Source organism: Lethenteron reissneri, chromosome 31 (genome assembly GCF_015708825.2).
Source record: "Lethenteron reissneri isolate LAM-NWPU_2019-01 chromosome 31, ASM1570882v1, whole genome shotgun sequence".
NCBI lineage: Eukaryota > Metazoa > Chordata > Hyperoartia > Petromyzontiformes > Petromyzontidae > Lethenteron > Lethenteron reissneri.
Window position 1 is genome coordinate 2,894,682 of NC_083809.1, and position 218,975 is coordinate 3,113,656.

Here is a 218,975-nt window from a genome sequence, read left to right on the forward strand (position 1 = left end):
GACGGGGAGGGGGGTGTGGGCTGGTGAGTTGTTCATTCCAGCTGGGCACAACAGGATTTAATTACCGCGATAAACATCGCGACACAGAGAGGCGCGTTTAGCTGCGTGGCCTGGGAAAAAACACGTCTCCCCCAAAGCCACAATTTCACGTCATTTAATCATTCGTTGTGTCTCGGGATTCGGTGTGCCCTCTTGGAGCGCAATCGTGCACGCGGCGATGTGTCCACCAGCTTCATTCTCGTGTTTGGTTTTAATCCACCCTCGTCTCCCGATGTTTCGACTCAATGGAGTTGGCTCGGTGTGGCCAATGCCACTGAATACACCATTCGCTCTCTATCTCTCTCTCTAACGTGTCGCGTGCTTTATAACGCACTCGTTTATCGATATAAAAAAAGATGAACCACAAAACCTCGCCGATGTCGTTGAGCACAAACGAGCACGCGAACCTCCCCGGTTCATCCTCGCAGCTTCTATCGAACAAAGACGGACACTGCATCGCTCGCTTTCAGATGCACTTCTGCGGCCGTCTGCAGAACGCCTCTTTCTTCCGATATCAGGAGCTATGCACATTTAAATGTAGATTGAAAACTCACTTCTTTAGAGCTTGCTTGCTGTGCTAATTTTGTCGTCTTTCCCCCGAACATCCGATTGGCACGGCTGGCTACGTACGGTGCGAAAGAAGTTCCACATATACAATGGCGGAGGCAGGATTTTCAGGTAGAGGGGGGGGGGCAACCCCTCCAGCAATGAAAAATGATAGAGGAGTTGTTAGTAAGTAAGGAGTTGTTGGTAAGTAAGGACTTGTCCCTTGCTTTTTATTCGACGCGTGTGCGGCGATGGCGCATCCATCGATCGAGGGTCGAAATTCGAACCTCGTTGCGTGATCGGCATCGCGCTCGCTGAAGGTGTTTGCCTTCAGGGAAGTCGTGTGGACTGTATACACAACTGCGCACAATTCTGTGAGTCACTTATAACTGCTTTGCCGTTACTTATTGCCAATTATGGACTCAGACTATTGCCCTATCATCTCATAGAGTCCCTGTCACGTAATAATATGCTACAGTGGCGATGGGGGTCGCAAAATAACGATTTATTACTAATAAACCCCAATGATCCGATCGAAATTAGGGATTTCGATGAGATCATTGAGGGGGCATGTGCCCCCCCCCCCACCACCTCCCCCTCCCCACTGGCTCCGCCAGTGCATATATCCAAAGCAAGCGCGAAAAATGCTGCTCGTGTGGCGACTTCGCGACGAGCGTTCACAATACGCCACTCCACCACATCAAGGCGAATGATGGTTAAACAAAAACCCCACCACTTGTGTGACTAATTTATGACTCACCCCCATTAATAAACTATCTTAGAACGTGAGACTTTACATACGCGCAAACAGCCCCATGTTAACGAAACTCAATTAATCCTTACAAAATAATGCCAGTCTACGGAAGTGATTTGGAGGTAGGATGATCGGGTCACACCCTCGACTTTCACGAGACCAGGATGGCGAGATGGTGCATGTACAGTGCAGTGCAGCAAGTAGGTGTCTGACATGCGACTTGGTCCACGGATGTCGAGCGAAATATTCTCAAAACGCGCGGGATTTACTGAAGGCATAAAAACAGTGCTGGGAATTTCCCCATCCCCATCGCAAATTCCCACCCTGGTCGCAAGCACGCAAAGTCAACGCAAGCCCCCCAATGACACGTGGGGGGAACGCCACCTCGGCACGGGTCCCTTCTTTCGGGCCCGACTTGTCACCAACTCGACTGTTAGGGCTACTCACGTAGCAAGACAGCCAAAATTACAGCCATTTCGGGCAGTGTGCCACTTCAGGGCACCAATTGTTTAATTTACCCACAGCATAAATAATCGCTCCAAGCCTGGGGCGTGCCATTCAGACTCTGCCTTCTCGACAGACCTGTTCTCCACCTGAAGACGGCTGCTTGCGTTGTGGCCGAAACGTCGTGAGAATTATTTTATTATGTTTTATTTTATTATTTTATTATTTTTCTTCTACGTGACTTTACCGAAAGAACCAAGGAGATGAATCCCTGCAGTCACGAAAGCTTTAAATCGAAATTTACCCACAAGCCTTTGTGTTATTCTGGAGCGTCCTCTGCTCCCCCGCGCCACCAGCGCCTCACTCCCACGCCTGGATGTATCCGCTCTTCTTACGCCCTCTTCTTAACTCCCCACCCCACCCGCCTTCTTTCCAGAACTTTCCTCCGCTCCACCCTTCTTGCATTGCAGGCCTTGCCGAGCACCCCACTCGCGCCCCCCCCCCCCCGCCTCGGGTCCCATGCAGGTCAACCCCGGGTCACGACGCGCACGGTGCAAACTATACAACGGCGAAAAATTACGCCGGTCAAATATTTGAATGAAAACTCTGCTGAAAGAGCCTTGTCTGTGTGCATGTTGAACTTATTTTGTACCGTACGTAGCCAAACGCGCAAATCGGGAGGTGCAGGGGAAGGACAACACACGAAAGACAAAATCGGTTCTAATGCAATTAGTTTTCAATTTAGTATTGTGGTGTAGTGTATAGTTGCGTCGTGTTTAGTGTAGTATGTAGTGTTTAGTGTAGTATGTTGAGGTGTGGCTTTCCTTGATGCGTTCTACAGCCCTTTGCCAATCCACTGCTAGATGTTCTCCAACCAGACTGCGTCGGTCTGTCCTGGGGGTTGATTGATCATACTTCGCCATGCTGGTCGGTGCATGATTTTTTTTTTGGAGGGGACCCCCATATTTGATTTAGATATCGCTCACCGATAATGTTGGCCGTGGACGGGAATCTAACTCAGGTAGCCGTGTTCGTAGCGTGCAGTGCACCAACCACTGCGCCAAGACCCCCCCACCCCACCTCTTGATAAATACATATACATATGTGAGTGTATACATGTGTACACTACGGATATACTCTTTGGTTCATTCGGTAAAGTCACGTAGGTCTATGTTCACCACGATGGTGAGTCTGAGTTAGTAAACGATGGGAGCATAGATGTACACGACAATATGTACACTGCACGCGTATCTGGCCGACAGTCGGCGAAAAACGCGCCCAAGAACACTTCCACTGCGGGGTTGGGGTGAACAGCAAAATCCGGCGGTGTGCACGAGTTGTCGAGATTGTTGAATCGCGAAGCCGTGAGAGATGGGGGACGCGGATTTGGGGGGCACGCCTTGAGGCCCTTGAATCCAGCAGTGGATAATTACGGCTGATGATGACACAAGGCCAGGAGATGGCAGTACGGCTTAATTCATTGCATCCAATTGTATGGCGGTTGCAGTGCTACCACCTCGTGTAGGCGAGACCATCTCCGGGATTCTCCCCAACAAAGCCATAACCGCTCATTAATGGAATTGGCCCAAAAAAATCCCAACATTTTATTCCTCGCCCCCCTCCTTTAAAAAAAAAACATGTTGAGTCTTGGGACTCGGCGAGGCTTTACTGGACAAAGAAGGACACGATTATATCCACCGTGTTAATATCACCAGAAACCCACGCGGCCCTAAGCGCCACCGCATTTCAATTCCCAACGCGAAGTCATGAAAGAAGCCCCCCCCGCCCCCCAACGGTGTTTTATTATTCGGATGGATTTTGTGTGTGTAACGTTTCACGCCCACAGGAGGACAAAACTAAACTAAAAGCCGAAGAACACTCACACGGACATGCTTACCGCGCTCTCGTGCACACACACACACACATATACAATTATATATTTGGTAGACGACATAAAATGCCGTAAAAGTGCAAAGCTATCGGGGTCGGGCAATAACGAGCGAGGCGTTGTCTGGTGGTTGCTCTGGTTGGTGGGGGGGGGGGTGGAGTTGGTGGGGGGGGGTGGAGTTGGTGGGGGTGGAGTTGGTGGGGGTGGAGTTGGTGGGGGGGCTCGCACCGTCGCGATCGTCCCCCATGCCCGCGAGCCACCTCGAATCGCTTCTTCTCGGGATTTGTGTCATTCCAAAGGAGATCCCATCAAGGCCCGCTGAGCGCAAATGATACGTGTCAGGTCCACACAGGGGATGGCTCTCCATCATGGGCCAGCCGCAATCCCCACCCACCCACCCTCCCTCGCTCCTTTCCCCTCCAGCTCTCCCTAGCCGGCCTGCCTGTCTGCCTCGACACCATCGTAGCAGCTGCCGCCACCAGCACCACTCAAATAACCGCAACTCGCATGGCCATACGAGCACTAACACGAACATCAACCACCACGTAAACACACAGCCACCACCAACGCCACAACCACCTCAAAATAAGTACAAAACAGCCACGAATACCAACACCATCTCTCAGAACAATTAAACACAGACTACATGGCCATCAGCACCACAATCACGACCAGGGGACACGAAAGCCAGTATCAGCACCACCTCCGACAAAGACAACCGCTAATCGGCTGCACCATTACCAACACTCACACTTCAGCGACAACCACGACTGAAGACATTACAACCACCACCAAATGAACAGAGCCACTCACAACCCCTACGAATACCACCACCAAGAGCACAACCACCATCACAAGCTGCTGCTGCTGCTGGTGGGAGGCAATGGTGTTAGAAGCAAAGAACAGTCCAGCAAAATGCATTGTTGTATTGTACATCTATGCTCCGTTCGTTTACCAACCCAGACTCGCTAGCGTGATGAAATATTGTGAAATAACCCCCACGATCCCTCCCACAGGGCATGGGCAGGTGCTTATCGAGCAGCAGTGGATTGGCAAGAGGGCCTGTGAATTAGCCCGGAGGGAAAGCCGCACCCCACCGGCTGAATTCTATTTGCCGTCGATTTACACGGCCAGTGATCGTGGGGGTCGCATCTTCAGGAATCGCAGCTCCCGACACCGCACGAGCCAAACTCGCACGCAAATCCGCTCCGAGCATGGCACAATCATCCACACAGAGGGAACCAAACCCCTATACTTCTATCTCAAAAGATAAAAACAAATTCCCCGTATAACCTTAACAGGCTGTGAGGGCAAGTGCTGGGAGCGAGTACCACCTATGAAGTCCACCACGGTACAAAGAGGGGGGGGGGTAAGTGACCTGCACCATGCACGTCCGCCTTTGTCTCCATAGTGGCGATGTTTTACGCACCGCTCCAGATACTCATTTGAGGCCGAGCCGACCTAGGGGCGGCCAGGGACCGGTTCAGAAGAAAATCATCACCTGGTGTTGGTGGCCGTGGCGCTACCCGCTACGGAGACCCCCTGTACAGCCTTAACAGGCTGTAGGAGCGAGCGCGCACGACCTCTCCCACAGCCACACGCTCAATCTAAATACAGCAGCCTCGTTTTCATACACCCCCGCCTCCCACTCTGACGTCTGCCCGAGGGTAGAAATTTAACACCAGAAATTTAGCAAATCCACCCTTCCCCTCCCAGCCCCTCCCCCGGTGGCCTCCCCCCACCCCCCTTGATAACCCCGCGGAATTCCGGTGGCCATCGCATTCCGCGAACAGCGTTTTACGACGAGAGAATGAGAGAGGGGGTGTTGGGGGGAGAGTCTGACGAGGCACAGATCGTCACTGGAGCGTGGTAGGGTTTTTTTTGCCCGGCTTGGCGAGGAGAGCGAAATGAAGTAAATTTGCATGCGGAATTTGACAGATTCGCCCATCCCCCTCCTCTGCTCTCTAAGGCTGAGCTGGGTAGTCGCACACCCGATCCGCAAGCCGATGGACTCCGGGCGATATTTGCTTCCTTGCGAATGGGCACGTGTTCTTCTCGGCGTGGCTAATTACCTGTCAATTGTGCTCTCAGAGACCTGTCTGGAAGGAAAAAACCCATAAACGTCCTGCTGAAACTCATTCAGTTATCCTTTTGACACATTCATAGCACTGCCCCCAAAGTCACCACTTTGCAGTATTAAAACATTATTGGAGACGCATTTCCCTTAATGTCGAGTAGATGTAAATCCTTAACCATTATCCTTTTTCTCCAGGGTGGCCCAGATGTATTGTGATCCCCCCCCCCAATGAATTGACCACTGATATATTTTACCCTTAGCATGTTAATTTGTTTACAGTAAATCTTACTTTAAAGATTTTTTTATATAGAATTAATGGGCGTCACAAGTCATCTGGACCCCCTGGTAGAGGGCTAAATAAATCACAATCACGTGAATACAACGGTGCTTCGGTGGTAGGTGGTCGACAGCTAGAAACCCGAGTGTCATTCCCAGCCAGGGCTACGACTAACATCAGCGGGCAGTGAGACCCACGTCGGACTTGGCTCTCGTCGAGTCTTTAGCAACCCGCACTGATGACCAGCGTGGTGAAGTATGGTCAAACAACAACAGCAACAACCGCCATGACCGACACGGTGTTGATGCTGGAAGTGGATTGAGAAAGGGCCGATAATAATGATCTTTTTTTGTGTTAACATTTATAGAGTTCGACAGAAAAGATTGTAAACAAAAATCTTAGAAATACAAAGAGAGATCATTTCTATATTTCCTATGCACTAAATATTTAGACAAAATAAATTAGACAAGATAAATATCCCTGTATAGACTTAACAGACTGTTGGGGCAAGTGCCATGGGGGGGGTGGGTAGGCCAACACCACGCCCGACCGCCTTTGTCTCCCCAGTGGCGATGTTTACACACTGCACCAGGTACTCATTTGAGGCCGAGTCAAACTAGGGGAGGCCCAGGACCGGTTCAAATAATCGTCACTGGTGTTGGCCGTGAGCGGGAATCGAACTCGGGTCGCCGGGTTCATAGCGCAGCGCGCTAACCACTACACCACCGCTCCCCACAGAACACACACGCGCACACGATCCAGTGGGGCGCTTTTCTAAGATGCAGCACCTTTTACAAGCGGTGATGAAAATGGTTGTCAGATGACAGATCACCGGAATTTTCCTAAATCTGCCGACTGGAGTCGAATCCGCCCCCCCGTGATTGCCAGAGATAAATGGGGATTCCGCTGCTGTTGTTATTAATGTCTCATTAGAAAGCCGCGCTTGGAATATTCATAATTTAGAGAGAGAGAAAAAAATGTTAATTTGGCACGGTAATATAACACTTTAAGGCGCGTTATAATTAACATCGTCTGAAATATGCTGCATGGAGGAGATGTTACTGCAAGTGGGAAGGTAGGAAGGGCGGTGGTAAATAAATAACTAAAATCTTCTTGGTTCTTTCGGTAAAGTCACGTGGAAAGGAAATAAAATGATACAAATTAAACATCATAAAATAAAAATTCTCACGACGTTTCGGCCACAACACAAGCAGCCGTCCTCAGGTGAAGACACAGAGCTGTCGGAAAGACAGCGTCCCAATGAACACCACCAAGCTTGGCGGCGTATATTTAAGCTGGGTCGGGGGGAGGAGAGCGCCTTGACAAAGGAGTTTACATATCAACACCGGAATTAAGCCTATTGATGGAAAATGCAGATATGGGATTAGTCACACTTTGTGGAATGTGTAGGTGGTGGGGGGGGTCTCAAAGTCATATTTTTAAAAGAAAAAGAACTAATACTTTCTGGAGAACGGCCGAGCGTGTCAAGTGACGGTTCCACCTGAAGACGGAAGCTTGTGTTGCCTCCGAAACGTCGTGATTTTTATTTTATTTTTATTTAACTTTTATTCATTTAAATTTTTTTACCTACGTGACATTACCGAAAAAACCTAAAAATATGAATCATTGCAGTCACGAAAGCTTCAAATCTAGAATTGTCGGCTTTTTTTGTTATCCCGAACAGAGGGACACGCGGGGGGGGGCGGTGTTTCCTGCAACAACCTTGCAGTCCGCTCGGTTTGTTCCAACAGCGATTCACGTTCGGTGGGACCCCCCGGTGGGCCCTGTCCCACCCGGCACGGCGTCCGAACCGAGGTCGTCGTCTGACCGAGTCCGTGCGAGTCGGAGGCCGCGTGGCACACGCAACATCGACAACGCGGGTCTCGCTCGCCCAGTGCCGGGCTGGTGAAGCCACGCGCTCTTTTAGCAACGAGTTCCACTTCGTTTAAAATCACCCCGCCGCGAATTGTGTGTGTCTGTGATGTGTGTGTGGTGTGTGTGTGATGTGTGTGTGATGTGTGTGTGGTGTGTGATGTGTGTGGTGTGTGTGGTGTGTGTGATGTGTATGGTGTGTATGGTGTGTGTAGGTGTATGGTGTGTGTGGTGTATGGTGTGTGTAGGTGTATGGTGTGTGTAGGTGTGTGGGTGTTGTGTAGGGTGTGTGTGTTTGGTGTGTGTGTGGTGTGTGTGGTGTGTGGTGTGTGTGTGGTGTGTGTGTGGTGTAGTTTGTGTGGTGTGTGGTTTGTGTGGTGTGTGTGGAGTGTATGGTGTGTGGTGTGTGTAGGTGTGTGGGTGTTGTGTAGGTGTGTGGTGTGCGTGTTTGGTGTGTGTGGTGTGGTGTGTATGTGTGGTGTGTATGTGTGGGTGTGTGGTGAGGAGTGTTGCTTTGCAGCCTATCGTCATCTGTCACAGGCGCGCCAACTCGCTCGCTCATTCCCTCGCTCGTGCGCCAATTCGATAACTCATTCTCCTCTCTCACTAAATACTCACTCGATAGATCTCAAATTCTCTCACTCGCTCTTTAATCCTTTCACTCCACTCTCTCTCTCTCTCTTACCGAGCCACTCACGACGTTCTTTCTCACGCTCCCTCTCTCTGTATCGCTCGCTCACCAAACCGACTCGCGCTTACTACCTCACTCGCCCACAACCCCGATACTCTCGCTAACTCTCCCTTTCACTTAGAACCCATTCCTCCTCCACGCGTTTGTAACGGTGAGCAAAGCAGCATTCGTCAACGAAACTCAACGCGACAACCCCCCCCCCCCCACTCGATGGGGGGTGGGGGGGGTAGACGTCGCGAGATGACGTAGTATATGTTGTTTACGGCGTTTATTGTAAAAATTCGGTCACAGTTCCTATGATCACTGTTACATTGCTTTTATGGCTTTATTTTGGTGATTTTAGAAAAGTGTTTTGGTTTGGCCATGTCTGTTTGTTGTGGTACGGAGTCAGACTGATGGCCTTAATCCAAGTTGTCTTGTGGTTATTGTTGTTGTTGTTGTTTGACTTGCCTCCCACTGGGATTTTTGCACACAGCGTTGGTGTACGGTGCTTTTTCTGCAATGTTTTGCTGTCTTTTCTTGGATTTTCTGTTTGCACTTAGTCACATTGTCACTTTAAGATGTTTTCTTGTTCTTGTTCATGTTTTTTGTTTGTTGCGGTTGCACCCGATTCAAGAGCCGAATGGCTCACAGGGCTATACCTAATAAATGAACTTGAACGAACAAGCCGTGCTCGAGCCGTGTGATGACGATGACGACGACGATGACGCCACAAAGACAACGACGATGACGCAGCAACGACGGAGCGAGACGCTTTGCGGAACACAACGCAACACGATGACGTCATCGTCGTTACATTTTATCATGCCACCTTTTTGCCAGTATCAAAGTATGAAAGATAAAAATAAGATTTTACCCTTGCTGGCAATAACACAGGAGACGTTAAGATGTTCAAACACCAAATAGAAACCTTTCGCAAGGAATCCAGTTACTGCATTAACCACACGGTGTGTTTGCATGTTCACCACAAGTGTGACGTGTGGTTAAAGCAGTACTTTCATTCCTCGCAAAATGTTTCTATTTGGTATTTGAACATCTTAACGCCTCCTGTTTAATTGCCAGAAAAAGGGTAAAACCGAATCGTTTTTTTTTTATATAATTCCAACTTTTCTTTTATATTAAAACACTGGTAGGAAGAACAAAATGTCGACGATTTTCAGCTCAAATGAGCGTTCACCGCGTTGTTCATTTTATTTGCATCCCCGAGCCAGTGGTGGAAATTCCACGTTCCTATGGACGAGCATCATTCATAGCGGTTCGACTTTTCCCACAACGCGTTTCATTTTTTGGGCATTCGGGATTGCCTCCTTCACGTCATAGCCTGACAATGATCGCAGTAGTACATTGTTTTGTTTTAAAGCGAGTGGCGGTGGTGCAGTGGTTATTACAACGGCACCGTGAGCCCGTCAAACCCAAGTTGTGATTTCTCAGTTTGGACCGCCGTCGGTCCTGGCACCGCTGTCACCTCTGTCACCTCTTCACCAACCGCTTCACCAACCTCTTCACCAACCTCTTCACCAACCTGCACGGAGCAGCGTGCTCACGCATGGTCAGACAACCCCCTCTCGTGCGTGACACGGGGACGGCTTCATCCAGCAGTGGTTTCACAAAGGGCTGCAAATTATTGAAAATATCATTGTTTTTTTACTCAAAAGCGATTGTCTAAACATTACAATAAAAAAAAATTTAAGTTCAATAATATCCACCCCACCACCCTATAGCCTGTCCAACTTGAGAAAGTTCAGCCCACCCTGTAAAATCAACGATCAGGTTCTGTACATTTAACCGCATAGATCTAACGGTGGGAAATGTTTGCAATTTAGGCCGTTTCAAAAATATGTTAACACGGAAATGGGACTATTGTTTTTAATGGAAAAATAATGGATAATACACTGTAACATGAAAAGAAATGTATGTTAATCGCTTTAAAAAGTCAAATCTGGAATCTTCTCCAGGTGGTCTCCAGAGCCTGGAGGCTCATTTATTGCGGTGTTATTGCAAATTCTCAGAAGTGTTTAAAAAAATGTAAGCACCCTGTATTTTTTTGTATTGGACGTACCATACGTCGGAATTGTGAATACAAAAAGTAGATAACACACAAAAAAAACTAACCAATGGGAATTAGAACATTTCCAACCTTCCGTGCCCGGCCAGGCACGGTGTAGTTTTCTATTGTTTTGTTATTTACAGAAGTCGCGTGCAACCAAGCTACCCCGGGCACGTAAACTCGGACAGAACGTGCGCGCTCACGCCCGCGTGTCACGTGGTGGTGGAGGAGGCACATTGAAATAAACGCTGCAAGAAAACATTTCCACTCTTTTCGCTAAAATAATAAGATATATACAAAAATTTCACGCACTTCCATTTCCTCTCCCGTCCGCAAATCCGGCAGTAAATGGAGCTGCCACGCCCGCGGGGGGCTAGCGGGGAGAGAGAGAGAGAGGAGGGGGGGCACGGGGTACGGACATCACCCGCGCGCCCCGTTTCCTTTCCCATTAACCCACGCGCACGCGCGCAACCCCACGAGGCGAGAGAGTTGCACCCAAGCCCCCCCCCCCCACCAACCAACCAACCCCGCCACAATTGGCTGCAGGGCAATTGAGACCGCAGTGTTTCTTCCCCCACTTCCTTCCAATTGCACACCTCCATCTCCGACACACACACACGTTCCCCGTTTCACCGCAGACTACTATTCTGGTGCCGTCGTTGTTGTTGTTGTAGTAATGCGTCGGGGCTGGACGACGACAACAGGGAAATTTACACGTGAAATGAATCGCTCGGACATTGGCTGAGATTGTGAGAAAATTGTCGGCTTAAAAAAAAACTTTATTTTAGCGTGGAGGGGGTTTATCGTCCTCGTCGTTGCTGTTTGTTGTTGTTGTTGTTGCAGCAGTTGCCGAACGATGGGTGTTTTATGTCCACAAAGAGACTGCGGCAGAAGATGTGCAAGATAAACCCGCCGTGGAATTCCCGATTGCGGGAGGGTTAACCTCAGCCCCCCCTAACCCCCCCTTGCAGTCGCCAAACATAAAAAACCGAGCTGCAGTTGATCTCGGTCGCACTCTCTCTCTCTTCCTTTCATGTTCTGGGGTTTTTTTTCTCTTCCACCACCACCCCCTTCCACATCTTTTGTAGGTCAGCGATTTAACCGTGCACGAGGTGATGAGGGCCACAGAGGCCAAATTGCGTCGAGGCCAAAAAGGCAGGGGGAGGGGGTGAGGGAGAAGGTGGGGGATGGGGGGGTGGCCACGTTTTTGTAGTGGTGGAAGAAGGAGGCGTGGAGGAGGCAAGGCGAAGCAAATTAAGCAGACGCGTTTCCCCCCCCCCCCCCCCCATCCAAGTGACTCAAGAGGCCCTACAGATTCGTAGACTTTTTTTTAGGTGCATCAATTATCAGCTCAAATTAAAATTCGTATGACTGTATCGCGTTAATTTCCATAAAACGCAAATTCGTGTCGCTCATCCCCATCCCATCTGCATCTCTCTGCTCATGTCACTACATCTCTCATTTGCCTTCCATTTATCATCTCCTGTTGACAGTCTCCGAGCCGTGGGTTGTGCTTTTTCATTCCTACGGCAGGGGCTGAGTTTCTCTGTAAGACTTCGCACCAAAGTGGTATTCATGTTATCGACCCTGGGTGGATGATAATGGGCCAAATTTCCTCATGACTGGGATCAAAACTCACCATCTTATTGAGCCAAACCGTCCTATATATATATATATATACACTGCAGTTTTTTTCAGCAACTGCATCTCACTCAGTTCCTGAATACGCTACCTACACGCGTCACGAAACGTCGGACATCCAAGCTAAAGTCGAACCCGCACCAGGATTTGAAACTCCGAAATTATCCCATTCGTGAGCCACTTGCTCTCTCGCCGAGCACCACCCCTGCTAGGCTTGGCGGGGAAGGGGGTGCAGGAGGGGGGGGGTTGAGAGGCGGCGAGTGGGGGGGGTGCAGTTTGATGGGGCAGAGCGCGAGAGCGAGGGTCGGCATATCGGGGGGCGCCGTGGGGCACCCACGCGCGGACTTTGGTGCCGCGGGGGTTCTGCCCTCGATGGAGGCCCCGTCAGACCAGGAAGCGTGCCCGCACGCGCCATTACACAGCGGGTCCTGCCCCCCCGCCCCCGGCCCCCGGCCCGACCTCTTCTCGGGCAGTCCCAGGCTCATGTCTTGCCGCCCGCGACATTCAAGAGGTCGAAAGTAATCTGCCCTCCCGCGGATGGTTTAAACTGCGACGACGGTAGCGGCAGCAACGCTCAGCGTTGTGGGGATGCCGAGGCGCCGGTGAGCAAGCGATGTGTCCGGCAGGGAAAACTCAATTATACTCCGAGACGAAATGGCCAATCGTCCAAAGCAGGAGCCGCCCTCGATGAAGGTTTTGCGACTCGGTCGAGGCTTCTCTGCGTAATTGAATAACCGCCATTACCGCAACAGCGCGATTAAGTGCGCAAAGCAGCGTGGGTATGCACGTGCTTGGAATCGCACGGAGCGACAGGGAGAGAAGCGCATGGTTTAGAGATCGCATGCAAGCTCGAAGAAGCATTACAGAGTTGAAGCTTTCGTAACTGCAGGAATCCATACTCTTTGGTTCTTTCGGTAAAGTCACGTAGGTAGAAATAAAACTAAATAAATCAGACATCGCGGCTATCGCATTTTCACCTGAAGACGAACGCTTGTGTTGTGTTCGAAACGTCGTGATTTCTTTTGTTTTATTTCCACCTACGTGACTTTACCAAAAGAACCAAAGAGTAAGTATTACAGAGTTGTGCGAGTTTGGGTAGGAACACGTCACTCAGCAGAGTTGGCTACCACGAGAGATACACATCACTAATGGTGGCGATGATGATGATGATGGTGGTGATCATGATATTGCGCTGAAATCATTTCAATAATGCCTTTGGCGCCGTCACCGCCGCTACAGCTACACGTGCTGTAGAAATTGCAGTATGTTGATCTTGGATGTATTATGTAGAACTACTTTGGCAGCGCGCACAGCCAACGGTGCAAATCGGAAGTCGTCCTCAAAAGACCTCTTGGACCGCTTTTGTTTCCCAAGCTAAAATTGGGATTATGGGTGCACACAGTTCAATACAGCTGCAGTAGCAAGATGATGACAAATGCATTTTTATTCAATCAAGGGTAGTATCACGATGACTTGAAAAATACTGTCATTCCGCCATCCGTCAATTGGCGTGCCGAGCAAGCAATCACAACCAGCCACTCCAACCATTAAACTCACACCTTTTAAACAAAATGAAATTGGCCTCTTAAAAATATCAAACAGCCTTCTCTCTCTCTGTAGTGCACATGGGACGCGTTTAGCACTCATCAGGCGCGGACCGTTTTGGGTCACGCGGACATGCAGCTTTGTGAAACGTGGCATGGAACCGAACGTCTCGTTTCTGTGTGCGCAGCGTCCAAACCACCGCGTGGCGAGTGCGAATCTAATGAGGGTGGAGTTTGTTTTTTCTAGCAAAAAAAATCTCTACAAGTGTCAAGGTATTTTAGACGAGGCGATCAAAAAAAACCTTCGCACTGGATTAGGCCCCGTGGCAAAAAGTCATCGAGAGAGGCAAGTGAAGGCGGCGATCGGGGGAGACCTCCTCAGCGCGAGATTCATTTGCGCACGGATGGAAACGCTGCCCCCATGAATCATCGTCGTGAGTTCAAGTTACGGGTAAATTCAATTTTCTATTTTTTTTTTACATTTTAATGTGTAGTTAAGAAACGCGTCAAATCGTCATCATCATCACCATCGCCGCCATCGTCATCATCGTCATTATTAGCGCCATAACCTTTATTTCTATAACGAGGTGAGACAGCAAGTGAGACCTGGGATATGAAAGAAAATATAACAAACGAAGCAATTGCATAACAAAAATAAGTGTGTGAAATGCTTACATTATTTGCAAGTCAAATATACAATTAACATTAGCATCATCATCAGAGGCAACACATTAACGCAAAGCAAATGAAAGACCACGGTAAGAGGAGATGAGACTCAACTGATCAAGAGCATGTTCACTCCATTTCCAAGTAATTAATTCAGCTTAATTATAGAAGCGATTGAGGGAACAGATGTTCATTATAAATGAGAAAATAGTTTTTCATATTGCTGTAATTTTCATTAAAGTCAATAATATCAATGGAAAAGACAAGCCTTTAAACTACCCTGATTACAATATATTGTAATACTCTACCACAATTTGCATTTTATTTGAATTGGTCTCTCTCCCGTGGCATTCAAATCGTGCCACGGCCATCGGTGTCACGAGTTACAAAAAGAAAATCCGTTTGTAAATCTCGCACAGCAGCGTCAGAGGCGAGAGATTTTTCCACGAAGCATCTCTCCAAACAACCTGTTCCGAGTGGCCTTTTAATTCCCCACCCCCGCCCCGCACGCTCTGCTATAATATTACTCATCACGTGCCCGTCAAAGCGATATTTTAATTACGTTTAAGATGCTCTTCTTCTCACACAACTCTATCGAGGCCATCGCCTCACATTAATCACGTGGGGAGCAGAGTTGAGTGGGGGGGGGGGGGGGGGGCTGGGAGCTTGAGATGCGAGAATCGCAGGTTTTCGCACGGGATGGCTGCCGAAACCCAGATTCGAACCCAGATTTCTGAGCGTTGTCGGCTTCGACTGCTCCCGACAACGTCAGAGCCACCTTCCTAACCTAGCGGCATCTATCGCAACCCCACAACCCCCCCCCCCCCCCCCACCTCTGTTTTATGTTCTCATTTATAGCAGAAGGAGGGGAGCTTTGTCCCAATGTAATATTTACAAGCCACGTAAAATGGAGCGTTAAGGTTGCTTCTCATACTGTGATGTAGAAGAGAGAGGCAATTGAGGGCACGGCTGACCTTGTGTTAAGGACATTGTTACAAATATGGCTCGGCAGTTCCACGCTGACAGACGACGCAGCCCGTTGCCTTCACCGACATCAACACATCTAATAAAAAAAACTCAAATAACCAACGATGACAGTCGAATATTAAAAAAAAAGCCGAGAATAACAGTGACATCTTCATCACCTTCCTCCCATCCCTACTAATTAATTCAGCATTCGCCTAAATCTGCGGCTTCTAAATTAATGTCAACTATCTTTAGTATTTTTCTATTAGTTTTTATGGCCCTGCGTATATTAAATGGTACTTAAGACGGGCCCGCTCCGGAGGAATTGCTAATGTGGGTCAATACACACTCCCGCAGATCAGATGTGAGTACGTATTGGGGGGGGGGGGGGGGGGTTGGTGCACCGTAGCGTGAACGGCGGACGAGAGAGAATCGTGCGGAGGAACGTATCGAGACGTCGCGCAAGGAGAAGTCCGTGCGCTGTTGCCCCCCCCCGCCACTCTTCCCAGGGCACCCCCTCTGTTTGCTGGCTCGCGCGAGTCGCCAATCCTGGGACTGGCATTAATTACGACTACAAGAGCATATTTCGACAAAGACAAAGCCCCCCCCCCCCCTCTCACCAACCCGTATGGCTTGACGTACACTCCTTCTTGGTTCTTTCGGTAAAGTCACGTAGAAGGGAAGTAATAAAATAATAAAAATAAAACATAATAAAATACAATTCTCACGACGTTTCGGCCACAACGCAAGCAGCCGTCCTCAGGTGAAGACCAGGTCTGTCGGGGAGAATTATTTTATTATGTTTTATTTTTATTATTTTATTATTTCCATTCTACGTGACTTTACCGAATGAACCAAGAATATGAATCCCTGCAGTCACGAAAGCTTTAAATCGAAATTTACGTACACTGTTGGGGCAAGTGCTGTTTGCGAACACCTTTGAATGCCGGCACAGTGCACGAGAGAGTGGTGTGACCAGGATCATGCCAAGCCCCCGCCACCTTTTCACACCCCCCCCCCCCCAAGTGCTGATGTTTAAACACCGCAGCAGGTGCTCAATGAAGGCTGCGCTGATCTAGGGGAGGCCCAGAACTGGTTCAGATATCGCTTGCCACTGATGTCAGCCACGGTGGGAAACACAACACCAAGTGGCCCGGTTCGTAGGGCAGTGGGATAATCGCTGCGCCATCGCTCCACGTATACTTCACACACACACGACATATTCCGTGTAAAGCCATTCAATACTATATTCGTGCTATGAACGAGGGCCTATTAAGGACGGCGCAGCACTTGAAGTGGTGCGTAACCAGCAGGTGCTCATTTGAGGCCGAGTTGATCGAGCGGATCCCCAGAACAGGTTCAGACACCACGTGCCACGAGCGTGAATTGCTGCTGGGAATTCACTCCCGGGTCGCTGGGCTCGAAGTAGGTTGCAAAACCGCTGCACTGCCCCTCACCAAGCGGTCCTCGCTTTTAACCCAAGACTGTTGGGGGACACGTGGTGTTAGTGAGCTCCTATTAAGGCCGACGTGGCACACACGAGGGGGGGTCGGGGGTCGGGGCGTGGTAGTGTCAACCTCGGCGAGGTTCAAAGCCAGGTAGGTCCAGACACCAACTGCCTCTTGGGGGCCCTCGACATCGAACGGCGGTCACGGGTGTTTGTAGCGCGCGCCACGTGAACCGCTATGACACCACTCCACTCGACACGCGCAAGCACGCGTGCGCCTCTCCCCCCTCCGCCCAACTCGCCCCCCCCCCCCCCCCCCCCCAAGAGATTTTCTGAACGTGAAAGATAACGGACTTTGTATTTTCGCAAGCGCTATTTTCGACAACGGCCAACATTGACGCGCATTGTTTTGATTGCACTCTCAAGCGAGATCAAGAGGTTCAATTCAGTCAATCAATTGGTTTATTTAAGGGCAGGTGAGAGCAATGCCCTGGTACAATAACCTCCCCCCCCCACCCCCTCCGTCCTCCACCCCCCTTTTCCAGAGAGACCTTGGTAACGGGGTAAGGAATAAACAGTCGGCCTCTGTGCCCTCGGGGGAATTCAAGCGCAGATGCTGGAGCTCAGCAGCTCGGCGCCCCGAAAGAGGATGATGTGGCTCCTTGTCCCGCCTCTCAATGGGCGCTCTTAGCCTGCCTCGATTCAGCCTACTGGGGGGGGGGGGGGCACACGGTTGCAATTGCCAACTCTGGCAATGCCCACCTGTCAATCCAGCCGACATTGGAATCGTAGCCGAAAGCCACGCTTTTCAAGTTGATACCTGTTCAGAAGCTGTGCGTGTTGATGTTGGTGTCCTCAAAATCATCCCGGGGGTTTCCGCTGATCTCAATGGAAATGCTCTAATAAGAGTTCGCAATCGTAGCCACGGAGTATAACAAACCCCAACGATAATTAGCAAAACTCACTTATATTAAGACGTAAAATCACAACGTGTTTGCCCGGCACGTTGCGTTTGGGGAAACATTTGATCTGAGCACGAGGCACAATCCACTCGGCAATGCATTTCCCGGCACTAATTGCCATTCCAAATCGAACTGCCCTTGCACGCATTACCACGTGTGTTATAGGCTTGCTTCAGGGGGTGCGCGCTCGTTTGCTAGCAATGCAGCACGACACTTTGCCTTGCCGTACCACGCTCCCCTCCGCCTTCCCCAACCCGCACGGACCAGCGTGGTGAAGTATGGCAAACTAACCTCCACGACCCACGCAGCGTCGGGGAGGGTTTTACACATGCACGCGACTTTTCATTGAAAATTAACCGAATTTAGCAAAAAAAAATCTATTGACTCGCTTAAGTCAACACTGCAGTCCCAATTAATATCGAAGACCGTGACGATAGCCGTCCACGATCGGGGGGATGACCAGGTCAACCGTGCTAGTCATTGTAATCGCGCAATGAGCCGCCGTACGCTTGAGTGCTACCGACAGCCACGTAGCCCCCCACCCCCGCCCCCCGCCCCTCCCCCCGGCCGCCGCCCCCGCCCCCCACTCGGGATTGCTCGTTCTGCAGAGAACGATGCACCGTCACTTGCTGCAGGTGCAATCAAGAGTGGGAGGGCCCCCGCTAGAATTTTTTTTATTGTCATTAAGTTAGTTGAAATGTGTGTTTTTAATGTACAGCCCTGCAAAAGTGTCTCAATTAGAGGGAGCTTTCGGAGAGAGGGGGTATTTGTGGCCTTCTCTTTCACTCTGACCAGATATTTTGGAAGGGCGTTGGATTACCCCACACGTCAACCCACCACACGCAACCGGTCAATCGACTCGCTGTGGTGAACTCAGTCATTAGGGGAGAGGGGCGATATAAGAAACGTGCCCCCATTGTTTAAACTGCCACGCCGGGAAATCGAATCGCACCAGCGAGCTCTGGATCGCAAGCGCACTGTATTTAGATTGGCTCGTTGTCCTTGACCCGCACCTCAATTAGCACGGTTGGCTACCGTGTACGGTGCGAAAAAGTTCATACATCCATAGAATCAGAATCTTTATTCATACTGGAGGAATCCGATGAGCTTTAAAAAAAATCTATTTTTCACAGATGTCCACTATTAACCACTACACACCGCCACCGTTTCTATGTAATTAAACATGCGGCTTTAGAAATTGGGCCGTTGGCTTTTACCGTTTGAAATCTACCATCAAGCTGCTGCATTCCCTCCACACAAGGGGGTGCCATTCCATTAGGAACGGGGCAATGAAGACACTGCTGGACTTCATCGGGGAGTGTAATCTAAAAATAAATTATTTTTTTATCTTATTTTACCATGCAAGGGCCACGGAGCCATGTAGCTCTTTTTCAGAAGCGACCTGGCCACAAATTATAGCTCAACGAAGTGGCTGATCACGTGTACATTTACAGCAGCCAAAACTCTAAAGGCGCGATTGCTCATTAAAACCGGAGGACCCGGGAGAAAACTCCACGCGACCAAGGGAGAACTCCAAATATACAGGCGTGAGCGTCAGAATCGAACCCACGACCTCCTGTATACCAGGTGAGGTAGTTAACATGTCGCCATCAGTCACCCCTAGGCAATTACACGAATTGTCACCGTTCAGCGTCGCGATTCTCCAATTGAGACGATGAACCCCCCCTCGGATCTCTCGCAGAGCGGATGCTTCGTGCTCGACAACTGATCCGCGCAAGTGGATGTCACAGAGCTACCTCCGAGATCATTTCTAGTGACATCTCGTTCACACAGTAGGGGGCAGCACTTTCCCACCCACCCTGCGAGTGTAATGCTCAAACGAGTTAACCCCATACGTTTTATTTCAGAGATAGAATGTAGCCGTATTACAGTATAGAACACGTTTAATGTGGTACGTTTTTGTATTGTGCAATAATTTGTGACCGGGCTGGGACCATTAACTCCTCATACTTGAGAAACCCGGTTTAATCACAGGCATTGATTCTAACCCAGGTAACTCCAGAAGTCCATCTCAGTGATCCTAGTCCACGAGGCCAGGGCATATCTCACCTGCCGGCACCAACCGAGGTGACATCACTTTAGCGCTTTCAATGTCTTAACGTGGTCTTCAACAGTGAATGATGGAACCCAATTGAAATGAGCGGGGGTCAAATCATTCCCTCGCATTGGTCGTGTAAATACATCCGTGAGTTTTTGCCACCTCAGGTGGTACCTCATTTTCTGCTCTGGCCCATGGAGTGACCCTCTGACCAACCTAACCACTTAAATTATTTTCTGAACATTGTGGTGAATGCAGTGACCTCTATCTTCTGCAGGGGTCACTCGAAACCTTTCTACACAGCATTTAGAAATCATAAAAAAACACGTCCATTCTTACAAACATGGTGCAATGCATATATGGCGAGCTTTTTGAATCGATACAAATCGATTAATCAATGGGCCTTTGCACACCCAGTGTGCAGCCTCTTGTTCGGCATGAGGTGGTGCTTTAATCACCAAGCGAGACAAATCCAACGCAGAGATGGAGCGATGAGATGAGCTCACGTGTGCCGGTACTTGGTGGCATTGTTGCATTGTCAAAAGACGGTAGGTGGTCATTTGGAGACCTTCATCCAGCAGTTGACAGATCATGGCGCCATAATGATGGTGGTGTCACAGAAACACTCGCAGAATCAAAAACATAGCCCAGGAGAGGCTCCACTTGACCAGAGAGCAACTTTACATTTAGCTGAGCACACACAAACGCAGGATTCATGGGCAGAAGGATCATTAGCAAATTACTTAATGGCGTATGCTCGTTTTAAAGTGTGCGTTCGCTGCTATTATTAACATTTAATGCTCATTTGCTTAAGTGCGGTGAGGCGAAGGGAACATGAAAATATTTGACAAGCCTCACTGTAGGCTTTGGGCTTTCCCCAGACACAGCAGTCTCAACGCGCAGCCTCCAAGTCACTTGTGTAGATGGACGAGTCCTTAAAGTCAACCGTGCCCTTAAAACAAGTATAACCCGTAAAAACAAAGTTTTTCACTATAAATCCTTTATATGCGTGGCGGCTAGAGTTCTCTCGTCCTCTGGTTTGAGATGGCTGCCACCTATGGGTCAGATGATTGCATGGCAGCATTAAGCAATTGGTAATTAAATATAATATTTTTGCCCTAAAAAGTGTAACATTTTGGAAAAAAAATTTCACGAACATTGTCTCACACAACGAGTTTGTGTGGAAAATGTCAGCTCGATTAGATCACGGGAAGTGGGTTAAAAAACGACTGAAAGATTTGCAGTCCTAAGCAAGCAAGTGAACTTAATATGGAAGCGAGGCGGTTGAGCTTTTCCATCAGAGCAACATATGACGTCCTTCCAACACCAGTTAATCTTCACCAATGGTATGGTGAAGATCCGGACTGTGCCCTCTATTCCATGCCAGCCAACCTCAGGCACATTCTCACAGGGTGTAAAACAAGCCTCACCCAAGGACGCTACACTTGGCGTCACAACTAAGTCCTTAAAAACCTGGAGGACAAGCGAGCTGCCACCAACTCCCTACCACCCCCAGCAGCATCACACCCCTTACGGACGACCTTTGTCCGCGAAGGGGCTAAACCACCGAAGAGCGGCTCTACACCAATAGAGCGAGACCAGCTGCACTTGGCCCGCGACTGGAAAATGCTAGCTGACATTGGCCGGCAACTTGTGTTTCCTCCGGAGATCGCAACCACCACCCTAAGACCTGACATGGTGCTCTGGTCCCGTTCGCTCAAGAAGGTCTTCATCATTGAGCTCACAGTACCCTGGGATGACTCAGTAGATGAGGCTTATGAGCGAAAACATCTGCGCTATGCCGATCTAGCTGCCGAAGCACGGCATCATGGCTGGAACACAGAAGACCGACTAGTGGAGGTGGGCTGCAGAGGTTTTGTGGCAACATCTACAACCAGACTGCTTAGAGACCTGGGAATTAAGGGCCAGAGCCAGCGTTCAGCAATTAGAGCTGTATCGGAGGCGGCAGAAGGCAGCAGTCAGTGGCTCTGGATGAAGAGGAAAGACCCCAGCTGGGCCCCAAAGTGAGAGGGCCAGGAGGTATGCAGTCAACAATGCTTGACTCAGGGAGGAGGACGCCCCTGCCATGCATAGTCCCATGGGATGTTGGCTATCAACAACAAGGCAACTCCTATGACTAATTGGGAATGGGTCGCAAGCGTAGGATTGATCACCCTGTCGCTGGCCGCCTTTGGGGAGGGTGTATAGTATGAAAGGCCGAAACACCCTAGGAACCAAAGGTTCACTACTGACGATAAGCTCCCCAAATTTCACCAGGCTCACTGTTCATGAACTCTTAGAAGTGCTTGCACAAAGGATAGTAACATCTCATCCTGTGTTCTTTGGAATCTAAAAAAAGATCAAAACTTAAAGCCTCTGGAGAAGTGAAAGCTGGACCAAATGAGTAAGCGATGTAATAAGTAGAGGCGCCTTGGTGGTGAGATATTCTCTTCCTTGCCTGCGATGCAGGAGGTTGTGTGTTCGATCCCGTCCCCTGACGTCTCTTGTATATTTGTCATTTGAATCTTTTCCCCGCGGCCGCGTGTATTTTTTCTGGGTCTTCTGAAATTTCGAGTATTTGACTGCCATAAATGTCCACGCGATAAGCCACTTCTCGTTGGGTTATTATTTGTGGCCGGGTCGCTTCTGAAAAAGTGCTAAGTAGCTCAGTCGACATTACAGAGTCAAATAAGAAACATATTGAGTTGTTTTTTTGTTCATAAGGTTCTGGAGCGGTTATAGAGGCCTGCGCACTTGCACTGTTATTAACCCAGGGACTCGAGTCCAATTCCCGGCGGTGGCTCAACAGTGGCGAGTTAGATCTGAAAAGCCCCCCACCCCCACTTCACAAACTCGTACTGACCAGAGTGGTGAAGTATGGTTGAACAACCACCATTGCCGTCCGAGCATGAAGAGACCTTCACCCGGAAGTGGATCGACAAATGGCTGTAAATTCATGTTCCTGTTTCAAGATGACTGATTAAATTCCACAGCGATGAGATATTTTAATTTGAGACAAAGTAAAACATGGTGCAGTGGATACTACAGCGCCCATCTGCAGAATCACCTTTCATCACTACAGCGAGAATAAAAGGAGTACCACACTTGTGACAAATTGCGGTTCTGTAGACAAACTTGCCATAGCAATGTGCAATTCATATATAATATGTGGCCGGAAGATGGTTGTACAGCGACAAAGTCTAAAATCCATGTGTGTAGAACTTGGAGTTCCGTTTGCACGATTGGTTCTCTCCGGGCTCAGATTTCCTCCCACACGACGCCAATCACTCAATCGTAGAATTCATGGCCAACGATCCCGATGTAGGAAGACTTTCCTGTGCGGGGTGGGACACCACCAAGGCTGGGTAACTACGAGGCTTTCCTGGATAAATACAGGGGCCATATGATCGCTGTATATTCATGATAAATTGTCACGGCGATGGCAGAGAATAGAGTCTCAAATGCAATATACATGAGCCGTATGCGGGGTAAGAGAGGCAGACAAGTCGTATGCAAAGGAGAAGGGGAGAAAAGTCACAAGGCTGGAGGCGAATAGTAAGGGAGAGGAGAGCCGAATGATTGGAGGTTGTTTCAAGCAGTAAGATGCCGCGAGCTCACGGGTACCACTGCCACCTAGTGTAATTTTTGAAAAATCGTATTTTTCAGTGGAAGGATGCGAAGCGAAACGGACATAAATTGTCGTGTTTGTAATGAGTGCCAGCCGGACTCGCACCTTCAGGAGAAACACGAAAATGAAATGTTTTTATTTTCGCAGGTAGGCCCCACTTAGCTATATAGCTCTTTTTCAGAAACGACCTGGCCACACAAGTTAGCTCAACGAAGGTGCGCTTGTGATGTGGAAATATATAGCAGCCAAATCATCTTAAAGCACGTTCCTGAATGTGGAGGGGAAAACAGGAGGAGAAAAATCCACACGACCACTGGGAGAACCCGCAAACTCCAAATATACAGCAGGCGTCAGGGTCGGGATCGAATCAACGACCTCCTGTATACCAGGCGATAAAGATTAGCATCTCTCCACCGCGGCGTTGTACGAGAGCCAACGCCATCGATTTGAGAAGCCAAGAAATCGCTACTTCGTTCAAATTAGACTCAAGATAAACCCAGAGACATTCTCAATAACATATTTTTGTTTTCTCTAAGGCCAAGGCGCAGCCCCTGCAATTGCCTGCTCATGTCACTGCTCGAGGAATGCGGCCTCCACTGGGGCGGGGAGGCTCTAGAGATTCCCCTCGAGGAACAGAGAGAGGATATGTGGCCTACTCTTCCATGCTGATCAGACATTGGTGCAAGCCGTGGTGGCAAGTACCCACACTTCACCCCGCCATGCGCACGACCTGCAGATTGACGGACTGCACTCTACCCATCGATACTGCTGGGTGGACGGAGGGGGGTGAGGTAGGGAGTGGATTAAAGAAACTTGCAGCGTCATTTCAACTGCCGCACGGAGAGATCGAACCGGAGTCCTCGATTGCGAGTCCAATGTGCTAACCACCACGACACGCCTTCACGGCAGCATCTTCTTTAAATGTATATTTTGGGGGGAAATAACATTTGCCATTCTAAAAGATAAACGAAAATTCACTATAACAGTCGTGTAGCGTTCGTCACACGAACGTTGCTGTTGATTTTGTTGTCCTATACCAGCACTTCCGATGCGCAATTTTGGCGCCGTATATACACACACACACACACAAATGCACGCACGTGTGTGTGCAAATTCACTCGGGTTCACGCAGGTTCTCCCCGCATTCATCGACCGGACACGCACAACAATGTTATCACAGATCACTCTCCGACCGAAACAACAACAACGTCTGCGCGTCTTCAGGCCTGCCGTGAACGAGACGTGGGAGAGCGCCATGGGGCCCAAGTGCTCACATCTTGCTTAAGAAAATTTGACGGAAGTTTTCTAGCTTCTTGGTTCTTTCGGTAAAGTCACGTAGAAGGGAAATAATAAAATAATAAAAATAAAACATAATAAAATTATTCTCACGACGTTTCGGCCACAACGCAAGCAGCCGTCCTCGGGTGAAGAACAGGTCTGTCGGGAAGACAGCGTCTGAATGGGCACCACCATGCTTGGCAGCGTATATTTAAGCTGGGTTAGAGGGGGAAAGGGGCGCCTTGACAAAGGAATTTGCATATCAATAGCAATTTAGCATATTTATGGGAAATGAAGATATGGGATTAGTCACTACTTGTGGAATACGTAGGAGGTGGGGGGGGGGTTCAAGTTTTCTAGCCCAGTGTCAGCCGGATGGAGCTGTGAGGATTGACAGCAGATAGAGAGTCGGCTAGCCAGACAAGAGTGTCCGAGAGGAGTCAAACGATCGGATTATTCGACAAGGATCCGCAAGTACAAATCCATAATCCTCCTTTATTCGTGAGCCATGAGAGGTGGGGATGTGGGTCCCGTGATTTAACTTCATGCGCGCTGCGGTGGCGAGATATATTCACTCCCTCGCTTGGTATGAAAAAGGTCGTGGGTTCAATCCTCACGCCTGTAATCTTTGGAGTTTGCACGTCTCTTTCCGCGTGGTTGCGTGTGGATTTTTCTCCGGGTCTTCCCTCCAGATTTAGAAACATGCGTTTAGCGTATTTGTCTGCTCTAAATGTCCACGTGATAAGCCACTTCGTCGGGTTATCATTTGTGGTGGCCAGGAGGCTTCTGAAAACCTGGTGCATTTGAAAAGTTTTGTTTGGTTAATGTGTCTCTCAAATGTGTCAGAGTAATCATGGTGTTTGCAAATCATAACTATATTTACTTCAACCACTTGTTTCACCCATCGACCGACTGACCTTCCTCCAGATAAATGCCTATTGTCAACTGGTGCTTAGACGCGGCCACGAACGACCGGTTTTTTTACTTCACACAGGAGCAGTCATGCACACGCGATGCGGGGGCCCAAAAACGAGGTGTGGCTGCATAGAAAATACTCAGCTGATGGATCCAAAAGATAAGAGTGACGCTTCGATAACACGGGGTTGACGATGTATTCGTGTTGTGGAAACTGGGCCAACATAACACAATATTTTAAATTCCATCGGTATATTTACTTGTTGGCACGCTGTCTGATCGCAGGTTTTCTGAAAGCATTTTTATTGTCGGTAAGAAAATTGCAAAAAACCGGTTCCGACCGTGCGGGTCCTCATCAGCAGAGTTAGCCCTGGATCGGCACATTTATTGTTGTTTGCAAGGTCGCCCAGACGTGACGAGAAGATGCTGTAGAGCCAAGGCTCCTACGCAAACATTTGTCTGCGTTAACTGGGATGGGAGGGCGGTGGGGGGCCACGATACGGGGCAGGGTAAGAGGGGGGGGGGGGTCGCAGGTAGTTGTAAGAGAGGTGGCGCTTCAAGTTTGTTTAAAATTCTTTGGTGGGAGGGGGTGGTCGCATGTACTCAGCGACATAAGCCGTCTCCATTAAAAAGGTCGAGGAGTGCTTTCTCGAGGAATGATCAACAAAGCGAGCATCTTCATCCCATAGTCGTAGAGCGAGGGCTGCTATCTAGCGGTCTCTCAAGTTCATATTCTTAGGTTTTTTTCGGTAAAGTCACGTAGGTAAAAACATTAAAAAATAAAATAAAATAAAAATCACGACGTTTCGGAGGCAACACAAGCTTCCGTCTTCAGGTGGTACCGTCACAGCCACGACAGCTGTATCAAGTAAATGAGAGATTGCAGGAGCTACCACTCCGTTTATATAATGGTTGGAGAAGGTGGTGGGGCAATGGCCGCAATTCTACACCCGAAGGGAGCGCCAAGTAATGCAGTATCTTATTACACATTGACCGCAATGAAGTTAGTAGATGGATTATACCGTTGTGGTTTCTAAACATTTTTTTTAAACCCATTCGCGTGGGCTGGAGGAGTAGCGGTGCACGGGTTCGCACGCCGCAGGGCGAGACTGGGTGACGTGGTGAAAACTCTCAGCTGAACATAAGTGGGGCGAGCCATATCAGAAGCTCCCGAGCAATTGGAGTGAAAGCGGCAGGAACTTCCCGGTCAATTAGAGCCTCGTTTGCAAGGCCTTGGCAGTTGTGTTGCACAGCTCTCCCACTGTGAAACCGAGCACAGTATTAGTTAGTTCCTGCTGAAGCTACCCAGAACACGGGAGCGAAACGTCGGGGGGACACCGTGCCGAACAGGCGGCAAAAAAATCACGAAAACACGTGTGGGGGGAGAGCCCCACAGGAGGACGAACATACCTGAAGCGCAATCTCATCGGATCCTGGGCATCCCCCCACCCCCAACCGCTACCAACAAAGACCGCCCTCCCCTCTCACCGTATAGACTCTACAGAGTATTGGGGCAAGTGCTGTTAGCGAGCCACCTATGAAGGCACGGCACACGACAGGGTGGGTGGCCAGCACCACGCCCGGCCGCCTTTGTCTCCCCAAGTGGTGACATTTACGCATCGCGCTAGGTACTCATCTGAGGCTGGGTCGACCTAGGGGAGGGCCCAGGACTTATGCAGATAATCGACACCGGCGTTGGCCGTGAGCGGGAATCGAACTCGGGTGGCCGGGTTCGTAGCGCAGCGCGTTCACGGCTACACCACCTTGCACTACCAACAGCCCCCGCCAGAATTTTCGATTTAAAGCTTTCGTGACTGCAGAGATTCATCTTCTTGGTTCTTTCGGTAAAGTCATGTAGAATGGAAATAATAAAATAATAAAAATAAAACATATTAAAATAATTCTCACGACGTTTCGGCCACAACGCAAGCAGAAGACTGTCTTCTCGACAGACCTGTTCTCCACCTGAGGACGGCTGCTTGCGTTGTGGCCGAAACGTCGTGAGAATTATTTTATCATGTTTTATTTTTATTATTTTATTAGCCCGCGCCAGCTTCACCAGCCAGCACCAGGCAGCCTGGTACGTCGTCAAACAGCCCCCATGACTGACATGGCATGGGCGGGGGGGGAGCGGGGGGCCCTCATCCAGTAAGAGACTGACAAAGGGCAGCACATTCTTCTTGTTATCATCTCGATTTTAAGCCGACTCAAAGCAGAAATAACTCAAGTATTCACAAGGCTGAGAACATTCCACCGAAATATTCGTGTCGTGTCCGATATGTATCACGCGTACATTTTACAAATAAAACACATGATAATTGGTTCTTTACCCTTCTATCTGGCAACAAAACTGACACCTTTTTGCAAGGAGTAAAACACAATTTCGCACAATGCAATTTTCTGGCATGTCGTACGAGCGAGCAGTCGTAACGATTGCCGCAATCGCTGCATGTGCACGAGTGGTGTGTTCGCTGGCTTGATGTTAGATCGGCAGTGAAGTCCATCTCGCGCTTTTGTAATATCCAGTTGAAGCGAGCAAATCGATTGATTCGATACGCTGGCGTAACGGTCAGCGCACGAGACTTACGATCCAGAGTTCGCCGGTCCGATTCGATCTCCTGGCGCGGCAGTTTAAACGATGCAGCAAGTGTGGTTTTTTTAACTCCCCCCCCCCACCCCGGCCCCTGTCCCACCCAGCAGTTCACAAGTGGGAGCGACGCAGTCCGTCCGATCGGCAGTCCGCGTGTGGCGGGGTAAAGTGGAGAGGGTTCTTCCCAACACTGCGCATACGCCTGGCCTGCGTGAAACAGACGGCCAATACCCTACCACCGAGGGGACTCTCTGGCCCTCTCCTCTGTCGACGGTGACGTGAGCGGGCAATTGCAGGGCTGCACCTTTGCCACCTTTTACACTCGGACAGTGGAGGCAATGCTGAAGGCGCCGGTGGGTTTGCTGGGCAGTCGCCAGACCCCTCTCTCCATGGAAAGCCGCGTGGGATTATTGGCAGGGAAAACCCGAGACGGACTTCGCTGCCAACCTAACAGCGCGCCAACGGTACCGCCACTGGCATAGAGAGTACGCACATTCACGTATTACACCTCACCAAATCACGTCAGATCTTGGAAACCAAGCAGGACGGAGGAGCCTGGATTTGCGCTCGAAAAATTGGCGTGCACTATGCACGACAAAGGGTCATCGTCACAGGCAGCTGCAAGCAGTGCCGGATTAAGCTAGTGCGGGACCTGTATGATATGTTATAAAGGGGCCCGAAATAAATAAAAACAGATAAATATTCTAACTAAAATTTCTAACTTGCATAGCAAAGTAATTGTATTTTTTCATTTGCTATACAGCCAGATAATACGACAAATCGCTAACCTTAAACACCCGGTCGTTCATGAACGTTTAAGGCAGTACAGTACTATAGTAATTGAGCAAGTGCAGAATAGCTGGGTCGGAATTGATAGCTTGAAAGCATTGATCGCGGGACCCTTTAAAGTACGGGTCCCGTAGCCACACGTAGCAACTTTTGCGACTAGGATAATCCGGCACTGGCTGCAGGGGCCTGTGCTCGTTGCATTGAACATTTCCCCCGATGCTTCCACATCGATGCCAACAACAACACCTCCGTTCAGCAACGCCATGCTGACCAACGTGGAACGAAGTTCGTTTGGTCATACACAGCTCCCCCAGTGGAGAGGCCCTCGCAGAAAGCAGCAGGGGACTGACAAACCGGGCTGTTGTTCTCACACCATCACTTGAACATGTACAGGGTACGAGACGGGAATAAACAGCTGCGAACGTATTACGGCTATATACATGGAGCCCTGGGAAGAGGAAGGACGTCTGACATTACCGGCGTATCGTGAGACAAGTCAGAACACTATAACAGTAAACATGATGCACAATCACAGCACCCGGACCCCCATAACGCGCTGAGTTTTCGTTCAGGCACATTCCTAACTTCAAGGCTATCGCGTTTTGAAAAGCCAGAGCCAGTTCCTGCCTTTGTACGAGAATCGGCGAGCGTTACAAAAACAAGGGGAGGGGGGAATTCGCTCAGATTAATTTTCACTCACACGGTTTCTTGTCCTTCCCCCGCACCCTCCGATGAAGCACCGTTGACTACGTACGGTGCAAAAGAAGTTCTACATACAACGCTGGTGACTAAGGCATTCGGATATTGACGCTCGGCCTTACCGCATCCTGACTACCACACGGGACCCAACGGCTACGACACGTGGCATGCCCTGCTCTTGGTCACCCATCCAAGCGCTCAGCCAGCTCAGCTCTGCTTAAATTGCGCGATGCAATAAGCCCGTGTGCCTTTCTGGGGGGATTTGGATGGAGGTGCACGATGTAGCCACGAGTCCATAAAACACTTCGTAACGCTGGGCAGTGCCGGTTGGGGGAAGACAAATACAGAAATGGCCTTGGGGAGCCCTTCGTCCAGCAGTGGATTGATCATGGCTCCTGCTGACAGTTACGATATAAAAACATCTTGCTCAACAATATTACAGAGCTGTGATTTATTTGCCGACCCGTGTAGCTTATTCTTTAGGATTTCCAGAAAGACATTAGCTCTGCTTCGTGGATCATTAAGTCTGTAACAATGCATACTTTTCACTCGATTCCTGCCCTAAATAGCCTTTGTAGGAAGTGGTTGATTGGTGCGTTGTGCGAAAAATGTCTTTTTTCTCATTCATATATTGTAGAAGACTGAATTTCATTAACCCTTCAGCCACGGAGATTGAACGGACCGCCACTTGCGTGTGACCCACCCACCAACCCTCGCTACCTGCACCGTGCCACGTTCCAAAGACGGCTACGTTAGTTTATTAAACAAAATCTATTGAATTAGCAAACGAATCTCATGGACATATATATGTTGTGTTATGGATGTTGGCTACCAACAACAAGGCAACTCCTATGACTAATTGGGAATGGGACGCAAGCGTAGGATTGATCACCCTGTCGCTGGCCGCCTTTGGGGAGGGTGTATAGTATGAAAGGCCGAAACACCCTAGGAACCAAAGGGTCACTACTGACGATGCGCTCCCCAAATTTCACCAGGCTCACTGTTCATGAACTCTTGGAAGTGCTTGCACAAAGGATAGTAACATCTCATCCTGTGTTCTTTGGAATCGGAATATGTTACTTAATTTCTTCAACCGGGGGGAGGTGGAGGAGGGGGGATGAGGAGACAGAACGAAGCACGTTTTATTTATGTATTTTCGTAATGGGATCGTCGGGATATATGAAGGTGTAACAACGTATGCGCGCGTGTGGTTTGAGGGAGACGGAGACGCCACGTGGGGGAGGAAGAGGAGGAGGTTGGTGGCCCTGCCGACCTCCTCAGCTTCACCGTCCGTGGCGAGGCCGCCGCCGACAACGAAGACGACGACGAGAACGAGGAGGAGAACGAGGAGGAGGAAGAGGAAGCGATAGCTCTGGTCACGCGAGACGTCACGGCGGGAATGTGCCCCGACCGGAGGCGTTCACAGGCAAGACGACCCAAGCGAAGCGACAGTGACAACAATCAGGAACCGAAATTAATCACCAACCCACGACCACCGCACCACCAACCGCCTCCAAGTCCGCACCACAGCCTCCAACAACCCCCAGCCACCACCTCCTCCTCCTCTTTAGAACTCCTCTTTGTGTGCGAGTTTGTCGCCCTTCAGCCCGCACCTCCGATCAGCACGGTTCGGTGGTGCGAAAGAAGAAGAACAGACACACAAAGAAAAGTCAAAGATCCCCCGTGTAGCCTTAACAGACTGTTGGGGCAAGTTCTGTTAGCGAGCACTTATGAAGGCCGGAACGTCACACGACGGGGTGGGTGGCCAGCACCACGCCCGGCCGCCTTTGTCTCCCTCCTGGCGATGTTTACACACCGCACCAGGTACTCATTTGAGACCGAGTCGACCCTAGGGGAGGCCCAAGACCGGTTCAGATAATCGTCACTGGTGTTGTCCGTGAGCGGGAATCGAACTCGGTTTGCAGAGTTCGTAGTGCAGCGCGCTAAACGCTACACCACCGCTCCCCATGCACACACGCGCTCTCTCTCCCTCTCGCAGGTTGCACAATGCGAGCAGAGGGTTTATTCGCGAGCCGTTCAAATTGTAGGGATTTAAAACTCTCATTTTGGCCTCGTTCAGGTGCTCTCTGGCGCAACGAGGGTGCGAGCCCGTCACGTTTAACCGAGCACCACGTGGGGACCCCGCCGTCAGTGGCTCATGGGGGGGGTGGTACGGGAGGGGGGCCCCCCATCAATATGCAGCAAGAGTTTTGTTTTAGCTGCGCTGTGCCCGAGAGAGAGGGTGTTTTTTTATGCAAATTACAAAAGTTTGTGTGACACACACAGAGTCAGTTAGATTGTTTCACACCCACGCCCTTACCCACCCGGGCAAATCTTTCCAGTTGTGTTGTTGGAATTCATGTCACTGGATGGAGAATGCATTCGAAGATACGAATTACACGCCCGTGTGTGTGTGCGTGGTGGTGCAGCAGAGGGGAGCGAAGCAGAATCCACCGTCCTGTACAAGTCTTCTCTTGCTTCATGCGGGTTCCGTTTGTGCAATTTCGCGTGTACGCGGCGAACGTATTCCTACCCAGAATTCACTTCGTGCGGTTTGAATCAACTCATACGCAGCGAAACGTGGGACAGCATTGTGCGTGTGCTGTGTGCGCTACTCGGCAGACGTTTGTATCCTCGTGCGGGTTCGCTTTGTGTGTCCCTTATTTTTGGAACGCATCGAATACTACTGCCGCATAGAGCGAAGGAAAACGTGGACTTCTAAATGCCATCGGCTTCACCAGCCCACACTTGACCAGAATGGTTCAAATCCCACCCCACCACCAGCACGGCGTGGTGGGGGGGGGGGGGCATCCAGCAGTGGATTGACATTGGACGGTGCATGCACAATGATAATAATACGAATAAAAACACTTTCTATTGGGTACCATGGTCATGCAAGGCTGCACAATGTAATCACTTATTTGACCTTCATCAGCATCAATACAGCATTCCACGGGCTGTCCAAATGGTACAAAAAATATATACAATGCATACAATTATATATATATTTTTTAAACTACTCCTGAAAGGTTTGCCGATAAGCAACGCTGCAGAGCTTGCCCCTGCCTCGAGCACCGCGACTAATAACGAGCGCAGAAGCTAACACAGAACGCGCTTTGTCAATCCACAGGTTCGCGAGCGCTCTGTGCCCGCTGACCCGAGATCGATTCCCCAATGATACCCGAACTGGTCACGGGTACCCAGCACAATCGCCAATGCACACCGACCAGAGCCGTCAAGTTTGGCCAAACAACTCCCATGATCGTCACTATACGTGGGAGGCAGCGGATTTGAAACTGCGCACTATTGTAAATAATTACGTGCTATATGTATGTTAAGCGGTGATACACACCCCTATGTTAACAATACATCCATCGGTTCTGCTATGGAAAGAATGGACAACGCCATAGGAATGTGGAATATCCACCATAGGTCCATGACAACCAATTGAGATCAATACTGGCCAGCGTTGATTCGAGCATAGAGTTAATGGTTTGAGATTTTAAATGTCTCCCTTTCCAATGTTAGTCCAACTTGTACCATCAGCGCCGTTGTCATGGGACAAAGCGTGCATTCGGAAACTCAGAGCAGCACGCATTGTCATGAATGGACTCACTCAAGAACAAATATCCCCTGTATAGCCTTAACAGACTTTTGTGGAAAGTGCTGTTAGCGAGCACCTATGAAGGCCGGAACGGTACACGAGGGGGTGGATGGCCAGCACCACACCCGACCGCCTTTGTCTCCCTAGTGGCGATGTTTACACACCGCACCAGGTACTCATTTGAGGCTGAGTCGACCTAGGGGAAGCCCGGGACCCGTGCAGATAATAGTCACTGTTGTTCGCCGTGAGCGGAAATTGAAGTCGGGTCGCCAGGTTCATAGCGCAGTGCGCTAACCGCTACACCACTGCTCCCCACACACCCTCACACATGCATACATAGATACAACTGGAGGAAAATTGGTGACAGGTGGCATCACAGAACTACTTGTGAGAGATCCTTTCTACACTTTTTATCCACACATTGGCAAGTAGCACTTCCCCACACACCCTGCGCTATACAGGAATAGCCATGCCATGGTCATCATGGGATTTGTTTTTCCCCCAGAGCTGGAATTTTGCCAAATTAAGTTTGGAAAAACTTTACTTAATCTGAAGGGGGTAGTGTGTGTGCAGTCATTGGTGACCGGGCGGATAAAATCAACTCGCTACACTGAGAACAGTTTAATCGCGGCCGTCAGAAACCCAGATTTCCACCGCAGCACCTCAATTCTTGCATTGTCGGTGGTCTAACCTCTGAGCCACCCCGAGCCGCTCCTGATGTGCAATAGCGAAATTTATTTGCGTCACTGTAGAATTACCCGCGTTACGAACACAGTAATTACACACAAATGATACATTGGAATGCCCAAATTGTACCAACTCACATTGCACGTACGGCACTTTCAGAAGGGAAACTTGGGACAGAAGACAAGAAGCGAGGAGATGATGTGCGCATGCTTGACATTGCATCGAGAAGCAGAACACGTGGATTAGAGAATACGGCGGAGTAGGAGACATCGCATTGACAGTTATGAAGACCAAGTGCGCTTGGACAGAACAAATTCCTTCAAGACATTGGTGGTCCGGCAAACTAAATTACAAGAACCATTTTTTTCGCATTCGGGACAAAAACTCGCTATGTCAAGAGGCGCGCAATGCATATAAATACGTACACAACGTCACAGCAGCAGTCCGTAAGGAGTCGCATGTAGCTCCAGAGACTGCAGGTTGCCGACGCCTGCTTTAACCAGTGGTTCTCAACCTGGGGTGCAACCCCATGGGGTGCGAAATGCCCTTTCTGGGGGTGCACGACATGGCCAGATTTGTGTTAGAAGGTAAATCATCGAAAGACAAATTAAGCACGGGCAAGCAAGTACAACTACCTTGTTTCAAACTCTGCGTATTTATTAACATTATACATTTAATAATTGACAACCGAAGGGGGTGCAAAGGGTGCAGTAAAGGTTAAGAACCACTGATCGAAGGGGACGACGGCCCGTGGTCAAGAGGAGATGCGAGCCAAAGAAATCGTCTCGTGTTCGCGTGCAGAAGGTTCTCCATGGACTTGCACCGCGAGACTATGTTGAACTTCTTTCACACCGCACTTAGCCAACCACTCTAATCGGAGGTGAGGGGGGACAAACAGCTAAACACAATAGTTCTAAAGAAATAATTTTAAATCTGTGATTTAAAAGTGCGTAGCTCCGGTGGCTTCCGAGTATCGGAAGGAAGAGCGTTCCAGACGGCCGCAGAAGTGGCGATGCGGTGACGTCAGCCAAGAGGCAGCGAGAGACACGGAAAGGCGTTTTGGGGGAGGCATTCCGTGCAGCAGTGGATAAGATCACAGCCGACGACGATTGCATCTCAATGATACATTTTACAAGGCTGTAAAAAAAAGGTTAAAGAAATTCCCCAAGTCCTAAATTCCCATTAACGGACCCTAGATAGATAGAAAAAAAAAAACATAGTGCTCACACAACAACACAGAATCAGAAGTGTATTATCCGAGTGAATTACCCGTTGAGCGAAACAGCTCTTTTTCAATGGGGACTCGGCCAGCGGATAGACACAGCGCGCGCGCTATCACCAGCACCACCGGACCGGCCGTACGCACGCATTTCATTGTTTAATGTTGAGACGCCACCACAGCCGCACCTCGGCGGCACGCCAACGACCAGAGAAGTAGCCGCGTGGCTGCCGCGAGCCGGGGACAGTCAGGCCGAGCAAGACTGACTGACCGGGTTCCCCACCCCCCACCACCCAGAGTCAGGTGCGATGACTGTACAGATCTTTCGATGTAAAGCTTAAAGTTTATGTCGTGACTACAGCAGGGATTCATCTTCTTGGTTCTTTCGGTAAAGTCACGTAGAATGGAATAAAATAATAAAAATAAAACATAATGAAATCGCATATCTGCATTTCCCATAAATATGCAAAATTCCTCTTGATATGCAAATTATTTTGTCAAGGCGCTCTTCGCCCCTCCCATCCCAGCTTAAATAGTCGCTCCAAGCCTGGGGCTTGTCATTCAGACTCTGTCTCCTCGACAGACCTGTTCTCCACCTGAGGACGGCTACTTGCGTTGTGGCCGAAACGTTGTGAGAATCATTTTATGTTTTATTTTTATTATTTTATTATTTCCATTCTACGTGACTATACCGAAAGAACCAAGAAGATTTCGATTTAAAGCTTTCGTGACTGCAGGGATTCATCTTCTTGGTTCTTTCGGTAAAGTCACGTAGAAGGGAAGTAATAAAATAATAAAAATAAAACATAATAAAACAATTCTCACGACGTTTCGGCCACAACGCAAGCAGCCGTCCTCAGGCGAAGAATGAAACACCACCAAGCTTGGAGCGTATATTTAAGCTGGGTTAGAGAGGGGGGAGGTGGGAAGAAGAGCGCCTAAACAAAATAATTTGCATATCAAGAGGAATTCAGCATATGGAAAATGCGTAGGATGTGGGCGGGGGGGGTTCCAAATCAATACTATGCTGCTAATCCTGCATAATGCACGGGCATAGAATTGATTTGGAACCCCCCCCCGCCCACCTCCTACGCATTTTCCATATGCTGAATTCCTCTTGATATGCAAATTATTTTGTTTAGGCGCTCTTCTTCCCACCTCCCCCCCCCCTCTAACCCAGCTTAAATATACGCTCCAAGCTTGGTGGTGTTTCATTCTTCGCCTGAGGACGGCTGCTTGCGTTGTGGCCGAAACGTCGTGAGAATTGTTTTATTATGTTTTATTTTTATTATTTTATTACTTCCCTTCTACGTGACTTTACCGAAAGAACCAAGAAGAAAAAAACCAAGAAGATGTACAGATCTTATCGCTTAGATTTCGTTGTTATTTTTTTCCATGTTTATGTATAATATGCATTGTTTTTTTGGCCCCGAGGTTATTTGAGAGCAAGAGACACGGCCACTGCCTGTCTAAGGTGGGCGGATTCTGCGCGGTGCTGGACACGACGAGAATTTAGCTGCCAATTGCAGCCTCGGTTTTAGTAGAGCAGTCGTGTTACACAGCTCTCCGCGAGACGAATACGCTAGTTCCTGAAGAAGATACCCGGAGAACATGGGAGTGAAACGACGGACATCGTGCCGAACACGCGATGCAACCCGAATTTTATTTGTTCACGACCATATAAACACTTGACCATGCTAGGTAGCGCGGGTTGGTGAAGCTATAATACAACGGGGCTTGTTGAGGCCTTAATCGCGCAGTGGATTGACCATGGCCACAGCTTGTGACAATTATGATATAAACACTTGCCACTCGGCATTCATAGATTTGCGTTTTATTTGGCAACCCAGGCAGCTAATTCTGTAGAGAACCCCGGAAAGACATTAGCTCTGCATCACGGTAACGTCTTGTACAAAACACCACTCTTCTCCCAAGTCCACCCCGCCAGCACAAGCGGTGTCCAGGATGCAAACAGACGGAGGTGGAAACTCCGCCAAGGTTTGGCGAATCGCACGCCGAAAGCCGTCCCCAGGCGGTGGTTTCTGAGCAGGCGGGGCCCCCTGCGATACAAATGAACCTCGATTCACGATCCACGGAGATCATATAAGGGGCAGAGACAGGTCCCTCCCCAACTCGGTCAACGCCAAGTCTACTTTATTCCATATTTGGCCAAATCTCTGATCGGTGATTTCGTCACGTGTCCAGATTTCACCGCTCTATTACAAACAGGGCGAGAACGATTCGGTCCGCTCTGCTTGCAGATACAATTAGAGTTTCCTGCTACTGTGTGTGTGTTGAATTTCTTTCGCACCGTATGTAGCCAACCGTGCTAAGCGGAGGTGCGAGGGAAATATGGACTTGGCCACAGGAGCACGACGTTTTAAAACCTCATTGAACGGCCACTCCTCCCGAATCAGTTCTCATATTAAACGCGTTGCGTATCTTGCAGCGATGGGAACTAATATAGCTAACACGTGCATTCGTGTGTGTATGTATATATATTGTTTTAATTCCTTGTTTGGAAGTGAGAAATTACCTCAGTAGATATTATTTTTTCCATTCGTGGTTTAAATCACGGGTGGATGAAACCCGAAATTCAAACCCAGGAACGTCAGCAGTGCTGCCGGCTCAGCTCTCTGACCTGGGCCACGTCACAATGTCACTTTGTGATGCATAACCACTGCGGGAGTGGAATATTTCATTTTAAAATAAACAACATTTGAAGTGAACGTTGAATTAAGCAATTGAAACTCTAAAAGTCACCACCGTTTTTACATACTGCATATATATATTAAACCATTGGGGGTCAATATAGGACATTCATTTTAATGCAAAGAAATCTAACAAAAACATCTGGTTCTTAGACCGTCGGCATACAACCAAGATGATATCGAGGTAATATGCATGCATCTACATACGCGTATGTATGGAGCACTATCACACCGTCATGATGTACGCATTTGATACAATGTACATCTATGCAAGTCAGCAGCCATAGATTATTATGGCGTGCTATTGCCAAGACAGGCAATGATTAATGCGGCGAGCGGATGGCATGACTTTAAGACTCTTAAAACATGCAATATGATCATTAATCTGCTCACTTTTAATGGAAGAGGAACGAACCATAACTCCCCGTTGGCGAGACGTCTTTTTTTTCTATCGTGGAAAATTGTTTAAAATTGTGGAACAAATTCTTTAGTGTCTGAAAAAAAAAATCTTTACACGTCACCGATGTTCACGTGGCTTCACCTTAATACCCCGTGAAGTTTCAAGTGACAAAGATAATTAAAGTTTTCTAAAATGTTCGTTATCAAATGGAGCGTCGTTCAGTCTTAATTGGGTTTTTTTTGTCCTTCTTTGTCCAATTTATGCCAACTTTGCTCTTGGCGTCGTATCAATAGTGAAGAATCCATTCGGAAATCTCAGAGCATCATCTCTACACCTCTGTAAAGACGGTCCGTGGAAGAGATATGTAGACGGCACTTCTCTCAACAACAACAACCTTTGAAGAGGACCTGTTTGTTCTTAACAGAATGAGAGAACGAGGAAATTCATTTATCCTGGAGGAATCCGATGAGCTACAAAAGCTCTTCTTCACAGATGTCCAGTATTCTTTGGGTCTTTCGGTAAAGTCACGTAGATACGTTCAAAGAAAATGACAAAATAACAAACTACGACATTTCGATCGCAACACAAGCGGTCGTCATCAGGAAAAGGGTGGTTATTTTGTTATTTTCTTTGAACCTATCTACGTGAATTTACCGAAAGACCCAAAGAATATGAATTCCTGCTGTCACGAAAGCTTTAAGTCAAGATGTTCAGTATTTTCACAGATGTCCAGTAACGCAAGAGGTAATGCCCTCTTGACATTCTGCTATGAGATTATCCGTCGCATGACATTCAAACCGATAGTTTAACTCCCAGAGTTGCGATATCAAATTGAGTGCAGCACCAGTTTGTTGTTGTTGTAGGATTTGTTTGTGCAGTCATTGGTGACTGGGCTGAGAGACCAACTCACTACACTTGAGAACGTGCCGTATTCAGCCTTGACCTTAGAGCCACCTCATTATATTTATTGTCTTCATGTTATGTTGAATTGTATAGTCAAGCGGCCTCTGTTAGTTGCGGATATCGCGTAACCAATTTTCACTTACAACACGAACGAATCGAAAAATAAATTCCCACTCAAGCAATTCGATGCATGCGCCGTTAACTATTAATAAATACAAAATTTCACAGCCCTTTGTAAAAAAAAGAAAAAACGCTGCTAGATAAAAGATTCCGCACGCAATGTCGGACAATCGCCTGAACCACGGCGCCACGACAATGCGTTATCGTTACCAACCTCTAGCATTATGGTGTCAAAGTGCAATATTTTAAAATGATACTCATCCCAACTGCCAATAAATGGTCCGTCCCATTTAGCTCCACGTGCACATGGGGCTCCTCTTGAGAGATAATGACCCGCGAGGCTTCTCACCCGGTTAAATGAAGGACATTGATTGAAGGGGGTTGATTGATGGGGCAGAATAACCCTGAGGGCGTACATCTGATAAATCGCCATTCATCAAAATAAAAAAACAAACCCATTCAACTGCAACCTTTACTCGCCGATTCAGCGTGAAGAATGCCAGCTATGCACCACACCACCCAATCCCACCACCGGTTAGATGTTCGTGTCGCCAGCTGCATACCTCCTGAACGCACCATTCCTTGGCTTCATGCATCTCGATGTTAAGCACATTCTCAGAATATCTGTAAACCGCGGTGATGTTTTCTTGCACGTCTCCAGCAGCACCACTTAAATTTAACGAGAGCACAAAGGCACCAGGGCATCAGTTCTGCCCCACCACGTGAATTACTCGCGAATTATTTAAGCCAAGGTCTATAAGCGGTCGGAAGTTGATTGCTGCCTCCTCTTGGCTATGAGACGACTCACCGTCGCTGTTCGAAAAAATATCATCAAGCTGCGGCCATGGTCAATCCACTGCTGGATGAAGGTCTTCCGCAACACGCAGACATCTCTCGTGATTCTGCGATGCATACAGACGTGTGGAGTACCTGATCGAATCGTTACATCGATAATGGATTATTTGCTATGGCAAAATTATTTGCCACGGATGACATGTTATTCAAAGACGTGACTAAATCGCTGCATGCTTGCCTTGAAGCAAAAGATCGGTTGTTTAAAGTTTGCCGCATTTTAGCCAAGAAACAATCGAATTAATGTTAGCGCGTTCATTTGAGTTTTCTTTGCAATGAATACTGTTAATGTCTGCACGTATTTCTTTGTGATTATATAGTATATGTGCATCGGGGTGTGTGTGCGCATTTTCCGTTTGTGCGCGGGGAGCGGTGGCACAGTGGTTAACGCGCTGCACTTTAAACTCAACCTAGAGTTATCACGCAACATACACAAGTTATCTTTATCCGTGTGTGCGAGCGCATGAGCTCAGATAGTGGTGGTGGTGGTGTTTCTACCGTAATCGTCACGCAGTATTTTTTTTTGGTTAAACCCACCCACCCATCCGGGTGATGTAAAGCTCGCACGAGGGTCACGGAGGTCACGAGGTTGGCGGCAGGTGCCGATCGCCACTGCACGCGCGCCGTGCTGTCGCCCTATGGATCTCGCCATGTACGCACATTCATTTAAGTCGTGATGGGAAAGATTTACGCTCAACCACATTTCGTGTATTTTTTTTTTGCACAGCCATTGGTGACCAATGCCGAGAAGACGTCAACTCTGAACCCCGAAGAACCCAGTTTGACCGTGAGGCAGCTGCCCAGAATTTACAACAACAACAACAACGCGAGATGAACAGACAACATGTCTCATTCATACATCTGTGACCCCAAAAAATTGTATTTCCCATATAACCCATCGGCCCCATGCAGTTCTCAGGGCGAGCACACTTTCAACAGCTTCGATTCAATTCAGGCAAACTCTATACCGATTTAATCAGCATATTCAGTCTATTTCACACGTCTTATGATGCTTAAACACTAAATAGACAGATTACAAGGCATCAAGGCTGCATTAACCACGTATTCTTGTGGTAAAAAATGCAAATGTGATTTAATAATGTATGCACCCGTCCTTGAAACTGACTGGCCTACACCAAAGTCTCTTAAGGCTTCGTCACACCAGGACTACTACACCCAAAAGCCACCAAAAGGTAAATAGTACAAGGACGATACAATCAAAGCATTCACATAGCTCTGGTTAAACAGAAATATTCAAAATCTTGATACTGGCAAAAGTATCCCCATAGAGGAAGTCAGTCTTGTTTGCTTGAACGAATGCTTGGTGAACCGGCAGATGTTACAGGCAATTGTAGCCTCTCTCTCCACCAGAATGCGGGCGCAGAATGAACACCCGCAAGACACACTGGGGGCATATCGAGTCCTCGGAGTCGCCTAGACACCCACTCCGCCCTCCAACCAAGCTCCCGGCTCATCAACGATCTGACGTGGCCACGTAACACCACGCACCTGCTACGTGGGCGTTTCTTATCGGAAAAGGGCCCACGTCACACGGCAGGAGGGGGGTAGAGAACGCTACGAACAGGAACGAGCGAGAAGGTGGCCAAATGGATAAAATCGACCCCGGCACAATTTGCGCCACCCGCTCTCGTGCAACACAATGGAGCTTTCCGACAAGCGAATAAATAATGCACGCGGGCACGTTTAAGCACAGAGACACTCGTGTAGGATGCTGCATCCTGCATGCTGATATGACTATTATTACTGTACATATCTATTATCTATCAACGGAGTGATGAGATACAGCTATTGACAATTGAAATTATATTTTTGTAATTGCGGCCATACCATTGTTGCTAACGTAACGTACAGTGGTGTGCTGGAGATGGGTCGTGACGCCTCTGAACGCCGTGGTGGAAGTGGAATTGTGAACCGGTCTGCGTTCGCGAAAGATTCAAGAATTCATCTTTTATTGACTCACAGATAGACTCCGTAGACGAACAAAGGAGACCCACAGACGCGCTCAGAAACCCACAGATACAGAAACAAAAACCCCAGACACGCTCAAAACCCCCACAGAGACACCCACAGAGACACGCACAGAGACCCACAAAGACCGACACGAGGAGCGAAGCGCTTGCTCATCTTCAGATCGAGTTGGGTTGTGGAGAGGGTTAGATCATTTATGAGTTCGCCCGAATAATGTATTCCCATTTCCAGCCCTGGGAAGGAACGCACCACCCCCAGAAGACGTCTATTGCCAAGGCGGAGGAGACGCGATCCGCTCGCGGGCAGATGTCACGCGAATTGCACTGGGGAGGCTTTCAGCCAGCAGGGGATTGATCATGGCAGATTGCGATGCCACTTTTGAGCCTCAACTCAAAATTTAATCTCAGCTGTGCGTGCGTGCCTGGAACAAGTGAAACTCATCGGATACATTGGGTTCAGGACTACATTAGGTTTTAGATGATATTGTCAAGATTTGTGCGGTTGAAATTCAGTATTGTATGCAATAGATATTCTTATTATTTCACCTGTTCACCGTGCCATTGCATACTCCTTTCTAATCATTTGTGACGTTTGCCCACGCGACTACCCCAAGTGTAATTTGTGTGTAGTTATTATACATTTGCATGCATCTCAATAGTCCAATGCAACTCGCACAATTCGCAAACAAAACCCTTTTTTTAAATAGACGAATCGATGTATCGTTACACGCCTAACAAAACACCAAGGCCCTCATCCTCTAAAGACTGGGGGCCTTTAAGAGAGCGTTATCACTAGGGCAGCGTTGCCATGGGAGTGCTACACCAACAGCCCACGCTAGGTAGGGCCCCGACACAGACAAAGACGACCCCGTGTCGCCTTCACAGACTGTCCGAGGCAACTGTTGCTAGCGACATCATGGGCCTTCCCTTGTGCAGGTCCCATGATGTAGCTGCTAACCCCGACCTCTCAATGTCCTGATAGTGGCATTGTCTTTGTGCTGTTCGCCTTTTGGTGTCCTCTGGTCTAACACTGTTCGAGACAAGGCTCTAAAGAAAGCCGTCTCTGGTGTGGACCACTCGGTTTAGAAGACAATATACTACCAGGGAATGTTTTTGTTTGCATGTTCACCACAATTATGTGCAGTTATTGCACATATAATTCCTTGCAAAAGGTTTCTGCTTGGCGTTTTAACATCTTAACGCCTGTTTTAATGCCGGAAAGGGTAAAACCTATTGTTATATGTTGCTAGCGAGTGGCACCTATGCAGGCCGACAGAGCGCGCTCGGGGGTTTTAGTGGCCAGCGCCACACCCTGCAGATACTCGTTTGAGGCCGAGTCGACCGAGGGGAGGGACTGGCTCGGATAATCGTGACCGATGTTGGCCTTGAGAGGGAATCGAACTCGAGCAGGGCCCTACGCACTTCACAAAGTCCCTCCCGCTATCCCTTGCCTGGCAGTTGACTTTCACCCACCTTTGTGTACCCATGTGTTTAAACCGTAGACAAACAAACCCCAGTCAACACGCAGCGTTGGGCCACAGTTGACATTTGTGGCTGGAACCATTAGACAAACGTTGGTCCAACGATCCATGGTTACTGGGAAGTTGCCGACCCCCTTGACAAGAATGCTCCACAATGTTTAAAGCAGGGGTCGGGAACCTTTTTGACTGGGAGAGCCATAAAAGCCAAATATTTCTAAATATATTTCATTGAGAGCCATATAGTATTTTTAACGTATAATAAATTAAATGTCTTACTTTTAATGCGACTTCTGGTCACGGGACTCGTGACCCGAGAAATTGTATCTTCAAAACTAATTTCTGTTTACTTTAAAATGACACAGTATTATTAAGCAATATCACAAGTATTTTAAAATCAGTTCCAAACTGATTTTATTTTTATTTTTTTATTATTATTTTTTTCAACTCAAAATTGTCTGGGAGCCATATGCCGTCACCAGAAGAGCCATATATGGCTCGTGAGCCATAGGTTCCCGACCGCTGGTTTCAAGTATTCTGTGATAGAGCGGTAAGAATCCCTCGGCACGAGCGTCGTTCGTGCCCCCGTGAGTAATGTTTAGGGTTGCCACGATGTGGTGATACCACGACAATTGTATGGCCCAATTTGCGAAATATATTTTAGCGTTCATTTTTTTCCTCCTAAATCCCGCATAACGTAAAGCAAGCCTCGGCTATTGCAGTAATGTAAAGTAGTGGATTCACGTTTGTGATTATCGTCATTTCTGGCGTAATTGACCGCGTGTGCCATTACACGTCTTGCAACACCGCAATGATTACACGACTCGTGCCAGGCTTTGTGGGGTGAAGCTGCGGTTACAAGGAATCGCCTTCATCCGTGCTGGCGGCAGAGACCAAGCGAGCACAAGAAACGAGGCGGCAAAAAATACCCAAAAAAATGTTTTATCCCAAAACAACGGTCAAACTGAAATGCTCGTAATCGTTCAATCACGAGCATCATTAAAACCGTGACAAATGACGAAGCAGCCACACACCATAGTTTGTGAGGTTTCTTTTTGTAGAGTAAAACTTTGCCGCACACCAGACCTGGAAAAAGGAAGGCTCCTATGCTTGCTCGCCCCCCCTCCCCCCAGACGGAGCCACTCCCCTGCTCCCAGTGCCCACCCGAGGCCACACTTTAACACAGATAAGAGTTGAGTGGGGTGTGTCGCCCCTCCACCCCCCCACCCATCATGGGTTCCTCAAGCTAAGGCCATAAAAGCTCTCAGAGGTCTCCCGCACGGACGCTTACGTGGAGAGCCGTGGACGGAGCACGTGGAAAGTAAACAAACGCGACGCGCTGAGCCATCAATCAACTCCCCGTAGAGGCGTCTCCACGCCCAAATAACCAAACGTTGACCTCCATAAACCCGTCCACCCCCAAGTGGTCACTGTAACACGCAAAGGAAGTTTTTTTTCTTTTTACACAAACGGACGTAGCCGTTGGAATGTTTGTGACATTGGTACAGGTCCAAAAACCAACCACCGCACACCTATACAGCTCTCTAAAATAACACCAACAACAATGCCCCCTTCTCAGTTATCCGGAGGAGTCTTACAGAATCTCAGGGTGTTCTCTTTTTAGGGGAGGCCTATCGACGGCGGGATGTTTGCGCCAATTCCGTGAACGAGTGTTGGAGATGTATTTGTTTAGGCGAAAAACACGGAGGAATTTGGCACACAGACACGCATGCGAGGTAGGAATCATGATAATGCTCAAATCGTCGCACAGATCGAGTCAATAATCTATTGCTCGACTGACACATCCTGGTCACCTTTAAGAACCAAGCCCACAATGGCCGAGTTATTCTCGGACGGCCTCTAAAACCCGAAACTAATGAGACTCACACCCACAGCTCTGACGAAAATCAAAGTCCATTCAGGGAGATTTGAGCCAAAACATTTTTTGTGGCTCTCATGTCACACATCAGAGTCGCTGAATTTATATTATTAACGCACGGAACATTTTCTCTTTACGGACAGCAAAGCATGCAGCGCGACACTATTTACATTGCGCGTTCACAATCGGACCATTCTCGCCGTTTAACTGGGGCCAATCCCGCGTGTTTTCTCGGATTGCCAGGCGAGACCAAGTGGTGGGGGCAGAGGGGGGGGGGGGTGCCGTGACCTCTGAAACGGGGGGGGGTGGGGTCACCCTTTATTATTGCCGTGTTCTATGGCGGCGAAAAGCGGCCACAATTGACGAGAGGAGGTTTTCCCCCCCCATTGCCTAGATCTGCAAAGCACAAAAACCCTGCTGGATCCATCGCTGCCGTGTTTACTGTGACTCAAACTAAACCCCCCACCCCCTCTCCCCGCTGCACCCTCCGTGCGTGTTTATTCGCAAATATTACCCAGCTCAGTAGCGAGACCAACCGGGCGAGATGCCACCAAGGGCCCCCATGTCACCGTTTCAAGTACGAGCGTGGGGTGTGTTGCGCGCGATTCCAAACGTGAGCGCGCGTTTGTATGTTTTATGCCTGCAATCTGCGTTCTGTCATCGGGCTCCCAAACCACACCGATGGAATCGACCGCTGTAATTTTTGGAGGAAGGAAAAGGCAAACACAGCCCCCCGCCGCACCCCTCCCTTCTACCCCTTTTGTAACCACAATTGTGTGTTCTGCTGAGACGCCTACTGGTTTGCGAGCCGGCTTTAAAGCGTCGGAATGCCGCACACCTTGGCTACTGTCACGCGTAGCAACTGGCTTGATCTTTTGTTCTTTGATTTTTTTTCCGTGCAACTTGTGGCAAGGGGGAGGGGGGTTACTACCGCCATATCTGCTACGTGACAGTAGTAAATAACGTTTAACATTGACCCACAATTGCCACGTTTAGATGCACGCTGAGAAAGGGTGTTATTATGGGTTGCCAGGGAAACACGCGACACGCTTCTAATGCTTAAAGCATATTCTGCTTTAGCCCCATGACTCTTTTCTCGTTGTTGTGAGCGTTGCCTCCGACATCGGCCACACCCAGGAATGTCCATCAGCTTGGCCGCCAACACAAGCAGAGGTCGAACTTGTCCCCACTAGTATCGGCTGGCTGGCAGCTAGTCCACTCAACTCCAGATCCAGCCATCCCAACACAGATCAATCTCTTCTCTTGTTTGTGCCACACCCGTTTAGCCACCTCTGTCTGGCCAAACAAAAGCTGCTTTAAGTTTGTACTCACAAACACCTCCCGTGGAAGCCTTGAAATAGACTGTCAGGACAAAACGTGCTGTTTATGAGCACCGATTAAGGGCCACATCCAGCCACATGTGTTTCCCTAGTACGGATTGTTTATACACACCACCAGGCATTTAATACCGAATTGTACTACGGACGGCCCAGCACCAGTTCAGATATCACGAACCACTGACAGTACCACGTAGGTTTGCGCGTGGCCAGGTCGCTTCTGAAAAAAATATCTATATAGCTCAGGGGGCCTTAACTGGTGAAATAAAAAATAGTAAATAAAACAAATAGACCTTGCTGTAATGCTATGCAGAGAAGCGAAACAGAGTCCATAGCCCTGCAGCATAACACTCACTCTCCAGGTGTGCGGGGAAACACCAAACCTGCGTCTTCCGTTCTTAACGTGTATGTGCGCATACTAAAATGAGTACGGCATTAGAAAATGAGCGATGTCCCACTGGTAGAACGGCGATTCGGGTGGGGTGCTTCAAGAGAAGTCCACGTTTATTTGCTCGTTGGTTTACTGGGAACGGATTTGTGAGGTTCACTCGCGGACCCACGTTTGGTTTTTAAGAAAGAAAACATAATGTGACTACCACGGCTCCACCAGGTTTGTCGGGCTCACGAGATGAGGACCGAGGTTTGCCAAGAACAAAAGCAAAGGCTGCAGTGCCGGATTATCCCCGTAGCACAAGTAGCTACATAAGTAGCTACATATGCTACGGGCCCCGCACTTTCAAGGGCCCCGCGCTAAATGCTCTCTAGCTATCAATTCCGGTTCAGTCATTCTGCACTTGCTCTATTACTGTAGTAATATACTGCTTTAAACTTTTATGAACGACTGGGTGTTTAAGGTTAGAGATGTATCGTATTATCTGGCTGTATAGCAAATGAAAAAATAAATTACTTTACTGTGCAAGTGAAAATGTGTGTTTTAATATTTATGTGTTTTTTTATTTAGAGCCCCTTTATAACATCATGCTACAGGCCCCGCACTAGCTTCATCCGGCACCGAAACGCTGCGTCATTCGTGTCGATGGTTGGATCCCCGTCACCCCAAACACAGCCCCCCAGCGCGTCACCTTCTTATATTCGAGGGAGTCCTCCAAAAAACCACAACCACAGAATGGGCACGACTTGCTCAACGCCGAACGAACTTTAAAACTTCTTAAACGCTGAACCCAGAACGAGTAAATCCTTGCGTTTGTCCACCGTGCGTTCTGCGCTGCTCACCGCGCCTGTGTCTATATCAAATGTAGCGACGTATTTTGACTTCGCTCGAAGAATGTCAGCAGAGAGGCTGGATGAGCCTTCAGCGAGGGGAGGGAGAAGAGGGGAGGAGAGGGCGGAGGAGACGGGATGGGGAAGAGGGAGGGGGGGATGGGGAAGAGGGAGGGGGGGATGGGGGAGGGGGTAATGGGGAGGGGGGATGGGGGAGAGGGAGGGGTGGGATCTTTCCTCGCCTAACGCCCCCTCCCCCACCCCTGACGCTACGGGGATGCGTCCGCCTGTGGGTGTGTGGAATTAAATGAGCGTCTCTTTTTGCGCCGGTAGAGGAGTGAGGGGCGGGGGCGGAGGGAGGGGCGGGGAGGTGGGGGGGGTCTCAGGTGTCGTCGCTCCTCGCCGGGACGCGTCGCGTGTCCATGGGGCAAGGAGGCGGCAGACGCGGCGAGCCAGAGAACTCGGCTTTTGGAGATGCTCGGAGGATGCAGTTCTCACCCGATGACGTCATGCATCCAAGCACCTTGCCCATGAACGGCGATACATCGCAAATAGTATTTATTTATTTCCCCAGGCAAGGCCCCCACCGCTGTGCTACGTAGCTATTTTCGGAAGCGAACCCTCCCACAAAATGATAGCTCAACGGAGTGGCTCGTCGTGACGTGAACACTTGCATCAGCCAAATACTCTTAAACGCGTGGTGGTGTCGATTCTAAATGCGGAGGGAAACCCGGAGGACCCGGAGAAAAATCCACGCGACCACGGGAAGAACATGCAAACTCTAAATATACAGCCGCCGGGATCGGGATCGAACACACGACCCCTCCTCTGTATACCAAGGCGAGATAGAGTTTACATCGTGCCAGCAGAGAGATGTTGCCTAGGAGGAAGGAGATCTTGAGATGAGCTAATTCTCCCCTCGCAGTTTCTCACACGCCATGCGTGCTGTGCGTGCGCGCGCGTCGGTCGTGGCGAGCGGGCAAAGTGCAGCGAGGCTACATCCATTGTTGTTACTCGACTTGTACGTTCAAAAATTTTTGCTCCCCCACCTCTCACCAACCTTTCCCTGAAGCTGCGTGAGGTGTGGGTGTCAAACAACCCCGCACGCCATCGGATGGAAATTCTATTCTCGTCTTGCGCGCGCACGCTGGCAATGTGTTCAGGAGCTAAGAGGGCCCTTTCTTCAGGAGAGGCAGATTTCGTGGATTTTTTACTCGGTTAAAGGAGCGCAGACTACGATTCTTTACGAAATGGTTTGGATGGAAATAGAGAAGCGGGTGCTTGAGCAACTTCGGCTTGCGGATTTAATCCCCATGCAACAATCCAGAGAACGCACCATCAAGATCGTGAGTGGACGTCGTTGTCAGGCGGGGAAGGGTTGATGGGAGGAGGAATAGGGGGGAGTTCGAGATCGAGGGAAGGAGAAAAGTCCGATTGCTTTCAAATAAATTTTGGAACACGGGCAAACAAGCTCAAACTTTTAACAGGTCAGCAGAAAACCCGAAGTTGTGGTGCATGAGAGTGAACACGTCTTCAACCATAGCGGGAGCACCGCAGTACAGTTTAGCATTTCATCAGAGACGAAGGCTTATTGCTTAAGAAAACTCGAGAAGGATGTGTTTGGAAAAATACCAAGGCAAAAAAAAGATAGTGCCGCTTGACAACGTGACACAAGAGGGGGTGAGAGGGGGGGCGGGTGCGGTGGTGGTGGTGGTGGGGGGCGGGTGAGGTGGTGGTGGGGGAGATGCAGGGAACTTGAACCAAGAGCGTGGCCCCGAGGACAGGCGGCGAACTCGACACTACGCCGCGTGCGGCCTTCTTGCTCGTCGTGAAGTCGCTTTGTGAGCCTCGGTCACAATTTAACACCAGGCGCGCCCTCCACAAGCAAACCACCCGGAGACTGCAGCGAGGAATATTCATGGGGTGGGTTTTTTTTGTTGTTGTTGAAGCGGCCCTTTGTAGTTTGTGTCGACACAAAGTGGGGGTGGGGGGGGGGGGGAGGCCGGCAGCAGCGCTCTCTAAAATGGGCCGCCACGTGTGACCATGTCAACAGAACCCTCGCCCTCGGTGGCACAACACTCACGCACAGGGAGGTGAGAAACAGAGGGTGGTGGGGGCCCTTCCTCATCGCAGACCCAAGCTGGGGGAGAGAAGGCACACCTTCAGTTTAAAAAAAGACTCTCTTACTTGAATAGCCGTGGACAATGGCCGTTGTTAAGATGTAACCGTGCACAACCACCAACCCTTCCCCGTGTTGTTGTGGAATCGACGGTTGACGGCGATTGTCCGCACACGCAAGAGACCCACGCTGACCAGCGGGCATTGTGGCGGGCACCGGGGCGTCGTTCTCTCAGGATGTATGAAGGCGCGCAACGGTGTCGTCCTCCCCCCCCACCACCCCCCGAATTTTTACGCACGAGATTAAAAGCCAACCTTGAAATCTCGCAGACGAGTTCACCCTGTGCGCTGGAGAACACCCAGCAGAAGCGATGTTCCCCCCCCACAGGACTCCCGAAAAATCCTTCAAGTGGTGATTTTTTTGGTATCCTTTACGCACTAATATAAGAGCTTTCATTTAGCAAAAAAACTACATTTACTGTCACTTTTTTGGGGCAATCATTGCTGCTCGAGTTGTAGCCATAAACTATCTACACTTGAGATTCTGGTCTAATGTTGCGTGGTTGACGCTTGGATTCAATACCCAGGAGATCTCAGCGGTACGAGGCCAGTGCTGTGACCTCAAAACCACGTAGCCACCTCCACTTCTCAATTATTAAATAGTGCTGAATATTCTAGTTTGGCCAATAAAGGAGGCAGGCTCGAGTATTGGCAGGAAAAGCAGAACTGAAACAGAGGGTGATCCCGTTTATGGACGCCCCACTGGTCTCTCTCTCCCCCTTCTCAACAGCTGATTGAATATCGTGAAAGCCATGACTCCATATTTTACAGAGGAGAGTGTTCCAATATTTAGTGTGTACAATTGAGATTCGTGAGAGGCATTTATAAGCTACGCTGGACAAAGTATATCACGAGAATGTTAACAGATTTAATATCTGCATTGAGACTGGTGGGATACATGGAGAGGCTTTAAAATAAATAGTTTTTTTACATTATTTGTACCATTATTTGATCTGGGCAACATTATATTTACATTCAAACATTCAAGCTACATTTGTATTCTATCTATACCAAGTGTATACATTGATCAACCCCGCACACTTTTCACAAAAAAAGCACAACACACATCCTTACTCGCATAGCAATTTGTGCGAATGAAAAAAAACGGTTTGGACAGCATCATGTGATGATAAATGTCCCGAATTGATGGTCTTCGCCCGGTCACCGATGATATCACAACACCACCATCACGCAAACGTCGGTTATGCATATAATTTGCCAAAAATTCTAGCTCTGAGACGCGAACGTTGGTAAGACAGTCATGTGATTGAGCAGGATGGGTGAGAGTGATACCCAGCGCCCCCAGTCCATGGATTAGAGGTCACTTTAAGATGTAGTTCTGCTACAGCCACTTCTGGGGGCCGTTACCGAACGATGAGTCGGCACTGTTGTTCAGGAGATGTGGATGGTTCGTCTGTTTCGTGGCGGGACACAGAGGGGGAAGCATTGACACCCCCTCCTCCAAAAAAAGCGTGCCGATTATGATCTTTGGTCAATCATGTTTTTGTACTGTTTGTTGTTGCGTTCTTACCCGCCCCTACTGGGCATCTGTAAAACAAGAGCTGTATAGCTCATCAGATTCCTCCAGTATAAATACACATTCCCATTCCGAAAACAGTCAGGCTGCAGCATTAGGCAGGTAACGCAAAAGTGACGTGACGTATAGGTGTCAAGGTCAAACCACAGTGCGACCTGCAACACCCACCCCCCCATTGCCACACATCATAGCAATTTTGTTCAAATGAAAATCAACGCGCGCGCGCGCACACACACGGGATTTTCTTTGTAGCACCATCTGATGACAAAAAAAAGTTGTGGGGGATGGGGGGGGAATGAGGTGACACGGGGAGAAGGAACACATCAGCTTTCATTCAGCACGAAACGCCTGGGGGAGCTGGGGGGGGCGTCTGCGTGAGTTGAACAAAGAGACGCTCTCAGAATGCAACAAGCCCTCAGTAATGCGCAAGGCGCCCCAGGCGAACACATTTAGAATAAAACACACACGCGCACACTTCCATTACAGGTCATGCACCTGTGGTCGGCAATTGAGACTCACCCACCGACACGCCAAGCACACGGGGAGGGGGTGGGGGGCGAAGGAGGGGGGCGAGGGGGGCGAGGGGGGCGAGGGGGAGCGAGGGGGAGCGAGGGGGAGCGAGGGGGAGCGAGGGGGAGCGAGGGGGAGCGAGGGGGAGGGGGGATGGGGGGCGAGGGGGAGGGGGGAGGGGGGGCGAGGGGGGGCGAGGGGGGGCGAGGGGGAGGGGGGGCGAGGGGGAGGGGGGGCGAGGGGGGGCGAGGGGGAGGGGGGAGGGGGGGGCGAGGGGGAGGGGGGGAGGGAGGGGGAGGGGGGAGGGGGGGAGGGAGGGGGAGGGGGGAGGGGGGGAGGGAGGGGGAGGGGGGAGGGGGGGGAGGGGAGGGGGGAGGGGGGGAGGGAGGGGGAGGGGGAGGGGGGGAGGGGGGGAGGGAGGGGGAGGGGGGGAGGGAGGGGGGAGGGGGGAGGGAGGGGGAGGGGGGAGGGGGGAGGGAGGGGAGGGGGGAGGGGGGGAGGGGGGGAGGGGGGAGGGGGGGAGGGGGGGAGGGGGGGAGGGAGGGGGAGGGGGGAGGGGGGAGGGAGGGCGAGGGGGAGGGGGGGCGAAGGGGGGACGGAGGCGGGGGGGGCGAGGGGGAGGGAGGGCAAAGGGGGGACGGAGGCGGGGGGGGGACGGAGGCGCGGGGGGGGGACGGAGGCGGGGGGAGGGGACGGAGGCGGGGGGAGGGGACGGAGGCGGGGGGAGGGGACGGAGGCGGGGGGAGGGGGCAAACGTGATGGATTATCGCCTGATGAGGCTGGTTATAATCGCCAGTGAAACGTCGTACTCATTGTTTAATGCAGTAACTCATTCGCACGTTTTGTTTACGTGACAAACCTGATTGCCTGTGTCGGGTGTTGGTTGGTTAACGACACATTTACGTGATCTAACCCATACAAAATACTTTCATTATCAACTCGAATGTTTAGCAATTACTCCAAAAGAGTACGACTTGTTTTTATTTGAAATGAAAATAATGAGGGGGTGGGGAGCGTCAAGGTTTACCGTGGTAGGTCGCAAGGACGTCTTGAGAAGATCGAGTAATCACAATCTTGCTGCTCATTTCGCCAAGATGTATAAACCATCACGCGAACTCCGGTCACATCTTCGCAGCAGCTTTTGGCTAGTCATCGAACAAGGACGGTGACTGCATCGTGCGCTTTCAGATGCGCTTCTGCGGCCGTCTGGAACGCTCTTTCCTTCCGATATTAGAAAGCCGCTGCAGCGTTGCATTTTTAAATCTACATTCAAAACTAATTTCCCTGGAACTGCTTTAGAACTGCTCCGATTAGCATGCTTGGCGACGTACGGCTCAAAATAAGTCCAACATACCTACAGTACTTACACAATATTGTCCTATAACCCTCTCAGACACCACATTGTACTTCACAACGATCTTCGCATTCTCTCTTTTAGTTCTATTTATCTGCATGGGCTGTGCACAACAGTGGGAGAAGATGCCATTCCCAACAGGCTTACACAGATTTCCAGCCATTTTGGCAAACATTGCACCCGAGCAAATCAACCCTTTTATTGGCTGTTACAGGCGTGACATCACGACGTGAGCGCACCTGTTTGAGATCATTAATCCACGTGGCTTCTCATTCCGTGGAATCTCAAGGGCACATCCACTCGCTGAATTTCAGCCCACCGGGGCCACTGCAGTAATTGTGATCTGGTCTCGGGTCCATTGGTCCCGGCTATAACAAAGGAAATGACACTCCCATTGTGCCATGCATAATTAATGGCGTCACCTGTACCCTCACAACCAGACCTCATTAAGGCAGGTGCAGGTTGAAGGGTTTGTAAAGGTTTTATCGAACTAATGCGATGTGTAAAAAAAAGCGCTTGTCAACTTGGAAATTTTTTTGGCTGGACTCGGATATCCAGTTCGCTTCTTTGTTCTAAATAACTGTCGCACGGTCAATTAAAACATCATTAGCAAAATTAATGGGGGGAGGGCGAGGCGGAGACGGGGGACTTTTCCAATTTGTTGGAAGAGTTTTTAGCAGGTCATCATCATCATTAGCCGTGAGCAATCCACTGCTGGATGAAGGCCTCCCTAAAGCCACCACACCACCTCTCGCACCTGCACCCGTGCTGACCTTTGCGAGTACGCAGTCCTGGAAACTCGTTTTTTGTCAAAGTAACCCGATTAAGAAATGCTGTTTAAAGAGACTCTTTCGCGATAGCCGTAGCGACCGCTGCTCCTCGCTCCTTCGTTTCGCTTCCCACGTTGGAAGCATCCTCGGGCAAGATTTCTCGTTCATCGAGCCGTGAAAACCGACATCAATGCACAACCCCGATGTTCCATCTGTGCTCCCAGCATTGCGTCTTGGGACAGAGTTATCCGTTTGGAACTCTCAGTGAGAGGGTGCATCGCACCACCACGGTACGTGGAAGAAGAACGGCACGTGGAAGGAGATATCACAGAACTGATTCTGAAATCCCTTTTAGCGAACCCTGAATTTATTTTTAAATCCAGACTCCAGGGGCGTAACACTATCCCAACAGAGAAACGTTGATGGCGAAGTTATTTTTCGAAATAAAGTAGAATTTTGTGGAAATTAAGCGGAATTTAGCCTCATCTAAACTAAACTACATTTGTATTTTACCAGGTAAGGCCCACTGAGCTACACAACTATTTGCATGAGCTACCTGGCCACAAATGATAGCTCGACGAAGCGGCTTATCACGTGTAAATGTATAGCAGCCAAATACTCTAATCGCGTGTTTCTAAATGTGGAGGGGAAAACCCCGCAGTACCCGGAGAAAGAGAGAGACGTGCAAACTCTAAATGTATAGCAGGCGTCAGGCTCGGGATCGAACCCACGACCTTGATGCCGTGACCTCTGCACACTGGAGAACGCGGTTCAATCGCTGGTGAGCGACTAAAACAAAACAAAAAAACATCCAGATTAAAACGCAGGATCTCAGCGCGCCTTTTCTGGAACGATCGATGTCATTGTTTCAATCCCTCGTCCGCTGGCCCTATAGGCGCGGCCGCAGCTAAACGCCTCCACCCCCGCCCTGCTGCGCCGTGAAACGCTGCCCGCGGGAGGGTGGGCTCAGATGAACATATTCGCTCCGCATTAACACCGCCCCTCGTCCCGCAGCGCCCAGCTGATGTAATCTGCCGTCTCCTGCAGAGTAGCCCACGTGCACAAGGCTGTAGAGTACAAAAAATAAACACCCTCCTACCACACTCTTTGGTTCTTTCGGTAAAATAACGTAGGTAGAAAAAGAAAATAAAATAAAAATACTACCAATAAATCTACATTCGCCACCAAGCGACGGTGACGTCACCACTGGGCCTGTGCCAGGCCAGGTGCACCTTGAGGCCACGCGAAGTGTCGAAGGCTCGCTGACAGGAGGAGGTCACGGGACAGACCCGGCAGGTGCCATGGGTGGGCTCATTGAGATGACAGGCAGGCGCACCAGCTGTACCCATTATTCCTACCACACCTAATAAAAACATCCATGCCCTTACAGTTACCTAGATTGTGCACATCACATCACCCATGCTCGTACAATTACACACTAAAATGTCTTTTATATATATATATAATCGTCTGTTTTTTTCTATCACATTAAACGGCATTGGATACGCTCCCAGTTATACCGTTTGTGATTTTTTTTTTATTAAACCCCTGTGGGCATATCTGGGAGAGCCGCTTCCATTTCGTGCGGTTGCTGGGAGCCAACTCCACGTTTTTCGCGGTGTGGGAAGTCGGGGGAGGGGGCTTCTCGCTGCTCGGCGCGAGAAGCCGAATGGTTTATTCGCAGTGGTTGAAATTGCAAGATTAACACGTAGCCGTCAACCCATACGGTTTACCCCGTATTCTCGTGCAGGGAAATTGAGTTTTCAGGTCCATACGGCGTACAGCCGTTTCAATACGGGCAAAAAAATGCTGTCTATTTGTTTGTGTTTCTCCCTTGTGATGGGACTTTGTCGGATGAAGTTGATATTTTTAAGGGGCACGGGGTGACCAAAGGCTGAATTGGTCTGTAATAAGGTGGGCACTAAGAGGTTGACAGGTATGTTAAAGCGAAACCATCGTTTAATTACAATCCTAATTTTAAGTAGTCTGCATCATCATTCATAATCAGAATCCACCATCAATGCATCATCAATTAATATAATTCATATTTGTAATCATCGTTATAATGATTTTCAATCATCCTCGTCGATCAATCATCGTCACATGAATTCAGTAAATGTATCAGTCACAGGAAAACATAATTTCCGCCAACGTATTATTCACACTGGAGAGCATTGTTTTGTGCCGCCCGATTGTGAGTCTTTTTTAATCCTTTATATTAAGTTCACTTGCTTGCTTGCGCGCTTACGACCGTGCAAATCTTTCGGTCGTTTTTTAACCCACTTCCTGTGATCAAATCGAGCTGACATTTTGCACACAGACTCGTTGTGCGTGACAATTTATTTTCGTCAAAAATTTTTTCCATAACTTTACACTTTTTAGGATTTTTTTTTATATTTAATTACCAATTGCTTAATGGTGGCAGGCAATCATCTGACCCATAGGTGGCAGCTATCTCAAGCCAGAGGACGAGAGGACTCTAGCCGCCACGCATATAAAGGATTTATAGTGAAAAGCGTAGTTTTTACGGGTTCAATTTTTCATCGCTGCATCGTAGCGGAGTGCAGGATGAGAAGATGACTCATTGAATAGCGCATCAGGTGGGTTGTGGGTTCCTTACAAACGCGAACGTGAGCCCTTCCGGTAGGTGACATTTAAACCCCCTGGCAGATATTTCAACAATGCACACGCACTCTGCAAAGAATGCACGAATTAATTATGCCAGAGCTCCGTTAACCTTACTCCTCACAGTCCCACCACAGGACCACCTTTCCACGTTTACCGATCTCTTCCAGCGGAATGTTAAGTGGGTTTGTCGTTGGCCCATTGCTCGGAAAAATATGGAAACGTGAACCGGAGCAAATATGATCATATGGCCTGGGCTGTCGAGGCAGACAGATTAGGTCCGGTATAACAACAGCCACAACCTGACAGTATACATCATTATGGCCCACGTTTATCACGGACACCGTCAAGATTTCGCGACGAGGGCAGCTTGCGTGTGCAGGTGCTGTGCGGTGGATCGATCGCCACGTCGCACGACCGCGAGCGAGCGCAACGGTTCGGGGAGGTCTTCGTCCTCCAGCAGCAGAGTAATCGTGGCTGACCACGTAAATGTTTATTATCGCGAACGTGGCTGGAAAGGACCGTGGATGTGGAGTGCGAGTAAATTTTCCTTGATCAACTGAGGCAGTGGTACTGTTCTGGACTCCCTCATTCGCACCCAGAACGGTGGTCACATCACCCCCCCATGCACTGGGCCCTCTTGGCCAGCTGCCATGCAGTCGAATTCCGGATCATTTGGAAAATCGCACACGTAGATCTTCAAGACTCTCCGTTGACCTCGCCCCTGGCTCACATCTCTCCCCTCCCCGCCCCCTGACGTCCTCCCCAATTTAGAAACCAAGGAATTTTTATCCAAGCTCAGTCAATGTTTCTTCAATTAAACGGTCACTCGTTTTCCTCAGCTGGCGAGAACTCCCTCCCTCTCGTCACGCATGCTGCCAGATCACCACTGCTGTTCAAGTCTTGACTCAAGATCTTCCTCATCTCCTGCTTTTGATCGTCTTTTCACTTGCAAAGTAAAGGGCGCCACAGTGACGAGATGTTAACTACCTCACCGGGTATACAGGAGGTCGTGGGTTCGATCCCGACCCGGACACCTGTATATTTGGAGTTTGCATATCCTCCCCATGGTCGCGTGGATTTTTCTCCGAGTCCTCCGGTTTTTCCCTCCACATTTAGAATCAACGCGCGTTTAGAGTATTTGGCTGCTATAAATTTCGACATGACAAGCTCAGTGGGCTTTACCTGGAAAAATTAAAACAGTCGTAAATCTCCCCACCCACCTGGCCCCATGCATACAGCATCTTGAGACGTGGTAAGACCTAGAGGCTTTGAAGTAAATTAAAATAGTTAAATATATTCAGCTGGTGCCGATGCCCCTCTGTAATAGTCACCGATGTCCCATGTTGCATTGAGCAAACGCCGTGTTTGACTGCAGTAAATAAAACAAAACAACAACACGCAGCATTTAAAACAGTGCACCGGCTTTATTCTCCCGAGAATCCCAGCGTGTGCGCGTGACTTTCACTCACGCGGCGTACACTCACGCGACGTACACTCACGCGGCAGACTCTAGAGAATAATAACGGCCCTTCACCTTCCCGTCAGTGATCGTCTACTTAAGCGGCTATTCTTTACACACTACAGAATAGTAAAAGCCGACACGGAGCCCCCCCCCCCACCCCAAGCGGAGTGGAACGGTTTCGAACAGCCGCACAGACCGACGCCAGCAGAACTAAAAAAAAAAGGCACTCTCTAACAAGGCGCAAGCGAGCGAGCGAGCGTGCCGCCTTTCTATTCCCAGGTTTGTGTTTCAAGAGCTGCAGAATCCGAGAGCGGAGTTACACCGTGCGCGCCCTTGAGCAGCGAGGCTGCGCACTGAACGTTCGTCTAAACCACCGTTCACCATGTGTCTGCTTTTGATGGTCTTCTGATGCACGGTGGAGTTGATACTTAATTTTTAAACTTCCTATCACATGCTGCACCAGTACCACAATTTATTGTCAACAAGTTGCAGTGCCACAGCACTGGTCAAGACAAAAGGCGATGTTAAGTGCCTTTTTACTGTGTTTGTTGATGTGTTTTTGCTTTGTACGGCATGTTGTTCGGTACAATGTCCGACGTTTTGTTGCACGTGCTGGGCAGCTTCTTCAGGAACTGTTCGGTTCAGCCGTTCACAGTTAAGTTCTTGAAGAAGCTTCACCCGGCACACGGAGAGAAACGTCGGACGTCGTGCCAGACGAGACGCGGTGCAATGCATGGGAGTGATATGAAGAGGTCGCTTTAAAGAGATGTGTGCATGTTGAACTTCCTTTGCACCGTACGTATCAAACCGTGGTTTTGGTGCGAGCGTCAGTGGCGCGAGGAAAGGGGACCTAATGCAGAGACACGGCGAAAGGATACAAACTGGACTTCAAAAGCAAATAGCACCACACCCCCTCCACCCACAGCCAAATATTTCACACTGCATATTTTTTTTCCAAAACGTTATATTTGTATTCTTTTTTTTTAAACCTTCCAGCTATGCGACCTGCACTCTTGCATTCCAATCCACGTCGTCTCCGCGTCCGCCAACGCGGCTTCATTCCCGCCTCGGGAGGTGCCCACTAGGGATGGCATCGCGACATCGCACAGCGGGGGGGGGGGGGGGGGGGGCGGTGGGGTGGGGGCTGGAGCCAGGTTGGCAGGCGTGGAACACGATGCCCGGGTTTAATTTCGGACTTCGGTCGTCTCCGACACGACGCTGCCGTCCTGCGTCTCGATCGACTTGATGATGACCGTCTTGGACGATGACCTGGGAACGGCGCTCTCATAGTGGGAAGTCAGGTCTGCCGGAGAAAAACAGAGGAGTCGGGAGTGAATTGAAGCAACGCGCGCGTTTTATACGTTGGCATCGCACGGTGGATCATGGTTGCGCTGGTTCTTCACTAATTTTCAGAGGGGGTGGGGGAGAGCCACTTTGGCCGATAAGACATCAACAGTGTGAAGGCCGCCACACGTTTGAAACCCTTGGGTTTGACAGCACGATGATGGCGGTGTTTTCATTTGTTGTGTATTGTCAGAGGCCTCGTTAAAAGGCCACCAGGGGCCGCCAGTGGCCTGCGGGCCTTGCAATGAAGGACACCACATTCGGGTGTGTGGGTGGGAAGATTCATCGTGGGTTCAAATCTTGTTCACGAGTGAGCTCAGGTCTACGGTTCTCCAGGTTACGCGACACGAGTTCCACTTTGTGGGACGTCAACAGGGGTTTTTCTCGGCATTGGCACAGGAATGTGGAATTGCCACCACTGAGAAACTACTTTGTGTTTGATGCACTGCTTATTATATGAACAGCGATGATAATGATGAAAGTTATTACGAAGATGATATTGAAGACAATGATGACGATTATGATAATGATGACGATGAAAACGACAGCAATGATTATGACAACAAAGACGATGACTATGACGATGATGACTGATCACAATCGCGACAACGGTGAATTTACCGTCATCCCCAAAGTTGTAGCTGTAGTTCCTGGAGTTCCTCCCTCTGGCCCCAGCAAGGGACGACAGCCTGCAGGACCACGGGCGACAGCACACACAGCAAAGCACGACCCAACAAACGAGCATCTCAGAACAAGCTAATTAAAATCACCCCAGGCCCCGAAAACCCGCGCCGAACCACGCTCTGCTGAGCGCCGAACGCGCGTGCGTGCGTCTGTGAGCGCCGGACACTCACCGGTCCTCCTCGCCCTCCAGCAGCTTGCCGTAGGTCGCGATCTCGATGTCGAGCGCCAGCTTCACGTTCATCAGCTCCTGGTAGTCGCGCACGTGCTGCGCCATTTGGCGGCGGCTGTCGGCCAGCTCCTGCTCCAGGTCGGCGATCCTCTGCTTGGCGTCCTTCACCGCCTGCTCGCCGAGATCTTCCGCCTCGGCCACCGCGCGCTCCGCTTGCCCGCGCTGCGCAACCGCGCGCACACACACGCACAGACACACACCTGTGACCATGTGCTTGCGGGCTTGTGTGCCGGTGGGCACAGGCGTGTTTGTGTGTTGTACTATTTGCGGGCGACTGCCTCAAATGGGCATCTTCCGCACAGTTTTAACATCTCTATTAGTTCTGGTCACCCTCCACCTCGTGTGCCGTGCCGGCCGTTATTCGGTGCTACTTGCTAACAGCACTTGCCCAAGCTGCCTGTAAAGGCTACAGGGGGGGGGTATTATTTGTCTCTGCTCACCTGTTGCTTCAGCCTCTGGACCTCGCTCGTGAGGCTCTTGATGGTTCGCAACAAATCGTTCAGCTCCTGCTTGGCGTTGCGGATGTCCTCGTTGGATTTGTCTGCGGACGCGTTGATGTCCTCAAACTGTCGCAAAGCCGTGGGGGGGGGGGGTGGAGGGAACACACGAAAAAAAACCACGCTCAATGGTGCCCGACGGATCCCGGCCGTCTTCGTCTCTCCCATGGTCACAAACCTTTTCTCTCCCAGGGCTCCACGTGTGGACAGCAATGGAAATGCGATGGAAAGCACGGCGATGAAAATGTGATAATAACAATTACGACGATGAAGACGGTGGTGGTGATTACGATAACGCCGTCGACGATTGACGATGGTGGTGGTCCTCACACCTTGACCTTGTAGAAGTCCTCAGCCTCTTGCCGGCTCTGCTGGGCCAAGGCCTCGTACTGGGAGCGGACGCTCGCCACAATGTCGTCCATGTTGAAGTGGCGGTTCGTGTCGACCTCCACCGTCAGCGAGATGTTGTTCATCTGCGCATGCAGCTCGCGCAGCTCCTGCGAAGCCGAGACAAGAAGCGCGGTGGCGAGATGTTAACTCCCTCGCCCAGTATGCAGGAGGTCGTGGGTTCGATCCCGACCCGGACACCTGCTGTAGATTTGGAGCTCACATGTTCTCCCCGTGGTCGTGTGCAATTTGTTCCATTTTGTCCCTCCACATTTACAAACAACGTGTGTTTAGAGCATTTGGCTGCTATAAATGTCCACGTGATGAGCCACTTAAATCGAGCGACGCGAGGGGAGGGGTCAACGTGGCTCGGCCAAACAATGGTGAATCGCCGCCAAAGCGTGTCGATGAACTGGCTCACGATTCTCCGGGTCATGATTGATTCGAGTTGTCGATTCTATTCGGTCCCGTTATCTACCACCTCGTTTGTATCGACCGCAATCGTATTGTGGACTTGTATGGCTTCGTTCGCGCCAACTGGCATTAATTGTAGAATATGGGTAATCATTTAGAAAAAATGCAAATTAGCTGCGTGCATATGAGCAAGGGCGAGAGTTGCAAATAAACCGTCACATTCCGAATGTCTTTTGCAAATGGATTGAAAATTATTTCAGCTTTTGCGGTTGACGCGTTCACAAACAACAACAAACCATCAACGTTCGCCGCAGAAAATTCCTGCCTTGCGGAAGACACCGCACCGGCCGTGCGAGGCGGTGATGGACAACGCTTGACCGCAGCCAAGCGAGCGAGGCAAACCCAGTTCCCCCTCGCCTCAAGTCGCCATTTGCCTACGGCTCACCGTGAAACTCAGCGCGCGTGTTCCTCAATAGCACCGTGGTCTAAAATACGTCAAATGGGTTTGCATGCGTGCGGAACTTCTTTCGCACCATGCGCACCTCGGATTAGCACGGTCGGCTCCATGCGGTGTGAAAAAAGTTCAACATACATACGTATAGGCGACTACTCCGGGACAAAGTACCTTCTGCAAAGTCAGTAAGAGAGAGCTCCGTAGGCATGGAGTGGTCAATGAGAGTTTGGGACGTTTTTTTAGGATTTGCCTTCGATTTGCCTCATTCGCTGTGCAAAGTATCTGCTTGAAATAAACAAGCGGGATGACAACTTCAGAATACCGCTCAATGTACAGCGTGGTCCAAATGTCGTGTGACCCCCATTTAATACTCTAAAACGTAATCGTATTGGATACCAACATAGGGATGTGAAAACAGAATTGAATAAGCAAAGGAAAAAAATGTTTGGGGTCACAATACATCTGGACCACCCTGTGATTGGTGAAGGTGGTGGGGGTGGGTGGTCGTGCCGCTCAAGTTAGCCGCGGCCGGGAATACAACTCAGGTGGCCCAGGCCATGGACACAGTGTGCTAACCACTGCGCCACCGCTCATCCCTGACGTAACAATTCAAAGCTAATATTTAATGGAATGCCAAACAAGCATCAGCCAGCGGGAGGGTACTGTGCACCGAGCCTCGGGACGAAAAGCAGAAGTTACGTTTTTTTGTTCCTTAGAGTCCATTTATTTGACCATACCCTCACAGGAACCGGTGACGGCGGGGAGCGTTAGACAGGGGACGATAGAAGTTCGGTACAACAATAGACGCCCCCGCAGCCGCCTCCACGCCGCCGCGAGACGCACGGCGGTCACCACGTCCAGGCTGGACGCCGACAAACTTGCGGGACCGATTTGACCAGAGGCCCACCGCGCGCTCGCTCTCACCTCTTCGTAGATCCTCCGCAGGAAGTCGATCTCGTCGGTCAGCCCCTCCAGCCGAGCTTCCAGCTCCACCTTGTTGAGGTGGGCGTCGTCGAAATCCTACGAAACGCAACGGTCGGAACGTTGAACAGAAGCCACGTGGGGGGCGTCCCGGAAGTGTCCCGAGGCTCCTGGTCTCAACGGGGCCTTCGTTGTTGTTGTTGTGAATAATGTTTACAGCCATTTGTTAATCCACTGCTGGATGTATGCAACACCACGTCGGTGTCGGGCACGACAGGGGGGGGGGGGTGAGGTTGGGGGGGGGGGGGGGTGTTTTGGCCGTACTTCACCGCGCTGGTCAATATGCGGGTGTGGTGAAGCTTGGAGATAGGCGGAGGTGGTGCTGGTTCAGACATCGCCGACAGCCGACGTTAGCCGTGGTCAGGAATTAGATCGACGCTATCCTCCGCAAAAACCACTCCACTCACCTGCAGTTTGCCGTTGAGTAAAAAAAACATGGATAATAGGGATGAGGTTACTGCCACTGTTAGTTGGCTCCTTTTATCTGCGCACGTTGGCATTTGCGGTGAGACCCACCACCTCTTGAAAGATTAGATGCCGAATAAGAGCATTGGCTGGTGCCAGAAAACGGCGACTTTCTGCAAATCGAGTGGCGACACCGACGCGAGGAGTGGCGAGCGATCAGTTCTCAGAGCAGGCGAGTCTCTCCCTGGGAGATGTTCATTTACCGACCGTGTAAATTATCAAGCAGCGCGTAGCCGCACGTGTTGCCTGGGCCCCGTCTCACGGCTGTAACGCTCCGACCCCGTGCCCCCTACTGGATACCTGTGAAAAATCGCTTCATTGCTCATCGGATTCCTCCAGTATGAATAAATATTCTGACTCCGATGTGGCTGTGGTGGAGCGCTGTGCTCAGGGCACCGCTCACCTTCTTGATGAGGACGAACTCGTTCTCGGCGTGATTGCGGTTGTTCAGCTCCGTCTCGTACCTAAACGTCGACGGATAAAAGCGTTTTCATTAAAACTCAAGCGGACAGATTACCATGCGTGTATATAGTATGTATACGCACGTATGTGTATATACATGCATGTCGAGCTTCTTTCGCGTACATAAGAGCGTGGAGGTGGAGTAGGGCAAGATGTGTTGTGAGAGTGAGCAGAGAGGAGCAGAGTGGTTCGAGATTTGAAGCTTTCATGACTGCAAGGATTCATATTTAGGTTTTTTCGGTAAAGTCAGGTAGGTTAACAATTAAAATTAATAAAATTAAAATTAAAATAAAATAAAAATCACGACGTTTCGGAGGCAACACAAGCTTCCGTCTTCAGGTGGAACCGTCACAGCACGCTAGCTGTATCCAGCTAGCTGTATCCAGCACAGCTGGATACAGCTAGCTGGATCCAGCTGTGACGGTTCCACCTGAAGACGGAAGCTTGTGTTGCCTCTAAAACGTCGTGATTTTTATTTTACTTTTATTAATTTAAATTTAAATTTTTTACCTACGTGACTTTACCGAAAAAACCTAAGAATAGGAGCAGAGTGGGTTGAGAGGGAGGTGGTAGGAGAGTGTGCGGAGGGGAGCAAGAGTAGATTGTGGCGAGAGGGGAGAGATGGGCCAGTGCGTGGAGGAATGTAGAGTGAGAGGAGGGGGGGGTAGGAGAGTGCGTGGAGGAGGGGAGATCGCCATCCGTACTTGTTCTTGAACTCCTCCACCACGCCCTGCATGTGCCCCACGTCCGACTGCAGGTGCTCCTTGTTCTCCTGCAGCACCTCGAGCTGGCGCCTGAGCCCGCGGATGTACTCCTGGTAGATATCCTCCAGGTTCGACTTGTCGTCGCCCTTCGCCTGCAGCACCTTCCACTGAGCCTCCAGCACCGAGCGCTGCTGCTCCAGGGAGCGAACCTAAGCGCACGTTCGTTAGGGACATTTAGCTCTCGTTAGCAGTGCCGTGGGGGTTGGGAGGGAGAATGGGGCAGGCACGGTAGTTTCTGCCATCCCTCAGAGCAGTCCGATTAGCACGGTTGGCTATGTACGGTGCGAAAGAAGTTCATTGTACATAAATTCCAGTCCGTCACCGACATATCACGCTTCTGTGGCTACTAACGTACCGTAGTTACTGTTCCCACCAACTTCGCTCATCGGCTCCTAAACCCATGTGAAGGAGTCGGGACTAGCAGACCAACTGGTTCATCTGATCCACAACGTGTTCAACCACCACACTGCAGGTGACATCTCACTCGCTCACCCACCCGCCCGCCCACTCGCCACACTGCAGGTCGAATCGCTTCTCTTTTCAGCTTCTTTCCTCGCACCACTCGACTTTGGAATTTCCTCCCATCGTTTCTTCCCCAAGTTCTTACAATAATAGCCTTGCTCACTCAATTCCAGAAACATTAAAACACGAATATTAAACCTTCAACGGTGCCTCTTGTTGCTGGGCCACGTGACTCTTTGGGCCTTTGGTGGTCAACCACGAGCAAGAAAGAGAAATATATATATAGATCTCTCCTATTCTCAGAATGAGCTGATGGGCATCAGGGAAGGCCTCATCTGGATTTTTTCTCAGGGCCTCCAAAAAAAACGTTTTTCGACCACCCTTGGTTGTGAGTGACAGGGGGCGGTTGTGTTGTTCTCTGGAGATTAATGGAGTCGTTGTCCAAATTCATGAGCAGTAGCATCAATGTCTTCATCATCATTGCGGTCTCCGGCATGATCGATATTGCCATCACCGTTGTTGTCGACTTCGGCATGAAAATGTTCTTCATCGCCATCATCATGACCCATCACCGTCATCAGCATCACCAATTTTTTTTGCCACCATCACTCTCAACAGCATCATCATCATCATCAAGATGATAGTTGGAATTGTGTGACTTTAAAGGATTTAAATAAGCTCAATCTGTCATTTGGCTCATGATTAACAATTCTAAATGTTGTGGAATTACTCTGCAAACACCTGAAATAGTAACTAATTGGTATGTTTTACTTACGTGACAACCCTTACTGGCTTTGTCGGATGGAGGGTTACGACATATTTATACTTAGGCGATCTAACCCAAAAACCTTTATTATGAATCACCCTTCATTATTTTAACGTTTGGGAAGTTTAAGTGTTTTATAAAAAGTGAACTTGAAAAAAAATACAGATATGAACCAACCACCTTATTTAAATTACTATAAAAATATCACAATTTGTATAACCATTACCACAGTTAAAATAAATGTGCGGAGAGCCATACATTGAATGGAATGCGTGTGGAGTCTGGGGATCAGTTGCTACTGCTAAAATGGCACAAACATCAGCTTTTCCACTCGTCGTTTTTAAGACCCGGAGTGGATTTCTCGCCTCGCCCGCTCTCCCGGTCTGCGCTCACTGCATCCGTCACAGCTCAGTTGACACTGCAGACCCCGCTGGGTAACTCAATCCTCTTGCATAAACAGCACACTCACTGTACCGCCCACACACACAGGTAGCGTGTGTGTGTGCGATACAATGAACTGGTGTGGTGGAGTGCTGTTGGTGATCACCTATTAAGGCCAGCACGGTGTGGCAAGGACCACTCCCTGCCTCCTTTGTCCCCCTCCCATTGCCCATGTTGACACACACCGTTTCAGGTACTCATTCAATGCAGAGTTGACCTTGGGGAGGCCCAGGACAGGTTCCGATCTTGATCTGCCACGAGTGTTAGCCATGGTTGGGAATGTAACTCGGGTCACCAGGTCGTGTGGGTGCGCTAACCACTGCACCACGGCTCCCCACAGCAAACTAACAAGGCCCTACATGCACACAGTATTTCTCTAAGAACTAACTAAACCCCAAAACACACAATGCATTAGCCTAATGCTCATAAGCATTAATATCTGCATGTGTATTGTCAACGAAAAGTAAAACTTCAGTTTTATGGATGAAGTGAATAAATGTAATTTACTCATTAATTATGTAAAAGGTTTACGTCCGACATGAGTGTACAACCACTTTGGTCATTTCGGGGCTGGATGAGGGACCTGCCCACGCCATGCGGGTTGTGTGGGTGATATGGCCATACTTCCCCAATAATGGACTAAGCTCTTGTGTTGAGGAGGAAGTTCTATAGCCCAGCCCTGGACAATTAATCTCATTCCTAGCGATGCCTTCTCGTAAAATTTTGACTTAAAACTTTCGTGACTGCAGGAATGCATATTCTTTGGTTCTTTCGGTAAAGTGTCGTAGATGCAAAATAAAAAATTTAATATAAAAAAACAACGTTTGGATCGCAACACAAGCGGTCGCCTGATGACGAACGCTTGTGTTGCGATTGAAACGTCGTGAGTTTTTGGTTTTTTATTTTTATTTTGTATTATTATTTTATTTTCTATCTACGTGACTTTACCGAAAGAACCAACGAATATGCCTTCTCGTTGTTGTTCCACTCGTCTTCGTCCACCACGTGTTGGCTGACGAACGTGAAATGAGTAGAGATTTTGCTATCCAAGGTTTGACCAAGGAAGGATGAGGCATGACACGTGGACTTACTTATTGTGGCTCAATGGGTGGGGAATATGCACAGGACTTCAAGTCTAGAATGTACAGGACTGTTCAATGCGTGTACTGCATAGTGGTTGGAGATACACGCACGCATACGCTCATCTATAATAAATGCACGCACCAAAAGTCACACGTTCAAACAGGTACACACGCCTGTAGCGTACATGTGCGGCAAGAGCAACTACACAGGTAATACCACGCAAGTGTGTACACATGCATGATACACACGAGTCTGAACGACAAACCATTTTTATTTGACCAGGTAAGGCCCACGGATCTATGTAGCTCTTTTTCAGAAGCGACCTGGCCACAAATGACAGCTCAACTAAGTGGCTTATCGTGTTGTAATTTATAGCAGCCAAATACTGTAAATGCACGTGGAATCTAAATGTGGAGGAAAAACCGGAGGAACCGGGAGAGAAATCCACGCTACCACGGGGAGAACACACAAACTCCAAATATACAGCAGGCGTCAGGGTCGTGATCGAGCCCACGACCTCCTGCGTACCAGGCGATGTAAGTTAACATCGAATCACCGTGGCGCCCTGAACACACCTACAACTCACGAACCGATCACACATGCTAGAACAGACACACACACAATGATACCTGTAACACACACACACACCTATAATGCTGCATCGGATATACACACACACATATATTATCTGAACCACACACACCTTGTTACACAAACACCTGAAACATCACAATCTTCCAAAAAAAACTTTTTACGCACACACATCAACAAAATACACAGAAACATGCCTGAATATTGCAACGCCTCTACATATAAATATAAGACACCTAAAAATATATATATAACAGTGTAATATTGTAACTTAAACAAGACACACACCTGCATCATGCACACTAAAACATGATGACGCGCACTTATAGGTGTAAATACATACCTGAACATATCCACACACCGTGTGATCATGTTCCAATAACAACTTACAATACACCTGTCCATTATAAGGTGCCAATCCAGATTTTAAATAACACCTGTAGAGGTACAGCACCCTACTGTACTTGTAGATTAACTGCGAGTAATACCGTAGGATACACATACTCGGCACCTATGTATCCAACAGCTTGCAACAGACACCTGCACATTCTAACACAACCAAGACACAGATCCCCCGTATCGGCTTAGACGGTTGAGGCAAGTGCTGTTTGCGAGCACCTATTAAGCTCGGGACAGTACACGAAGGGGTGGGTGGGTGCCAGCACCACGCCCGACCGCCTTTGTCTCCCCAGTGGGGATGTTTACACACCGAACCAGGTACTCGTTTGAGGCTGAGTCGACCCGGAATCGGTCAGGTAATCGCCGCTACTCGTGTTGGGAGTAGCCGTGGGAGGGAATCGAACTTGGGCGGTCAGGTTCGTAGCGCAGCGCGCTCACCGTTACGCTACCGCTCCCACCGTTACGCTACCGCTCCCACACACATCTCATAGGAGATAAACCTCCGTCCTACACACACCTGTATGCGATACACCTCATAGGTAATACACCTCCACACACACGCACACAACAACAACCACCGCCATTTGCCACGAAGTGGGGGTGACGTCGCCACGGCGCTTGTGCCAGGCTACGTGCACTTTAAGGCCACGTGAAGTGTCGAACGCCCGCTGGTAGGTCACGGACACAGACCCGGCAGGTGCCGTGGGTTTTACCGTACGAGAGGCGTCGGAGTAAGACTCAGATGCCACACACACACAGAGAGACAAACAGACAGACAAGCACCTTGTCGATGAAGTTGGCGAAGCGGTCGTTGAGGCCCCTGATCTGATCCTTCTCCTGGCTCCTCACGTCCTGCACGGAGCGATCGATCTCGGGAGGGGGGGCTCCCGTGAACAGGACCCCCGCGGACGAGCGGGATGCACGGCCATCGTAACGAATGGACGAGCGAGCGCCTTTCAGACTACCCCCGGTCACCACCGACTTGCTGCTAAAGCCACGGTTGCGGAGGGACATCTCGCTGCTGGTGGCTTCCTGCGTTTCTCCAAATGTCAACCCTTCGACGATCGAGTCTTCCGCTACACCCGGAGCGTGAACGTGGCAGCGGTGGTTTAGGACCTCTGAGCGAACTGCGTTGCACAAAGTCTATCTGCGCTCTTCTCTCTCTCTCGTGGGCTGTGCGGTGATGCGCGGTGGGAGGGGAGCGTGGTGGTGGCTTGCCTCGAGTCGCTTGGAGCCAGGTGACTTGCACACCTGGCTCTTATATAGGGGCCCGGGCGAAGGGGCGTCTGCTTTCGTTATCATTGGCCGAGGGCGGATTGCGCTGGCTTGGGATTACCGTAACCACACGCAAAGATAAAGCTCCCCCGTAGAGCCTTTGGCAGACTCCCGGGGCAAGTGCTGTTGGGGAGCACCTATGAAGGCCAACACGGCGAACGCGATCGAGGGTGGTCGGCACCACGCCCGGTCGCCTTTGTCTCTCCGCATGCTGATGTTGATACACCACCGCACCAGGTAGTCATTGCAGGCTGAGTCGACCTAGGGGAGGCGCAGAATCGGTTCGGATTTTCGCCTCTGTTATTGGTTCGTGAGCGGGAATCGAACTCGAGTCGCCGCCGGGTTCGTAGCGTGTTGCGCTAACCACTGCGCCACCGCTCCCTATTGGAGGTACTGTATTGTTAGCGAGCACCTATTAACGCCAGTGCGAGACACACATACACACGTGGTGGCGTATCCAGAACCACGCCCAGTTGCCTTTGTCTCCCCCAATGAAACACTGCAATGTTTCTCCATCTTAAAGCAGGCACTCGTGCAAGTCTGAGTCGACCTAAACGAGGATCAAACAGGTTCGAGTACCACTTGCCACTGATGTTATCCGTGACTGGGAAATCAAACTTTGGTGGCCGGAGTTCGTAACGCACAAATGCAACGATGTCTCATATATATATTTTAACTGACTTTTGTGGCAAGTGCTGTTAGCGCTGAGAAAGCCGTGAGGGTAACACGACGGAGTGGGTGGTCAGTGCCACGCCCTTGCCTCCTTTGTCCCCTCCAATTGCTGATGTTGACACACTGCCCTGGAGGTGCTCGTATTTAAGGCTGAGTCAACCTGGACGAGGACCCACGACCAGTTCAAGATATTCGTCAATGGTGGCCGTGAGTGGGAATCAAACTCATGCTGCCGGGTTCGTTGCTCCAGTTACTCGAACCACGACACCACCGCTCTCTACACCAAAAAGACAAAAAAATATCCCCCGTGTAGCCTTAACAGACTGTCGGGGCAAGTGCTGTTATCGAGCAAGGCACACGAGGGGGTGGGTGGCCAGCACCACGCCCGGCCGCCTTTGCCTCCCGAGTGACGATGTTTACACACCGCAGCAGGTACTCATTTGAGGCTGAGTCGACCAAGGGGAGGCCCAAGACCATTTCAGATAATCGTCACTGGTGATGGCCGTGAGCGGGAATCGAACCCGTGTAACGCCAGTGCGCTAACCACTATGCCACCGCTCCCCCATACCATCATCCCACCCACACACCCGTATACACACATACTTTTCACCTGCACATACGCACTCACACACACTCAACACTCACACGCGCGAGGCACAACGGGCGATGCTGCTGATGGGTGATCTTATCGGCTGGAATGCTTGGTGTGTCTGGGTGTGCTCAAATACTCCAACGCAGAACATTCGTGAATACGGGAATGCCTTCGTGAAGGCGTGGGCCTGCACTGACTTTACATCAGCTGCAGTGAATCAGAAGCCAGTGCTGTTATCACCACCCCATACCCCGTGCGGTGATTCACAACAACAGAATCCGGAGGATGCTGGAGATGTATTCGGTGCTGTGTGGTCGATAACATACTCATCATTCTATCATTGTCCTAAAGCAGTCATCTTGGTAATCCAGCACTCACTGGTTCACTCCCAGACACGGGCTCACCGGTGGTGAGTCACCTACTCATCACTCATTTATGTATGTATGTATGTTAAACTTCTTTTACACCGTACGTAACCAACCGTGCTACCGTCTTGATTACTGCTAAGCATGAATTTAAGTCGTCGGTTCCTCCACCCATGTGGAGGACTCAGGTCTGTCTACTGGACATCTGTGGGGGGAAAGAGCTTTATAGCTCATCGGATTCCTCCAATATAAATATTCTTATTCTGTCTACCAGACCGTGTCGTCTCATCCGCAGTGTTCAACCACCACACCGGAGGTCACTCGCACTGCTCCACTTTGGAATTCCATCCTCCCATCGTCTTTTTCCCCACGTTTTCTAGTCACCCTTCTCTCTCAATTCAAGATACGGGTTAAACCTTACACCTGTACTGTACACCTTGAATAGCGCGGTTTGTTGCTGGCCACTTGGCATATTTAATATTTGATCCTCTGCTCAGCAACCCGTGATTTTAAAGGACGTCGAACGTTTCCTGAAAAGCAATTTGAGACTTGGAAATAAACGACTGTGTTCGTAAACGCTGAGGGTGGGGTGGGTGGTGGTGGTGGTGGTGGTCATTCGCGCGCTGCACTACGAACCCAGCCACCAGAGTTCGATTCCGGCCACGGGTAACACCAGTGGCAGGTGGTTTTCCTGAAGCAGAAGATTCAGTCACATTTGCACGTTTATGTGCTATTTCATTGAGGGACTACTTCTGTGTGTTATCTTGGTGTGGTCTGGGACTGTGATGTTGTTTTTGCTGCCTTGCCCAAGTTTGATGAATTAGACTTATGTAATATAATGAATGTATTTGTTATTAATATGTATTGACTTGCTTACCTTTTCCTCTACTTTGCACTCCCGTCGTGTTTTTCTAGTGTTTGTTGTTGTAACTCGCTGACCCGCCCATACTGGACATTTGCGAATAAAGATCTTCCCGGCTAATTCAGATTTCTCCTGCAGTCTAAATGTTCTGATTCAGATATCAGAACCGGCATGCCCTCCCTCCCCACCCCGCCACGACTGCATTGACCACCGGGAGGGGGATAAAGCACGTGAGTGACACGTGAGTGGCACGTGAGTGACACGTGAGTGACACGGCGTGGAGAGGGCCTCCTCCGCTCATGGATTGAGCGTGGCTGGAATGTTTTTGTTCTTAACACTCTGAATTTGACTTGTTTATATTTGCAGTCTCGTATTACTCAAAGCGTCTTTCGCTTTAACATGCTGTGTCCAAAACTGATCTCACGTTTATCCCAAGTGCTTTATTTGCGGCATATTACATTGTGTTTGGATTATTTGGCTGGTGTACATTTCCACTTGATAAGCCACTTCGTAGAGCTATCATTTGTGGCCAGGTTGCTTCTGAAAAACAGCGTTATAGCTTAGTGGGCCTTACCTGTTAAAATAAAATGTTATATTTTGTTTAGTATTTTGAAAGTGATTAAAGTTCATGATTTTTTAAAGAGTTTTGTATGCTTTTTTATTCCGGGTCTGTTAACAAAAATATACTTTCAGTCTCAGTGAACTCTCGTGATATTAATCATCGGCCATGATCAATCCACTGCTGGATCAAAGCCTGCTCAAGCTGCCATCACCTCTCACAACGCTGCGATGTACACCTAATAATCCACCTCGCACCTGAACAGGAACTGATGTCATCGCTCCATCTCTCCAAGTGGACGTACCTCCTGGACTCGTTCCATTCCTTGGCTGCCATGCCCACGCTCGCTTTAAATACCACGGCCGATCAGCGATACCGTCTTCACCAGATCACCGTGACAATGGGGCGTTACTATTCCACGCGCTATAGAGAGGCAGGGGCCTCTCTATAGCGGTGCGTGCAGCTATCGAGGAGCGTGCAAGCGATGCAACCGCGATTGGGATGGGGGGAGGGAGGGGGGGACACGGGGGCCCATTTCATTCCTCGTGCTCGGGATCCAAGACGATTAAAAGGTAACGTTTCAGAAACATGAATTAAACAGATCTAAACAGTTGTAAACATCGCTAAAGGGAGAGAGTTAAACTAGTTTGACAACACAATAACAAAACAAAAATGTGATAAAACAATAACGAAGAAAGTCAAAACCACGTCTCACAAGAATCAAAAAAAGCACGCGTATCATTGGGGAAAGCAGTGGCAGGATGTTTAACACGTAGGCTTTCGCGACTAATACACTGGTCAACAAAAAAAAAAACTTTTTTTCTGGCCTGGACTTTTGCAGCTGTTTTAGACTAATTTCAGGGTGCTGATTCCAAATCTGATCTCATATTTGCTCTATCACCCCATTTTCATTGATTTTATCCGAAATTAACTCTGTCACTTATGATTGCAAGTTGTTGCGAGTCAGTGACTGCTTTAGTGTTAACATATGGTGCTGTATTTTTAGGATAGTGTTTATAATATAATTTTATGTAGATATCCACATTTATTTAATATTTTTCTTCTGCAATTTTTATTGAAAATGCAATATTTGATATCTCAAAAACCTGATGTGATAGACAAAAACTGATGCCAGATTTGGAATCAGCACCCCAAAAGTACCTTAAAACCGTTAGAATACCTTATGCCAGAAAAAGTGTGTTGACCATTGATATCATACATAATAGAGGCTTTTTGGGTTAGATCGTGTACATATATAAATGTGTCGTTAAAACTAGCCAGATGTTTGGAAAAAACAAAACATCTGAGTCAGATTTGGCACGGTATATAAAAAACAGAAGGTGTGTACAGGTTTAACTGCACGTGTGGAAAATGTTATGTTGGGCAAACAGGACGAATGATCAGCACGAGACTAAAAGAGCATCAGATAAATATTAAATTATCCCAAATACAACTGTCAGCAGTAGCAGTTCTGCGCAAAACTAGCTACTACTGGCCAAGACTAATTAGATAATCTATCGAAATTGAAAGAAAAAAAATAACTTTAACCGTTCGGATAGCTACCGCCTTAGTGCTGCATGGAAGCGAATCATCAAATAACACATTATGCAAATTCATGCCTATAAAGGGCAGCACACTTCATTCAATAGGGATTACCGTTGGTACGGCTATTTAATACTATACACACAATTGACAGGAAGGACAAATTCAAAGGGCTCGCATAATGCACATGCATAATGTACACTTTGTGCAAGCACGCAGAAGCGTGGTCACCACATCTACGTCTCTATATAACGAACGAAACAGTAAGACATCTCCACAAATCTGGCTGTCGCCTGATGAAGCTAGTTGTAATTACTTGTGAAACGTCGTACTCAGATTGTAAATGTTGTGGCTTGGCTCTCCGACACACCGGTGTGCTGTACTAGTATACTACATTTTACACTACACTATACACTACACCATACTACACTATATACTACACTATACACTACTATACACTAGTGCTGTACTAGTATACTACACTATACACACTACACTATATACTAGTGCTGTACTAGTGACGAATTGGCCACGTTCTGTTTACGCGACAACCATTACTAGTTGGCTGTGTCGGGTGGTGGCGGGTTTTAACGAGACATATTTACGCGATCTGAACCAATAAACCTCTATTACAGTGGCATGATGTTGGCGCACTGGTGCCATGAAAGCAGCCATCCAAGAATTGATTCCAGACCACGGCTAACATCAGCGCCGAGTGATATCTGAACCGGTTCGAGCCACGCCTCTCACCAACAACGCGTGTTCAAGTGTACAAAGGCAAAATCCCCACGTGTAGCCTTTCATTTTCTTTCTACGTCACTTTACCGAAAGAACCAAAGAGTAATTCCGACAGTCACGAAAGCTTCAATTCAAGTTTTTAGCAGACTGTTGGGGCAAATGCTGTTTACGAGTAGCACATGCGAAGCTCAGCACGGCACACGAGGGTGTGGGTGGCCAGCACCATGCCCAGCCGCCTTTGTCTCCCGAATGGTGGTGTTTTACACACCGCTCCAGGTACTCGTTTGAGGCTGAGTCGACCTAAGGGAGGCCCAGGACCGGTTCAGATATTTTGCTCGCTAAAGTACGATCAACATCCATGATCGGCACTGCGTGGGGGAGGCATTGACAGAGAGCCAAAACGAGCAAAAAACAGGGAAAATATTCCAGATTCCAGCCGTTACTCTACATTATTGCTCTACCCTGTAGAGTAACAAAGAACAGAAAAAGTGGAATGTTATCAATCTTGACTTAAAGCTTTCGTGACTGCAGGAATTCATATTCTTGGCTCTTTCGGTAAAGTCACGTGGATAGGTTCAAAGAAAATAGTATTTTTTTGTACATTTTTGTTATTTTCTTTGAACCTATCTACGTGATTTTTACCGAAGGACCCAAGAATATGTAACGTTATACATATTAAAAAAAAACATTTTAAAAATCGTTTCGTCGCAACCTCTGTGACCAGCGCCTCTCCACTCAAAGCAGCTCCACGGCCTTCGGCCTCGTCACGCTCTCTCTGAATAAAGGCGCTGGACAAATACGTGTGCTCATTATTATTACGACTGCACCTGCCGATGTTACAACCAGAGTCTCGGGTTCGAGGCAGGGGAAGCAACAGAATCACCACTAAAACCCCTGAGTATAAGTCCTGTTGCATTCCTGCCAGAGGTCGCAACCGGGTACCCGATACCCGTACCCTACCCGATACCCGGCTACCCGTACCCGGCCGGGTAGCCGTTTGCGACCCTGGTGCGGCCGGGTACGGGTAGGCCGTGAGTCACTGGTGAGTAACCGTTTGTCACTCATTTCGGGTAGGGTACGGGTAGGGAACGGGTACCCATTTGCGACCCTGGTACGGCCGGGTACGTTACGGGTAAGGAATCAAAACCCGTTTGCGACCTCTGATTCCTGCCGAGATAACCATCAGGCTACTCATGCAGAACGTCCACGAGCACACTCACAGTGGCGTGGTGGCGACATTCATCAAGGTAAAAAATGAAATTAAAATTAATAAAAATAAAATAATAAAAATCACGACGTTTCGGAGGCAACACAAGTCTCCGTCATCAGGTGGGACCGTCACAGCTAAATTTGCTGTATCAAGTGAGGCAGGGATTCCAAGATGCAAGTTCTTAAATACAAGTTAAGGGGGAGGAGGGGGGAGGAGCTTATCAGAATGTGGTAGCCAATGAATGGAACGTATTGGGAGGGGGGGGCGGGGCTAAAAGAGAGCACGAGGTGCACGTGGACGTTGCAGTCACGAAAGCTTCAAACCTAGAATACATTCATCAACTCGGGGGGGCTGCGACAATTGGTCAGGTAGGGCCAGACTATTGTATTCGCCTCGCACGGTCACACCTAGGAGGCTATGATACATCGCGGCTCCTTTCGTCTAAAGAGGCCGTCCATAAATGACGTCACGCGATTTTGGTATGATTTTTTAAACCCCCCCCCCTCCCTCTTCGTCACACGGCATCACAAAAAGTCAGACCCCCCCCCCCCTCAAATATGACATCACAAAGCTCTGCCCCCCCCCCCCAAAAAATATATAAAACATGCTTCAAATCGCTTTAAACTATTGTTATTGTAGTGCGTATTTAATGTGGCGCTGCACTCTGATGTTGTAGGAGAAAACATTTATCAAAAAGTCTATTTAATTTAGTAGAACGTGTCGTCTATATTCATTTAAAGTTGCTCATTTTGATGTGACGTCACATTTCTCAACCCCCCCCCCCATCGTCACACATCGTCACAAATGTCTGACCCCCCCCCCCCCTCTAGGTGCGTGACGTCATTTATGGACGGCCCCTAATCATATCGTCGTTACACTCAAAGGTCTCAAACATGTAACGCTGGAGGAGCGATGTGTCTTCGCCAAAATGCAGCCACGACAGCTCCGTGGCATGGTGGTTTGTCAAGGGGGCCTCAACTCATAACTTTGGCCACCAGTGGGGGGCCGGGGGGGGGGGCAGGCACCCCCTCTCCCAGAGGTCGCAAACGTGTTTTGATTCCTTACCCGTATCCGTACCCGGCCGCACCAGGGTCGCAAACGTTCCCTACCCGTACCCTACCCGAAATGAGTGACAAACGGTGACTCACCAGTGACTCACTGTCTACCCGTACCCGTACCCGGCCGCACCGGGGTCGCAAACGGGTACCCGTACCCGGCCGGGTACGGATAGCCGAGTATCGGGTAGGGTACGGGTATCGGGTACCCGGTTGCGACCTCTGCCCTCTCCCCACGCTCGTTACGCCACTGCTCACTCACCACCCCCAACGCGAACGTACAGGCGTTGCTGAAGAAGCTACGCGTCTCTCTGACGCGTCATTCGGGTTGTACCGCGTGTCGTTCGGCATGATGTCCGACGTTCCGCTTCATCAGAAACTGGAACGGCTCACATTCCACCTCGACTGTGTAACGTTGCCGGCCTGCCGATGGTGTGTGGTGTCGGCTCTGCCGATCGGAGGGCTCTATGCACGATGGCTCTAATGATTATTTTCAGAGAGCTAGACAGCTCAGCAGCGAAAACTTGCTCAGGCAGTTTTAAGAGCTACAGTTGTGAGTGTCTGCCTGGCACAAGGCAGCGTGATCGTGACCCTCAGATAAGAATCAGGGCAGGAAGCGGGTGGCTGTGAGATGGAGGTGGTGACTGATGGTGGTTAGACGTTCCCCCACCCTTAAACTTACACAAACCACTCATCAAACCCAAACGACTTCCATCCACAAAGGCCTCCTGTGTTTTTCCTTCCTCCCCGTGCCTCCCCTTCATCGCATTCCAATCCACTGTGTGTGGGTCGGTGGGTGCTGGTGCATGAGTGGGTGGGTGGATGTGAGTTATATTCCGAGGCGTAGGTGGCACCTGTGGCAAGTGTCGTGTGAACATTTCCAGGTCCTCGGCTGACGACTCAGGGGGTCGACATCCCGCGAATCAGGAGCCGCATGCAGCGGCTCTTTCAAGGACTGCTTCGTGCCGATGTTTATCAAGAGACCCACCGTCTCGCATTCACCACGGTGCATTGCGGCTATTGAAAATGTTGAGAGTTTTTTTTTTCGTTACAAAAATTCGAACAAAAATTCGAACAAAAATGTGTTTTTCTTGTTATTTTGGTTGGCCGACACCCTGGCCTAGGTTTACAAGGCGTTGAATACTTGAGTACCTGCTGTGGTGTGTACATGTTGGCACTGGGGAGACAAAGGTGACTGGGTGCGGTCCTGACAAAACCAGGGGATTACCTTCATCAGTGCTCACAAACGTTGTGCGGGGGCGGTGACGTGGCCCAGCGGTAGCGCCTTCGCCGCTTGCGACAGAGGTTGGCGGTTCGAAACCGCAGGCTGCCCCGGTAAATACCGCCGCGTGCAGCAACCTGAAAATGTACGTGCGTATGTGCGCCGAACTTCTCTCGCGCCGTACGTAGGCCAAACGTTGCTAATCGTGAACGTTAAAGACCCCGCGACGTCGTTCGAAATGAGGAGGCCATTGTGTGTGGGACCGTACACAGTAACGTTGCATCCGTACCGTGAACCTACGGCAGACTATGTCGGAACCATAGCGACTTCGTGTAATAATGGCACGAATACAAAATCTACTCATTTATGATCGTGATTTGTATCCCTCGTTTGCTGCAGCCTATGAGGCTAAACGAGCGATATATTTGCCTTTGTAAATGTGCGGGACAGCTGCTGCTGACCCCAGGGAAATGTCACCCAGTCACGTGACTCAATTTCAAGAGATTCCTGCTTCTGGGAAGGTCGTGTGCGCGCATTTGTTGGCTTCCTGGTGAGACGGAGAGGCAATCGGAGTACCTGGAGAACAACAACAACCACCATTCGCCACTAAGTGGCGGTGACGTCACCACGACACTTGTGCCAGGCTATGTGCACCTTGAGGCCACGTGAATTGTCAAAAGCCCGTTGGCAGGAGGTCACGGGGCAGACCCAGGTGCCACGGGTCGACTGACTGAGACGACTGGCTGATTCACCACCTGTGCCCCCTACTGTGCCAACTTGCTGTGTTTTAGCCACCCGGCGCTCCGCTCGTTGTTATGAGCGTCGCTCCTCCGCCCTCCGTTGTTGTTGGAGGGCGACTGCCTCCAACTGCCCAGTAGCGTCCTTCACCAGCCTCCTCCAGAGAGGCCGATGTTGACACCGCTGGTACCAGTCATCGGCAAGTCCACTCAGCTCCACGTCATCCTGTACCACATCACTCCATCTCTTCTCTAGCCCGTACCGCGCTCGTTTAGCCTCCTCGATCCGGCCGAACAAAAGCTGTTTAGGCATACGGTGGCTGGGCATACGGGCTACATGGCCAAGCTAACGCAGCCTTGCCTGCCGGAGAACACACACACACACACACGGGTAGATGACAACACTCACACTCCACATATTTAGGATGTAATAAACCTCCTTGCCGTGCTGACTCAACTTGGGACACTCCCTGTGCAAATGTATTACGTTCTCAAGATAAAACGCCAGCGCCAATTTTATGATTGCAATATTGCATTATAATATAGTCATGCCGACACAAAGCTTACAGGGCATTTTTTGTAAACTTTACTCCCATTTTGTAATGTAAGCACTAAGGTATAAACTTATCGGAGGAGCGGTGGCGCATTGGTTAGCACACTTCGCTATGAACCCAGCCCTCCTGAGTTCGAGTCCTGAGTGATATGTCCTGGCGGCCTCTACTTAAGCCCACTCTGAGCGTCGCGGTGAAGTATGGTCAAACGGCCCCCACGACCGACATGGCGTGGGGGAGGCATTCATCCAGCCGTGCAGTCACAGGGCTGCAGTAGAGCGCTGTCACCAGTCAACATCATTCCGCAGTGAAGGAAGTGAGGTCGTCATGGCATTAGGCAATCATTAATCCAAAGTATTTACCGCGTTCCTCTTGCCAAGAGGCACGACAGGGACAAAAATCTGGAACACCTTGTTTGTGACTATAGTACATGAGAAGTAAAACATTTAAACTATTTGTGAATGTTTCGATTTAAAGCTTTCGTGACTGCAGGGATTCATCTTCTTGGTTCTTTCGGTAAAGTCACGTAGAAGGGAAATAATAAAATAATAAAAATAAAACGTAATAAAATAATTATCACAACGTTTCGGCCACAACGGCTGCTTGCGTTGTGGCCAAAACGTCGTGAGAATTATTTTATTATGTTTTATTTTTATTATTTTATTATTTCCCTTCTACGTGACTTTACCGAAAGAACCAAGAAGATATTTGTGAATGGTACAATCCGTCGCAAATTGCATTTGTGAATGATTCTTTTTTAACAAGGGCATTGTAAAGTGCTCAGAGTTGTGCAAATACGAAAAAAACTATTGGCGGGCCCCATATGATGAACACACACACAATCGTCGCTTCTGTCACTGCAAGAAGGCCTCCCGGTTTAAACTATAAAATAAAAACTATAAAATATTTTTATTTCACCAGGTGAAGCCAACGGAGATATGTAGCTCTTTTCAGAAGCAACCTGGCCACAAATGATAGCTAAATTAAGTGGTTTATCACATGAAAATGTATAGCAGCCAAATACTTTAAACGCGTGTTTCTAAATGTGGAGGGGAAACACCACAGGACCCGCAAAAAAATCCACGCGACCACGGGGAGAGAGAGACACGCAAACTCAAAATACACAGCAGCAGGCGTCAGGGTCGGGATCGAACCCACGACCTCCTGCATACCAGGCGAGGGAGTTAACATCTCCTAGCCACCGTGATGATGATGATGAGAGAAAGACACGCAAACTCCAAATACACAGCAGCAGGCGTCAGGGTTGGGATCGAACCCACGACCTCCTGTATACCAGGCGAGGTAGTTAACATCTCCTAGCCACCGTGATGATGATGAGAGAGAGACACGCAAACTCCAAATACACAGCAGCAGGCGTCAGGGTCGGGATCGAACCCACGACCTCCTGCATACCAGGCGAGGGAGTTAACATTTCGCCGCACGTCTGGTGTCGAGGCACAGCAGTGTCAGCTGCAGGCTGACGTGCATGGAGTCGCCACTGCTTTGACTCTAGAGCACAGCACTGGCACCCACGACGGGCCTGCTCTTGCGAACTATGCCACGGAGTCCCTTTAACGTCCACTTCCTGGCAAGCGACGGAGCTTCGCGGCGTTTTTGGTTTCTCCCGGGGAACGAAGCGGAATTGGGTTGGGGGGGATGTGGCTTCGACTGGGAATCGAACCGCAAATAAATGACTCAGTGACACACCCGATGGCCCTCATAAGACCCAGCCGCCCACACAGTAAATAGACTAAATGGCGCACATATCAGATTGAAAGCCGGGGCAGGCACGGTATTTCAAAGTACAAATAACAACAATAATCGTAATTTAAAGCCCTTTGTCAAATGACGGTTGATGATGAATGCCGCCCACACACCGTGACAGTCATGGGTGCTGTTGTATCATATCTCGTCACGCTGGTCAGTGCGGGGTGGGAGTGGAGGCATCCAAAACCAGTTACAGATATAACTCGCCACTATTCTATTGTTGCGTAATGACAATGGGCTCAGGAGATGAATGCCAGTGAGTGAATAATGTGCGTGCTTCAAGTCGAATTATTAATATCTCGAGATCTGCTTGTCACGAGAGGGCTTCAAGACAGAGTTCGTGAAGTTCTCCGTCGAAGGAGCGCAGATGATAGTGGTTTGAGTTGTTGCATAGCCACTGATGTTAGCCGTGGCTGGGAAATGGAACTCAGTTCGCCGGTTTCAGAATGAAATGAACGAAACCACTGCTACTGTCGCCACGTGAAGTGTGTACGTGACCGTAATGTGGATTTTTTTTTCAAATAAAATAAAACGTAGAATGTAGCGAATCCATGCGTTAAGGCGAGTCATCGACCTCAGTGATGACCACTCGTTGTCCATTTGTATGTGCGTACGTATGTTGAACTTCTTTCGCACCGCACGTAGCCCACCGCGCTAATCGGAGGGTGCTGGGGGAGGACAACTTTACTAAACACAACAAATCGCAGTTCGAGAGATGTGTTTAGTGACACCCGCCCGAAGGCGATGGAGCTCACCTGGCCTTTGCCTGCTTGGTCTGACCAGAGTCGAGGGAGTTCACCCATTTTTTTAATTCTTGACAGCACTGATTGTTCACCAACCTCTAATTACAAGTGTATAGCCAAATAAACGTTCGTGCATCTGTGTATATGTGTCTATGCGTATGTTATGGCTATGTGTATGTGATGTCTATGTGTACAGTATATGGGGAGCGGTGGTGTAGCGGTTAGTGCGCTGCGCTACGAACCCAACGACCCGAGTTCGATTCTCTCTCACGGCCACCCACACCAGTGACGATTATCTGAACCGGTCCTGGCCCCCCCTAGGTCGACTCAGCCATAAATTAGTACCTGGTGCGGTGTGTAAGCATCGCTACTATGGAAACTAATGCGGTCGGGCGTGGTGCTGGCCACCCACCCCCTCGTGTGTCGTGTCGGCCTTCATCATAGGTGTTACTGGCTAACAGCACTTTCCCCAAAAGTCTGTGAAGGCTATACTTTGGATATTTGTTTTGTGTGTGTGGGTATATTCAGTGTCAACTGCCTGTTTCTACTTGTAAACGTTGTTAGCTACGTCCAGGGTTGACATTAGCAAAAGGCAATTCCCCAGTTTGTTTACACACGTTAATATTTTACCTATCAGGATCGGCAGGTGTGTATGCCCGTGTGTGTGTGTGTGCGGGTTCACGGTGGAGTTTAACCCGTTGAGTTCTGTGCATTCTTTGACTTTGCCCAATCCACGCCTGCCAATTGTGAGCTTTGACCAATCAGCACCTACTCTGAACACTCTGGCCGTACAAACACACTTCGCACACACACGCTCGCATATAAAGACACTTGTATAGTGGACTTGTATCATAATCTTTACGGTCGGACCTCTGCACTCGTCACCGTTTGGAAGTCCACCCCCTCGCACGGGTCAAACAAGCTGAGACTTGTTCCTCAGTCTATCGGCACACAACTGGGGCAGAAGGAACAGCATCACATCTGTGTAGCAGCATCTACATCATCACCATCACACCTGCACACACACACACACCTCTAGAACGGCAGCAAGAGCACCTGTACAACAGCAGCATCACATCTGTATCGCATCATCACACCTGTACACACCTGTACAACATTCGCGCCGTCACCACACCTGTGCTACAGCGGCCGCAGCATCACACCTGTAGCAGCAGCAGCATCGTCACACCTGTACTCAGTAGCAACAGCAGCATCGTCACACCTGTACTCAGTAGCAACAGCAGCATCGTCACACCTGTACTCAGTAGCAACAGCAGCAGGGGCATCTCACCGGGCACCAATGTCGTTCTCCTCTCACAGCGCGAGTGGCAGCTCCTCGCCACGCACGGCCACCACTCGCTCTTTCTCCTCCTCCAGCAGGATGGCCCCCGGCAGGAGGATGGCCACCATCGCCTCCGCGTCCTCCATGTCCTCTCTGCCCACCCTCAAGGGGCTCCACGGGGACGAGAAGGCGGAGATGCAGGGCCTCAACGGGCGGCTCGCCACCTACATCGAGCGCGTTCGATCCCTGGACGAGGCGAACCGCAGGACGGAGCTGCAGATCAAGGAGTTGGTGGAGAAGCGACCCTCGGGCGCCGTAGAGCTGCGGCAGTACCACGAGGCCGCGCGCGAGCTGCGGGGCCAGGTGGGGACGGGTGGTGTGGCCAGGCGCGGCGTGACGGTGCGGCGTGAACGTGCGTTGTGATGGTGTGGCGTGACGGTGCGGAATGACGGGCTGGTGTAGTGGTGCGGTATGATGGTGCGGTATGACGGCGGGGTATACTGGTTTTGGAGGATGTCTTGCCGCGGGTTTTGGTTGTCCAGTGGGCAGCAGTGGTGGTGGTGCCAGCCCGTTCATTGAGGGCCCGAAACAGGATTCGTATTCTGGGCGAGTAGGACAACTTCCATGCCACGAGCTCCACAGCTTCATTGTATCTCATGGGGGCGCGAAACAACAACTGCAATAGACTCGTTACAAGCCCAAATCAATGTCTAGTTGTGATATTAGAAGCAGCCTTCTGTTTTATGTACACATACATAACAATGATCTAAGTGCGAGCGTGACATTATAGTGAACTCATCATTGCCCCTTGAGCTACTTGTGGCGCTGCGCTTTCGTTTGCTCTCTGCACGGGAGTGGAGCCGGCGCGTGCGATCTGGATACGGCGCACAAGTTGTTCGCAAAGTTAGAATGCAATTGTACGGACCCGTACGATTGAGTCTCAAGCGAGCACAATTGGCCGTCGACATTCACGGCAGAAGTGTGCACGGGTTTTCAGCGTTCGCAGGGAGGCGAGTGGTAAAGGATGGTGACACCTCCAACCCGCTATTAATTTTACTCGCTCGGGTTTCGCGCAGAAATTCCCATTGCAAATGAGTATTTTCATTATTTATATTTACAACGGGCAGACGATATGTGAACCTCGTAGCCAGCTGAGAGGCAAAACGATGGGCGGAACAGTGACTTGCAGATTGTTTTGTGAGCCCGGCTATCGCATGACATTTGCTGCCAGCGCTTAGCAGAGCAAACAAATATCGTGCCCCATTTAACATACATGTTGAGCGGCTATGTAAAGTATTTGGTGGAAATTAAACATACGTGAAGGATAAACACATTGCAACAACAACAAAATCTCGTGCCGGTCCTGGCTACCTGAGCTCAATTCCACGGCCAATATTACCTAGCGAACATTCCCCTCATACCGATCGACCTTGCTAAATTCAAGAACCGTTTTTAAAGCTTTCGTGACTGCAGGGATTTATATTCTTGGTTCTTTCGGTAAAGTCCCGTAGAAGGGAAATAATAAAATAACAAAAATAAAACATGATAAAATAAGAACCGTAGTTGCACACTCTTATATATCACAACTTCCAGAGTGCTGTTTTCTTGCGGGCCGCTTAACGTTTAAAAATAAAACAATATGTATTTACATGTCGTCAGTGGCGTGTGATACTGACCACCTCCTTCACCAACAAGTACTGGCCGGTACAGAGAGGTATGGTCAAGCAAGCTCCGTGACTAGGACAGCATACCACCCCCCCTGATCCACATGCTGGGAGGGGGGCTTTGATCCGGAAGTGGATGGACAAAGGGCTGTAAGATTGTTAAACATTTGGTTGATATTCTTCACTTGTAACCAGGCAAGGGCCCGTTGTGATAGAAAGTATGATTTTTTTTTAGATACCTGATTAAAATCTAAAGATTTTAAGCACAACTTCAACAAAACAGCAAATTCTGAAATGCAAACAAAAACAATGCCGCACTGAAAACAAAAATCAACTAAACACAGCTGTAATTAAACATAAATATTAAATAATGCATAAAAAAAACGATGAAATATTAAACATTGATGAATATAATGTACAATTGGGGTGCGGTGGGGAGGAGGAAATGTGTGCCTGCTTTGTTTTCGATTCTTGAACATTTGCATCATTAATTTTCACGGATTATCTACGGTGTTTTGGGAGTCTCATTCCCTTACGTAAGAGGGCAAAGACAAGCCCAACATAATTTCCAAATATGAAAAATATAATCAGCTGATGCCACCACAGCCTAAACGCAAGAGCCACGTTCGGGTAAAATCACATTAAGCACAAAGCCATCACACACATGCTAATTAAATGTTGTGCAAATTCACCGTGGGCCAAGATCCGGGCAGCTTTTGTAACGTGACTCTTTCGGCAATATCTAATTTTCACAAGGTACCATTATAACTGGCAGCCTTTGAATATTGCAGTAGCCGGTAAGCCTCTATTTGCATGCATTAGACTAAGACACGTGTGCACGCGCGCGCGCGTGTGTGTGTGTGGTGTAATCTGACGCTGCCTCGCTGGCTGCTCGGGGTAGGTTATTCGACCGGCTCGCTGTCTCGTGATGGCCGGGCTCTTGCATGGCGTTGTCGCCGAGCCGCCGTTGTGGGGGCATCGGCCACGCGAACGTCCTCCCTTGAATGAAAAATGGGGCGCCTTTTGGCCGGGAGTGCGACAAACGTTTGTTTAGCGATGCTGCATTGGCGGTGGTGCACGAGCACACATAACTCGTCACACGTGTCAATAGCACTGCTCTGAAAGGGAATTATGTATATATACAATAGAGACAACAGGTGACATGTAGCGAAATGGCACTTCATCGTGCCATCTCTGTGCCACGAAGAAGGGCTTTTTCCCGAAATTGTATGTTTTCCCTTGCGGGCCGTTGTTTTTTTTCGTTTCTGACTTGCAGCTCATACACATTGCATAATGACGCCTCTTGCCATTATACTGGGGTTGTCTCCTGAGAGCTCAACTCACAATGGGAGGGACTGTGAACTTAAATGCTGCTGTCGGTTGGTTGGCTCGGCTTATCATCTCTCCCAAGGGGGTCGATTAAATGAGTACCACGTTAACACAATGCCACCAAATTCATCGTGTTTCGATATCGGCCCACCATCCACCTTGGAAATGTGAAATTTCCACAATTGGCTCCGGACCACCAACGTAGTTTAGCGATACCCCTATTGCATCCCTGATGTTGATAAATGGCCGCTACCATAATAATCACCAGCCATGATTTATCCACTGCTTTATGAAGCCCTCTCCAAGCCAACAGTTGTTTTTGTATCATCTGTGTAAGGGACTGGCTTATTGATGTGCAGTGTTGTGGGATACAATTGCATGAATGACGCTATAGAAAATTATTACCTATCTCCTGCAATGCAAGCCGATTCCAACGCTCTATCTCCACGGCCGGCGTATAAGTATCGGGGGCACATTTCCACCTACCAGGCACGGGTTACATTCAGGGCCAACTTCTGCCCTTGTGTCGCCGCAGATTTTGAAAGCCACGATGACCAACGCACGTCTGCACGTGGAGCTGGACAACGGGCGCCTGGCTGCCGAGGATTTCCGAGCAAAGTCAGTAAAACACCGCTTTCCCGTCTCCATGGCGCAGCGAGCATATGAGTGGTGGGGCAGTTGCTAGGCATTTTAGGAAGGGCACTTTGCATCATTGCATTATGCAATGTGTAATAGGCACTCATTACAACACACACAGTGCTTGCCGTAAATGAACCACAATACCTTTTCTGATCTCAAGGAGCATGAATCATCACGCAAACTCCGGTCATCCCCGCAGTGACTTTTGACTAACCATCGAACAAAGACGATCACTGCATCGTGCGCTTTCAGATGCGCTTCTGCAGTCGTCTGGAACGCTCTTTTTTCCGATTGTATGAAGCCACTGGAACTACGAACTTTTAAATCATCATCTAGATTGAAAACTAATTTATTGAGAACTGCATTTTGTGTTTAGTTTGTTGTCCTTCCCCCGCACCGCTGACTGAGCATGGCTGTCTATGCACAGTGCAAATGAAGTTCAACATACATACACACATACATTATTCTTATTATCACGCGAGTTTACCCAGGTAGGCATTACCTACTGGGTCTCTCTACTTTTTCAGGAGGCTCTGTGTAATTCCAAATGAGTAAATTAGCCCTCAGCACATTCTCAGAAAGAGTAACAGTGCAAGCAAAATGTTATTTCTGGGCAGCAGAAATCCGTCTGTTGTCTGGTTAACAACCTCAAGTCGTCTGTGGTGGGAGCCAGTGGAGACTCTGATTGAAGTACTGGGAAGTGTTGGTCCCAGTGACGCGTGCGAGTGAGAAGGGGCCCAGGTAGCGGTGTTTTGGCTCATCCTGCGGTGGCAGGTGAGGGAGACGGATGATAACTCCAAACCTCCTCGCTGTCGTTAGAACACCTCCACGTGTTCAACAACAGGCCCCCGCGTGTTTTCAAACATTGTCCAGAAAACAAGCACAATACGTACTGTGAACGTTTCTCTAATTTTGGAACTTGTGTTCTTCTGTGCGTACAAGAGTTTAATCTCTCCGAAGTCTTGAGGCGCTTTGTTTTTGCCTTCTGCGCGGGTCTCTCCTCGACAACGGAGACGTTTATCGCAATGGCTTTCTCCGTGTCTTGAGGTTTCATGTCGAGATGTATTTCGCGTAGGCGCAAAATTCACCGCCATGCGATTCTCCCTTGCGTCCCAACCGTGCCGAGTCTGTGAAAGTTAACCCGGCAGATCTCTATTTGCAGCAGCAAACCTTTAATCACTGGGTCTAAATTTAATTATAACCTCATATCCTGTAGTTATTTATTGCCCACCGCTTGCCAAGAAAGATCCAGAACGTTGTTCTACTCTGGTAGGGAGCGGCTATTTCTGATTGCTGATAGGAGAGCGCCATCTGCTGGCTACAACCCCCACGTGTAACATTACCGCAGATCGGTGTCAGTGGCTTCAACGTTTCACATCCAGACCCATCTGGAGTTGGCGATTGAAGTGGTGATGATTGACAGTTTAGAGGTGGTGACTGAGATAGCGAGTGACCGCGGTGTTGGTAGTCGAGATAAGTTGAGTGGCGATTGTGCTGGTGATAGTGATGGTCTTTGTGATGGGGAGCGGTGGTGCAGTGGTTAGCGCGCTGCCCTACGAACCCAGACCTCCCCGAGGTCGACTCAGTCTCAAATAAGTACCTACTGCAGTGTGTAAACATCGCCACTGGGGAGACAAAGGTGGTCGGCCGTGGTGTTGGCCAGCCACCCCCTCGTCTACCGTACCGTGCTTCATAGGTGCTCGCGAACAGCACTTTCCCCAAAAGTTTGTTCAGGCTATACAGGCGATCTTTGTCTTTGCTATTAGTTCGCGACGGCGCTGATAGTGGTGGTGGTGCCGCTGCTAGAGGCGGTTGGTGCTTCGAGTGTCGCTGGCGGTGAGTGGATGTGCTGTCGCCCGTCCTCCACAGGTTGGAGTCGGAGGTTTGCATCCACACCTCGGTGGAGTCGGACATCACGAACCTGCGACGCGCCATCGACGAGACCAACGTGACGCGCATGAGCCTGGAGGGACAGGTGGAACTGCTCGAGGAGCAGCTCCTGCACATGCAGAAGAGCCATGCGGACGTGAGCAATTGCAAATGCAAAGATCCCCGTATAGCCTTGAATAGACTGCCAGAGCAAGTGCTGTTAGCCAGCCACACACACACGATGCCTACACAGACAGTATACACACGTGTATTATACATGCAGACACGGTACGTGCAGATATACAAGTACATGCAGACATGAGACGTACATATAATTTACGGACATGAAACATGCGTATAGTTTTCTCTTTTGGAACATACACGTACCTAGAGCAATAATCGCCCCCTGCTGGGAAAACAAACTTGACAGGACCCTCATGATAATGAAGTCGAGACACTGAGTGAGGCTTTCCTGGCTATGCGGAATAGTCTTAACATATAACGAGCGAGAACACTGATGTGACCCTACCTCCGTAACGCTGCCATTAATAATCGCGAGCGGAGCATTAAGTTCGATTGAATATTTCAGATTTACTGTAATACACCCGTCCTTGGATGGGCTAGAAGGCGAGGAATAATAATAATAACTACAACACAGTCACACAGCTACGATAACGCGTAAAGAAGGCGCCATGCAGACGTGTGAAGAACAAACGTCGCCAGCATCATCAGACATGGTCTATCCACCGCTGCATGAAGCTCCCCCACCGGCCAGGTTCTTCACGGGGGCTGTTCGACCATACTTCACCGATCGGCGAGCGCCGGTTGTTAAATAAGGAAGGGACAGGGAGGTAGAGAGCAGCTTCAGATGCCACTCACCGCTGATGTTAGCTGTGGTGGAGAATCCAGCTCGGGTCTCTACATACAATGTCGTTGTTGTACAGGGTGGTCCCAGATGTCTTGTGACCCTAAATTAATTGACTCCTAACATCATTGGAACCTCATACGCCAGTAGAAAATATGATAATTGGTCCAACACCATGTGAGACTAGGCTCTAAGGAAAGCTGTCTCGGGTGTGGGCCAATCAACTTCAAGGACAGTGCATACATTGTCAGAGTTATGTTTTTTGTTTGCATTATGACTGCAGGTATTGTGATCTATGCAAACATGACTCCTTGTAAAAAAAAGGTGTCAGTTTTGTTGCCAGATAAAAGGGTAAAAAAACAATTATCTGACTCCTAACATGTTTTTTTTGTTCCTTTGCATATTCATTTCTGTCTTAAATAAACCTTACTTAATGGAAATTATATTATTGGTTCTTTCGGTAAAATCACGTAGAAGGGAAACAATAAAATAATACAAACATAAAACAATAAAATTCTCACGACGTTTCGACTGCAACACAAGCAATCATCAGGTGTGAAATCCACAGCAAGAATTTTATTGTTTCCCTTCTACGTGACTTTACCGAAAAAACCAATAATATGAATCCCTGCAGTCACGAAAGCTTTAAATCAAAATTTAACGGAAATTATTACGTTTTAGAGATAACAACGGGGGGGGGGGGGAGTTCACAAGACATATGGACCACCCTGTACACATAACGGTGGCATATACCGCAATAACACGACACGTTTTCGAATTAATTGTATTATTATTTACGTTTTTTATGAGGTGCAACAACAGACCCAACAAAGGAAAGCCTGACAGTCTCTTAAGGCTTTGTTTTTATTTTAACCCCGGCAGTTTTTATATGCAATGTTTTTTTGTTGTAAACCTGCTTTCTGTACTGCCTCCAACAGCCAACTCGTTATCCAACACACACAGAGACTCGTGTGCATCGCTGCTGCGCGTCTGCACGTCTGCACGTTACTTCCCACCATGAGCATCTGGGTTCGAATCTGGGGCTCGGCTTCCTGCCCATGTTTAAACCTTTCAGCACCTCCGATTAGCACGGTTGTCTACGTACCGGTGCGAAAAAAGTTCATTAAAAAAAACGCAATGCTTAGCAATCGAGCACGCCCGCAATTTGGGTCCATCGCCTCGTAGAATTGTACCGCACTGCTGGCGATGGAGGCATCGGCACCGGGTTTTTTTTTTTGGGTATTTTTGGGTCAAAAGTAAAATTGGCTGAAAGAAAAGATTGGTCTTTTTTTCCCCATCACGACAATCGGGCACCCCATCATGGACACCGCTGCAAGATTTCACACGTTCGTGGCTCCCATCTGTCACAGGAGCTCACCTACAAATAAAAAAACTAAACCAGACGTAAACCCTGGAAGGCGTTAATCCTCTTTGAGAGGCCACAGCCAAAAGTCTGGTTGACTTCTCCTCACTTGCACGGATGAGCGAAACTTTTCCAATTTCCATTTTTATGAGACTTTTTCTTTCTCCCTTCAGTTTTTTTTTGAAGAGTTTTTTTTGGGGCTCTCCTCGCTTTGCCGATGAGACGTACGCGCGTACACGTGTCTGTACACACGAGCGCAAATTATAATTTTAATATTTAATTTTTTGCAGCGAAAGCCATTTATCCGTGCGTTGTTTACGCGAGCCATTTGTTTTTATTTTTTTCTTTTAAAACCGCCGTCGTTGTTTGCCGAGCGTTTGGCAGCGTGGCGGAAAGGGGAGGGCATTGGAAGCAGCCAATTTGTGGCACGGCCCGAAAAAAAATAAAATCCTCGACATTGTTGAATGTCGCCAAGAGGCACCCACACACAATCTGAATGCACTAATTCAGACATGGGTAGTTTTATCAATCCATTAATTCATGCAGTTTTGTATTCACTCTTACATCGATCAATGTGTCCATGTTTGCATTCATTTATTAATTCGTCCATTCGGGTACGTATTAAATCATTGACACATTGACACATTCTTCCTCGAATCTATGGATCCATTGCTGCATGTATTATTTCATCCGTGAAGTAATCCGGTCACGCGGTAATAATTTCACGCGTTACCTGTGGAACGCGTGCGGCCTGCGTACAGGAACGCTTTCCCAGCCTGGGGGCACGTGCGCGCGTTGCATGCAAATGATCCAACCTTAAAACACGTGTCTGGTTACGCTTTTTTTATTAAACCGAACCTTAATCGTGACGATACCTCCAGTTACCGAGCAATATCTAATATCAGCAAAATCTTGGAATGCCTAGCACTCTCTCTCTCTCCACTCGGCCACCACATCGAGCCTCGGGGCAAATGTTTGCACCGTTCCATTCCGCACATCGTTCAGAGCATTCTACAGAAACAGCCACGCTCAGGGTGGTGGGTGACCTGTTCACAACCAGCGCCTCGACGATCGAGCACTGCCACAGGACTCAGCATCGTGACGCCGTCTCTGAAATATGGCGCAGGACAAATACATATTATTATTATTACGACGATGTGCCGATGCGTTATAGGCGTGCATGTCACACGACTCTCTCGCACTGTGCAGGGTTCAATGTGCATCCGTAATCTCACCAATTAAAAATATCATTTTGCGAATATGATCCCCTCCCCACTCACGCCCACTTCCAAAGTGTGACTACATCCCCTCGTGGCGGGGGGTGGAGGGGCTCATGCTGTGACCAGTGCCGGATTAAGTAGTGCGGGGCCTGTAACATATGTTATAACATGTCCCTAAAGAAAAAAAAAACACATATAAATATGAAAACACAAATTTTTTACTTGCACAGTAAAGTAATTGTATTTTTTCATTTTCTTTACAGCCAGATAATACGACAAATCGCTAACCTTAAACACCCAGTCGTTCATAAAAGTTGAAGGCGGTATAGTACTACAGTAATAGAGCAAGTGCAGAATGACCGAACCGGAATTGATAGCTTGAAAGCATTTAGAGCGGGGCCCTTGAAAGTACGGGGCCCGTAGCATTTGCAACTTTTGCTACGGAGGATAATCTGACACTGGCTGTGACGGTGACGTCCACAGGAGAAGAGTTCCCTGCTCAAGGAGATCGAAGAGTCGAGCATCTCGGTGGAGGTGGACAGCGTCAAGGGCCACAACCTCAACGACATCATCGCCGAGATCAGGGCTCAGTACGAGGCGCTCATCAAGAGTAACCTGCAGGAGATGGAGGTCTGGCACAAGAGCAAGGTACTCGCAGGGGCATCCTTCTTTCCTCTGGCGCTTGACAAGGAACGGACGCGTTTGAGTCTCCGTGTGCGTTGAGGTTGTGGAGCCATTTTTTGTTTTTTTGCGTCGTAACAACTGTTTTGGTGACACTGCATCGGCAGTGGTGCACGAGCACAAACAACAACAAACTCTACACATTCGTCATGTTTTGTTGTCCATCCCCCGCACTTCGAATATGCATGGTTGGCTATGTACGGTGTGAAAGAAGTTCAGCATGCATGCATACATTAAAGTTGTGCCTTAAAAGGAAGAGTTTATAAACGGCGACGTTTCGGTTAGCGGCCCTTCTACATAGCACATTTTTACCCAGTAAAGCCTCACCGAGTCTCATGACTTGTTTGCAGGAGAATCCTGCCAAGGTTTCAGTTGTGGGCGATGGTGGCTATGAATAATAGATCAATATGTCAGTTTTGGCAAAATTTTACACCATGACACCGGCACTCAAAAAGCCATCTTTTGCTAATAATATCAGGGGAATCTTTAATGTCCACTTTGAAGCAGACAGCGCGTATCTTCATATTTGTACACCGGCAATATTAATCAGGGTGGCCGCTGGATTTAAACCGTGATCCTCTGCAACAAGTGCCGAGCGTGCTACCGCTGGGGCATGCCTCAGCCGTTTGGGCAATCATCAGTGATGTCAGTGATGGGTTGCCCTTCACCACATAGACTTGCTGACTCGTGTTGAGACCCACAAACTCGCATAGAGGCCAAAATACTCATAGAGACCTATATCCTCACATTGAGACCCATAGACTCGTGTAGAAAGCCACAAATTAACAAAGAGACGGATAGACTCATACAGAAATCCACAGACTCAGAGACCTACAGTAGACAACACGGATCACACTTCACAGAAGTCTCAATTAGTCAAGTCATAGACTCACATTGGAGACCCACAGATACAATCAATTCACTACACTTGAGAACCTGGTTTGTACGTACGTTTAACTTCTTTCGCACCGTACGTAGCCAACCGTGCTAATTAGAGGTGCGAGGGAAGGTTTAAACGTGGGCAGGCAGACCGAGACCCCGATTCTAAACCCAGATTCTCATCGGTACCAGCTCGGCACTGTAACCCCCAACTTCTGAGCCACACGTCCACCTCCGTCTTTAACCCCCGACTCTCAAACAACGTCGCCGGTGACAGCGGGGGAGACGGCGGCGGGAGTAGCAGGGGGATGAGAGGCGGTGACCCTGTTCTTCCTCTGCCTCCCCGCTCACCCGCGCAGGTCGACGAGATTCACCCGCGCATCTCGCAGAACTCGGAGGAGCTGGGCACCCTCAGGCAGCAGCTGTCGGAGCAGCGTCGCGCGATGCAGGCCCTGTACGCCGAGGCGGAAACCCTGCGCTGCACGGTGAGCATCCACAAACATCCTCTTCCTCCTCTCCATTCAGTCAAAACGTGTGCGGTTGAGACCGGCATTTCGGAGGGCTCACAGACTTCGCTGCGCTGATCGTGAGCTTTCCCATGTTGGGGGTAGGCGCGTATTGAGGAGGGGAGCAGCGTGAATGCTGCACGTAGGTACGTTGAACTTCTTTCACACCGTACGTAACCAACCGTGCTAATCGGAGGTGTGGGGAAGGACAACAAACTAAACACAACAACCACAGCTCCAGTGGCTTCCTTATACCGGAAGGAAGAGCGTTCCAGACGTCCGCAGAAGCGCACTGCATCTGAAAGCATGCGATGCATGCTGTATCCATTGCCACCCACAGCCGTAAACAATGAGACTATGCTAAAATACACTTCATACAATAAACATGTTGTTGACAGTCAATAACAGTAATTTTTGTTTCGTCTCATCATTTTAAATTCCTTCCAATAAACAGCAACTCCTTCCACGTCTTCCACTGTCTCCCGTCTTGATTTGGTCTCATCGCTTCGGATCATTCCAGTCTTTTACTTCTACATCTCTCTGACGAAGTCTGTCCGTGTCGTTCTGTGCCTTCTTTATTTTCTCGTTCCCTCTACATACAAATCCAGTGACAAATATGGTACTGGGGACGCCTTCATCCAGCAGTGGACAGATCACGGCTGATGGTGATGCCAATTAGCAGAACATTCGTGTCGACCAAGTAATGAGTCCATCTCCCATTCAAGTAAAAATCGTCATCAAAATAAATTTCCCAAAACAATTTTTTTTTCACTCGTGCATTTCACCAGTCCTGGCGCTCACCCCTCTCTCCTGCCCACCTCCTTCCCCCCACCACCCGACTCGCATCAGGTGTCATCGCTGAACGAGGCAGCCCAGGACGTGGAGGCGCACAGCGCAGAGGGTCTGGCAGGCCTGGCGGGGTCAATCTCCCGCCTGCTCTCCGAGCTGGGTTCGGCGCGCGGCGACATCGACCGGCAGCTGCGCGAGCACGAGGCTCTGCTCAACACGAAGATGCGCCTCGAGGAGGAGATCGAGACGTACAGGCGCCTGCTGGAGGGCCAGCACAGCCACTGCGAGGAGCAGACGACCGTCCGGTGCGTTCGGTGACGCAGGTTTCGATTTAAAGCTTTCGTGACTGCAGGGATTCATCTTCTTGGTTCTTTCGGTAAAGTCACGTAGAAGGGAAATAATAAAATAATAAAAATAAAACATCATCAAATAATTCTTATGACGTTTCGGCCACAACGCAAGCATCCGTCCTCAGGTGAAGAACAGGTCTGTCGGGAAGACAGCGTCTGAATGAAACACCACCAAGCTTGGCAGCGTATATTTAAGCTGGGTTGGAGGGGGGAAGAGCGCCTTGACAAAAAAAATTGCATCAGCAGAGGTTAGTGTAAATGCGATTGGTATTACCTTAGAGTCACGGCATCTCTTCAGAAAGGTGAGAGACTCGATTAGCTGAGCCTTCTTATCCCGGAGCTTGTTGAAGGATCTTAAAGTTTTATGGAATCCCACCCCGTAGTGGCGGTTAAATTTCGATTTAAAGCTTTCCTGACTGCAGGGATTCATCTTCTTGGTTCTTTCGGTAAAGTCACGTAGAAGGGAAATAATAAAATAATAAAAATAAAACATAATAAAATACTACAACGCAAGCAGCCGTCCTCAAGGCGCCCTTCCTCCCCTAACCCAGCTTAAATATACGCTGCCAAGCTTGGTGGTGTTCATTCAAACGCTGTCTTTCCGACAGACCTGTTCTTCACCTGAGGACGGCTGCTTGCGTTGTGGCCGAAACGTCGTGAGAATTGTATTTTATTGTTTTATTTTTATTATTTTATTATTTTCCTTCTACGTGACTTTACCGAAAGAACCAAGAAGATGAACGCTTTAGGGTTGCCACCTCCGGAGGTGCACCAACACCGGCACGTACCTCAGGAATTAGAATATCTCACATCATCTTCATCATCACCCCCAGCAGCCGTGGTCAATCCACTGCTGGATGAAGGCCTGCCCCCAAGCTGCCACCACCTCTCACGCACTTTACAACACCAGGAAGAGATTCCTGGAGATGTCAGACAAATCCTTGACCTCTCCCTCTGCGCTCAGTTAAGAGTAAAAAAAAAATCCTGGTGTTTGTTAATCAACCCGTTGTATTATTTCAGTCAATAAACACAACGCAGATGCCAATTTTAATGAGACTCTTAACGTAAATTGGGCGATGCACCACAAACTTTTTTTTCTTAAAAAATTCCCAAGCTGCAACAAACGGCAAATCGCGAGTGCCACTAACACTGCCCGTTGTGTCGTTACAGGGTGACAAAGGATGAAAAGCGTAAGACGCACGCACGCACAACGCACACACAACACCCGCGCATGATTCAACACTCAAGCGCCGGCTGATATAACACCGCTACTACATCTGTGCCAGGCTTAGTTCAAAAGCGACGAGGTCACCACGGACCCTCCGCTTAGCACAGTTGGCTTCGTACGGTGCGAAAGAAGTTCATCATACATACACGCATACAGACTCCAGTGTTATCAATTGCCTGGTAAATCCATCACCTGCGCTCCCCTACCCATTTCGAGTAGTGAATCAACGGTTCGCCCCCTGCTCACGATTTGGTGAATCGTCAAGACACGAGGTCAGAATTAGATTCACACTTTCAATGCGTGCATCATGAGCTTTAAACTCAGTTTTAAATTGGCGAATCGATATGTAGTTACACGCTTAAATAAGAATACATTTTCTTTCAAAAATCGGTTGAGCTGCAATCCTACCGCTTAATACCGATAGCGCAAGGATACGCACTTCAAAGCACAAACCTATCCCTCGTGCATTCTAGTCTTAAGTCTTCCCGTGTCTTCACGAAGCCGAACTGCAAATCACGCTACGAACAGGGAAACGTTCAACAAACTCTGTGTGTGTACTTGGCAGAGAAACCGAGCAAGATAACCAAGAAGATGGTGAAGGTGGTGACGCAGGAGATCATAGACGGCCGCGTGGTGTCGGAGAGCTCGGAGACACAGGACGTGGTGCTGACCAGCAGCGACAGCTAGTAGCGGTGACCGCTCAAGATCAGCAAGGGGAGGCCGGGCAGCTCAACGGTCTGCAGAGCAATTGGGCAATCACCTCCGAGATCCGGGGTCTGCGTCTGGGTTTCGTTCACTCGTGATTAAACCGGGTTTTAAGGTCTAGCAAATTTACGGTTTTGGTACAGTCACCAATAACTGCTAAGATAAATGTATGTTACAACACCATCCCGTCGAGTTTGTTTATCAATTAATGTGGCAAAAGTTCCAATTCAGACGATTGTTTTTTTGTTGGTTTGACTGAGACGTGAACATTTTTAGCGCAGGGCCATGTGGGAATGCACTGCCCCCCTTAGTGCGTGGCTTAAAGATACAACGGGAAGGGATCTCAGAAGAATTTCTGCGACATCTGCTTCCGAGGGCCAATTCTCCTACACGGGGGGCGGCGGGGGGGGGGATGCACTGCTCTGCAAAAGTTCCCAATGGGAACTTCATTTTACGACGTTTTCGAATCAAACTGGTGAAAGTGGCCCACTGTGGGCCAGAGGTCGCAATCGGGTACCCGATACCCGTACCCTACCCGTACCCGGCCGGGTACGGGTAGCCGGGTATCGGGTAGGGTACGGGTACCCGTTTGCGACCCTGGCGCGGCCGGGTACGGGTACGGGTAAGGAATCAAAACCCGTTTGCGACCTCTGCTGTGGGCCACTGGGAATAAGGGCCAATATCCTGTTAATGATCACTGCATCTGGCCAATTTAATTGGTGGTGGTTGTTTTATCTAGTAAACGTTTTTTAGGCAATTGTAGGCAGCTAGTATGAGGCTGGAGGTCATTGATATTGTTTTGCAATGAGGGTTACTTCTGGAATATTAACTAGTTGTTACAACTTAAGGTGTTAAAATATTTTTACTCAACATAGAACATCCCAGTATCCTACCATGCACTGCTATTCATGGAACAATCGGTACATGTTGGCAAATATATACACTTCAACCAACCTCAAAGTCAGTAGCGTACATAAAAGCCATTATGCATTGCTGTGGAGAATTAAGGGTAAAAGCATAAGTCGGTGCTGGCACATTTATATTTTAGTCCATCAGCCTATTGGCATTCCAGATCAATGATACAGCTTGGTTGCTTAAACAAATGCTGCTTGATATTGGTCTTTAAAGCCTAATAGCTAATTGACCGAAACATATATTTGCTTCGGAAAATAATGCTTTGTAATCACTGTTTGTAATCACATCAGAAAAATTAATGTTACTTCATTATAGTGTTAACATCCGACTGTGACTTCGACTGCAAACTGATGAAAGCTAAATGCTGGTGTTTCATGAGAGGCATATAATTAATAGTGTGGTGTGTTTATGAGTTAACAGATGCAATGTGAAAAGATACAATGTGAAAAACAAAATAAATAAATGACGATCCATCATCGTAAAATTTCATTTTTATTTCGGAACATTTCGTTATATTCTTTTGTTTGCCGTAACACATTCGAGATTCACAGCGTGTTTTTACGCGTCCTAGTAAAAATGATTTGACCAAATAAAGTAATTACGTCTCAAAATAATTGTTAGCTCCGGTTGTGGAGAATATAAATAACAAACAAATAAGCAGACAATGTCTACTTCGTGTATCGGTCTTTCTACATAAAAAAAATCTGAAGTATTTCTTACAAAACCCTTCAGCCACACGGTCTTCTGGAAGTGGATAATCTCAGCAACTTTGAAACTGCTTGAATCGAATCAATGCTGAAGTTACACACTCCCAAAATGCCAAGCGGCTGACAGATTATGTATTACTTTGATGTTTTATGCGAGACAGAGGTGCAAGAGACAGTTTGCTTATTATTTCTTACATCTGGCTATTATTGCTATCTCAAACTTATCAAAGGTCTTCATTTTTCTGACGACGTATTTTATGCAAGTCTGAATTTAACAAACGCATTTTGTGGTCTTTTAAAAATTATAATTCAAGGCATGGCCAAATTAATTTACACTCACAAAGTGACGTAACAATGACCTTAATAGGAACAGAAGCAACTAAAGGACACCGCAGGTAAGGCGATACCACCACACCGCACCTGCAGAGCTGTGGTGGCTGGCACCTTCACCGTGCCGTTTGTCAATCCACGACTGGATGAGGGCCCCCCCACGCTGTGCAGGTCATGGTGGGTGGGGGGGGTCATGTGACCATACTTCACGCTAGTCAGTGCGGGATGGTGAAGGCGGGCGGGGCAGCATAGACGATAGCCGTGGTACACCATGGACTTTGCTTTACTGCCCTCTGCTGCCCAACGCAGTGTGCATGATGGTCGCACATCCAAGCACTATCCTGGCTCAAAACAACTTTGCTTCCGGGGTCTGTCGAGATCGGGTGCATTCCATGCTATGTGGTCATAGATGCCCTATGCGGATACTTGGGGCGTGATGCGTGTAGTGGACGGAAGCCGATTTTCTAGCGATAACTGGTGAAGGAACATGGCAAAAATCAATGGAAGCAAAAGCTACCACCAAAATATCAGTGCACACGATCTGCCAAAACATGAATTGGATCTATAAATTTTAATTTATATTTTATATTTATATTTTTTTATATATATTACCCCTGTAAAAGGATCTGGGATCGCATTCTCATCAGCAGTCGGCATTTTACCTGTAAAGTGTGGAATTCAATTCCTGGAACTTGGGCGTCGAAGATTACCACTGCAGTGTGGATGGTTCAACATATCCTATTTGTGGCACAGGTGAAGCATTCCACTGACCACAGCGGTTCATGTCATGAATCCACTTGGACCCGCTATTCATAGGAACTTAAGTCGGGCTCGCGTCAGAAACCTAAAATACTGAAAACCAAAGTTACAGGTTCAGCGGGGTTCTTTTGCCACCGATTTGGGGACAGGTTCGTCCGGATTTCTTGCTTTAAGGACCAGATTGGTGAACATGCTAGAAAGTCATGGTTCGTGGGCATTTCTAAGAGGTACAAGAGATAATTATGGAAGTGATAGGAGAGTAACACCGAGAGAAGAGAGGCAGTCAGATGAGATATGTATGTTGAACCTGTTTCGCACCGTCCGTAGCCATCCATGCTAAATCGGTGGTACGACAAGACACAAGATGCATTCATACAAGACGTTGGGAGATACTGCAAAGAGAACATTTCGATAGAAGACATACGATTCAGAAGAGACGAAGGTTGAGATGCATTTATAAAGATGCAACCGAGTTTTTGGGGATGTATTGCGAAGAGGCTATATGAGGGCGAGCTTGGAGAGAGAGGGAACCATGGAAGGGTGTATACGGTACCCAGGCTGTGCCCAATTTTAACTCACAAGGCCCCAACCCCAACCCCAACCGACCCCCACTCCCGCACATCATGTGGCTCCAAAGACAACACGACGAGCAAGATGGTTAACTTGAACTCACAGCAGCTGAGGGCCATTTTTTATTGCAATTCCAGTGATGTGACAGGCCAGGCTAAGCAAATTAGCGGGACCTATGTGACCCACGGGCCAGAGATTGGACAGCTCCAGTTTGTACCTCTACCGATATTGTTCAATCATGCTCTTTCATTTGTGACTGCAGATTTGAAGGAATTTTTATTATCATTACGCAAGTCAAATAATTGATAGAAAAAGTACTTTAAGGCTTTCCTGATGAATGAGAGGGACTTTTAAGGACGAGAAAGGTAGATGAAGATGGGATCCCCTCGTCTCTTCGTACGAGACGAGAGGTCACGCAATTTAATCTTCTCGATGCCAACGGGTGCAGAATATATTTACCACCGGCACTCAAACTCCACGCCAGGGTCCGTTCATCGTGAAAGACGCAGCGGGGTGCGGCATCCGGGCAGCCTGGCTGTGCGTAAACCCCCGTGAAGCTGCCGCGATGCTTGGATCACGCCAATGAAGCGCTGAAGAGGGGTGGTGGCTCTTGTCCCCCCAAAAGTCCACTCATGCTGCCAAGGTCACGGACGAGAGAATTTTCACCGCGGCAAGATTGGGCGTTCCCCAACGGTCCCGTTAGCGGTCCGGCTTCTGCAGGTGGAAGACTTTGGCGGTGTGGTCCCCAGACGCCGTCACGAGCATTGACGAGTCCCTGCCGCAAAAGACGAACCGAGGGATGGATTGATGGGTGGCACACGGTGGTAACACTTGCGCCACACAACAAGAAGCTCGAGGTTCCAATCTTGACTCGGGTGCCCTTTCTGTGTGGAGTATGTATGTTCTCCCCCTGTTCTGCAGGGGTTATAGTCCACCAGCCTAATTGCTGTCAAGACCAATAAATATCAAGCAGCATCTGTTTAAGCGAGCAAACTCTGCATCAGTTCGGACCTTCTGGGTGTCGTCAACAGAGATGGGCTTGTTAACAAAAAATACTACTGGATTACCAAATTCTATTTGCCAAAAGTTATCCACGTGAATAAATCAACTGATAAACCGCGAGTCTGTTACAGAGCGGCACTCGGCTGGCTCAGTGCTTTGAACGGACCGTTCGAGTCCCACTGCAGCCCAGTTCTCCACACACCACCACCACCCGCCACCACCGCCATCCTCACCTGCTGAGCGCAAAGTCGAGCACCTCCCCGCGGTGTCCCTGCAGGAGCCCGGCCGAGGCACCGCTGCGCCCGTCGTAGAGACGCACGCGGCCGTCCAGGCTGCAGACGAAGAGCGTTGCCGAAGACAGGTCCCACTGCAGCTTCACCACGCCCACCTGCTCATGCACGCAAACAACAACAGTGATCCCCCCCCGCCCCCGATATCCTTAACAGACTGTTGGGACAAGTGCCGTTTGTTTTTTCTTATTACACCCCAATACAAGCATAATACAAGCAGATGTCGCAACTGGGTACCCGATACCCGTACCCTTACAGATACCCGGCTACCCGTACCCGGCCAGGTCCGGGTACCCATTTGCGACCCTGGTGCGGCCGGATACGGGTACGGGTAAGGAATCAAAACCCGTTTGCGACCTCTGGATACAAGGCACCGGTCACCGAAGGGGTGGGGGGGGAGTGAATAGAAATTCCGCAAACAGCAGCCAGGGTGGACGCGATAGGGCCCAGTGGGGGGGGGGGAACTGGGCTCACTGCCCCACCCAGTTGGGGACCACGTGCAGGGACATGAAGGTTTAATGCTGGTGAACTACCAATGTTCAAGGCAAGGACCTTCTATTTGCGCTATGGGGTCCTCGTTCGTTGCAAACTTATATAAAACATAACTCAACATAGTTATTGGCATCACTGTGGAGAATATCTACATAAGATCCCACGATAAAAACACGTTTGCCAGTGTATATTTTAAAGACCGTACTCAACACGTTCACTCTGCGTTGCAAGTCGATTGTTTAAGACCCGCGAGTGGGTTATAGTTTTTAAACCCAGGACTCACCCCTTCCTGCAACCTGTGGCGCAGCGTCTGTGACGGGACGTCCCAGATGACCAGAGTTCCATCCAAGTACCCCACAGCGATGAGAGGGTGCCTGTCCGCCAGATTTTCAAGATAAATTAATTCCATCGATTACATTTTTGAAAGGAGGCAAAAGGCTACCGAATGCATTGCCTGAGCAATTTTATATCCATATATATATTCCATTTAAACAACAAATACAACTCCGAAACCAAGTAATTCCAAACTTTACAAGGCACACCTTCCCAACCTCATGGCACAGATTTGCATGAGTCCCCCCCCCACCCCCTGATATTGTAAATTCAATACTTTAAAAAACACATTTCAACAAAAAATGCTAGGCTGCACGCCAGAGCAACTTGCGTGCATAAAATATCACGGTCACGTGGGCAATAAGTGGGTGTGAACTCGCACGCCAAACACACCGACCGTATCCGTTTGCACGTTTGCGAGTTTATACGCGCAAATCTCTTCGCGCAAGTCGAATGCCCGAAGCAGACTGAGCTTCCTGGTAGCGAAATGGCTTCCCAGCTTTTTTTTTTTACATGTAATCTGACGAATGATGAGCGGATTACAAGCATGAGATTGACGTACACTTTGCAGAAGCCCACCGACTCCACAGAGTTGGAGCTCCCCGCCTCCTCCTCGTCTTCAACGGCAGCGCCAGCACCGCTGCCCATGCCCACCTTGGCATCCAACGTGAACACGTGCAGGACCTGGGCACAGAGCGGTGACGATCAATCACCCAGAGCCATCCAATGTGTGCAGGTCCAATGTCTTTCGCACTGTATGTAGCCAACCATGCTAACCGGCGGTGTGATAAGCGCTAAATAAACATGACGGTGCATAAACGAGGACCACCGCTACTGGGACCACCGCACCTCTGATTAACACGGTTGGCTACGTACGGTGTGGATGAAGTTCAAGATAAATATGTACATACTAGGAACAAATGACCTGGCATACACCTGATATCGTCAGAACTTGGAAGCCGAGCAGGAACGCGCCGATTCATCTTGAGAGGTGCTGTGGCACAACCAACGCTGATCCTGGCGGCTCTGGAAGAACTCCTTCTGGCTGGCGCAGCTAGCAAAAGACATGCGTCGCTGTCCGACGCCCGCTTGCGTCCCGATATTCCAGGGGTGGGGGGGGGCTGGCTTTACGAGCAGAGCGCGGGCATAAAACGGAAGCGACGGATGACTTGCCTTGCCGGTGGCGGCATTGAGCAGACTTGCCGTGCGGTCCACGGATCCGGTCAGCACCAACGTTCCGTCGTCGTGCACCGCCAAACACGTCACCGAGCCCTGGTGCCCATCCTTGCCTGCGGCGGAACAAGGAGGATTTACGGAGAGATCGGCAAAAATCTGCACGCGCAGGGGTCAGTATTTATATGCACGTGTGGAAGAAAACTGGAGCACCTGGAGAAAAACACAATTATGTAAAAAATATTGCATCTAATAATTAGCCACCCGGAGAAACGTGATGAACTGCCACCTAATTTATCCATTTCTTCTACGATGGTCTTTTTTTTGGTGTGGTTAGTCCAGTTTTTTTGTTACTTGTAGCCTAAATGTATCATTAGCATAACTTTGCAAGTTATTTACATAAACTGTGAATACATTTTTAGACAGATTATGCAATACTTGATTTGCGAGCATGATAATCTTTTTAAAATACAATCTATGTAATGTAAAAGTGGTGGGAAAAAAACCAGCCTAAGGTACCCATCGATTCATCTGCATTCTGCAAATAAGCACTTCCATCTACTGGTCACCTCTTAGAACTGCATTGGGGTATCTTCACGATGCCTGCAGCACGATCCACAAACTCCCACAGCCTGCCGTCATGGCCAGCCCAGCACAACCACCCACAGAGGGCAAATGCATCGACAGTACCCACCTTTGAAAGTGAACACGGGCGTCGACTGCTTCAAGTCCCATATCCTCACCGTCCCATCCTCGTAGCCCACAACGGCTCCTTTACCTGCGTGCCAACAAAACACGTCCCTCCATTTAGCTCGGGCCAATTGCGACAGCAAGGGGCTATTATTTGTCGTGAGCGAGCATTACAGCAAAGCAAGCCACGAGGCGGTTAGACAGCTTTGGTGAAAGGCGCTTTATAAAGACAAGTCAGAGTGCCGAGTTGGCATCGCCGAGATGCTGGACTCGAATTTGAATTTCGGGCGCCCGTGATTAAACTGGGTTCTCAAGTGTATTGAGTTGATGGTTTCAATCCGGTCGCTAATGACTGTAAAAAATACCATCGAATTAAATTTTGCTTCGCACTTAAATTTGGCGACATACTCAGTTTTGATCATTTAAAAAGAATTGTTTTTTCAAGCGACGAACGTTACTCTCCCGTGACAAGACTGATGGCAAATTGTTGCCCCTATCGTGTGCACGAGAGGTCGCTTGAAAATATCTCAGAGGTATCACTGTCATATCTGCTTCTGTGCTCTTTCTCGGACACAAAGGGTTGTGTACTGCTCTGAGAGAGATCCAAATGGATACTTTGTCTCGTGACATGACACTGAAAGCACAACAAGCATACAATTGATGGAAAATTACGTAAAATAATGGTGTATTATTTTCTCTGGTGGAACTCACCATCTGGGAAGATTTTCCCACACATGCTCTGACAGCCAGGGCCTTGGAAGGTCCTGCAGTCACCGGCAGGAATCTTCCACATCCACACTTCTCCCGAGTTGGTACCAGCCAGCAGCACAGGCGCCTTGTGATGCCACTCAATCCACTGAGAGGACAAGAACAACCACTTCATCAAATATAATTCCTTTATCGGACCAGGTAAGAAGAGAGCAGGAATCTCTGGTTTCAAGTAAGAAGTGCATCATAATAAGACACATCATCAGAACGGGTCATAATAATCATCATTGCAATGCAAAATGGTGTCTCTTTTACTCCGCCATCTCCTAGGGTCTTGCCATGCAACAAACCATCCATCTATGAGCTGCAAGTGAAACTACAGAAGAGCGGATTTAAAAAGGCTGCAGCACCAGCTGCCTCTGCTGTTGGCACAACATGTTTACACAGACAGGCCAAGACACGTGGACATATATTTAGGCGAATGCTTTTTTACACGTGACTTTCACACAGTTAGAGCACCAGATACACAAAATAATTGATTGAATACATATGTATGTCAATGTTACGCGAGTGAACGTTAGCCCACGTAGCCACAGAGCAGTGTGACAGCCCTCCTCCTCCAGCATATGCAGGGCAACCAGTCCCGACACCACACGTGCACAAAGGGGACAGGGGTACCCGGGGCTCCCTTCAGCTCGAGTGCGTCGTACCTCCAGGTCGGACACCTCGAAAGACCAGAGCTCCTGCGCCGTGGCTGAGCTCCACACCTTGATGAGGCCGCTCATGTCGCCCGTGGCCACCATGGAGGAGTCGTGGCTAAATCCTGCGCACGTCACCGAGTCCTTGTGGCCTACATCAAGGCGGGGGGGGGGAGGGTGGACGTCGTTGTTCAGGTTGTTACCAGTCCTGGTTTTCCCAGGACCGTCCATTTTTCAAGTGGAAGTCGTGGGAACTGTTTTTAATGTCCTGGTTTTTGTCAGTTGTGGAATAATACGCCACTCAAGACAATGCAATTGCATGTGGTTCTCTCCTCCAGTACTGCGAAATATTCTTCTTACCATGATGATATGTCCTGGATTTTGCACCCATGAGATGGCAACCCTAGTGGTCAATGTTGCATGATTTGCAAATACTTTTTAAAATAAAATTAGTTTTGCACGTTTTACTGATCATTACATGTCCATGCAACGTTTACCATTTAACTATTTTAATTTAATACGTAGGCTTTCACAAAGAATATTACGATTCATAATTGGGTACCCACTTAAATGCTGTAAGAGTACTCTCCAACACATTGGTGTGCTGAAGCAAGAAGACATTTGGCACAAATCAATTCACATGACACTTGTGTTAACTGGCTGTGTCGGGTGGACGGTTTACGACACACTTTTACACGAACTCACCCACAAAAACAAGAATTAATCGTTTACGAATTTCACATGCTGTAACTTAATTGCTAAAATTGCTTAATTTTTTGTTACGTAATATTTTCGGCACACATTTGAAATAATTGCCTATTCATGATCTTGCAATTGCTTAACCATATGAAATATACTTTACTGGAGATTGTCTTATTTATACAAGGTTGCTTACCTATATATATTACCCCTACACAAGTGTCACTTGGGGACCTTACACTTAACACCCGTGGTGTGAGAGCAGGGATGAAAGAGTTACCGGTGCAGGGGAAGAGGATTTCTCCGTCGCCCACTCTCCACACGTACGCCAGATCGTCCTCGCCGCCTGTCACAGCCAGCGCGTTCGACTTGGGGTCCAGGGCGATGCAGAAAACGGCACCTTCACAAAGCACAAACACCACCACCAGGATCACCACCAGCACCAGAGCTGTCATTCTCTACAGGTGGCTCATTCTACTCTGCTCTGCACTCATTGTCTATAACTGCCTTCCACACCAGCCATTCATGCCATCAACCTCCAGCCTCTGTTCAAAGCTTGTTTAACTGTGCTTATGGCTGTCAGCCTCACTCAATACAAGGCAATATGTCCAGGGTTAATGTAGATTGTCTTGAGATGTGGGTGCATGTGTCTGCTGTATGAATCCACATTGTAGTGGTAAGTACTTCTCCCATGTTATGACTCACCTAATCACGAGTTTCAAAATATAACTATCTGGCTGTCAAGTAGATGACAGGTACCACCTATTCTCGATGCTCAAAGTACTATATAAAGATGTAGGTTATCCCATAATATATTGGTTTCATCCAGATATTCTGGTTTCCTTCCACATGTCCTACAATGAATAGGTGGAAGTGGCCCAACATCTCATTGCAGCACCCTCCTGAAAACGTCAAGAGAATCAGTGAGACTTGATTATACATGTACAATTCACTGCTGGAATTCCAGGTCATGTTTGACCACACTTCACTCTGATGGTAAGTGTATGGTGATAAAGGCAAGGAATGTATCATTGTGGCATAGAAGTACAATACAACAATGGATGTATCTTCTTGGTTCTTTCGGTAAAGTCACGTAGAATGGAAATAATAAAATAATAAAAGTAAAACATCATAAAATAATTATCACGACGTTTCGGCCACAACGCACGCAGCCGTCCTCAGGTGGACAGGTCTGTCGAGGAGACAGAGTCTGAAACGTCGTGAGAATTATTTTATTATGTTTTATTTTTATTATTTTATTATTTCCATTCTACGTGACGTTACCGAAAGAACCAAGAAGATGAATCCCTGCAGTCACGAAAGCTTTAAATCGAAACAATGGATTTTTGCTGCACTACCCTCTTCTGACAATATAGCCCCACAGCAGAATACGACACCTGTTTAATGCGTGATCGTCACCCATCCAAGCACTATGAAGGCTCGTTCCAGTTTGATCATAGGCAAATGTCATTATTATTACTCTCTAGGCAAAGATATTTCAAAACTGCTGGTGATATGCGGCGATGGGATTCATCCCAAATCTCATACCTTTGTGCTTCTTGACCGTGAACTCGCTGTCATCAGGAACACTTTCTCCACCATCATCCGCCTCACTCGCCCACTCATTGTAGTCATCATCATCGTCGTCCTCCTCATCATCACCGCACTCATCAGCAAAATCAACATCTTCCATTTCGTCCGCCAGATCATCTGTTAATTTAAAAAAACACACACACAAAGTAGACCGATGCCAGTTTGTAAGCACGCTGAAGGACAATCTCAATGTGCCCAAAACACGTTTTTAGCTGGCGTAGTAATGCCGAGTCGATTGGCATGTCGTGTGTATAAGGGTAGAGTATGGATAAGTATGGGTACTCCCACATAATGAAAGGTTCATCTTCTTGGTTCTTTCGGTAAAGTCACATAGAAGGGAAATAATAAAAAATATAACATAATAATTATTTTATTATTTCCCTTCTACGTGACTTTACCTAAAGAACCAAGAAGATGAATCCCTGCAGTCACGAAAGCTTTAAATCGAAATATTGAAAGGTTGTCCGAGCGGTTTGGAAGAGTAGGTCAAATACCCTTTAGAGCTCTCTCTCTAGTGGAGGCACTTCTGACCTGATAAAGTAATCTCAGGACTGCACCTTTGACTTTGAGTATTGCCTAAAAGCCTTTTAGTAACTTTATATGGCCACAGCCACATTCAATGATTTGCTCAAATACAAAAACAATGTCCCTTCCGCTTGTACCATGCTAAAATGTAGTTAGTTCAGTGTAAATGTTTCTTGTAATCTTATACACTACATAAAAGTGTAATAGGGGATGCAGCTGGATGGTTTGTAACATCGTGAGAGATGTCAACGACTTGGGGAGACCTTCATCCAGAAGTGGATAGGTCATGGCCGATGACGACTGTGATTAAAACACACAGTATTTAAAATCATTGATGCATGCCAGTGTTCCAACAGCAATTGTAATGCAGATCCCAGTACCAAATGACTGATTTATGCACGTTCTCTAATGATAACGCTGGTTGTGTTAAAAGCAAGCTTAAATTATAAAAAAAATAGCTGTATAAGAATGTCACTATTTAAAGTGCAGGAAGGCATCACACTGTTAATAAAGGGGCGGGGGGGAGGGCATGTCGCTAATTTCATGGTTTTATTTTGGCGATTTCGAAAAGTGTTTTGGTTTTCCCATGTTTGTTTGTTGTAGTACGGAGTAAGACTGATGGCCTTAATCTAAGTTGTCTTGTGGTTGTTGTTGTTTGACTTGCATCCCACTGGGATTTCTGCACACAGCGTTGGTGTACGGTGTTTTTTCTGCAATATGTTGCTGTCTTTCCTTGGATTTTCTGTTTGCACTTAGTCACATAGTCCCTTTAAGATGTTTTCTTGTTCATGTTTTAGTTTTTTGTTTGTTGCGGTTGCACCCGATTCAAGAGCCGATTGGCTCACATGGCTATATCTAATAAATGAATTTGATGTGCGATGGTTAATCACGACGGTGAGGCTAACAACATAGTAGCAGCCAAGGAGTGGAACGCGTCCGTCAGGAGGATGTGCAGTCGAGGAAACGGAGCGATGAGAGGTAGGGGCGAGGGATCGACCATGGACGATCATAGCCGTCAACCCACACGGTTTAGCCCGTGTTCTTGTACAGGGAAATTGAGTTTTTAGGTCCGTACGGCGTACAGACGTTTCAATAGGGGCAACAACAACATTGTCTGCTTGTGTTTCTCCCTTGTGATGGGGCTTTGTAGGATGAACGTTAAGATTTATAAGGATCACGGGGTGACCAATAAGGTCTAAATGTGTCTGTAGTAAGCTAGGGCGCTGATAAGGGGTTGACAGGTGAGGACGATGATCGCAAAGTCAACGTAACGCTTGCTCACATCAAAAGCCTCGACAGGCCAGGGGGGTTAATATTAAAATCGCAAACCACAGGCAGTAGCTTAAACACAAATACAATTCAGTTATAAAACACACCACCTCATCGCTAATATTACAAATAGAGTAGCAATTAAGAATAACCACAAGTCATGTAAACACAAGTCATGTAAACATTACCGAAAGCAGCACCATTTCCACCCGTCATAGGCCTGGTACTCAGCCGGGCAGGGGGTGCCTCCGCCCGTAGGGCCTCTAGGCGAGGCCGAGGCTGGGGCCTATTATACACACGTGGACGCAACGTGGTTTCCGCATCTTACCCGGGTTGGCGTCACCGTCCAATTCTATGACCTCTACGACGTCGTCGTTGTTGTTGTTGTTTAGATGCGCCTCCGCGCCGTCCGGATCGTCCATCCTGTAAGTTGTTTGTCTGTTTACGCGGGCCGAGAGGACGGGGACGCGAACTTGGAAACTCAACTCAGCTGCAGCGACCAGTGGGCCTCGCCCACAACGAGTTCTGGGCCAATGGGAGAGCAGCTCGTGGTGCCCGTGTATTTAATACAGCGGGGTTTTAATTAAGCAGGTGCGCACACGAGGTCGTTTCTCTAATTATTGTCGTTATCTGAAATTGTCAATTAACAATGTGACAGGCCACCGAGTCATTTGATTAAGCATGTAGGAACCCACTGCGTTGTTGTTCCCATTCGATTGTGCTTTATTAGACAAAGATGACAGCCCACAAAGATAAAACATGTCTTTGATGTATTTTAATCAACCAGGTTTAAAGGGCCGCTGTTTTTATTATCTTATCTTTTAACCAGGCGAAAACTTCAGATCTCTTTGATTACGTCATTAAATTAACTGTGCAAGAGGCCACGGAGTCATTCCATTAACCACGTGGGAACACGATCAGGGTAAGAGACATTATGAGCGCAAAGTGGTGGGTTTGGCCTGGAGCCGGTGGTCGGGATGTGAAGACCGCATGGTCTTGGATTGTTGCATCGCAAACTAAAGACGGCTTGGAGAGGCCTTCATCCAGCAGTGAACGGACAATGGCTGATGACGAGAACCCACGGAGCTGTAATACCTATTTGTCATTTGAGCTGACGGCAGCTCCCCAAGATGTCCGAATTATTTCGTCATTTAACCAGATAAGAACCTCAGATATTTCCTTTAATGTTTTTGAGTCAACCAGCAGGGAGAACGCTGAGTTACACAAGTCAATTGTCCTCTAACAAGGACAGGGCGGGACCATTCAAATCATACATTTACTATGTTGCCTTTATTTTTTCAGATGCAATGGAATCGGCGCTTTAAATGTGTTTAAGCCATTGTTTGAACCAGATGAAATGCAAATTAACTATTTAATTAAATTGGCTATGAATTACGTGTTTTTCTAAACCAAGTGGATCCTAAATACAAAGGCTGGTGATCCTTAATGTTTATAAACCCCAATAATAAAGCGCCCTTGTAGATTTTCAACTTCAAAAATAAAAATTCGTAGTTTGGAGAATGAAATAATAAACACAAAGTATGAATCAGAGAAGAATAACACCAACTCATAATTTTAGAAAGTACATGTAATCCGATTTAACTTTACATGGTCCACGCAATGTTGCACAATACATGGTCAAAGCCCACACAGCACGACATATCATTTTGTACACCTTTGAAATGAACTAAACTCTGGTTTTGTACTGTTTCCAAATCTCTGTTGATAAGCTTACCACAAGGGCAAAATAATGCTGTCAACACAAAAAAACAATTATGTCTAGGATATCCACAACTATCATCTGATGTGACTATCACTGCTGGATATGAGCGATCTTTTGAAAAAATGAAAGCAGAACTGACTCAAGTACATGAGCCGACGAAGTTTGTGTACTGCTTTACATTTTTACAAGAGAATATTCTCAGAGCAGAACATGTTATTTTTAATAAATTTGAAGCGTAGAGTTATGTTTAAACTGCAAAAAAAACCTGTTACCATTATATACATATATAAACAATTTATATACAAATCACAAACAATCTTAGTCACAGCTCTGTAACAAATCTGTTACAAGGCTGTTTAGAATTATAGGTTACAGCAGTGTAAGAACATGACTTTTTGAAACTAATTTTGCACATAATTTAAAACATTTCATCGTCTATAATGTATATATCCCTAACATATCAATTGAACGTTACACACATAACAGGTCAGTTATTAGCCATCAATTTGTCTTTCAGATTTATAATTCAGTACATCGATAAACACATAACTCCACTCTTTTGGGATGCAGTAGACCTAGATAATTTAAACAGCACACCGATATTCATATTTTCAAAATCTATGTACATCACCTGGCACATAATTAAAAAGAAAATTTTGTCAACGGTAAAAAATATTTACAATGGATAAGTGCTCGACTGTTAATTGTAAGAAAAAGGCAATGAGTACTAAAATAAAAAACTATGAAAATTTAACTTAAAAAAAACTCCTGTTGCTATAGTTAGGTTTCACACTTAATTAATTAGACATAAAATCTTTGTATAAAACTTTAAACACGACTGCGTACATCCAATGAGCAGTCAAAAAGTACCTTTATCAAATGTGATAATTCCCTAATCACTATGCTTGTCATTGCATCCTATATCCAAATCCTATTTGTGAATGCTTGTTTTTAAAAATTCAATGAAAAAAACAATCCTTTAATCGCAGTGAGGTGAACCGTGCTTACTTTCATTCGTTAAGATTACGACGGAAATTTGAGGCTCCGAGGAAAAATTACCGTGCATACGAAATAAAAAAATCACTGAGCTTACGCAGATTACATTCAAATGTTTGTATGTTGCATAAAATTTAAGTACACCATTTTTCTGTCCAGGTAAAGGCCTTACCAGTTACAAAATGCCACAATGATTTGCCCAATGAGCCGCAGATGTTGCCCGTCAACTTGCTCAATAGATTCCCTTAATGCGCAATACACCATGTGGACACTGGGGAAAAATACAGGCTGGCACATTGTGCAAACCCTACATGTGGTTATTGTGGGGTGTTTTTTTACTCATCCGATGCACATACGTCTGTCTGGAGTAGTTCCTAAAAAAGTGTAAGGTTCGTTTACCATTTCAGTGACTTACAAGGTCCTGTTTATGGCTTGAGCTATGGCTTAGAAAACGTCTGGTGTTGTTAACATAGTAAATACGTTAATATTATCTTACGCAGAGAAAACCTGAACTTTCATGTCAGGTTGTTGACTATAAAGACAAAATTACGAATGAAACTAGTCACCAAATATCACTATTTGTAATGAAGGTGGCAATGCATTGAAAAAACGTAATTAAAAAATCATGGTGACAATCGGAAAGTTTTTGTTAACACTGGTTTTTCATTCTTTAAGCTGACTCAACACACACACTGCCCCCTGGCCTCTGCACTGGAGGCATGAAGTCCTGAAGAGCCATGGATATACATTGGAAGGAGTGAGGTAGTCTGGAGGCTCTAAGTGGTTGGAGAATATACAGGTAGGAACAACAGGTTCCACACTGCCCACCAGGGATTATTTGTCTGTCTGTCGTGCATAGCCACGCCCTCGAGTTGTATTTCAGAGCGCTTCGGGCGGGCTCAGCACCACGTGACACGCCGCCCCACGCAGCTTGCGCCGCGTGATGCGGATCGCACGAATGCGCTGTCCAACCAAGTTCCTATACCTGCCCACTCCGAAGGAACGTGTTATCCCCATCCAAGCAATCGTCAAAGCACGATTTAGCAAAATTGAACGGTGCCCCTGAACTCATCACCAATTTGGCCATTGGTTGACACCTTTGACTTCCAACAAAAGGTGAAACTCTCTGCCCCTTCACTTGCACATCCTGATCATTAAAAAGGGAAGGGTGGTCTACAGAACAGCACGACAAAGCACAGTGTAACCACACCCTACTGGAGATTGAGACCTCGCCAAAGACTGGGCACGTCGTGCATTACGGCACTCAGGCCTGAGTTAAAAAAAATATAGTAGAAACAAAACTATAAAACCAGGAAGGAATTAAAGCAAAACTAATTTCATAACATCTGTAAAAAAAGACAAACATTTATTCAATATCCCTGCGCTTTCGGCTGCCGGTACTGAGGTGTTGTGGGGTTCCATGTTGGTGGCACAGTGGTGTTACTACGCCAGGGCCGTCTGCATCTGTGAAAGGGACTTCTTGACACGCAGCGCCGTGAGTCGGGCCGCTGCGTTGTGGTACCAACACTCCTGCATGATCTTGGCCACAATGTGCAGAATCTGCATGAGGGGAGGGAGGGCGTTGATAAGGAGACAGTGCGTAAGCAATTGCAATTAAAAAAAATGCGAAAAATGAGCATTGATTGCCGGACAATATTGTCAATAACTATAATATGTAAAATATTAGAACAATAAATTGCTCTAAGCACAGTAACTCAATACGTGTGCAAATCCTTGCCAAAGTGGGCCACTGCTGACTCCTGATGAGTTTCCAAATCTGAACATCCACCAAAGTTTAAAAAGTGATGTTGAAGTTTAACACACACTTTTAACGGCCCAGGTGAAAAATACTTCCCAAAAGCATTGCTTAATTGTAAACGGTCAAATAATTTGACAGTGCAGAAAGCAAGGGGTACAATTTGTATCGACTTCAAAAGTACATTTTGGATCAAATTGAAAAAGACAAAAGTTTCAAGATGTCATGACAAATTCACAAACGGTAGCTATAAAAGTTTCACCAATTTTGGTATCAAGTAGTACATGACTCGCTTATCAACAGTTGCAGGCTGAAGCAGAAGTTAACAGAGGGCAGAGAAATGGGCCCCACCACTCACCTTGCAGCTGTGCCAACGTGTGGGGATGCTGGGACGTAGCTTCTGGTCACACACCACCCTGCGCATCTCTTCCACGGATGGGTCTGATGGCACCACGTCATAGTAGGGCAGCTGGTACTCATCCAATACTCCTGAAATGGTAGGGGGTTACAATTATTATAATGCACATTACATCACTTTGCAGCTTCACATACAATTAACACCAAAGCTCATAAGTCTCATGACTATATAGAAGTGTCCTGCATGATGATGTTTGGCCAATTTGCTCTAAGTGGGAGTTTCAAGTGTAGGCGGGAACTGGAGTACAGAGAGAAAAACTCAACACTAAGATAACACTGGCAAGTTTGCACAGATGGGTTGATGAACCCATTGGCTCTGCTGTTATTTACTAGTCCCCTTGCAACAGTTTCACAAATCTATGTGACCCACTAACCAACCCTTGCTACCAAAGCACTGGATTACAGGCATACGTCACCACAACCAGCTCAACAATAACTTGGAATCTATACCTACAACAGCCTTGCTGTTTAATGCCTAACTGTAAACATGAGGTATGCAATGATTAATTGCGAAAACATAATTCATACGCACACGCTAGAGACAATTAATTGTCCGTGTAGGAATCAATTATTTCCACTTCATGTTTAGTACTAAATATTCTAGATTCATACCAATATGAACTTTACTTGGACCGCAGTGGCAAAAAAATAGTTTGTGAATCAAATTTTGACAAGTGGGTCGTTACTCCCAATAAATGCAGGCTGTCATTGGTGTAGCATATGTTTGGTATGGGCAATGGTACAAAGAATGAAATGGGGCCAACTGGTCCAATTTCCTCCTCATTTTCATAGCCCAGCGCCCAGTGGGCCCCAGCAAGCCTGCGGGCCCATGCATTCACACACTTCCTGCACACTTGATAGCTACACAAAGGCTCAGAGCATTTCCTGTTACCCTCCAACTCGGCGCAACAAGCCGCCCCACCCATCGTACCTCCTTGCGTGCAGCGACGTGCGATCTCCCAGTACACGAGTCCCAGCGCGTACATGTCGGCACGCTTGAACGAGTCAAAATGCTTCAGGTTTATGGTGTCATCCAGCACCTCCGGAGCCATGTACCTGAGGGTGCACACGACATGAAAATAACAAACGATAAAAACGTAAAAATAACAATTCGCCCCAGACTTGGGCCTCATTATAATTACAATTACACCAGCATTTTTTTGCTGAAATTACAATGGCATTAGATTGTAATTAATTTCGAATGACAATTATAATTGTAGTTGACCCCAAGTCTGCTTCACTCACTCATTATCAAAAGGCCCAACTGCCCAGTGCTATTACGATATTTATTAGTTCCAATATACAACTTAAGTATTGGCCTATACCTATTTTAAATAATGTTAACTTCACAGACTGCCAATTTCTCCAATATCAATAATGGGACAGGTCACATTGTTTTGGCGGTTTTGTTGAGATGGGACTGTGGCCCTCCCTGGTTTTGTTGCTTGTCTCACCGTTTTGTGCCAACGCGGTTGTTGGGAGCGATGTCGATGGTGTCAGTGGCTGAGTCATGGCGCACGGCGAGACCCAGGTCGGCGATGGCGCACGTGCCATTCTTTTTTACCAGGATGTTCTTCGACTTTAGGTCTCGGTGCGCAATTGCTGGTTTGCCTGTCAAGGCACAACACAACACAGTTACAAACACAAGTTTAATTTATGCACGTGTGTAAATGTAACTGCATCCTGAGACACTCTTAACAATCTACACATTAACCCAACATATCAACGAAACTTTATTTAGCCAAGCCCCAGGAGAATTGTTGACATACTTTGCCAATAGGATCCTGCATGGGTCATTTGACCAGTTGAGTATTTAGCTGGGCAGTGGTGGATGCACTCATGTAATTCAGCAATGTGGATGGAGGCAAGGGTTGATGGCTTTAACAAATGCTGTGAAACTCCCTTCCCATGGGCATCTTGGTGCCATACCATGGCTTGCCAGAAGATAGTACAGCAAATATGCAGACTCCACCTGTTCCGTCTGTATGGGATAGAGTGTTGCCCCCTCGTAAGCGTTGGTGTTCTCCGGTTTTCTCCCATATGTAAACACTCGTTAATTGACCAATAACATCTTCATATATAAAGGACCACAGAGATTAGGCAATTGTTGGCGCCGGCTCATTGCGTGGCTGCCTTTCTGCTTGTGTGTGGTTCCTTGCATCTCACGAGTCATTAGAATACTTGTAGAAAACCCAAGGATGTGAAGAGATGACACTATAACTTTCACTCCAATTGTGCAAAAATGTACTCGGTACTAAATAATATATGCACATCAGAAGTCACAAAGGTAGGTGCCACAGACATTTAATGGTGGCAATCTATGCATGACACACAAACCCGACCTCCACTATGTAGGATTACAAGTTGTGCAACATTACACCCAGCCAAATAAACACACCTTTAACCTTGTGTTGCACTCCGACAAGAACAGACCATGAATGCGTTCCTTCAGAGGAGACATTTTACCTTGAGTCCCCACAATCTCCATATGCAGGTGAGCGAGCCCACTGGCGATGGATAGGGCCATGCGAGCCATGCCCTCCTCCGTCACCGTGTAGCGGTTGAGATAGTCGAAGAGAGAGCCGTGCTCATGGTAGTCCGACACCAGCCACAGCTGGGTCCACGTGCCATTGTCTGAAAAGGAATGCAGGTCCCGTCCGTCGCAGCAAGATTAGCTAAGGGTGGGGGGCAAGCTAAGGTGGCTGTGCAGTGTAGACTGTCAGCCGACACAACTGAGGTCCCGGGTTCAAATCCGTGTTTCAAATACTCATGGTTATACCAGGTTCTCCAGTGAAGAGAGTTGATGGTCTCAGCCTGGTTACTGAAGACGAGAAAAAAAAGCCATTGCTAGAATAGTTTTACTTCATTTGGAATATCCCAGCTTTGAGGACTCAACAGATTGGTTGGAATCTCATGAGACAAAAAACTATATTCAGGGCATTGTGTACATGGTTTTATTTTGTATATGGAGAGACCTATTTAAGACTCCCAGTAGAACAATAGTGTCAAAATCGTGAAATGTTTGGAAATCCTCATTAGTATTCTTGTAAATGGCCAGTGGTGGTGTGATGTCGAACAGCAATGGAGGATGTGGTGTGATGAAGGAGCGGTTGCAGGGCTGTACATGAGTACATTAAGTATATGGGAGACATGGCCACACATGTTTAACAAAGACAAATACCCCCCCCTTTCGCCTTAACAGATTGTTGGGGGAGGTCCGGTTCGCGAGCACCTATGAACACCTTACACGGCACAGGAGAGGGTGAGTGGCCAGCACCATGCCCAGAAACCTTTCTCTCCCCAGTGTTGATGTTTACACACTGCAACAGGAACTCATTTAATGCCGAGTCGACCTATGGGAGGTCCAGGACCGGTTCAGATATTTGTCACCAATCTAATTCACTGGAATATCTGCAGAGGTATCTGCAATACACTAAACCTTCAGCTAGACTGAAAATGGGAGTTATATACAGTGTCCAACCAATTCCACAACCATCGCTGATAGTTCTGTGTGGCCAAGCCTATCGATATAAATGACAGTCTACTGACGACTATGATCTAAGTCATAGGTGAAAAATTGCACACCTTACATTTAAGGCGAGTGAGCCACACATTTGTGAGGACTATTCCTGTTGCCAGCTACCCTATCCATATTACTAAAAACATTATTGATTTAAATCGGGTTAAAATATTATGCTGTAGCAACTGGCAGCTCTGTACTATAAAAAGGTGTAAGAAAGCTTGACTATGCCATTTAAGATCTAGATTTACACTCGACTATTTCTAAGGCGTAACTTCATGGGCTGTTCCCTGACATCACGTGACATTCTATTCGTTTGTGAGCATTACAGGACACAAGCGCCTCCATCTCACAGTAATCACAGCAATTGTAATTGGGATGCATGAGGATTAAAGGTTTACGAGGTGTAGAAATATCTAAGGTTTCTGGGCGGACGAGGGCATGGCGCACCCTTGTTGTCGGCGGCAATGAAGCCCAGGATGTTCTCGTGGCGCAGCATGACGGTCTGGTAGATCTCGGCCTCACGGAACCACGAGCGCTCCTCACGTGACGAGAAGATTTTGACGGCAACATCCTCCCCGCGCCACTTTCCACGCCAAACCTCGCCAAAGCGGCCTTTACCTATGCTCTCCTGCAGCGCCACCGTGCGTGCGATGGTGCGCTGCACCAGCAGCGGCAGGCCTGCACACGGGGGTAAACAGAGTATTGGTCAATTCCAATTGAGTATTTTGGTATTGCTTTGTGTTGAAGGAAAGTGCAGTTTCTGGGGGGGGAAATCATGAATGCATACAATTGGAGGATACTTGAATTCTACACCAATAACTGGCGGGAAATGTACTTGCTGTACTGCTTACGCACTGCCATAGAGAGGGTCAATGCATGATCCAAAAATCTTGCTTTCAAATTCCAGGATTCGTCACGATAATAAATGCAAAAACCAAACAACAATAACAACGCAAAAACAGCAACAATCAGAAAAAAACTATGATAACAAAATATATAAATGACAAATTCATAATACAAAAGAAAACAGGTAAGAGTCATACAAGCTATGATGAGGTAAATAAACCCAGACAACTAGACGAGCAGTACAACAGTATGGGTCAGGTAATAATGCAACATGAGGAATTTAACAGACATAAAAGCTTCCCCCATCTGCTGAGCCTTCTGGGGTTCAGAGTTAATAGACTTACAGGCCCTAAGTACAGAACGGCAAAGATCACCAGTGGCTTAATACAAGGTAAACAAAGGCGTGAAAACAAAACAGTGCTGTTCATTTCAGTGTTTATAAAGGAGGGTCCCAATACAGTTAAGACTGCCTAGGAATGCCCTACGTTAAAGAGTCTTGCACAATAAAAGCATTGTCTTGGAAATGCCTCATGCTGAATATTGCCAATAAGGAAAAAAGTTGTTCAAAAGATCTAATAACCCAAGGATATTAATAGCAATAATGAAGATTGGGGATTTTTTTGATATATTTACAAGTGACTAGTAATAGAGGTAATAACTTAGACGTTAGATTCTTAATGTTTTCTTTAACAACAGCCATTCTACTGATCGGTACGATATGTAACTGTGATGCAGTATCAGAATCGCCCAATACTGCATAGTGCTGCGCATAAACATCAAGTACATGATTCGTTCGTTATATAACGATTCATAGAATAAAATGTATTCTTATAATCATATTACTTGCATCAGATCATGCATGTAAAATGCATTTGAGTCATACAAACATTATGCTTTTTTGTCTTAGAACAGTGGACAAATGAGGCAGAAGAAATACGGGTGTGGAGACAAAACAGTACAAGAAAAAAAACTGACAGGATGAGACAACAACAAATGGGAGCGAGCACACAATAGAAACGAGGGACAACACAAATTATTGCAAACACACATTTCAAATTAAACAAAATAAAAAGACAGTACAAACAAGAAAAAAACAACTATTCTTCAACAGAACTGTGACCTCCCAATCATGGCAATGCGCCAAATCGCAAAGAGTGGGGATGGGGTAAATCATTAGTTACCAAGTGGACATGTCATGATCCATAAACTCATCCATTTAACTGCTTCTCATAATGGTAATTAATGCATACACCATGTTAAAATCAATCATGTTTTTTTGGCCAATTATAAATAAGCTAATGGAGTAAGTAGCAATAAAATGAGATCGTAAAATGAGACAAATTATACATTGAGTTACATTGAGACCATAAATAAAATCGCCAGGGGATCAGAATTGAGGCTGAATCCTTACATGCCAAATGCCACTGCGATCAGGGTGAAACAAAACAGCTTCTGAATGCCACAGTCAATCAAACACCGTAAACAAACTCCACCAACCTGAGCCCGAGCCAGAGGTGGTCATCTCGTAGAGCAGATCTTTGATGGAGGCCCCATCGGGGATGAAGGAGTCCTCGCGGTAGGGCTCGGCATCGAACTCGGGCACGGGATGGTGGCGGTGACGGTGCAGCGAGCGGCGATGGCACAGGAAGGCGATGAGTGCCACGACCAACAGCACGGTCGGCACCAGAACGACCACTGCCAGCTCCAGGGAACTCATCGGGCGCTCATCTGCAGGGAGGGTCAATTTAACAGAATGATCACACATTTTATCTTGTATAGATGGGGTACCGTGATGGAGAGATGTTAACTCCCTCGCCTGGTATGCAGGAGGTCGTCGGTCCGATCCCGTCCCTGACGATGCCTGTATATTTGCCGTTTGCATATTCTCCCCATGGTCACGTGCATTTTTCTCCGGGTCCTCCGGTTTTTTCCTCCACATTTAGAACATGTGTTGAGTATTTTGCTGCTATACATTTCTACATAAGCCAGTGAGCATTACCTGGTAAAATAAAAATAGTTTATAAAACAGTAGTTTATTTATAGAGTGACCTAGTCCAAGACCCTTTACAATAATTATAAAATTGTACATATGATAGTGGTTAAAATAAAGAGTGTGGGTGTAGTTACGGTGACTGTTAGGACAGGTGGGAGTGCTTAAGGAGAGGCTGGAGTAGGCCTGGCTGTAGCTGGGGGGCAGAGAGTAGGATGGGCACAACTAATTACTACCACTCTACGATAGATTGTTTTTAAACACCAACACATCATACTACTACTATTGATTTTAATCAGACATTTGTTATCATTCTGCTTATAATTCAAGAACCAAAAGCAGTACTACGATGAGCAATACACACACAAACAACCTCCAAACTATTCCACTTAAAAAAAAGCTATATTGTTTTTTAGAGAACAAGGCCTGGGAGAGTGGATCAAAATGTTTAATGGGGAGCGCTCAAAACTCGGCAACAACCTCTTGTCATCTGCGAGCCGCAAAGGATGAGATATTGAACAGGAGACAAAGTAAACAAACATGCAAGGAAAAGAGATTGGAGACTGCACTCGTTTGTCAATAATTTATTGCGGTCAATGGATAACTGCAGGCATGGCCGAGGTAGAAGGCACTCAAGGCACAACCAACACTAATCTTTGGAAATTTGACATCTGCTCAAATAACACCGTGCCAAGGCATTTGTCCTCTGCTTTGTGATACCTAATAGGCCGTTGTTTATCCAGAAAAGCCTCATTGAATTGCACAGTTCTTTCTGGAAAGTTCTAACTTAAAATGTCTGGGCTATTCCTTCTTAAAGAGTTTTGCCAAACGCTTTTTAGTTAACCAAAACCTGAAGACAGTGGCATGTTGTAAGCAAATAGCTTGACAATAAGGTGCAAAAGCTGAGAGATTATACCAAAAGCAAGAAAGCAAGTGGTGTGTGATGGTATCGATGACATTGACCAAGATTTCTTGACATTAATATCTTTCAAGAATCGTTTTCCTTTGATTTACATTCCCTTTGAAGGTTGTGCATTGGCTGATGTCATTCAATGATAATCTTTAACATCCGTTTAGGGCAGTGAAACCCATCAGCAGATTCAAATAATGAATCCAAAATTAATAAATGCTCTAAGTTTTCCACAACATTACTTTTCACATTTAACAATTTATTGGTAAGATTCCAAAACGGATTGTGCATCTCAATTGGCTTTCACATGCTAATGAGTAACCGGCTAATCACAGTTGCTTTATGTTATTAACTTCAATTAGAAACACAGGCCAAGCACTTTTGCTAATGAAGGAGGCACAGATTTTGAGGGGGGTGGGGGGGGGGTGTAGTGAGCAAGTGTTACACAACGATGGAAGCAAAGGAAGATAATTACTCTTCAGGATGTGACACATGGGACACATTCAGTGAACTTTCATTATTAAAACTAGGCAGCTGGGCTTTGACATGAATTTGGATGTTGGCTCCGGGCAATACAGTTAATTGAACATGTGATATATATATTCATTTATGGGTGTGCATTATTAGCGACTTAATTAAATGGAGGAAGAAAAACATTTAGGGGAAAAAAGTATTTCATTCCAATAGCCGCTGACCTGGGTAAAACATGCACTTCGTTTCTCAACCTATAACACCAGCTCTTAAACGGTTTTGCTATACAATGGCTGCAATACCCAAGGCTGAAGATGGCTGAAATCAATACAATGTTTCATTTGGTGACCGGTTTAATTCCATCAAGTCACTATACACGTAAAACTAATTTAAACCTCATAAAAACATATTACACATTACAATGTGTAATAAAATAAAGTCACTTCACCTCTCCCCTTAAAAATATGTATTATCTTTAAATCAGCTCACGGGCTTCCCAGACCTATATTTTGAAGACAAAAGAATAAAAAAACATTTGAGAATTTGTCCAGACTCCAACAAAGGAATTTTAATGGTGACTTGGTGCAGTCACACGGAGACTTATGCATTACCTATCCAAAACGCTAACAAAACCCTGCTTGATGATGCTCACCTACAGTACAATATTCTGTACTTCTCTCGATTGTTCACCACTTCCTATCAAAGGCTCATTGCCTCTACTTAGCAACTAGAATGAAACCATCTACAACAACCGCCATTCGCCACAAAGCGGCAGGTGATGTCACCACAGCGCATGTGCCAGGCTATGTGCACTTTAAGGCCGTGTAAAGTATCGAACGCCTGCTGGCAGGTCACGGGAAAGACCCAGGTGCCATCGGTAGACTGACAGATGACACAAACGCGAAAAATCATGGAGCCACCCACCTGACTGTTTCCCTCCGTTGTTATCATGCACCGGATCCAGCGAGAGCGTTTTGTTGTTGCACAGGTCCTGCGAACAGCACTGCACCTTGAACCGCGACTGGGAGCCCACGGAGTCGACGCACAGGAAAGGCCGCTCTGGCGGCTGCAGGCTCTCGGTTGTCAAGCACTTGCGGTCATTGGTGACATGACCGTCCTTATTACGCACAGCGATCACCTGGCACATGCCATTCGTCTCGCAGATGTAGTTGCTGCTGGCGCAGGTCTTGCAGGCGCAGCGCAGGGCTGTGAGGGGGTTATGTGGGAGAGAGGCGGGCACGGTTTGATAGTGAATCTCGCAGTGTGTACACACCGTCACCTGCAGCCGACATCTCATGGAACTTTCACCATTTTTCAAAAATATGCAACACCTCTATTTGCATTATCACCATGAAATTGTATATACAATACGGTTGTAATATTAAAACGTTACTTAAATATTAAACTGCTTGAGGATAGTATGAACGTATTTTTTTAATTTCCACCCTTGTCAATATACAGTATATCCTGTAATATTAAAGGTAGCGTAGAGATGGGTTGACAAATGAGCCACACATTGTGAAAGTGTGAAACAAACTGACAATTACTCTATTTTCAAAAGGATTTTTCGAGTAAGTGCAAATGACTCGATGTGTTTGTGTGAGTCAAGCTAGCCCGCACTAAACGCTAAAAAGCCTCCGTTAACACAAAAACAACATCGAGACAAACACTTCCTGGTGTTGGAAAGTGGTCTCCCCAGCAGGTGGTCACAACTCATGCCCAGAAACAACTTTCCCCCCCTAAATATTTAAGTCCTGACAGGGTAGAAGACTTTAATAAGAGGTGTCCTTTAGTATCCACTTTAAAAGCCGTGTGTCATCCATAACACACACCCTCCAAGAGCGCCTGCCAAAATTAACTGCAGCTGCCACAGCACTCGGTTAAGAAGTGGGGGCGTGAGGGGTAGCACTGCAATTGCAGACCTGTGGGCATGTTTGCTAAGTGCCAACTAACCAGACGGCCTGTATTTCATCCGCCAAAGCATTGGCTCCACGAAAACGCGACGGAGGAATGAACCCAGAGTCCAATGGCTAAGTGAATCGATTAAAAATGGACTGTTAACAACGCTCAGTGGTGTGTGTTAATAAGCAGTGATCAGCTTTGGACCCGTAATACGTTACGCAAACAGGAAAGAAAACACACACTTAAGCAATCTTGAGTTTCCGACGTCAAATATTAAAACAGAAAACTTTGTACTGTACTGCCCGTGTCCATTGTTAAGGAAAAGCAAATGCAACGTTATTAACTAATGTCAGTCAGGAATGGTTCATACAATTTTGTCATTGCGATTTAATAATTCTAATAAACGCAAATGTCTAAAAACCTGAACACACTACCTTCCACGGCAGACTGTGTATTTAACAGGAATTAAGCTGTAGTTTTCAAAACGATATTGAAATGGATTTCACAATATGGACCGAGCTCGTTTCTGCATTATTACTGTACTGAAAAGAAACGATTCAGCCTCTCACTTCTTTGTCCCGACTGTAATTTGTTTTCAAAAATTACGACAGTGAATTGTTTAGACCCTATGGCATGAGAACAGATTAATTCATAAATAGATAAAAACATAAAAACAACCGACTGCTCATGGTCAAACGTGGGTCATGTAGCTCAACACGTGTTATGAAAAGTGAAGTTTAAAAAATGTATGAAAACATTGAGAGTGAGTTCCAGTGAAAGCAAGTCATTGCACAGTAATTATAAACAATGGAGTACCAAAAATTATTCACACCATTTTCTTTTCTCTTTTGTGTATTATTTTGTCACCGTTATGTATCAGTTTGTAACGTGTATTAAATAGTCTTTCACCCTGTATTATTCTCCAGGTCAAAATGGCTTATGTAGTTAAAATGGTAAAAAATGAGGGTAGTGGTTAGGATGAATCATCTACTGAAGGCTTTGCCAATTAACTCGGCAGGATATAACGAATTATCAAGTGCCTCAAAGAATTGAAATCCATTAGCTCATTTAGTTTAAATAAGCAGGTAGTAATAATTTAGGCATCTTCAGAATGGTCTGTTGTGGTCAAAAATTGACCTGCAATTGATCAATTCAAAAACAGGATCGGGTGGCTAAAAAACGTGATGCCATCATGCTGGGTACTCTAACACCAAAAATCCCTGACCGACTCAAGAGGCTCGCATAACTAAACTGACAATTTCAATTGATCGCAAGCCAGTGAAATATGCTTTTCAGTGCGTCTTTACTGCCATTGTTGAATATCTGGGCAATAACATTACGTTGAGTGGCTGTGCTGTGTTGGCTTAGGCCATTACCGCATCTCACTGTAGAGTTACACAACAACAATAACAAGCCATCACACTATACGTCCAAGCACATAAACATTAACCAACCAAAATGGGCTGGAAATTCCCAGACATGTGGCTTGACCTGGCTCACCACACCACAGGTTTCCATTTCAACCAATCTACAGAACTCACACGTAAATTGGACACTGTGCACTGGGCTATTTGTGTGTAGACTGGTAGCCATTTAAAGATTTAACTCTGTTGATCCCTTCGGCGTGCTGTTTGCGAATCAATGATTTAATCAGTCGATTTCAGCACACAAAATGCATTTGCAGTCCACACGTGCAGCAATGAAACTGGCTAAATTTTGCACACACAATGCATCAAGAGTTTCTCTAAAGGTTAATGTTAAATAGTAGAAGAAATAATTTAAATATGCTCATGTACACGCAACAAAAGCACACGGGTAAATTTGGAGAGGGCTAATTCTGTGCTTCACGTGGTGAGCCTGAGCCCAGACAAACACAAAGTATTATTAACCATCGAGTCAAACCCATCATCTCCAATCCTCAACCGAAACTATCATTTCAATCCAATAACCCTTCTGAGTGACTTTCTTAATGAGCTTCATTAAATAGCAGGGGGTGGTTTGCAATGAATACCTTAATTTAATAACTATAATGGTCAAATGTGAGCTTATACGGGTTCTTCAAATAAATTATAAACTCAATGTTGTTTCCGTCCAATGCAAAAACTCTCTTTCTCAGACTTCACAGGTGATAATGTAAATGGTGACAAATATTTGCACAACCATTGTGCTTGGACGAAACCGAAGACGTCAGAGATTCAGTCACCAGGATTGTTTAATGTTAACGTGACCCCCCCCCCCCGTCACCTGCTAATACGTGACCACAGGAGCTATTTACAGCTTGCGACAGTCGTTTTGTGCAGTTAACGTTGCCAAAACCAAATATTAGTCAAATGAACAAAATAAAAAAGTAAATACTGTACCTCACTTTAGTTTGCTAGGAACAAACACAACGTTGACGCTGGCACCAACACTCTTGCAAGACAATTTTGGGTAGAATTAATTCTGCAAGCTTAATCCCTTTAAAATGCCAGTTAAAACATTAAGCAATTAAGGCATATAGCGCACACATACCTCTAGGGAATGGAGCCTGTAGCATTCATAATACAGACCATATCACACACTGTATAGCCAAAACACTGCGGGTTTTTTCAATTAGCAGATTCCCATAAGTGTTACATGGATGGGAAAAAAAACTTACATTTGATCAATTAAAACCTTGAGATTTTAAATGCAATATTGCATTTGTGATTTGGCTGCATTATCTCATTATATATGGTGTAATGATAGAAGGCATACTTAATGAATATCTCGTCTAAAATGGTTTACACATGTAATTGTTTTGGAGTCTGCACAAGACAAGCTTACGAAATGTCTTGCATGGTTCGAAATTGCTTACTTACTCTGTTAAAAATGTTAAAGCGCATTTTTAAGAAATCGATTATTGGACTGTCTTTAAACACCTCAGTGTACAATTGCATAAAACACATTAAGGAAACGTGTCCCTTACCTGGCAACTAGTTTACATCGGAATCCCAGGCAATATATTGCACTTAAATAGATTTACACAGTCTTGTTTAATGGGCTCTGATCCTGTTGTTATGCAATTTAAATACTGTTCCTACACAAATCTCAATCGCCTAAAATACGGAACAGTAGTGTGATACACAGTATTGTTTTCCTCGTTTTCGTGGGTTTCCTCCCACACTAAACCCCACACTAAAATAACTTTAAATATAAATTGTCCAATTGTAGGTGTAGCAGAACCACCCCCGGCATGAGTTTTGAAACTCAACGAGGCGTTCCTTAAAAACCATCGCCACAATCATAAAATGTATCCTACAATGATTTAATAAAGATATAACAGTGACATCCTTCAAATGCCAAGTAACGCCAATTATCCAAAGGCTTTCGACCACGGAGTAAGAGGTCAGCAACCTACTTGCTCTACTGCATACTCATCGACGTACTTTTCTGAATCTGCACAATCACATCGCGCGAAGATAAATGTCATTCTAATTTAAGCAAACTACGAATACTATTTTGCTTTTACGATTGTTCATTATCGTTCACAATCAACCCGTGTGGGTTGGCCTCACAAGCACAGAGAGCACGCAACCACGACCGCGCACGCCGACAAAACTACGCTCAGCCAAGCAACGAAATAACTTTTTAATGAGAGTTAACAACGCTCGACTCTGGCCTGACAACAAACACGTACAAAATTACGGTGGGCACAGTCAAAAAAACAATCACGGGCGTGGGATAATCAAGGCCTTCTGGGGGGGGGGGGGAAGACGCGACTCTTAGAAACACACGGGGGGCATCCATTAAGACGGCAAATAAACTCACGCACGCCAACGCACCAACACCACCCCCCCCCGTCAGCGACGCTTGCTCAGTCGGTTCGCAAGGGCCACAGAAAAAAACACGAGTGCGGTGTTCCACAAAGGCATCAGCCTACGTTATCTTCACCACTTGTGAATAACAAAAAAAGCTAAAAAAAAACTAAAAAAAATAACGACCGCCATTTTAGGGGCCTTCACCCCCCCACCCCCGTTACGTGTCCAGGCGCCGCCTTTCGAAATCGCAGTCCGCATAGGCGATCGCGCCCACGGGGGCCGCGCCCCATTGGCCAACGCCCGCACAACGTGACGCGCGACCGGCTCGCCGATTGGCCGCGCGGACATTCCTCCGCCTGTCCGCGCTACCAGTTACAAAATGCGGCCTGCGGCTCCCCCGCCGCCGCTCCGGGGCTCGAGAAGAGCGTCAAACTTTATGACGACGATTTGTTTAAATCCCCGCGACAATTTGCTCACCGAGCGCCGCGGGATAGAAGAGGATGGCGGTGAAGACGAGCAGCGTCGTGAGGCGAGCCATGGCCGTAGACGACTGATCCCGGGGGCTGCCTCGCAGCCTCTGCTGCTTCTCTCGCCCCCTGCGATCAGCGGCGTCAGCTGAGGGGCTAAGACGAATTTAATTCCTTAGCGCGGATACGTCAGGCCACGCCCACCCCGGCGTCTGATTGGCTGTCGCTTTACCCGAGAGCCAATGGAAGGCGTGCTCGTCCCAAGGGCTCCGAGGGTTCAACCAATTGGAGTTGGGGAACGTTGCCCCCCGTGCGGATGTGTAGTGGGAATTGCTGTGCCGCTGTGTGTCACTATTGTTGTCTAAATGGTTGTTATTGTAAGGCAAGGAGGGTGGTTTTAAGTGTTTATTTTATCTTGACTTAAGCTTTCGTGACTGCAGGAATTCATAATCTACGACGTTTCGATCGCAACACAAGCGATCGAAACGTCGTAGATGGTTTTGTTATTTTCTTTGCACCTATCTACGTGACTTTACTGAAAGACCGAAATAATTTTTTGTATTTTTTTCACGTCTTTTGTTTGACGAGGAAAACAAATTACGCAGTATTGTTTTTTTCCCCCTATCTCTCTCTTGCTCTCCATAAGCAATCTGTGAATGCCGCGTAACGTTTCCACGCGGAATGGGCACGCAGTGATGTATCGGGCATCCAGCAGTGGATAGAACCCGCTGGCTGATTATTGAAATCGGTGCCACTTAAAAGGGAAATAATCGATCACGACGTTTCGATCGCAACACGAGCAATCGTCATCAGGTGGGACACACAGTGGCGCAGCAAATCCCACTGCACATCAACACGGGGGGGAGGGCAACGTTCACTAAATTACAGCGTTGCGATCGAAACGTCGTGATCGATTATTGTCTACCTACTTTACCGAACGAACGAAAGAGTATGGATTCCTGCAGTCACGAAAGCTTCAAATCGACATTAAAGGGACATTTTCCACGTCAGGTGGAGTATGCGACCGCCCCACTGATCTTTTTCGACGCTTATCGCATTCGGTAACTAAAACACATTCCTGCGGAGGGAGCTGATAGGAACGTTGGGTTGCTTGGTCAATGGCCTGCAGGGTCAACGGCGGCGTGGTGTGTTCCGCAAATATGGCCGACTGTGAGGGCGGGCACAAGCCGGCGTGAGTAGGTTAAACGTTGAGTTTTATAAGGGCACCAGGGGGTGACCAGCCCCTCCCCACCCAGCCCCACCCTCCCTACCAAGCCCCACCCAGCCCCTCCCCACCCAGCCCCTCCCCTCCCACCCCCCACCCAGCCCCACCCTCCCCACCCAGCCCCTCCCCACCCAGCCCCTCCCTGCACGACAGACGGACGGACACAATAATCCCCTGTGGGCTGGTGTAACCAGGAGGTTTCTACCAGTATTAGTATTCTTTGGGTCTTTCAGTAAAGTCACGTAGATAGGTTGAAAGAAAATAACAAAAAACTACGTTTATTTGCGGAATACACCACGCCGCCGTTGACCCTGGCCATTGACCGAACAACCCAACGTTCCTACCAGCTCCCTCCGCAGGAATGTGTACATGTCCTTTTTGTAATACAGCCAACTACATCACACTCGTATTTACTGTTGATAGAAAGCAATACTCAAAGCACAGTCATGTGCACAAAACATCTTGCACAATGATACCAAAATAAAAGGTTAATTGCTCTTTGGTTCTTTCGGTAAAGTCACGTAGAAAGATAAAATAATACATTAAATAATAGCATACGACGTTTCGATTGCAACACAAGCAATCATAATCAGGTACAAATGAAAGAGAAAACAAACCTAGTAGACTTAGATTACAGATTGATGGAGTGCTATTCCATGATGTAGTGATGTAAATGGTGTCACTAGGGTGTTCGCGCTAGCTACTGTTACAGGAGGAGTGCGTCTGGAGTTTCTCTCTAGCACCAGAGTAAGTACGGCATGTCAGCCAGCCCTAAGGGGGCATCGTCCTGGCGATGGCCTCAGAGAGAGAGGGCAAGTGAGGACATGGTAGCCTGAGTGAGGCACGTGATGCTCGGTCGAGATGCTTCTGGAAAGGTCTCGAAGGGGGGCGTGGCCGAAGACGGAGCGAGGCCACGCCCAGGGGCATCAAGGGGCAGTCGCGAGAGAGTTCTTGGCTCATACTCTGAGGTTACCTGATGACGGAGACTTGTGTTGCCTCCGAAACGTCGTGATTTATTATTTTATTTCTATTATATTTTTTTTTTCTATTACTTTTATAATTTATTTTGTATTACTTATTTTTACTTACGTGACTTTACCGAAAAAAACCTAAGAGTATGAATCCATGCAGTCACGAAAGCTTCAAATCTAGTTCTTGGCTCGTCTGCGGAATCAAGCCTGGGTCCCGCGTCTCGTCGTCTCTGGGTCTTCGTCTCGAGTTAACTCGCTACTCAGTGTTACCCGCTCGGGTAGTTGTTAAATAAAGGTATTGCCTCCCAGTCCAGAGTGTGTGCCTCCGTGTTGAACAACACTACACGTGTTTGCCTGTGCGGCGTGCTTTACGGGGACCCGCTAATCTGGCCCGTCTCATCCCAGAGCTTCGTTCCAATCATAATAAGTCACACATGGTGGTGGTGGTGGGGAGCAGGAGGCTTGGCACACTTCCACGGAAAAGTGAGCTAATCTTTGCACGACGCCCGGTAGCCTGCGTGCTTTAAAACGCTGGATGGTTCTTCCTCCCCGCATAACCAGCTTAACCCCCCCCCCCCCATCCTTCGATGGAGCTTCAGGAATGGGTCGACTGGACTGTGGGGTGGGTGGCGAGGCTAGGAGATCAACACGTGCGCACACCAAAAGTGCTGTTAGCGAGCACCTATGGCAAGTGTTGTTCATTGCAAGGCCCACAGACCACTGGAGGCCCCTGGTGGCCTTTAGTGCGGCCCTTAATGTGCGGCCCCCGACAATTAAAACACGTGAAAACACCCCCACTATCGTGCTGTCAACCCCCAATGGTTTCAAATGTGTGGCGGCACTCACGCTGATGATGTCTTATCAGCGAAATTGCCCCCCCACCCCACCACCGCGTCTGGAAATTCGTGAAGAACACCGACCTATGCCATGACACCCACCCCATACACTGACCCACAAGGAGCGAGTTGTGACCTTTCGGTCGGGGCCAAGTAGCAAAAGAGGCCCACAACAGGACAACACGAAGGTAAACCAGAAGGCATCGCACCAAAGTGGCGAATTCGCAAATGATACATGAATCGTGAGAATCGTCTATTTTATTTTCATCTTAACAAAACGCGAGCAAGTTCCAGCTCATCACGCCGCTCACGAATCCGATAACCGCCCCGACGCAACTGAGCCCTATATAGGGGAGAGAGTAAAAGGTGGGGAGAGTTGCAGAACTATTTATAATCCACTGTAGGAGATTGGTTATGGGGGTTGTGCGACCACACTTTACCACGCTGGTCAATGCGGGTTGAGGGGGAGGGGCAGGACTGGTTTTGATCTCACTCCTCACATCTGATGTTAGCAGTGGCTGATAATATAAAAAAATAATGGTTTGGGTTCACAGTGCAGTGCGGAAACTCATGTATGCACTCGTCTGCCCTGCTGAGACTGGAGATGAGTCACAAAACTAAGTCAGTCTTAAAAGTTGGAACAAAACATCTGTAATTGTGTTCAAACTGTTTGTTCCATGTCATTTTAGTGCCACAAATAGCTTAGGCAATTTATATTCTTTTAGCGTTTAAGTCGTTCTTGCAAAACGCATCCATTAAAAACATGAATTAATCGCATGGAATTGTACGATAGAAGGCGTATAATTGAACACCGTATTGTATGAGCTCAGACGCCTCTGACCAAATCACTCGGAATGCACCCAATCTCGTCCGATGTCAGAAGCTAATCGGTGTTTTGATGGGCGATCAACATGAACAAACCGTGTTATAGGCTACTGTGGATTTATGCTGTAGGCACCAGAGGAGAGTGCCGAAAAATCCATTGCGTTGTACTGTACTATGCTCCCCACTTTCACCAGCCCACACTGACCAGGTGAGGTACAATAAAAAAAACCTTGTGGCATGAATTCACCACAGCGCTCCCAGGTTGATTCGTTGTTCCACATTAACAATTAAATCGCTGAAAGACTTCTGCATTTTGCAGGTGTTTCAGCTCTTCTAAACTCACAATCTCGTCTGGCCGCACTCTGCTTTGCCCTCTCTTTACACGTAGCTGTGTTCACGCTTGCAAAAAGATAAACCTTAACGAAGCCGAGTGCACGCCAATCTATACACCTACACGCGGTTTAAGAATTCGCCAGCTTAAAGGGAACCCACGGCGATAATTCAACCCCCTCTGGAGCCGTAGGAGGATGGACTCTTTCTGACTACCAGGAATTTGGAGAGGTTCTCGCAACGGCAGCAACAGCAGCAGAAGCATCTACACTATGGGAACCTCATTTGCCAGTAAAAATATGATCATTGGTTTTTTACCCTTCTATCTGGCAACAAAACTGACACCTTTTTACAAGGAGTCATGTTTGCATAGACCGCAATATCTGCAGTCATAATACAAACAAAAGAACATAACTCTGATAATGTGCACTGTCCTTGAAGTAGGGTAAAAAACCAATTATCATATTTTTACTGCCAAATGAGGTTCCCATAGTGTAGATGCTTGCCCCGAGCTCTCATACTCTGATGGTGCATTGTCTTTGAGTTGTGCGCCTTTTGGCATCATCTGGTCCAACCCATGTGAGACTAGGCTCTAAGGAAAGCTGTCTCGGGTGTGGACCAATCAACTTCAAGGGCAGGTATTGCGGTCAATGCAAACATGACTCCTTGTAAAAAGGTGTCAGTTTTGTTGCCAGATAGAAGGGTAAAAAACCAATTATCAGCAGCAGAAGCAGTTAGACAGCATGGCACGCAGCTGGCTGCCGTGTGCGCGCTGTCATTCACGGTGATGGACGGCCCTGTCTTCGTCGTATTGGAACTCATCATCAGGTCGAACATCAAGGGTGGAGGTGCTGAGAAGAGGTGGCAGGAAAGCGGTGGTTGCACTGGGGGGGGGGGGGGGGTTGAGTGACGTCGGGAAATGAATGAGCGAGTCAATTCATGAAGAGTTTGACCTTCGTTCATAACCATATGAGCGGACGTACAAGGCATAATTTTACGGCCATTTGTGAATTGACACAATACCGTCGCAGGTGAAGGCATTGGCTTGCTTGATATGTCAGTGACACGGAAAGGTCTCACAATCCACTGCTGGATGAAGGTATCCCCATGCATGTAGGTCACGGGAGTTGTTTAACCATTCTTCACCATGCTAGTGAGTGCGGGTCAGTGTTGTGTGAAAAGCTGAGGATCGGTTCAGATCTCAGTCGCTACTGAGTTTGTCCATGGCCGGGAATCAAACTCGGGTCACCAGATTCATAGGCAGTGTGCTATCCAGTGCACCACAGCATCTGCCGAACATGTATGTGCTATAAATGCAGCAATAAACGTGTTTGGCCGAATATTCATTGTCGGTGGGCGCTCTTTACCGTAACATGAGGACACTCAGTGTCACAGAGAGTAATGACTATAAGATCTCCTGTTGCTGATTAAATTAAAAAAACCTTGGCGATGTCTCTGCATTATATATGTATCCAATATGGCATTGTTATCGTATTGTTTTCCACAGGTCTTCCTTTTTAAGGTGACATCTAGTCGTATTGGGCTCTCACGTGGCTCTCAAGTATCTCACCCATTTTGATGCCTTGCAGTCCAATTGACATGCATGTGGCACTGTATCAATCTACTGCTGGCCGTGGGGATTGTTGGACCATACTTTGCTACATGTCTAAGTGCGGTTTTGGTGGAGGGGGCCCCAGCATCGGTTCAGATATCGCTCGCCACTGACGTTAGCCGCAGATTCCTCCAGTCTAAATAAAGATTCTGATTATGAAATTATAATCTAACTCGGGTCGCCAGGTTCACAGCGCAGTTGGGCTAACCACTGCATCCAATGCTCCACCCGCTCCTGCAAGTGAACACACATCTCGCTCTGTAAATCGAACCTGGGAGAGAGACCTCTTAAGACACATTATTCCTTTCATGCCACAGACCTAGATGTAAGCATTGATTTTAATATACAAAAAAAAATTGCCAACGAGAACGTCAAATTGTCAGCAGCTCGATAACCGGCGGACGCGTGATGTCATTTAGCCAAGGCTGAGTGTCTGCCTAATGCGACTGCACGCCACCACGCAGACCCTAGGGGGCATTGTGACCTCGCAACTCCACGAACTCGAAACCTTGTTGGTTTGTGCACCACTCAGTGTCGGATTAATTATAATCCTAGTAGCAAAAGTAGCATATGTTATGGGGCCCGCACTTTCAAGGCCCCCGCGCTAAATGCTTTCAAGCTATCAATTCCGGTTCGGTGATTCTGCACTTGCTCTATTACTATAGTACTACACTGCCTTCAACTTTTTTGAACGACTGGGTGTATAAGGTTAGGGATTTGTCGTATTATCTAGCTGTACAGCTAATAAAAAAAAAACAATTACTTTACTATGCAAGTTAAACATTTGTGTTTTAATTTATTTGTGTTTTTTATTTAGGGCCTCTTTATAACATATGCTACAGGCCCCGCACTAGCTTAATCCGGCACCGCCACCAAGGCAGTTACAGGTATCACCTTTACACCATTGGAACCTCATTTGCCAGTAAAAAATATGATAATTGGGTTTTTTTTACCCTTTTATCTGGCAACAAAAAAGGTGTCAGTTTTGTTGCCAGATAGAAGGGTAAAAAAAAAACAATTATCAGGTATCACCTTACTAGAGTCATCCCTCGTTGTTCGGGCAGGGGTCGGCAACCTGCGGCTCAGGAACCACATGCGGCTCTTTCATGAATGCCGCTTCGTGACGTCATCTATGAAGGACCACTGGTCTCGTATTCACGTGCATTGCGGGCAATTGCAATTGTCCGATGATGCTGGATGTAATTACCAGCGAAACGTCGTACTACTCAAACACATTCCTGCGGAGGGAGCTGGTAGGAACGTTGGGTTGCTCGGTCAATGGCCAGGGTCAACGGCGGCGTGGTGTATTCCGCAAATATGGCCGACTGTGAGGGCTAAACGTTGAGTTTTATAAGGGCACCACGGGGTGACCAGCCCCTCCCCACCCAGTCCCTCCCCCCACCCAGCCCCACCCAGCCCCTCCCCACCCTCCCCTCCCCACCCAGCCCCTCCCCACCCTTCCCACCCAGCCCCTCCCCACCCTCCCCTCTCCACCCAGCCCCACCCCTCCAATTTTTGGATGCACGACGGACAGACGGACGGACACAATAATCCCCTGTGGGCTGGTGTAACCAGGAGGTTCCTACCAGTAAAATTGTAAATGTTTTGGATTCACTCTTCAACACACCGGTGGGCTAAAGTAAACAAGTAGGCTATTGTGTACTGACGTGACCTTTCAAATTTACCAAATAAAAAATAATGACATGGCAAAGTACTTACACATAGCAACATCACACCTCACTGGCAGACTATGTTTGTCTGTCTGTCAAAAATACGGTGTTCCGTGTTCGTGATAGCCCTGTGCGATAAGAATGGCACGTATACCAAATGTAGTCAAATGTAATTAAACTACGTGTGCAAAATGCTAACCTTGATTTAAAAAAAACCTCTGTTTTCACAAGAAATCCTAATAAATGCAAAAGTGCAGGCCAAATGGCCCCTGCATTTAGTGTTGGCTCAGTCGTTCGCCAGTGTTTGTCGTTCCAAGTATTCTGTCGTTCCGAGAAGACCTGCGGATAAGGGTTTTGCTGGGACTTTCCGCAGCGAATTGTTTTGGAAACATAAATTCAAATAAATCGTATCTTGAGCAATAGATAGGGACAAGTAAAACAGATGAGTGCAAGACTTAAAACATGCGTAACGGTGAATAAAAATGAAAATAATTCATATACAGTATATCTTTGTCAATCGACTCCACCACCTTCCGCCATGGGGTTGTTTGATAATATAGCACAACTGTGATCAGTGCGGGTTGGTAAAAAATCCCAGCTGGTGGTGATATCGCAACCGGTCCTGAGCACCACCCCCTTCACGAACCTGCAATAACCAACGAGATGAAGTATGAATTTTAAAAACTCCATGACTGAAACACCTTTGTGGGCCCTCACACAAGAGTGGATTGATAGAGTGCTGTTATTAAGTTTATTTTTCAGTAACACATACATGCTTGCAATATGAAAAGTATTAAAACGTCCCAGTTTAAATATTCTTGTATGTACGTATAATAGTAACCTAAAATATTGACCCGGGCAACCTCAACAAGACTTTTGCGTAGGGCACTCCCTTGGATGTTTGCTCAGCTAAGTTCTGGGAATTATTGTTGGAGGGCCTACGTCAAATTCACTCGGAATGCGCCCAATCTCATCAGACACTGGAAGCTGAGCAGGGTTGAGTTTGGATTGACAAAGGGCTGTACCTGTTCACAACAAACAAAAAAAGTCATGCACAGGATACTTACAATCTGCACAGATGCCATAAATAGACTCAAGCAATGCATGCTGTCCCAGCAGGATAAATTCACACGGTGTGCCTTTCTAAGGCTTGTATTCATCAACTCCACTGGAATGTGTCTATATCGTATGGATGTGTATAGCCATACCGTATGTGCCACAGTAAAGACCGGAATCAGCACCCTGCCCCCATTGGGACCACATGTGACCAAAGTGAAAGTGCATGGATGCACGAGTGGAGGAGGCACGAGTGGAGGCAACCAACATCTAAATCACGCGTTCATTCCTTCCAGTCGACGTCATACCGGAATCACTGGCACGCCGTGCAGGCCATGCGGTCTTAAGTCCATCATGTACAATATGTATATATTTAGGCTGGGTCGAACACAATGGGAGGCTTTTAGTTCATTCAGACGGGTTGCTAATTCTGGCAAAATCCTAACGTGGGCAGCCAGACTCACCTTTAAGATGTTATTTCCACATTGGCATGCACGCTGGCCAAAGAATGCATCATTTGTTTTTTAACCAAATCTTTAGCTCGCAATAAAATGGTTCAGCACTAATGGCAGTGTTTATAAAGGAAAATAAAATTGCATAATGCTTTAGTTGACCAAAGAATTGTTATTATTATACATTCAATTAAAACGCATGAATATCCCGACAATAATTCCACCATTTCAAAACATTTCGGGTTTGGGATGATAACCAGCGTACAACGCGGAACTCGTGCACATCATTTCACTGGGGTCTCTTAACATTCACTCGACTCTAACAGTTGCCCTGCGTGGGCCGTTCACCTGCAACGTGGATTGACGGTGTAAAATAATTTTGAACTCTCCTTTTCTGGCTGCGAATTAAGGACCCTCGTGCGGATTATGGGGTTGCGAGGTGAAGTGGGCAGCGGGGATATCAGATGAGCCGTCGACCTGCCACTGGGCAAAAAATTAACAGGGGGGGGGGGTTACTTTGGCAAATTGACCATGCGGCGGCAGTGGACATATTGTGGACTAAGCACTTCGTGATAAGGGCCTTGACAATATATATTGTGGACACTGCTGCATAAGAAGTTTGACCAGATTGATAGAACACTTGGCATACAGCGCAATGGCACGTCATGTCAGGAGGATATTCCTATCACAAGGGTGCTAACATTAAACGTTGGGGCAGCCCAATTACCGTAATCGATTACACAACCATCAGATACGGCTAACAAATCAGCAAACAATGCCCCTGTAATTTGGTGCGACTTGGCCACAGCATGAACGGTCCGAGTGTAAACCGGCATAATCAGCAGTAAGTTGCTCTTTCATTATTGCCACTCTCCTACCAATTATCATCCGCTCGTATAGCGTGTAGGATGAGCAGTGAGAACAATGGGTGGTAAAGATTGACAGAGTCCTTGTCTCTGTGTGGTTTGAGCATGGGTGGAAAAATCCCGATTTTTCCAGCGGCAGGCACCGGGTTTTTTCTTTAATACAATTAAACCCGATTTCGGGGAATTACAACCTGGTTTAATGAATACGAAACTCTGATCCTGCTTCCTCGTCAGTGCTGCTATCGTACTCGGGGCCGTCGGGCACGGGGTAGTCGTAGAATGCGGCGGGCAGGTTGGTCTTGATGAACACGAGCTTCTCCTCCACAATCGTGGGCGCCAGTGAGTTCCTTAGCTTGGAATGGATGAAGCCCATCGTTGAGAAGTTGGCGAAGTGCGGTTCTGCAATTAGAACCAATTAAACCGGATTTCTCCCAATCTCAGACGATCGGGTTTAATATAAAAAGACAATTAAACCCGATTGTAAAAAACCCGACTGTGCCACCCTTGGGTTTGAGTAGTGCTATCGCTTTGGCCCAATCCTCTGATGTAGTGGACTGCACAAAGTGCTGCTGCTCACTCGTGGCAAAACGGCCCGGCGGCAAGCAGCGCCGCGTCACTCCAGTCGGAACTTCTATCGCACCGTACGTAACCGACCGTGCTAATCGGAGGTGCGGATATATGCGTCAACAAATGTGCCACAGCACTGCACAGAGAGCGAAACAAAGCACGCGTTAAACAAACGACAAGCGGTTTTGAAGAACAGGAATTAAAGGTTTTATTCTTCAGTTGTCAGAACTTGAAGAAAAGTTTACGCAAAGCAGATGCTGTGGTTTGGGGTAATGGTCCATACAATCATCTGGCTTCTGATGTGTTTAAAATGTTAAGGCTGCAATGCAGCTAGTTTGATTAGTATCTAAACAGTTTAAGATACATTTTTATTTAAAGCTTTCGTGATTGCAGGGATTCATATTCTTGGTTCTTTCGGTAAAGTTACGTAGAAGGGAAATAATAAAATAATACAAATATAAAACAATAAAAATTCTCACGTTTCGACTGCAACACAAGCAATCATCATCAGAATATTTTGCTGTGGATTTCACACCTGATGATTTCTTGTGTTGCAGTCGAAACGTCGTGAGAATTTGTATTGTTTTATATTTGTATTATTTTATTATTTCCCTTCTACGTAGTTTAAGATAAATTAACTGTATGATTTATTTTTGTCAGATGATTTCACTTTCAAAATGTGTTGATTCTTGGACGCTGTGAAAATGTGGAATGAATGAGAATATAATCCATCTAAACATTAACGTTCGGAAAGGTAATCAAATGTTTGAATCGGCATTGGAACTTAACCAAGAGCTGACCAATGGCAAAACTGCATAACCGTCAGTAACTATCCAGTTTATTGAGGGAATATTCATGGTCGGATCAATGATTCAAAAGCTCGTGACACTTAAAAGTTCATTAAAAAGCAGGACAACCAATGATTTCCTAATTTACAATGGCTTCACATGACCCTGTCAGCCACGACTGCATGTCCATCACTTTGTTAAAGCAATGGATCCAATAGTGATCCTGAATTTCTAGATTTCAACAAATCGTCAGGAGGGTGGGGGGATGAATCACATAACTGCGAATGCTTCGATACAGGTGGGAAATAAAAGTTAAGACAAATGATGGCCGATACATGTCCCAATGATTGATGTTCTCAAGAGTCATGTGAATGCGGTACTGATAGTGCAACAGTGCAGTTGTAACATCACAGGAGACAACAATTGAAAAATGAATGTTTATTACGTATCTGAATATTTCTGATTTGGCCATTTGAGTTCGTTTCTACGAGGCGTTTAAGCTTTCTATGGTCGATAGCCGAGTTTCTCAAACTCCAGTCCTCGCGGGCCCACCACGATGCAGCCTTCCCAACTCCTGATCTTCTCCATCATCATCACCCTCCATAATCAATTCACTGCTGGATAAAGGCCTCACCCAGGCCATTGTTGTGACAAAGACAAGATCCCCCATATAGCCAAAACATTTTAGAGACAAGTGCTGTTCGTGACCACCTATGAAGGCCGGCACAGCACACGAGGGGGTGGGTGGCCAGCACAACGCCCGGCCACCTTTGTCTCCCTAGTGGTGATCTTTACACACCACACCAGATACTCATTTGAGGCTGAGTCGACTTAGACGAGGGCCAGGACCGGTTCAGATAATCGTGGCTGGTGTTGGTGGCCGTAAGCGGGAATCGAACTCGGGTCGCCGGGTTCGTAGTTGGCGCGCTCCGCTACCACTCCCCACAGCTAAGCATGACATGTGAAACTGTTGTACCACATCTAGCACGAGCTGATTACATCGCTCCATCTCTGGTACCCTCCGCGTCGGTTGCAACTCCGTTATTGTTAGTGAATTGTGCATGGTGGGCAAACCATATTGACTGTCAAGACAAGTGGGGGCTTGCGCAGGACACGTCGATAGTACGATGGTTGGTAGTGGAGACTAATGAGGGACCCTTATCATTAATATGCGAGTCAACGCTGCCCTGTGAGGTCTTCGAGGACAAGAGTTTGTTAAACGTCAATTAATATATAGTGCAATTTTCATCTTTCATAAAGCTATTGAAAACGCAAGACATAAGGCACTCGTGTGGTATGGACAATTGTTCTGTAAAAAAAATATACACTGTAAAGCCAAAACTAAAACAATTGACAAAAATAAAATCCAATATTTTTTAAGTCATAATATAAACACTTTAAAATGGCAGCATTATATATAACAAAATACGCATCACCAAAAATATACAAAATACAGTTAACCATGAAAAGTGCAGCATTAGACAATAACCTTTTTAACTAAATGGGCCGTTGTTTTATGCAATTCACATGGACCAAAGCTTGCACATCAAGCACATAAATACAGCATATTGGACTATTAGGAATTCACATTGCCTTCATGCCGAACTTTTAATTTGCTGCTATGAAACTAAAAGATTAATTTGTTAAGATGCATTCTAATTTTAGCGCTGAGACCAGACGATTGCAATGTCACCTATTACAGGTCAACGAATGAATGCACAGGCATTCCAAAGGCGAAAGTCAATTTAGTGTGAAGACCATCCTGTATTGAAAAAGAGCTGCCAAATATATTAACTGTTCAAGGTGCAATATGAAACCAAAGTTGTTCATTCATTCAATGGGAAAAATTCAGGTGCACTGTTTTAATCTAAAAAAATATACTCTACTGAGTGACAGCAGGAATATTGCTTGGGTATTTTACCAGGTAAGCCTTTTTGCACTCGAGTTGCATGTTCATAAAAGCCCCTTTAAATACCTCGCCATGACAATTTATACGGACTCGTGCTATAAAATTTGTCATGAAAAAGTTGACGTCCTACTGTGGCCGATCTCAAACAAGCTGAGCCTTACAGAAACAAGCGCCCACGTTTATCTTTGGCCAATTTCTCCAAAATGCTCTCAAACGAGCATTGCGTTGGTACTAATCTCCATTGTCCATCCTGAGCCGGTGGATAAAATTCCACAATCACATCCAAAAGTGGCCATACATTTACAGAACCTGGAGAGATGATGAGCCAAGCGGATTTCTGCCCACAACTTTAAACGATGAATTTGTATTGTGCTTCCCGAATTACTGGAAGTGCCCCCCACGGACATGCTTTATCCAACCTGGAGTGCAATAGTTGGACCACGGGACACCATCCAGACGACTCTGGCTGATGGCAGCCAACCGCGCTTACTGCACAACTCTGCGGGCCCAGTCGATGGCTCAGGAGCACAGTGGTCAAATTACGGATTCGTTTGAATAGTTCACGTTTGCTTGTCGCAGAAGGGCTTCAAGTGGGGAGGTCCGTAAATTGTAGAGGGCACAGACGACGTACAACAACGAGTCTGGTCGTGGTAAGGAAGCGCAGCGGTGGTGGCAGCGGTGGCAGCAGCGCGCGGGCTTCACACATCAGTGGAGTAGGCCGTGGGGCTGGTGGCTTCCTCGCTCTTCTTACGCACAGTGCGGCGGAACGGCTGCTTCCTCAGGTCTGCCGGGAAGTGACAGTCGAAAGCACGAGTGTCAACAACGCAAGTCGAGTCGACAGCTGGGGAGAAACGAGGCTCATTGGTGTGGGGGGCGGGTGCCAAGTCTTCTCCATACGATCACTCACTCACACACGGGAGGAACTCCATGCTGGTGCCACAATACTAAACAAACTGTAGCATTAACTTAATAGATTTCTTTAGCCTCATGACATGGATTCCTTTGTCAATTGGAGAAACGACTACATAGCAATTTTCCGAGAGAAAATCAAAATAGGTATTACATAAGCTAAAATGTATACATTTTTCACTCGTGATTTGTTAATTTCCAACTGGCGCACGCGCGGCTTGCATTTGAATGGCTTCACCCTGCTGCATACTCAAACGTGTGCAATGTATAAAAAGCAGCAAGCAATGCCACAGTTTAACACGTAGGCTTTCGCGACCAATATTATTCATAATAAAGGTTTTTGGGGTTAGATCGCGTAAGTATAAATATTCTGGCAAATCGCTCGATGATGCTGGATGTAATTATCAGCGAAACGTCGTACTACTCAAATTGTAAATGTTGTGGATTTACTCTCCAACACACCGGTGGACTGAAGGAGTAACTAATTGGAGCGTTGTTTACGTGACAAACCTTACTGGCTGTTTCGGGTGGTATAGGGCTACAACACATTTATACTTACGCGATCTAACCCAAAAAAAACCTTGATTATGAAGCAATGCCACAGTTTCCAATATATTTTAATGAAAAAAGTTTTCATGACACCGGAACGAAATTCTCGTGAACACACACACACTTTTTTTTTACACACACGTGTATTAGCAAGAGTGGTAAGCACAGGCAAGGGGGTTAAAGGCTCACGGGTGTTATGCATAATACATATGAACATTAAAGAATGAGTGAAAACATGTGAATGAATGAGAGGCAGGGCATCAACAGCTGCAAGCAAAGCTGTGGACAAGTTGCAAGCCTGAAGCATGAATACGATACATTGCTTAAATGTACAACAGGAGGCCGTTATTTGTTAAATGTAACGATCATATGCTAAGTAATACGTACAACTAATGACAAAATACTCCATCCCAATACAAGCCCACGGCGTAGGAGCCGCAAGGGGCAACCACTGAAACCTGCTTGACAATTCACATCTCGGTTCTTATTTGAGCATCCTCTTGCAGGATGACACCAAGCAAAGCAAAGCTTATTGAACTCAAAATACAACGTGGTTATCATCTACTTAAAAACAAACTTTAGCCAATACTATAGTATAATCCACCTTCCCCGCTAACACTTCAGCCATTACTGCGTCGAACACTACTGCTTCTACTCTTTTGAATTTGGTCAAGTTATTTTATACTCTTTTGAGGCGCTTGTGCAGTCGGGTTGTTGGATGGCACAGGGATGCAAGTCATTACGTGCATTAGGCACCCACTTAAATGGGCAATTCCGTGCCTGTGGGAGGCAATACAGCAAATCGGTGTCGAAGATTTTATACGTGCGGTGTCCGAGTTGGTGCAGTGTTCTTCAACTTCAGCGCGTAAACTTTCGGAGACCACTCAAAACTATTTAGGCCTACATTAAAAAATACAAAAAAAGTTTAACTGGACAACCATCCCGAGCAGGAACCTCATGAAAAACGCAGTTTTGAAACTCAGGATCTCTTCTGGGTAACGATTTAAATTCGCATTACCATTGGTGCAACTACCTACTGCCAATGCTCTTCTTGCTGCGTGTTTACAGTGTTCTTTGGCTGTATTATGCCAATTGCCAAAGAGCTGAATGTTTGTTATTTCTTTCCCACCGTCCATCACGTTTTTTCAGCGACAGATGCCAGCTCAGGATGCCCAGCGGAGCAGGCAAAGTGCCGCGTCGGGGATTTTCACCGGTAAACAAGTGTTGCGCCATTCCTGTAAGTTGGGAGTTCATAAAAATCCCACGGGGGTCTTTTTCATCGTCCAGAGCACCCCGCGTGCAACTAAACATGCAGATCTGGGTTTTCACTGGCACAGAGGCAGCTTCTTTTTTTTACATAAATCATTACCCCAGTGAACACATGGTGTGCTCACCAGCGATTCTGGGTAGCTGTGTCAATACGATTCTGATTTGGTCCCATGGTCGTCCAACACGACCACCTCTTCCAGTAAGAGATGTTGCTGCTTTGGTGGTGCCAGAGAGGAACACTGTATTCTAAAAACGTAATGCTAGCACAAATAAACCCTGACCAATGTGGGCACATACACCACCATACATTTAAAGGGGGTCACAACCACTCATGCAAAATAAACTTGGACTTCCTTTTTCCAAAAGGGTGTGTGGGGGGCATTGAATCCACCCCATTATCGTCGTCGGCAACACGATTCGCACTATGTTTCTCATCATAATCAGCCATGGTCAATCCACAGCTGGATGAAGTCGCTATCTCACACCGTCCTGCGGTGTAACAATCCACCTAGCACACTACATACTTCCATATTTCATCGTGCCTTCTCCGTAGCGGACGTACTCTCAGGCACGTTTGCATATTGTACTATTGTCATGATTTAATCGCGATACAGTCAGTAAGGACTCCATTTCCTATCATCACTGCCGATGTATTTTTCTTTCCGATCATTAATATGACTATCACTAACACAATTACATTACAGCATATGAGCCTAGTACACAGTAGCCCAATTAGCCTGTAGTTTTACAATCACAACTGTTATTTGTATGTCGGAACCCCATTAGCTTATATTTTATCTACATTCCCACTCCGTCAGTGGCAGGCGAGCCACGTGTCGTGTGCCTGTCTCGGTCACACCCAGTTCCCCAAAAAACCACCCACCCCCCCATGTGTCATGAGCACCACAGCAGTTACTTCCCATCATTTACAAATGTATCCCTTCACTGACATTACATTTTTTTCCCCTTCTCCACAGCAGTAACGTCTGACGAGTCGAGTTTTCAAGCCAAGAACGCAACCGACGAAGCGCTCCTTAAAATAGCGAAGTGCGTCTCTCCCACAGTCGTGGACAAGGAACACAGTCTCGCTCTGAGCAGCTGTGACCATGACAGAATTTCGGCACGTGCTTGCGCAAATTGTTTTGCGGTTGTTGCGTGTGTTTTTCAAGCTTTCTAAAGATTCTCTTTTTTAACATTTGTTCAGGCGCGAGCTCCAATTGTTCCCCTGTCCTCAAATGAATATGGCAGAGTATGGTGTTGCACTCGGTAGCATGATGGCAAGAGAGGCGTTGCAAACCAGCGCCGCCTTCGTATCAGACAGCCTGGAAAATTAACAAACATTTTCGCTAAAGTTATTGAAGCAAATAAAATGCCCTGCATTCTACGCCCCCAGAAATGTTGTTTATGAATTTATTTCCACTCAATTAAATATTTTTCACGCACGTTTAATGTGATTAAATAAAAAAAGTTTAGTTTGTTTTTAGTGTCTTATTGTAAACTAAAGAATACTCCAAAGGCAGTGGTTGCCTGCAAGTAATTACGCAACAAGCAAGGCGATGAGAACTGGGACTCTAAGAAACATCGTGAGACGTACACAATCAGCTTCAAGTACAGTTTAAAATGATCACAAATAATAGTTTAAGGACCTTTGCAATCCACTGCTGGATTAACGTCGACGGTTCAAATGTCACGTCAGTCACGGGGGTGTGTTTGACCGTACTTCACCACGCTGGTCAGTGTGGATTGGTCAAGGGGGAACAAACCCAGGACCGGTTTAGATATCACTCGGCCGTGGATGATTCTCTATGGCAGAGATTGACATCCAGTTTCACCTACACAGAGTGCTAATCACTGTTTACAAATAAAAACGCATTCTTACAAAATTGAAACGGTGAAAGGCAAGATAACAACCAAATCAACTGGCCAACACGACCTCACTCTGCTTAATATACATAATGCGGCATTCACAGTATTGTAGACGTCTTAGCTTGTGACAAATGCTTTAACGCTGCTTTTGAAGGTTAATCCAAATGAATATGACGCTATGTATTTTGGTAATTGTACATCATTTACTTTCAAGGAAATTAAAGGATGATGTAGCCTTGTTGATGCTGACCTGTGCCGTTTAGTTGCATGCAGTTGTATGCAAGCCACACTCAAGGCTGAAAGCAGTAAGTGCCACTCTTTGGTTAGAATGATGGTTTTTCGGTTAAAGTCGCACGCACAGCAAGCGGACTGATATACAGGAATCAGGAATATGATTGCATTTGTCGAAATAAGAAACCAAAAAGAAAGTAGTCTTGTGCAAAAGTTGCTTGACCTGCAGGACATTACCCTACACCAGAGAACGAACCTGACTGCCATGGACAGTTCATTGACGGTTATTTTAACACTGTTTAAACATTGTAAGGGTTACTCTCTGACAAATACTGCTCCGTACGTCAGCTGATGAGCCCTCAAACGAAAAGCTTCTGGCGATGATCTGCGTGGTCAAGCTTCGCCCTCCCGAGTCGGGGAGGATACACTTGGCCGTTAACGTCGACGGCTCAAGTTGAATCATTATCGAACGACTGGCCGACTTGCTTAAACGACCAACTCATCAACTCCTGATTCCGAGTCAACACTCACCGCGTTCCGTGGCGGCAAAAAAAAAAAAAACACGCGGCATGCAAAGCATCGGCGTCGCATCGCGCGCGTGGAAGCTGCAGACGCATTTCAGGCGCGGCGAGGGCGGAGGACTCGCCCCGAGGAGACCGCCCGGGGGAAAAGCGCTCGCTTGGCTGTCCGCTCGCTCCCTCGCACGCTCACCACCCCCGCCCACCACAACCCCCCCCACCAAGGACCCACCACCCCATGACTGCCGCCGCAGCGGTGGAGGGGTAAGATGGCCGAGACGGGTGCAAGCGCGTGGGGTGGTGGTGGTGGTGGTGGGCGGGTGGGCGAGAGGGGAAGCGCAGCGTTGCGCTCTTCCCCACGGCACCGTTCTCAGGGGGGGTGCTCCGCTACGCTGCCCTGTCCTCGGCCGCTCCTCTTACCCTTGAAACCCCGTTTGCTTTGAAGGCAATTTTTTTCAAGTCTAGCGGGTAAGAAGAGAGGAAGAGGGGGAAAGGTAAATTAAATTATTAAGTCACATTAACAGTTTTGTAAAGTGTTGTCCTGCAAATTATATCCAGTACCTCTTGCTGTTGTGTCAAATTTGTTTTTGCTAACCGTTTCCAAGAACCAAGGCAGGGTTGCTAGGAATCGTAATTTATCCGCTCTTTGCGTGTAAGAAATTCTGTAATATTAAAATATTTTAACATCTCATATATATATATAGTTTAAATATCCTCCAGCAGAGGGAAAATGTCTGACCCGGTGTATCGATAAGGCCAAACACATAGGATCGATATGAATACGAGGTTCTTTCATCATAAATGCGAGGTTGATTAAGGAGACTGGGTCTTCTTCGCTGGAACTCTTTTAGGCTACGGTTCAAGCAGCATGATGAGATGAAGAAAAACCATCACCGGTAGAGGCAGGCAAACAGCGGTCAGCTGTGAAGTTAGTGTGACAACATGGGATGGGAATGAGTTATCAGTGACAATGGAACAGTAAACAACCAAATGAGAAGACAATGAACATGAATAATCATTTCAATTGGAGGTACCAAACAAGGGAGCAAAATGTGACAATTAAAAACGACGTGCAATTGTATTCCAAGCAAATGTTTTTCACCCCAGATGTTCATGAGGTTTAGATGTACACTTACATCAGCTTGTGTAGAGAATAAGCATTTGTGTGTTGAGGTTGTGACAATGTCAATCGTTAAGCGGCATCGATTCACGTCCGTATAAATGATATTGTTAGTTTTCTTGCATGTGGTATGTTAATGAGTTCACGTGACCCCTGTATTCACTTGAGGTCGCTAATTTCATCACAATGTAAGACAAACCAGATCAGGTCGCAACCCTGAAACCCAACCGCTAATTGCATTAGAAGGGGATTGAATTTTTCCATCCCTAATTAACATCGTCACACATAACATGTGTGCATTGATGTCTAAAAACATAATTATATGCATTATGTATGTTCTTGAGCAGCATAAGCCTCAAACCACTCTAGTAATATTGTTGTTGTATTTTCACTACTTTAACAGGGGGCTCACATGTATACCAGTAAATTACAAGACTATTACAAAGTGGAAAAACGTAACTAAATTATTTTAATTTTACCAGGTAAGGCCCAGAGCTATTTTATCATAAGCGACCTGGCCACAAATGATAGCTCAACGAAGTGGCTTATCATGCCAAACACTCTGAATGCGCGTTTCTAAATGTGGAGGGAAAAACCGGAGGACCCAGAGAAAAATTCACGTGACCATGAAGAGAACATGCAAACTCCATACATACAGGCCAGTCAGGGTCGGGGATCGAACCCACGACCTCCACGGAAAAGGAAGAAGCAGAGGACCTGGTCAGGAAAGTGGTGATAGGGAAGTAGAAGAATCAGAAGAAGAAGCGAGCTGTGCCGGAAGGGGTTTTTGAGAACGCTTCGCCCCAACATCAGGCCCCGCGCGCACGGACAGGAGCCAGGCGGCCGTGGAGCGGAACCACAGCAGCTGCGCGCAAGAGGGACAGGAGAATCGTTCAGCATCAACACAAGAGAGGGGACAGCATAAAAGACACGGCCAAACAAACGTGCGGGGGCGGGGGGGGGGCTTTTGTGAATTTACCCACGCCCATTCGGAGGCACGGATATCTAAAAACCCACATTGGTCAGTAATGCTGCTGGAAATTAATAAATGTATAAATATATTACGATAGATCAATACATTCAGAGGCAGCTCCCCAGGGCAGCTGGGGACGCACTTAATGCAATGTGGTCCTAATTGTCAATGCCGTCGATTCCCCCTCACCTCACTATCACTGCCTTCTTGCTGCCAGATCCGGTAGCTATTGCACGGTCAAGACGTGACCTCCAAAGTCAGTCCCTAATCTACCGCTCAGAGTTGTAAGTTTACAATGAGGACGTCGATATTGAGGCTCCCTCCCCCACTTCGCTTCCTATATGAGATGGTGCCTGCATCGCAAAAAACGAGATGATGTGAATATTAAGCCACCTTGGTGCTCCCGTTGCCGTTGTTATAGAATTACTGCTGGCTGCTTGGATGGTCCATGCAGTTGATTCAGGCTGATTATCTTGAGCAGCACTTTACAAATAATTATGACAATGATAATGCTATTAATAGCTTGATGATGAGTTATATCAGTCTGATGTTATTAAGTCTGACAAGGTGTACATGTGCCCATGCTATGGTCGATATGCCCCCTGTGGAAAACCTTTTTAACCACTCTTGACATTCTAAGCGTTACAACAGAGATGACAATCAAGGAATCATGGGAAGGATGAAACAAGACCAAGAATTGGAAGGAAAGAGGAGGAGGATGATGGAAGGCTTTTTATATGTAAAGGTCTCCTCATGCCGTGTAAAGTGGTGATGGAGATGCCTTGACCATATTTCACCATGCTGGGCAGTGTGGTGGTGGGGAGCAGGACCGGTTCAGATATCAATTGTGGCCAGGAACCCAAATTAGGTCGCTGGGTTCGGAGCAATAACCCACTTTAACATGGAAATTTGCATTTCGATTGCATCGCTGGTGTTTTCGATGACTTCAGCATGAGGCAACCCCACTTTAACTTGAGCCATTGTTCACACAAGCACGGGTGCATCCTATTGCATACAGTGTCTGTCACCTAACAGGGCCTTAACAAAGAGAGCAGTTCATGCTCGAGGTTGCCATCAATGAATTTGCACTTTCCTACTCGGAGCGTACAAATTAATCAGAGGTCAGGAATGTATTTCTGTAAAATGTTTACGATGGGTGTTTCTTTTTTGGTCTGTTATAAAACCTGCCGTAGACTTTTGGCCAGCAGTGCATATCAGGAAGAGGTGTGGCCAGCACCAGACATGCCCGGCTGCCTTCGTCTCCCCAGTGCTGATGACGTTGGGAGTACTTCAACAGGTGCTCATTCACACATTCACAATACAAGTACATGCAGCACGTAAAGTTAATTAAATGTATATAACACAAATAAAATACACTACACACGTAAATACACAAACCCAAGTGCCACGTACCACAAGCACACTCACACATGCACAATGGTCTTTATAACAAAATATTTTTCGCAAAGAAAGGAGTATCGTGACACGGGTGCATATGTGGTGATTGGTTAGGGTATGTATCTGTGAATACTTGTGTGTATGTATGAGTGCATGGGTGAGAGGAGGCCAGTGTGTGAGAGGGGGTGAGTGTGTGTGAGCGTTGGTGAGTGTGTGTGTAAGGGTAAATCTGGGTGAACCAATGTGTGTGTGCGAGTGAGCGGCTGTATGTCTGCACGGGTGAGTTTTAGTGAACCAGCGTGTAAATAAGTATTGCCGAGTGGGAGCGAGCGGGGGTGTGTGCACGTGTACAATCGGGTGAGCGGGTGTGTACGAGTGTTTGCGAGTGGTGGACGAGCAGGTACGTGTGACCATGCGTGCGTGAGTGGGGCTGAGCGGGCGTTCAAGAGTAGAGCTAAGTGGGAATTGCATGTGTGTATGTTCGTGCGTAGGATTGAGCGCAAGTGTGTGCGAGTGGGCAGCTGTGGCCTCTGACCTGTGATGATGGAGTCAATGGCGCCATCCTTGCCCTCGTACATCGTGCGCTTGTTGCCCTGCTTCTTGGTCAGCTCGGCGATGAGATTCATCTGCTGACGCTTACCCTTGTCGTTTGCCGACATCTGTACCACAACATGTCAGGGATTTACATTGTATGTATTATTAATTACAGACATAGGGCATCGTGTTCACACACTTACAAATGTATTCAACATACATTATATACACGTTCATGCATACATTGCAACGTGCATATATACCATGTACATGGACAATAATGTGCAAATACAGTACGTACACACGCGCACTAAGCAACAATAAAGATCCCCCAGTATAGCCTTAGACTGTTGGAACAAGTGCTGATAGCGAGCACCTATCAAGGCCAGCATAGTACACGATATGCCAAGTCACCTTTGTCTCCCTGGTGGCGATGGCACTCATTTGAGGCCGAGTCGACCTAGGGAAGGCCCAGATATTAGTCACCGGTATTGGCCGTGAGCGGGAATTTAACTCGGGTCGCCGGGTTCGTAGTGCAGCACACTAACTGCTACACTACCACTCCCCCACACACAAACACTGACAATGCTTATGCACACATGCACCTACATTTTTCTCCTCCTTGGCTGCCTCCTCCAGCATCTGTTTTTTCTCCTCCTGCAAGCGTCTCGACTCATTCTCCTTTTCCGCTTTCTGCCGGAGAAGAGGGCACATGCGGGGGAGTGGGGGGGTACGGGTAAACAGAGGAGTCCTATCAGGAAACCTTGTTCAGTGAGAACTCCCACACTACACAGCCACTCCAAGGTTGCGAATGATTACGTCAGAGCACATGCCATGGTCTGAGCGCATGCTATGTCTACGCGAACCAGGAGACAGGGGCTGAGATGTTTTTGGATATTTTATTAAAAAATGCACACTGCTGGTTTACTCCCACACAGAGCAACGGGACTCAGAAAGGAATTAAACGAATATTAAAAGGAACGTGTCCATGTAAACGAGTGTGGAGACTAGGCCGAGTCAAACAATACCTGTATAGTAGACTTATAGCCTAGGTTATGTCACCGACGAACATGTTGAGTTTTTAAAGAAAATTATGGACTTGCTATTCATAAAGAAAAAGTTATGCAATATGAACACCTCTTTTTCTAAAATACATTATCATTACCAATTGAATTATATAAAAAAATATCAAATAGACAATGTGTGCCAATGTAAATAGTACTAATCAGACGTTTTTATTTGACAAAATTCGCTTAAAATTATCAGAACAATATTGCGTTGTGTCAAGTTTACAGTAAAACTCTGACTCGTTAACGGTTTCACAGTTATGCTAAATTGGCACAGTACCAACGCACTAATTTGGCTCCACGAGTCCTTGGCATTTGCAGCGACAACTAAGAATTTCCGCTTTCCCCTCCCCTCGTTTCGCCCCTTGGCACAGTAGACTCCGTGGCAGCAGTGCGCTCGCGCACAGATAGAGTTTCTCTTGGGGTTGCGGAGGACAGAAATAACAAAGGTGGGACAGCTTCACGCGGGAGTCGCGGGGCCCCGTGCCAAGACGATGCATGGAAGAGGCACAAATCATCCGCAATTCAAAGCGGCTGAGAATATGGAAACCAGTGGTGGACAAATTTGGCCTCGTGGGGTCTGCTGAAAACAGGGCACTCGTTTTCACAAAAGGTGCGCCCACGCTGCCGTTTCCTTGTTTATACGCAACAATACATTTTTGCCCGAATGCAAATTAGTTAGCCCTTCACAGTCTGGTGGAATGATTTTTTTTTCAGAGCGTGCATAAGAAATACGAACGATGGTCCGAGTCTGCTTACAGCTGATTGTGGCGACTGCACCAGAGCACGATTCGGTGGTAACGAACCCGAATCCGTTTGAATCCTTGGCGAACAAAATAGATATCCTCCACGCACCTGCTGGTTTGGCTTGAATGTGAGCCGTAACACGTGCCTGGCCTAGAATATTTACTCAGAGCCCATTTTTGTATTACCCACCATGAAAGCAGTCATGCTTATTTAAACGAGCACCTTGTGCATGCACGTGTTTACGTGTAATTGTACATAAGTACAACACAAAATAATCACTCGTGTCATTTTAGAGAATACAAATAACAAAGCAGATAAGCAGACTGTCTCCTTCGTATATCTGTCTCACCACATAAAAACTTTAATTGTGTTGTACCCGAGTAGATAACTGATCAGCCATGTAGTAACTTCAAGTAGATATCAACTAAAAGTACTGTGCACTATCGTTGCAATTCCAGATATCAATTACAGGGGAATTACCTAACTAAAGTGGACATTCGAAGACCATCTAATATCTTCTTCTAAGCCAAACTATATCGTGGAGTCAGCTACTCAGATTTCTTTCACCGTGTGCAACTTCTCGAATCACATCCCCATCTTCGTATCTCGTTCCATTGCTTCCTTCCATCTCACCCATGTGACATGAAACGCAATAATAGACCATTGGGCGTTGTTATCAAGGCCCAAATTAAAACTATCCAGATGAAGAGTAAAATACCTGAGGTCTCTGTTGTAAACGAGATACTCAGCCTCAATTGGGTCTCATCTGACTACACACACATGGTCAAACACTAAGTGTATTTACAGCCGTTACCTTGAACGCATTCACAAATCGGGAGAACACCGGGAAGAAGTTGGAAGGAGGCATCGTCTTGGGAGTTTCGCCAAAGTATTCCACGGCCACCTGAAAGGCATCCTGGGAGAGTAGGAGTGATTTCTGGGTAAGGCTGGCTGGCTGCGGATACATTTAGAAGCTCTATAAATTCAAATGGAATTGTAATAGATGCTACATTATCACTGTATATCATTACCAAGCACTGCTGCATATTAATGTACATTTTATGTTGTATTCACATTAATAAGAAGTATATGCTTGTTAAATGTATACTATATTATAAAATAGGGTAGAGCGATTGCACAGTGGTTAGCATACTGTGCTGTGAACCCAGAGTCGAGGCCTTCATCCAGCAGTGGATTGTCAAAGAACAGCAAATTATAATTATTATATACATGTAAAATATATATACTACTGCACCGAGACCAAATGCTTTTCACAAACGCCTGGTCTCCTCTATACTGTTCGGATGGTAAGAAATTGACTCATACAGTATACACCATTATGAGAAACCACAATTGCATGTCAGACTGACGCAGTCGACTGTGCTTCAAGGTCAAAGCGATTTCCTGCTCAAAAGAGCATTGAGGCGATGCTCATCTCCTGTCAACAGCCCTGCACAGCCAGTGGTGAAAATCCCATTGTCCTATAGCAAGGGCGAGTCTAATCGTCTAATCATAGGAAAATCACGGTTGAGTTCCCCACAAAGTGGTACTGATTTTACCAACCCCGGACGGATGCTGGGCTAAGTAAGCACCCAACCGGAATTGCGAGCCACTCACTCTACCGCTGAGCCATCTGAGTACAGACATCGAAGTGAGGGATGATGGGTAGTGGGCGTGGAGTCAGGTGGCCTTCTCTTGCATGACATTCGTGACCCTGTTGTATAACGCTGACATACAGAATAAGCCCCGAGCAGCTGTGGACGCTGGCAAGGATGACCAAAGAAAACTCTGTGCCACCCAAGCGGTTGGATTAGCGCAGCGGAGGCGGTGTCGTACCTTGGCGGTGTTGGCATCGCCGACGAGGCGGCTCAGCGTGTCATCGTTGGCCTCAATGAAGCGGCGCAGGCCAACGTTGGACTCGTGCAGGGCAGCCTCGCGCTTGGTGGTCTCCATGCCGCGCTGCAGCTCACGCACGTCCTGCATCACGCTGTCCATCGACACTGCGGCGCCGACACCACCATCGTCGCAGCAGCAGCACCAGCAGCAGCAGCGCCAACAGCACAGACAACGATTATGACTGTTTATTCCATTTTCTGCGTCAATGACAATCTAGTGTACAGATTAAACAACTCGATTATCGGTTCACAATACATTTGCTGGTCTCGCACTGACCAGCGTGATGAAGTGTGAAACAGGTCAGAATGTTTGATTAGTAAACAGCGACGCAGTGGTTACCACGCTGCGCTATGAACCCGGCCACCTGACTTAAGATTCCAAACCACAGCTAACATTGGTAGCAAGTGATATTCGAACCTGTGCTAGGTCCCTTCTTCACCAACTCGCACTGACTAGGGTGGTGATTTATGGCCAAACAAACCCCTAAGCCCCTACCCACCCCATGCCCGACAAGGCGTGGGGAGTCCTTCATCCCGCAGTCAATTGACAAATGGCCTTAAAACGCGTAATTACAGGTTCCCTCCGCTTTATGTGGGTTCGGTTTGTCCAATTTTGCGTATATATCTGGCAAACCTATTTCTACCCAAAATCTACTGCATGCGGTTTGAATTTACTAAATAAGGCTATGCAGTCAGACGTGGCACAACGTTGCGTGTAGGTATTGTGTGCGTGACTCGGCAGGCAGCTGTCTTGTGAGGTTTCGCTTCGTGCGCCTGTTTTTTTCCCCCGAACGCATCTGCCGCATGAAGCGGGGGAAACCTCTCTGTGCATTACAATTTAAATCCGTTTACACGGTCTCAGAGATATGATAAAAACGCTAAAAGTAGCACAAATGGGGGGAGAGATGGGGGCGGCACCTGCTGCGGCCTTGTCAAGGAAGCAGAGGTCGCAGTAGAAGGAGGCCACCTCGGGGAACTTGGCGTGCACCACGTCGGCCAGGTAGTGCAGCAGCGTCAACTTCCTGTCCGTCGACTTGGTGTCCCCGAGCTGCCGACAGATGCACAGGGACAGAGCACGTGGGTCACGCGGGGTGGGGGGGGGGGGTGCCGCTGTGCACAAGAGACCGCGAGACGCTCCGCTTGTAGCGCAACAAGGCGGTGTCTGTAGCGTGAAGGAGGTAGCAGGTCGCTGACCTATCTGTAAAGATTTGAGCATTTCTGCTCTATCACACGCGATTTGATCTCTATGCAATTCGTTTTTGTGTTTTCCCACATGCGAATAAAAACAGCTATCGTCTTGAATACATGCACTTTAGTTTGTGTTCTGAAATATCCGGCTTGAGGTTTATTAATGTGGTGGTACTCAAGTGTACCACGACAGCACTGATGTGATGTCATGTTAACGATGTTATAAAACATGAAACCACGACATCACTATACCATAGCTGAAAGTCACTTGATAAAAATCACACTATAGTAATACCTCCCTGTGCAATGAACATCATTCACACCCTTCGAATGCTGCATATTAGTTCATTGTGATATGAACACCACCCACACCCTTGCCAAAATCTCCACAACTAGCTTCATAGTAACACCCAACCCAACAAACACTTCTGCTTTCCCCTGTTCAATTAATAGCACATTTATTTTCTTCGATCATATTTCCACGTTGCCTTAGATTCTAACGAGTGGGGGAAACAGCTGGGGATTTCCAACACAGTACTATCTTTTGCAAAGTAAATGATCCTGGGTCTATTGAGTTCTCACCTCCATTAAAATAAACTCCCACTCCACATAAAAGTTGACAAACAAGCACAATTTTTTCATTCCTTGCTTAAGAATCAACTTTTTTCAAAAGCGTATCCCTCCAATACTTCCTTTCCTTGTCCTTAAAACCTTAACCATCTTCCCCCTTTCTAACCTCGCCCCTCCCTTTCCCTATCACCCCATCCCTCCCCAACACTCAAACTCCATCAGCCAATACTAATGTACAATTTATAATGTTTGTAAAGCGCTCTCACAAAAGCGCTTTATGAAAGACACGCGTAGCACTGTGGTGAGAGAAGAGGATTCACTCACGAGGTCCAGACTCTGCAGCTTGAACCCGTATGCCACCCCCCTCTTGCTGCTGTTCATGTAGTTTCCAAACGCCAGGACAAGCTGCGTGCAGCAGAGACAAACAAAGATTAGGCTGTTGAGGCAAAAGCTGTTCGCGAGCACCTATTAAGGACGGCACAATGCTCGGAAGGGGTGGCGTGGCCAACTTGGGTGATGGCGCTGTGAACATCGACACTGAGACAAACAAAATTTCAAGGGGCTCTGGGATGTGTTGAAGGTGATTGTAGAGATAGCGCTAGGATCAACATGAGGGCTAGTGTTGGTGGCTGGTCGGCCCGTTGGTTAGGGTCAGTGAGGGACTAATGCTATTCTAGATTTGAAGTTTTCGTGACTGCAAGGATCCATACTCTTTGGCTCTTTCGGTAAAGTCACGTAGGTGAAAAATAAAATAAGACAAAATAAAAAAGTACTTTTTTTTTCTACCTACATGACTTTACCGAAAGAACCAAAGAGTATGGACTAATGCTAGTTGATGGTTGGCTATTGGTTAGGGTTAGTACTATCACTCAGTTGGCTAGAGTAGTTTTGAGTCAAGGGTATTGGCTGGCATTTTGTTGCCTTGGATGTCAGTGTTAGAGATAATACTTTCTGTTGGTTGCCGAACGCTGTTTATGGGTGAGTGTCTGTGGGCGGCGCGAGTACTCATGTGGCTGGTTAGCTAATCGGTATTTTCAGTTATTGCCCGCACTTTGTTTCGCAGCGTCTACAAGAGCAGGCCTCACCTCCAGGATCTTTTTGAACTTCTGAGAGGACTTTATAGACAGCGACGCTGCTATTATCGCATTCACAAACTGCAAGACAAAAAGGGGGGGAAATATTAAGGAAATCGTTTTGTTGCGGTGAATGAGCACAGCAAAGGCAATCGCTGAAACACGCTTGAGAAATGCTTCGTACACACAGCTGACATGCACTACTTTGTGTGGACGTAGGGTACAATCGTAAACACAAAACACAAGAAAAATAAACAAACGTTCGCCGCAATGAATTGCTCCATTTGCATTGAGATCTGGCCAATGCCACTGGGGGGGGGGGGGTTTACAAAGGGAGGGGCAGCCAAGTATTGCGCAATGCAACGGGGGAAAGGGACGGACGGAGATGAAGAAGTGATCCTGCCCCGAGGACATCATGTTCCATCAACACCAGGCCCCACTCGAGGCAGCCAGTGGCAGTCGAAACCCATCGGAGGCTGGAGACGGTCACCCCTCCTATCGTATTTTTGTAATGTTTCTTGTTGTAACGTTCTTACCCACCCCTACTGGATGTCTGGAAAAAAAAGAGCTTAATAGCTCATCGGATTCCTCCAGAATTATAAAATATTTTGATTCTGATTCTTTGCAGGCATGAGAGGGTACAGGACAGAGGCACTATCATAGTAGATCATGATTCCGTCTGAATTCTACTAGAATCTGTACGAGGTCATCGTTAACACTGAGTCCACTAGAAACTGTGAGGTCACTGTTAACAGTGGCATCTCATCTCTAGGTACAGATGATTATCATTACCAGTCTCAACACATCAGGAACCTAAAATGAGGCAATCTAAATCGTCATCACTGTCTGAAACAGAAGAGACAGGTCACTGCCAACAATCTGAATCCATGAAAATCTGGAGAACATCGTTAGCAGTATGAACTCACTGAAATCTGAGGGTGATCATTGCCAAGTCTAAATGCATCAGATTCTGTAGGACAACATATTTTACATTGTGAATTCATCAGAACGTGCAAAAAAAAATCTTCATTCAGAGTGTAAATCCATCAGAATTGGGACCCGGTCTGCCTCGAAGCTACGCGAGGTCGACGAACCGGAGTGAGGCGTGACACCGTGTCCATGAAGTTGCCCATGAAGAGCATGACGGTGATGCGCTGGGACAGACGCTCGACGCGGCCAAACTGCAGCATGAAGCGCTCCTCCTCCGCCAGGTCCTCGGGGGAACGCAGGTCACGCTCGTACTGGCGCAGGAGCAACGCCTCCGACTCGGTGGGCACAAAGCGCTGCAGGCACTCGAGCCGCTCCACCGGCAGCTTCTGCAGGTCGTACCTACAGGCATGTATGCACGCGCACACACGGGCACGCACGCGCACAAAGATAAAGATCCCCCGTATAGCCTTAACAGACTGTAGGGGCAAGTGCTGTTAGCGAGCACCTATGAAGGCCGGAACGGTACACGAAAGGGTGAGTGGCCAGCACCACGCCCGACCGCCTTTGTCTCCCTAGTGGCGATGTTTACACACCGCACCAGGTACTCATTTCAAGCTGAGTCGAACTAGGGGAGGCCCAGGACCGGTTAAAATAATCGTCACTCGTGTTGGCCGTGAGCGGGAATCGAACCTGGGTCGCCAGGTTCATAGCGCAGCGCGCTAACCGCTACACTACCGCTCCCCACGCGCACGCACACACACGCATAAGGTGAAGGCACTGTTTAGCCTGATATAATGAGGACATGTACTGGAGAAGTTGTTGCTGCAAGGGGAAAGTCGCATAGGTGAAGGTGATGGACAGGCAGGTGATGTAGGTGATAGGTGGAGAATGGGAAGGTGTCAAATGTAACTTTAGCTTCCGTGCAAGCGGACAATTGTTACTGTTGCTGGTTTACATTCACATCTTGTACGTTAAATGTGTAAGAATAACTATACAGGCAGTCCCCAGGTTACGGAAGATAAAATCCCATAGCTGGAAATAGTTGCACCTCCCCTACCCTATTACGAGGTTCGTTTTCTCTCAATGCTGCATCGCGCTCTCGTCCGTTTTCTATCGCTACCTTATCATATCCCTGTACATACGCTCTGCACTTCCTAGGATTCTTTAATTTCAACTAATATCTACCCTAACACAACCCATAATTAAACTAATGGAACATATACTGTATCCAATTGTTTATGTATACCACGAATGTTCGTTTACCGTGCATTAGGCTAGGCCTCGACTTTAGGCTCTGCCTGCCTTACACCCCACGCTCCACGGCATTCATCCTCAACCTCACCACGCTGCACTACTTGCGCTTGCCTTACTCACGCAAAACAATCCGCATATTGCATTCTTTTAACATGATTTAACGGAGCATTTCCGGAAGGTCAAATTTCCGCAAGTTGGGTTCTTCCGCAACCCAGGGACTGTCTGTATACCAGAAATTGTAATTTTGAGTGGTTGTAGCCAATCAGATATGTACGTGCGTGTGTTTTCACGTACGTCTGCACGGCTTTGCAGATCTCCCCGTGCGAGCGTGACGTCTTGCGCAGCGTAATGGCCAGGTTGCGGGCGCGGTTCGCGTCCAGGAGCGACACCTTGGGCGCCACCTTCGGCTGGGCGGCGTCGCACCGTGGCCCGTCCACCTGGATTGTCGCCACCGGGCCCTGCGCCTTCGTCTTGAAGAGCTCCTCGAACGAGTCCATATCCAGAACCTGCGCCACACGCGCGTGCGGCAGGCACGGAGCCGTCTTCAATGCTCACGCCACGTTTCAACGGCCGTGGCGGGGAAAGGTTGCCGGCTCTGTTTAATAACCGGGCACGGTCCACGTTCCCACGCCAGCCCCACTTGGGCCGACCCCCCCCCCACCCCCCCCCATAGGCAAGTGAGGAGGCTTGGGTTTTGACGCCAAGCGGGCAGGGACGCTCGCTTTTTTTACTGCGCTTGACGTTTTCAGCCATGCTGAGCTCGGAAGTAGCAATGACGTCACGGCGTGAACACGGACACTGGACGCGTGCTTAGTGGCGTCACTCGCGTAGTTCTGATTGTGAGCCGAGTGCTATCACCACAGTGCCAATTCACTTCTTAACACATACCTATGGTATATCATTATCATCATTGGCTATTTATTCTTCATCAAGTACCGAAGGAGCAGAAGGATAATTCAGTAAGCACGGCACACATACCAATGGTGTGGTGAGGACTACGCCCGGCAGCCTTTGTCTACACAGCGCTGACAATTACACACCGCACCAGGTACTAATTTAAGGCTGAGAAAACCTAGAGTCAGGCCCAAGACCAGTTCAAGATATTCATCACGGCAATCGAAATCAGGTCGCCGGGTTCGTAGTGCAGTGCCACTAAGTCGTGGTGATGTTACCATGGCGCTTGTGCCCAGGTGCATCTTGATGGACAAAGACCCCCTTACAGCCTTAACAGACCGTTGGAGCTAGTGCTATTAGCGAACACCAATGAAGGCCAGCACGGCACACGAGGGGGTGGGTGGCCAGCACTACGCCCGGCCACCTTTGTCTCCCCAGTGGCAACATTTACAGATCACACCAAGTACTCATTTGAGGCTGAGTCGACATCGGGGAGGCCCAGGACTAATTCCGCTTATCGTCATTGGTGTTGGGCATGAGCGGGAATCCAACTCGGGTCGCTGGGGTCACAGCGCAGCGTGCAAACCCGCTTGTTGAACAAACACAAAGACACACCCACATGCACACACGGAACAATCACAAAGGCTCCACCGGAGCTGGGAACGCAGGTGCAGCAGACTCACCTGCAACAGCTCCTCGTCATCCATGTCTGTGAAGACGGTGCCGTTAACCTGGGAGGGCTTTAGCGCCGTCCAGTTGAACACAGGCAGACGGTACTTGGTGGGGATGGCTTTCTTGATGCGCATGCCTGGAGTGGCCGATGGCACAAGCGCAGGGAACAAAGCGCGGGGGGACGCACGGCATCAATAATGTACCTCGGTAACAATCGTGATAATGATGATGCCATTCATCGAGGAAAGCCTCAGCGAGTCTTAAGGACTCCTTTTAAGGAGGGTCCTGCATCAGGATATTGAGGGCAATTCCATAAACGAGTGTTTTACGACTGTGTTGGGCTTCACAGTGGGATGTACCGCGTGTTGTTTGACGTGATGTTCGACGTTTTGCTTTGTGGCGTTTCAATCTACGTGCTAGGAGCTTCTTCAGGAACTGAATCAATTCAGTTGAGTATGTGCTGTATATAGGAACAAACCAGTCCAGGAGGATAAACATGAGCTCTTTGAGTTTAAATCTGTATTAAATATATCATAGCACCAGGGTCTGCTCTGTGACCTCCTTCCAACAGATACTGCACAGAGCCTGAAAGTGCACCGAGCTTGGCACAACAGCTGTTTTTGAGTATTTGCAGTGTATATGCATTTGCAAATGCAATTTACTTCAGTATACAGCATTAACTGAAGCATAACTACACACCCGAATGAATATACACACATACACATGGGGTCCAACAAAAATGAGGCATAGAACACAGGCTGGTCATTGTAGTTGCACCTTACTAGAACGTGGCAAATATGTCCTTAGGCAAATAGGAAGCTTACTAAATAATATTCTTTGGGTCTTTCGGTAAAATCACGTAGATAGAAATAAAATAAAACAAATCACGACATTTCGATCGCAACACAAGCGACCTTCATAATACAAATAAAGTTATAATTTTTTCTATCTACGCGACTTTACCAAAAGACCCAAAGAATATGAATTCCTGCAGTCACGAAAGCTTTAAGTCAAGATTTACTAAATAATGTTTACAACGACGAGTCCTGCACACACAAAGTGTTCCAGCTCACCGCGCGTCATCGCGCAACGCGGCGGAGACGACATTATGAAGTGGCAATTGTCGTGCGTACTAACGCAACACGAATTATTCACCAAATATATTTTTTGTGTCCTTTTTCCTCTCGGTACTGGCAGGGCAGCATTTTTCTTTTTTCCCAAATAATAAAATAAAACACAGCATTAGATGCTGATCTCGGCATCTCGCATCTCCCGCGGAATCTCGACACACCGCGCTCGCGTTACGGCCCCGCGCCCTACGTTGACACGCCAAACGAGCTTGAAGTATTCCTAACAACAAACCGTGGGCATTTAGAGAGGTGGTGCGAAATGGTTGCGTCCTGTGCACACACTTCACTAGGCTCCGGAGCGATAATCATTTAAATTAAACAAAGTTGGGAACTATCGTGCACACGCGCACACTAATTTCGTTACTTTTTCTAACGCGCATGCCCTCGCGGGGGGGTGGGGGAAGGAGGGTATTTATTTGCTACACGGAAGCCGAGCTGTCAAGGTGAAACATGTTTGCATCTTTGCAAATAATCCTGTTTTTGCTCTGGTTTGTGATTCCATATTTTGGGCTACCCTTAAGAGCAATTAGGCCAGTTTTCAATTGGGCAAGTCTCTACTATTAATGTGTCGGTTTGGTTGAAATTGGCCGTCTTCACGAGCGTTATCGTGCTCCCCCACCCCATTGCAAACTGAGAGAGAGGCGTTGCCAATGTATAAACGCTTTCAACCTTCGCCGGAAAGCATTACAATCCCATATATATTTAATTTCAATAGGTTGTTTACTTTCTATCTGCTCGATAGACCGTGAGCAATTAGGATTAGGTGCTTGGCGTTCTTAATTCAATAAGCAAACACCATCACGTATAAGTCTGTTCACCTAAAAGTTAACCACTCTGAAACGCAATAAACCAAAGCCACTGGGCCAGCCTGACAGCTGTTTAAATATTTGGCTCACTTGGCCAGCATTGGTAATAATCAATGCTAGCGTGGACTTTGGTCATCTACTACCTCCAATGCAGGGTAAAGCCATACCCACACCAAACTGCTCACGATTGTGCACTGCTTTATATTTAAGCCTGCAAAACGCCACCCGCATGGTAAATAAACCAATCACCACCCCAAGTACTCTTTGCAGAAACAAATGATCAAGTACCTCCAGGCCTTTATCGATTAAATACAAGACGCTTGGCTCTCCGGCATGGCTTTTCCAGGGCCTATCAATCATTGTAGAATTAATCGATTTGTGTTACGTCATGTGATAACACACAACACAGGCTCCGTCTTGCTGGCAGACATCTAGACAGGATTTGCTCTTGGGAGTCGGCACCACTGATTTACAGCAGTTCACATTAATCATCGAGAAGATAAATGTTGGATTAGATCCTCTGAAAACTAAAGATTGTATCTGAACTGGTTGAATCCTGTGTGTGTGTGTATACACACAGCAGGCATTTTCTGAGGCTAAAGCTTTGCTTTAGTGACCCAGCATTGTCTCCGATTTCATGATTTCACAAGTGCTGGCTTGTTCTTGCTTTTGCAATGGGTAAATAAAACAAGGATAATTTGTGAGGTTTAAAAGCAACAAAGCACGCTCACACACATGCACACAGAAGCCAGTCCATAATTTAAGCCAGCAACAGTCATGAGGCAGAATTCGTTGAGGTGAGTGCCAGCAAACAACAAAATATCTGAGAGCCACGCTAATTCTCAGCACGTCCGTGTGATCTTGCACCCCACGGCCTCCTGTGTATGTCAGATGAATGTTAAAATTACTCTCGAGCTTTAGGGTTAACGCCGGCTGTGGGTTACCAGTTATGAGAGTGCTTATTCACTTAGTTTTAGTAAACTGCTTTGGATGACGGGAACAAGTGAAGTTCCTGTTGGAGCTACGCTGTGGACAGCACAACGGCAGTAAATTAAAATCCATTGTTGTGCTGTGCTTCTATGTCCCTGTGTCTATGCTCCCTGCTTTGACCAATCCGTAGTAACCGGCGTGAAGTATGGTCAAATACTCTCACATCCAGCAAAGGCCTGTAACAACACCGACTTCCATATGCCAAGCACTCATGAACAGAATTGTCCAAACATCTCAATGTAGCAGGACCCTTCTGAAAATGAGAGTATTGAGATTCGGCGACAATTTCCAGAAAAATAAATAACGAATATTTCCCACAGCAGGCACAGACAAAAACACACACTTTCAGACAGATGGACAAGCAACTGCCTACCTCCTGGCACAGTGGGACTGTTGAACGCTCCGTGGCGAGGCGCCCCCTTGGACAGTTGAAAAGCCTTTCCCATGCCGGGTGGCGGAGGAGGAGGGGGCGGCGGGAGATCCTGGGAGACCCCCGGGGGAGGTGGTGGTGGCGGCGGCGGTGGTGGGGGAGCAGGTGGGCCTGAGACCAGCAGTGGTGTCGGCGCTTCTACAGCAGGTGAGGAGGTGGGAGAGATGGCACGGGACACGCACACAATCTTCAGACTCGATCGAAACTCTCATGGGCAAAATGGCAGGCACGTAAGGATGCATCGATTGAAATTTATTCTGATGTTCATGACACATGGTATCGAATTATGTATCAAATTGAATACTTTTTTTAATTTGTATATTGCTGTATATGATTGGTTCGAGTCAACCCTGCAGCAAGTGGAGATTCTACACGCACCCACATCGGCAGAACACAATTGATGCTCGAATATTATCACAATCCTGAAGAATGATAATTCAACAAACCACAAGGTGGGATGAGGCAGAAAATCGTTACATGCCTCGCAATTAAATAAGTAATATTATTTATTTAATGGAGGCTCCCCTATCCATAACTAACAATGTTATTGTGCTCACTGTGTTGCTACGCACAGGTTAGTAACACCCTGCTTTGCATAGTTAATCGGTTCATACCATCACTTCTCAGCCCCACACCTCTCTTGATATGACTTGCCCATCTTGCAGCTCAACATCGGGGGAAGTATTTCGCTCACGTGATGCCATAAATCAAATATGTTTAAATTCCTCATTTCAAAACGACAGGGTGCTAACAGCAGTGCCAGCTGTGCTGTTAATAACCAACGTTTTGTGTATGACAAAGATCTGGAATGGCACTCCACTGCTGTTAGCACGCTGTAGTCGCATTTATGCAACTTCTCATAGAGAGTATAATGTTTAGACGATCGGCCTATGTCAGGCGGTACGATACTAAGCGTTTCAGCAGAACGTGACGGTGATGATGAGACGAGGTCGAAACTGGTCCAGAGTTTGCTTATACAAATGGTGCTAGTTAATACAAGCCCATATGGCCAATAAGACGATTAAATATAGAAGTACATTGTAAGTGGAAGTACTGAAAGCTGATTGATTTTATGCATTACTTAGAATGTCCCCACTACAGGAAGTAACAAGTTTTACTGTGAAAACCATTGTCGTTGTTTTAACGTATCTTGCGACTTCCTGTCTCCTTCATTTCCCAACAGAGCTTTCTCTCACCCATTGAATTGTTCCGGTAAAAAAACATTAAACTGGATAAATATCCATGCAACATCTATTAATATATGTAAACCCCTGTGAAGTACGGATTTACATAGTTTTTATCTCTTGCGTAACAGCATTCATCAAGTCAACCAACTGCTTAATCAGAGCGGTGCGCCCTGTTTAATGAAACACCAAGATAAACGAATGCATAAACCCCAATGTCAACAATTAATGACCGATTCAAGTAAAGTCTAATTCTTTACTTTCTGTGCTCCCTACAAAGAAAAAACAACGATGAAAATATGCACAGCATGTTTATGAAAATGCAGAAACGAAACACATGACTTACGGATGTCAAAAAAATCCCAAAAATGAATGACTTTACTGCATTACCAGAAACGACAACAACAGTCTTTTGAAGAGACCCATCCTTCCGTGGCCGGTGTCTCACGTGCCCTGATTTACAAGCCCCTATGCGGAATCAAAGAGGTTCTCTGTTACGCGATGTGAGATGCGTCACGCATGCCAGCCCTCTCTCTTCGCCCACAGTTCCCTGCAACGTCACTACCAAATGCTTCTCGAACGCTAAGACACATGCTCTCTCTCCTGCAGCTTCTTCTCTCGTCCCCAGTCCTTGACGACAATTTCAGCTATCAGAATTCAAATATCCATTTGCCTGGCACGCGATGAACGTTACTGTCATATGCAGAGCTGGTGGGAAAGTGCTGCTGTAAATTGTGTGCAGAAGTAACTTGAAGGGATCTAAAAATGATCTCTGTGACATCCGCTTCTGTGGGCCTTCATCTAACGCAGGAGTTGGCAACCAAAATAAGAAGAGCCATTTTTTTCAAATTCGGTAAAAACCCTCTATATTTAAAGAGCAGCAATGCATGACAATTCTAAATTTGAAGCTTTCGTGACTGCAAGGATTCATGCTCTTAGGTTTTTTCGGTAAAGTCACGTAGGTAAAATATAAAATTAATAGAAACAAAATAAAATAATTTTATTTTTTACCTACGTGACTTTACCGAAAAAACCTAAGAGTATGAATGCATGTCAATACGAGACGGTGTTTCCTTAATAAATAACGTCACGAAGCAACAGTCCTTAAAGAGCCGCATGCAGCTCCAGAGCCGCAGTTTGCCGACCCCTGATCTAACACGAAGGGTTGCATTGCTCTGCAAGAGTTCTGAATGGATTCTTCATCTTGCAATGTGATGCCAATGGATGAGCTCGGTGGAAAATTACAGACAAAAACCACATGCTTTCCCAGCGGGCCCTTTCCTTTTGGTGTTGTTTGGTCAGATGAACTCACCCGATGCTCGATCGGAGGCAGGGGTTGAGGCAGTGTCAGCGCTGGGGAGAGCGAGCAGGGAGGATGGCAGCCCATCCTGGGACAGCACCATGCTGGAGCGATGAGCCTCCATCTCCTCCAGCCTCTTCTCCAGCTCCGACTGTCGGCGCAGGGCCAGGTCCTTCTCTTTGACGGAGTGGCGCAAGGTGGACACCTGACCCCGCTCCTCCTTCAAGGAGACCTGGGACAATCGGGGACAAGGGGCAGGAGGATGACACGTCTAAGACTGACCATTTTGCTAAGGCTTAAGATTTTTACATTTGACATGCACAGCCCTTTTTGTCAATCCACTGCTGGATGACGGCCAGTCCACACTTCCATCTGCTGCCAAACACGTATCCCTGCAGCCGCCTATAACAACCTGTTTGTACATGGTAGTGGCCCATTCAAGCACTATCCAGGCTAATACCTGCTTCGCTTTATGAAATCTGATAACGATTCATATTTGTCCTATAACACAGTAAAGGGTGCAGCGCTGCAATTGCTCGTGCACGCCACTGGTGGCAGAAGGGCCTCCACTAGGGGGAGCTTAAGAGAGTCCCTCTAGAGGATTGATCCTTTAAATCCTATTAAAACACACACATGCATGCATACACACATACAAAACAAATGTGAATGCGAAAGTGAGCAAATGACCGCACCTGGAGCTTTTCAACTTCCTTGCAGTAATTCAGCAGTTTCTTCTCCAGCTCCACAATCCTCGAGACTGCCGCATCCTCCTGTTCCTGCAAGTTTTCTTGAAGCTGCAAGAAAACGGCAAATAGCCTTCACATGCATGCTTGCCTCCTTCTGCAGTGAGGCAAGTCAAATAACAAGACCGTCGTTAATCTAATTCTGGATAAACAAAATAAAGCACAACGCCGCATATCCGACCATCACATACCAATTAACCACCCACACCCAGTGCAGCCGTGGTGCATGATGATGTAACTTGACAGTTTCTACAGACGTTCAACAATCCAGTCGTTTCACACGCAGCAACGTATTCCCGTCTACATACTTACTTCTGAAGTACAATAACGAATGTCTCTATGTTTAAAGCATATTGTGTGTTATGTTTGCATAATAATCTATTTATTGCAATGTAATTGCCATTTTCCATAAACGTTCACATATCTGACCTTTTCACATACCTTAATTCCAAAAAGATGGAATATGCAACATTGCACTGTACATGGGGAGTGGCCTTAAAATAGTTTACAAATAATAGAATAGTGTGCGTACGGTATGACAATACAAGTACCCACTTTGCGATGAATTCAAAGTGATTTCTGTTAAAAAATTAAAATCATATGAATGTGCAATGTCCACCACTGGATCAAGGCCACCACGGCGGACCAAGGCCACCACACGGCGGATGAATGCCATCCCACGCTTGTTTGAACAGTGAGACAATTTTGTCTCTGATTTATATCGGTCGACTTTCACAATGTTTACAGGCATCTGTTACAGGTCACAACGTGCGATATGTGATCAATATAACACTGCGTTCGGAAGCATGTGTGCAGTGCGCGCATGTGCCCTTGCAGCAGCGAGTGTGTGCGTATGTGTAATGCCTGCGAGTGCGTAAAAGTATGGGGTGCATTCTGTGGCGCATGTGTACAGCGCGCGAGTGTGAGCGTGGTGCTCATGCATTAAGAGCCACGTGATTCTGAGCCCCACGTGGATCGTGGGACCGCGAGCTCACTCTCCACGGTTAATAATCTCCATGGTCCCACCAATCATTTATTAGGTTTAGATTTTATTTTGGCCCAGGTTAAGACCCATCGGTAAATAAATGCTAATTTTCTACAGGGACCTGGTTAGACCATAATAACCTGGTTACAGGAAGAATAACAAAAAATAACCATCGCACATGGTCAAGTTCCGAATGGCAAGTTCGTTCATCAGCATGGGACAACAGCTCACGGCACCGCACAGTAGCCCCAGGCTCATGGGAGAGAAAACCCTTCGAGCTGGTGGGACCGTGGCCCGGGACCTGTGGGGTAGACGGCGCTGTACTCCAAGCCCGAGCTCTCGTCGGCTAGTTCGCTGGCCGTGACTGCGACGTCTGTCACGGGGGGGGGGCTCTCCAAAAAGACCGTGGGAGACCTCGCGGTCACGATCTAAAAGATTGGTCCCGCGGTCTTACAATTGGGTTTCCGATCTCTAGAGTCCCTCGGATATCGTGACGACGAGGATCACCCAACTCTGTTATAGGCAACGTGTGTGTGCGCAGTGCATGTGTAGTGTGTACGGAAGTGTGTTTGCAGGAGTGGTAGTCGTGGTCAACACACCGCGCTACAAAAACCCAGCGACCGGGGTTCGATTCCCGCTCACGGCCACCACCAGTGCCAATTTTCTGAACCGGTCCCGGGCCTCCCCAAGGTCGACTCAGCCTCAAAGGAGTACCTGGTGTGATGTGTAAATATCGCCACTGCGGAGACAATGCCGGCCAGGCGTGGTGCTGGCCACCCACCCCCGTCGTGTGCCGTGCTGGCCTCCATCGGCGCTACTCGCTAACAATAGAACTTGCACCACCGGGTCTGTTAGGGCTACAGGGCGGGTTCTTTGCCTTGTTTGCACGAGCACTCACGTGCGACACTTGCTCGTTGAGCTGCTGCACACGCTCCACCGCCGCATTCTTCGTTTCGGCGTCGTCCACGAGCACGGCCACGTCGAACACATTGTCCAGGTACGCCTGGATCTGCACCTGCAGCTTCTCGCTCTCGGTCTTCTTCAATTTCTATAGCGACGACCGCCACAAACACCACCACAAACACCACCACAATGACATACGAAAGACAATACAAAGATCCCCCGTGTAGCCTCAACAGACGTTTGGGGTAAGTGCTGTTAGCGAGCACCTTTGAAGGCCGGTTTTGGCAAACGAGAGGATGAGTGGCATGCATCACTCCGGGCCAACTTTGTCACCGTACTGGCGATGTTAACACACCACACCAATGTACTCATTCGAGGTATCACGCAACTTGCTTTTCTCATTCTTATCTTGATCCTTTTGTGTTGTTATTCAATCCTTTCTTGTAGCTTACTTTCATCCAGCAGTGGTTAGGTCATGGTTGCTTGTTAATAATAATGAGACTGAGTAGAATAGTAAAACATAAAATGCCCCGGTGAGAAGTGGAGGGGCGATCAGAGCGAGTTTGTACAACTTGTGCCGGTACCTCCAGGTATTCGTCCATGCCCAGTTTCGTGAACTCGTACTGCAGGTGAACCCTGTAGTTCATGTGTTCTACCGAGTGCACCACAATGTTGATGAACTGCATGCAGGCCACCTGTGAGAGACAGAGATACTCAATGGAACACTGTGGAGCTAACACAATGATAACGAGCTCCCCCCCCCTTCGTGTTTTATGGTGCAGAGCGAGCAAGTTATGCGATTAAGTACCTAATAAGGCCACTATGGCATAGTAGGAAGGAGTCGCGTGCCCGGAAACCATGCAAATAGGCTTGTTTCCCCAGTGCTGATGTTTAGACAACACATTTGTCAATGTGATTGAAAACTTTGATCCTTTACTGTGTATCGATAGTTCAATGTCAATGTGCCTTTTTATTAAGGAACTGTGTATTATCTTGGTGTGATCTGGGAGTGTTTTGTTATTGTTTCTGCTACCTTGCCCAAGCTTGATAAATCGGACGTATGTTATTTGTTTATATTGAGTGACTTGCTTACCTTTTTCTCTATTTTATAATCCTATCGTATGTTCGTAATGTTTTCTGTTGTAACTTGCTGACCCGCCCAAACTGGGCATCTGTGAAAAAGAGCTTCATAGCTCATCAGATTCTTCCAGTCCAAATAAATATTCTGATTTTGACATTAGCTGCTCGTTTAATGTCAAGACTTGAAGGCTGAGAGCTAAAAACAAATTCGGATTCCACAAAACAGTGCGCTAACTGCAGCACCATCGTTCCACCCCCCACCATCCCACTACCCCAATGTAGTTTATATTTTATTTATGAAAAGCACTTTGAGATGTGGTGGCAATTTGACGCTATTCAAAGCACTATTGGTGTTGCTGTTGTTGAATAGGTGCTGTCTACAGTAAATGTACTTTTTGCTGTGTGCCCCTACCATAAAGTCCATGCTGGATTCGTCATCTTTGAAATAAGTCAACAGTCGCTCAAACCGATGCCGTTCCTTGCAGACCTGCATGCAAAACAAACACAACAGCCATAACAGCAACAAAACGAACTTTGAATGCCCCTTCTGTAGGAATTGTGTAATGCTACCGATTTAAGTGACAGTCGCCGAATCTACGACATACTTATGCAACTGAAAATGGCATCAGCTATTTAAGTCTCGGACAAAACAAAACAAGCCACACGCAGAGTTGAAAGCTCTCTTTCGGAAGACACTTAGCCAAAACAATAATCCACAATGTCACTTAAACCAAAACTTACCACGCCGTCAAATACGTTATTGCATTTTAAGCCAGATTTCAGCAGGGAAAGGTCATTTTTAGTATTGTTTTGATTATTTTTTTTGTAATTTCCCATGTGAACGGATAACCAAGACACAGAGAAGACCCCGGGAGGGTCTTGGCAAACGAACAGGTTATTGCATTTTTTCAATTCAACTGCAGCACAACTGCACGGAATATGACGATCACACCGTAGCCGTCACAAAGGCTGCTGCGATTCAGTTTCCTTTTTTTCCTTTTTCCAATGGAAACAATAACCTGCTTTCACAAAAACAAGCTTCCCAGCTGAAAGGGGCTACTGTATAAATATATTTTTTTTACAACTCAAGAGTGGAGTTTATTTTCTATACTTGAGGAAATACCACTACGCAAGAGTTCTGTAACATATATATTTTAAGTCACGCAATCTGGGATCCCAACCTGGCATTCTGTCGTTAAAATAGACCACGTGACAGAAAGAGGCACACATCAATTGGAGAACGTATGCAAATTAAGAGCATCGTGTTGACTGCTGGGGCAGCATACACGTCGTTTGCAGAGATGGGGGCTGGTGGTCGAGAAGAACGACAGTGACAGGCAAAGGAGATCGCAGCGGAGGCCACGTCCACCACAGGAGATGGAGCGATGTAATCGGCTTATGTGCAGAAGCCAGATAAATTGTTGTATCACAAGACCATAAGAGATGGGGACGGTTTGGAGAAGCCTTCTCATCAAACACTGGATAGATCAGGGCTGATGATGAGTTGACGCTGATGTACAAAATTGGCATATTATTTCCATGACGTTAAAAACCACACTGCTCGTTGATACTTTTAAATGAGTCGTTTGCAGCTTGTCAATCGTCAATTTCATAAATTTGAACCCTTAGAGTAGAACTAGATTAAATCAAGTAGGAAACCAAACACTTAAAAGTTGTTTTTGTGAGTTCCCTGTAAACCAAGCTGATACCATCGAACCTGCTAAACGAGAGCGCACGTGATTTAATCACAGGTAGCTGCCCATATCTGAAACCAGTACCTCAACAGGATCTCAACAAGTGCTAGCTCAGAGATATTCTGACTTATTTGAAAGGAAACGTTTATAAGACAGCAATAGCACAGGGGCTGCCGTACAGGTGTGAATGTTACATTCTAATATCCGGGGAGGAACGGATGTCGTGCACCCCAAAAATTACGACGGCGAGGCAAAACCTCAGCGATCACAAGACTAGATTGGGCCAGAAATGAAAAGACAATTAAGAATTCTAGAATGGTAGCCATACTCGGACAAGCTGAGAAATAGTCGACTCGAATGCCGAGGAAACGTAATATGAAGGAAAGAGAAACCACAGCGGAAGAAGAAATGTGATGACGAACTAAGACATTGGGGGTGGAGACGACAAAGAGCCAGGCCAAGCCAGAGATGAATCGAGTGAACCGGGATGTGAAGTACCAATTGAGTGGATGTGGAGATGGCATAGCACAGGAACGGGTATAGTAATAGGACTAGACATGCAGGCCCCACGTGAGTGGGGAAAAATGCACGGAAAACCATTTCTCAGCAATTGGACAAAGCCACCGAGAACCCTCCGAGGGTTAAAACATGAGCATGAGCGAGACTCGGGAATACGTCTTCAGTGACTAAGCATCAAAAAAACCCTCCGCATGCTGCCATAGCGGCAGAAGAAACTACTTCAAAGCATCCATAAAGCTGGGCAATAATGCAATGAGATTTGACACAACTCCAAACGCTAGTTTACATACTTGCAGGGTCATGGTTTATATACATGGCGTATTGTACTTGCCTACTTTACTGCTTTGGACAAATGCCCACTTTGTTAAGCTACGGCTGTGAAACTTGTCCGGTTCGATTTTCCGCCAATTCACGGCGATGCTTCACAGCACCACACGATAGCACAACAGGGGTGAATTCGCATCACTCGAGAAGTGGGAACTGAGCACGAAGTAGGAATATGTAGTGTACAGAGTGTCCTCAAAATACCGGTGTAATTCAGGAGACGGGCACACCTCGGTATATCATATTTTTCAAGAAAAAGCCAGCAATTGACAATAAGACCACATTAAGCCCATTTGCAGCTTGAAATATTATCTACATCGATTTTGTATTATCATAAAATAAAAAAGTTATTTAAAATGAGGGTTAAAATGCCACTGAGACCACTCAAAATCACCAGCAAGTCTGGAACGCAGGATGCAATGCTCCAGTGGTTGCTGGAGAGTGCACACGAAACCACAGAGTGGAGACGCAGCTAATAGCAAGGCAGAATTTAGCTTTACACTGTGTACACCATGCCAATCAACGCAGTACGACCTGACAACGGATCGCAGAGATACATGGCGCAAAGCCGAAAGTAAACATGGGGAACTATCTTTATTTTTTCCCGCCACGGTTTATTCTGACCCCATGCCCCTACTGGACATCTGTAAAAAAAGAGCTTCATAGGCCCTTTGGATTCCTCTTCCAGTATAAATATAGATTCTGATTCTGATCCGCTCGCGCAACTTCGAGGGCGCTCTGCGGCTTTACGGGGCCCTCTCCACCGTCTCGCACAAACCGCCGCACCTCCTTGAAGTTGTCGAAGGCGGCAAGAGTGGTCTCGTGGCCCTCGCCCCTCACCAGGCACACGGCGGCAAGCAGCTCCAGCACCAGCGTCCTCGTCCTGCAGCCACAACCCGCACACACGGGGAGCATTAACACACTGTGGGGGGGGGGGGCCTGCACCACATCCGGATGAAGACGTCTCGCCCCACGGCTAATGCCATACCCGGCTACCCGTACCCGACCGGGTACGGGTACGGGTACCCGTTTGCGACCCTGGTGCGGCCGGGTACGGGTAGGCCGTGAGTCACTGGTGAGTAACTGTTTGTCACTCATTTCCCAACGTCTAGTCTCTTCTCACAATTCAAGTTCCTAGAATCAACCCACCCGCGCCTGAAACATGGCTTCACCCCAGAGGTCGCAATCAGGTACCCGATACCCGTACCCTACCGGTACCCGGCCAGGTACGAGTAGGGTACGGGTACGGCCGGGTACGGGTACCCGTTTGCGACCCTGGTGCGGCCGGGTACGGGTATGGGTAAGGAATCAAAACCCGTTTGCGACCTCTGGCTAACGCTCACGGTACAACGCAGTTGGTGCTCATTTATCACAGAGTAGACCTAGGGGAGGAGCCCAGGACTGGTTCTGTTGCCGTGGCTGAGAATCCAAATCCGCTAGATTTGTCGGACTGTGTTAAAGGCTGCGCCGCCGCTCACCCAAAAACACAACAATAACGTCAACATGTCAATGTACAGCCGTTTTGTCATCCACTGCTGGGTGAGGGCCCTGCCAGGCCATGCAGGCATTCAGGGTTATCTGCCCACACTTCACTACACTGGTCAGTGTGAATTGGTGAAGATGGGGGTGGGGGGGGGGGCAGTGTATACAGGCCAATTATTTTTTCTGCACTGCCTTCTACAATTCACAATGCCTACTACACCTGTGTTATGCGCATAGTGCGTACCCATCCCAGCACCGTGCAAGCTGAAACCTACTGAACTTGAAATGTCTGACAGGATGTGGTACATTCCAAGTGATTTGTTCATAGGCACCATAACCATAACGGCATAAAATACGCAATGAGGCGAGATATTATGATGAAAGTGCTCACCTTTGATTTTTGTTGTTTAAGCTGAGTGCAATCTCGTTGACACACTGCGGGTGTGACAGCACCTTCTCGAAGCCGTACTGCAGTGGCACACACACATGACGGAGGTCACATGGGTCACCTGACATGTGTGGTCAACAATAAACCATAGTGCCTACGGTACATCTGACATTTTGACAGTCTGTTTTGGTTCGCGAAGACAATTTCGTCAACCTAAAAAAAAAATCACATCTTGTAGAGAAGTACCGAGACTGTCCGACAAGAGCTTGTAGATTCGTTAATAAAGCTACAAAGAAACATCTTCTTTCAGGTGTGGCCTACATAGTAGGCTCAGGTCACATCACTGTATCCACCATGAATCTATATATATATAAAATCGTTCATGTCTGTCTGTCTGTGTGTGTGTGTGTGTGGACTTTGGCCCATACGCACTTTCATTGGACGGCGGTTGCCCCTGGCAACGGCTAGCCACGCCTTCGCCGCTTTCATTGGACCTGGCAACGGCTAGCCACGCCTTCGCCAAGGGCTGCAGTTTCATTGGACGGCGGTTGCCCCTGCCAACGGCTAGCCACGCCTTCGCCACTTTCATAAGCTCCGTATTTAATTAAATAATAGCCATTACACAGTATTGTTGGAGCGCTAGGGGGGGGGGGGAAGGAACGCCACCCGTACCCTGCCTTTTCCAAGCCGACAATTTTAGGCGAGGCCGCAGGCTTTGCACGCTACTAGGCCTCGACACCCACCACGCCACTCTGAGGTAAATTCATCAAAGTTTTTCCTACTCTTCACTACACCCCCACCACAATGTGTGCTATTAATATTACTTTTAAACCCAACGCGCCAACAATCGATTACTTTAATGTTCACTGTACAAATACTCATTAAGCTGGGTGAGCGTACTGCCAGTCTATCATGTACACTGTAGCCTGCTTATTAAGCTCGGTGAGCGTACTGCCACTCTATCATGTACACTCTAGCCTGCTTATGAAGCTGAGTGCGTGTACTGGCAGTCTATAATGTGGACTCTTGCCTGGTTATTATAATCGATTCTTTATATGTTCTTTGTACAAACAGTCATTAAGCTGCTTGAGCGACCCCAGTTCGATTCCAACTCACGCCCACCACCGCTGACGATTATTTGAAACGGACCTGGCCCTCCCCTAGGTCCACTCAGCCTCAAAAGCGTAACTGCTGTCGTGTGTGAACATCGTCACTGGGGAGACAAAGGCGGCGGGGCATCGTGGATCCAAGTCCCGGGCGAAGCCGGGTCATGTGTATGTGTGTTTGTGTTTATGTGTATGTCTGTGTGTCTCTATGTATGTGTGTATGTATGTGTATGTATGTGTTTGAGTGTATGTGTGTGTGTATGTATGTGGGTTTTTTTATGTCTTTATGTGTATGTCTGCGTGTCTCTATGTATGTGTGTATGTACGTGTGTGCATGTGTTTGTGTGTATGTATGTGTGTGTCTATGTATGTGTGTGTATGTGTTTCTGTGTATGTATGTGTGTGTATGTATGTGTGTTACGTGTCTGTCTGTGTGTCTGCATGTATGTGTGTGTGTATTGTGTATCTGTTTGTGTGCATGTATGTGTGTGTTTGTGTGTATGTATGTGTGTGTATGTGTGTGTATGTGTTTGTGTGTGTATGTGTGTGTATGTGTTTGTATGTGTTTGTGTGTTTACGCTCGCATTACACAAATGTGTTGCTGGTCTAAGGCGTTCCTCGCACAGCATTGCCGCTTTATTATTTCAGTCGTTTACTGCCTTACGCACCCTGAAAGTCGTGTGTGTCTGCAGCAAGCGCGTGTATGTGTACCTATGGACGCGCGCGCGTGTGTTGTGTAGGGGGAACGGTAGTGTAGTGCTTAGCGTGCTGTCTGTGTCTGTGTGTGTGTCTGTGTGTGTGTCTGTGTGTGTGCGTGTGTGGTGTGTGGGGAGCGGTAGTGTAGTGCTTAGCGTGCTGTCTGTGTGTCTGTGTGTGTGTGTGTCTGTCTGTGTCTGTCTGTGTGTGTCTGCGTGTGTCTGCGTGTGTGTCTGTGCGTGTGTGGTGTGTGAGGAGCGGTGGGTGTAGTGCTTAACGCTACGCTGCGCTACCAACCCGGCGAACCGAGTTCGATTCCCGCTCACGGCCACCACCGGTGACGATTATTTGAACCTCCCCTAGGTCGACTCAGCCTCAAACGAGTAACTGGTGTGGCGTATTAACATCGGCACTTGGGAGACAAAGGCGGCCGGGCGTGGTGGATCCAAGTCCCGGGCGAAGCCGGGTAGTACAGCTAGTGTAAATGTATGGAAGTGGCATCATGGTGACATTGCTAGAGGGAAGCAAGTTTCACGATGCATCATTTTACAACAATGATGACGCTCACCAAAATATGCATCGAATTGCTGCGCAAGAATACACGTTTTTTCGGAACCATAAATGCTACATACAGATTGTTACATTGTAAGACCGTAACCATGAGAGATGGCGATGGCATATGGAGGCCTTCATCCAGCTGTGGACTGATCATGGCGAATCATGATGATGATGATGTATGCAGCAATGAGTTCACATGCTTGAATCCTCAAGGCCACTAGAGGCTGCAACATTCATCACCATGAATCATGATCTTGAATCGTGATAAGTGAATTAATCGTGAATAGGAAGGGGGGGGGGGCTGCGGGACGGTGGTGAGGGGGTATTCATGGCACAAGATGCATGTGACAGGGAAACCAAAGCCTTGTTTCTCATTAATAAAACTTCAATCTCGCGTGGGACAGCATCACTTGTTTCTTGGGTTGTGTCTGTTAGGGGTGAGACTCCCTGTGTCGGTCGCACCTGGAGCAGGAGCCCAGTTCATCGCGAGTGCTCACTAGCGGTTGACAGGTGAGAGGACACACCTGGTAGTTCATGATGGCGCGGAGACACATGATGCACAGGTGGACGTCGTCCTTTTGGCTCACGAGCCACGAGTTTCGCAGAGTCTTGTAGCGAATGTTGCTGTTGTGCGGCAAAGACAAGCACGTTTAGAAAATATCTATCTACAATTTCGTCAGTTTCCCCAATTTTTGTTCAACCGGACTTCCTGGTGTCATGCCATAAGACAAAGTTATCTATTAAAATCAGAGAATGGCGCACAAAGTGGATGTCGCAGAGCTACCTTACAAACGAAAGGTTACCTCTGGCCTCCGGCCCACAGTAGGGCAGCACTTGCGGTACCACAAAGAGCTACCGTTCGTCACATGATGGTCAAAAGTATATTATTAATTCTCAGTGCTCCGTGCCACAATTAACTGGAGAACCAGATTTAATGCGCTGGCTTATTGTGTAGCCATTGGTGATAGGGCTGACATCATCAACTCAATACACTTGATGACAAAAGTTAAATGTAGATTGCGTCATACACACATGGCCCATTGGAAAACGTTTCCATGGATAAGGCAACCGATGCTGGGTTACAAAGGTCTCGTTTAATTATTTAACCGATTAGTGGTGGTGCGACATTACATAGTCCACAACTCCTGACGCAATTATCTGGGTCAACCGCCTCAACGTACATAATAGTTGTTGCTGTAAATCAACATCAGCCATACAGAGAACAAAACCTCTTAATCATGTCTACAAACAAGACATATGTAATACATCATTGAAATAACTAAATAATTATGGAAGAGTTACCCAAAAACCCTACTTATCACAAACAGTATGAAAATTATCCGTGTCAGTACCACATTTCCCAGGAGACTCAGCTCATCGTCTTGCTGGGCTCAAAGACAGTACCACTTTGAAGAATTAAACAGTAGTTGCTATATGGAGACTGGTCCCTGTTATAGGAACGTGGAATTTCCACCGCTGGCGAAGGATCTACAAAGGAAGTGAGTAAAGCCAATTCCTGGTTGAACGTGGACACAAGTTAATATTTAGTTTCTTGTGAAATAGACCTCTGCCAAAATAATCTCTCCCATGATAGATGTAAAGGTAAAGGAGATAAATGACTACATACTGGGTAATCACAACATTACCATGGACCAGTGCAACGGGCCCTCGGAGTGGCTTATCGAACTGTGGCCCACTGAGAGATACAGAGAGACGCAGACTAGTCAGATGAAAGAGAAAATAAAAAAACAAGAAAAATAGGAAAGCTGCAGACAAGAGATGAGGATTAGTGAGCTAAAGGTAAGATAAACAAAAGATGGGAAACCTGGAGACATATATACAGATTATTGGCCATAAGAACAGACGTCATGACGCAACCGTGTGATATCATAGTATATAAATATCATGCGATCTGCCAATTTGATTATGAAAAAACAGCTTAAGAACGCTGTCATGGACCGAGTTGGCTGCCATAACCAACAGCCAACACACCGCGGGTAGCATCAACAGCGCTCGCTGTGACGAGGTATTTGAACTTGACCGACCAGAGAGCGTATGAGTTTGGCGGAGGTGCACAACCGACCTAAGGCTCGCGGCTCGTGACGACCGCGCTGCTGCCAATGTGCTGGACGCGCTGGAGGAAGATCGCTGCCTGCCGGGCAGGGAGCCCCTCTGCTTGAGCGACCGGCGGAGCTCTTTCGGCGACGCCAGCCCGTTCCTCGAGAGCAGAGCCACGTTCTCATCCCCCTCGACGTCGCACCTGCGAGGAGGACACGAGCATGGTCAATGTTCGGGTATGGGCAGAGTTGCACTTAGTTTGGTTGAAGGCGCATGGAGTTTGTTGCGCTTGGCAGGAGCTACGATCAAAGGATAACCTGTAGGTGTACAGACCAGGTAACAGCCCATGGCTTCACTACGCACAGTCCGCAGCCACCCGAGGCCTACCGCTTCGAAACGGCGCACAAATAAGATGCATTAAATCATACATCTTAGTCGGGTACGAGAAGGGAATACCTTCAACCTGGCAACAAGGCTCTCGTCTTTCATGTAGTTGTGAGCACAATCCAAACAGTCCAAGCACTATCAAGGGTTTAGTGTCAACTAACGTGTGCTTGACGGACAAATGTATTTTAAGTCCTATTTAGCCCTCAGTAAGAAAGTGGGCTCCCCATAAATGTGCATATGTGCTGCGGGAGTCCACACACAAGTGTACATTACACATCACTCGTGCGATTCTCATAGCACACAGGCGACGATCACGTTGGCGTCTTTTGCAAGGTGAACAGAATGTGTCCGACTCGAGTCGCGCGTACTCACGTGACGGCGTACTGCGCAAACGCCAGGTACTCCATCAGCACCTCCAGCCCATTGTTCTCTTCGTTCAGGAACTCTCGCACCCATCTGAAGGCAGCGCACGCGTATCGCCCGCAAAGAGGTCAGCACCATGTGTGTTGGGGGGTCAAGACAGGCGGTGCTGTAGCGAGGCTGGAACAGCATAGGCCACTGGTGCAAGAAATAAAACAGGACGACTTGACCAATTTCCCTCTTCTCCGTAGCCCTGAGCCTGGGCCCACCTGGCCCGTCAACCCCCGTGCAGTCGCACCGCCTGTACACTCCATAGCTGTGCCACTGACAATGTGAGGCGTCTGTGTAATCCGTCGAGTTGTTAATTTTTTTCAAGCAATAAGCTGGGAAGTTTATTGGAAGTGCAGTGTCGACTTGTGCTCACCCAATGTAGTTGGTTCTGAGCGATATCTCGAGCTCGCGTAAAACCTGCGTGGACTCGTTCACCCTCCGCCTGAATTTCTGATACAGGGGGGGAAAAACGCATTCACCCACAGAACGCCGGGGTCACACCATCAAACAACTGACTGCAGAAATTACATTAAAAAGTTAAAAAGACATATCCAAGGCTGAGAATTCATGGTTGCGTATATTTAATGCATGGTAAACAAAACAAATGAAGCTTTTGACGTTACGAGCTAGTTGAAATTACACAGCAAGCCTTTGTATTTTTTTGTGCCCACAGCGAACACTGATTGGGTAAATTTGCAAACCATGTCAAGTAATTTCGCATCAGTTTGAGCCAATCGGAATGAACAAACAAGCACCGCTTGCACCGTTACAAAATCATCGAGCAACCACCACCGCCCCTCTCAGTCTAAACAAACCCCAGGGCTAACACATTAATGACACCAATGTGCTAAATAGACATGGCTTGGCGTACTGTCTGGGGATATTCTAAACATTTTCTTTAACTGTTGGGTGGGATAAATAAACTCCCGTCTGTCGGCGACACGGCAAGCGGGGGTCACACTTTGGTTGTTTAATCTGCTTGTGGGTTTCTGCCGCCGAATTCCTGCGAGTTCTACAAGTGCCGGCTTGCGTTGTCGGCCGTGCACTGAATACGAAGAGTTTGACACACATCCACACGTCGCGGATGAATAACGTGGGAACAGCTCTCGTCGCAAAAACTTGTACATACTCACCGCGCACAGATTTACGTCAATCGTTGCCACGACGCAAAACATTTACACATAAAATATGAGCACTAAAATCCGACGGCTGACGCTCGAGGCGGAACGATTCATTTGTCGATAGTAATCGACTCTTGAGCTCGCAATGCACGCATCTGATCGTGATGCGTATGAAGTCATGCAATTCAGTCATGTATCTTTTGTAAGAAGCAAGTGATTTCTTTGTGGAGGGCAGGAAAAGTTAGGTTGCATTGGGGAGGTACTTAGTGCCCACCTCAAAATCCTCCCCTGCGCATGTTCCGTGGCCCTGTGGTATTATGCGCTCTTTGTAATGAATACAACAGAGTCCTTTGGATGGCGACATTGACGCAGATTTTAGGTTGAATGCAGAGGTGAAGGGGGTGGAGGTGAATCATTCCACTCCCAGTGGACGCAAAAGGGGCAGCACAACTTATGAGGCAACCTTTGTCAAAATCATCTGAACAATAATAATAATGCATATCGGGCATTGTGATTAAATAAATCACCAATAGCTTTCGGACTAATTTATGAAATAATCTAACACTATGGCTAATTTATGGAATATATTAATAGCTTGACAATAAACAACTGAATGCTCCATCACCAACTCAGAATGTCCATGTTCAGCCTGACACCACCGCAATATTTAATCATTTCTCCCCTGTCAAAAAGTATCATTTTACCAAATCACAGCCCTAATTGGTTGTATGCATGTATGTAGAACTTCCGTCGCACCGCACGTAGCTAACCGTGCTAATCAGTGGAGCGCTTTACATACTATCCGCAAGTAAAAGAGTCACTTCGCAATTTCATGAATGATTACCCACATCCTAATGGGCGTATGAAAACGCACGTCCAAAATCATCGTGGAACTGCTCGCGCGTGTAACCCCAAGCCCCCTCCCCCGCCTGCACCGGCCACACGCACTTTGTTGTCGATCTCCGGGTCGCTGTAGTAGCTGCGCAATTTCTCGATGTAGATGTGCGGAGGGTTTTTCACTTGGACTTTCTCCTGCAAATAAACAACGCAGCAAAAACGCTCGTCACATCACAAGCCAAGGCACGCGGAGAACACGGCAATGCTGCGCAGTAACTTGGGATCGAACCAATCTTTTTCCACCACCCCCTGAGAAAAGATTTGTAACCGACGAGCTCAAGTTTGGTTCGAGTGCAATATCCTTTAAGGATGTTTTTCATGACCATTCTTGTTACCGCATTCATACATTAATACGAGCTCAATAAGAATCATCACTCTTTTTGCACGTGTCAAACATTAGCTCATATGTGGAGATCATAATTTATATTTAAATTTGACTCATAATAGAGTATTGTGTAAATATAAATGTGTCATTAACGACACATTTATATTTACGCAATCTAACCCAAAAACCTTGAATGAGTAATAATGGTCGCAAAAGCCTACGTGTTAAATTTGTTACGTGATGCTCATATAACTTTTCAAATGTGTGATTTATGGACATTTACACCAGCAATAGATTATATTATACCAACATGATTGTCGGTGGTCGAGACAAGGGAGGAAACCTGCCCGAGAGGACGTCAACCACAAGGATGGAGCAATGAAATCCACGAGTGTGCATTTGCATGGTTGGACCTTTCCATAGCAGGACTAAGATAAATGGCAACGGCTAAGGGAATACTTCATCCAGCAGCAGATTGATATTTTATAATACCAGAAAAAGCTGGCCTTCTTCTTAGCCAGCGTTATTATCCCACGGGGACTTTAAAAATCCAGACAGCTGTGGGAATTTAATCTCAGGATCCATGCAAAAAGGCTCAGTGGGGTAAGCGCAATGATTTCCAAACCATTCAACCGTCCAACATGACTGCTCACTGCGATTCAGTTTTGTCAGGATCACAGACCGCGATTCCTTTACTCGTATGGGCTTGCCACCCGTGGCGTGAAATCTAGCTGCCCAATTATCAGGGCAAGGAATTCAACACAGACCTTTTATCTTTTAAGCCGCAGAGCGTTAAGATGTTCAGGAGGTGGACAGTGCTGGCCATCTCCCAGCGGAATGTGTGAAATTTTGGGAATTTTCCAAGCACACTGAAGGAAACTGGAAAGAGCATTTTGGATTTAATTGTTTCAACAGATGAAATGGTTTCCTTTTCTGTCCGTTAAGTTGTCTAAAATTGTAATGTAGGTCACGTTTAAATAAATTATATATAAATATACACATGCCGAGCATAAACGAATGTGCCCCATATTGTCAGACATTGGAAGCTAAGTGGTGTTGAACCTGTGTCGTAGATGGGATGGGAGACTGCCTGGAAAAGTGGTACTCATTTTATTGATCCCAGGGGGATATAAGGCAGAGGGACGATACATCACCGCGATTCAACTTACAATCGCCGTGTAGAGAATCATATTAATGTCCATTCGCACCTCCGATTAGCACGGTTTGCTACGTACGGTGCAAAAGAAGTTCAACACACATACATTCGTTCATTCATTCATTCACTATAAATGCAAATAATGTTGTGTGTGAATGGATTATTATTAATCATTATTATTATTATTAATCAGTTCAAATGACCGCTAAAACTATGATCGATTCCACACCCTCCTCAATGGAGAAAGAATATATCATGGAGTAGAATTGTGATCCCAAACTGTGATAATTGAAACAATAGTTGAGGGTGTGAAATGCCAAAAATCAGTACCACACATCATCATCAACCATGATTCATCCACTGCTGGATAAAGTCTTGCCAAAGCCGTTGCAATCTGCCACGGTCCCAAGAGGCAACAATCCAGGCGAGAACCAAAAGACTGAACAAACACAACTGTGTAACGCAATTAGAAACAAACTGAGAATAGAATTCAGAGATGACAACGCGAAAATGTTTTCAAGATGTCACAGCAGCGCCACACAGTAATTAAAACAAAAGTCAAATACATCGATTCCCAATTACCAATGGATACACGTATCCTCACACTATGTTAGTAATCAATTAATAATACAATCGATTGGCTATTTAAGGCCCTCCAAAGGATCTCATTGAAGGTGACAACAAATCTCAACGTGACTGCGTTAAACCGACTGTATGAGGAAACGGCGTGAAGTACTGTCCCCGCGTCTAATCAAGCAAGGTTATAGAGCCGGGCGAGATTGGCAGCAGAAGGAAGTGGCCCATAGCGATTAGAGCTCCGATGTGGCAACAGCCCTTCATTGTGGAAGTATCTGCAGGGCCAGTGAGTGGAGAAGAGCGATATGCTGCATGGGCCACCACACCCCTCTTACTGCTGCGCATAGCCATGACCCCCCACAGCAATCGGCCACATCCTGAACAGAAAGTCCCCCTCATGCACGGAAACAATGACCCCCACTGATGTGCGACGGGAAAAACCGGCAGAGAGAGCGAGAGAGCGGGCCAGGGGAAACAACAAATAAAGAAATAACCGTGGTAATTATTTTATAACTCGCTCGGCGTTTGCAGCCAAAGGGAGAGAGCCGCTATCTCGGCCGCTCAGACACGTCGAATGTTTCCGTCGATAAGCCGTCGCGGGGCGCATGGGCAGCCGCTACGAGCACCGTGCGGCCAGTGGCGGCCGGAGCGTGATTCGATGAAGACTCGCGTGACAAGCCGAGATGCTGCGGGCGTCGCACAATCTGCGTTTCGCAAGCGCGCCGCCGAGCAATTAAACCATTCGCGCCGTCTCACGTCGTCGTGCCCGGCCCCCCCCCCCCCCCCCCCCCGCGAGCTGCGGCTGAAATTTGACCTGCGACTTTTACAGCTCGTAAACTGTTCTGCTAATTGGCTGTTAAAAAGCCCGAGCTGAAATTCTGGCAGCGAGTGCCATCGATACACACACGGGCCAGTGCATGTTGTGAGCTGCGTGTGGTGGCAGCATATGTGTGTACATTGAACTTATTTCGTACCGTACGTAGCAAACCGTGCTCATCGGAGGTGCACCTTGGAGGTAAGGGTTGGTGGATCAAGTGAACTTTGGAAACTATCAAACCTGAAGAAGTGGGCAGGAGACGGCTGTACAGCAAGTGGGCTCTTGAATACATCTGTGCGGATAATTGGAAGGCACTCTGGTTTCTTCCCACAATGCTCTTGTCAATGGAATTGGCCAACCACCTCATTGCAGGACCATTCAGAAAAAAAGTCTCGCATCTTATTAAGGATTTCCTCATTAATTACAGGACATTATTCTCATTAAATATGGACCTCATTCAGTCTATTGGCCTATTGCCCTGTCTTACTTGAGAGACATCAGACAGTTACAAAGTGGAACCTTTAATGACCATGATGACTAATTTCTAAATCCTTCATTGGGCACTGGGACAGTACACAACTCGTTAACCACATGCTTAAGGGGATGTCCGCATGAAAGCATTTTGCGCTTTCATCAATGGATGACATCGTACGTGTGACATTCCCACATACACGAGAGGGGAAAGGGGTGACTCACTATTGTACTTTCCGTGTTATCAGTAAAGCCAAGTACAAATGTTTCCTTTTCTTTTCCAAGCATGAGTCACATTTACTTTGTTCTATGCCCATATAAATGTCACGAACCCCAATGCGATATAAATAAACAAGACACTGTTGTAATGATTAGTAATTTTTAACACTTTCCAACAAGGTTGAAATAAATTATGCATTAGCTCTATCCAGCTGTCTGTATGGGGGGAAAGACATTATAAGATTATCCCAAATGAAATTTTTTTTATTATCATGCTCCGTTGCTACTAAGGACTTACCCTTTCGAAAATCGGCCGAAACTAGGGCAAACAGGACTATTTGTAAACATGTTAACACACGTTTTCCCTAACAGCTAACCGTCGGCTTCCGTACCGCATGTTCGAAACCTTTACCATAATCTATGCGTGGCATCATTTTTCCACCTTATCATTGAAATCAGTCAAGTGGCTGACCTCAGGTACCCGTGACGTGGGTCAAAAATAGGTGGTGCAAATCCCGGGAGGAATGATTGGGGCCACTTGACCTGGACATCCGGCGGCAGGTAAGGGTTTGGAACGCAGAGAGTTGCCTTTCAAGTAGAGCACCCCTTCAAGCCGGAGAGAAAGGCTTTTAGCGTCCAGAAGGAGGTGGCCCCCATCACGAGCGAGCATTTGAAGATGCTTGGCGGCCAGTGACCTGGAAAATTAACCCATAAGGGAGGCTGCATCGATGCATACTGCCCCTCCTACACACGCACCGGCGATAACCCGTGCCGATTTAGCAACCGTAAAAAGGCAGTGGGTATGCCGGATGACAGGAGCAACCTTTGTTCGCAGTTTGTCAATACCCAAATGTTTTTGTGAAGCAACGGAATTTGTTTTGTAATTTCTGTGAAAATATTTGTCATAATTATAACTGTTAACTCCGTAAACCGCAATATGGGATGTTTCCGTGGTTAATTGGTTGTCGCTGGCTCGATTTAGTCACCTGGCGTGGCAGTTGAAACAATGTCCAGGTTTCTTAAATGCCCTCGCTGCCTATGTCCAACCCAGCAGTATAAATGGCTACACCACAGTTAATCAATACACAAGTTGTATCTGGTGCGGTATTAACTGTGGGTACTGTCCACCACTTACATTATTTCAAGAAGAGTAGGACAATTGAGATGAACTCTCTAGAGCTCCCTCGAGTCAAGGCCCTTCCACCAGCAATGGCATAATAAAGCAATGCCAGGGCTGTACCTTCACCAGATTTTAAACCGCAATATATGCCAAAGGAAATGCGCACTTTTTTGTAGCGTTGAATAAAACTGGCCGAGCGTGTTTCTCGTTGGGACTTTGCCCAAGGGGGTGGGGGTTTTCTGCTGCACGAGTCCCCTTTGAAGCACCTCGCGCTCTTTCCCCCCCACCCTCCCTAAAAAAACGACGCACTGCAGTCACTTGTTTGGGCAGCCACCGTGAGCTGGCCAAAGTGCCCGCACATTTCACTCCGCACATTTCACTCCTCGACACACAATCTCACAACTAAGCCCAGCCCGGGGGGGGGGCGTCCTTCAATTGTGGCACGCCTTCGACCATTCAGAGTAAGAGCCCTCAGGTTAGCCAACACGTTTTTGTGCAGAATGCATTGTTTTCAATCCCACTTAAATTGGATCATTTTACACCGCAGCAAAAAAGTTAAATGTTCGCCGCGCTCAAGCGACAATTGTGCCGGCCATGGATATTTAGAATGGCTGAATACACAGCACAGCACAACCCGTGATGCAATACAGTGCTGCCGCGGGTGATGTTACACTTCATTTCTTGGGCAGCGTTAACACGTGTGTACCAGTTGGCATCCGCTTGTTGTCTGGATACAGTTTGTTCTCACGAGCACCGATCTGTGTCATGCATGACCCACTTACAATACAAGCCATGGGTTCTTGAGTGCCGTAGGATTACATGTGGCTAAATTGCCAGCGCGACCTCCAACGCCGAGTCGAAGTCAGGATGCCAACAAACACTTTGTTGAGCTATGCTGCGGGCTACACTTTGGTCAGAACCCTACTCGGCCAACAGAACCACTGGCTGCATTCCAACTTTAACCCCAAATTAAACGAGCCAGTACAGACTGGGAAGATGGCTCTATACACGGCTCCATTCCAGCTTTGAAAAAATAAATAACTCATAAGCATCAACTATGGTGCGTGGGGCATGAAAACTCCCACGCACATTCCAGAAGCCCCATTTGTCTCGAATATACAGTAAATGGAATTGTCTTCAAGGTTGCGTAATCATCAACAAAAGGAAACGTGTTTCTTTACACTGCCCTACAAATGCTCCAAGGCAGTGCTTGGCAAGGACACAGCCTAACCAGAGACAAGGCAGACCTTGGTTTGTGCACACGGGTTGTGGTGGTACATGCCGGAAACCCGAGGACTTGGGAGGCTAGAGTTGGTGCACAACGCAGAGGTGGAACCACAGTGTGAGACACACACACACACCCGCGTCCAGGTGCAGGAGGTCCCTTGTGGGGGGCAGTACAGCAAGTAGGTGTCTGACCCCCATGTATGGAATTTGTGGTGCTTGCCCCTCACATTGCGAGTAAGGTTTTTCTCCCAGCACTGCTGGTTTCAAAGCGCAAAATATTCAACATCCTGAGATAAATGAGTGATGAATGCTGAGATGCCACGAGACCGAATGTTTGTTGTATTCTAACACCACTGGGCATCAGCAATTCTGAGATGGTGCATATGTCTGCATTGACATACACATCAGAAACATTGGCAATTTTTTTACAAAAAGATGAATTTTTTTGCAGAACATATACCATCAACGCATATGGTTTACCCATAACCTTGTACAGGTAAATTACATTTTCAGGTCCATACGGCATACAACCGTTTTAATATGGGCAACATTATTTTTTTGTCTATTTGTTTGCGTTTCTCCCTTGTGATGGAACTTTGCAGAATGAACGTTGAGATTTGTAAGTGCACGGGGTGACCAATAAGGTCTGAACTGGTCTGTAATAAGGCAGGGCACTGATAAGGGGTTGTTGACAGGTATGAGAACACCTTGATAAAAAGGGATGACAGCCGGTGGACAAGAAAAACGATGGAGTGGCAAAAAGTCTACCCACAATAGATGGAATGGCCGATGAAACAGACGCTACGTGGATCAATCTTGATTTGAAGCTTTCGTGACTGCAGGAATCCATACTCATTGGTTCTTTCGGTAAAGTCATGTAGGTAGAAAAAAGGTTGTCCCACCTGATGACGATTGCTTGTGTTGTGATCGAAAACGTCGTGATCTATTACACGGGTCAACAAAAAAAAAAATTTCTGGCCTGGACTTTTGCAGCTGTTTTGGACTAACTTCAGGGTGCTGATTCCAAATCTGATCTCAGATTTGCTCTATCACATCTCATTTTTATGCTATCGGCATACCCCATTTTCATTGATTTTACCCGAAATTAACTCTGTCACTTATGATTGCAAGTTGTTGCGAGTCAGCGACTGCTTTAGTGTTAAAATATGGTGCTGTATTTTTAGGATAGTGTGTTTATAATATCATTTTATGTAGATATCCACATTTATTTAATATTTTTCTTCTGCAGTTTTTATTGAAAATGCAATATTTGATATCTCAAAAACCTGATGTGATAGACAAAAACTGATGCCAGATTTGGAATCAGCACCCCAAAATTACCTTAAAACCATGACTTTACCAAAAGAACCAAAGCTAAGTGGATCGTTGCCTCGCACAAAACTGTGTGCTTGGCGACAGCTTGGGGAGACCTTCATCCGGTGTCGACTGCATCATGACCGATGATGATGGGGGGCATCACTTTTGGTTGTTTTATTCAATTATATTCGGCTCGCCTTCCCGCTCACCTTGTCGCGGATCAGCTCCCACTTCTTCTCGTCATCGTACTGACGCAGGAGTCGCGCCTTGTCAGGCGGCAAATTCATCGAGCTCTGCAATGAACACAAACAACAAAACATCAGGAACGGCATCCGTGTGCTCAATGCCGGCTCTCTCAGGTAAGTTTGGGCCCGGAAGGATCCCTTTGGGCAACTCATCAAGCGAATGAGTGAAATGCTCGGCAAGGGAGCCGAGTAGCTTTATTGGCCAAAAGAAAACTGACGAATATAATGTAATTAGAATGGTACACAGATTTCCTTTAATGAATTCAAATGCAAAACCAGAGCCTGTATGATCTCAGCTGATACAAATCCCCACCAAAGGTAGATGTGCCAATGAAACGGAAAAAAGAGGGGTCAAGAGTCTGGTTTGGAGGTGCAAAAGTGCCTTGTGAAAACATAAAGAATTCTTTCCCTTGGGAATGCGAATTTTATTGAGAAGGCCGACCCGTGGTGTTTGGAGCGTGTTTGTTTTTGATTCCCCATCCTCCTCCACGCGGCCACACCCTGGCAGACCACCCCTCTTCACTTACCCCCCCTCATCCCCTCACAATGGCAGCGGCTTTCCCCATCCTCTTCTCTGGACTTTTCATTACCACCTGCTACTGCAATTCACCCAGATTACAGGCTAATAGCCATGCAATAAAATCTGGCGCCGCCACCCCCCCACCCCACAGAGCTTGGAATTTTTGGAGTGGAAGAGCTTTTGATCTTTGTTTTCATGATCAGAATCAGAATTATTTATATTGGAGGAATCCGATGAGATATGAAGCTCTTTTTCACAGATATACAGTAGGGGCGGGTAAGAACGTTACAACAACAAACAACACAAAAACACGATAGGAGTGCCAAGTCGAAGGAAGGTAAACAAAGCACCCAAACGCATACAAATAAAACTCAACCATCCACATCCTACCAGACAAAGTCCAATGAGGTATTAACTTATTTTTCCAAAGCAACTTCGCCACAAATGACAGCTCAACAAAGCGGCTTATCATTAATTTCGGTATATTGTATTTTGCTTTGTTACTTATTCGCCCAAGTAAAATGTTTAGTTTTTCTTGAGTCTTGCTTACGATGTTTTGTGTTTAATTTAAAGTTGTGCAATAGCATTCTTATGCTCGTATTTGCCTTTGTAACCCAGGCCACCATTGAAAAAGGGTTGTGTAGTCTCAATGGGTTCTTACCTGCTTGAAAGAAGAAAAAGCAAGTGATGAATGATGGTCAAGAATACGGAATGGCAGTCAAAGAAATGGAACGCATCTGACAGGACGTCAAGCAAGGAGGCGGAGTGATCAAATCAGCTTGTGTGCATGTGCTCGGCAGATTATTACATTAGAGGATTGTAAAAGATTGCGACATTTTGGGAGGCACCGATCCAACTGTGGATTAATTAACCATGGCTGATGACTAGGAAATAACGAATTAATTAATTAATGGATGGATAGATAGTGGGGGTCCTGTGAAACCAACCCTCTTATATGACCTTGCCTAATATATCAGTCAAAAAGAATGTGCTTTGGTGGGCGAGTGTTTTTCCTTTTGAAGAGAAGTCCCGAATTTACATTCCAATCCGTCCCCGGCGCTCGCTTACAACAACAGACACACAGTGCCACCGCCGCAGTCTCAAAGGGCTCTCTCATCTTCACCAGCCGGTGGAACCAAAACACGACAAATGAATAAAGAAAAAAAAATACTCGCAGTCTTTTTGTTTTTGCAAAGCTACCAGAACACGTATATATACTTTTGCTTTGCGCAAGCTTGAAGGCAAAACATTCCACGTGGTGCATGGGCATGATTTCAAAGGCTGTGCGTCGACATGGCATGCCAGGCCTTGCAGGATCGGGCCACGAGATGTAATCTGCGCAAAACACCTGCAGGTGAGGAAACGTGGGCCAGCGAGGCTGCGTTCAGGGCACCGAGAACCACTTCCGTGGTCAGGGCCACCGCCCAATACAGTCACCCAATACACAGTCTGCCAAGGGCCCGAGTTTTAAATAAATAAGTCACCTGGATAATAAAGAGGCAGATGTGCAACTTAGCGGATGAAAACAAAACAACTTTTGCTTCGCGTAAGTGGAGCTCGGCATGCCTGCCAGGAGCTGGGCGTGCGGCACACGCCTGCAATTAGGGACATTTGAGACAGTGGATGATTGATGGCTAAAGTTTGCGGAACTGCCAGACGCACTGGGCTGCGCGTTGGCCGAGCACTGTGGCAGTACAACGGAGGGATTGTGACCCCATCCGAGTGGTTATTTGAGTGTTATCACCTTGTACGTTACGGATTTTATCCAGGTATTATTTTTTTGATTAATACACCCCTCACTCAATAGCCTCCTAAACTGAACTGGTCAAAACTTTCGCAATACAGGACTCTCGTGAAAGAATCTTGGGGACTCAGTAACGCAAGCTATCCTGCATGAATAAATTACATTATTATGATGATAAGCCTGAGGAGTGTGGCAGAGTGTATAGCGCAGTGCGCTATGAACCCAGCAACCCGAGTTTTATTCCTGACGATGGCTAACATCAGTGGTAAGTGATATCTGAAGCGGTCCAGGTTCCAACCTTCACCAACTCCCGTGACTTTATCCAAAAGCAGGTTAAGAAAGGCTAAAAATAATCGTTTGTATTTTATTATGAATCAGTGTGTTTTTATTAGGTTAGCCATGGGCATAATTTGTTTAAGGGTACTGCACAAGTTTGCTAAAAGAAAGACCTTCTCGAGATTAATTCCTTTTCTGACGGCTCTGCGGTCTGCGTGCACCTGTAAACACATCAGTGCGTGTGCATGCTAAGGCAAGTGCCTTTGTGAAGGTATGCACACCTGAATGTATTCACGTAGTCAGTTTGAGCAAGTATGTTCATGAAGGGAACGGTGGCGCAGTGTATACCACTCTGTGCTATGAAGCCGGCGAACTAAATTTGAATCTCGACAATGGCCATCAGTGGCGAGCGGTATCTGAACCCGTCCTGTCCATCCTCTAAGTCGACTCAGCCTTAAATGAATACCTGGTGCAGTGTCTAAGCATCAGCACAAGGGAGACAAAGGCAGCCGGGAGTGGTGCTGGCCTGCCACATCCTCGTGTGCCATGCCAGCCTTAATAGGTGACTGCTAACAGCAGTTGTCTCAACCATTTATGGAGGCTACATGGAATATCTTTGTCTATACGGAAAGATTTACTGTAGTGGTCGTTGGAGCAATGCCCTACAACCTCAATGACCTTGGGTTCAACTCTGGAACATGCACGACACTGGAGTCTAATTGGAATACTGTATGACCAAAGCCTCGACCTTCAAAACTTCAAAATTAGACCAAATAAAAGTGCCATGAATGAGACGACTTTACACATCACCCAATCCTCAACCGTGCTGGCCTTCATAGGTAATTGCAAACAACACTTGCTTAACACATGTACATGGCCCTTTTATTTCAAAATAAGTTTGGTGCGGACTGGCAAAACAGGATAACGTTTACAATCCACACTACCTGATATAGTATCCAAACCCAATCATAAATACTCTGCATACTGTTTCAGTGAGAAGTACACAGTTCTATATATAATAATCTTAAACCGTGTGAGACGAAGGTTAATCGCGGTGTCAGTGATGTCACGTTACATTTGCTACTAGGCATGTAAATATTTGGGGAGGGAGCAGTGGCACAGCAGTTAGAGCACTGTGCCATTAACCCGATAGGGGAAGTTCGATTCCCTCCCATGGCTAACATAAGCGGGGAGTGACGTGCAAATTGATCCTGGCTCATTCCCTCCACCAATCCGTACTGACCAGTCCTGTCCAGTGCAGTCAAGTAGGGTCAAACAAACCCCAATGCCAATACAGCATCCCGCCGTTGATTGAAAAAGGCCTGCAGATGTAAAGATTTCTCATTAACCCCCCTACCATTCCCAATTATTCAAATTATAGTCGTCAAGATGTGCATAAAGGCCTCCCCAAGCCATCACCATGCCTCATGGTCCTGCGACACCACTATCCATCCCACTCCTGCATATTAACCCATCTCATGGCTCCATCTACACGATGGTCTTCTCAGGTGCTTTTTCCCCTTTGGTTGCCATTCCTAACACACAAATTGAAACCAAATTCATTCTTACGTGCACAATTAAACGCATGTATCATAAGCTTAAGAGGAGATGTGAGCCGAAGCATCGGTGAATGCTTATATACGTTGGTGAGCGGGTGCGATAGGTATCCAACTCTGCGCAAAATGGATCAGTGGCTGACTTTCTGACGTCTTAAGAATCTTTATCTGCGCTGTAACGTGCAGGCAGACACAACCCATAGTCACACGCACTGACACGCACACACACACAAGCCGACTTCAATAGTCTCCTATGTATGAAACACCCACTCGAAAATCCACTTTCCTCCCATGCAAAATCATAACAAGCAAGGCCATTATTTTGTAAGTGATCGTAGGACCAAAGGCTATTTTGACGCACATTTATTTTTTTTGTGAGCTTGGCATTAAAGGAACTCAAAGTCCGCTTGTGCCGTTTGCTAATTGAAGAATGCATAACGCTCGCAGCACAAAGTGATGTATTATTACGGTTCGTAAAAATCAAACCTCGTCTAACTAGCGTCACTAACAAGCACTGCCTTGTAAGTGAACATCATACAATGCTAAGATCTTGGACGATGGCCCTTGTTTTCAATGAGAAAATTGGGAGGATGGCAAAGCAGAAGGTGATCCACTTATATACTCAAAGCTTCTACATGTATCCCACCAATCTAAATACAAGTGGATATTACAGAGCTACTTCTGAGATTCTTTCAAGTGACCTATATTCCGAAAGGTAGAGGAAGCACTTTACCACCTGCACTGCCAAGAAGAATATTCGTCACATGACAGTAACATGAGTGGAGTGAACGAATAACGGTTCCCATCAACAGCGGGGCTGCGAGTTAATCATCACACACATCTGGAAGCCTCAACAGCCAGTATCATCTCTCACTATGCTCACAAAGTGGGCAATTGGGTTCAGTAGGCCACTGCCATCCTCCCACAACCCACCAACAATAGCGCCCAAGCCCTGCGAACATCAAACAGCAGAGTTCCCCATCCACCGGCTACGAACACAAATGGCTTACAAGCTTGGAGCAAAAGAGCGATGAATTGTACAGGCATATAAATTTACCCCCGCTAATGTTCAATTAGTTACTACTGCGGGGCCGTGAGAAGTTGACAACAGCTTGGGGCAGCTTGCATTCAGCAGTGGACTGAACATGGCTGACGATGAAAATGTATTATTTTTATATTCCCCAAAACAGCAAAGCCCTCTTCACAGCAGCAGCCTTTCTGTGTTGTCATGCCTGCACAGTTTGCCAAGTGCACACTTAGTCCGAATAATCAGAAACATATACACAAACAAAATCGAGTGATGATACACAGAGAAAATGTGATTGCATCAGGGAAATGCAAACTTTGCTGCACAGCGAAATGGAACCGCTTCAGAGAAATTAAAGCCACAACTTCCACACATGCAGTGCACTGTAAATCCACAGAGTATTAAACCCAAAGCCCTTTAGAATCTGATGAACTTATGGCTTTTCTTCAAACAGAGATACCAGACCTTGGCAAGCCGTTTTCACTTGCCCACTCTGACATACCGTCACGTTTATTGCACAGTGGTTATTGTTATTTTCCTGTGATGCCACACAAGTAATCGTACGCAAGTCACACCAACAGTCACCGAAGAGAAATCGCGTGACGACGATAAGACAATGCTTTTTCAGGAGGTTTCCGCTCGAGAAAACTGACCAACTCCATACTGAATGTCAAGAGGTGAAAGTATTTGTTCTCTACTGCCAAAGGCAATTCATGAAATTGTCGCGATTCGTTATTGTGAATCAAATCAAGAAAAACCTGTGTTTTAATGCTGTGGTGAATGCAGAGGCAGACCACTATTTGCTTCAAGGATCACGTGACCCCGTTACATGAGACATGTAAATAAAAAACATGGAAAAAGTCTTAAGACCCACTGACGATTTCCTGGTTCAATAATTGGCATCATTATTATTATAAAGTACTTGGTTACAAGGCATGTTGCCTCACCTGCCATAAAATAAAAACCTGAAACTAATTTACAACTATGAATTTGTCCAGTTCGGTTAGGAATGGATGCGTAAATGGATTTGCTTCCATCAAACCTCCTGTGGCCAGGCCTTAGGGTGAACTCTAAAACTGTCTGGAAATATAAATGTATAATTATGGGTCTTTCAGTACACCTCTGTATTTAACTAATCTAAATCCGCAGACCAGCACAACCATTTTGCATGAAATCTGCAAGACAAAACAGACTGGTCTGAATACACAACTCGCACACAAAGCAGCCAGAGAATGAGGACCGAGACAGACAGACAGATCGATTCCTATAAGTCAAACAAGATGGGGTCCTTTTTCAGACAAAATGTATCGGGTCTTTCAATTAAGTGAAGACACCGCTTGGCTTCACTCAGATGCCTTGAATAGCCATCATGTGCATCCATCAGCATACAGTTACCCCAAAACCTTTAGGGTCCCATCAACCAGCTCACATTCCACACCAAGAGAGCCGCCACCCATCTAATAATGGGAATCGCATTGTAAGACAGCCATTGCATTGTTTCCCCCCCCCTCCACACATCCTCAGACAATCACGGGAGAGTCCAATAATTCCCAAACCGCAGTGTGGGAGGAGTTGTGTTTCCAACACAGACAAACGACGACAATTGAGCAATACAGGAAATCCTTAGTCACATTTGGTTCCAAGGGAAGATGAGATGTTAATGATGTAACCGTTCTGACTCACTCAAGACTTAAGGCATTATATACACTTTTTTTTTGTGCTGCTGTAAAGATGCAATACACATCGACACGAAGGCAAGAATATTCTTCCGTCTCAACAAAGGCTCAGCCAGTGCTCCACTCTCCAGAGGGGGATTTGAACAAGTCTGGCAAAACGATCACGATAATTCAGGTCATGGCTTCTCGCACACAGGGAGCTAACTCTAGCGAGTGATATCATGTGATTCTCAACATCCACTTTGCGGGACACGGCTTACTTTGTTAATTCCCCCTGCAGACATTACCGGGTAGCTGCGGGAATTGAACTGCCAACTCCAAACAAAACGACCCTGTGACAAGCACAACCTCACTTGCCAGGCCACCCAACTGCTCAGCGCTTACACACACAACCACACATTTTTATTTTTAAAAACCCGCACTGCACTTTCTAACGGCAAATTCAACCGGCTTCAAAATGCCAGTCGTTACGCGCAGTGGTATTATCAGGGCCAACTCTTACCGCCACAAGGTGAAGTTTTATCAGTCATAACAATGCATCGCATTTATTTATCCTGTGGCAAATTTTCTGACTTTGTCATTTCAGGGGAAGCTTAAGAATCTCCAGAGGCTGCGCTTGGCAGCCTTGCGAAAAGCGGAGTACCCCCGCCCAGCTCCTTCTACAATGCTTGGGGTTCGCGCGAGGTGAGGATTCGGCAAGCGTTAGCATCACAAGCACTGCTATTGCATGCGACACTTGAAAATACATCGTGGTCCAAGACAACGATCCGCTGTGTACACATTATCAGACTGTTAGGGCAAGTTCTGGTCAGTGAACACCTGTGAAGGACTGCTCAGTGAATGAGGGTATGCTTTGGGCAGCACCACTCCCAGATGGTCATCTAGACATTTAAGGCCGAGTCAACCGAGGGGAGGCCCAGAAACGCCACTGCAGTTAGCCATGGCCAGGAATTGAATGCTGATCGCTCGGCTCAAAGCGCAGTGCTCAATGTCACCGCTCCCTACATATGCGTGCATAGACAAAGACACCACCATATAGACTGTTGGGGTAAGTTCCGTTAGTGTTTGTTATCAGATGGAAGCTCACACAGCACACACGTGGATCCAAAAAGTACCTTTTACTTGGTGACAACTGGATCAAGGCGGATATGCACGCAGGACGTGTAACATTATTTACATGCATGACAATGTATAATGGCATGAACGGGCACACAAAACCAGGACGTGCACACCTAAGCTTTCATACACATGCAAATTGCACATCCCTGCAAGCGGATTTTAAAGGTTCCACTAAGCTGGACAATAGATTTAGTCACTGCTTGAGGGAGTAACCTTGCTATTGGGCCCTAGGTCTCCATTAGAAATTAAGTAGGCTTTTTCACCTAGTTGTTGGATGAGCCTTTAAGAATTTGCATCTCAATCTCAAAAGCACTGACCAGAAGAACTCCAATAACATTGGCCTTCCAGACACTACAGATACACACAACACCTTAAGAGAACACCACAATGGAAGTGCAATACACACAGTGAAGGTCCTCCATAAACTGCATGGACCTCGCGCACCATGGCAGTCACAAACACACTTAGGGTCTCATGAACCTAGAGGGTCTAACACTCACACAGCCCATACGGGACTCACACAAAACACAAGTAGCTCGCACACCAGAACACCCTGAAATACACCTTTGAATACACACCTTAAAAAGTTATCACGAACACCACAGGGTCCTAGCATGCACCATAAGGATTTTACACGTACACCTTAAAAGGTATAACACCATGAGACTCTCACATATACAAGAAGCTTTCATACACACCGTAATGGTCTCCCACACATCTCTTAAAGGTGTCACACTATCTTGAGGATTTCACAATGTTTAAGGCCTTCACAACACACAGGCCAAAGAGGATGTCACACACACACACCTTATGAGCTGTCACCACGAAATCCTGACATTCACCACAAGAAAGGGTTAACGCGTAGGCTTTCGCGACCAATATTATCCATAATAGAGGGTTTTTTTTCAGGTTAGAACGTGCAAATATAAATACATGTCGAGTCTCAAAGAAACCACGATGCTGTCTCACACACTCACACACCACATACAGCTTCTCACCAGGACTTGCGAGAATTTGTCTTCTAACTCGCCGGGCTCGGGCATGGGCAGGGCGATGGGCATGGCATGGGACCTGAGGTCGTGGCCCACGCGGCCTTGCGAGCTGTTACTCAGCCCCATGGCGAACGAGATGTGGAAAGCTGCGACACACACACACACACAAACCGCACACAGCACGTGACAATTAGTAAGTACAAGTATAGATTTAAAGCTTTCGTGACTGCAGGAATTCATCTTCTTGGTTCTTGCGGTAAAGTCACGTAGAAGGGAAATAATAAAATAGTAATACAATTAAAATAAAAGATATTAAAATACAATTCTCACTATTTTATTATGGGTTTTTTTTTTATTTCCCTTCTACGTGACTTTACCGAAAGAACCAAGAAGATAAGTACAAGTAGTTCACAATGCTTCACCGATCCACTGCTGGCTTAACCAGGTCGGTTACATTTCACCATACTTCGCTGGTCGAGTGGTGGGGAAGGGGGGTGCAAGGTAGGAGGTCACACACACAAGGACCGGTTCATAGATTCGTCAATGAAGTCAGCAGTGGCAGGGAATCGAACTTAGGATGCAGAACGCCAACAACTGCGTCACCCCCCCCCCCACCCGCATTAACAGATGTGTTATCGATTACATTTAAAGTACAGTACTATACTCCTGAACGATTATGTTCAGCGATTAACGTTATTCAAGATAACATGTGCGAGAGGAGCGGTGGCGCAACGGTTAGCGCACTCGGCTATGAATCAGTGGCGAGAGATGTCTGTGAAGCGGTGCCAGGAGCATCAACTTCACAAATAGGCATTGACCAGCGTGGTGAAGTATGGTCAAACAAGCCCCCGTGGCCGAGACGGCGTGCATTGAGGTCTTCAGTCTAGCGGTGGATAGACCAAGGGCTTGTACACTGCAGAATCAATTCGAATATAATAAGACAGCGCAGTAAAAGAGCTTAAATATAGACTTGTCATAAGTAATAGGCATTAATCAAACACAATACAGAACACGTTATGTATATTAACGCACGCGGGTTTGTGCTCCAGCAGCATCCTAAGCACACAACTTGCACATCACATTTAATGGAGCGATAAAATCTGTAACAAAAATATAACCTACGCGTATTTTTATACCATCACGTTAATAAAATCCAGAGAGAGGCCCAAGTTAGTTGTAAGTCAATAGACAAGTTAGCAACGTGTGTAACGTTTAGAGGACACTGTTAGATTAGATCAAAGTAAATCCCACACTTGTTCAAATGAAGCACGCAGTGCTATTAAAGAAGAGGTTTTATTAAGCGAGAAGTTCTCGACAGCGGAGTTAAATGTAGTGGAGTTGATTGTGGTGGAGTTCAATGATTGTGGTAGAGTGAAATGAATGTGGTAGAGTTAAATGTGGTGGAGTTGTTGAATAAATGTGGTGGATTTGAATGTGGTAGAGTTCATCAATTCGACAGAGTTAAATCAATGTGGTAGAATTGAATCAATGTGGTAGAGTTAAATGTGGTAGAGTAGAGTTGTTGAATAAATGTGTTGGAGTTGTTGAATAAACGTATTCGAGACCCACGTGCAACTCACTCGAAACTCAACACAGCAGTCGCAGCAAATACATCCCGTGTGCCACCGCGCTCGTCTGTAATAAATAAAAACGCCACCGGGCTTGAGGACGAGTAAGAAGAAGGAGGAGGAGGGGACTTTCCTCCCTCTGATTATTCCCCTATTTTAAATGTAATTTATTAATATTATTACTGCTGCCGCCGCTACTGCCGCTGCTGTTCTGCGGGAGCTGTGGGCGGGAAACGCGGATGAGGAGGGGGGTGGGGCGGGGGTGGAGGGGGGTGGGGCGGGGGTGGAGGGGGGCGGGGCAGGGGGGGGACTTTACCACGTGGGCGTCTTTCCACGCCCCCTATCCGGACGCCTATTCGGCCATCTTGAGTGAGGGTGAACAACAACAACAACAAAAGGTATTAATCGTATATCGTTTTATTTTTGTAATGAAGCCTCTACTGTGTTAATATTTGTGTTTGTTATTGACTGCGCGCCCGTTGCTGATGTAAACTATTGAGTGTTTATTTTAATTTAGTAAAACGTATAAATAATGTAGTGATGTCATCAAGACTCGACTATTAAAAGAGTGTTTTTCCTCTACCTAACATGGCCGCCCTGTATACCATATATGGTCAGGCCACGCCCTCAACATCCGCACGTATTTGTAATACGAATATTAATTAGGGGCGTGGCTTGTTGATCATGAATATTAATGAGGGGCGTGTCTCGTTGATCGTGAATATTAATTAGGGGCGTGTCTCGTTGCTCATGAATATTCATTAGGGGCGTGTCTTGGTGATCATGAATATTAAGTAGTAATGCATAGTAATGACGCGAATTGATCAATTGAAGATGATCACCACGTTACCAGTGAACAAAGTGAAACGCGCTATGCGTTCAGGGTTAGTGGTTTGTCGATCCACTGCTGGATGATGACCGTACTTCGCCAGGTGTTTTATTAGTTTATTATTATTATTATTATTTTGACGACCCCAAGTCGCTCTTACAGATGAGGCTCATCTCGACCCCTTGAGTTGGCATCTGGGCAAACAAATTCACTTGAAACTCGAATTCTCTTTGCTCCCTTCCACATCGCCTCACACGCCTCGAACAACCTGGCACGCACGATTGTCTGCCCAGTTAATTCGCAAACCATAATATTAACTTAGAGAAAAGGGAATAATCAAAATTATGCAAGCGTTTAAAAAGGGAAAATTCAATGCTGACCCAAAAGAAAAACCAGAAGTAGAAGAACAAGAAAAATTGAAGAAAGTTTTCCCCAATAAGTCTTTGGGTCTCAACAAATGAAAGTGACGACGCGAGGTGTTTTATTTTTGAACGACGGTGCCACAGGGCCCAGATGTTGTGGCCACGAGGTTGAGTGAGCGGTTGGGTCCACCCAACATTGTAAAAAATATTCATATTCTTAGGTTTTTTCGGTAAAGTCACATAGGTAAAAAATAAATAATAGAAAAAATAGTAGAAATAAAATATTATTTGTTTTTATTATTTCTTTTTAACCTACGTGACTTTACCGAAAAAACCTAAGAATATGAATCATTGCAGTCACGAAAGCTTCAAATCTAGAATTAATGGTGACAAATCCCAGTGATTTGGACGACTTTCGCACCGTTACGCAGCCAACATTGTTGAGAGAGAAAGTGAAGCAATTAATCAACAGGAAATGCTCGTGGGGGATGTGAACATGGCCAGTGGTGGAGCAAGAGCGATAGAACGAGAAAGAGAGATGGGGAAGTACACAACCACAACTAACCGGCTCAGTGTTGTAACCACCACCACCACCAGCCCTACGAGAAGGCGGGGGTTTCCAACAGAGTATCCAGAGGAGCTTTGTGTGGAGAAGGAAAGACGAAACTTTGGCACTTGTTCACACAATGAATACATTGCTGGGAAACGTCTTCGTCATCTGCAACTTGCAGCAGCCAAATTTTGACTGAAAATTTTCGTGACTGCAGGAATTCATAGTCTTGGTTCTTTCGGTACGTAGATAGAAAATAAAAATAATAAATTAAAAATTTTATATAAAAATAACATTTGTTTACTTTTCTATCTACGTGACTTTACCGAAAGAACCAAGAATATGAATCCCTGCAGTCACCAAAGCTTTAAATCAAAATTGACACCTTGTCCATGATCTAATCTCACCCGTTCGCCCGCTCTCCTGTGTTCACTCCTTTGCTGCCATTCTGTCGTTAGTCTCGACTCAACACACAAAGTGATTGCCACAAATTGACCACATTACCTTCGCTGATCTCGTCAAGATGCATTAACCATCACGCAAACTCCGGTCATCCTCACAGCAGCGGATTCTGGCTGGGCATCGAACAAAGACGCGTTTCTGCGGCCGTCTGGAACGCTCTTCAATCCGATATTAGGAAGCCTCGATCGGTAACTCATTTATTTAGAACTGCTTTTTGTGTTTAGTTTGTTGTCCTTCCCCCCGCATCTCCGACGAGCACGGTTGGCTACGTACGGTGCGAAAGAAGGTCAACATACATACACACATATATCATCCTTTCTAGCTATGTGTCCTGCCACAGTCGTTAATACAGTATGGGCATCCTTCGATGTACGGAACAGATACGCTCCTAGAAAGTTGTACGTAAAGCGAAATTCCGTATATCGAACCCCACTTTCAAGTTGCCACGTGGGGGAAAGAGCCGAGCCTCTGATAACGCCTGATGATGCCGAATGAAATCCTCTACGAAACGTCGTTCAGCAACGTCGTTTCGATATCCGCCGTCGCACCTTTCAGGAACGCATCTCCGACGTAAACCGGGGTATTGCTGTGTTGAAATCTCCTGGATAGATTTCAATAATAATCACCGGGAGCTCGATGACAATTCCAGTCGAGGCTCCTGGCAAATTCGAAAGGGTTGACAACCCCAACTCCATCCCTGATGGACGCAGTACCGTAATACCGTAGACATAGTAAAAATGTTCCTCCGGGTTTGCTGATAAATCAATTGGCATAGCATCTTTATTTGACTGGCTCTGTCATCAACATTGCCATTACATTTACACGATATGACCAAAAATTATGTAATTTATGAATCAGTTAAAATAATATCCCAAAGCACTCCAACACATTCTTCTGTATAATGTGTATCCCGGTTCACTTTTATCAATGGAGCTCGGTAAACACTATTCATAGACTACTGTGAACGTAGCCTTAAAGTTACTTCCTCTTTAGCACTGCTGCATTGTGCATACCAACGTACCTATAGGGTGGTCAGAACGTTCTTTAAAATGTAATGTATGCTTAGGAACGTTTCTCTTTTGTCTGACTCAAGTGAAGGTGTCAAACTGAACTTCCAGTCTGACAACCAGCCGTGAATGAATGACGCGAACACGTAAATCAATCACGTGCAGTGACTGCTTCGTGTTAGCCCTTGATCAGACACGTTACGCAAGACCACAAGATGATGATGAAGATAATGATGATGACTCGAGCCTACCTGAATTCACGTGTATACGTGGTCGTGACTCATATTCATGGAATCGCGTTGCTACATCGCTCGTTTTGTCAAATTTTCGTTAACAACACAATACCCGCATTCAAGATGAAAACGCATTTTGAATGCCTATGACCAATTCGGCAGGAATGCGGCCCGTCTCGTGAAAGTTCAAACAGAGTTGAGCTTGGACGGTGCTTGAATGACTTACATTTCGCCCTCCAGACAGGATGCAGGAATAGGCGGACGTGCTTACGTGGTGGTAGGAAAAATCCGTGGGGTCAAAATCCATTGTTGTACCGTGTTTCTATGCTCCACGCTTTCACCAACCTGTACAGACCAGCGTGGGAGAGTATTGGGCAAATAAGACCCCATGACCGACACGGCATAGGAATGCCCTCATCCAGCAGTGGGCTTACACACAAGGGCTGAACAACACGTGCGTTGCGAATTATCTGGTTCTTTGTTCACTCCCGGTGTCCTTTGCTTAAACTCACAGGTGATCGATTCTGTACCCAGTTTAGCACGTGGTTGGCTTTCGCGACCAATATCATCCGTGATATCCCGATATTTAAGGAACGAAACAGGAGGATTTCTCCACAAATCTGGCTGTCGCCTGATGAAGCTAATTGCAATTATTGGCGAAACGTCGTACTCAGTTTGAAAATGGTGTGGCTTGGCTCTCCAACACACCGGTGTGCTGTACTAGTACACTACACTATACACTACACTATACACTACACACTAGTGCTGTACTAGTGACGAATTGGCACGTTATGTTTGTGGCAACCCTTACTAGTTGGCTGTGTCGGGTGGTGGCAGGTTTGAACGACACATTTCTATATTTACGCGATCTAACCCAAAAACCTCTATTATGGGTGATACTGGTCGTGAAAGCCTAAGTGTTAAAGTTTTTTTTTGGTTAGATCGCTAAATATAGAAATGTGTTGTTAAACACGCCACCAGCCGACACAGCCAACCAGTAATTACTGCTGGATGAAGCTAGTTGTAATTCTAGATTTGAAGCTTTCGTGACTGCAAGGATTCATACTCTTAGGTTTTTTCGGTAAAGTCACGTAGGTTAAAATAAATAATAAAAACAAATAATATTTTATTTCTATTATTTTTTCTATTATTTCTATTATTTATTTTTTACCTACGTGACTTTACCGAAAAAACCTAAGAGTACTAGTTGTAATTACTCAGATTGTAAATGTTGTGGCTTTGCTCTCCAACACACCGGTGTGCTGTACGAGTAACACATTGGCATGTTCTGTTTACGTGATAAACCTTACTTATTGGCTGTGTCGGGTTTAACGACACATATATTTACACGATCTAACCCAAAACACCCTGTATTATGAATTCTGTACCCGTTGACTCATTAATAATTATGGAATCAGCTCGTGTGCAGCTGATGCTAGGTGGATTATTGTATCGAGATATGTCGACGGCTTGGGGAGGCCTTCATCCAACAGTGGATTGATCACGACCTGATTTTGATGAGGATGCCTCCTATCTTCATTTCGGACAGGCTACTTTGGTGGTGTTGCTACATTCCAATGCATACACAACAACAACAAAAACAAGAACAGACAAATCCGAGAGAAATTACCGAATGAAAAGTTCACCATCATAAGCTTGGCAAGACACCATTTGGTCCCTTAACGCAGAATAATTCACCTGGCAAGCAATTCGCAGCGATGATACACACACTGGGCACTTGAATCTGAAACACAGTTCAGGGTTTCCATCTAGTGGACGTATGTGGTTCATGCAACGTAAAACAGAGCCATGCAAAATTGTCAGTGGTGCTGAGTTGGCAAGTGGGCCCACAATCACAACCAAACACATTCGTCAATTTCTCAAAGGCCTTAAAATTAAAACATAATAGACGACGTTTCGGACACAGGCCCGTCTTCATAGCACATACACAAGTATGAATGCAAGTCAGATCGAAATCTAGTACTGTACAGACGAAGACTCAAATCATAAAGTAGTCGAACGGTTTTTAAAAATGTTTTGACTTATTGTTTTCCTTTTGTCATTAACGTCATGTGTGTCTGTGTATTTCCGATATTATCATCATAGAACGAACAGAACCAGCTTTGAGAAAACTAACGGCACGCTGCAGTTCAACGTTAATGCTGAGACTGTGATCTTCGCCACCGTGCAAATTTACTGCTGAAAAATACAATTGGACAAAATGTATCACCAAGCTGTGCGTACATTTGCCTCCGAAAGATGGGCCATCGCGTGATATATTTTGAAAGATAAATATACAAGAGAGCTTCGTGAGAAAACATCTTAGAGCAGTGAAGCTCTATACTAACTGTGGTGGCAAAAAGTGTATTCTGCCTTCTGTTAGTTAATCATTACTGAAGGCGTGGATAATTACATTCTGGTGTAAGTAGTGTATTTAAATCCTGATATTAGTCAGCTTAATTGGAAAATGCTGTTGTCTGGTGGGAAAATTACCATGTAAAGTACTCTATGGCAAATATAAATAACCAGCTAAATTAACCCTTTCCATAACAATTTAACTCCCTTCTAATAAACGCCAACGTTGCCACATTTCAACATTTTCCACCAGGGAGCGCTAGAGGGTAAACCGAGCGAATTAAACTCCGTTGTACAACTTTCATTGCCCTACAGCTATAACAAATCTTGTGTGTTCAAATACAAAGTCACTAATTAGCAATAAAAACATAGAAAATGCAATTAGTGAGCGCCTATTAAGGACACCACGGCACACAATGATTGTGTGTGCTTGCTAAATAGAAGGACAGTACTTTAGTGTCAATTCCCACACTGATATCCACAGTTTATACTAGAAACGTATAGGGCCCACAAATCTGAATGCCTACAATTAAAATGCCAGGTCCTTTTTTGGATGGTATATAGCATTAATAGTTTTGTATAAATGTTTATAAATGTATCAATCCATATGATTAGATGATCATTTTAAATGCCTCATAAAACTGAAGTATCATGTGTTTGCAATTGGCATTAATATTCTTAGGTTTTTTCGGTAAAGTCACGTAGGTAAAACATCAAAATTAATAAAAAATAAAATAAAATAAAGATCACGACGTTATTAATTTTGATGTTTTACCTACGTGACTTTACCGAAAAAACCTAAGAATATGAATCATTGCAGTCACGAAAGCTTAAAATCTAGAATTGGCATTAATAACCACTTCAGATCAGACATTGTCGGTGCAAGTGAAATGTTGTTTGTCAATTCTCTGGATCTCGGTGTCTTCACGCGAGGATCATCAGAGCCGAATGTAAGCGTGTCCATGTGTGTGTACATGCGTGCACATCTGTGGGTGTTTCATGGTGTCCCGGTCCTGGGCCTCCCCTATGTCGACTCAGCCTTAATTAGTCAAGTACCTGCTGTGGTGTGAAAACATAACCACTGGTCCATAATATAGGTTGTTGTCGGTTTAAACGCGTGAATATAAATGCGGAGAGCAAATCCACAACATCCACAGCACACCGGTGTGCTGTACTAGTGTAGTGGCATGACATGAGTCACTGGAGCGTGTATTGCTGGGGACTAGTAGAACGGGATTACCGAAAGAACTAAGAGTATGAATCCTTGCAGTCACGAAAGCTTCAAATCTAGAAGGGATTATGGGGAGCAGCCCGGTCTAACTAGTGGGACACGTGGGCGAAGCCCGGAGCCTTCTGGGGGATCCAGAAGGAGCGTGGCCGAGGGCGGAACCTGGTCACGTTGGGGAGGATAAAAGGTGAGCTCCGACTCGGAGTCGGGGCTGCTGCGATCTGGAGTGGAACTCGACGTGCTGCTGTCGTCGTGGTCTTCGCCTCTTCGAGCTGTGGGGGTCTGGAAGCCTGTTGGCTGTCCTGACCCGGTGTGGAGTTGTCCCCTATGGCTGTGAAGGTCGGAATAAACAAGAGAGAGAGAGAGTGCCTCATACTAGTGCCTCTGAATTAGTACACTACACTAGTAATGAATTGGCATGTTATGTTTACGTGACAAACCTTACTAATTGGCTGTGTCTGGTGGTGGCGATCTAACCCAAAAAAACGTATGGATAATATTGGTTGCGAAAGCCTACGTGTTAAAATAACCACAGGTGTTGGCCACCCACTTCCTCGTGTGCCACACTGGCCTTCATAGGTGCTCGCAAACGGCCCTTTCCCCAAGTCTATTAAAGGCTATACGGGGGCTCTTTGTTTTAGTTCCATGGTGTTTGTGGATCTTCCCGGTGTCCCCCCCCCCCTTCAAAACAGGAAAGCTGTGGTGTTGCCTTATCAGGCTTTTTTCAGGACCCCCCCTCCCGACTCCCTTACAATAATTAAGTATTGCACCTCTCAAGAATGTGTGGCATTCTTCCAGCGTATCTCCGTGTTTAAGCACTGACACATACAAACTAATCTTCCTTCTCTTGCCTCCTCTGCCCAAAGGAATTATCTCACATCAAAGCCACAAGTAAACCAGAGGGGATCTAGACATTTCCAAACGTGAGGGGTGCTTCTGGACATTGCAAACTTTTTTTAAATAGGGCCCCTTTTTAATTTTGAAAAAAATTCTAGTAAATGTCAATTAAATGTTTGGGTTTCACGGGGGATGGAGCAATCGACCCCCATCCCTGGAACCACCTTGAATGTAAACCTATAAACTTCCCTCACAATTATAATCGCAGTCTAAAAACACACAAAGGGGCATGCTAGCACATAGTCTTACAAGTTGAAAATAAAAATCGTTAAAATGTGTACATTTCATCAGCTGCCACCTCAAATCCACAACGACCACTTTAGGAGATTCCCCTTTGGGGGAGGGGGTGGGTACGAGACGGCACAGTGTGTGTGGTGGCAGGGCGCAGCTTCTAAGAATGGTTTTGTGTTTTGTTTGTGTGCGTGTTTGTTTCAGGACGACACAGATGCTAAGATGGGTGGAGGGTGTTTGTGGCATTTTTGGTTGGTGGGTAGGGGAGTTGGAACTTGAATAGAGAGGCAAAAATAGTGGGCAAATGAGCCTGGATGGAACATTCTCGTGATTGCTCAACTCTTGTTTGTCCACCTCGGAAATTAATTAGTGGGGCCACACACTCGGGCAATTTATCCCTCTCAGCGCGGTGATCTTTAGTCCTTTGACCTTTGGCCTCTGCCATTTTATGTGTGACCCTTTGTCTCAGCTATTCGCTAACATCTTATTTACACTGCGGATAGCTTCCTCTAAGGCACCGCCACTTAAGAAGTCATATTCTCAGATCATTAAACAGAAAAAAAACACAATAAAAAAGCGGTTTACTGCCTTCTTTGCCAGTGTTTGCATGTAGTGTAACTGAATGTGGTGCAGCGCACCATTAGCCTGTGATAACCCGAATTAAACATCATGCTGGGTACCTTTTAAGTGCGGCCAATAGTAATTCTTATTAATGTATTTTCAAAATGTTTTGCTGATTGTGAGCAAGGTTCGTGGTCACTTTTTATTTACTGCAAATGTCCACAAATACAAGCGCACTGTTATCTCACAAGATACGCGTGTTCCACGGTGAGATAGTCATGCCCCTTTTTAATAATTTCACAATTGAATTTGCGTGTAATCCCACGATCGCATTTGCAGTGTTTGTGTACGACACCAGCGGCCGCGATGGCCTGACTCTGCGGTGAAGATAGATGATGTCACTCAGATTTTAGCATCCAGAAGTAGCAACACACAAAGGAAGTGTATTGCTTGCACGTATGACTGTTTCGTCTTGCCACAACAAAGACATGAACACTTCAGTAACACTGAAACTCACAAACTGTACCCAAGAGGCTGTGATAAAAAAGTACTGTATACAAATACCACTACCAATAGTGCACCGAGCCTGTATCACGCACGTGCATACCCACTTCACCGTGGGAGTCCATGGAACTGATAAACAAAAAACTTTTTTTATAGCTCCGTGAGCTATATCGTACTTTTTCAGAAGCGACCTGGCCACAAATGATAGCCCAATGAAATGGCTCATGTGGAAATTTATCCCAGCCAAATACTCGAAACGCATGTTTCTAAACGTGGAGGGAAAAAGCGGAGAACCCGGAGAAAAATCCACACGACCACAGGGAGAACATGCAAACTCCAAATATACAGGCGTCAGGGTTGAGATCGAGCCCACAACCTCCTGTATACCATGCGAGGTAGTGTTTTTCCTTTGCATATTAATTTCTGTTTTAAACAAACCTTACTTAAAACATATTAACTTTTGAAGAATTAATTGGAGGTCATCTGGACCACTCTGGTACAATACTGTATGGAGATGACTTACTTCGTGGGGATGCATTGTATATTTTATTGTGTTTAGCAATAAACTTAAAGCTATTTATAACTTTAGGCTAAACCCGCCTATTGGGTCATAATTATTCGGAGAAAAAAATGTGAAAAATGTGGCCAAAGTTCTCGCCCTTCTAGAGCCCTTTCAAAACACTCAAGCTATGTTATATATTCTATCACGTAGACATCAACAAATCACTCAACGAATGCTGGATGAAGGCCTCACCAAGTCATTGTCATATGTCCAGTTTACCATGGGAATCCAGTTTACCATGGGAATCCAGTTTGCCATGGGAATCCAGTTTACCATTGGCAGGAGTCGGCAACCTTTGGCTGCGGAGCTGCACGTGGCTCGTGAAGGACTGTTTTCGTGACGTTATTTATGAAGGACCACCGTATCGTAGTCACATGTATTGCGGACTCTTGAAATTTTGGGGGTGGTGGGTTTACAAAATTATTCTTGTTATTTTGGTTGCCGAACCCTGGCCTCGCCAAACAAAAAAACCCCAAACTGAACCATGTGGCTTTCTCACCCCCACCCACCCAGCCACACCCCCGTGTGCCACTCACTCTGCACCCCACCCCCACCTCACCCCTTATCCCTTTCCTCATCCTCATTCCTCATCAATGCTTCCCTCACCCCCAACCGAAACCCCCCTTTCTCCCAGCAGGCAAAACACCTTACTGGGAGGCCTCATAGAAATGTCTCCTCAACCCATCCCCCACCCTGCCCACCGCCAACTCTGGGCGACCCAGCACGTGGTTTGAAGACGTTTCATCCTAAGGGGAGTAACCCTCTCCATGAAGTAACGAGAAATCTAAATGACAAATAGAGTGAAAAACAAGTAATGTCGATGGATGCCAACCACTTTGAGATATGGAAATTATTTGGTGCTGTTGTTGCTGCTGCTGCTGTTGCGTTGGCAATAGTGCACAAGCACAATTAACAACATCAACAACAACTTAGCACATTCGGAAATAATACTGCGGTCTTAAAAGGGAAAAACAAATATTTAATCGGTGACGTTTTAGGAAAAGTTCCTTCTGCATGATTTCCTTGAAAGATGGGCAATTTCCCAAAACGTAGCCTATTATATAGGTTTCCTTTAAAGGCCACATTGTTATTCACGAATGTGTTGAGTTTCTTTGGTCAGAGAGAGATTTGACGACCTTTATGTATAAGCTGGAAAGAGCTTATAAAGTTAGGACATTTATTTTTTAAGTCAAAATTTACATATGTAGAATGCCCATAATATAGGAGTTTTTTGGGTTTCTCGCGTAAATATAAATTTGTCGTTAAACTCGCCGTCATCACATCTATCCCGCTATTTAAGGAACTAAACAGGAGGATTTATCCACAAATCTGGCTGTCGCCTGATGAAGCTAGTTGTAATTAGTGGCGAAACGTCGTACTCTGATAGTAATTGTTGTGGATTTGCTCTCCAACACACCGGTGTGATGTACGAGTGACGAATTGGCATGTTCTGTTTACGTGAAAAACTTTACTAATTGGCTGTGTCGGGTGGTGGCGGGTTTAACGATACATTTAGATTTACGTGATCTAACTCAGAAAAACCTATATTATGGATAATATTGGTCGCGAAAGCCTACTTGTTAAACCAAATATAAAATGTATTATTATATACTAAAACAAAATATTGACGTTAAACATCAAGAGTATCATTTGCAATATCATTTATGCGGCATGCATTGTTTTGCAAACAAAATTCCGGTTGTGTCGCGTGTTTGTTTGGCACGTTTCACTCTATGTGCTGTGAGCTCCTTTTGGAACTAAAATTAAATTGTCAAAGAGATAAATATATATTTTAATCCAACGCAGTGGTGAAATGAGCATTCATGAAGCTGAGAACGATACCCTAAACTTTAGTGAAATAATATTAATTGGAAAAAATACAACGCGTTCGTGTGCATGTTTCTGTTCTCCCAGTCATTTGAATTCGTAATTGGCAAATAGTATAGTAACTAACAGTTAAGTGAAATGTAATGTAGATGCGTTGTCATAGCCACCAATTGAAAATATCTCTTCCAAAATTGAGATATTCTTCCAATTATGTAATGAGGCCTTTTTTACGTAACCCAGAGGTGGAATTCCCATACACTGCGGGGGACAAATTCGAAGCAGCTTAAAGGGGAGAAACAAGAACCAAATTCAAACGCTTCCTCTCATTGAAGACGGAAGCGCGGTAAAAAAAACATTAAAATATGTGCTGGGCCCAAAGACATATTGATCATTTATCCACAATGTCTCGAAAAGCAGAGCATAACGGGAACCCCAGTGTGCTTTGCAAGCTTGTCTTCTCCAGAAGATATTAATTGCCCAACAAGAGTGGACCACTTAACGGGTGCCGGCAAAGATGGCCCATTTAATCATCCACGATCAATAACTAATGCTTCCTGCAACCAACACAGCACCTGCTTGGGAGAAACTAGAGAACAAATGAGGAGCAGAAGACAGCTGTTATTCATACAAAGGTCTTCACCGTCATCGTCTGCTTTGGCCAATCCACTGCTGGATGAAGGATTCTCCAATCTGCCAACACCTCTCGCAATCCCGCGATGTAATCATACAAAGATGTACGATGTTCGAAAGTTATTCTTTGAAATACATCCTTTGGAGAGTATGAGAAGTAAAGCTGCTCGTTAAAACTGCCGTTTATTACTGGATGTGTCAAGTTATAGCTGCTTAACTTAAATATTTTGTGTCGGTCTGTATTGTTAATTCACACGTAGAGGTGCGGTGGGGTGGAGTGGTGGCGCAGTGATTGGCGTACCGTGCTCGAGAACCCGTTGCCTTGAGCTCGATTATTGTCCACGGATAAGATCAGTTTGTCATTTTAAAAAAGAACAGGCGGATGTTAAAATGTTCAAACACCAAATACACACACCTGTTGCAAGGCATCAAGTCTGCATCAACCACACATGCTTGTGGTAAAACATGCAAACAAATATGCTCTGATAATTATTCATGTATGCATTGTCTTTGATACTGATTGGCCTACACCAGAGACAGTCTTCTTTATGGCCTTGTCTCACTACCAGTGTTGGAGCAGAGAACAATGCCAAAAGGCGAACATAACAAAGGCAATGCAAATAAAAAAGCATGGGTAGCTCCGTTTGAGCAGTTGTATCTGTGGGGCCCATTTTGCTGGTATCTTTCTTTTTTCATCATCATTTTGATACTGGCAAAAAAAAGGGTCCCATAGATATATCGTCCGTTGGTACTTGATATCTGAACCGATCAAATTAGCTGTGAAAACCAGAGGATAATGGGAGCCCCGGGTAATCGGGTCGCGGTTAGTAGGAATTCAACTGTACAATTTAGAGAACACCAACAAATAATGCAAAAATAAAAAAAATCACTGTTAACGGAACAAAGCAAATCAATGAGTACAAACGGTAAAAGAATCTCAAGAGTGACCCGCAGTTAAAGGATAATTGGCACTGTGGATGGCACCTGCTGTGAAGTGTAATGGGTTTCTCCCGGATTATCAATCCCCCTGCTTAATTCTCATGCTAACGATGCACGGAGTGGGCTCCGTCTCCCCACTAAACCACAAAGGTGGAGGGGGTGGAGGGGGTGGAGGGGGTGGAGGGGGTGGAGGGGGTGGAGGGGGTGGAGGGGGTGGAGGGGGAAAGAGCTAGAAACACGGTTGCGACAAATTGTGGTGGTGGGAGAAGTCGGCTGATTATAAGTTGATGATGAAACTAAAAAAAAACAGAAATAGCAATAATATGATTATTGTCAAGTTAAAGTCAGAGTTTGTGTGGGAGGGGGGCACGGAGGGGGGCACGGGGGAGGGGGCACGGGGGAGGGGGCACGGGGGGGGCGGGGGGGGGCACGGGGGGGCGGGGGGGGGCACGGGGGGGGGCACGGGGGGGGGCACGGGGGGGGCACGGGGGGGGCACGGGGGGGGGCACGGGGGGGGCACGGGGGGGGGCGGGGGGGGCACGGGGGGGGCGGGGGGGGGCACGGGGGGGGGCACGGGAGGGGGCACGGGGGGGGGCGGGGGGGGGCACGGGGGGGGGGCGGGGGGGGCACGGGGGGGGGCACGGGGGGGGGGCGGGGGGGGGCACGCGGGGGGGGGGGGGGCGCACGGGGGGGGGCACGGGGGGGGGCACGGGGGGGGGCACGGGGGGGGCACGGGGGGGGGTACGGGGGGGGCACGGGCGGGGCACGGGGGGGGTACGGGGGGGGTACGGGGGGGGCACGGGAGGGGGCACGGGGGGGCACGGGGGGGGGCACGAGGAGTGCGGCGCCCCACCCAAACTGGACACCTTTATTAATTTATTTTCAGTAGTTTACAATTCAGATTAAACATGTATTATATGCACACGCGATTCCTAATGTGAGGGCCAAAGCGAACCCCTCCCCCCCCCCGATTATAGAAGTCAAACTTCCCCGATGGTTATAGTTCTGTAAACCGGAGGAGCGGTGGTGCAGTAATTAGCACACTGCACTTTAAACTCGACGACGCCGAGTTCGTTTTCCGGGTTACGGCTAACATCAGTGGCGAGTGACATCTGAAGACATCCTCATCGCATACCCCCACACATTGACCAGAATGGTGAAGTATGGTCGAGCAATTCCTATGAACGGTACCGCATGGGGAGGCCTTCATGCATCAGTGGAAGGACAAACGGCTGTAAATTAATTACGTTCCTAGGCTTTCAGGACAAATGTTATGATTAATAATTATTTGTTTTTGGATGAGATCGTGTAGATATAACGACAGCGATAACCTCCGCCACCCGACAGAGCCAATCACGTGGGGCAAACGTGCCAATTGATTTGTTTATTTCTTCAAAAAAAACTGAATGTTGAAAAGCAGGTTTTTTTTGTTTTGTTTTACCATGTTATACTATTAAAAAACGATTATATCACGTAGCACTTGAAAGTAATCCAGAAACGAATGCATTTGTGACAGCTCGACAAGTTGTTGGAGAAAAAGCCATGAGGCGGATCATGAAGGATGGGAAATTAGAAGGAAGGGGAAAGGCAAAATGCAGTTAAAAGAAAAATCAGTTTTATTTACGGGACTTGTTTTGCCAGCACCCTATTAAAAGGCTGCTTCCTTTCTGGCGATAATACAAGAGGTGTAAAGATATTAAAACAACAAATATACATTCTAGATTTGAAGCTTTCGTGAATGCAAGGATTCGCTACGTTGTCCCCACCTGAAGAAGGACGCTTGTGTTGTGCCCGAAACGTCGTGATTTAATTTAGTTGTTTTAATTTATTTTATTAAAAAAATATTTTTTACCTACGTGACTTTACCGAAACAACTCAAAGAGAACAAATATACACCTCTTACAAAGCATCTAGTCTGCATTGAACACACGCATACTTGTGGTAAAATATGCACAACAAATATGCCTTGATGGCATCTTTACACATTATGCATTATTGCCAGAAAGGGGTAAAGCATTTTCTTCGTTCTCATTGAAATGAAGAAGCGAGCTCAAAGATCGAACAGAGGAGATAGGAGGAGGCCGTGCCGATGACCTGCCATTTGACAGAAGCCAAAAAAAACCAATGAGCAGTTGCAACAATCATGGTAATAATGATGTTTTGTTTCTCCCATCTATCGATACCACGCGCGTCTCCTGAAAACAGACGCAGACTCAAGTCGCGAGCTCTCAGATCGGTCTTCGGACTGTGCCGCCGTGTTGTTTGGCATGATTGGTGTCCAACGTTTCACTCCTCGTGCTCAGAGTTTTCTTCAGGAAACCAAATCGAAACTGTCGACAAAAGACCATCCGAGACGTATCCTGGTCGAGCACAACTGCACAGACCTCCAACATCTTCTTGGTTCTTTCGGTAAAGTCACGTAGAAGGGAAATAATAGAATAATAAAAATAAAACATAATAAAATACAATTCTCACGACGTTTCGGCCACAACGCAAGCAGCCGTCCTCAGGTGAAGAACGGGTCTGTCGTGACTTTACCGAAAGAACCAAGAAGATGAATCCCCGCAGTCACGAAAGCTTTAATTCGAAAATTAGACCTACAACAGTTGTATTCAGTTGACCACTTTGCAATCCTAAATTTATTTACCAGATGTCTCTGAAGGACGACTCGTTGCCCTACGAAGCATTCGCCCCTATTATTCGGTTGGTAAATGACAACGGTGGTGTCGTTTCTCTATATAGCTCTGTCCAGAAACACAGAACAATCTGGTACTGTACTTTATCCACAGAACACTTGGTGGGGTTTGGTGGATAAAGGTCAGAGGTGAGAATGGGGGTGAGGGGCGTTCTAGCGAGAGGGGGTTGGGATAGCTTGGTGGAGGAGTTGTGTGTGTGTGTGGGGGAGTAGCGATGATGGTGTGGTGGGTGGGTGAAGTGGCACATTGCAGCCTCACCCTATTGACCCGACGCCGTTTGAAGATCTGTTGTTGCCTCGGACGGGGAAGGGCCTGATGGATGGGCTGGCACGGAGTTTAAAACCACTGCAAGTACCCAGTTGCAGGACATGAAAAGGGGATGAATGCAAATGGTATTAAAACCGAAAAGGGGGAACACCACAGCATGAATTCTATTTAAATTTGAGACATATAGACATTCTTAAGAGCATCTCGAACTAAACAAAAATCTTCGCAGGTATGTGTTCAGCTTTGTTTCAAAGGAAGGGCCTGGGGCTCAGCTCATCTTTACTAGAACGACGGACATGCACATTCTAACAGATGTACTTCCATTTAATAAGAGACGGTGATCAATTTGGCTGCAGGTCTGTGGGATTTAGCAGAGGCACTTCTCAAACTTCACGACGCAAATGCCATGGAAAGTGGGGCAGGAGGGGGGTGCTCTTGGTTTAAATACACTCTTCTTCACCCTGCAGGATTTATTGTTCGCGTGTTTGTGGAGCATTTACGCCGCAGACAACGCAAAGTGCCGCGCCATGTGGCCTGATTGGGCACCACCTCCAAAGGCTCCGAGGTTTTATTGATGCTTGAAATGAACAATGTGTTGCATTGCTATTGTTCCTTGATCTTCCAGCTGCGCGCGCGTGTGTGTGTGTGGTTTCACACTTCACGTGACCTCAAGGTACACCTAGCCTGGCACAAGCGCCGCGATGACGTCGCCGCAACTTCGTGGTGAACGTCGGCGGCTGTTGCTGTTCTCGTCGTCGTGGGGCATGGCGCGTGAAGAGCACCAGGGACACAACGGTGGCCATTCCTCTGTGTCTCACAATGGGCAGCCCTTCGTGGTGGTGCCACCTCTCACAATGGGCAGCCCTTCGTGGTGGTGCCACCTCTCACAATGGGCAGCCCTTCGTGGTGGTGCCACCTCTCACAATGGGCAGCCCTTCGTGGTGGTGGTGCCACCTCCCACAATGGGCAGCCCTTCGTGGTGGTGCCACCTCCCACAATGGGCAGCCCTTCGTGGTGGTGCCACCTCTCACAATGGGCAGCCCTTCGTGGTGGTGC

At 47.0% G+C, this 218,975-nt stretch overlaps 5 protein-coding genes across 9 annotated transcripts; 1 reads left to right on the forward strand and 4 right to left on the reverse strand.

Annotated features, from left to right (window-relative positions):
• Nucleotides 1-58,599: 58,599 nt before the first annotated feature.
• Nucleotides 58,600-70,317, reverse strand: LOC133349667 (keratin, type II cytoskeletal 8-like). The gene is made up of 9 exons (XM_061563298.1): nucleotides 69,864-70,317; nucleotides 65,279-65,487; nucleotides 64,516-64,576; nucleotides 63,591-63,686; nucleotides 61,744-61,908; nucleotides 61,355-61,480; nucleotides 60,856-61,076; nucleotides 60,623-60,690; nucleotides 58,600-59,960 (listed from the first exon to the last, which is right to left on the reverse strand). The coding sequence occupies exons 1-9, from the start codon at nucleotides 70,092-70,094 to the stop codon at nucleotides 59,842-59,844; spliced, it is 1,296 nt and encodes a 431-aa protein (XP_061419282.1). The 5' UTR covers nucleotides 70,095-70,317; the 3' UTR covers nucleotides 58,600-59,841.
• A 13,442-nt stretch (nucleotides 70,318-83,759) lies between these two features.
• On the forward strand, nucleotides 83,760-99,728 carry LOC133349669 (keratin, type I cytoskeletal 18-like). 2 transcript variants are annotated; one of them, XM_061563301.1, is made up of 9 exons: nucleotides 83,760-84,159; nucleotides 84,226-84,615; nucleotides 87,781-87,863; nucleotides 89,754-89,910; nucleotides 93,685-93,849; nucleotides 95,121-95,246; nucleotides 96,117-96,361; nucleotides 97,577-97,596; nucleotides 98,200-99,728. In XM_061563301.1, exons 2-9 carry the CDS (start codon nucleotides 84,271-84,273, stop codon nucleotides 98,319-98,321), a joined length of 1,263 nt encoding a protein of 420 aa, XP_061419285.1. In that variant the 5' UTR covers nucleotides 83,760-84,159; nucleotides 84,226-84,270; the 3' UTR covers nucleotides 98,322-99,728. The 2 variants fall into 2 exon arrangements, with proteins under 2 accessions (XP_061419285.1, XP_061419284.1); XM_061563300.1 differs by having other exon boundaries at nucleotides 83,761-84,615.
• On the reverse strand, nucleotides 99,728-111,615 carry AAMP (angio associated migratory cell protein). Its single transcript, XM_061563299.1, has 11 exons — nucleotides 111,421-111,615; nucleotides 109,254-109,415; nucleotides 107,986-108,105; nucleotides 107,019-107,158; nucleotides 106,312-106,456; nucleotides 105,605-105,688; nucleotides 104,911-105,026; nucleotides 104,300-104,421; nucleotides 103,688-103,778; nucleotides 102,856-103,010; nucleotides 99,728-102,395 (listed from the first exon to the last, which is right to left on the reverse strand). Exons 1-11 carry the CDS (start codon nucleotides 111,512-111,514, stop codon nucleotides 102,320-102,322), a joined length of 1,305 nt encoding a protein of 434 aa, XP_061419283.1. The 5' UTR covers nucleotides 111,515-111,615; the 3' UTR covers nucleotides 99,728-102,319.
• Nucleotides 111,616-112,644: 1,029 nt separating this feature from the next.
• On the reverse strand, nucleotides 112,645-130,044 carry LOC133349671 (TGF-beta receptor type-1-like). Its single transcript, XM_061563302.1, has 9 exons — nucleotides 129,883-130,044; nucleotides 124,649-124,930; nucleotides 121,851-122,081; nucleotides 119,955-120,185; nucleotides 118,451-118,618; nucleotides 117,439-117,595; nucleotides 116,916-117,040; nucleotides 115,926-116,056; nucleotides 112,645-115,371 (listed from the first exon to the last, which is right to left on the reverse strand). The coding sequence occupies exons 1-9, from the start codon at nucleotides 129,941-129,943 to the stop codon at nucleotides 115,255-115,257; spliced, it is 1,503 nt and encodes a 500-aa protein (XP_061419286.1). The 5' UTR covers nucleotides 129,944-130,044; the 3' UTR covers nucleotides 112,645-115,254.
• An 11,449-nt stretch (nucleotides 130,045-141,493) lies between these two features.
• LOC133349672 (formin-like protein 2) lies at nucleotides 141,494-201,937 on the reverse strand. 4 transcript variants are annotated; one of them, XR_009755974.1, is made up of 28 exons: nucleotides 201,792-201,937; nucleotides 200,218-200,357; nucleotides 191,266-191,349; nucleotides 183,880-183,963; nucleotides 182,184-182,260; nucleotides 181,772-181,855; nucleotides 181,038-181,214; nucleotides 179,479-179,578; nucleotides 176,598-176,674; nucleotides 175,511-175,607; nucleotides 172,600-172,674; nucleotides 171,692-171,802; nucleotides 171,103-171,252; nucleotides 169,169-169,270; nucleotides 168,489-168,708; nucleotides 165,936-166,130; nucleotides 162,648-162,772; nucleotides 161,365-161,576; nucleotides 159,981-160,215; nucleotides 158,899-158,967; nucleotides 158,138-158,218; nucleotides 156,974-157,103; nucleotides 155,997-156,160; nucleotides 154,975-155,076; nucleotides 152,956-153,039; nucleotides 152,348-152,471; nucleotides 150,159-150,306; nucleotides 141,494-143,763 (listed from the first exon to the last, which is right to left on the reverse strand). XR_009755974.1 is itself a non-coding variant. In XM_061563305.1 (28 exons), exons 2-28 carry the CDS (start codon nucleotides 200,335-200,337, stop codon nucleotides 143,758-143,760), a joined length of 3,126 nt encoding a protein of 1,041 aa, XP_061419289.1. In that variant the 5' UTR covers nucleotides 200,338-200,357; nucleotides 201,792-201,937; the 3' UTR covers nucleotides 141,494-143,757. The 4 variants fall into 4 exon arrangements, 2 of the variants coding, with proteins under 2 accessions (XP_061419289.1, XP_061419287.1); XM_061563305.1 differs by lacking the exon at nucleotides 150,159-150,306 and adding an exon at nucleotides 148,742-148,782; XR_009755975.1 differs by lacking the exon at nucleotides 141,494-143,763 and adding an exon at nucleotides 148,767-148,782.
• Between the last annotated feature and the right edge of the window lie 17,038 nt (nucleotides 201,938-218,975).

Excerpts from the sequence above, each read along its gene's own strand:
- LOC133349669 (XM_061563301.1), top strand. The coding sequence starts at position 84,271 with ATGTCGTTCTCCTCTCACAGCGCGAGTGGCAGCTCCTCGCCACGCACG. Across the intron at positions 84,616-87,780 it reads CGCGCGAGCTGCGGGGCCAG|ATTTTGAAAGCCACGATGAC; the intron begins GTGGGGACGGGT and ends GTGTCGCCGCAG. Across the intron at positions 89,911-93,684 it reads TGCAGAAGAGCCATGCGGAC|GAGAAGAGTTCCCTGCTCAA; the intron begins GTGAGCAATTGC and ends TGACGTCCACAG.
- LOC133349667 (XM_061563298.1), bottom strand. The coding sequence starts at position 70,094 with ATGTCCCTCCGCAACCGTGGCTTTAGCAGCAAGTCGGTGGTGACCGGG. Across the intron at positions 60,691-60,855 it reads CTGGAGGGCGAGGAGGACCG|GCTGTCGTCCCTTGCTGGGG; the intron begins GTGAGTGTCCGG and ends GTGGTCCTGCAG. Across the intron at positions 59,961-60,622 it reads CTACAACTTTGGGGATGACG|ACCTGACTTCCCACTATGAG; the intron begins GTAAATTCACCG and ends TTTCTCCGGCAG.
- LOC133349671 (XM_061563302.1), bottom strand. The coding sequence starts at position 129,943 with ATGGCTCGCCTCACGACGCTGCTCGTCTTCACCGCCATCCTCTTCTAT. Across the intron at positions 120,186-121,850 it reads CACCTCTGGCTCGGGCTCAG|GCCTGCCGCTGCTGGTGCAG; the intron begins GTTGGTGGAGTT and ends CCCCGTGTGCAG. Across the intron at positions 115,372-115,925 it reads CACGTTGGCACAGCTGCAAG|ATTCTGCACATTGTGGCCAA; the intron begins GTGAGTGGTGGG and ends CCCCTCATGCAG.
- LOC133349672 (XM_061563303.1), bottom strand. The coding sequence starts at position 200,337 with ATGGGGCTGAGTAACAGCTCGCAAGGCCGCGTGGGCCACGACCTCAGG. Across the intron at positions 171,803-172,599 it reads AATCCAGCATGGACTTTATG|GTGGCCTGCATGCAGTTCAT; the intron begins GTAGGGGCACAC and ends TGTCTCTCACAG. Across the intron at positions 169,271-171,102 it reads TCAACGAGCAAGTGTCGCAC|CTTCAAGAAAACTTGCAGGA; the intron begins GTGAGTGCTCGT and ends GTTTTCTTGCAG.
- AAMP (XM_061563299.1), bottom strand. The coding sequence starts at position 111,514 with ATGGACGATCCGGACGGCGCGGAGGCGCATCTAAACAACAACAACAAC. Across the intron at positions 103,779-104,299 it reads TCGGTGGGCTTCTGCAAAGT|GCACCCTCTCATCGCTGTGG; the intron begins GTACGTCAATCT and ends TCTGGCGGACAG. Across the intron at positions 103,011-103,687 it reads GCCACAGGTTGCAGGAAGGG|GTGGGCGTGGTGAAGCTGCA; the intron begins GTGAGTCCTGGG and ends GTGCATGAGCAG.